This window comes from Musca domestica, unplaced genomic scaffold (genome assembly GCF_030504385.1).
Source record: "Musca domestica strain aabys unplaced genomic scaffold, Musca_domestica.polishedcontigs.V.1.1 45, whole genome shotgun sequence".
In the NCBI taxonomy this organism is placed as follows: Eukaryota; Metazoa; Arthropoda; class Insecta; order Diptera; family Muscidae; genus Musca; species Musca domestica.
Genome location: NW_026712335.1, coordinates 5187130 through 5475487, shown reverse-complemented (window position 1 = coordinate 5475487; position 288358 = coordinate 5187130). Strand labels below are relative to the sequence as shown.

At 35.3% G+C, this 288358-nt stretch overlaps 5 protein-coding genes across 5 annotated transcripts; 2 read left to right on the top strand and 3 right to left on the bottom strand.

The window, feature by feature from the left end:
* Positions 1 to 41133: 41133 nt before the first annotated feature.
* On the bottom strand, positions 41134 to 41505 carry LOC131804479 (uncharacterized). The gene has a single exon (XM_059127419.1). The coding sequence runs from the start codon at positions 41503 to 41505 to the stop codon at positions 41134 to 41136; it is 372 nt and encodes a 123-aa protein (XP_058983402.1).
* A 53486-nt stretch (positions 41506 to 94991) lies between these two features.
* On the top strand, positions 94992 to 247638 carry LOC101895073 (dual specificity protein kinase splA). The gene is made up of 9 exons (XM_011292989.3): positions 94992 to 95414; positions 207889 to 209141; positions 209373 to 209480; positions 221295 to 221373; positions 232547 to 233412; positions 238031 to 238162; positions 240708 to 241351; positions 242816 to 242983; positions 243306 to 247638. Exons 2-9 carry the CDS (start codon positions 208877 to 208879, stop codon positions 243438 to 243440), a joined length of 2397 nt encoding a protein of 798 aa, XP_011291291.1. The 5' UTR covers positions 94992 to 95414; positions 207889 to 208876; the 3' UTR covers positions 243441 to 247638.
* On the bottom strand, positions 169006 to 170886 carry LOC101893580 (ras-related protein Rac2). Its single transcript, XM_005180556.4, has one exon. The coding sequence runs from the start codon at positions 170369 to 170371 to the stop codon at positions 169793 to 169795; it is 579 nt and encodes a 192-aa protein (XP_005180613.1). The 5' UTR covers positions 170372 to 170886; the 3' UTR covers positions 169006 to 169792.
* Positions 247639 to 264170: 16532 nt separating the features above from the next.
* LOC101894912 (pickpocket protein 28) lies at positions 264171 to 273528 on the top strand. The gene is made up of 9 exons (XM_011292988.3): positions 264171 to 264310; positions 264431 to 264637; positions 264716 to 264976; positions 267121 to 267381; positions 267451 to 267655; positions 267723 to 267862; positions 272629 to 272759; positions 272830 to 273082; positions 273153 to 273528. The coding sequence occupies exons 1-9, from the start codon at positions 264255 to 264257 to the stop codon at positions 273406 to 273408; spliced, it is 1770 nt and encodes a 589-aa protein (XP_011291290.1). The 5' UTR covers positions 264171 to 264254; the 3' UTR covers positions 273409 to 273528.
* An 11798-nt stretch (positions 273529 to 285326) lies between these two features.
* Positions 285327 to 287714, bottom strand: LOC131804525 (uncharacterized). The gene is made up of 2 exons (XM_059127506.1): positions 285451 to 287714; positions 285327 to 285384 (listed from the first exon to the last, which is right to left on the bottom strand). The coding sequence occupies exon 1, from the start codon at positions 287410 to 287412 to the stop codon at positions 285532 to 285534; it is 1881 nt and encodes a 626-aa protein (XP_058983489.1). The 5' UTR covers positions 287413 to 287714; the 3' UTR covers positions 285327 to 285384; positions 285451 to 285531.
* Positions 287715 to 288358: the final 644 nt, after the last annotated feature.

Sequence of the window (288358 nt, the reverse complement as noted above, 5' to 3'; positions counted from 1 at the left end):
CAGAAATGGTTCGAAAAGTAAAGAAGCGACTTGATCGAAACCCGCGTCGCAATGGCCGAAAAATGGCTCGGGAGCTGAACATATCGCAATATTCCATTCGGCAAATATTGAAAAATAAGTAAGAATTTACACAGCAACAGAAAGAAAATAGACTCAAAAGAGCTAAAGAGTTTCTTCGCTTGGCCGAAAGTGGTGAACCCCCGAATTTGGTTTTTTCCATTTTCGGCACCTTCCGTTGGCCACCAGAACTCAAGCGCCGGCCATTGTGATGGCCTGGGCCGCCCTAACAGCCGATGGTCGCTCTCCGCTCGTATTTATCGACCGTGGTATCAGAATAAATGCCAAATATTATCGCGAAAATATTCTGGAGGGTATATTAAAACCTTGGGCACGCAAAACATTTTGGCCGCAGACCTTGGACATTCCGACAGGACTCGGAACCGTTGCACTCAGCACGTGGGCTATAACCGACATGGTTAAAACTTTGCACGTCGAAATACATATATCAGATTTAGTTTAGGCTCACACATTCTAGTATCTTCCTCAGAATCAATATTTTGAATGAGATGTGACCAAAGACATAGAAGTATAAAGATGGGACAAGACAGAGTCAAAATATTGTCACCAGGTGTAAATGCCTCTGTTGTTACGATATCATAACAACATAATCAATGTTAAGTTGTTTTAACAGCAAATGCAATATTCAAACGTCAGTGAAATGCAATTTTTAGTTCAAAATTTTGGTTTACAGAAAATTTTATTCTTAAAATTGCTTTGTAAATATAATTTTTATGCTAACATGTCACTGTTGTGAGCAGCGCCTCTATATATTTTTCACATTAACTATTTTTCTATTATGCATTTTGTCAAGTCTTTACCATTTTAGGTCTTTGATGTGACTCTCGATTTCCTTTAGACTCTGTACTGTCCAACATTTATGTTAACACAAGCTCGTTAGTGAGTGTGGATTAAATAGGTCATCTTTCCCTCTGGTACATCCCCCTCACACGTATAATTCCTTCAATTAAACTCAAGTATATTTTAGGAATGGAAAAAAAATTAAAAAAATTCCTAAGTAGAGCCGTCCAATGTCTCATAGACCCCTTCATCAGACCATCTGTATTGAATAATTTTCACATGATTATCTATAAAAAATAATTCCTTTGATACGATCTTTCATGTATGAAAACCTTGCATGAGATCTTCTTTGGAGAAAATAATTCATGAAATCTTCTTAAGAGCAATACCTTCGATAACGTTATCTAAGGATAAGAGGTCTTTTGCAAGGTCCTATATATGTTGAAGTTCTGTCATATGTTTTGTTTGTGTAAATGTCTGTTACAGATCGAATACGTTTACAGATCCATTATATGAATATACCATTGATATTTGCTGTAGATAAAATAATTTTTTTAATAATACTGCTTGCATCTGTTGACTTGGTCGGCTGGGAGTTTGGTCCGAAATTCTGCACTTTTTTTGCAGACTGTGACCAATATCACACGTCTTTCTCCGCATTTAATTTCTTTCCACAATTAATTTCTTATATAAAATAATAAGTTTCTAATTTGCACACCTAATTATTATAAAAAAATTATGATATATTTTTAGAAAATTATATATGGGGAATTAGTGTAGCGGCCTTTTTACGACGTTTACCATACTTTTAAAAAAATTTCTCCGCTTTATTTTGGCCAAAACTTGAAAAATTAATGTCACGCATGCGTTAGTGCGCAATGATTTGCACTCTGCAAAAACAAAGAGGGATGCGTTTAACTAAATTGAACGTAGTCAGTATCTTCACGATTTTATTGGAACATTGGAATGCTGGTTAACCTGTTGCCAGAAATAACATGAGATTCAGGCGAAAGAATTTCAATGTCTTGGTATGATTTAAAAAAGCAACAAAATTGCATAATCTTATATTTGGTTTCGCAAGAAATGTATTCAAAAAGCATTGGAGAGATAAATTGAAAAAAGACGTTCTAAAAAAACGATACAAAGGTTTTTTTAGAACGTCTTTTTTCAATTTATCTCTCCAAGAATGGATGTTATAAAGGGTGTTTGTTTAAGCCCGATAGAACTTTAAATTGTAAAAAATAACACAAAAAAAAATAAATTTTTTATATTCGAAAGATCAATACGTGACATTAACATTTGAAAATGATTTTGGGCATATGGGCACCGCGGCTGATCTTGACGAAGTGCATTCTGGACGTCCAATTTTTGGCCATTTTTTCGAGCACTGCTGGCCGTATGTCACGAATAACACGAACAATGCTGGCCTTCAAGGCGTCAATTGTTGCTGGTATATCAGCATAAATCAGTGACTTCACGTAGCCCCACAGGAAATAATCGAGATGTGTAAAATCGCACGACCTTGGAGGCCAATTAACAGGTCAACTTCTCGAAATCAACTTATCGCCAAATTTTGATTTCAATAAGTCGATGGTTGCGTTCGCCGTATGGCATCATTGATCCATTGACAGTAACGCGAGCTCCGGCCTCATTTTTGAATAAATAAATAATAACCGTCCCATAAGGTGTATTTTTCTGGATGTAATGGAGTCTGTAGGTTCTCTTGTGGATTGGTCTCACTTCATATGCGGCAATTTTGCTTATTAAGAAACCCGTTAAGCCATAAATGCGCCTCATCGCTGAACACAATTTTGCTATAAAACAACGGGTCATTTGCCAACTGCTCTAGAGCCTGATTTTCAAAGTAAATTTGGATAATTTCGTAGCGTTGTTCAAGCGTGAGTCTATTCATTATGATTTGTCAGAGTATACTGAAACAAATAAAATAAAGTTTCATCAAAATTTAATTTTTTTATGTTACTTTTTACAATTTGTGTTACTTTTTACTATCTAGTTTAAAAAAACACCCGTTATTTATTATTCACCACATCGACAGAAAATTCAAAGTTTGACAGTTTTTATTGTACCTTTTAAAGTAGTTAAACGATAGTCAGCTTTTGATTGGTTGATATGTGGAGTTTGAGTGATTTCCACCTACTTTTGGCATTTGCTGATTTTTCGTTATTGTAAAAGGTTGAGTTTTCTTAAGATACCCACAGGATGATTTTAATACAACTGAAATTGAGTATAGTACTAAAATATAAACAAAACAAATTGTTGTTGTATTTATGGCCATTCTGCCCGTACAAGCCATACAGTCAAGTTACGTTCTTCACAATCTAGTCACTTCTATCATTCCTTGTATTCATTCCACCATGAGTAAAACCATCATAAAACCAGTACACCATGACCTTATGACACCCAACGCCTTTAAATTTGTCTTTATTTTAATTTTAGCATTAATATTATGAAGTTCTGAGATAAAAATAATCAGCAAAAGAGATTTCTGATAGCGGAAAGCATAGGAATTTTGTATTTAATTTTAAACCTAATGCATGTTTGATTCCAATGTTTCCGATTTCCAAAGTTTGGCCGATATTGTGGAGATCTAATACTTTACATGGTGACATCAAATAACCGCAACCAACTTCTGATTGCTGTCATTTCTAAGCCACTCGTCCGACAGCTTCTAAAATTATTCCAGTGACAGCTCATTATATTGTTTGCTTTTTGGTGAGAATTTCCCAAAAAAAAAAGTTATTCGTGATCGAATTCAAGCGTGATAATGTGATTTCTTTAAATTTGGCTGGAAACCCACCAGTGGCTGTCGTTAGAGCACTCCAGCATTTAAATGTGAATAAATCTTTTGTGTCTCGTACCATCGCTCGTTACCGTGATACTAAAGGAAGTGGACGGAAGAAAACAGCAACATCAGCAGAAATGGTTCGAGAAGATCGAAACCCGTGTAGCAATGGCCGAAAAATGGCTCGTGAGCTGAACATATCGCAATATTCCATTCCAAACAAAATGATCATGTTTACTTGCCAAAGAGGTCAGCTTAAGTGTAAAATGTGCACCTTCGGTTGGCCACCAGAACTCAAGCGCCGGCCATAGTGATGGTGTGGGCAGCCATAACTGCCGATGGTCACTCTCCGCTCGTATTAATCGACCGTGGCATCAGAATAAATGCCGAATATTATCGCGAAAATATTCTGGAGGGTGGCACGCAAACATTTTGGCCGCAGACCTTGGACATTCCAACATGACTCATCACCATCGCACTCAGCACTCGCCACCCAAGAATGGTTACAAAATGAGGTTCCTCGCTTCATTTCCAGCGCACAATAGACACCAAAATATTCGAAAAGCAATCCGTTGGACTATTGTGTTTGGAGTATTTTAGAAAGCAAGGTTGGCACCAAAGTGTCGATCACCTCAAGCAAGCGCTTCGCCGGGAATGGGCCAAAATGCCGCAGAGCAACAATCGGGCAACGTGTGACGGTTTCAATGGCTGTTTGAAGGCCATAATTCGTGCCAAAGTTGACTAATTCGAAGATATCTAAACTTATTCTAAAATTTGATGCTATTTCCGACATTTTTTGCTTTCATTCAATAAAATTAAAAATTTAAAAATTATGGATTGACTTTGTTGCGGCTTTTTTATCTCACCCTGTATATTTAACTTTTTTTGCCAAATAAAATTCGGTTTAAAATAGTGACTTCGACATCGAAATCACCTTAAATCTGCTGAACAGTAATATACCAAAACGTGGATCGTCGAAGAAGGGCAGTCAGATATGATTATGTGTAAATATGCAAGTGTCATCTAAATGGCTAAGCAGATGTGTGATAAGACTGGGTATACTTTCAAAAAGGGTAAGAAAAGTACAACATTTACTTACTAAATTTTTGAAATTAGGAATGAGAGTCACTGATGGAGTGCAGGAATGATGTACCAAAGGGTTTTTGAAAATTTAAGGTAATGTAAAGTTCTAAAATGGTACTAAATGTCTAACATGGTACCATTTAGTATTAAGTGAACTGATATGACTAAAAACTTGAAATTTGGTATACATATATGATGGTGGTTTCGGGAATGTGTACTGAAAGTGGGGGGAATGGATAGTGCTTGAAATCTGAAATTTGGTATTAGGGTCGCTGTTCATTTTTTGCCTGGACATATGGATGTGGTTTCGGAAATGTGTGCTATAATTGTATGAACAGTACTGAATGGTACTATATTTGGTGTTGGGATAAAATTCTGAAATTTGATATTTAGATTACTGATGTTATCTGTGTTTGAGATTTGGCGATGGTTTGGAAATGCGTGCCATATTTGTATGAAAATTAATAAATTTGAAATTAAGTGAAGGGATAGGTCTGGAATCCTCAAATTTGACATTGAGTTTTCTATTGACACCTGAAATTAAGATGTGGAGCTGGTTTTGGAAATGTGTACTATAAATTTACAAAAAGTATTAAATTGTTTGCTTTGGGTGAAGGAATAGGACTAAAATCCTGAAATTTGATATGGATGTCATTGCTGGTGTCTGTGTTTGAGAGAAGTAGGTGGTTTCGGATAAACGTACTATAATTGTGCTAAATGACCCTAATGTTGGCAATGGGTGAAATTAATGATTTGAAGTTCTAAAACTTGATATTGAGGGTACTGTTGGTATCTTAGGATGAGATATGAAGACATTTTACAAAATGCGTACTACAATTGTTCAAAAAGTACCAAATCCTACTAAATTTGTTGTTGAATTCCTACATTTGGTATTGAGGTCTCTGTTGATATTTAGAATTGAGATCTGATGTTTGTTTTGCAAATGCGTACTTGCTTCGTAAACAAATTTAAACCTGTAGACAAAGTATTAAAGTATGAATGGTATAATTTCGTAAAAAAAATTCACTTGAGTTCTTAAATCTAAATGAATCTGTGATATCTTGTACTTTGTTCTTATAAACGTTTATTAGCCAGCTTTTTATTTCTTATCGGGTGCTTCTGATCAGCCTTAATTAAAAAACATAAATTCGAATTACTTTTTTTATTAAATTGTATGACAATTAAAACTCCTAGATGTGTTTTTGTTTACAGTCATACTAGATTTGTTATTTAACGCTTAAAGACTTGTTGTTCTCCCCGTTTGTTGTATTTGTTGTTGTTGGTTTTTTATGCGTAAAACCACCGCCAGTATTTAAGCACCAGTTAAGCCGTACACAAGAAGAATTAAATTTAATTGGATTTTTTGAATTAACGACAGTGTATGTGTGTTTGAGAGAGACACAGAGAGAGAGAGAGAGAGAGACAGAGAGAGTGAGGGAGAAACGGAAACCAAGAGACAAATTGCAATGTAACCCCAAATGCAATTGGGCCATATATAGCAACGGATTCGAGTCGACTGGACTGGACTGAACAGTATGATCTGTGACCAGGTATTAAAAAGCACGGCACACACACACACTCCCAGACACTATCACCCACTTTGCAATGCAATGCCGCCTCGTTCTGTAAAGAATTACACAAGCGAACAATCAACAGTTAAAAACCTGCAAATAACAAAAACAATGCTTGCAGATAGCCGGGCGGAGAAAAAACGACAACGAAGCAAGATTTAATCGGGATTTATTCGAATCGAAAATTCAAACTGAAAGACTAAACAAAACAATGCAAACCCACAAAAATAATCATCATCGTCATAGGAATGAACAATGAAGATGACCAACAACAGGCCAGCCATTGGAGCTACAAATGATGTTAACGTTCAAAATGGCATTATGGACAACAAGCATATCGAGTGGGGATTGTAATACGAGTACCATTTCTTTCCGACCCCTCAAACGCTCCTTTACCCCCAATACTTTATTGCTTATCAAGTATTTGTTTTTGTTGCACAGCAATTGCCTTTAAATTGTTGTTGCGTATTTTTAAAACTATTCCTTTAATGTTTATCCTTTTGATAACATAGAATGGAATGGGTGAACAGGGAGAGAGAGGGCAAGACTATGAATGCGACATAAATCATTGGCAATTATTTTACCATCAATCACAATTAGTCGTCTTCCCAGTCATAAATGGATGATGATTGGCAAATGTTTAATTGAATGTGAAGTGAAGTCTGTGGTATAGTGTGGCTTGTTTTCCTATTCTTCACCCCTCTCCCGATATGACTTTTAGTGTCATTATCCTGAAAATAATTTGCATTCTTAGTCAACTTTTGCTGACCTGTCACAAAGGCAAAGCCAAACAAACACCCAGAGAGACAGACTAATAAAATGAGACAATATCTACTGTCTATGGTTCTTTCAACAATTTAAACCATAATTATGATCAAAGATATGAGAAGTGTTTTGAGTGTGTTAGTTATGTTAGTGGGTTTGAGTTTAAAACATGTCATATCATTGGCTTTTAAAAATTGCTAAAAAATATTGATATATTGTATTCAGCATCAATAATAGTTTATTCGAAATGTCGGCAAAGGTTTTTGCAGCAATAAGGAAAGGACTTAATGTTTTCAAAAGAAGTTGAATTTTGAGAACCAGTAAGAGCTTATTCCATTCCTTGCATGTATCATTTAATTTAAAAATATCAAAAATTAATAAAAACAAGTAAAAAAGTATCGGTCGGGTTTGCCGACAGATGTATACCCTCAGCCAATGTTCGATTATGTAAATATATTTTAACTTCTGTCATGATTATATACCCGGCGAAGCGCTTGCTTGAGGTGATCGACACTTTGGTGTTTTTTAGTGCCAACCTTGATTTCCAAAATACTCCAGACACAATAGTCCAACGGATTGGTATCCGGAGATTTAGGTGGCCATTGTGTTATGGAAATGAAGCGAGGAACCTAATTTTGTAACTATTCTTGGGTGGCGCGTGCTGAGTGCGATGGTACTGAGTATTGTTGAAATCTCCAAGGTCTGCGGCCAAAATGTTTGCATGTCCAAGGCTTTAATACACCCTTCAGAACATTTTCGCGATAATATTCGGCATTTATTCTGATGCCATCAGCTGTTATGGCGGCCCATTTTAAAATGAGCGTGAGGTACCAGATATTGTCGACCAAAGTATTCCATTTTCATACTTCATCTAATAAGGATACAAATATTGGTATGGGCAAATCGAACATTTTAGGTTGAGACAAATATTTAAATGTAGCAAGTTGTTATGAATCGCTGACTTGTTTCGCAAGTTATGAAATATAAAATTATTGAAAATTGTGACCCTTTGTAGGTGAGGTACCAGAAGGGGTTCGCAGATATATATCATCTTCACAACAGATTTTGCATTTGCAAAAATGTTTGTATACGTGAGATATGAGAAGAGAGTTGGATGCTTATTTCGCTTTCTTTGAGCGTTTTGTTTTTCATAATTTTGAACCCTATGTGGGGGTGCTACTAGAAGAAATAGTCTTATCTCTATCATTTTTATACCCTACACCACAAGGTGGTCAGAGTATTATGTCTTTGTGCATTTGTTTGTTACAGGCAAAAGGAAACGAGATAGACCAATAGTTCCTTTTGATGATCTGCATAGAATCACATTCTGAGTCGATTTGTGCATGTCCGTCCGTCCGTCTGTCCGTCTGTCCGTCTGTCCATGTATTTTTGTAAACAAAGTACAGTTCGCATTTATTGCCCTATCCAGATGAAATTTTGCACAAATCATTGGTTTGGCCCAAGGACGAACCCTATTGAAATTGGAGATAATCGGTCAAAATTTAGATATAGCTCCCATATATATCTTCGTCCGATTTGCTATTTATTGTGCACCAAACGTGTAATATAAGCCCGAAGAGCATGGAATTTTGCACGTACGATCAGAGTGGACCTTAAAATAAGTATGCCAAATTTGATTGAAATCGGTTCATATATATCTATAGCTCCCATATATATTGTTCATCCGATTTGTTATTTTTGTCCTCCGCAGCCGTAATATGCACTCTGTAACAACAATATTTGGGGAAATATATCAAATACAGCTCAGAAATACATTTGCTAAATTTTATCGAGATCGGTACAGATTTGGATATAGCTCTCATATATAACTTCCTCCGATTTGCCTTTGATTGTACACCAAACATCTAATATTTGCCCAAATTGAATGAAATTTAGCACTTACGACTGAATTGAGTCTAGAAGCTTGTATGTCAAATTTCAAATTTGAAGATCGGTGCAAATATAGCTATAGCTCCCATATATACTGTTCATCCGATTTGTCATATTTGTTACCCACAGCCGTAATATGCACTCCGAAACAACGATATTCAGGGAAATATATCAAATACAGCTCAGAAATATCTTTGCAAAATTTTATCGGTCGATCGGTTCCGATTTGGATATAGCTCCCATATAAATTTTTATCCGATTAATTATGCACCAAATGGGCAATACAAGTCCGAATTTGAAAGATACAAATGCTTCGGCATATAGCATGATTGAATTCTCCCATAAAAATTTTTATTTGTTATCCGCAGCTCGACTAAATTAGCAAAGCACTGTAGGGTATCATAAAGTCGGCCCCGCCCGACTTTAAGACTTTCTTTACTGGTTATAACAGATCTTGTATTGGTGGAACTATTGACCTGCATCAAGTTTGAGTGGATCGGATATAAGTTTTGAGTTTTATGACCCTTTGTGGGGGAGGTACCAGAAGAAGTGGACCAATACATTCCGTCTTCACATCAGATCTTGTCTTAGTAGAAATAATGAGATGTGTAATATATGAAGATAAGCATATGCTTATTTCGGATTTTATAATCGTTTTGATTATTCAAAACGTTGACGCTTTTTAGGGGAGGTACCAGAAGGAATAGTCCGATCTCTACCATCTTTATAACAACTCTTGTGTTGATCGAAATATTGAGATGTGCTAAGTCTTAATAAAATCGGACGGTAATTTTGCGTTTTATGAGCTTAATGGGTATTCAAAATTTTTAGCTTTTGTGGAGGAGGTACCAGAAGGAGTGTATCGATATATCCCATCTCTACACCAGACCTGGGTTTAATAAAAATATTGTGATGTATGCAATTTGAAGACAATCGAGAGGGTACATCACATTTTATAAGAGTTACAATTTTTTAATTTTTTAATTTTTTACAATTTTTTTAAATTTTTACCCTTTGTGGTGGAGGAGTTGGCCGATACTGTCCATTTTCGCACTTGACCTAGCACTGATGCAAATATTAGGATTTGAAAAGTTGGAGCAAAATTGGATTTCTGTGCAGTATTTTTTTTATGTGGTGGAGTTACCAGAAGAAGTGGACCAATATTGCCCATCTCCGAACTCGATCTAGGTTTAACAATAATATTACGATGTACCAAGTTTGGATCAAATCGGATACTCTTTCGAGAGTTATCGTGCGCACCAGCCAGCCGGACAGACAGATTGACGGACGGAAAAGGTATTTGGACCAAGGAGACTTAGGGTCTAAAGCCTTTTTAATTTCCTTCTCTCAAAACTATATACCAAAAATGACCTCGATACCAAATTTCAGAGTTCCGTCTTCATCTCTATTCCCACACACAACGGCACACTTTGTGGCATTTGGAACTTTTCGAATTTTCAAACCACCTGATACCCTCAACTACCGACACCAACAGTGAAATCCATATCAAATTTAAGGATTTCAGGTCTATCCCTTCAATCAATACCCAACATAGACCAATTAGTACTTTTCGCACAGTTATAGTGAACATTTCCAATACCAACTCTATATCTTAACCAAATACACAAACAGCGACATCTATATTCAATTTAAGGATTTCAGCTCTATTCCTTCACCCAATACCAAATTTAGTGCAATTTAGTACTTTCAAGCATTTTGCATTTAATTCTTAAAAATTTGCCTTAATAATTATTTTGCACAACATTTCTGTTTAAAAAAGTTGAAAAAAAATGAAAACAAGTAAGCAAAGGCTATAGTCGTGCGGGGTCGACCATGTGATACCCTACAACACTACAATATGTTCGAAGTCCCTTTATATGCAAATCCATTTTGGAAGATTTCGCTTCTAAAGTATTGCCAAAGAGCCCTGCCCAGAGGTTACCCTTAGGTTTTTGACCCGGAGAATTTGGCCAATATTTACATACTCCGTAGTTTTGTGAAGTATTCAAAACAATTGCACACGAAAGTTGTGGTCCATTTTACAGCTAAATATAATCAAATGGTCATCCAAAATGCTAGACTTCTTCTCTGTCCTCAACTCTCTTCCGATGCGAAATTCCATATCGATTAGTTTTCAATTGTGGCCTATAGAACGACTACAAAATTAGAAAAATTTTAAATTTTTTAGCCATTTAAACCTCTAAATGCACATCCTAAGAACAATAGGCTTCAATTCCGACCCACCCCCATGCAAAATTTCATGAGGATCGGACGACAATTGCGACATACATATAATACCCTCAAAACGTAGTGTTTTGGGGGTGTAAAAATTTAGAAAATTTAAAATTGTAAGTCAAATTGAAAAAATCGCATGCGATAAAAAAATATGACAAAAATGGAAAAAGAAAAATGAAACGAAAGATGTATATTTTTTATTGGTATATTATGCCGCGATTTTCTTATATTTTATCCTTTTCTGGCAAGAGACCATTCCAAATTGATCTGTATTGTGAAAATCGGCCCAGCGGTTCTTGATTTATAAGCAGAATAAATAAGATAAATTCTTTTACATATGTATTGTACCTATTTTGCTATATATCCGATTTCTTGGCTATTAGCATCACTGTAATGGTCAGAAGTGATCTTTTAATGTATTTGTGATTTGGCTGGGATTAAAAAATATTTACGGTTTAGTAGAAATATTCCGATTTTCTAACATAAAAGTTAGGGTCTATTTTACCCGCTATTTATTGTCCGATGGCAGCTCAAATTGGTAGGTTTCTGCCCACTCCTAAACTCTAACACCATGTAAATTTTCGCGTCGATTGGTTCATAATTGTGACCTACTGAGCAACTGCAAAATCAGGAATTTTTTGTGTTTTTGGTCCATTTTAACCCCTAAATATTGTGCGATCAACTCCAAAAATAATAGGGTTCTATTCTGACCCTAACCCCACCTCCATTTTCAATTTCGTGAGGATCGGTTCATAGTTGCGACCTACAGCTTGATTACAAATTAACATTTACAGACGGACAGACGGACGGACGGATGGGCGGACATACATAGCTAGATCGACTAAGCTCGGCGAGCTAGGAAGACCCATATATACTTTCCTATGTGGGAAACTAATATTTCGAGGTGTTACATAATTTTTGGCTCAATCAAACTTATAATACCCCCAACACATAGTATTGTAGGGTATAAAAAACGAAAAATGCAATTTTAATTTTCTTTTAAACAATCTTTTTATATTATTTTTCTCAACTCTGATTTATAGGCAAAGTAACGCTGTGATTGTGCCCTTTGAGTCCACACATCCTTTGGCATTTCTTTCGACCACACTTTTCTCTAAAAAATTTTCAAAATTAAATGATATCCTCTCTTGTAATGAATCGAAAATAAATAAATTTAGAATTCACCATTCCCGATAACCACATTTAATCTTCTTACACAGGCTGTTGTTTATTACTTCTCCAAAACAATGAAAACCACAAAAGTTTGTTTTATTGACACCACTGTAAGTGACATTGTTGACTATTCTTTCCTACTAAAGCATGCTTTTAGGCTTAACAAAAAATTTTGATCTTCGAATTGTGTACACACTTACAGCAGGCTTCTTGTGCTTTTGGTATTGCACAGTACCCCACAACACCATCAACCACAACATCTTCAAGAAAAAACTAACGCATTGCACCAACAAACAACCGACACTCAAACTCAACTGTCGGAAGTAAATTGTTGCAATAACAACAAATCGAACGAACAGTCAGCAACAGGAGCAATGAAATATTTCAGCGTAAACCCATAGAACAATGGCGAAGAGTTGTTAAAGAACTACAAAAAAAAAAAAAAAAAAAAAGAAAAGAAAACTTACCACAGCCAAAGAAGAAGTGAAAGAAAACTAAAAGAATGACGAGAAAAAACAACTGGTGAAACAAATACCAGACCCGCAGAAAATATCTGTGAAACAAAACAAAACCTAAACAAATAACAACAACCACAAGAAAAACTTGATGCAATTTGCTGCTGATGAAAATAAATTCACGCCATTAACATTTCCCATTCTGATGTCAGCCAAGGCAAATGCTGAAGAAGTTGTAAGGTTTTTGGAATAAAATTTAAGTGTGTTAGGCAAAATTTGTATTCGATTTAGTTTCATTTAGCATTATTATGTGGACTAAAATGCTAACAATATGAAGTCAAAAAAAAAAAAAGGGATTCAAACTATTTGAACTTTAAGTATATACAAAAAAGAGCTTGTAAGGAGTTTTTTTCGATCCCTTTTTCTACCACTGTTTAAAATTATATTACATGGTGACTTGATTCCAATTTGTCGATCCTTATAAGTTTAATACTAAAATTACCAAATGTTTGATTGAATTTATAGTAAGAAATTAAAAGCTATTCATTACAACGTCTGGTATGGCAATAACAAACAAAGCATATCATGACTTACAACTTCAATTCTTAACCCAAAAAGAAAATACACCAGAAACGTCTGATTCCGTAAATTCATATTCATCTTTACCACCAACACTAGCAGACAGACATACATCCAGCCGGTTGAAAGAAAGCACTGCCAGCTCAACAGACAGCGAGAAGTAAACTCTGTTCTTCGCAGTACTGTGTTATTATTGCTTTGAAATTCACAACTATGTTCATTATTTTTATCTATCGCCATGAATGCGAAAACACTTCCTTTATGCCATGGCCGAAAAAAAAACAAGTTAAAAAACAGTAAGTTCGGCCGGGCCGAACTTTGAATACCCTCCACCATTTGGAACGAATTAGGAAATAAAATCTTTAAAAAATTCTGTTTAAATTTAAAAAAAACCGAATATAGCCGTTTTATTGGGATCTATATGACGTGGACCTACAAAGGCAAATCCGATCCGATACGGTGAATAATGTAGCTAAAATCATCAAAATATCGTATATAGGGAGGTACCTTTATATCGGAGCTGTGTGAACTCTTGGACCAGCCAGACAATTTTCTGTCAGAGGCTGTAGCATCCATTACGAACTTCAAATACGACATCTCAAACAATTTTGATGGGTATTGTACCTAAACTCGTCAAAATACCGAATATAGGAAGGTACTGATATGTGGGTCCTATACGAAGACGTGGACCTGCACAGACAATTTTCTGTCATAGGCTGTAGTATCCATTACGAACTTCAAATACCAAATTTAAAACAATTCCGGCGAATAATGTCGCTAATGGACCTACATGGCCCATTTACGAACTTAACCTGCCTACTGGAAAAATAAATATGTGTGCAAAATTGTAGAATTCTATCTCAATTCGTTTCGACAGACATACGGACAGACAGACTGACAGACAGACGGACATCGCAAATCGACTTAGAATTTTACGCTAATCAAGAATATATATACTTTGTTGGGTCTGACATGAGTATTTCGAGGAGTTACAAACGGAATGACAAAGTTAATATACCCTCCATAGTATGGTGGAGGGTATAAAAACAAAAAAATCCATTTATGCGATACACACATGGAAATTTGCTGGGACTGTGGTTAAAAAAGAATCAGAGCATTATCTGAGAAACATTTCTCAGAACTTATGCTCATAGAAGACGCGAAGGTCTTCTCATAGAAAAGCAAAAGGTCTTCTTAGAGAAGAGCAGACTACCTTCTTAGAGAAGAGCAGACGGCCTTCTCAGAGAAGAGCAGAAGGTCTTCTGAGAAGAAAAACGCAGAAGGTCTTCTCGAAGAAGAACAGAAGGTCTTCTCATAGAAGAGCAGAAGGCCTTCTCATAGAAGAGCAGAAGGCCTTCTCATAGAAGAGCAGAAGGCCTTCTCATAGAAGAGCAGAAGGCCTTCTCATAGAAGAGCAGAAGGCCTTCTCATAGAAGAGCAGAAGGCCTTCTCATAGAAGAGCAGAAGGCTTTCTCATAGAAGAGCAGAAGGCCTTCTCATAGAAGAGCAGAAGGCCTTCTCATAGAAGAGCAGAAGGCCTTCTCATAGAAGAGCAGATGGCATTCTCAAAGAAGAGCAGACTGGGAGGTCTTCTCATAGAAGAGCATAAAGCCTTCTCATAGAAGAGCAGACTGGGAGGTCTTCTCAAAGAAGAGCAGACTGGGAGGTCTTCTCAAAGAAGAGCAGACTGGGAGGTCTTCTCAAAGAAGAGCAGACTGGGAGGTCTTCTCAAAGAAGAGCAGACTGGGAGGTCTTCTCAAAGAAGAGCAGATTGGGAGGTCTTCTCAAAGAAGAGCAGACTGGGAGGTCTTCTCAAAGAAGAGCAGACTGGGAGGTCTTCTCAAAGAAGACTGGGAGGTCTTCTCATAGAAGACTGGAGGCATTCTCATAGAAGACGCGAAGGTCTTCTCAAAGAAGACTGGTAAGTCTTCTCAAAGAAGAGTGGAAGGTCTTCTCAAAGTAGACTGGAAGGTCTTCTCAAAGTAGACTGGAAGGTCTTCTCAAAGTAGACTAGAAAAGTCTAGAAAGTCTTCTTAAAAAGGACTACAAGATCTTCTTAAGGAAGAGTGTAAAGCATTTTTAAATAAGACTGGAAGGTTTTCTTAAAAAAACTTAAAGGTCTTCTTAAAGAAATCTGGAAGGTTTTCTTTAAGAGGACTGGAAGGTCTTCTCAAAAAAGACACTGAGATCTTCTCATAGAAGACTGGAAAGTCTTCACAAAGAAGACTGGAAGGACTTCTTAAGGAAGACTGGAAGGACTTTCTAACGCAGACTAGAAGGTCTTCTTAAAGAAGACTGGAAAGTTGTGTCAAATAATCTGGAAGGTCTGTTTATAGAGGGCCAGGATGACTTCCTAAAGCATTCTCTTTCTTTCAAGGTTTTCTCATAGAGGACCACTGTTTAATTTACTCCTTGGGATATCCTTTCTCTTTTTGCAGCTTACAACCACTAAATATTCTACAGAAGTCAACGATCTGGGCACCCTTTCCATGAGTATTCAAATATGCGAAAGACGTTAACCACGCTTTTTTGCACGTTCGCCAGCTATGCAAGCTATGTACATGTGTACGAATGTGTCTGCTGCGTTTGAAAATCTAGGCTCATATCATTCCGAACAAATCTATTTCTGAGGCATAACAACTAAACAAAAGCCAGCATAGACAAACAATTTCATTCAAATACCCCGGCAAAAACATGCATCAGCGAAACGCCTAACGCTGCCGTTAACAACAACAACAACACCACCACAAAACACTTGAAAGTAAACTATTCGCTTTATATTTATGGCTAAATGTCGACAATGGTGCAAACTTCTTGCATTCAAATATATTTCTTTGTGTGTTAGAGGGTATCTGACGGCGGCTGTTTTTGGTTTTTGCGAATGTGTGTTAGTATTTCTGCATATAAATGAACGTGCGTACGTGTGAGTGCCATACAGAGAGTTTGTTTGTTAGTTTTAACTTCTTTATTGTGTTGTGTTGCATAAATGGGGTCCTGAAAATGTTGATATGTTTGTATTTGGGTGTGTGTGTCTATGTGTGTTTGACATTGTACAAATGCAATCAGCGGAATTGTAATTTAGCGGAAAAGGATGTAAGGCCTCGTATATTTCAAGTATCATCTTTTTCTTCATATTTTTTTCCTTGGATGGCCGAAGTTATAGTTTTTTTTAAGTTACAGTGGCTCTTTATACTTATGTGATTAGGAAATGAGTTGGAATTCTCTATTGTGAGTAAAGTTTATCCGAAAACCCTATTAGTAGTAATCTATAATTGTAGACCAATAGTCTAACTTTATTATACCCTCCACCATAGTATGTAGGGTATACTAAGTTTGTCATTCCGTTTGTAACACCTCGAGAGATATATTTATGCTCCACAAAGTATATATTCTTGATCAGCATACAATTCTATACCGATTTAGCGATGTCCGTCCGTCTGTGGAAATAACTCTAGCTTCCGAACGAAATGAAGTAGGTTGATAAAATTTTACTCAAATGTGTATTATGTCTGCAGGACTTTTGGTATTGAAAAAAGGGCATGTATGTCCACTTTTGGTATAGCCCACATATAACGATACCTCTCCATTTTCGGAGGTATTGACTTCGTATAGCCCCCATATAATGGTACCTCCCTTTTTTCGGCATTTTGGTGATTTAAGCGAAATTTTTCTCCGGAATTGTTTCAAATTTGGTATTTGAAGTTCGTAATAGATAGTACAGCCTAAGACAAAAAATTGTCTGTGCAGGCCACGTTTTCGTATAGCCCCCATATAACGGTACCTCCCGATATTCGGTATTTTGATGATTTTAGCGACATTATTTACCGGAATTGTTTCAAATTTGGTATTTGAAGTTCGTTATGGATACTACAGTCTAAGACGGAATATTGTCTGAGCAGGTCCACGTCTTCGTATAGCCCCCATATAACTGTACCCACCGATATTAGGCATTTGGATTATTTTAGTAACATCACTTACCGGAAATGTTTCAAATTTGGTATTTGGAGTTGAGACTATGACAGATAATTGTCCGTGCAGGTCCACGTTGTGGTATAGCCCCCATTACATCCCAATGTTCGCATATTTTGATGATTTTAGCAACATTATTCACCAGAATTGTTTCAAATTTGGTATTTGAAGTTCGAAATGGATACTACAGCCTAAGACAGAAATTGTGTGTGCAGGTCTACGTTTTGGTATAGCCCCATTACATCCCAATATTCGGTATTTTGATTATTTTAGCAACATTATGCACCAGAATTGTTTCAAATTTGGTATTTGAAGTTCGAAATGGATACTACAGCCTAAGACAGAAAATTGTGTGTGCAGGTCTACGTTTTGGTATAGCCCCATTACATCCCAATATTCGGTATTTTGATTATTTTAGCAACATTATGCACCAGAATTGTTTCAAATTTGATATTTGAACTTCGTAATGGATACTACACCCTATGACAGAAAATTGTTTGTGCAGGTCAACGCCTCCGTACAGCCTCCATATAATGGTACCTCCCAATATTCGGTATTTTCATGATTTTAGTGACATTATTCGCCGGAAACTTTTTTCAAGTTTCGCATTTGAATATTTTAGTGGCTTATGACAAAAGTTGCATATGCAGGTCCTATATTCTATGCTAGTTTCCGTATTTTTTAGGTTTTAACAAATTCAAAATTCGTTCCAAATGGTGGAGGGTATTCTAAGTTCGCCTGGCTAAACTTACAGCTTCTTTACTTGTTTTATACTACTATCGTCCAAAATGTGTCTCATCGGGATATCAGTTTTAGACCTTATGTCACATGGGGAAAAACCATATCAAGGCAATTAGAGTCCACCTAGAGATGTTCGTCTGTGGGTCCGAAAATTTTCTGTTCTGTAAAAATGTAAATGTACTTCTTTGAGTAAATAAGCGATTTAATCTTCAAATTTTGCTTCAAAACAAATTGCAATATCCCATATATGGGCCACTGTAACATTCGACAATTATGTACATTGTAATATCTTCCACCCACATATATTTTTTGGCGATTGCTTACAATCGCATTATATTTAAAGAGTCGCCTGCCTCTCTCCCCGACCATAATATGTAGCTCTTTGTGTCTTTCCTGTTTTTATTTGTATTCGTTTATTTTTTGATGCCATATTGTTAACATAGTTTTTGCTCAATTATAACAAAACAAACGAAGCAACGAAAGGCGGATACTTACAAACGTATTCGTTAAATTAATGACTTTTGAAGGAATTACATTTGGCCTAAAGATGAGTTCTCCTTGAGTCCTGTGAGAACAATGAGAACACATTATATATTTGTCTTTCGCATGTTAAATTATTCTGAATGCAATTTAAGAGAGAGAGAGAGAGAGAGAGAGAGAGAGAGGAATTAAAAGTGATGTTTTTGAATTGTTGAGGAACGTGACATATTTATTTTGACTTGGGTTATACATGAGGTCATGTTAGAATATAAGATAGATTTAAAATATAAATATTTACACCTTTTTCAGTAATTGCAAAATTTTCTTTTTCGTAGCAATAATCGTTGTGGTGGACCTGCTAACGTATACTTGCTCTGAGATGTTGCTCATACGTATGGAGGTTAAGGATTTTTGATATAACAAGATAACTCAGAAAATGATTTTAAAACGGTTTTTTTTTTGGATCACTCTATAATAGATAGGAGGGATCGGGTTTTGGGTATTTGTGAAACATCAAATGGGTAGTAAAGTTGGATAGTGTTAATAAAAATGTAAGCAATATCTAGGGCTTTGACGGTTGTGGCTGCGCTAAAATTCGTTAGATAACATTATAAGAAGACATCGGGTGAAATATTTGAATATCTCCAACTTCTTATAACCATGGTTAAATTAATTAAGCTGGAGGTCTGTTTACAAATTTTCTTAATAAACTATAAAATTTTGAAATTTGATATTTAGATTACTGATGGCATCTCTGTGCCGTGTCATAATCCCCGTTGCAATTATGGGAATTATGACCCCGTTTTCGGTCATAGCTTTCATAATGAAATGAGATTTATCTCCAAAAAATCGCTCATAACTCACTGAAAATAGCGGACGTCAACCCCATTATAATAGGGATTATGTTCAAAACAATTGCTGACATAAACCCCATTGTGGGGTAGGCAAAGTATTTTTTCGTGGCGGAAATACGCTTTCCTTCAAAACTTTTATGTACAGAATGGGATATTAGGTCTACATACTAATAATATTCAGGCAATGAGAGTGCAGACGAATTGGCTAGGCAAGGGTCCGATTCAGCTTTCATTGAAATTGAGAACTCGCTTAAACCACCCTTGGTAATTCATAGATACGACTCTGAGAGAATTAAAAAAAAAAATCTCCAAGAGATTCAGGACCATACTCTTTGAGAAGATAAAAAAATCGCTATTGTCCTTGTCGAAACCTGATTTAAAACTTGTGGAGGAGCCTGTAATGGGCTTTTCGCTGGAATAAATGCATTATGGCTTATATCACTCGTAAAGCGGCAACTCCAAATATTTAGCATTTTGGTGATTTAGTAAAATTTTAAAATATATATATATTTTTTAATTGGGTGAGATAAAAAAAAACTGCAACAAAGTCAAACGCCATAACTTTAAAATTTTATTGAATGAAAGCTAAAAATGTCGCAAATAGCTTCAAATTTTAGAATAAGTTTAGATTTGTTCAAATTGGTCACCGTTGGCACGAGTTATGACCTTCAAACGGACAATAAAACCGTCACACGCTGCCCGAATGTTGCTCTACTGTATTTTGGCCCATTCGCGGTGAAGATTTTGCTTGGGGTGATCGACACTTTGGTATTTTTTAGTGCCACCCTTGCTTTCCAAAATACTCTAGACACAATAGTCCAACGGATTGGCATCCGAAGATTTTGGTGGCCATTGTGCGCTGGAAATGAGACGAGGAACCTCATCTTGTAACCATCTCCAATGCCGGCGCTTGAGTTCAAATGGTCAACCGAAGGTGCACATTTTCAGCTGACCTCTGTGGCAAGTAAACACGATCATTTTGTTTGTTTACAAACTTCTGGACAACGAATGTTTTCTCATCGGAGACGGAGAAAACCAAATTCGGCAGATCACCACTTTCGCCAAGCGAAGCAACTCTTTAGCTCTTTTGAGTCTATTTTGTTTCTGTTGCGGTGTAGGTTCTCGCAATTTTTGGAATTTGAATAGCTTTACCCCGAGCTCATCTTTCAATATTTGCCGAATGGATACCATATGTTCCGCTCACGAGCCATTTTTGGGCCACGGCGACGCGGGTTTCGACTTTACTTTTCGAACCATTTCTGCTGATGTTGCTGCTTTCTTCCGTCCACTTCCTTGACGTCGGGCTACGCTACCAGCATCGCGGTAATGAGCGATGGTACGAGATACAAAGGATTTATTCACATTTAAGTGCTCTTGCGATAGCCCCTTGTGTTTTCCAGCCAAATGTAAAGAAATCCACTATGACGCCTGAATTCCATCACGAATAATTTTTTTCTTTAAAATTCTCACCAAATGCTTTTCTATGCTTGTAAACAATATATTGAGCTGTCACTGGAATAATTTTAATAGCTGTCGGACGAGTGGCTTAGAAATGACAGCAGTCTGAAATTGGTTGGCTTATCAATGTTCTGTCATTATTTTATAATTTATAATTTTTTAGAAGTTAAAGGAATTTTTGGCTTTGCTAATAAGTGTCAATCCTTTCAATAATTTTTGGGTTCTAAATTAAAGAATTTGGCTAGAGAGAATATTAAAAAATCCACTATTCAACATCAGCCTGGTGGTTTTAAACATTACAGAGATATATGCTTTTTGCTGATTATCCCCCTTTTTGCAATCATTCGCCACAGAAAAGGCAATAATTTATTGTTAATTTATTACAACAGTCTACTTCAACTGCGGCTGCAACAAATAATCATCGCTATTAGCGGAACGGTCAAACAATGATTCAGTCATTCATTTCGGGATCGCAAAAAACCATACAATTCGCACCCTTCGAAAAAAACTCTCTCCAACACACACACACAAAGAAATCCTGTGCGAAAAAATCAACATTCAATTCAATACATTTGCATTAAATAGACTTAACTTCATTTAATATTCGCTACTTCCTTCTGCTGTCGTTGCTGCTACTGTCCGCCGTCGTAATGTGGATGTGAAGTTCTCTTTTGTTTTTCCCTCAAATTTCTGGTAATAAAACAAAACAAAAATTTGCATTTCCTATTTATACAGCAACGGAAGTTGATTTTTTGTTTTGGCATAATGTTGTTCTATTTGTGTGTGTATGTATGTGAGTGTTTCTTCCTCCGTTTCATAGACATGTTTTATATGCATTACACTCAAACACCAAACGAAGGCCTTACAATGCCCACCCAGTCTACAAATATTACAAAGAACCGAGAGACGAGAGAAAAAAAATCGTTTGATAAACGTTTTCAATGTAACAATTCTAACAGCCACTTGCTGTAATTACATTTGTTAGTTTGCGGATGTTAAAACATTAACAAAACAAGCCAGACATTATGTTAATACGGGCAGTGGCTAGCAGCGACTCTGGAGGGTGCTACAAAGAGGTATTAGATGTTATGTTATTGAAATATAAATAGCCTAGGCTCTACCTCAGATTGGGGAAGATCTTCTCCTAAAGTAATTTTACTAAAATTCGACGTCGAAAAAAGACGTTTACTCCATTCCAAAACTTCAAAAATGTAAAAATGTTTACTATGATAACTCATTTTTATACCCTACAGCACATAGAGGTAAGGGCATTCTGTCTTTGTGCATTTGTTTGTAGACCCATAGATACTCTTGATGATCTGCATAGAATCACTTTCTGAGTCGATTAACGGACGGACTGACATGTAGTCCGTCCGTCCGTCAGTCCATTTACTTTTGTGAAAAAAAGGCAAGTCGCACTTTTTAAACCAAATGAGACGAAAATGTCCAAACCATATTTTTTTGGCTCAAGGACGAACCCTAGTAAAATTGGTGAGAATCAGTTTAAATTTATTTAAGGCTCCCATATATATCTTCAACCGATTTCGGCTTAATTTGGCACCAAATGGCCAATATCAATCCAAATGATCTGAATTTAGGCAGATGCGACCGAATTCAATCTAGAAGCAAGTATATCAAATTCATCGGTTCAGATATAGCTATAGCTCCTATATATATGTTTCATCCGATTTGATGTTTAAGTCCCTCACATGCGTAACATGCACTCCACAACAATGATATTTAGTAGCAGACATCAGATACAGCCCTGAAATACCTCTGTTAAATTCTTTCTAGATCGATTCAAATATATATCTTCAACCGATTTCTGGTTAATTGTGCACCAAATGATCAATAACAGTCCAAATGACTTGAAATTTGGCACATCCGACTGAATTTAATCTAGAAGCAAGTACATCAAATTCATCGATTCAAAATCGGTTCAGATATAGCTATAGCTCCCATATATATATATATATATATTTGTCATCCGATTTGGTGTTTAAGTCCCTCACATACGTAATATGCCCTCCACAAGAATAATATTAGGTTCCATATATTAGATACAGTCCAGAAATACTTCTGTCAAATATTATCGTAATCAATATAGATTTGGATATAGCTCCCATATATATCATTATCCGATATCAAATTTATTGTCCACCAAACGGCTTATATCAGCCCAAATGAACTGAATCTTAGCAATTCCTACCAAATTCATTCTAGAAATAAGTACTTGCAATTTAGTAAAAATCGGTTGAGATATATCCATATATATGTTTCATCCGATTTGGTGAAGATATTATGATATTTGATACCAGACATCAGATACAGCTCGAAAATACCTCTGCCAAATTTTATCGAGATCAGCTCAGATTTTTATATACTCTCGGTAAACATCTTCATCCGATTTTTAGGTTATTGTTCACCATATATATGATATCAGCCCAAATTAAATAGATTTGTTTCGATTTTTTCCATTTTGTGAAAGTCGGACCTATATATCTATTGCCTCAATAAATATGTTTTAATACAATTCTGATCGAAGTCATATCATGTACTATACAGCAAATGTTCTTTGGTACTAGAAGTGCAAAAGCCTCCGTCAAAATCGATTCGGAGCCCCCAAATGGTTCCCAAATTGTGACTACTCTGTAGTGATGATACGGATTCAAATGAGGTTGGTAGTTGGTATGATCTACTTCACATAAATTCCCAATATAATTTTTGTTTACATGAACTCCACTAAATACACGTAGTGGTGTAGGGTATCATATAGTCGGCCCGCAGTTCAATGGAAATTGTGGTATTTACTACTCGAAAATTATGGTACAATTCACCCTCTAAACATTATCCGATATCCATCCAGGTCTTATAAAATTTTGGCCAAATCAATCTTTTAATTCCCCAACCCATAATATTGTAGGGTATAAAAACAACTAGTTTTGGTGCGTATAAAGAGTTGTGATAATCTAGCCCGATCGAAAGAACTAGTTCATTAACTAGATCCTTGGACTCCGGTCGTTTGTATAAAAACTCTACGTATGAGTAATATAAAATATATGTATTTACAAAATCACTCATACGTTTGTGAACTAGTGTACCGAACTATGAATTAGATTAGGGCTAGTCAACAACTACCAATACAAAAGCTTTGATAGCGTACGTTTCACGGACATGAAGAAAGAGTAGCGCTCCTCCTCTCAGAAAACATTGTGTGAGCTTATTCTTTGCGAAATTGAAAGTCATGAAATCAAGCGATTGGACTTCGTATTTCATTGAAAGCTGAAAAGCTACTGTCTGCCTGTAAAGCAATTTTGTCGTTGATATTAAATTATGATTTAATTATGATCGTCTGAAAGGTTCGAGGAGCGCTAAATTAGATTGTCACAATAAGATCATCCTAATGGTCAACGGATTAAGTTCGAATCCCACACAAAGGCACATCCGATTTCTGCACGTTTAGCATATCGGAATATTTTTACCAAGACTAGGTTTGATGGAAAACATCTGTCCGCATAAAATTTTGAATGATTCTAACTCGGATGTTAATCGCATAAAAATCGTAATCGCTTCAGACACCGTAATATTTTTATCGGTCTTAGTTCAGGCCCAAAAAACGATAAAATCGGCTCAGTCGGTATCTCATCCGGATCAGCATTTTGAATAACTTTAATTCTCGTAAAATGTGAAGACAGGTTCCGATTCTAGTGCTTACCCGGCAAAAGTTCAAAATCTTCACAAAAAGTTATACATATTTGTTACATAAACCGAATTCAAAATTTGACACATGATAATATATATGTAAGGATAAGTTTAATTATCTTTGTAAGATTATTTTATTTAACTAACTTTATTTCCTTCGGAGGTTAGAGTGATTTCCATGGATGGACATACACCGTGTGGCGAACATGATTAAATCGACATAGAATTTTATGCTGGCCAAAAATATATACTTGTAGGGTCTAAGAGGGTTATTTCGAGCAGTTACAAACGAAATGACAATAACAAATATGCCTTCTATATCTTGCAGGAGGGCAAAAAAAAAAAAAAAAACAATTCAAAAATTACCCTTGGATCAGGGCGGAGATTCGAATCAGCGACCTTATGGTCACTTGATGCCGCCCTTATTACTTGGAAACCCATTTTATTTTGGCTTAATGTTTATGCAGAGGCTATGTTATTGCTATTATAAATTGACGTATACCCTGTATTTCTGATCGTCTAAAATTGAGGGCATTATAAATATAACATTTTTAACATTAAAAAAGCTGTAAGATTTTGTCGGGCAGATCTTTTGGCAATTTTCAAAAAAATTAAATCCGTTCTGTTAAAATTCTAAAAATACCGAATGTAGCCGTTATATTAGGGTCTATACGACCACGTGAACCTGCATAGGTAACTTTTGTCATAAACTATTACAATATTCAAATGCGAAACTTGAACAGAAATTGGGTGAATAACGTAGCTAAAATCATCAAAATACCGAATATGGGAAGGTACCGTTATGTGGAGCCTATACGATGACGTGGACCTGCACAGACAATTTTCTGTCATAGGCTGTAGTACCATTACGAACAAATACCAAATTTGAAACAATTTCGGTGAATAATGTGGCTGAAATCATCAAAATACCGAATATCGGACTGTACCGTTATATGGGGGCTATACCATAACGTGGACCTACATGACCCATTTTCAATACCAAAAAAATACTGCAGACATAATACACATTTGTGAAAAATTTTATCAAACTTCTTCATTTCGTTCGGAAGCTAAAGTGATTTCCACAGACGGACAGACAGACGGAGCTGCATTTGATATATTTCCCTGAATATCGTTGTTACGGAGTGCATATTACGGCTGTGAGTAACAAATACAACAAATCGGATGAACAATATATATGGGAGCTATAGCTATATCAGAACCGATTTTCACCAAATTTGATATACTTGCTTCTAGACTCAATTGGGCAAATATTAGACGTTTGGTGTACAATGAAAGGTAAATCGGACGAAGTTTTATATGGGAGCTATATCCAAATTTGAACCGATCTCCATAAAAATTGGCAAAGGCATTTCTGAGCTGCATTTGATATATTTCCCTAAATTACGGCTACGGAGGACAAAAATAACAAATCGGATGAACAATACATATGGGAGCTATAGCTATATCTGAACCGAAACCAAATTTGGCATACTTATTTTCAGGCCTAATTTGGTTGTATGTGCAAAATTCTATACTATTCGGGCTGATGTTACACGCTTGGTGCACAATAAAAGGCAAATCGGACGAAGATATATATGGGAGCAACATCTAAATTTTTACCGATTATCTCCAATTTCAATAGGGTTCGTCGTTGGGCCGATCAAATGTTGTTTGGAAAATTTTTGTCTCAATCGGATAATAAATGCGACCTGCATTTTGTTCACAAGAATACATGGACAGACGGATTGACATGCATGAATCAACTCAGAAGATAATTCTATGGAGATCCTCAAAAGTAATTTGGGTCTATCTCGCTTCCTTCTCCATGTTACAACCAAATGCACAAATACATAATACCCTTACCACTATGTGGTGCAGGGTATAAAAAACAGTCTGATCACACACTTTCGCACTCTATCCCAAAATTTCAAGATTCTAGCTTCAGACATTTTGTTTGACAATTTAATGGCTTCAAATGAGATTTATGAAATAGTTGGCCATTTTTAAGGATAAAGGAAGAAGTACTAATGTTATATATTGGTTCGAGTTGGATCTCCCTGCCAGAAGGACTCGAAGTCTAAAATCGATGCTTCCTTGTGTCACATTTTCAACGTATAAATGTATTTATACATTCTTCAGATATAAGTCATATACTATAAATATTGATTGTAGGGACATGCTTTAAAGAATAGCCCAACAACGAACAGTAAATGATAGAATATGGAAATGAATGCAAATACAAAATGAAGTGAATAGCAATGTTCTTCTAATGGCTTTTGTTTTTCTACTTTCTTCTTCTATGGAAAGTTTCATTGTTGTTGGACTCCGACGAATGTGGGGAAATATTTATGGTCCGATAACACGCATCAAACATGAAATGTTGGAAGACACAATACACCAAGCTAACTAGAAATTATCCATAGATAGACTGGCATAGCTAAAATAGTTCGTTTTTAAATCACTTTTTAAACTTTACTTTTCCGTTTTACATAAAATTCCCAGCCCATATTGTTGTTAAACATTTGCGGCAATACTGCACCCAAGTAGCTTCTTTTTCCATATGGACTGTGGGGCGAATTGTATGATAATCTTGAATTTAATCATTTGATACCTCATTAAAAGTTGTGAAATTTATTGCATACTCCGGGTCTTATCTTGCAATTATGTATGGCGGTTTTGTTTCTTTGTCGATATGGTATTGTAATGTAAGGCCGGCCATACGCTGCGTCAATGTTACCAATACAGCTAGACATAACAACACAGAAACACACACACACCGACAATTGCATAAAATAAATTGACACTGCCATCAGCCGGAAAATTCATGTGGAGGAGAACTATACCCAAAGGAAATTATATCCCGCATCAAATGAAATTGATGTGTGTAGAGTAGCATTGCTTTGTGTGTGAGTGTGTGTGGGGTATTTATTTTATGACCAACTTAACCTCTTGGCCATAAAACAGATTTTCATTTTTTGCTTCGCCATGAGAATATGTTCCTTCTTACATAACCACACCAATAATGATGGTCAAGTATATTTATTTTGTTCCTTGGTTCGTCGTCTCGTGTATCCTGTTTTGTGATAACTTTTGTCAAAATTGCCACTTGTCATGCTATTTTCATTTAGATATTAATTATTTAAATTTTTGCCACACTTGGGATTAACGAAGAAGAAGAAGGAGACATTAACCTTAACTTCGAAGGATAATAGTTTTGCCCTTCTGTTTTTCATCAAATGTCCAAAGTTTACGAAAAGTTTTGTTTTGTGTGACCATAAAATAGGTAATCAGAATATTATACCACATAGTTCGGGGGAAAAGGTAAAAGTAGGAAAACTTGCAAGGGGAAATACGGTGAGATTGCTGCGTACACTCAGAAAAAAATCATTTTCTCCATCATACGACATCAGAGTCAATGTAATTGTCGGTAGTATCCTTTTTATACTCTCCACCATATTATGGAGGGTATATTAAGTTTGTCATTCCGTTTGTAACACCTCGAAATATACATTTTAGACCCCACAAAGTATATATATTCTTGATCAGCATAAAATTCTATGTCGATTTATCAATGTCCGTCCGTCTGCCCGTCTATCCGTCTGTAAAAATCACTCTAGATTCCAACGAAATGAAGTAAGTTGACAAAAATTTACTCAAATGTGTATTATGTCTGCAGGACTTTTCGTATTAAAAATGGGCTATGTAGGTACACGTCTTCGTATAGCCCCCATATAACTGTATATCCCGATATTCGGTATTGTTTCAAATTCGATATTTGAAGTTCGCAATGAATACCACAGCCTAAGACGGAAAATAAGCCATGTAGATCCACGTCTTCGTATAGCCCCCATATAACTGTACCCCCCGATATTCGGTATTTTGATGATTTTAGCGACATTATTTACCGGAATTGTTTCAAATTTGGTATTTGAAGTTCATAATGGATACTACAGCATATGACAAGAGATTGTCTGTGCAGATTCACGTCTTCGTATAGCCCCCATAAAACTGTACCCCCCGATATTCGGTATTCTGATGATTTTAGCGACATTATTTACCGGAATTGTTTCAAATTCGATATTTGAAGTTCGCAATGGATACCACAGCCTAAGACGGAAAATTAGCCATGTAGGTTCACGTCTTCCCATATTCCCATATTACGGTACCCCCGATTTTCGGTATTTGGATGATTTTTGCGACATTACTTACCTAAATCATTTCAAATTTTGTATTTGAAGTTCGTAATGGATGCTACAGTCTATGCCAGAAAATTGTTTGTGCAGGTACACGTATGGTACCTCCCTATAATCGGTATTTTATTTATTGTAGCTACATTATAAACAGATTTTTTTCAAGTTTAATGTTTGAATATTATAATAGCTTATAACAATAGTTGCCTATGCAGGTCCACGTCGTCGTATAGACCCTAATATACGGCTACATTCGGCATTTTTAAGATTTAAACAGAATTTTTAATGGATTGTATTTTTTTGAAAATTTCCAAATTTGTACCAAATGGTGGAGGGTGTTCGAACTTACTACTTTTTACTTGTTATTTATACGTAAAAGGAAGTGACATTAAGTTTTGAAACTATTCGTGAAGCTTTATGCCCCATTTTACTCGCCAAATATTATCCGATGACCATACGAAATGGTAGGCTACGGTCCTGTTCTAAACTTTTATCCCATACCGATTTCGGAGTCGAATAGTCCATTTAAATCCCTAAATATTTTGCGATCATCTCCAAAAGAAATATACATTTATTCTGACCCTAATTCTAATTCCATGCAGAATTTCCGACTACAACAACGACCTGTAGTGTGATTACAAATTAAAATGGTCAGATGGACGGAAACTCATAGCTAGATCGATTTAGCTCGGCAAGGACTACGACCGATATTTTGAGGTGTAACAAATTTTTTGATCCAATTAAACTTATATCGCCCCAAACACAGTCGGGTGAAACTGTTACCTTGAGGCTTTACACATAACGTAATAAATTGGGTTTTGCACATACAAGAACCCCCAACTCTGGTGAAAAAACGGCTTAAAAAAATTTAAATACCCAAAACCGTCATATAAAGACTGTACCAAATCTTTAGAACCCCCGGTTATATGCAGGCTTTACGACAAGATAGAATGATTTTGAATCGGGTTTTTGTAGAGTTAACGAACTGAATTATAACTTCAATTATCCAGTTAATATAGTGTGTTATAGAGTGTAGTTAAGGTGACGTTGGGTGTGCTGCAAGTATGGGGTGAGATCAAAAAACTGCAACCAAATTCAGACTGTTGTCATTTCTAAGTCACTCTTCCGACAGCTGTTAAAATTATTCCAGTGACAGCTCATTATATTGCTTACAAGCGTACAAAAGCATTTTGGTGAGTATTTTCCAGAAAAACAGTTATTGTTGATGGAATTCAAGCGTGATAGTGTGATTTCTATATATTTGGCTGGAAAACCACAAGTGGCTATCGTTGGAGCACTCCAGCATTTAAATGTGAATAAAAAAATAAATGTGTCTCGTACCATCGTTCGTTACCGTGATACTGGTAGCGTAGCCCAATGCCAAGGAGGTGGATGGAAGAAAACAGCAACATCAACAGAAATGGTTCGAAAAGTAAAGAAGCGACTTGATCGAAACCCGCGCCGCAGTGGCCGTAAAATGGTTCGTGAGCTGAACATATCGCAATATTCCATGAGCTCGGAGTAAAGCCATTGAAAGTCCAAAAAGTGCAAGAACTTACACCGCAACAGAAAGAAAATAGACTCAAAAGAGCTAAAGAGTTGCTTTGCTTGGCCGAAAGTCGTGAACTGCCGAATCATCATTCGCTTTTCCATTAAGCGCTTTTGGAATATAGCTGGAGCTTTGAGTTTAGTAGGCAAAGACTTGTTTTGTTTTTACATGTGTACCATAAGTACTAAAAGGTACTTATTTTGGTATAAAATGAAGTTAGGGTACACGGATGACTGTGGGTGTGCGGCATGTAGACAGTGCAGCGTTTTTGGATATGCTTACTCTATAGTGTACGTCAAGTAATAATTTTGGTTAAGCTCTTTTTCTGTTTTGAACGATTTTACTGTCAAACAGGAGTGGAATACGTAAAAAGAATCCCACTCATCGAGAAATCCTGCTATCAAGCAATTCCGCTCCTGAGTGAGCGGAAGTCTAGTGCGAAAATTATCAATTTCCAATTGAATTTTCTGATATCTTCTAAGGAGGGTCAATATTTTGAATTATTGCAAATTTTTTTAAAAACTTGTACGATTCTCCATTTTGTAAGGCTCAAATTTTTGAATAATCATAAGTCTTTAAAATTAAAAATATTTCGAGCAGTGTGAAGAAAGAACATGTATGTCTTTTCCTTTTGATACCTCTCTATAAATTCTTAAATCGTTGTTCATTTTAATATTTCTGTCAATGTTAGATCCGGTGTAAAAAATGGACGATATAGTTGCAATGCTTCTTCTACCTCACCTTAAAGCGGAATAATTTTGAAAAATGATTAATCACATATAAATGGTAAGGAAGCGACGAGTAATTCCAATATTTGCAAAAGGGAAATTGACAATATTGACATGCTCTCCTCCCCTATATCATAAATCATAAAATTTCATGTAATGTCAAAATTGAACAAAATTAAATTGTTGGACTTTTATAAATCTGCGGGGGGAGTTTGGTACAGTAAATTTCGAAGTTATTTCATATATTTCAAACTGAATTTAAGTGTACTATCGTAGGCTAATAATATATGACTGTCGTGAACGCCGACGGATCTATTTTAACTTGCTATAATTTGCCCTACACCCAGGATGCTATGTATCGATCTTTCCTATCTCAATAAGCTGAGTCGATATAGTTTTGGATAGTTTTAGCTAACTGAGTTTCAGATGGTACAAATGTGGTTTGTGAAGTATAAATCAACTAAAACAAATTTTCGGTAGCATTTCTTCTATTGACCCAATAAAATAAATGTCCTCTACCAGACTTCTGTTGATAACTATCAGTCTCTTAATATATAAAACAAAATTTCGTTAACTGTAGAACATAACTCACCACTTGCTCTTGGCACATAAAATTTTCCTCCCATTATCATTCGTGTATTATTGAGCATTTAATTATTAATAGTGTTTATTGTCTTGTGTCTAATTGGATGAATATATGTTCACTGTCGTTCTACTTACCTTCCTCCCTCCCACTTTGCTGTGTTTGATTGGTGAAACTGTATCCAAAGTAAATTTTGTTGACTGGATGATAAAAAATTAATGCAACTTTGTGTGTGTCAATTTCTGGGTCTTTATTCGATTAGCATGTGGGAACAGTGATGGGGAGTGAATTGCTTATAGCAAAATGTTATTATGTGTCCGGGTATTTGTTTATTCACATTGACAAAGGGCGTAAAGTAAAATAATGAGATACGAAATAAGGGTTTTATGGATTAGATGGTGCATCTGGTAACAATACACAATACCTTGCTTTCCAAAATACTCCACACACATTAGTCCAACGGATTGGTATCCGGAGATTTTGGTGGCCATTGTGCGCTGGAAATAACGCGAGGAACCTCATTTTGCAACCATTCCTGTTAGAATGTCCAAGGTCTGCGGCCAAAATATTTGCATTCCCAAGGCTTTCATACACCCTCCAGAATATTTTCGAGATAATATTCGGCATTTATTCTGATGCCACGGTCGATTAATATGAGCGGAGAGCGAGATTGGGTGTTATGGCGGCCCACACCATCACCATGGCCGGCGCTTGAGTTCTGGTGGCCAATCGAAGGTACATATTTCAACTGACCTCTTTGGCAAGTAAACAAGATCATTTTGTTTGTTTACAAACTGCTGGACAACGAATGTTTTCTCAACGAAGCGGAGAAACCCAAATTCGGCAGTACACCACTTTCGGCCAAGCGAAGCAACTCTTTAGCACTTTTGAGTTTATTTTCTTTCTGTTGAGGTGTAAGTTCTTGCACTTTTTGGAATTTCAAAAGCTTTACCCCTAGTTTATTTTTCAATAGTTGCCGAATGGAATATTGCGATATGTTCAGCTCACGAGCCATTATTCGGCCACTGCGAAGCGGGTTTCGGTCAAGTCGGTTCTTCACTTTTCGAACCATATCTGCTGATGTTGCTGTTTTCTTCCGTTCACTTCCTTGACGTCGAGCTACGCTACCAGTACGACGGTAACAAGCGATGGTACGAGACACAAAAGATTTATTCACATTTAAATGCTGGAGTGCTCTAATGATAGTCACTTGTGATTGTCCAGCCAAATATAAAGAAATCGCACTATGACGCTTGAATTCCATCACAAATAACTTTTTTCCGGAAAATTCTCACCAAAATGCTTTTGTGCGCCTGTAAACAATATAATGAGCTGTCACTGGAAAAATTTTAACAGCTGTCGGACGAGTGGCTTAGAAATTACAGCAGTTTGAAGTTGGTTGCAGTTTTTCCATTTCAATCGACAGTCATGATGCCATAATAGATCTCGTTAATTTTGCACGAATATAAAGTTAATACCCAGTCTCCGTAATTGGCGCTTATTAGGCAAGTCTTCGACTCTCTGCTTAGCATTTTCCAATTACGTGCTCTATTCACCCTTACCCTTTTTCGCTAAAAGGATTCTATACCGACTGGTAGTCGCCTTAATCTCGACTAAGAGCAGATCACACGATTTCTACCAAACCGATAGAAGCCCACGCACTTTCGATCACCTAGCTGAAAGCAACCTGAATACTTTCGAATTCCTTTTGAGACGACTACAGGCCGGGCACTTTCAGCAGCAATCGAACGCTTGCTTGTCGATAGCTCGACCGAGAAGACTGCAGAGGAGACAACAAATCACTCGGTTACAACTGAGCTATCAGTAATCCGAATACTTCTGAACTGAGAGCAAACCAACCGATAGCCGACAGAAATCCGATTTCTAAGAAGCCGAAAGCAACAAACAGAATTCTGCCACACTGAGGGTAAATCTCTAGATTTTCACTGATCCGATAGCTCCCACCTAATTTCTTCCTAGTCGTCAGGCTCAAGCCTTAAGTAATCTGAATATTTCCAACTCGACAGCTACACATTCGATTCCCTGAGTGTCGACAGCAACCCAAATCCTACAAATCAATGAGAAATCCATCCATTTACCTCTAAAGACACTCAATTGCCTCCAAATAAGACCGAACTACCCGATAACATTATATCTGAATCCGAATAATACAGAGCCGATAGCTAACCACCCACTACACTAGGGTAGGCAGCAAGCCGAATACTTCTGAGCCAAAAGCAGTCCTCTTAGTTACCTTCATTGTAAATACATGCAACCATATTACTTTAGAGTCGAGAGTATAACCTCCAAACACCGAATTACGTTACACACATTTAATATGCTTAATTAACGGTGTTTACTTTTTCCTGCAAAATCGAAAGTCGAAAGTCGTTTCAAGGGGGCCATACCAATTAGTGGACCAAAATCGAATATTGTTTGCAAGGAGAGAACAGACCTACCGAGCACCCCAATTGTGAAGTTTCATCTAATTTGATTGAAAATTGTGGCAGAAACCTTCAAAATACCGAAAATCGGGAGGTACCATTATATGGACCTATACTTAAACATGGATCAATATAGCCCATTTTCAATACTATCCAGCCTGTATATAATATAAACCTTTGTGCCAAATTTCAAGATTAAATAATGTGAACTCTATCGTGATTTACACAGACAGGCGGACATCGTTAAATCGCCTTATAATTTTATTCTGCTCAGGAATACATATAGTACTGAGAGTCTCCGACGAATATTTCGTGATATCTGACAAATAACCAATTACATTATACCCCATAAGATTGGTTTGAACTGCTGTTTTATATGGATATGGTTATCAGCACCAGCACCAGGAAAAATCAGAACGGGAAACAAACTCAGAGCCGTTACAACCCAAATAATTTCAGAGTCTACAGCTCCAGTTTGAATCATTTTGAGACGATTATCTTCAAAACCGATTAACTCAATCTATTATATCCAAAATGACATCAATTTTCCGAACCAAAATAAAACACCCTGTTGTCTTTGAGCTGAAAGGAACCCGAGTACTTCTGAGCAGAAAACAAATTAATTAATTGCGTTTCAGTCGTCAGCAAACCGAATGCTATGGAGCCGAGAGCAAACAATATGATAATCTCTCAGCTGATAACAAACCGAATTTTTAACTGTTTACTTCTTTAAAATAAAATTAATTTAAAATTTATGCATATGCGGATTTATGGAAACTACACAAAAATATGGGGTAATATGGCCCTTCATAATGTCGAACTATTATATGGACTTCTTATCCTTCGATCTAATGATGGTAAGTGCAACGTCATCTACCTATAGGAATAATTGTTTGATTGTTTAATGTCAATGTAGGAAATGGGCATGTCAACGCTGTACAATAATCATTCTTAATCGATTATCTTACCTCCACTTACCAATACAAACACACCCTTCTCCACAATATGTTTGTTTACGATATGTGAACCCCATATTATGCCACCACCAACTGACATGCAGACAGACAGACAGACAGACATCAATCCACTTGAAATTGTGAAAATGTCTGTGGTATTCGTTCGGTATTTATTTTGTGGCTACAATTCTGTGGTCCTTGATGAGTTTTATAACAAAATTCCAGAAAAACACCGAAACCGAAACCAAACAACAAAACATTCCCACCCACACACATACACCCAGAAAACAAACAACTTTAGTTCAAGTGGTTTAATGCTGCTACTCTCAATCGGTGGTACAGCAACACCCTGCATACGTCCACACACATACATATGTATATTTGTGCGGAATGCAGGATATTTGTGACTTAAGCTATTTACTGGAGTAGTTCATGGTTGAAACTTTCATTATATGTCACTGTCAAAATAATGATAGTAAAATTGTTTAATGCCGAAGTTGTTTATGCGGAATTTATTGTCAAAGTTAGTTTTCACCCAGAAATTAATAGGTTGTAGCAACATATAATAAAAATTGTTTTTATGACTGGGTTTAATTGCATTCTTTTGCGGGGGGAGAGTAAGCATTTGTTGGGTGCTATGGAATTTTAGAATCAATTCAGTAAATTTTATGGCAAGCTGAGAATGTGAGAAATCTTAATTAGATTAGCTAAGATTCATTTTATTTGCTGGTAATTAAACAATAGGCGTTTACTGATTGTTTACGAGAGTATGGATGAAAATACCATTAATGGAAACAAGTCAATCAAAGAAAGATATCAATGAAAAAAAATATAATTTTTAGAAAAATAAAAATCGAGATTTCGTACTTGAGCATGATCTCTGTATGCTGGCAAATGATAGTAAAATGTGTGGGAAAATGAGATGATAAATCCTTATAAATACCTAATAAAGGGCAATGTCGTTGCATGAGGGCTAAGAGTGTTTTTCGTTTAAATTATGCGAAAAGTTGACAAGAGGTAAAAATAGCCAATTCGGAGGGCCTAGGCCTATTTTTCCTGGAGTTTCAAGACAATTTGCAGTAGTTTGACAAAATAATGTAATGAGTGAAACCTCAAAATAAAAATTTTAGATCCCACAAAGTATATAATTATGTATGTATCCCTGATCAACACAAAATTCTATGTCCTGCCTGTCCGTAGCTGGCAAGTAGATAGGTTGATAAAATGTTGATAAGATGTATTTAAGGTCCGTAGAAAATTTGGTTAAAAATGGATTATAAGGTCAATGGGAGGCAGGATTTGAACAAAATCCATTTCTGGATGGATCCCAAGGTTCTATACTTTGCACATCATAACATTTTTGTCAACCTCAGATTAAGGGCAAAAAATTGCAAAATTATTTTAATTAAGTATCTCACAAAAAACCATTAGAGATTCTGGTTTCGTTTACACTTGAAATAAAATAATATTTTTAACAGACTTCGCTTAGTCTGAAATATGGAAAATATCCCACGACCCCTTGACATTGGTTCAATGACACCTTGACATGGGGTCAATGACACCTTGACATGTTGTCAATGATCTCTTGAAATGGGGTCAATGACCTCTTGAAATGGGTTCAATGACCCCTTGAAATTGGGTCAATGACCCCTTGATATGGGGTCAATGACCTCTTGAAATAGAGTAAATGGTCTCTAGACATGGTGTCAATCACCTCTTGACATCAAGAGTTGAAGAGAGTATTCCGTTTTCTTTGAGCGTTTTTTTTAAATCTTGAACCCTTCTGGTATTACCCCAGAAGATGGAAATATTGAGAGGCATGAAGTCTGAATGGAATCGAATGCCACTTTCGCGGTTTATGGATATTTTAAATACGAAGACGTGGTCCTGCATGCTTATTATTATTTGTGTCAAAACCGTAGGAACGGTTCCGATCTTTATATATGAAATTTGAAACAATTCCGTTGAATAATGCCGAATATCTGGGGTTACTGTTATATGGGCGCTATACTAAAACGTGGCCCTATTTAGACAATTGTCTGCTAGGGTGTAAAGTACTCAGAAGGAAACTCTTGTGTGGATTTTAAAAAATTCCATAAAAAATATAGATAAAATCATTAAAATACCGAATATCGTGAGGAACCATTATATAGAGGATAACGTGGACCTATATACTCTTTATACTCTTCCAGAGGGTAATGTACTCACAAGAAATTTCTTTTGTGTATTTCAAGACAATTCCATTGACAAATTTGGCTGAAATCATCAAAATACTAAATATGGGAGGGGGGGGGGGGCAGTGCTTGCGGTTATATTGGAGCTATGCGTTATCGTAGACCTATATATAATTCTCTAGGAGATAAAATACTTACAAGGAACTTCTTGGGTGAATTTTCAGACAATTCCGTTGAAAAATGTGTTTTAAATCATCAAAATACCGAATATCGGGAGGTACCTTTATATGGGGGTATACGATATCGTAACCTATATAGACAATTCTCTTTCAGGGGGTAAATTACTCACAAAGAACTCGTTGTGTAGAATTTCAGACAATTTCATTGAAAAATGTGGCTAAAATCATCAAAATACCGAATATTGGGTGGTACCATTATATTTCGGACAATACGATATCATGGACCTATATAGCTATATTAAGATAGCTTCCTATCCTAATATGTTTTGACTGTAGCGCGATTACAACAGACGAACGGGCTGGCAGTGCTAAATCGTCTTAGAATTTTATGCCGATCAAAAATATATATATTCGACCAGTAAAGAAAGTCTTAAAGTCGGGCGGGGCCGACTTTATGATACCCTACACCACTTTGCTAATTTAGTTGAGTTCCAAATAACAATTAAAAGTTTTTATGGGAGAATTCAATCATACACCCTATGATTATAATTATAATTTAAAATTCAAAGGACTAAATATGCCGAAGCATTTGTATCTTTAAAATTCGGACTTGTATTGCCCATTTGGTGCAAAATTAATTTGAAATCAGATAAAGATATATATGGGAGCTAAATACAAATCTGAACCGATCTCGATAAAATTTGGCAAAGATATTTCTGAGCTGTATTTGATATATTTCCCTGAATATTGTTGTTACGGAGTCCATATTACGGCTGTAGGTAACAAATACAACAAATCGGATGAACAATATATATGGGAGCTATAGCTGTATCTGAACCGATCTTCACCAAATTTGGCATACTACCTTCTAGACTAAATTTGGTCGTATGTGCCAAATTCCTTCCCATATGGGCAAATATTAGACATTTGGCGCACAATAAAAGGTAAATCGGACGAAGTTATATATGGAAGCTATATCCAAATCTGAACCGATCTCGATAAAATTTAGCAAAGGTATTTTTGAGCTGCATTTGATATATTTCCCCAAATATTGTTGTTACAGAGTGCATATTACGGCTGCGGAGGACAAAAATAACAAATCGGATAACAATATATATGGGAGCTATAGCTATATCTGAACCGATTTCGATCAAATTTGGCATACTTATTTTCAGGCCTAATTTGGTTGTATGTGCAAAATTCAATACTATTCGTGCTTATATTACACGTTTGGTGCACAATAAAAGGCAAATCGGACGGAGATGTATATGGGAGCTATATCTAAATTTTTACCGATTATCTCCAATTTGTAATGTACACTGGCCTAAATTGGCTGAGCAACTGAGATTAATGTATAAATATGTATTTTGGTCTAGATGACATAGACAAAGGATGTTAGTTGCTTTGGGTAAGATGTTATTACCACTCAGTTTGTTTCAGAAGGACTGCGGGAGCCTTTGTACGCTAACTTCAGTCGGGTGGGGGGTTCGTGTCCTTCCATTACAAATCTGCAGGAGTACAGAAAAATATTATAGACTCCCTGAATGTTGTTAAATCGAATGATATGAAGTGTATGAAAAGTCCCACAAATTTACTATCTATTGCTCATATATTTGATATTCCCCATTTTACTATATCTCAGGTGGTGTGAGATATACGCCTCTTAACCCTCCCTAACCATAGTTCTGTTAGACGGAATTTGATACAGAACCCCATAACTCGTGTTACCTAGTTACGCCTTACCACTTCATGAAAACACGTTAGCTTCCTTAGTAATCCATTTCTTTAATTAGATAAACGCTCAAATATATGACATTATGAATCAAATTTTTATGCTATAATTATATGTAGTGAATAATTAAAATATTATAGGAAACATTATACTTAATCTAGAAAACAATATATGCTTGAAAATTACATTAACAAAAAAAAAAAAAAAAAAAAAAAAAAAAAAAAAAGGAAATCTCAAAAAAATATTAGTAAATATATACGTGACACCCTAATATATAAATGACGTAATAAGTCTTATTGAATGAAACATGAAACATTACAATTGTAATATTTGTTGTTTCTTTGTTCTACTTTTCGAGAACGTAAAAAGAGATCAATGAATGAATCAAACAATAGCTTGTGTGATAAGTAGATGACAAAAAAAAAAAACTCAAAATAAAGAAACAAAAATCACTCAAAGTACTCACCAACTCCGTTTTACGCTGAACTTGTTGGAGGCCTCGAAGAAGTTCGTCGTTGCGGTGTTATTCGTTGTGTTGTTGTTATTATATGTGAAATTCAATTGATGATAATGATCATAGTAATGTTTTCTCTACCTCATTCACAAATTTGTTTGTTCTTCTTCATTCATTAATATATCATTACGTGCGTATGTTTGATTATAACAGGGTGAACCTAAATTATGTCTATAAATTCAGAAACAAAATATAACTTACACTAAAAAAATATATAAAAGTGTGAATGTAAATTTAACAATTTACATAATACTTATCTAATTTTTATAAAGATTTTGATGGTCTTAGAATTGCCCTGCTTAAGGTACGGACATTCTATTTTATTGGTGGATGGGTTTTTAGTGACAGAATGGTGGTTTGTCCGGTAGAGGATTAATATGATGATTTTAGGTTTGATGTATTTTCTGCGAGATCATATTTTATCTAACTGGAACACTATTATTGTCTGGAGGCTGGTTGTGGTGGATTCGATAGAGGCTGCAAATCAATCTAACCCTAATATAATGTTTTGGGTTTCTTATGATGAATTCTGTGGTTATTTAGCAATCCAGCCGGAGAAGTATTTTGTTGGAAATTTGGTGGAATGTAGCAAGTGATCGCAGTGGATGCTGAAGCTTTCGTAGTGGCAATGGTGGTGTGATGAATGATTTTAATATTAAGGCTTCAAATTTTTAGTGCAATTTTTCACAATATTTGACGGAAGGTTGGATTTTGTTCATTACAAATCATGCGGGGGATAATTGGTTGATAGAAGATGGTATTAAAATGCACAGGTTATACTTGACATCGCACATGTTGGCCCCCGACATAACCAAACAAAATTCGTCTTCACAGTTTGAGCCACGTGAAGAAAAATGTCGGGGGTTATTCTTTTCTTAATTATAGTTGCCTTTGTCACTATATACCACTTTTATTGAATTTTTCCAACTGAGTAGGCTGAATTTCAATGATTATACAATTTTTTAAGAAATTGTATTCTTTGCCTAGGAAAAATACACAATTTTTTTATAAAAACGCCACTAAAACACTTTAACATTATATTTTATTACCTTGGCAAATTTAGGTTTATTTGCTAATAATTTCCTTATTTAAAATATGGAATTTGTCAATTTTTTAATTATCAAAATTATTTATCAAGTTTTTTCAAAATTCTTTAACTTTTCAATTTAGGTTTTTGTGTTCTGTACTTCTTGAAAGGCGAGTTGTAAAAGGCCTGTTGCAAATTCTCTTTTCTATACGAAAGCTCTGTATTAAAATTATAGTTGTATAGTAAGGGAATTGTAATTGTCGATAGAGTTGCTTTTGATCTAAGGCAAAGAACGATAGTACGTTTTTAGCGTTGCCACTTAGTTTCAATCGATAAATGTGATGAGTAATTTTGGTCGAATCGTATATTACAAACCAAGTAATATTTTCCTCATAGGAAACAATATTAATTGGAGATCATTAATTGGCAGATTTTGGTCTAAGGACGTATGTCCTTGGCATGGAAAGTGCCCACGGTCTTACCATCACTATCTTCCAGGATATAATAGTTTTGCCCTAGCTTTTCTTTGATCTTAGATTTGATAAAAAGGGGAGATAATTTGGCATTAAAAGCTTTTTCGGCGGAACTTTGAGCGAAATTTCGTCGATAAACTTCTTGGCCAATTTCAAAGGAAATTGGTCGGGCTCTCAAGTTATATTGGTTTTGATTCCTTTTATATGCCTCGGATATATGTCGACGTAAATTATTGCGAATTAAAGCTAAATTGTCATCTCTGTGCAAAATAGCAGATGGTTCACCTAAAAGTTCTAACTTCCGCAACAGTTTGTAAGACGTACCATGGGTAACCATATTAAACCCGAAAAGAGCATGATAAGGGGAATATTTGGTAGCTTGGTGCACAGAGTTTCTCAGGGCACAACTTATGAGACTTAAGTTTTCATCCCATAACCGATGATCTTTCTTCAAAAATGTGCGAATGCCTGCTATTATAGAGCGGTTTACGCGCTCAGAAGCATTCGACTGAGGCGAATATATGGCTGTATAAATATGGATTACTCCATGGGAGGTCAAAAATGCATTAAATTCATTTGATTTGAACTGGGAGCCGTTATCACTTATCAAAGTTTCAGGGACCCCATAAACGTGAAAAATTTGTTTAAGAAGATAATCTTGTATAACTGAAGTTGTAAATTTTTTTAGGGGACAGAGCCAATGAAACTTTGACATGTGATCCAGCACTATCAATAGGCCTATATTTCCATTTTTGCTCCTCGGGTACGGACCCAATATATCAATATATATCCTCTGAAATGGGCGATACGATATTGTTTCCTTACCCATTTCAGGTTTTAAAATTTGATTTGGTGCTTTGGTGCACTTACATACATCACATGACCTAATGTAATCCCTCACATCTTTTACCAAATTAGGCCAAAAGAAATGTCTTCTTATGAGTTCAATGGTTTTAAACATTCCCCCATGACAAGCGATAGCAGAGTTATGGAACCTGAAGATTATATCTTTACGGAGCTGTTGTGGTATCCACAGTTTCCATGCTCTGGAGTCTTGTTCACTATCCCCTGTATAATGGTCAGTTCTAATATAGACGTAGTTATCCACTATCTTCATGTCCGGGAATTGGGATTCATTTTTTAATATTTTATCTTTCAGAAATTTGTAGTCTGAGTCGAAAAAATGAGGGGAGTCTAGATCCACTTCCGGTTCTGAGAGCTCAATGGCTGAAATTTCGTTACAATGAATTCTCGACAATGCGTCAGGGACGACATTGTCTTTACCTTCCCTGTGGCTAAATGTGAATTTATATCCTTGCAACTTAAAGACCCATCTTGCAAGGCGGCCAGTTAAATCTTGCTGTTTCATTAGCCACACCAAGCTAGAATGGTCTGTTATGATTTCGAACTCTTGAAGTTCGACATAACACCGAAATTTCTTTATGGCTTCTACAGCCGCTAAACACTCTCTTTCGGTGACACTATAATTCCGCTGTGCGGAATTTAACTTTCTAGACATATACGCGATAGGCCTCTCGTCACCATTTTCGTCCACCTGTACTAATACAGCACCGATTCCATAATCGCTTGCATCACAATGGATGTAAAACTTTTTGGAGAAATCGGGGTTGATTAGAACAGGGGCGGTCGTTAAGAGATGTTTGATGGTGTTAAACGCATCATTAGCCTCATTTGTCCAAACAAATTTCTTTTTTGTGGACAGAAGTTCAGTAATTGGGAAAACTTTTGAAGAAAAGTTGTCGATAAATCGACGATACCAGCCCGACAAGCCGAGAAAACCTCGTACTTGCTTAAGGCTTTTCGGTACTGGCCAGGAAAGAATGGAGTCTATTTTTTCAGGGTCGGTTTTAAGACCTCCATGTCCAATAACGTATCCCAAGTACTTTACTTCGGTCACACAAAATTTACTTTTTGAGACGTTTATGGTCAAATTAGCTTTTCTGAACTCATCAGAAATTCTAATTAATATAGCTAAATGAGTAGGGAAATCTTCCGACACGATGATTAGGTCATCTAAGTAACCAAAGACACATTTTTTTAGATCGGCTGGGATTAGTTCGTCCATGAGACGGCACATTGTTTGTGGGGCGTTACACAGTCCGAATGGCATTACCACAAACTGGTAAAGTGGCCTACCCGGGACTGTGAACGCCGTAAGTGCTTTTGCCTCCTCAGCCAGACCGATCTGCCAAAATGCATCCTTTAAGTCAAGCTTAGATATTATGTTGGCTTTTGGAAGGCGGGCGAAGATTCCCTCAATGCTAGGGAGCGGATACGCGTCTTTCTTTGTGACAGCGTTTAATTTACGAGCGTCTAAACATAAGCGGACTTTGTTCGGTTTCAAAACTAACCGCATGGGTGAACTCCATGGAGAAACGGACGGTTCAATAACACCAAGTGCCAACATTCTGTCAATTTCTTTGTACATAAGATCTTCCACTGCAGGGGAAACGGGATAGAATCTTTGTTTGACGGGCTTAGAATTGCAAACATCGATTTCGTGTTTTATTAGGCTGGTTCGGCCAAGACCTTGTTTCTCAAAGTCTGGGAATAAAGCTTTAACTGCTTCTAATTGTTGAAGTTGGACTGATGTTAAAGGATATTGAACTTCGGACGATTCCTTAATCGGACAAATATCGGACGTTTCTATCTTCGGACGAATATCGGACTCAAAAGCGGACAACGTAGACGCAATTTTATTAGTTTCCTCATTATCAGACGGACTTGTTAAACAAATAGAATCGAAAATATCAGGTGCTAAATTAAATGCCTTCCAAAAGTCCAAGCCTAGTATTAAGCGTTGACTTAAAGATGGTACTATAAGAATTCGGAGGTGTTGATAACGATTTCTAAACTTAATTTCCACATCGAGATAACCACGAACCTTTTGACGTTTGCCATCTGCGGTTTTAACGCATGATTTAAAATCGTGGAATTCCTTATAAGAGGAAAAATCATACAATGCCAAATCGCCGCCTAAGCAACTTACGTTTGCTCCGGTATCGAGCAAACCTCGCTCTACAAAATTTAAAAACGAAACCTTTGCATATAGTCTCTGATCCTGTGGATCATTGACGATGCTTGAAATTAAATATTTTGAACAAATTTTTCTTTGTCTATAGTATCGTCGTAGACGAATTGTAGATCGTTTAGATCTTTTGACAGGATATGTAGAAATATCCGATATTTCAAAAATAGCATTTCTTTTTTGCAAATATTCAGCCCATCGTTGATGATAGGGACGTATGGGGAAAAGTATTGGCCTGTGAACATTATAATTATCTGAACCATTTCGTTGCAAAATTTGTACATATTTATCATCATATTGTTGTGGAAATTCGTGTATATTTTGAGGTGATTCTAAAACAGTAGCGGATGTATCACTACTGTTGTGAATTAGTGGTTTTTTGAATTTGATTGTTGGACAGGAGTTTTGTGAGGATTAAGCTTTATATTAGCACATTTTTCACAGTTGGGTTTATAAGTGTTTTTCGCACCACATCCATAACAAAATATGGATCTGTCTTTAAGACAGTCAACCCATAGATGACCTGGCTCATCGCAATTCCAGCATTTTGGTACTGCAGAAGGAATTTTGATGGCATCGACAGATATGTGATTATCTATATCAGAATCTTCACATAATGGAAATTCTAATTCGGCTATATTTTTTCGTGGGTATGATGTGGTCATAGTTTTGTTTATGACATGTCTTCGACAAGCATCATCATTAAACAAATTCTCTCTCATTTGAATAAGTTTTCTCAAATGAGCCATTGAAAATATCGGTACATACAATAATTCATGCCTTATTTCAGGACGCAAATTCCTTTTAATAATCTCTATCAGTTCTAACTCCTCAATTGGAGTTGTAAGACGATCTAATATCGTGGAAACAGAATCAAAGAATAACTCAAAGCTTTCGCCTGGCTTTTGTTTTCTACTACGAAGTTCTTCACGTATATCGGCATCTGTTTTGAAATCTTTATATTGATAGCGCAATGCCGCACAAAAGTCTTCCCAAACAATAGTTTGCACTTGCTTTCTGTAGCGCCAAAACCATTCTCTGGCTTTTCCAGATAGAAGAATATGTAAGTTTTTGCATATAGCAGAGTAGTCATTATCGAAATTATCAGCTGTTAACGATTTAAGGCGATATATAAATTCTTCAACATCTAAGCCTTTTGCTGACCCATCGAATTGCAAATTCCAATTTCTTATAATGGATGTGATTTTGTCAGTACCGACATAAGAATGACTGCTGATATTTGAAGCCATATGTCTACTACTGTTGGGAACATCACTGTTATTGACATGTTGCTGAACTTGAGTAATATGGTCTATATCAGGCCTATTTTGATTTATAGCAGTATTGTTCGTGCTTAAATTCTGAAAAATTCTCGTTACGCTTAATTCAATCATTTGACTAATTCTATCATAATCAACAATATTATTTTCTACATTCAGTCTTCGTTGTGGAGTATTTTGATTTCGAGTTGGTACTCTACTGGTATTTGGATTAATTGGAGTCATGTTGCCTCCAGTCTGATCATCCGCATTTTCAACGGAATCTCCTTGGTGATGTAAGTCAGGAAGTAAATTCCTAATTGTACTTCGGGTATTGTAATGTTTGGCAGTTGTACCACGCCCTCTACCACGAATAGTATTCTTGGACTTTTGATTAGCTTGGTTTGTACTTCTTACATCAATTCCTTCATGGAGGGAAATTTGCGAGTTTTCATTTTGGGTATGTAAGTTTCGTAGTTCCGATAACTCACACGGTCGTTTACATGTTGGACACTCAGAGGAAGAATAAAGATGTTTTTCTATGCAAGCACGATGGAACGAGTGAGCGCATTGTGAAATTATTAAGCAATCTTGATCTTCCGATAATAATTCTTTGCATATAGAACATTGTAATGATGATTCACACGCTGCTGATGCAGAAGGTGTGGGAGATCTTAACAGAGACATGTTGATTTTGAAACAAAATAAATGTATTGTTTTTAACTAAAACCTTACTCTTCAAAATTCTAAACTTTTTTTTTTTTTTATAAAACTGTAGTTTATTCATAACAAATTGTGTTTTCATATTCAGTGGTGGCACTAGGATTTATAGGGGAATTATCGAATATAAATGGAAACAAATCAACTGGGCTATGGAAATGTTATAAAAAAATAAGATATTTAGGATTATGGCAAACCGGATATGAAACATGCTCATTTGAATTAATGGTTTCTCTTGACGCTTAATGGACACTAACCACAATCAGCAAGATAATGTATATTCCTATTAACCGTCAAGTACCGATAACTAAGCCTCTAATCAGATATCCTAAAATTTATATAACACTATGAAACGAGTTGTTTAGAAAATTTGTAATCAAAAGTAATCTGTGGAAAGGCATTAGAGATTACTAATCGGTCAATCTACTCGATTGTTAGTCCTCAAATAGTCGAATTCCAGAAAAGTTCTGCAATGTATTCCAAAGAATTATTTTGGCTACAAAATTTTCAACAACAGCTCATTTCTTGAAATCTACATATGCTATGTTTTTAAAGTAGGGCGTAACTGAACAGTTTCCTGCACAAATTCAGCCCCACGTTGGGCGCCATTTCTGTAATGTACACTGGCCTAAATTGGCTGAGCAACTGAGATTAATGTATAAATATGTATTTTGGTCTAGATGACATAGACAAAGGATGTTAGTTGCTTTGGGTAAGATGTTATTACCACTCAGTTTGTTTCAGAAGGACTGCGGGAGCCTTTGTACGCTAACTTCAGTCGGGTGGGGGGTTCGTGTCCTTCCATTACAAATCTGCAGGAGTACAGAAAAATATTATAGACTCCCTGAATGTTGTTAAATCGAATGATATGAAGTGTATGAAAAGTCCCACAAATTTACTATCTATTGCTCATATATTTGATATTCCCCATTTTACTATATCTCAGGTGGTGTGAGATATACGCCTCTTAACCCTCCCTAACCATAGTTCTGTTAGACGGAATTTGATACAGAACCCCATAACTCGTGTTACCTAGTTACGCCTTACCACTTCATGAAAACACGTTAGCTTCCTTAGTAATCCATTTCTTTAATTAGATAAACGCTCAAATATATGACATTATGAATCAAATTTTTATGCTATAATTATATGTAGTGAATAATTAAAATATTATAGGAAACATTATACTTAATCTAGAAAACAATATATGCTTGAAAATTACATTAACAAAAAAAAAAAAAAAAAAAAAAAAAAAAAAAAAAAGGAAATCTCAAAAAATATTAGTAAATATATACGTGACACCCTAATATATAAATGACGTAATAAGTCTTATTGAATGAAACATGAAACATTACAATTGTAATATTTGTTGTTTCTTTGTTCTACTTTTCGAGAACGTAAAAAGAGATCAATGAATGAATCAAACAATAGCTTGTGTGATAAGTAGATGACAAAAAAAAAAAACTCAAAATAAAGAAACAAAAATCACTCAAAGTACTCACCAACTCCGTTTTACGCTGAACTTGTTGGAGGCCTCGAAGAAGTTCGTCGTTGCGGTGTTATTCGTTGTGTTGTTGTTATTATATGTGAAATTCAATTGATGATAATGATCATAGTAATGTTTTCTCTACCTCATTCACAAATTTGTTTGTTCTTCTTCATTCATTAATATATCATTACGTGCGTATGTTTGATTATAACAGGGTGAACCTAAATTATGTCTATAAATTCAGAAACAAAATATAACTTACACTAAAAAAATATATAAAAGTGTGAATGTAAATTTAACAATTTACATAATACTTATCTAATTTTTATAAAGATTTTGATGGTCTTAGAATTGCCCTGCTTAAGGTACGGACATTCTATTTTATTGGTGGATGGGTTTTTAGTGACAGAATGGTGGTTTGTCCGGTAGAGGATTAATATGATGATTTTAGGTTTGATGTATTTTCTGCGAGATCATATTTTATCTAACTGGAACACTATTATTGTCTGGAGGCTGGTTGTGGTGGATTCGATAGAGGCTGCAAATCAATCTAACCCTAATATAATGTTTTGGGTTTCTTATGATGAATTCTGTGGTTATTTAGCAATCCAGCCGGAGAAGTATTTTGTTGGAAATTTGGTGGAATGTAGCAAGTGATCGCAGTGGATGCTGAAGCTTTCGTAGTGGCAATGGTGGTGTGATGAATGATTTTAATATTAAGGCTTCAAATTTTTAGTGCAATTTTTCACAATATTTGACGGAAGGTTGGATTTTGTTCATTACAAATCATGCGGGGGATAATTGGTTGATAGAAGATGGTATTAAAATGCACAGGTTATACTTGACATCGCACATGTTGGCCCCCGACATAACCAAACAAAATTCGTCTTCACAGTTTGAGCCACGTGAAGAAAAATGTCGGGGGTTATTCTTTTCTTAATTATAGTTGCCTTTGTCACTATATACCACTTTTATTGAATTTTTCCAACTGAGTAGGCTGAATTTCAATGATTATACAATTTTTTAAGAAATTGTATTCTTTGCCTAGGAAAAATACACAATTTTTTTATAAAAACGCCACTAAAACACTTTAACATTATATTTTATTACCTTGGCAAATTTAGGTTTATTTGCTAATAATTTCCTTATTTAAAATATGGAATTTGTCAATTTTTAATTATCAAAATTATTTATCAAGTTTTTTCAAAATTCTTTAACTTTTCAATTTAGGTTTTTGTGTTCTGTACTTCTTGAAAGGCGAGTTGTAAAAGGCCTGTTGCAAATTCTCTTTTCTATACGAAAGCTCTGTATTAAAATTATAGTTGTATAGTAAGGGAATTGTAATTGTCGATAGAGTTGCTTTTGATCTAAGGCAAAGAACGATAGTACGTTTTTAGCGTTGCCACTTAGTTTCAATCGATAAATGTGATGAGTAATTTTGGTCGAATCGTATATTACAAATTATCCAATTATCAATAGGGTTCGTAATTGGGCCAAACAAATGATTTGTGTTAAATTTCATCTGGATAGGACAATAAATGCGAACTGTACTTTGTTTACAAAAATACGTGGACAAACGGACGGACTGACATGCATAAATCGACTCAGAATGTGATTCTATGCAGATCATCAAAAGGAACTATGGGTCTATCTCGTTTCCTTTTGCCTGTTACAAACAAATGCACAAAGACATAATACCCTGACCACCTTGTGGTGTAGGGTATAATGAGTTACACAGAATGACGAACTTAATGTACCCTCCATATTATGTATGAGTTTCTTAAAGAAGAACTCTAAATTTTTGCGTAGGACGATCTATTAAATCATATTCTCCCCTTGCATAACCTCTAATCTAGGAAGAGTTTATGATTGTTAAGAAAGTTTTTTGAACGCTTTTTACGAAGGAGTATCCGATTTGGTCCAAACTTGGTACATCGTAATATTTCTGTCAAACTTAGATCGAGTTCGGAGATGGACAATATCGGTTCACTCCTTATGGTACCTCCCCCACAAAAGGTCGGAATTGTAAAAAATATATTTTTCTGCATAAGGAGAAAGGATAATCCGATTTTGCTCCAATTTTGCAAATCCTAATATTTGCGTCAGTGTAATTGATTTTGGTCCCTCCCTACAAAGGGTCAACGTAAGCATCAGGTTTATACACAAGATCTGTTGTAAAGATGGGATATATTGGTCCACTCCTTCTGGTACCTCCCCCACAAAGGCTGAAAATTTTGAATATCCATGAAGCTCATAAAAAACGAAATTAACATTCGATTCCATTCCAGACTTGGTACATCTCAATATTTCCATCAACACAAGATCTTTTATAAAGATGGTAGAGATCGGACCAGTTCTTTTGCCGCCTACCCCACATAGGGTTCAAAATTTTGAAAAACAAAACGCTTAAGACTTGTTCTGAAGATGATATATATCTGCGAAGTTCTTCTGGTACTTCACCCACAATTTTCAATACTTTTATCTGTCATAACTTGCGAAACAAATATTTCTCTCAACCAGAAACCTGAGATAAATATGGAATTTATGATTTCCATAAATTGGATATAATCGTTCGATTTTCTTGTAATTTTGCCCACACCAAATTTTTTATATGTATTAGAGGAAGCATGAGAATGGAATACTTCGGTCGACTATATCTGGTACCTCAAGCACATTTCAACATTCTCTAAAATGTATCATATATTATAAAGTGAAGGAAGTAGCCAATATAGTCCAAACCGTACACGACGCAATATTTATATCTTGTGTATTCAGATCCGACACGAAATGGACGATTTTGACTCATTACTTCGTAACCTACTCTATTTGAATAATCATAACAGAAGTCAAAATATATTTAAATAATCGAGCCTGTTGGGCTCGTTTTTTTGCAAAGAATTTTGGCCTTCTATGCCCATAATCTTCTATATCTATAAAAGAGGAAAATGTTTGTATGTTTGTTTGTTTGTAATTTATGGACTCGAAAACCGCTGAATAGATTTTCCTGAAAATTTCCATATATACTGCAACATCGCCTGAAAGTAACATAGGCTATATACATTTTTGAATTGCCACTTGGAACTGGAGATATAGCATCAGAATCGGAGGTACCTCCCAAAAATTTAGATTTTATATGCACATATCTATTGATTGGTTGAAGATACAGTCTACAAATTTGGAATACGTAACGGAATTTGGAACAAAAATAAGTTTGCCAAATTATATTGTAATCGGTTCAGATTTAGATATAGCTCCCATATATATTTTCGACCGATTTCGTTCATTTGAAGCCTCAAACACAATATGAATGTTCGATTCCAATGAAATTTGGAATGTGTGACGGGATTTAATCCGAAAATAAATTTGTCAAATTATATTGAAATCGGTTCAGACTTGGATATAGCTCCCATATATATTATCGGCCGATTTCAAGCATTTGATGCATCAAACACGCTATGTATCCCCAATTTCAATGAAATTTGAAACGTGTGATAGATTTTATCTAAAAAATTGATTTCTCAAATTATATTGAAATCGGTTCAGATTTGGATATAGCTCCCATATACATTTTCGGCCGATTTCATGTATTTGGTGGACCAAACACGACAAAATTTGCCAAAATGAATTTGTCAAATTAAATTGAAATCGGTTCAGATTTGGATATAGCTCCCATATATATTTTCGACCGATTTCATGTATTTGATGCACAAAACACGCTATGTATCTCTAATTTCAATGAAATTTGGAATGTGTAGCGGAAATTAAAACAAATATACATTTGTCAAATTATATTAAAATCGGTTCAGATTTGGATATAGCTCTCATATATATTTTCGACCGATTTCATGTATTTTATGCACCATACACGATATGTATGTTCGATTCCAAAGAAATTTGGAATATGTAACGGGATTTTGATTAGAAAATAAATTAGTCAAATTATATTAAAATCGGTTCAGATTTGGATATAGCTCCCATATATATTTTCCGCCGATTTCACATATTTGATGCACAAAACACGATACGTATTTCCGATTCCAACGAAATTCGGCATGAGTGGCTAAATTTGGTACAAAAATAAATTTGACAAATTATATTCAAATACGCTCAGATGTAATTATAGCTCCCATATATATACTCAGCCGATTTCACATATTTGATGCACTTAAAGCGAGAGAGACAAAATCTGGCACCAGAAAAAATTGCCAAATTATATTGAAATCAGTTGAGGCCGATTTCATACATATTATGCACCAAACACGATATATATGACCGATTCCAATGAAATTCAGAATATATGGCGGAATTTGGTTATAATAATAAATGTGATAAATTAATTGGAAATTAGTGAAGATTTGTATATAGCTCCCATATATATATATTCTCGGCCGATTTCACATATTTGACGCACCAATTTCAATGAAATATGAAAGGTGTGGCGGAGTTTGGTGTAAAAGTAATTTTTTTAAAATTATATTTAAATCGGATCAGATTGGGATATGATTTTAATAAGAACCATTGACCCATAACGCCTTAGGCTAACACTAAAAAACAACACAACAATTTATTTGAAATACGCTTATTACGGCGAAGTATGTTGCTATCTCGAATTCACTAATAGCAATAGAAATGCCACTCTACTTAAAAAAAATTGCAGTTTCCTGCACGATTGGTATTTGCTATGAAATAAATAAATCCAATGGACAAACCCTTCGTGTATGCATGTCATGTTACTGCTTTTGTAATGATTTTGTTTATTAACGCATTAAATTAGTGCTATTTTTTTTTTTTTTATTAATTTTTAAATTTGTTTTTCTTTATCCAACATATATTCGTAAATAAAATTTTGAATGCATATAAAATCAAAAGGGGTAGCGAAGCGCACCGGGTTCAGCTAGTTTCCTATAAATATAGAAAACTTCATACTTTTAAATAAGTTAATATAAGAGGCATTTATTTTTAAAGAACAGGATGTAAAAGAGAATTGTGATTTCGGAGTCATCCAATTTGTCGTTTAAAAATAACTAAATTCATATTAATCATGTTTAAGATAGAATTAATTAAATAAAATCTGATAGCTTAAGCGTGGGAAGGCAGGTAAGAAAAGAATGTGTCAATGACAAAATATAATTAAATTAATTAGTAATCAATCTAATTTACACATGTACCTTGTCAACAAAATTTCCCATCCCCAGACACAAAATGTCGCCAATACAATCGATGGCCAATGTATTTCCAATCACATCACCCCACGCAACTCCAGCCACTCCATTCACATACGACACAAAAATATGTGTAGAATTTCGACAAAAATGAAAGTAAATCATAATTGCAATGATTAATTACTGTGTAAGAAATCATTAATTACAGGAGATATAATAAAAAGGACAACTTTGTCCGTTTCCTTTTTCCACAGCAAAAACAACATTATCGAAATAAGCCAGGGAAATACCACAAATGAATGACCATAATTACAAAAGTGTGCGGTTTAATAAGTGGTGGCATTGGGAAAGATGATAAAGTATGTGTTCTCACATACACACACACACACACCCTATCATATTGGTTAACAAAAACCGAATCAAATACTTGCTAACCATAATGTCATAACATTTGGATCCACAAAAGTCCTCAAGAGTTTAACCCCACAGCAGCAAAACAGCAAGGCTGGGAAAAGTAAAAGCAACATTTTCATCTCCGGCCAAAGGGAAAAAAGTGAGCTGTAGCAAAAGTTTTTCTTGACGTTTTTCTCCCTGTGGAGATTTTTTTGCCGACACTTTTTCTCTGTTTTTTTTTTTCGAATTTGGCTGACAAATATTATGATTCGTTGCCGTTGTCGTCGTCGTTGTTGTCGTCGCTGTATGGCTATAAATGTGGCACTGGCAGTGGTTAAATATTTTCTTAATTACATTTCCAAGGAGAGTAATTAATTTTGTCTCGCTGTGTTGTGGCTGGCGTTGACATTTACCATTATGTTCGGCTATGTTGAAGTACTTTGGGCACAAACAACATTAAATACCAACAACGACGTCATCACTAACGCCATCACCCTAGCCGTCTCCATCATCCCGTCTCAGCCCAGCTGGATTGCAGGGTATTACTATAAATTGAGGTAAAACAGATGTTAAGTTTTTGGGGTTAAGCTATGGAATGGCTCGGCTTGAATTACAACGAATGAAAAAAGTGAATAAAGTTGACGAAGAAAACAAAACTGTCACACAAATGTCACTGACATAAAATTAACGACATAAATAATAATGCCGAATCGAGTTTATTTCATAGTTGGAAAGAGAAGGACAGAGGTCTTAACGAAATGAGGAGATTTTTCAAATTTCCAATGACCAGTATTTATGGCTGTCAAACAATAAGTCTGTTCCCATATGTCAATTTCGAAAAATTCACTTATGAACGAAATTGAAAATAAAATTTTAGTACACAATCAATGCGGAATGAAATTATGAGTAAATCCAGAAATCGTGTCCAACACATTCTCCTATGCAAATGTGATAGTTTCAAGTAGACCAGTAACAACTCAGTAAGAATTCAGGTCTTCACTTGTAGCTTCGATTTAAAGAAGCTAAAACATTGAAGTTCCATTTCAGTCAAATATAATTTTCAGTATTATCCAACCCGGAAGGAATTAGTTTTACTTAAGGCTTGCAACTAACGTCAACAACTTATTCGCTGTCGCATATTTCCGTATTCTTTCAAAGAGGCTCAGTCTTTTCTCTTTTGCCATCCATCATTCTATGGAGGGTTTCTTAAGTTTGTTATTTGGTTTTAATTCGTCGGAATAAATAAAATTAACGACCCTCTATTATCACACAAAATAGTCACAAACGATTTGTGATGGGACAGAGGTATATTTAGCTACAGGCCGGTCAAGTACGAAGATGGGCTTCATTAGCCCCGGTATTCGGTATTTTGATTCGCTATGTGATTTTCGTAATGTGTATTTCATTTTTCTATTTATTATTTTCTGACTGTAACTTCCAATGCTTTGTACTTTGATGATTTTTTTCGGACTCTTCTGTGGAATTGTCCGTAATAAGAACCAACATGCCAGTACTTCTCCATAGTGTCGCACCTTGAATATGGATATCTTGTTTTGCTTCTTAGAAGCAATTCAAGTTTACGCTTCTTAGAAGCAATTCAACGTATCAAAAGTTCAGGTGTATTTTGGAATATGCAGTAAAATGATTGGGATTAGAGCGTTTCTATTCGTACGTCTAAGATGTATAAAGAAAAGGCAAAGGTCAAAAAATCTAATTTTAAAAATGACAAAAGCTTTCATAATACAAGTAAAAAAGGTGTAAGTTCGGCCGTGTCGTTAAATAAAGTGTGATTTGTTAAGAGCTTGATAACTTTTTAAAAAAAAAAAATCTCATCGGTTCTTTATTTGAAACGTTAGATTGGTCCATGACATTTACTTTTTGTAGATAATTTCATTTAAATGTTGACCGCGGCTGCGTCTTAGGTGGTCCATTCGGAAAGTCCAATTTTGGGCAACTTTTTCGAGCATTTCGGCCGGAATAGCCCGAATTTCTTCGCAAATGTTGTCTTCCAAAGCTGGAATAGTTGCTGGCTTATTTCTGTAGACTTTAGACTTGACGTAGCCCCACAAAAAATAGTCTAAAGGCGTCAAATCGCATGATCTTGGTGGCCAACTTACCGGTCCATTTCTTGAGATGAATTGTTCTCCGAAGTTCTCCCTCAAAATGACCATAGAATCGCGAGCTGTGTGGCATGTAGCGCCATCTTGTTGAAACCGCATGTCAATCAAGTTCAGTTCTTCCATTTTTGGCAACAAAAAGTTTGTTAGCATCGCACGATAGCGATCGCCGTTCACCGTAACGTTGCGTCCAACAGCATCTTTGAAAACATACGGTCCAATGATTCCACCAGCGTACAAACCACACCAAACAGTGCATTTTTCGGGATGCATGGGCAGTTCTTGAACGGCTTCTGGTTGCTCTTCACTCCAAATGCGGCAATTTTGCTTATTTACGTAGCCATTCAACCAGAAATGAGCCTCATCGCTGAACAAAATTTGTCGATAAAAAAGCGGATTTTCTGCAAACTTTTCTAGGGCCCATTCACTGAAAATTCGACGTTGTGGCAGATGAGAAGTCTATTCATTATGAAATGTCAAAGCATACTGAGCATCTTTCTCTTTGACACCATGTCTGAAATCCCACGTGATCTGTCAAATACTAATGCATGAAAATCCTAACCTCAAAAAAATCACCCTTTATAATCCGTAAAAAATACTGTTAAAATCTTAAAAATAAAGAATGCAGCCGTTATATTAGGGTCGACGACGACGTGGACCTGCATAGGCAAGTTTTGTCATAAGCCATTAAAAAATTCAATATTCGAAACTTGAAAAAAAAAAATCGGTAAATATTGTAGTAAAAATCACCAAAATACCGAATAAAGGGATGTACCATTATATGGGGGCTGTACCAAAACGTGAACTTTCTGTCATAGGCTTTAGTATCCACTACGAACTTCAAATACTAAATTTTAAACAATTCCGGCGAACAATGTCGCTAAAATCATCAAAATTCCGAATATCGGGAAGTGCCTGTTTATGGGGGCTATACAAAGACGTGGACCTGCACACATAGTTTTCTATCAAATATTGTAGAATCCATTACGAAATATATATATCTCTGTCTTAAGCTGTAGTATCCATTGCGAACTTCAAATACCAAATTTGAAACAATTTTATCAACTTACTGCATTTCGTTCGGAGCTAGAGTGATTTCCACAGACGGAGAGACGAACGGACATCGCTAAATCGATCGATCGATAATATGTGGGATCTAAAATGTATATTTCGAGGTGTTACAAACGGAATGACAAACTTAATATACCCTCCATACTATGGTGGAGGGCATAATAAAATCCTTTAAATATTCTCTTAAAATCTTAAAAATACAGAATGTAGGTCTATACGACATAGCCAAGTTTTGTCATAAGCCATTACAATATTCAAATGCGAAACTTGAAAAAAAAAATCGGCGAATAATGTCACTTAAATCTTCAAAATACCAAATAACGGGAGGTGCCGTTTTATGGGGGCTAAACGAAGACGTAGACCTGCACAGACAGTTTTCTGTCATTATCCATTATTCGAAACAATTCCTGTGAATATTTCCGCTTCAATCACCAAAAACCGAATACCCTATATGGGGGCCATACGAAGGTGTATTTTCAATACCATAAGTCCTGCAGACAGAATAAACATTTGAGTCAAATTGTATCAACCTACTGCATTTTGTTCGGAAGCTAGAGCGATTTCCCCAGATGGATGCACATCGCTACTTTGTGGGTAACTTATGGAATACTTAAACTATAGGTTCCAGAGCCTCAAAATTTTTTTTTTGATTTATGATGATCTTCCTTTGAAGACTTTCTACACACAATCCCCACTCTTTATAGTCTGGAAATATTAATGCTTAATTTTAAATGTGACTTACTTATAATTTTACAACTTTATGTCCGTCTAGACCTACTCTTCGCAAACCATGAAATATACCAAATTACATCTAGCCGGTTTAAATTTAAAACCTATAATTAACTTCGCCTTAATTAACTTCGCCTTAGTATAAGACCTTGGGGATCTGTAAGTCATATAGCAAAAACATGCACAATACTGTTTACCATCGATAAGTATGGATTTCAGATAATAATTGCAATTTTTGATTATCATTAGAAAACAATCTTTTTGCTTATTATATAAATTTAATTTTGTTTTAAATAATTGTATTTTTAACACAAATCCTTCAAAATTCCTTTTAATATTTAGTGTTTCAAAATCTGCAAATGTCCCCCATTGCAACATATTCATTATAGTTTCAATTAACATTTGCATATATTTCAAAGCATTGTTTTTTATTTCTCCCAATGATAGAATGAAAGACTTCATACCGAAGCCAGAAAACGGGCAACAAAAGACTGACATCCAACATCAGACTGACGTACATACCAGAGACGACAACAACGATTGCTGTTCACATAACACCTTAAAACACCTGCGGATTTACTCTGACTAACAACAATGGCATGCAACAAATCTCTACTTTACATGTCCTTTTCGTTGCTTGGCGAGAACAAGGAAGCAAACAAATTCACTTCGTTTCCCTGTGCCCGGTTAACCCAAGACGACAACAACGATGTTGAGATGTATGTGGCTTAGTCGGTGATATTATTGTTCCTTGTTTTTGTGTTGTGAGATTCCCTTGTGTGTTTTGGGTGACTTTTGTTGCACGTTGCGTTTTGTCCGTAACCACAAACCGTGTAACTCCTCCAGCAATGCCTTGTTTTGAAAAATCCAAACTCCAGGACATACTGCCATCGTTTCTGCCATTGTTGCAGCAGGTAATCGCCCTTCTTCCAAAGTACAAACTACAGTCTTCCCGCCAGCTAACAGGGGCCGAACGACAAACAGGTTTAGTGGCTGGCACAAACTGGTAGAAATGTTAAACACTTTGTTTAGTGTCAGTAACTTCCGTTTCCTGTTGTATTTAAAAGTATAAAATGGCAGTTAAAATAGACCTTTGTTGCAATGCGCTATGGTACACAAACACAAAGACATCGGTGTATGAGGGTGTGTGTGTGTGTGTGATATATGGACATGTCTATGCCTTAAAGTGTGTTTGAGTTGGGATTTTTTTAAATGACTCTAGGGAACTCTGGACTTACGCTCCAGACAACTCTAGTTAACTCCTGGCCAAAAGTACACATGCCCTCACTTGCTCTCTCATCTAAAATGCAAATGTGTCCATATGTGTGTGTGAATGGACGATAGTTGGTGTTTGGTTGGCTGATTCCTGAATGTAAGGAGTCGCTTGTAACTGAACACATGGATAAATGTAAATTAAACTATCTTTCAAATGAGAATTTAAGACAGCAAATGAATGACGCCATGGGTCTGTGTGTGTTTTTGGGGAGCAAGAAACTTGTGTGTACTCTATAAGCGGCCAAATGAGTGCAAGGCTTTTGTAAAAGATTTCTGTTTATAAACTATGGTTTATTGGCTCAAAAAATTTTATGGGCTTAATCTTTACCGACGAGGTTATATGGATTGAAGACAAAAAAGTTATAAATAATGAGTTCCTTAGCCATTACGCTGTGAAGTATTTCAATTTCTTAGCCAAATTATTTGTAAGTTCTTTCGTAATCTTGACTTGAAAAGGGTTCTCCCACGACAAATTACCCAGAAATATATTCCGGGAGGAGAAGATAGACCGCTTGGCTTATTTTTTTATTCGAAAAATATTTGAGAAATTTTTGGAAAATATTTCATATCAAAAGGGCGGAGACGGGACTTAGTGCCACATATCCTGGTCTTCAATATTCTGCAGAAGACATGGCCGTATTAAGTAATTGCGGACATACTCATAAGCCGTCGGGCCAAATTTAATAATCTCCACCATTCTGGAATAAAATGTGTCCCCGAAATAAATATGTCCTCTCCACCATAGTATGGAGGGTATATTAAGTTTGTCATTCCGTTTGTAGCACCTCGAAATACACATTTTAGACCCCACAAAGTACACATATATTTTTGATCAGCATAAAATTATATGTCTATTTAGCGATGTCCGTCCGTCTATCCGTCTGTCCGTCTGTGGAAATCACTCTAGCTTCCGAACAAATTGAAGTAGATTGATAAAATTTTGCTCAAATATATGTTATGTCTGCAGGACTTTTGGTATTGAAAATGGGTCATGTAGGTCCACGTTTTGGTGTAGCCTTCATATAACTGTACCTCCCGATATTCGGTATTTTGATGATTTTAGCGACATTTTTCACCGGAATTGTTTCAAATTTGGTATTTGAAGTTCGTAATGGATGCTACAGTCTAGGACAGAAAATTGTCTGTGCAGGTCCACGTCTTCGTATAGCCCCCATATAACTGTATCACCCGATATTCGGTATTTTGATTTTATCGACATTATAACCGATTTTACAGGTTCATGTCGTCGTATAGACCCTAATATAATAGCTACATTCGGTATTTTTAAAATTTTAACAGAAGTTTTAACGGATTCTATTGTTTTTAGAATTGTCAAATTTGTCCCAAATGGTGGAGGGTATTCAAAGTTCGGCCCAGCCGAACTTACAGCTTTTTTACTTGTTTTGAAAACCTATGAATACCGTAGCATGAGCACTATATCGTAACATTGATCGGCGTCGAATACTTTTGCTACGATGTTGAATATCTGTTGGGAAGTCTTGTAAGGTGGTTTTCTTGTTGGCTGCAGTAAGCTCAGCTATATCCAGGTTCTCATTAAGGACACACTAAATATTATGAAATGAGAAGAGTAGATTTCTCCTTATTCTGGAGATGTTAATCGGTTAATCTTGTACAGAAAAATACATAGAAATACGACAATAGTATAAAATAAACTAAAAGAGTACTCGGAAATAGTTGAATCTGCTCGATTTTGAGCGAATTATGTTCCCACTCAAAAACGCAGAAATATGCTCACCTGTATTCCATCGATATCGAAAATTTTAATTTGCTTGATTTTTATACCCTCCACCTTAGGATGGTTGGTATTGAACATTGCTATATGTATATGTGCGTGTATTCGTATAGCACCTCCCGATATTCGGTAGTTTGATGTTTTTTTCCACATTTTTATCATGGATGTGTCAAAAATTGGTATTTGTAGGTCATAATGGGTTCTTGCTCCGGTGGGCGGAACATTGTATATATATGCCCACGTTTTCTGAATGACCCCATATAACAGTACCTCCCGATATTCGATATATTGATGAGTTTTGGTACATTTTTCCACGGATCTGTCTAAAATGTGGTATTTTTGGTTCGTAATGGGTTCAAGCTTCGTTGGCGGAACATTGTATGTATAGGTTCACGTTTTTGTATAGCCCCCATATAAAGATATCCTATACTCTAGATCATTTTGCCACATTTTTTTTACGGATTTTCACTGCAAATTTCAGATCATTAAGCTCGTCTCGAAAGAGAAAACAAACACTTAAATTTGTCTAAAAATTTATATATATTGGTCATAATGGGTTCCGGTTCCGGTGGCAGAACATTGAATATCTAGGTCCACCTTTTCCTATAGCGCACATGTAACGATATTTGGTATTTTGACAATCCTAGTCACATTTATTCACGAAATTGTTTCAAATTTAGGCAATCGTGAATACTAGGGTTGATATTAAGAGAGTGGAAATTTATGGATAACCGGGATTTACAATATAAAGATGTCGGAAAATCTACAAAAGGAGTTCCTTCTGAATGCTTTATCCCCTGTATATATCTACGATATCATATATCCTCTATATAACGGAACCTCCCTATATTCGGTATTTGATGATTTTAGCTACATTTCCTGGAAAAGAAATACACATACAACGGTATGCCTCGATATTCGATATTTTGACGAGTATTTAGAGTTTGTAATGGGAACTAAAGTCTACGACAGAAATTAGGCCCATATATCAGTACCTCCTTATATTTGGTATTTTGACGATTTTAGGTACAATATTCACCGAAATTGTTTGAAATTTCGTATTTGAAGTTCATAATAGGTACTACAGCCTCTGACACAGCCTCAAAATTGTCTATGCAGGTCCAGGTCTTCGTATAGCCTCGATATAACGGTACATTATTCACCAGATTTTTTTTCAAGTTTCGCATTTGAATATTGTAATGGCTTATGGCATAAGTTGCCTATGCAGGTCCACGTATTCGTATATACACCAATATAACGGCCATTTCTAACGGTATTTTTAACATTTTAACAGAATTTTTAACGATTTTTTTTGTTAATTTCCTAATTCGTTCTAAATGGTGGAGGATATTTAATGTTCCGCCCGAAATTACTGTTTTTTACTTGTTTATATTTCGCACGCTACGTTCGAAGCGAATTCTAAGGCTATATCTTTACCAGAATAGCTTTTAAGTATAGCTTTTAAGTATGTTTTAATAAATAATATATTTTTTAAGACTGTAGATATTCGGATTAATATAAAATACTAATTTTGAGGACGTTTGAACCCCTTTCTTGAAATGGGAATATAATAGCTATTTTGTGTACAAAAGCCCGTTGGAAGGCCTCTCTTAATGGAAATCACTATACAGACGATTTTATGAAGTTTTTACTTGCGAATCAAAGAAGTTCATATCAGAATTTATTTTTATAGTGTGCGACATTGTCACATATTCCCTACTCTCTCTCTTTCTCTCTCTTCTTCAAGCAATCTCTATCTCTCAATTTCCCCCACATTTAAATCAATGTACACTGAAGTCTTATTTATTTCTGTTATGGTTCAGTGAAAAATCTGTTGTGTGAAATGTGTTTACATTTGATTTTGGGCCTAAATGTGTCCATTGCTTTTTCTGCCGGACACACACCACTCTACACACACACATACAAATATACATATTCCTTCGGTATGCTTGTCGTTAGAATGTCTTTTGGGAGATTGTGTCTTTTTATTTGACAATTTGAATTTATAATTTGGTCCTTGTGTTACAAAAAGGGTTGGCACACACACATGTAAGTGCGAACTCACATACAAACGGCACATGTTATTCTGTTGGCCCCCACACACAAACATAATGATGAGGTGAGTTTGATGGTTTGTTCGTTCACTATACCAGATGGTATAACTTTCGTCTGTGACCCATTTCTAGATTGAGGGTGTTAAATATTTCATTGAAATCGGGTTGACCAACAAATGTGATTAATGTGCCGGTCATTAGAAATTCTATAAAAGCTTCAAATTCAAATTCATTATAGAATATTTTATACTTATCATTTGTCTTGTCATATCCAAATGAATTGTGACTTAATGTCGTGTGTCGGTCTCAATTGGAAGGAAATTCCCCTATGGCAAGGAAATGTTTGTCATTTTCATAAACGTTAAAGATGATGATGACGATGGCCCTACCGAAAAATCAAGCATTTTATTGGGCCAATTAAATTGAGTGGTTCTTATCGACGATGAAAAAGTCATAAGCAGAGGAAAATGTATGAATAATAATAATTATGAATAAATTTTCAAGAATTTTCAAAATGAGAAAAGGAAGATTTGAAATATGAGGTTGAAAATTTCATTTCTAATAGATTATTCACATTTGTATGTAGTTTGAAACTTTTTGAAATTAATGAGCGTGTTTTCCTGTATTGTTTTTCCGGAAATCATAAATATTCATTATAAACTTTTTCAAATGGGCATTTCACCTTTAACCTACATTTTTTTCAAACAAAATTTATGTGCAAAAGTGAGATACATAAATGAGATGTAAACCAGTGACGGCCAAATACCATAAATAACAATTAGAAACGATGTTTTCGCAGCTGATATAATTAGATGCTGAACAACATTTTCAAAATATTTATTGCTTTCGAGATTCGGATCAATCCCTTTTCATATGCTTTTAAAGGTGGATATTTTTAAAAATAACATGGATTTTTTACGGTGGAATATTTTTGAAAGGATTTTTTAAGGAATATTTGGAACAATTGTTAGGGCTACCAACGATAAGTTTTTTTATACTTTAACAATTATTCATTGCTTTAAGCGTGTTTTTATGAAAATCACTCTAGCTTCCGAACAAATTGAAGTAGATTGATAAAATTTTACTCAAATGTATATTATGTCTGCAGGACTAAGGCTATAAACATTTACATTTTAAAAAAATGCTTTTAAAGGATTTAAATACAATTTTTGGAAGGTCTAACTAAGCTAGTTTTTTTAGGGATATTTCTTAAAGGACTACCAAGGCTATTAACTAGAATTTTTAGGAACATTCCTAAATATCCTTCAAGTCTATTAAGGATTTTATTAATAATACGTGTCCAGTCTAGGATTGAAATGACTATCATGAATTTTATAACCGGTTTCTTATGAATATTCCTGGAGGGACTGCCAAGGATATTAAAGGTAGATTTCTAAAAATTTTATGTATTTTAAAAATTTTGAATTTATATCTTAAAATGACCTATCATGGATATTAACTTGGATTTTTTATGAATAGGTATGGAAGGAATATCAATGCTATTAACGGGTGTTTCTTTAAGACAGTTTTTGGAAGGATTATCAAGAATATTAACGTGGATCCAACCAACTTCAGACTGCTGTCATTTCTAAGCCACTTGTCTGACACCTGTTAAAATTGTTCCAGTGACAGCTCATTATATTGTTTACAGGCGTGCAAAAGCCCGACGTCAAGGAAGTGGGCGGAAGAAAACAGTAACATCAGCAGAAATGGTGCGAAAAACAAGCGACTTGATCAAAACCCGCAGTGGCCGAAAAATGTCTTGTGAGTTAAACATATCGCAATATTCCATTCGACAAATATTAAAAAATGATCTCGGGGTAAAGCCATTGATGTTCCAAAGAGTGCAAGAACTTACACCGCAACAGAAAGAAATTACACTCAAAAGAGCTAAGGAGTTACTTCGCTTGGCCGAAAGTAGAGAACTGCCGAATTTGGTTTTCTCCGATGAGAAAACATTAGTTGTCCAGCAGTTTGTAAACAAACAACATGTTCTTGGATATTTTGCCAAAGAGGTCAGCTGAACATGTGCACTTTCCGTTGGCCACCAAAATTCAAGCACCGGCCATGATGATGGAGTGATGGAGGTGCGCCGCCATAATAGCCGATGGTCGATCTCCGCTCGTATTAATCGACCGTGGCATACGAATTATCGCGAAAATATTCTGGAGGGAGCCTTGGGCATGCAAACTTTTGCCCGCAGACCTTGGACATTCCAACAGGACTCAGCACGCTCCACCCAAGAATGGTTACAAAATGAGGTTCCTCGCTTCATTTCCAGCGCACAATGGCCACCAAAATCTCCGGATACCAATCCGTTGGACTATTGTGTCTAGAGTATTTTGGAAAACAAGGTTGGCACTAAAAAATACCAAAGTGTCGATCACCTCAAGCAAGCGCTTCACCGGGAATGGGATAAAATACCGTGTGACGGTTTCATTGGCCGTTTGAAGGCCATAATTCGTGCCAAAGGTGACCAATTCGAACAAATCTAAACTTATTTTAAAACTTGATGCTATTTCCGACATTTTTTGCTTTCAATCAAATTCAAAAATTAAAAAAATGTAAAAATTATGGCGTTTGACTTTGTTTCAGGTTTTTTATCCCACTCTGTATATGGAAAAGTACAAAACGTCAATTAGTTTAATATTCATCTGTAAGGAATATCAAGGATGTTAGCGTGATTTTTTTAAATGTTTTTGAAGTACTTTCAAGTCTCCTTATGTGGATTTTACAGACTATCAAGTTTGAATGTGGAGTATCTTTGAAGGGAAAATCAATTTTAAAAAATATTCCTACTTCTTTCAGATGAGCATTCTTGTCAAGTCCATTTCTATAATTGCTGAGTTTATTGCCAATGGATTTTTTTTCAGTAAAAAAATTGAGTCTCCCTGACTTCATTTTCATAAACATTCATTCCCTTCATTTAGATTTATCTTTTGATTAATAAAAAATGGAAACAAAACTTTTCCAACACATGATTATGGGTCTGCTTAAATAAAAAATTGTAAATCCTTCCAGTCCTATCATTGTTACTATAATTCAAGCATGAAAAGTAGCCACAAAAGAAGAACAAAAAGCCAAACCAAAATGATGAACTTTTTTCCTCCCTCAGAAAGATAGAGAGACGGAGAAAAAATATTGCATGTTTCAGTGAAATAAACAACATTTCAATGTAGTTGCTGTTCTCCTTCACTTATTCATCGTTCGACTATATAATGCAAAATATTATCGCAACAAACGAGCAAAAACAACAAAAAACAAAGTGGAATTTCATGTGAAAAGATGTTACCAAACACTAATTTGTTAATGGCAAACAACAAAACAGAAGCAGCAGCAGAAGCAACAAAGCAGACCAAAGAAGTCGAGAAAAATGCTTCATTAGACAATGGTAGGAATCCTGTGGCAGCAGCGTTGAAACAACAACAAACAAATCGAGTTTCGCAGAATAACACCCACATTAAAGCACAAAGAGGAAAAAAAAAGAAAAAAAAACAACGAAACAACCCAAGTGAAATAAGCATATAATAGCTCTCGAATAATATTGGTATTTTTATGTAGCTGCTATGTTATGTGTTTTTTTGTGTGGCCTTTTGGAAAAAGGACCTTAAATAGACATTGGTGACCCAAACCGAATGTAAATGTAGGTACACTATATTGATGGCATTTTTATGGGCTACCATATAATTTACTAGCAAATGCCCGCTACTTTGTATGCGGAAAAATGAGTGTGATATTTTACCTCATATATGATATATTAAATTAAAAGCGAGTTATAAATTGAACGACTAATATTAATACACTTCGAAAATAGTTGTTTTGCATGTGATAAATTCGTTCATATATAAAATACATAATTTTCTGTCTAATTTCTAAAAATTGGATTATAAGATTTTGTAGCTATGTTTTTTGTAAATATGACTTAATTTCAAATATTTCACAGTGATCGTAATACCGAAATGCACAATAATTACTATTTTCCTACCTTATATACCATTATTTTACTTTTCGTATGCCTTATAGTTCACATTTGCAAATCCACTTACTTTTCTAAAGGCTACACACTCATAGTAATCCTAAAACAAGTAAAAAAGCTGTAAATTCGGCCAGACCGAACTTTGTATACCCTCCACCATTTTGAACGAGTTTGAAAATTTTCAAAAAATAAAATCCTTAAAACATTCTCTTAAAATTTTTAAAAATACCAAATATAGCCGTTATATTGGGGTCTATACGACGTGGACCTACATAGGCATTGTTTGTCAAAAGCCATTACCATATTCAAATTCGAAACTTGAAATAAATGGTAGCTAAAATCATCAAAATATCGTATATAGGGAGGTACCGTTATATCGGAGCTGTGCGAAGACCTGCACCTGCATGGACAATTTTCTGTCACAGGCTGAAGCATCCATTACGAACTTCAAATACGACATCTCAAACAATTTCGGTGGGTATTGTACCTAAACTCGTCAAAATACCAAATATAGGGAGGTACTGATATATGGGGCTTAAACGAAGGCCTGGACCTGCATAGACAATGTTCTATTACAGACTGTAGTTCCCATTACGAACTCTAAATACGTAATTTGAAACAATTCCGGTGAATAATGACGCTAAAATCGTCAAAATACCGAATATTGGGAGGTACCGTTACATGGGGGCTATACGAAGTCGTGGATCTGCACAGACAATTTTATGTCTTAGTCTGTAGTATCCATTACGAACTTCAAATACCAAATTTGAAACAATTCCGGTGAATAATGCTGCTAAAATCATCAAAATACCGAATACCAGAAGGTACCGTTATATGGGGCCTATATGAAAACGTGGACCTACGTGGCCCATATACGAGCTTAACCTGCCTACTGGAAAAATAAACATGTGTGCAAAATTTTAGCCTTATATCTCAATTCGTTCGAAAGATAGCGTGATTACAACAGACAGACAGACTGACATGGCTGAATCGACTTAGAATTTTACGCTGATCAAGAATATATATACTTTGATGTGTCTGACATGAGTATTTCGAGGAGTTACAAACGGAATGACAAAGTTAATAAACCCTCCATAGTATGGTGGAGGGTATAAAAATCGTTAAAAATTCGGTGTAATATCTTAAAATCTAGAATTTTGTAAATAAAATCATCGAAATATCGAATGTGGGGAGATACCGTTATATTGGGGCTATACGAAGACGTTGACCTGCATAAACAATTTTCTGTCAGCGGAACTCCAGCGGAACATTTAATTACTGGACTTGGAAAAAGTATTCCCAGCAAACGATTTTGTTAGGCGGAGGACAGAAAATGATTCATAAAATCACTAACTACCCTTTGGTAAGGTCCATGCAAGCCTCCCTCATCCTAGCCCAAGCCGAACATTATAGCTAGCCGGAAACACGAAGATCTTCAGTATTATATGCCTTGTGCGATAAACTGCATATTGCCGAAAGCTGAATTGCGTGGTTGTTTGATGCTGTTGTCATCGCATGTTCTTTCAGTCTTGCTATAGCTTTTGTTGTTGTTACTATTGGTACAATGGGTGTGGTTGTGTACTTTGACTAATGTATGCGATTTCTATTACCAAATTCGAATTCCTAATACCAAATTCAGGTTTCCAACTCGGCACATTCATCATATGCCAAATTTAGTATCATTTAGTATTTTTCGTACTTTTTAGTACATATTTCCAAAACCATCGTCAGATCTCAACACTACACACAACTAGTGACCCTAATAGGCATATTTCAAAATTCCAACAGCTTCGTTGTATTATTTAGTACTTTTTTTAGCACATATTTCCAAAACCAAATATATATCTCAACCTAATCTCACAAAAGTGGCCTTAAACCCAATTCCAGATTTCCAAACCATAAATTTCTCATATACCAAATGAAGTACCGTTTAGTACATTTCGTATAATTTTTTTGTACATGTTTCCAAAACCACCTTCAAATCTCAACCCAAGACACTAACAGTGAACCGAATGTTAGCATTTCAAAATTCCATCAGCTCTTCCAAATTCGAATTGTTCAAAATGTTTTATAATTTAGTACAATTCTTATGTTTAGTACACATTTCCAAAACCACTTCCTTATATCATATACATCAACCATAATTCATCTTCTTAATTATTATTCTTTCACATAACACCAAATGATACAACATTTAGTCCTTTTTAGGACTTTTAGTACACTTATTGTACGAGTTTCTGAAAAATATCTATTCTACACTCCACTAGCGATCCTTAATTCAACTTTCAGTATTCTAGGTTTATATATTTCTCCAATATAATGGATTAAATTTTTATTACGTTTTACTACTTTTAGCAAACATTTATTTCTATTTCGAAAACCCCAGCCTTATCTCAACCTTACACTTCAACATTGATCCATATGCAAAATTTCAAGATTCCAGCCTTAGCCGCTTCGCCTGGGTGTTGATGAATCGCTCAGCCAGTCACTCACTCATCAGAAAACAAAAATCGTATAAGATTTCAAACATTTCAAAAATTTTTACTTAGTAGGGCATCGAAAGTACAGTAACAATCTGCCGCAACACCCTTTTCCCAAAATCGTGCTCGAACGCAATAGGATGAAATATTTGCCATAAACCACAAAAACTCAGCTATGAACTGACGTTACTGGACGCCAACAGACAACAGCAACAACAGACACTTGGTAACCGAACGCAAAGAGGAACCAACAAAAACGGACTTTTAAGCCATGAAAATGTAACGAGAATATAAAAGGAATGATAATCACCATCGCGTGCTTAAGAAATTAAGGAGTGGATGTGATTTTTATCATTTAAGGCATTAAAATTTTCTCGAAAAATGACCTTTTGGCCATCACAGCACGGAACACATGGCAGCGACCTACCACCCAAGGAAGAGGAACCACAACGACAACAACAACAATTACATTGAAATGCCAGAGTTTATAAATGAAGGAGCAACAAACTCAACATGATTGTGGGTTTGTAACAAAATAAAACAAATGGTGGGTGGGTTGGTCTGGCCACACTTCTTGTTTGAGGACTACTTGCTGGCAGGCCGACTGCCCAGATGACTGGCACTGGCTGCTAGATGTTACCGAAAATTATAGTCTTTGTCTATCACTTTGTTACCGCATTCATGCCATCATAAACGTGAGTGTGAAATTGGCAAATAAACATGGAATGACTTTGAAATTACAGCCGCACCCCCAACACATACACAGACCAACAAACTAACTAAAAAGAACAGATGGACTGCCACATTCGATGACCCCACCAAGCATTGTAAAGAATATATCCATGGCCAGGCAACAAATTAGAGACTTAGAAATGAGAACGGAAATTACAATTTGTCGGACAACAAATTCAAAATTTTATTTTGAAAAGAAACACATTAACATTTTTAATCTAATAAACGGCATATTACTCAGGCATATTTCATGAGGGTAACACGCCCGTGTCATTACCAGCATTTCTATGAAATTGGTAAGTAAAACTCCGCACAACGGCCGGTCACCCTCTGTGGTGCCTGGAAAACAAATCAAATTGAATTCTGTTTTCCATTAAAATGCGTGTGCTGGATATTTATTGCACACAGTGCCGAGAAAAAAGCAAAAAAAAAAATGGTCCCACATTTTTCTGGTTCCTTCACTACTCAAGAGGGGTTCCATGCCACTCTCTTTTCCACCATCATTTTAATAGACATTTATTTTTGCACAAAAATTCCATTTAATTTTTTTTATTTCATCTTTTTGCTGGCCAGACGACAGAAAAATGAAAAATGCATCAATGCCCTGTGCGAGTGTGTTAATGACTTTCAAATTGTTTGAATATTTCGCACTAATGGCCTCCACTGAAGCCAAGAAAGGCCTTCCGAAAACCAAAAAAATAAAGTAATTCAATTTGAAATTAAATTGAATTTTTTCTACATATCTCATTCATAATGGCATTCAAAATTGCAACAAAAAAGTTTATCGCAAAACTTAAATTATGATCTGACGAAGAGAACAATAAATTTCACTTAAGCGTTGATAGGTTTCGTTATTAGGTCGTTGATAAAAAAATCTTAATGGAATCTGTGCACCTTTAAGTGCCTTTGTGATAGAGTAACTCTTTATTGGATATTGTTTAATAAAGTTTACCTGATATTTTATTATAAAAATAATTGAGCAAAGGCTAGAGTCGTGTGGGGCCGAGCATGTGATACCCTACAACACTACAATTTGATATAAGCACCTTTAAGTCAAAATTCATTTTGGAAGATTTCCCTTTTGAAATTATGTCATAGAGGACTGTCCAGATATTACTCTTAGCTTTTAGACGCACTCCGTCCTGCTGTTAGTTGTTGGTCCATATATATAACTAAATATAATCCAATGGTCATCCAAAATGCTAGATTTTTTCCATGTCCTTAAGTCACTTTTCATGCAAAATTCCGTGTCGATTGGTTTCAATTGTGTGACCAGGAAAATTTGTTATACCCAACGAAGTATATATATTCTTGATCAGCGTAAAATTCTAAGTCGATCTAGCGATGTCCGTCTGTCTGTCTGTTGTAATCACGCTATCTTTCGAACGAATTGAGATAGAAGGCTATAATTTTGCACACATGTTTATTTTTCCAGTAGGAAGGTTCGTAAATAGGTCTACGTGTCAACGTTTTCATATAGTCCCCATATAACGGTACCTGCCGATATTCGGTATTTTGTAATTTTAGCGACATTATTCTCCGGAATTGTTTCAAATTACGTAGTTAGAGTTCGTAATGGATACTACAGCCTATGACAGAAAATTGTCTATGCAGCTCCAGGTCTTCGTATAAGCCCCATATATCAGTACCGCAATATATTCGCTATTTTGATGATTTTAGCAACATTATTCTCCGGAAATTGTTTCAAATTTAGTATTTGAAATTCGGAAAAGATACTACAGCCTATTACAGATAATTGTCTATGCAGCTCCAGGTCTTCGTATAAGCCCCATATATCAGTACCTCCCCATATTCGGTATTTTGACGAGTTTAGGTACAATCGTAAATGGGCCATGTTGGTCCACGTTTTCATATAGCCCCTATATAAAGGTACCTATGGATATTCGGTATTTTGATGATTTTAGCGACATTATTCACAGGAATTGTTTCAAATTTGATATTTGAAGTTTGTAATGGATACTACAGCCTATGACAGAAAATGTTCTGTCCACGTCTTCGTATAGCCCCCATGTAACCGTACCTCCCTATATTCGGTATTTTGATGATTTTAGCGTCATTATTCAACGGAATTGTTTCAAATTACGTAGTTAGAGTTCGTAATGGATACTACAGCCTATGACAGAAAATTGTCTATGCAGCTCCAGGTCTTCGTATAAGCCCCATGTATCAGTACCTCCCTATATTCGGTATTTTGACGAGTTTAGGTACACTACTCACCAAAATTGTGTTAGATGTCGTATTTGAATTTCGTAATGATGCTACAGCCTATGTCTTCGCACAGCTCCGATATAACGTACCTCTCTATATACGATATTTTGATGATTTTAGCTACATTATTCACCCTTTATTTCAAGTTTCGAATTTGAATATGGTAATGCTTATGACAAACAATACCTATGTAGGTCTACGTTGTATAGACCCAAATATAACGGCTACATTCGCCATTATTAAAATTTTAACAGAATTTTTTAATTATTTCATTTTTTGAAAATGTCTAAATTCGTTCCAAATGGTGTAGGGTATTCAAAATTTGGCCCGACCGAACTTACTGCTTTTTAACTTGTTTTTTTTTTAAACTTTATTGAATGAAAGCAAAAAATGTCGGAAATAGCATCAACTTTTAGAATAAGTTTAAATTTGTTCGAATTGGTCACCTTTGGCACGAATTATGGCCTTCACACCAATGAAACCGTCATACGCTGCCCGAATGTTGCTCTGCTGTATTTTGGTCCATTCCCGGCGAAGCGCTTGCTGTTGGTCACTTTGGTATTTTTTAGTGCCAACATTGCTTTCCAAAATACTCCAGACCCAATAGTCCAACGAATTGGCATCCGGAGATTTTGGTGGCCATTGTGCGCTGGAAATAAAGCGAGGAACCTCATTTTGAGGTGCTGGTGTTGAGTCCTGTTGGAATGTCAAAGGAGCTTTAATACATCCTTCAAAGTATTTTCGCGATAATATTCGTCATTTATTCTGATGCCACGGTCGATTAATACGAGCGAAAGCGAAAGCGACCATCAGCTGTTATGGCGACCCACACCATCACTATGGCTGGCACATGAGTTCTGGTGGCCAACCGAAGGTGCACATTTTCATCTGACCTCGATCATTTTGTTTGCTTACACACTGCTGTACAACGAATGTTTTCTCATCGGAGAAACCCAAATTCAGCAGTTCACCATATTCCGCCAAGCGATCAAGTCTCTAGCTCTTTTGAATCCATTTTCTTTCTGTTGCGGTGTAAGTTCTTGCACTTTTTGGAATTTCAATGGCTTTACCCCGAGCTCCATTTTCAATACCTGCCGAATGGACGATATGTTCAGCTCACGAGCCATTTTTCGGCCACTGCGACGCGGGTTTCTATCAAGTCTTTTCTTTACTTTTCGAACTATTTCTGCTGATGTTGCTGTTTTCTTCCGTCCACTTCCTTGACGTCGGGCTACGCCAATAGTATCACGGTAACGAGCGATGGTACGAGACACAAAAGACTTATTAGACACACTATCATGCTTGAATTCCACCACTAATAACTTTTTTTCTGGAAAATTCTCACCATAATGCTTTTGTACGTTTGTAAACAATATAATGAGCTTTCACTGAAATAATTGTAACAGCTGTCGGACGAGTGGCTTAGAAATGACAGCAATCTGAAGTTGGTTGCAGTTTTTTTCATCTCACATTGTAGATATAGATCAGATATATATGTTTCATCCGATTTGGTGTTTAAAGTCCCTCACACTCGAACCAGATAACTTACAGAGCTCAAAAATACTTCTGTTAAATTTAATCGAGATCGTATCACATTTGAATATAGCTCCCATATATATCTTTATCCGATATCAGATTTATTGCGCACCAAATGTCTAATATCAGCAACAAGTCCGGTATATCTATTGCTCCAAAAATATTTATAATATAATTATTATAAAATTGCATTATATATATATATATATATCGATCACACTCGAGACTCATAAATAATATATATTTTTTTTTTAAACCTACTAGTATTAACATTCCTCTGCACGATTTATACTTTTCTTCATTCCTTAATAGTTCTTCCTCCAAAAAAAAAAAGAAAAACTGTTGCAATTGAGCTTTTTACCTCGAATTTCATGCTGATGAAAGAACAATATCAAATACCAGAAATCGAAGACGCTAACGTAAGTGATGAGAACACATAAAAAACAAAAGTATTTTCTCTGTTGACAGCAAGAGCAATTTTCAACATCACAAAATGAAGGAAAACAAAAAGAATCACACATTTTATTTGAATTACCTTCACGAACCAAGTTAACGAAACAAACTTAGACAAAAATTATTTATTTCAATGATAGAAGGGAGGGTAGGAACGGTAAATGGCTAGGTGAGGAGGTAAATTGTCAAACGTGCCCCTTGTCGAAGAACTGTCAAAGAAAATTAATGACTAGTACAGCGACACACACGAATGTAAGCTCACCCACTATACCTAATCACAGAATTATCGAAGGGGAAAGTGAAAAGCAAAAAATGCAGACAATTTTCCATATCAAATAGCAGTAGGGTTGTCGATTTTAAAGGTAAATGTGAATTTTTTATATTGGTCTTAAGATTTTAATTGTCTAAGAATTTAAATACAATTTTTGCTTTACTTTCAATTTTTGTATTTTTTTTCCAAAGTATCTCCATTGTCATCCCTACCTTTCACATTGGAAATCATCTGGATATACATATGTATGTCCACATGTTTAGCTCTCATAATGTATACACATTCCATTACCCATGCCAGGGTGATTTGAAGTCAAATATTCGTATACACCTCAAACTACCAATTTCAATATCATCAAAAATTAATTTCATTAATTCGATTAGCACACGACGGACGACTACCGCACGAACATAACATAAATACATTCTTGGAAAGCTGGCTCATTAATATATGGAATACGAACACGCATTTGAAAATACTATCGCCTATTGGTGGATGGATGCAAAACAAAATCTATTGTCGAGTGATTTAGCTCACCGGAGTGTGTTCTACAACCGCAAGAAGTCAACACACAAATTATTTGTGTTAATGGCTGGCTGACAGAACCATTGAAGGGCTTCTTGGCATATGTGAAAAAGAAGAAATTGTTTTAACCTGCAGATAATCTATTAACCTAGTGGCGGCACATTGGGAAGTACATAAATGACTGGATATCATTTATTTTTATAAGAAAAGTAATATTTTTGTATATTTAAATAATGGCGCCCAATTATGTGTACATTTCTGCATGAAAGGAAACTCAAAGTTTGTAATTGAAAACTCGCAAAAGTCAGTGGCAATAAACAGGACAATATGGATGATATATACGTCAATAAATTGCTATGTTTTTAGTAAATATTCCCTTTGGTCCGAAATGGATCGATCTGAGAAACGATAGAACATTCTTCATTCATATTCACATTATATTATTATATTCTTTAGGGTGAAATAATTATAGTAAGCAATAATCGAAATAATAATTTTAAATGATTTTAAACACCAGGACGGACCATTCAAAGTTGAACTAGGTTAGTCCGTCCGTTCTTCTCAGTATTCGATTTAGCAAAACTTTTAACAAAATATATAATTAAATACGGCCGAAATATGCCTGAAATTAATGGATAATGTTATATGTCTTGTTGAAATCCATTTCGGGACATTAAGAGTTGTTCTAGCAATGTCTATCCAGAGGCTCAGAGGAAATCCAACTTTACATTTCGTATAATTTTAGCAAACGAGGATCATCCGATCCTTTGGAAACTTCTTCTGGTACTTTCCAATATTTTAATCAAAACCAATAAAATTTGAAATCAAATATTCTACTAAAATGAGGTGATTTCCAAAAATACGACGTAACGGGCTTCCCAGTAGTTCCCCCAGAAACAGCCAACAGTCCTAAAAGTGCAGATTCTCATTCAAATATCATCAAAACCTCTTAAAGGTCAAGGTTCAAGAACTTGCAAAGAAGAATGTTTCAAAGACCTCGATTTCTTAAGAATATGAATATTTTGAAGAACCTCCAGCTCAAAAAAAAAGCGAACTTTTTAAAACGATTTTTTAAGGACGTCCTTTTAAAAACCTAAATCGAACCTAAAGAAAATCCATATAGGCGAGTCTATGGTGCCAAAAATTGCAGGATTCTCTGCAGACGAGATGAAGTGAGCCTCTAGAGGCGTATTAATGGGAGTTTCTGTTTACGAACAAATGGGATTCTTTATAGATGGGCTGAAGAGAGTCTCTATAGGTGACAAACAGGATGTCTCTTTAGACGAAACGAAGGGAGTTTCAATAGAAAATATAAAGGAGTTTCTATAGGCGACTTGAATGAAGTGTCTGTAGGTGAGGAAAAATGAATTTCAAAGGACAAGCTGAGGGGGGAGACTCCTTAGACAACTTGAAGTGAGTTTCAATGGGCGTGCTCTCTATAGATGAGCTGAATCGTGAGTTGAAGTGAGTCTCAATAGGCGAGCTGAAATGTGAGTCTTTCCCTCTCGATAGACGAGCTGAAGTGTGAGTCTCTCTCTATAGACGAATTGAAGTGTAAGTCTCTCTCTATAGACGAGCTGAAGTAAGAGTCTCTTTCTCTATAGACGAGCAGAAGTGCGAGTCTCTCTCTCTATAGACGAGCAGAAGTGTGTGTCTCTCCCCTATAGACGAGCTGAAATGTGAGTATCTCTCTATAGACGAGCTGAAGTGAGAGTCTTTCTCTCTATAGACTAGCTGAAGCTGAAGTTAGAGTCTCTCTCTCTATAGACGAGCTGAAGTGAGAGTCTCTCTCTCTATAGACGAGCTGAAGTGAGAGTCTCTCTCTCTCTCTATAGACGAGCTGATTGAGTCTCTCTCTAAACGAGCTGATGTAAGTGTCTATAGACAAGCAGCAAGTTACATGCTTAACGAATGGATCCTTCGATTCATCCCATGCAGGGCCCAGTTTTTTCGATCCCTTCACATTATACAGTCCATTTTCAAAATATTGAAGATATATTTTATGTTATATAGGCAATATTTTCGACACTTGGATTTTTGGACTTCATTTAACGGAACCTATCGATTTAATTATGTCTACTGATTCAACTGCTACCTGTAATAATTTTACCATTGTTGTAGGCCTAGGACTTGGAATTAATACTGTAGTCTCTAATTTTTACGGCAGAAGGCCCTGTAGTCTGTTTGTTTACAGGTTTACGGGATTAAAGGGTTTTGTCAAGTCAATATATCGTCGAATGAACGGATAAAGATAAAATGAATTGGATTTTTTAAAGAGACGGAGTCGGAGATTTATTACTCCATAAATATGGCCCAAAACGATATCCGTTTTCAAAAAAAAAAAAAAATTAAATAAAAAAAATTGTCCATCACAAAATACACACCTCTATGTAAAATTTAATTCATTTTTATATCCCTATTTTTCCCCATTTTATTTGATGCAATTTACGATTTTAAAATTCTTCTCCCTTTTCGCAATCGTAAAAGCATATTTAATTTTCTTACGCCACGAATAAGACAAATACAAATTAACCTCAAATATCATTAAGATTTATGTAATTGCCTTGACTTTAATTCCGCAAACATGTCATTATGCCACACATTTGACTTCTTAGCTGATGCTTTCAACGCTTTTTATTATCCTTAGCACGTAATTTCAGGATGAAACATATGTGAATGGGCGGGAGAGCGAGCGTCTTTTATTTTTATCTCCTTGGCATGGGTTGTAAGAACCGAAACAGAAGAAAATGAAAAAAAAACTTAATTTGAACATTTACATACATTTTTTACATTACGCTGAATTTCATTAAAAGCGTTTAAGATTAAATGAAAAAAAAAAAAAAAAACACACACACACAAACACCCAGCCCTCATTCATAAAGGAGTTGCTAAATGTTTTGTTTTCATTTTTCCTTTTTCAAATAAAAAGGAATGTGTGAGGGTGGATTGTAGGTGTTTTTTCAAGCGTTAAGACAAATTTGAGATGTGCGGTGTCTGTATGATTTTATAATGTGTGCGCCATGGTGGCGGTAAACAGGCCATGATATCCTTGCGTCAGTGTATTTTTATTTAATTTCATTTAATGTTATCCTTATACTTACAACTCCTCCACGTATTTATTCTGCCTTTTATGACTTGTGCGTATTTCATATTTAAATGAATTCATGAACGTTAGGTTGGCTCAAGTACTTGCTGGTATGTTTTTGGATTGAAGAATATTTTATTATGTTATATAAACGATTTAAATTTTGCTACGACCCATATTAATATTTACATTTACTTTTACTTGGAGAAAAATATAAGTGGAGAATGAAAACAAAATATTTCATTGTCTATTTAAGAACAAGGTGTGACTTAGGCGTAACAAGTCATGCCATGAAATTATAATCCCATATTCTTTTTTGTAGATTAAAGTAGGTAAATCCTATGTTATGATGCTTTGTCTTTATTGTCTTATTTTGAAATATATTTTAAAGGAAGCTAAAATTGGATCGACATATATACCCTCAAGAATCCGAAGAATATATAATTGTGTATAAATTCAAACGAGTTTGAAAAGTATTGCTGGCTTGTTTCGCATACTATGAGAGATATAATATTCAAACTTTTGACCTTTTGTGGAAAGGAACCACAGAGTAACCCGAAATATTCCATCTTCACACCAGATCTTGTGTTAATGGAAATATTGGAATGTGTGAAGAATCAGATTTTTTTAATTTTTGAATTGAATGATTTTGAATTGAAGACATTTCTACATAGACTACAAATGTCCTAAAACGGAATTGGTCCAAAGAGACCTAGGGTCCAAAACCATATATTGCCATATGACTGAGGGTTTAAAAACCAGGATTATGGAGCCGAACAATTTTTTGAAACTACTCCATAGTTGACTCCGAAATCAAATTCCTCTTTATTTTATTTAAATATCTCATCTTTTTTATATCTGCAATAGATTTCAAGTTATCTTAAATTTATCATGGGGTTGGAAGCGTTCTGGACGACTTGAAGTAAATAACTTGTGTTATTGATCGACTGTGCTCAGGGTTTGCTGATGTTTTTATCTAAAGAAATAAGACTTAACCAGACTTAAAATTTTATACGACCAGGCTCTGTATGGACTTGGGCTAAGAGATTTTTTTTCCCAACCCATGAACCAAAAACGGCTGATGTGGTCGTAATTTTTCTTTTAACTAATTTTAAAAAGAATATTTTCATATCCGGGGTCTTAAGTGTAAACAATGAATGCCAAAATATATTTTATTATGTTATGTTATTATATAATGCATTTATAAATGTAATACACACACATGGTGAAGCTGCATCGAAAAGGCCTCATTGGTCGTAGATCGCCTTAACTGACAAACTTAAGCAAACTATAGGGAAACTGTAAAAAATCTTTTGTTCTCTATTTCCTTTCTGCAGAATGTCAGGATAATGACAATATATTTATCGATTTGATTTCTCAGCGTTCCTGAAGGTTCGGGATTTTTTTCTATGCCTCTCTTTCAACTCATGGAATAATAACAAAGGCGATGTTCGTGCATTGCGAAATTCCGAAGAAGTTTGGAAATAATATTGTCATATTTGAGACAATTAGAATCTTCTTCGTATGGTTATTTAAATAAATTTTTTTTCTATTAAAAATCATGGCGTTGTTTTTTTTTTAAATATATTTTATTTTTATACCCTCCAACATAGTATGGAGGGTATATTAAGTTAGTCATTCCGTTTGTAACACCTCGAAATACACATTTAAGACCGCACAAAGTACATATATTCTTGATCAGCATAAAATTCTATGTCGATTTAGCGATGTCCGCCCGTCTATACGTCTTTGGAAATCACTCTAGCTTCCGAACGAAATGAAGTAGGTTGATAAATTTTACTCAAATGTGTATTATATCTGCAGGACTTTTGGCCTTAAAAATGGCCATATAAAGGCCATACCTCCCTTTGGGAGCTATGCTGGTGATTAAAGCGACATTATTTACCGAAATTTTTTTTAAATTTGGTATTTTAAGTTCGTAATTGGTACTACAGCCTATGACAGAAAATTGTATGTGCAGGTCCATGTCTTCGTATAGCCCCAATATAACGGTACCTCCCGATATTCGGTATTTTGACAATTTTAGGGACATTATTCACCGGAATTGTTTAAAATTTGATATTTGAAGTTCGTAACGGATACTACAGGCTATGCCAGTAAATTGCCTGTGCAGGTTCACGTCTTCGTATAGCCCCCATATCACGGTACCCCCCCCCCCCCCACACCCCACCGATATTCGGTGGGGGTATATACCATTATATAACGGATAAATATATATTTAAGATTTTAACAGAATTTTTAACGGATTTTATTTTTTTCGAATAATGCCGAATCCGTTTCAAATCTTGGGTATAGAAATTTCTGCCCGGTCGAACTTACAGCTTTTTTACTTGCTTTTCTTTGTAAATTTGTTTGATTGTCTTATTGGATTTCTTAAACTCATTACCATATTTTAATCAATGTTGATCAATAGCATTTCATTGTCAAAAATATGTGTTTCTTAAAATATATGTATTTTACTTTTAAGTTATTACATAAAATTAACAAAAGGCGTCAATCAGTGATTGTTAACGAGCAGTGTGTATTTTAAGGTTGTAAATTAAAACAATAAATATTATCCCCAAAAATCTTGTAATTTATGAATGAAAAACACAAAATCATGGTGTTCTTGTTGTTAGGCCACACAATGTTGGCGCCTCAAGAAAAAAAAAGCAGGACGAACATGTAAATTTATCAAAAACGTTGTTTGAAAAACAATTCATATTCATATTTTTACACAACAATACTTTATGTTACAAAAACAAAAAAAATGAACCCCCGACATGAATTTCTTTCTAATTGGCTGCTGGTGATGACAGATCTGTGGGCATTCTTTTTTACTTTTGGTAAAGAAGAGATTCTAAGAAAAGAATATAAATTAGTAAATCGAAAAAAGAAAAAAAAAAAATAATAAAGAATCTTGTCCGACATTTGTAAGATTCCTTGTCCCACATTGAAAAATATTTGTGTTGAGTTGTTATTATAAATAACTTCCTATTTATATACAGGCAGACCATTGTTCAATTCACCCACATAGACGCAGATATTTGAATTCGGACATTAATTACAAACAAATACTTAGTAATAAATAGACAAGAGATGTATTACAATGAGGTTAATTGTAAATGAGCCAATCTTTGAGGAATTCTTAGCAAAGAGATGGATTTTTGTTTAGATTAGTATTTTTTGTCCCTTCCGGTGATCTATTGCAGATTGTTTTTCGTTATGAAATGCAAAAAAGTGTAATTATTTTCTGTTGTGTAAGTTTTGTTTTGTCCGAATGCAAGACAAATAATTTAAAATTGATGTTGCAAGTGTTTTTCCTTGTAATATCTCGAAATATTCATTGGAGAACCCATCAAGTTTAAGCAATGTTGAATAAATTTTAAGACGATTGATCATCATCATCGTTGCGCCTGTCTTGCGAAATTTATATATGCCACAATAGTTTTTTTTATACCCTCAGGTATATGGCTAGAGGCTATCTATCTATCTATCTATCTATCTATCTATCTATCTATCTATCTATCTATCTATCTATCATTTTATAGGTCAAACCGTGCCCCATTGAAATAACGGTTTTAGGACATAGGCCTTTTGGACCAAATCCGTTTCAGGACATTTGGAGTGGATCTAGCGATATCCGTCTGTAAGTCTGACTGACTCGTGCGCACGATAACTCTCGAAGGGAGTATCCGATTTGACCCAAACTTGGTACATCGTAATATTATTATCAAACTTAGATCGAGTTCGAAGATGGGCCACTCCTTCTAGTACATCCTCCACAAAAGTTCGAAATTTTCAAAAAAAAAAAATATTTTACTGCACAGAAAGGAAAATTTGCTCAAAATTTGAAAATCCTAATAGGTTTGAAAACGGATAATATCGGTCCACTCCATGAAGTACCTCTCCCACAAAGGGTGAAAATTTTGATAATTATAGCTCTTATAAAATGTTATGTAAGAGTCCGATTGTCTTCACATTCAAACATCAAAATAGTTTTATTAGCCCAAGGTTTGGTGTGAAGATGGATATCGGCTCACTCCTTTTGGTATCTCCCCCACAAAGGGTCAAAATATGAATATGCATTAAGCTCATAAAACGCGGAATTAACATCCGATCCATTCAGACTTGGTACATTTGAATTTTTCAATCAGCTAAATATCTTTTATAAAGATGGTAGAGATCGGACCATGATGTCCTATGGTACAATCCCCACAAAGGTTCAAACTTTTGTATGGCCAAAACGTTAAAAAACAAGTTAAAAAGCAGTAAGTTCGGCCGGGCCGAACTTTTAATACCCTCCACCATTTGCAACGAATTTGGAAATTTTCAAAAAATAAAATCCTTAAAAAATTCATACATAGGCATTGTTTGCCATAAGCCATTACCATATTCAAATTCGAAACTTGAAATAAACGGTGAATAATGTAGCTAAAATCATCAAAATATCGTATATAAGGAGGTGCCGTTAAATTGGAGCTGTGCGAAGACCTGGACCAGCATAGACAATTTTCTGTCACAGGCTATAGCATCCATTACTAACGTCAAATACGATATCTCAAACAATTTCGGTGGGTATTGTACCTAAACTCGTCAAAATACCGAATATAGGGAGATACTGATATATGGGCCTATACGAAAACTTGGACCCGCACAGACTGTAGTTCCCATAACGAACTTCAAATACCAATTTTGAAACAATTCCGGTGGATAATGTCGCTAAAATCATCAAAATAACGAATATAGGGAGGTACCGTTATATGGGGGCTATACGAAGACGTGGACCTGCACTGACAATTTTCTATCTTAGGGTGAAGTATCCATTTGGAACTTCAAATACCAAATTTGAAACAATTCCGGTGAATAATGTCGCTAAAGTCATCAAAATACCGAATATAGGGAGGTACCGTTATATGGGGGCTGTATGAAAACGTGGACCTACATGGCCCATTTACGAACTTAACCTGTGTGATTTCTTTATATCTGGCTGGAAAAACACAAGTGGCTATCGTTAAAGCACTCCAGCATTTAAATGTGAATAAATCTTTTATGTCTCGTACCATCGCTCGTTACCGTAATACTGGTAGCGTAGCCCGACGTCAAGAAAGTGGACGAAAGAAAACAGCAACATTAGCAGAAATGGTTCAAAAAGTAAAAAAGCGACTTGATCGAAACCCGCGTCGCAGTGGCCGAAAAATGGCTCGTGAGCTGAACATATCGCATTTTTCCATTCGGCATATATTGAAAAATGAGCTCGGTAAAGCCAATGATATTCCAAAAAGTGCAAGAACTTACACCGCAAATGAAAGAAAATAGACTTAAAAGAGCTAAAGAGTTGTTTTGCATGGCCGAAAGTGGTTTTCTCCGATGAGAAAACATTTGTTGTCCAGCTATTTGTGAACAAACAAAATGATCGTGTTTACTTGCCAAAGAGGTCAGCTGAAAATGTACACCTTCGGTTGGCCACCAGAACTCAAGCAACGGCAATGGTGATGGTGTGGGCCGCCTTAACAGCCGATGGTCGCTCCCCGCTCGTATTAATCGATGCCGAATATTATTGCGAAATATTCTGGAGGGTGTATGAAAGCCTTGGGCACGCAAATATTTTAGCCACAGACCTTGGACATTCCAACAGGGATCAGCACCATCGCACTCAGCACGCGCCACCCAATGGTTACAAAATGAGGTTCCTCGCTTCATTTCCAGCACACAACGACCACCAAAATCCCCGGATACCAATCCGTTGGACTATTGTGTCTGGGGTATTTTGGAAAGCAAGGTTGGCACTAAAGTATACCAAAGTGTCGATCACATCAAGCAAGCGCTTCGCCGAAAATGGACCAAAATTCCTTCAGAGCAACATTCGGGCAACGTGTGACGTTTTCATTGGCCGTTTGAAGGCCATAATTCGTGCCAAAGGTGACCAATTAGAATAAATCTAAACTTATTCTAAAAATTTATGCTATTTCCGAAATTTTTTGCTTTCGTTCAAAAAAATTTAAAAAAATTATTTATATTAAAAAATAATTTATAAAAACTATGGCGTTTGACTTCGTTACAGTTTTTTATCTCGCCCTGTAAAGTGGTATATTCTCATATCTGAAGACCATATACCATATATTTTTTCGAAAAAAAAAAATTATCATGATATAAAATAATCCACAAATCACACATAAACTTGGCAAAAACAAATAATTTTTTTTTTTTGGTTTTTCCTTCCATTCAGCATTCCCATTCACATGAGATCCATCATTTTAGATACGAGTTTCTTTCATAAAGTCATTCATAGGCGAATCAATTCAATTTATTCTCTTGCCATTCATTTCGTCTAATTTGGATTTCATTTTATTGTTGTTGTTGGTGTTGCTGTTGTTTTGTTTCATCTGTTGGTCAGTTCATTCGTCAGTCCATCTGTTTGATTGTTTTGCATTGTAGCTGTAAGTCGTAATAGAACTAAAGAAAATAAGAAAACACAAACATATTCTTCTTTCTCTGGCAATTTGCCAGCAATAGGCCGGCAGGCAAGTCAGTCAGTCCCCGAGTCGCTTGATTCTTTTCTTCGTCTAACCCAATATTTTGTTGGTACTTTCCCGAGTCACACAAGTGGATGCCAGGTGAGAAACTGCTATGATCATGATGTGGCATCGGCGGGCCACAAATGGCACAAACGAATTTGAATTTGTGGAGCGAGCATAACATTGCCTTTACTAGGCAAATGCAATTCCCCTACGCCCCCCCTATATTACTAGAGATGTTTACGGGTTGAATGGAAACAAAAATAAAAAAACTGACTAAATAAATATTTCGGCTTCTTTTTTTCCTGGCGTTGAATAAAATTTTCATAAATTGTGTTTGTTTTGTTGGTTTCTGTTGTCTTTAAAAGGGAAGTCTCGTCTTAAAGTTATTTGCCAATTTATGTTATTTTATGTTTCGCTTTTGTTTTGCTCGGAATTTACTGTTTACATGTTGCATGGAAATTTTGGCATTTTCTTTTGAAATAAACTATTTGAAGAGTGTAAATTATTGAGTCGATGGGTAATATCTTTGGTGGAAATGGTCAAATTAGGGAGAAATAAAAATAATTGAAGTGTTTTGAAGGTTGAAGCATTTAGTTGTTAGATGTGGCAATGAGAATTTTCTATCAACTGGAGTGTTGAAATTTTAATACTAATCACTGGAGCACATGATCCTCCATAGGGCTGAGTTTATGTTTATGTGCCCTCCGCTTATAATGACTCGACATATTTATTTTAGTTTCGAAAGGTGCATGTATTCCTCATCGGAGCTAAATTATGATTTCTCGTTAAATTCTCTCCTAAGTCGACATTATTTTTTAACACTCAAGTTATATTTTATATGTCTTCTATATGTATAAAGGAAGAAAATGTTTGTACGTTTGACACGCTGAACAGATTTTCATGAAAATGTGTAGATACGTTGTAGCATCGCTTGAATTTAATATAGACTATATAATTTTTTGAAATTCAACTTGGAACTGGAGATGTAGCATCAGAATCGGAGTTACCTCCAAAAATTTTAGATTTTGAATGCACATATCTATTGATCGGTTATATATGCAGTCTTCAAGTTTGGAATCTTTAACGGAATTTAGCACAAAAATTAACTTGCCAAATTATATTGAAATTGGTTCAAATTTGAAAATTCCTCCCATATACTGGGAGAGACAAAAAACTGCAACAAAGTCAAACGCCATAATTTATTTATTTTTTTTTTTAAATTTTATTGAAGGAAAGCAAAAAATGTCGGAAATAGCATAAAATTTTAGAATATGTTTAGATTTATTCGAATTGTTAATCTCTGGCACGAATTATGGCCTTCAAGCGGCCAATGAGAACGTCGCACGCTGCCCGAATGTTGTGGTATTTCGGCCCATTCCCGGCGAAGCGTTTGGTTGAGGTGATCGGCACCTTGGTATTTCCTAGTGCCAACCTTACTCTCCAAAATACTCCTGACACAATAGTCCAATGGATTTGTATCCGGAGATTTTTGGTGGCCATTGTGCGCTGGAAATGAAGCGAGGAACCACATTTTGTAAACATTCTTGGGTGGCGCATGTTGAGTGCAATGGTGCTGAGTCCTGTTGGAATTTCCAAGGTCTGCGGCCAAAATATTTGCATACCCAAGGCTTTAATACACCCTCCAGAATATTTTCGCGATAATATTCGGCATTTATTCTGATGCCACGGTCGATTAATACGAACGGAGAGCGACCATCGGCTGTTTTGGCGGCCCACACCATCACCATGGCCGGTGCTTGAGTTCTGGTGTCCAACCGAAGGTTCACATTTTCAGCTGACCTCTTTGGCAAGTAAGCACGATCATTTTGTTTGTTTACAAACTGCTGGACAACGAATGTTTTCTCATCGGAGAAAACTAAATTCGACAGTTCACCACTTTCGGCCAAGCGAAGCAACTATTTAGCTCTTTTGTTGCGGTGTAAGTTTTTGTACTTTTTGGAATTTCAATGGCTTTACCCCGAGCTTATTTTTTCAATATTTGCCGAATGGAATATTGCGATATGTTCAGCTCACGAGCCTTTTTTCTGCCACTACGACACGGGTTTCAATCAAGTCGCTTCGTTACTTTTCGAATCATTTTTGCTGATCTTGCTGTTTTCTTCCGTCTACTTCCATGACGTTGGGCTACGCTACCAGTATCACGGTAACCAGACACAAAAGATTTATCACATTTAAATTCTGGAGTGCTCTAAGGATAGTCACTTGTGGTTTTCCAGCCAAATGTAGAGAAATCACACAATCACGTTTGAATTCCATCACGAATAACTTATGTTCTGGAAGATTCACACCGAAATGCTTTTGTACCTTTGTAAACAATATAATGAGCTTTCACTGGAATAATTTTAACAGATGTCGGAAGAGTGGCTTAGAAATGACGGCAGTCTGAAGTTGGTTGCCGTTTTTTCATCTCACCCTGCAGCTGTCAACAAGTTCATATAGGCCCCATATAACACCTCCCGTGATTCAGAATTTTAGTCTCATTTAGCCATATTTTCATATGGAATTTTTAAAATTTGATAGTTGGCCTTCCTAATGGCCACCATTTCCTCTGGAAGAAAAGATTCGCTACAGGGCCCTGTTTTCCCTAGTTCCACATTTATTTGAATATTTGAGTGATATTTTCCAAATGAATTGTTTCAAATTTCAACAGACACCACCACAAGTGTTAGATAATGATTTTTATAACTTGTATACCTATATATGTTGGTGTACCCGCGGACCATACGCATTCACCCTAACATAAAATATTAACCTTTGCACTTCCAAATACTAAATATTTTTACTTTCAATGTAGTGACTTGGATTCTTGGACGTATAATAGGCCAAACAAATTAACCGAAAAAAGTTAATTGTAATGTAAATTTGTTTCAAAGGAAAGCAGATATTAATTCTGTATTCAATTATAGTTAAGTGTAACACACATATACCCGTTTCGATTTCATCATAAATAAATAGGCTGCACAACCCCTGCCAGGAGACTAAATGATTATGCAGTTTTACGATTCTAGTAGTTATTTTCCGAATCTTTGACGTCTTCCACGGCTTTATGGGTAACTCCCCATGCGCCAATTATAGGCGAAGGTTAAATACAAATGTGGAAGGAAAAAAGAATGTGGTTGGCAAAAAACGGAAGGAAATTACTTGCAATCAACAGGGATATTTATAGCGGTGTTTTTGATAAACTACCAAGCAGCCACCACCGCCACCGCTAATTCCATTCCGGTAGCCCGGCGAAATAACCTCCACCCCATTGCCATTCAATTTGCAACTCCTGTACACCCCCACACACACACACACACACACACACACACACACACACACACACTTGGTATTCAATTGGAACCCCCCATGTGTCATTTGTTTTCTTTCAGAAGAGCGCTGTTGTTGTTATTATTTCGTTGTAACTTTCTTTTCACCCGGCCCTAATGGGGAATGGCGGGTGATTTGCAATTGTCATTTGTTATTACATTTTGTTTTGTTTCGTTTTTTTTTTATTCATTCATTTTTTCTCTGCTCTCCATGCTTCTCTTTGAGTTTTGTTTTCTTCTTCTTCTTTTTCGTTTCATTTCATAACTTTGCCATGAATATGTACAAAATAATGAAATGTTAATGAGCCATTTTCACAGCAAGATTTCTGACTTCCGATGTCAAATTTCATTTCATTTTCAAGGATATTAGTGTGCAAGTTCACTTGTGGCCGGATGAGGAGGGGGAGGGAGGAAGGGGAGGGGATGAATGTTAGCGTGTTTTAAAGCAGTTGCTTATTAATTGTTGGCTATTACACACATCTTAATTGATATGTAAAATTGTATATGAACCAATCCAAAATTGAAGTGGAGCAGTGAAAGAAGTATTTATTAGCATATTGAGAGCCTCAGGGCAAACAAGTATTGGAAGGGTGTGTATGACATTTTTTTATGTATGACTGCAGCCTTATATGATTTCTGATTTCCATTGTCAAGATGCCACAGTTAATGTTAGAAAAAATGTGATTAGAATTAGGGTTACGAAATGTTAAAGTTTTTATTTATGTTGGGATATATGAAAAGAACTTGGATGAATAGATTAAAATTCCTCCAAAAATAAATACTTCTCCAATTTACGATTTTTTATACCCTCACAATAATATGGAGGGTATATTAAGTTTGTCATTCCGTTTGTAACACCTTGAAATATACACTTTAGACCCCACAAAGTATATATATTCTCAGCATAAAATTCTATGTCGATAGCGATGTCCGTCCGTCTATCCGTTTGTCCGTCTGTGGAAATCACTCTAGCTTCCGAACGAAATGAAGTAGCTTGATAAAATTTTACTCAATATATATTGATATTGAAAATGGGCCATGTAGGTCCACGTTTTGGTATAGCTCCCATATAACGCTACCGGTTCACGTCTTCGTATAACCCCCACATAACGGAACCTCCCGATATTTAGTATTTTATTGATTTTAGCGATATTATTCACCAGAATTGTTTCAAATTTGGCATTTGATGTTTGTTATGGATACTACAGCCTATGACAGAAAATTGTCTGTGCAGGTCAACGTCATCGTATAGCCCCCCTATAACGGTACCTCCCCATATTCGATATTTCGATGATTTTAGCGAAATTTTCCCCCGGAATTGTTTCAAATTTGGTTTTTGAAGTTCGTATTGGATACTACAGCCTATGACAGAAAATTGTCTGTGCAGGTCCACGTTTTGGTATAGCCCCACATAATAGTACCTCCCTGTATTCGGTATTTTTTATGATTTTGATGCTGCAGGTCCATGTCGTCGTATATACCCTAATATAACGGTTACATTCAGTATTTGAAAAAAATTAAAAATTGCTAAATTTGTTCCAAGTAGTGGAGGTATTCAAAGTTCGGCCTGGGTGAAATTATAGCTTTTTTACTTGTTTCAGTTTTAAAAGAAAGATTGACGAACTAAATGAATGTAATCTATATTTTCCCCGCTCTTGGTAATAACGAGTTAAGTAGTTTCAGTGGGTTTTGCCAACAGATGTATACCTCCAGCCTTCGGTTATGATTATTCACACTCTTGACCCTTGAGCCAATATTATTCATTTCGTATCTGACCTTAGCCGGACATAAATATTGCAACGCATTTAGGCCATATACATTTTGGAAAATTTTGGAAAAATATGCATGAGGAAATATATAGCGGAACGAAGTATTCTACTTCAATTAATATTGACAAAAAATTGTGGCAAATGTAAATTTTAAGGAACTCGAATTTCCAATTTTTTTGCAAAGAAATGATAATCAAAATGTTCAGGGAAGGTGCCACAAGGAGTGAGATTCCTTATTGACATCAGATCTTTCTTTCTATTGATATCAGATCAGAACTTTCGCAGGGAGGTTTCCGAAGTGGTGGGCCGATATCTATAATCTACACTTAGTAGAAATATTGAAATGTACGAAGTTTTTAAAAAATCGGATGCTTATTTCGCAGTTTATGATAGATTTAAATATTAAAAATGTTGACCCGTTGAGGAGGAGAAACCAGAAGAAGTGGTCCGATATATTTCATCCTCATAGCATATCACGTGTTGGTAAAAATATTGAGATGAGCAAAACTTAAAGGCAATCGGAGTCTTATTTCGCATTTTACAAGAGTTACGATTATTCCAAATGTTGACCTTTTTTGGGGAAGGTATCAGAAGGAGTGGTCCGATATATACTAGATCTTGTGTTGCTGGAAATATTAGGATGTGCCAAGTTTGAAAAGAATCAGATTATAATTTTGCTTTTCATGAGCGTCAGGGTTATTCAAATTTTTGACACATTGTGGGGGAGGAACCAGAAGGAGTGGTCCGTTCTATTCAATATTAATACCAGTAAATATTAGGATGTGCCAAGTTTGAAAATAATCAGATTTTTATTTCGCTTTTTATGAGCGTCAGTGGTTATTCAAAATTTTGACCCTTTGTGTGGGGTACCTGTAGGAGTGCACCGTCTGCATTGTTAAGCCTCTTTTTGGTTGATACTTGATGAAGTGAGCCGATATATTCCATTTTCGTACCTATATTGGGAATATATTGTACATATATTGGGAATTGCAAAGTTTACTTAAAATTGGCAGATCCTTTCTTGTTCTATGTTTTGGTCACATCAAATTATATATACCCTCTGTAGCCATGTGGCTGAGGGTATAATTAGAATGTAGGTATTTAAAACCTCGGAACAAAATTCAACATTTTTGCAAGATGACTATCTTCGGGATTCCCTCATATGAGCATCAGAAACCATTCATTCTCGGCCAAAGGGGCTAATATTCTCCTAAAATTGATACATTATTGAAGACACACACACACACCACACACATTCACTTACATGCCCACATACATTACTATGCAGCTTAAAATACATACAAATATTAAGTTGTTGGTTGCTTGGTTAGGTAAGGTTAGGTTAATATCTAGTTTTGTGGCTTTGACAACATGTTAGCTACACGTCTTCGTTTCTTGCCTTCGGCTAAGCTCGGTGTGTGCCACACATTAAGATTAATCGTACTGATTAAACACACGCAGCTTTTGCAAGCAATTCCCCCAACTATTTGCCATGCGATTGTTTTGTTGTACTGGTGCTGTTGTCCGCCCCGTGATGCCTTTCTGTGGTGACTTATCCCTGCAATTATTTCAAATGACTTTCGGTAAGTGGCGCTATATCCGCTGAGCCTTAGGAGACATTTATTTACATTCATTCGTTCGTTCAATTATTTTGACCGCATTTATGCATGTTAGTGTAGTTAAACGTGTGTGTGTGTGCGGTAGTTTGGTCTGGCGTGGGTATGTGTGGATAGTTTTCTGTTTACCAGTTTCTTTGGAAGATATGTAATTCCCTATCAACGGGAGAGCGGAAAATGATCTCAATTGTTAATTACAATGCAGTTGGTTGGTAAGCCTGGGGATTTCAATGATGCTTTGCGGGTATCTCTTTAATTATTGAAAATTGTCGAGATATTTTTAATTAATTAAATATGTTTTGGCGGGTGTAATAGTGGCATATGCTTTTATTTGTTAAAAGATAGCAACTAAAAAGTGCAGTTGTTTATTTGTCATATATGTAGATATGCAGGGTGCAATTTGCCACAACCTTGTTAGTTAAATCTTAAGGTGTCGATTGTAATGTCGATTCATGTTTTCGTATAGGCTCCTTAAAACAGTACCCCTCAATATTTGATATTTTTATCACAAATTTGGAAACGGAACATTTTTAAACTTTTTATTTGAAAGTGGACATAGATACCAAAACCTGTGCCAGAAAATTGTAAAGAAAGCGGTTCCGCCCATTTTATGCAATTTTGAGGACTTTATCGGGTTCGATGTGCCAAAATCCAACAAATTTTTGGATGATATTACACATTTGTTTCACAATGAACTTAAAATCGAAATCAGGAGTATATGGAAGCTAAATCCAACTCTTAATCAATCTCGACAAATTTTGCCATGGGTATTTATAAGGTGTATCTGATATCTTGTCCAAAATATCGTCATTAATGAGGGTACATTACGGCTGTGGAGGGTACATTAAGCCTATATTTAGTGTTTTATGTGAACTAATTTTTATAGTTTGACATTTCCTTCTGATTCTCTGTATTTTGGCGCTCTCCCTCCCAACTTCCACCTGAATCAGGTACAATTAAACATTTCGACTTTTTTGTGGTTAAATTTGCAAATATATGCTATATTGGTCCGATTTTCAGCATTTGAAATTAATGTCTTTAAGAATATTTTCATTGGGTCTAACAGATGTCACGAAGAGAACTTCCTTCATAACCTTCTATGACTGAAGTTGTGATATATTAAATTATATTTTTTCCTACACAGATCATGATTTCATTCAAAGACTTAGTGTAAAACAAGTAAGCAAAGGCTATAGTCGTGCGGGGCTGACCATGTAATAGAAAATCTCCTCTGGCCCAAATCCATAGATTTCGTCTTTGAAATAGTCTCTTAACCCCATATATTGGTCTATAATTGAGACATCTAGAGCAACTGAAAAAAAATTTGATTTTGCTCCATATCAACCCCTAACTATTTTGCGATCATCCCCTCCAAAAATAGGCTTCTAGTAGATCTTAACCCCACATTCATGCAAAATTGTGTGAGGGCCAGATTTGTGACATGCAGTGTGATTACAATTTAACATAGACAGAAGGACGAGCGGGCGGACTTGGTTACAATATTCCACCAGTTAAAGTTATTCCACTGACAGCTCATTATATTGTTTACAAGCGTACAAAAGCCTTTTTGGTGAGAATTTTCTAGAAGAAAGTTATTCGAGATGGAATTTAAGCGATATCTTTATATTCGGCTGGAAACCCACAAGTGACTAACGTTAGTGCACTCCAACATTTAAATGTGTATAAATCTTTTGTGTCTCGTACCATCGCTTGTTATCGTGATAATAGCCCGACGTCAAGGAAGTGGACTGAAGAAAACAGGAACATCAGCAGAAATGGATAGAAAAGTAAAGAAGCGACTTGATCGAAACCCGCGTCGCAGTGGCAGAAAATGGCTCGTGAGCTGAACATATCGCAATATTCCATTCGGCAAATATTGAAAAATGAGCTCGGGGTAAAGTCATTGAAAAACGAACTCCAAAAAGGTAAAAAAACTTACATCGCATCAGTAAGAAAATGGACACAAAAAAGCTAAAGAGTTGCTTCGCTTGGCCGAAAGTGGCGAACTGCCGAATTTGGTTTTCTCCGATAAGTAAACATTCGTTGTCCAGCAGTTTTTCAACCAAAAAATGATCTTGTTTACTTGCCAAAGAGGTTAGCTGAAAATGTGAACATTTGGTTGACCACCAGAACTCAAGCGCCGACCATAGTGATGGTGTGGGCTGCCATAACAGCCGATGATCGCTCTCCGCTCATATTAATCGACCATGGCATCAAAATAAATGTCGAATATTATCGCGAAAATATTCTGGAGGGTGTATTAAAGCCTTGGGCACGCAAAAATTTTGGCCGCAGACCTTGGACATTCCAACAGGACTCATCACCATCAGACTCAGCACGCGCCACCCAAGAATGGTTACAAAATGAGGTTCCTCGCTTCATTTCCAACGCACAATGGCCATCAAAATCTCCGGATACCAATCCGTTGGACTATTGTGTCTAGAGTATTTTGGAATGTAAGGTTGGCACTAAAAAATATCAAAGTGTCGATTACCTCAAGCAAGCACTTCGCCGGGAATGGGCCAGAATACCGCAGAGTTACATTCCGGCAGCATCTGACGGTTTCATTACTAGTTTGAAGGCCATAATTCATGCCAAAGGTGACCAATTCGTACAAATTTAAACTGATTCTAAAATTTGATGCTATTTCAGACATTTTTTGCTTTTATGCAATAAAATATAATAAAAATGTAAAAATTATTCCGTTTGACTTTGTTTCAGTTTTTTTTTTTTATCACACAATACATATGTCATCGGACATTCTATCATATGCTAAAATTAAAAATATCCCTGTTAAAAGCCCAAAGGACGGTTCTTTATATAACCTCTTAAGAATTTGTATCTTAAGATGACTTGCTAAACAGTCTTATCTCTAGGGTACAGGGAGCATCATGCTTGTATTAAATATTTCTAAAAAGTATGCGGTAAATAAAAAGTTTTCTAAATTTATTTGCAATTTATAAAATCTCCCACACTTTCCTTAAACAGCTCTTGTCCGCGAAACTTTGTAAAAATGTAGAAATATTGCCAATGTTTGTTCTTCCGCAGCATTACAGACATATTTCATGTTTCATTGAATGAAATGATGACAATTATTAATCTTCAGCATAGACAACATAACGTGATGCCAGATTTGCTTGCTGCCTTCGAAAAGACAAATTGCACAGGCGATAGGAAACTTTCAACACCACTAACACCCCCATCGCAAAAAAATGCACATACCCATGCATAGCATTTGTGTGGCGATCATGACAAAATTTTCGCAAATGGCTGGCCATTCATTTTGGCCAGTCAATGGAAGTAGCGAAACATCAACAAGTTATTCGCTTGACAATCCCGCAAACGAGGGCGAGAGATGTGGGGGTTGAAACGAAGACGCAAAGAATCAACTCTGTAAATTATAAAAATATCTTATGTTTGCAATCCCTCCACCAAATGGCGTATTGGTGGAGGGGACATTAGAAGTTGGCTAAAATGCTTTGCTGCGCGTAATTTTGTCACACTTTGATTGGCTAAGAGCACAGCTGGGGCCAAATACACACACACACCCACACACACAGACAAAGGTTCCCTAAAGTAAACAGCATGTCATACACAAACTGAGTAGATGAAATACAAACATAGCTGTATATGTGTGTGTGTATGGGTGTACAAGAGTTTGCTGGTATTTGTTTGGGTTGTTTAAGACTATATAATTTGACAAGGATTTCCTTTTAGCCATTCAGCGCATGCCCAGTCTAACAACCACAACATTTATGTTGCAATCCTAAGCACGTGGCAGTTCGATGGCAACATAAACAAGAAATGTTCAGCAACATTTTCTGCAATGTTTTGTTTTGGCATTTCCCGCCAAAATATGTTGAGAAGAAAGACAAAGAGAGAGAGTGTGTGTGCGTCCACCACCTGATTTGCAGAAACATAAACATGTGAGCGTATGAAAAACTCTAAACGAAAACACACCCATACCACCCATGGTACCCCCATCTCTTCGGCCATGTTTACCATTGCAAGGCAACATTTTGTGGCACTTGTGTCTCTTAAGGGTGTTTTGGTGTGCTGTGTTTATTTTTGCCGGCAACGACAATGCCGATGATACCAAAACACAACACGAATAACGACACGAGCGGCTGGACCTTATGCACTTCGTGTGCAGACTGTTGGCGTGTTGTTTACTGTGGCGGCTGATGATAGCAAAACGAAATGTCGGAAAATCAGTTGGTAACGAGTTTTCCGTTAGCATAGACGTTCGTTCGTTACAAGCGCAGTGCAATTCGCCGCTAATAGCCCCGTTATTATTTAAAGGGAAACTAATGTGAAAAACGCATTTCACAAAGAATTCAAAACAAAACGTAGACCAAAAAGGCAAAACCTTGTGTGTCTAACGCGAAATCGCAGTGCATTTGAGTATGAAATTCATTGTGAAGGAATGTCAATTTGTATAACCCAAACAGAGCAAAATATCAAAGTAAAAGTTTTTCGTTTTAAATGAGAAAATTCAAAATAAACAGGAAAAAGTGAAAAATTTGGAAATTTTGCAAATACAAGAAGTAATAAATAAAGTGCCCAAACAATTAAATGTAAAATACGCAAAGTGTTAACAGAGCATAGTTTATGTTTCCGAGAGAGGAGCGGTAATTTGTTTCCGAAAAAAAGGTAAAGCAATCAACAAGTCGAATAACAACAAAATATGATCCACATATATATGTCTGGAAAATCGACAATAAATTGATGGATTTGTTAGTTTTGCAATGATTTAAAGGGTTTTAGAAAGACAAGTTATTGATCGTTGTTGTTCTCTGGAGATTAATTATGAAAAGTTTTGGTAAAAAGAAAAATGTGTGTTTTTAACATAAAAATTAATGTTGGTGATGACAATTGTTTCTTGTGAGAAAAAAATAATTTGAAAATGAAAAATGTGCAATTTTGTTGAGGGGCACAATAAAATACACATTTCGTTACTCAAATGCTACTGAAAGAAAAATTCATGAACATTTTTTAAATATATCCAAAACAGGTTCATACCTTTATTTCGACATATACGACTTTGCCATATCCCATGGGTCCTAAAAATTCGAAACTAGTGAAATATGGTAAAACGACATTATTGGAAAATGTTTTAAGAATTTTCCTATAACTCTTGTTGGAAGTATGTGATTTGGTCCACTTCAATTTCATTTTGAATAATTTTTGAAAAAAAAAAACAAGTTAAAAAGCAGTAAGTTCGGCCGGGCCGAACTTTGAATACCCTCCACCATTTGCAAGGAATTTGGAATTTTTTCAAAAAATAAAATCTTTAAAAAATTCTGTTAAAATTTTAAAAATACCGAATATATCCGTTATATTGTGGTCTATACGATATGGACATACATAGGCATTGTTTGTCATAAGCCATTACCATATTCAAATTTGAAACTTGAAATTAACGATGAATAATGTAGCTAAAATCATCAAAATATGGTATATAAGGAGGTGCCGTTAAATTGGAGCTGTGCGAAGACCTGGACCAGCATAGACAATTTTCTGTCACAGGCTGTAGCATCCATTACGAACTTTAAATACCACATCTCAAACAATTTCGGTGGGTATTGTACCTAAAATCGTCAAAATACCGAATAAAAGGAGGTACTGATATATGGGGCCTATACGAAGACCTGGACCCGCACAGACAATTTTCTGTCACAGACTGTAGTTCCCATAACGAACTACAAATACCAATTTTGAAGCAATTCCGGAGAATAATGTCGCTAAAATCATCAAAATACCGAATATCGGGAGGTACCGTTATATGGGGGCTATATGAAAACGTGTACCTACATGGCCCATTTACGAGCTTAACCTGCCTACTGGAAAAATAAACATGTGTGCAAAATTTAAGCCATCTATCTCAATTCATTCGAAAGATAGCGTGATTACAACAGACATACAGACGGACGGACAGACAGACGGACATCGCTATATCGACTTAGAATTTTACGCTGATTAAGAATATATATACTTTGTTGGGTCTGACATGAGTATTTCGAGGAGTTACAAACGGAATGACATTGTTAATATACCCTCCGTAGTATGGTGGAGGGTATAAAAACCCCATAAAATTCTTCCGTTTCTCCAAACTTCACGTATCTCAATAGCTACCAACCTAAGATAGTGTTGAAATATAATATGTCAGTACACTCGTGACTTTGGAAACTATTTGAAAAATATAAATCATGAAGAAATTGAATATCCGGCCATGTTTTCCATATTTTTGACTGGTGTCTCTGTTTTTTGAATCCTACGTTGATCAAGTCTCAGAATTTACAATGCTCAGAATTTACAATGCTGATTTCTATACCTCTCCCACAAGTTACCAAGTAATAGTGAATCTCTTAAAGGACCAAAGAGCCTATATTTATCCAAATGTTATATATTGCAATATTTTTGTCAAAGTATCTCTCACACAGTCTGGTACATCTTTCAATATATGATAGAATATATCCGTCAATTTCCTTTGATATCTCTTAAGCTATAAAAACCTCAACAACTTTGAGAACATTAAATTGGGAAAGAACGGTTACTTGGGGCTATACAAAACGTTGCTAGTGAGAATCTTAATATTTATATAGAATTCGAAATACCAAATAACTTTCGATTCTGCTCTAAAGCTAGTTAAAAAATGCCTTAACTTGGTTAAAACCATTATAATTGGATTAAACTTCAACATGGACTTGGGCTGAGAAATATAAAACGAACGAGTAAAGAAGGACTTAAAGTCGGTCGGGGCCGACTTTATGATACCCTACACCACTTTGCTAATTTAGTAGAGCTCCACATAACAATTAAAAGTTTTTTTATGGGAGAATTTAATCATACACGGTATGATTATAATTATAATTTAAAGTTCAAAAGTCGAAATATGCCGAAGCATTTGTATCTTTTATGTTCGGACTTGTATTGCCCATTTGATATATATGGGAGCTATATTCAAATCTGAACCGACCTTTATAAAATTTGGCAAAGATATTTCTGAGCTGTATTTCATATATTTATTGAATATTGTTGTTACGGAGTACATATTACGGCTGCGGAGGACTAAAATTACAAATCGGATGAACAATATATATGGGAGCTATAGCTATATCTGAGCCGATCTTCACCAAATTGACATAATACTTTCTAGACTCAATTCGGTCGTAAGTGCCAAATTTCATCCCATTTGGGCAAATATTAGACGTTTGGTGCACAATAAAAGGTAAATCAGACGAAGTTATTTATGGGAGATATATCCAAATCCGAACCGATCTCGATAAAATTTAGCAAAGGTATTTCTGAGCTGTATTTGATATATTTCCCCAAATATTGTTGTTACAAAGTGCATATTACGGCTGCGGAGGACTAAAATAAAAAATCGGATGAACAATATATATTGGAGCTATAGCTATATCTGGAGCTTTTTTTTCACACTTATTTTCAGGCCTAATTTGGTTGTATGTGCAAAATTCCATACTATTCGGGCTAATATTACACGTTTGGTGCACAATAAAAGGAAATTCGGATGAAGATATATATGGGAGCTATATCTAAATTTTTACCGTTTTTCTCCAATTTCAATAGGGTTCGTCCTTGGACCGAACGAATGATTTGTACAAAATTTCATCTGTATCGAGTTATAAATGCGAACTGTTCTTTGTTCACAAAAATACATGGACAGACGGACGGACATGCATAAATCGACTCAGAGTGTGATTCTATGCAGATCATCAAAAGGAACTATGGGTCTATCTCGTTTCCTTCTGCCTGTTACAAACAAATGCACAAAGACATTATACCCTGAACACCTTGTGGTGTAGGCTATAAAAATATTTACTTATTATAATTTCTCATTTTACTATTATTTCCCTTATAAAACAAGATTTATCTTACATTTGCATAGAATAAGAATAGAGATCCTATACTAAACATTTTTATAGAATTACTAGCTGAATCCTATGATTTTATATGTATTCAAAATTTAATATGCGAATATTTGTTGGTTTAGAAAAATAAAACAATTTTAAAAATTTAAATTAATAAAAAACGTAATTATTGCATCAAATATTTGAAATCGTCCGAAAATATATATAGGAGCTATATCTAAATCTGTACCGATTTCAATATAATTTGACAAACTTATTTTCTGAGCAAATCCCATCATCACATATTCCAAATTTCATTGAAATCGAACATAGATTTGGTGTTTGGTGCATCAAATAAACGAAATCGGCTGAAAATATATATGGGAGTTATGTCCAAATCTGAACCGATTTCAATGTAATTAAGCAATTTTATTTTTGTTCCAAATTCCGTTACGCATTCCAAATTTGAAGACTGTATCTATAAACGATCAATAGACATGTGCATCCAAAACCTAAATTTTCTGGAGGTACCTCCGATTCTTATACTATATTCCCAGTTCCAAGTTGAATTTTTAAAATTTATATAGCCTGTGTTACTTTAAGGCGATGCTGTAGTATATATTGAAATTCTCAGGAAAATCTGTGCATCAGTTTTCGAGTCCATAGATTACAGGGCAATATCGGTTCTGGGACCTTTCCCACAAACATTTTAAAAAAGGAATAATACAAGTATACAACTATACAACGACGTGGACCTGCATAGGCAACTTTTGTCAAAAGCCATTACAATATTAAAATGCGAAACTTAAAAAAACCGGTGAGTAATGTAGCTAAAATCATCAATATAGGGCTATACCAAAATATACCAAAATGTGGACCTGGGCCTCAATTCTTGTTCTATGAAAATGTGAAATGAAAACTTTTATAAGGGAAAGAAATGTCAAATGAAAATTATTATAGAGAAAATATTTTTTTCTTCATACTTTCATAGAACAAGAATCCAGCCCCTGCACAGACAATTTTCTGCCTTAGGCTGCAGTATCCATTACGAACTTCAAATTTGAACCAAATTTGAAACAATTCCGGTAAATAATGTCGCTAAAATCAACAAAATACCGAATATAGCGTGGTACCGTTATATGGGGGCTATACCAAAACATGGACCTACATGGCCCCGTGTGTCAGATTCAGCTCGGAAATACCTCTGCCAAATAGCTAATACAATTTTTTTAAAGTCATATTATTCATTCTATAGCAATATTATTTTGTGCGAGAGGTACAAGTGTCTCCTTCAAATTTAGTGGAAATCGAGTCAGAGTTTAATATATATCGCTCTGATTCCAATTTATAAGTAATTTCAACCACCTTTTTTAAGAAATATTTTTCAAATTTGGTATTTAAAACTTGCTTTAGATAACAACCCCTGTAGCGGGAAACTGGTCCCATCGCTTTACGGTATGTTAAATATTTTTATACCCTCCACCATACTATGGAGGGTATATTAACGTTTGTAACTCCTCGAATTACTCATGTCAGACCCAACAAAGTATATATATTCTTGATCAGCCTAAAATTCTAAGTCGATTTAGCCATGTCCGTCTGTCTGTCTGTCTGTCCGTCTGTCTGTTGTAATCACGCTATCTTTTGAACGAATTGGGATAGAAGGCTAAAATTTTGCACACGTGTTTATTTTTTCAGTAGGCAGGTTAAGTTCTTAAATGGGCCATGTAGGTCTACGTTTTCATATAGCCCCCATATAACGATACCTCCCGATATACGGTATTTTGATGATTTTAGCGACATTATTCACCGGAATTGTTGCAACTTTGGTATTTGAAGTTCGTAATGAATACTACAGCATAAAGCAGAAATTTGTCGGTGCAGGTGACATTATTTACCGGAATTGTTTCAAATTTGGAATTTGAGATTCGTAATGGATACTACAGCCTATAACAGAAAATTGTCTGTGCAGGTCCACGTCTTCGTATAGAACCCATATAACGGTACCTCTCAAAATTCGGGAACTACAGTCTGTGACAGAAAATTGCCTATGCAGGCCCAGGTCTTCATATAGGCCCCATACATCAGGACCTCCCTATATTCGGTATTTTGACGAGTTTAGGTACAATACCCACCGAAATTGTTTGAGATATCGTATTTGACGTTAGTAATGGATGCTATAGCCTGTGACAGGAAATTGTCTATACTGGCTCAGGTCTTCGCACAGCTCCGATATAACGGTAAATCCCTATATACGATATTTTGATGATTTTAGCTACATTATTCACCGTTTATTTCAAGTTTCGAATTTGAATATTGCAATGGCTAATGGCAAACAATGCCTATGTAGGTCCATGTCGTATAGACCTCAATATAACTGTTTTTTAATTTGTTTATCAATCGATTTCACTGACAAAAATGGAATAGACCCAATACTCAATGCCTATAATATGATTTATTAAGGTTTTCTTTACCTGATGGTAGAGGGTATTAAAAGTTTGACCCGGACGGATTACTGCAATAACCTTATCTGGTATACAGCTACTTTGGCTAAAATAGTGCTAGGACATCAAAAAGCTTTATGGTATACAAAATATTTGGATATTACGACTAAAACAATAAACAAATAAGTTCAAAGCAGGTTCATTTTCCATACCAACAATTCGAAATACGAAAGGAACACTCTTCGCTCAATATAAGAGTTTTTTATTTTTGTCAATTTTTTAAATTTTTTTGGATACATTCCTGAAATGGTGGATCTATATATTCCATTGTGGGAGAGACTCTAAATTAGGTAAAATATTACGATATACCACGTTTGGACCAAATTAGATACACCCTTCGAGAGTTATATTGCATACCAACCAAACAGGGAGGATCTGAGTGAAACGGCTCTAAAAGGCGTGAAACATGTATCGTCCAATATATGTTCCGATACTATTTTTGAAGGTGCGCCTAAAAAAACTAAACTTATCGGGCAAAAAGCACAACTATATGATATTGTGAATCGATGCAGTCCAAATTCGAACGTAACATGTCTGAAGACAAAATTGCGCAAAATTTAATCTTCCTACAACACACGGTTGGACTTTAGCGTGATTATAGCAGACGGACCAAGGGCGGCATCGACAGCGAATTTTACGCCGATTATGAATATATACTTTGTCGGGTCTAAAACGAGTTACAAACCGAATGACAGATTTAATATTCAATGCATGCTATGGTAGAGGGTATAAAAAATATTGGTTTTGTTGAATAAATATTAAAAAAAACAACTGATATCTAATCCTCCAAATTCAAATTTTCAACAAAAAAGCGACGGAAAATCGTCTACAGATAGAAAATATAATTAATGCTAATAGTTAGTCACCCAAACACTTTTATACAATTAGTGGAAAAGAATGTGATAGGTATAATTAATTCTTGGCATCGATTCGAACACACAACAATGGAAAGTGACAGGTTGTCTCTTGAAAAAATACACAATAAGGGGTGACATTTTTTATGAATGGCTCGGGAGCATAGAAACGAGGGTGGTTCAAACAATTCGGGGAGAATAGTATATAGCTGTGCAATAATTTAGTTACCAAGTTCTAAATATATTAAATTCAAATCCAGTTGATCTTTTTTTATATATTAAAGACTTAAATATCAAAAATCCAAATCTGTTTATAGCCAATTTAAACATCTGTCTACACATGAACATTTCATGGCCACTTGAAAACGCCGAACAAAAACAAAACTTACCGGTCTTTATTTCAAAACACATCTGTGATAGTTTTTGCATGCATAAAAGTTAATAGTTTAATGAAGTCATTAAATACAGTCAATTAAATATGTAGTTTACACATAATCACATACATACACACACAAACAAACAACAGCGCTCACAGCCAGACACATTAACACCAAACAATACCGCCAAAAAAAAAAAAAAACGGGCATTTAATGAAAACAATTGATTGTTTTGTTAGGTTGAGATCAAAAAAATCTATTCTATTCTATTTGCCATAACCCAACATAAATGTGTTTATATATCGACGTGAGTTTTGATGCGAAACAAAAAAAAAAAAATCGACACTAGAATGAGTCGCTCGTTCATTATATTGTTTAGGTTTCATTTTGTTTTTATAACTTCTGGTTAATTTTTCAGAACAGAATTTCCAACTAAAAATATATATTTTAACTCTAAACTATTTATTTAGACAATGTCGACATTCTTTTTGGGGCTTCCAATACATTTTTACAGAGTTAGCAAAATTTCAACACTACTCATATGAAAATTATTTTCCACTTCTATACGGCAAATGAAATAGCAGAAAAAAAAAACAAAACTTATTCAGCGGAAATCATTTTATCAGACAATTTATGTTTCTGTAAACAGACATTGCCTCAAAGCAGGTACTCGCATTTTTTTTTTTTTTTTGTGAGACACATAAATGTATTAGGTTGTGGTGATAACCATTCAATAAATTGATTTGCAACATGTTTGATGAAATGAGAGCGTTATTTTCATTCAATCTGTTGATTTCTGTTTAGAATTTGCGATTTTATTTACTTTTCGTTAAATGGAAGGATACAACTAATTATCATTCGAGTCAGACATGAGATCATTCACGAAATATGCACTAGTTGAAAAAATGCTTCTAATCCTAAATTTTATGAACCATGTAATAATCTAGCCGATTTGATAATGTGACACAAATACACACAATACATTTTGAAAGTGTAGTAAAAAATAATAAACAAGTTAAAAAGCATTACGTTCAGCCGGGTCGAACTTTGAATACCCTCCACCATTTGAAACGAATTTGTAAATTTTCAAAAAATAAAATCCTTAAAAAATTTTGTTTACATTTAAAAACAAGTAAGCAAAGGCTACAGTCGAGCGGGGCCGACCGTTGAATACCCTACAACACTATAATAAATGATACAGTTTATATAGGCGAGATACTCGAAAGAATTCCACAAGATATTGTGACAAATAATAAAAGAAAACCATCAGGTTTCGTTCTCTAATTTTGGAATAATAGCAACTTAAACTAATTTGCTCATTTCCAATTTATTGGTAGATGTTGCACTTAAATGGTCTTCCTAGATCCGGAACCAATATTTCCCAAAGACCTGTAATCTCTCAGAAGTGGCAAAAGATTAACATTTGACTGAAACGCATCTATATGAGATACAGACATTTGACTATATTCTTCAACGAAATAGTCAGAAGTGCGTCTTTCCTGTATTTGTGAATTCTCCAAAAAGTCACTGGAATGTACATTTTCGTATTTTGTCTACAAAAGTTGGCAAACTATTTCACACATTGAATATTTTTGGATGGCCATCCGAAACTGCTTGGCTTTTGCAATGTGCGGTAACCCCCATTCAAATGTGCGTGAGGATCGGGCGATAATTACGACCTGCCGACAATTTTGCAGTTTTTTGGTCCATTTCAACCTCTAAATATATGGCGATCATCTCCAAAAAGAGTAGGCTCCTATTCTGACCCTCATCTTATCCCCATGCAAAATTTTGTAAGGATCGGGCCATAAATGCGATCTGTATATGATATCCTTATATCCTAACTACTTAGTTCTGTTAGCTGTAGAAATATTACCAAATGTTTAATTCAAAATGAAAATATGCCAAAAATATGACAAAATTGAGAAAATATGAGAAAATTTTACAAAATCAATATTTTCAGCTTTAGAGAGATGTTTTTATGCGATCTTTTAGACGTTTTTTCTTTCCTGCCAAGAGGCCATTCTGAATTAATGAGAACTGTCGAAATCAGTTCAGCCGTTCTCGACATATAAGAGATCTTTCAAGCATATCTTCTATATATATCACACATATTTTGCTATATATCCGATTTGTTGGATGTTAACATCAATGTAAAGATCAGAAGTAACCTTGTCATGGCTTTGTGATTTCGCCGGGATTTAAAATAGTCGCGGTTTAATGAAAAATTTTGAATTTTTTCAACACAAAAGATATGGTCTATTTTACCCGCTAAATATTATCCGATGACCACCCAATTTGGTAGGCTTCTTCCCCGCCCTAAACACTAGCTACATGCGAAATTTGTCTATAATTGCGACCTGTATAGCTACTGCAAAATTCGACATTTTTTCAGTATTTGGTCCATTTTAACCCCTAAACATTTGGCGATCATCTCCAAAAGCAATAGGGTTCTATTCTGGTCCAAGCCCCACCTACATTCTAAATTTCGTGAAGATCGGGCCATAATTGCGACCTGTAGAGTGATTACAAATTAACATGGACAGACGGACAGACGGACGGACGGACATACATAGCTAGATCGACTCAGCTCGGCGAGCTAGGAAGATCCATATATACTTTCCTATGTGGGAAACCAATATTTCGAGGTGTTACATAATTTTTGGCCCAATCAAACTTATAATACCCCCAACACATAGTGTTGTAGGGTATAAATACCGAATATAGCCGAATATGGTGTCTATACGACGTGGACCTACATAGGTATTATTTGTCATAAGCCATTACTATATATTGAAATTCGAAAACTTGAAATAAACGGTGAATAATGTAGCAAAAATCATCAAAATATCGTATATAGGGAGGTACTGTTATAACGGTCATAGGCTCTAGCACCCATTACGAAGTTCAAATACGACATCTCAAACTATTTCTGTGGGTATTGTACCTAAAAGCGTTAAAATGCCGAATATAGGGAGGCACTGATATATGGGGCCTATACGAAGACGTGGACCTGCATAGACAACTTTCTGTCACAGACTATAGATTCCCATTACGAATTCTAAATACGTAATTTGAGACAATTCCTGTGAATAATGTCGCTAAAATCATCAAAATACCGAATATCGGGAGGTACCGTTATATGGGGGCTATATGAAAACGTGGACCTACATCGCCCATTTACGAACTTAACCTGCCTACTGGAAAAATAAACATGTGTGCTAAATTTTAGCCTTCTATCTCAATTCGTTCGAAAGATAGGGTGATTACAACAGACAGACAGACGGACATCGCTAGATTCTGAGGAGCCAAAAATTTCTAGAAAAACGTCATATAGGTCCACAGAAAAATATAGTCCCTTCATTTTTTAAGTATTGTACAATTCAACCACCGTTCCCATCGCCGTTGGTTGTAGTTTTGTATTTTGAGTTCGGAGCAATAAATTGTATCCTTTTAAACGAAGAGAAGTTCACGTCTATAGTACATGCATAGCCTCCAAACACCGACGTAGTCCTGTTTAAAGAATTTGTTCCAGAAAAAACTTGGGTCGAGCCGAAACACAGATAAAAACCTAATATAAGGAATCTATCTCTTGCATTAGCAGTAGGCTGAAAATAAATTATCTGAAGTCGGATATTATATTTTGTAGTTTTTATACCCTTCACCATACTATATTATTCCGTTTGTAACTCCTCAAATAAGCATTTTATTCTTGATCAGCATACTATTATATTCCGATTTAGCAATTTCCGATCGCCTCTCTGTCCGTCTGTGGCAATCACCCTAGCTTCCGAACGGAATGAAATACGTTGATAAAATTTAATTTAAATGTGTTTTAGGTCAATCGAAATTTTGGTATTGAAAATCGGGTATATAGGTCCTCGTTTTGAAATAGGCCCCATATAACTGTACCGGCAGATTTAAGGTTTTTAAAGTGTTTTAGTATAGATCCCATATAATTGTACCTTCCGATATTCGTTGCTGTTATAATATGAAGGGCTCACAGCTATACCGAACTAAGTCATAAAAACATAATTCGAAGATATTTAGAGGTAAAGTAAATGCACTGCCATTAATTTCTGGAAGGAATATTTTAGTCTACCAAAAGAAAATCTAAAAGTCTATATTCAAAATAACTAATGATATTAATTTAGAATAAAAATGATTTAAATATATTACTAAAAAATATTCAAAAACAAAAAAATCTACTTTGGTTCATTATTACTATGAATAAAATTTCAAGGTTTCACAGCTAAAGCAAACCAAGTCAAAAAATTAAATAAATTGTTCGTTATATGACTAAATATAGTTAACTTAAGCGATTAATTTCCCACTAGTTTCGGAGTTTTATTTTAAGTCATGTCTTGGCTTGGCGGCTGGCAGCTGTGGGTGCTTCTATTGTAATTGACAATCATTGTGATTTTTAGGAAAATAAAATAAATTCAGTGAAAAGGAAAGCCAGATAGACACTATCACACACTCACCACTATGCGACGCGTTTCGCCGTTGGTTAAGCGGCTCATCAGGCATATTTGGTGTGGATGATGGCTTACAAGGGCCGTTCTCTGGAAAGTAGTATATATTTCGAACTTATTGCAAATTAGCATATGCGAATTATACACTAGAAACTCTCCAGGTTCGACTCAAGTTCTATTGGCAGATCTTTTTCACAGCAAAGTTTTGTTTTTGTAGTGATGGATTTTTTTGTCCACAACAACTACATTGCTTCCAATGCATACACTTGTTTTAGTGCTGCTTTAGGAAGACGGGTTAATGGCTCTGAACGTAGAGACGGCAACTTCTAGTTGGCTGCACACCGAGGTCCGCGGTTCAAATCCCACAGCCAGGCTCGGCTGAATTTTTGAGTTTTGCCTTGTTAAGGCGAAGATCATATGTTTTATGATTTATGTGTTTGTTTTCTCTTTCGAGACGAGCTTAATGATCTGAAGCCATCATCCACACCAAATATGCCTGATGAGCCGCTTAACCAACGGCGAAACGCGTCGCATAGTGGTGAGTGTGTGATAGTGTCTATCTGGCTTTCCTTTTCACTGCAAATTTCAGATCATTAAGCTCGTCTCGAAAGAGAAAACAAACACATAAATCATAAAACATATGATCTTCGCCTTAACAAGGCAAAACTCAAAATAAATTCATTTTTTTAAAAAATAAATTAATGTTAACAGGGATAAAGGAAAATTTAAGGTTTCAACTATGGTAGAAATAAGAAGGTAAAGTCATGCAATTATATGTTTAAATTTTTATACCCTTCACCATAGTGTGGAGGGTATATTACATTTGTAATTCTGTTTGCAACACCTCGAAATATACATTTTAGAACCCATAATATATTATTGATCAGCATAAAATTCTATATCGATTTAGCGAGGTACGTCCGGCTCTCCATCTGTTCGTCTGTGGAAATCACTCTAGCATCCGAACGAAACGAAGTAAGTTGATAAAAATTTACTCAAATGTGTATTATGTCTGCAGGACTTTTGGTATTGAAAATGGGCCATATAGGTCCACGTCTTCGTATAGCCCCTAAAATACGGCTACATTCGGTATTTTTAAGATTTTAACAGAATTTTTAATGAATTTTAATTTTTTGAAAATTGTCAAATTTGTACCAAATGGTGGAAGGTATTCAAACTTCGGCCCGGCCTTACTTACAGCTTTTTTACTTGTTTTTTTTTTTTTTTTTCAAAGTTATGCATTTGACAACATCTCATTGTCAAAATGTATATTTATAAATCCATTATACATACAAAACAGATATGGGAACCTGCTTTCTAGGCAGGGAAATTTAATAGAGTAAATTACACAAAATGCAGAGATGGATATGCTTATTTGAAATGACTTTACCTTCTTAATTTTACCATGGTTTCATCAAATATTTACACATAAAAAATTCGTCATTTCCGTCATCATTTTTGGGGATGGCAAATATTGCCCATCTTCATTACTGGAAAAATCACTAGCACTGCTATTAGTACTATCCATTTATAGAAAACACTGATTTTTTTAATATTGCTGAAAACTGAACGACAATAAACACGTACTCACTAATAGTACTGATTCAAAGTGAAACACACTGACTTGGATCATTTTTGCTTTGAAAAAAGTCGAAAATGACAGTCGTTGACTTAGGTTTTTTACCGTCATCTATGGAACGAAACACTTTTTGACATTGTGCTTTACAGGATAAACAGATTTTCCATATACGGGGACATCGGCACTAATTTCAGCATTTTTTATTTTTCATGACTTAGTTCGGTATAGCAGTGAGCCCTCCATATGTGAAAATTGAATGCTTATTCACAATACTAAAGGAATAACAGTTGCTGACTTGTTTCGTGTTTTATGAGAGATATAAAATTATTTAAAATATTGACCCTTTATTGAGAAGGTACCAGAAGAGAAGGAGAGGGGCAATATATCCCATCATTTGTTATTGAAAATATTGAAATGTGTGAAGCTTAGAATGAATCGAATGCTTATGTCTGGTTTTATGAGCATTTCGGTCATTTCAAATTTTAACTCTTTGTGGGGAAGGTTCCCTATATTTCCCATATTCACACCAGCTATTGTTTAAGTATAAATATTGCGAAGTGTGAAATTTGAAGAGAATTTGATTTCGCACTTCGCTTTTTATGATCGTTTCGGTTACTCAAATTTGTGACTCTTTGTGGGGGAGGTAGCCGAAGGAGGTGACCGATATTGTCCATCTCCGAACTCGATCTAAGTTTAACAATAATATTACGATGTACCAAGTTTGGACCGAATCGGATACTTCCTTCGAGAATTATCGTGCGTAACAGCCAGTCTGTCCGACACCCCTAGATCGACCCCAAATTTCCTTAAACGGATTATGTCGAAAAGGGACCTAGTGTTTAAAACGGTTATTTCGTTCAGGCACGTTTTGACCATATCAAATGATGTATACCTTCTATTGCCACATATATGACATAGGGTATAATGATACTTCCTGCAAATTAATAATCATTTAAACCATACAAATTACAAAGTACACGTTTATAGGACTATGTTCTCTTTTAACAATATTCTTAAAAATAAACGAAAATTATCTATGGAAAAAAATTCTTTTAAAATCCTCAATTATGAATAAATTATTATGGCAATAAGAATCCGTTTTCATTCTTTAAAAAAAATACACGAATTTGGTTCTGATAGTCCGTAAAATAATTGTCTTGAAAAGTATAGGATTTTGTCTCTTAAAGGCAACTTGAAAATAATTAACTTCAAAATAATATCGCCAAAAAATATACCTCAAGTTAGCAATAGTATATAATATGTCCTATTTATTATAAAATAAGTTATAAATTTCCTATTACATTTCTCATACACCATTCAACACACATTTCTCACTTTATCCATGTTCTTATTCACCCCACCCCAATACACAATTACAATATTCAAAACAAAGGAATTTTGCGCGGTGCAGCACTGTAAACTTCGAAGAAAAGTGCAAAAATTAAAAAAAAAAAAAAAATACGCTTATATTGAAAGCCACTCAAATCACAACGTAATATCTAGCAGGACGCTCTACCACCAGATGTTTTATATCAAACGTGTGTATGTGTGTGCAGGTCTTTGCCAGTGTAGAATAGGCGCTTTGTTCATATTTGCTAGGAATTCGATTGGCGGAATTTCTGCTTTGTGTGCTTAGAGATAAATATATAACGCGAAGTAAATTTGCAGTTTGTACTATTTATTCGACAGCAAATTTATGGTTCATTATAATATCGCCGGCATGTTTTTCTGCGTTGCTCCTTTTTTTTTTTCTTTTGGAAATTTTCATCGTAGAATTTATGATTGTAGCCTATGAAAAGGTGATGACCAACCGAACGGTGTTGGCTGTTGTAAAATTTTATTTTAAATATTTCAACAGAATAAAGGTGAATTTATGAAATTGTGAATTTTTCGAAGTAATAAGAAAAAATCGGTGCAAGTATTTGGAAAATGTGCACAATTATTTACACCCTCAAGGTTATTGGGTAATTTATAGATTACTCTGAAATGTGTGGCCTTAATTTTGTCTAGTTGAAATATACAGATAGTTCATGTAAACTTTATGTAAAATAAGTCTTTGTAGCTTTAAATCAAAGTTTGATTGACTTGGTGTTTAAAAGAGAGAATACATTTGTTTGGAGGACATTGATGTTCCAAATATTAATATGTGTAAATATATTTTGTAGTATGCCGCAATGGCGACCAGAAAAAAAATTCAACACTGGAAATGCAAATACCAAGCAATGACTGATTCATCAACGTCCAGACGAAACGGTTGAAGCTAAAATCTTGAAAATTTGGTGAGGATCACCCTTGGTTCGAAGGTGTCAGATAAGGCTGGTATTTTTTTTTTAAATTCCTTTACATTTGATGCATCTGGAATTCTAAAACTTGAAATTAACATTACTGGCGGAGTGTAGGATTGGGAAATGTTTCGAAATGTTTACTTATGTTCACGAAAAGTACTAAATTCGGTACAATTTCGATTTGGATGATCCGATAGAGCTATAGTATTGTGGGACTGAAGTATGCATGTAGTTTTAGGTAATTCGTACTTATATGTACTAGATGGTACTGACTTTGGTACAATTTAATTTTGAGAGAACTGGCAGAGTTGGTATCCCGAAATTTTGAATTTGTTTACTATTGCATTCTATGATGTAGGTAGTTATGGAAATTTATACTTACGTGTGCTGAATGGTACTAAATTTGGAAGAAGTTAAAAATAAGACTGTTGGAGTGTGGGATTAGGATTGGTTTTTATATTCGTATGTACTATACATGAGATGAGATAAAAAAACTGCAACAATGTCAAAAGCCTAATTTTTCCTTTTCTTTTAATTTTTATTGAGTGAAAGCAAAAAATGTCGGAGATAGCATCACATTTTAGAATAAGCTTAGAATTGTTCGAATTGGTAATCTTTGGCACGAATTATGACCTTCAAACGGCCAATGAAACCGTCAAACGATGTCCGAATAATGGTCCAACGGATTGGTATTCGGAGATTGGGGGCCATTGCGCGCTAGAAATAAAGCCAGGAACCTAATTTTGTAACCATTCTTGGGTGGCGCGTGGTGCTGAGCCTTGTTGGAATGTCCAAGGTCTTTGGTCAAAATATTTACGTGCCCCAGAATATTTTCGGGATAATATTCGGAGTGGAGAGCGACCATCGGCTGTTATGGTGGCCCCCACCATCTCCATGGCTGGCGCTTGAGTTCTGGTGGTCAACCGAAGGTGCACATTTTCAGCTGACCTCTTTGGCAAGTAAACACGATCATTTTGTTGGTTTACAAACTGCTGGACAACGAATGTTTTCTCATCGGAGAAAACCAAATTCGGCAGTTCACCACTTGCGGCCAAGCGAAGCAACTCTTTAGCTCTTTTGAGTCTATTTTCTTCCTGCTGCCCTCAGTCCCCGGTAGTATTGTGGGACTGAGGTATGTAGGTGGTTTTGGTAATTTGTACTTATGGTACAATTTAAATGTTGAAAGAACTGATAGTTTTGGAATCCTGAAATTTGGAAATAAGAATACTATTGGATTGTATGATGTGGGTAGTTTGGGACATTTATACTTAGGTGTTCTAAATAGTACTAAATTTGGTAAAAATTGGATTTGAGTGAACCAATAGAGCTGGTATCCTGAAATTTAAAAATAAGATTACAGTCGGAGTGTAGGATTGGGAAAGAAGGTTGCGTTGGAATTTTTATACCCGTATGTATTATATGGTACTAAATTTGGTACAATTTTTATTTGAGCGAAATTTAAATTGAATTGATATGGAATTTTTAAATGTTGGTATTGAGGTCTCTGCTGGTGAGTTTCGAAATACGTTCGGCAAATGTACGAGAGGTACTGAATATTTTTTTTTTATCGCTTTAACGGATACTGCTTGTAATTTGAAATTTGGTATTAAGATCACTGTTTGTGCGTACGGTTGAGATTTGGAAGTGCTGTTGGAAATACCTACTAAATGGTGCTAAATTTGGTATTTGGTGAAAGCTCTGACTTGGAATTCATACATTGAGGGGAGATTTGGAAAAAAGTACGAAAAATACTAAATACTAACTTTGGTATTTGGGGAAGGAATATAGCTATAAATCTGAATTTTGAGAGATTTGCAAGTGGTTTTGGAAATACGTACTAAATGGTACTAAATCTGGTATTTGGGGAGGGCATTGATTTGGAATTCATATATTGAGGGGAGATTTCGAAAGACGTACCAAAACAGTATGAAGCTTTGGTAGCTTTGGTATTTGGGGAAGGAATATATCTGAAATTTGGATAGACAAGGTAAAGGGTTATTCGAAATTCGAACAATACGTGTACCATAAGTACTTAAATGCACTAAAATTGGTACGATTTGTAATGAAGATGCACATCGAAGGTATATAAAAATCTGAACCGATCTCGATAAAATTTGGCAGAGGCATTTCCGGACTGTATGTGATGTCCGGCATCAAATATCATTGTTGTGGAGTGCATATTATGCATGTGAAGGGCTTCAATACCAAATCGGATGAAACATATATATGGGAGATAAAGGGATATCTGAACCGATTTTCATCAATATTTGAAGTACTTCAGCGCCGACATTTAGTCCACTTGGGCTGATATTAACTATTTGGTGCACAATAAACCTGAACTCGGATAAAGATATATATGGGAGCTATATCCAAATCTGAACCGATCTTGACAAAATTTAAAACACCTATTTCTGAGATGTATCTGATTTCTGGTACCACATGTCATTATTGTAGTGTGCACATTAAGTACGTTAGGGACTTAAAATCCCAAATCGGATGAAAGATATATATATATGGCAGCTGTAGGTATATCAGATCCGATTTTTACCAATATTTGAAATACTTTTTTCTGGGCTGAATTCCGTCATAAGTGCCAAAATTCAGTCCATTTGGACATATTGGCCACTTGGCACATAATTAACCTGAAATCGGTTCAAGATACATATGGGAGCTATATCTAAATTTGAACCGATTCTCACAAATTTCAATAGGGTTCATCGTTGGGCAAAACAAATATTGTTTGGAAAATTTCATTTCAATCGGATAATAAATGCGACCTCCATTTTGTTCACAAAAATACATGGACAGACGGACGGACTGGCATGCATAAATGACTCTGAAAGTAATTATATTAAGATCCTCCAAAGTAACTATGGGTCTACTTCGCTTTCTTCTCCATGTTACCACTATGTAATTTAGGATATAAAAAGAACTAAATGGCATTAAATGTGATATTTATGGATGGAATGGAGGTGGTAATCTAATATGAATGTGTATTGATAAATTGTGGTCTTTAATAAAATGCATTCAAATTGGGGTGAAATATTCTCAAAAATAAATAAATAAATTCATTTAATATAAATTCCCAAGTCCGCATGCAAAATAATATTTATATGAGTTTTTTTTTTTTTTTTTTTTGAGAAAATATTTGGTATTTGGATAGCTGTTCGTTTTTCAGTTAGTATACTAACATTACCAATTCCACTACCACAACATATATATTCCAACAACTACATATATGTATATTTATGTTTGTCTGAGTTAATTGATCAACTGTCAAAAACATCCCTCCCTACTGTAATTAAGGATAATGCGATTTAAATGTATGTAAAATCCACAACCAAGAAAACAACTACAAATTCAAACCATAGCAACGTCAAGATGTCATCTGCTTATCAGATGTCTGGCAAATGATTTTCAATACACGGAGATAAGAAAAAACATGTTGTTTTTTAAAACTTATCTCAATCACAAAAATTCCTTGAAATCTACTTCATGACAAAATTCTTACAATTAAATTTAAACGAAAGACACACACACTCATACATACAACTTTAAATATTCCAAATAATAATAATATTATTACTTTGATGATGATTATCAGTTAAAGTCAGCATAAAAACTAAACAAATTATAAGTTCATTTATCATTAAATTAGCATATTACGCCCCGTTCGTAATGACAACAACCATGGCAATAACTACAACAAAACACACACAAACGATGACAAAACAAATACCGATACAAAACGGATATCCTAGGGAAACAGTAGTTTTCCGAGCATAGGAAAACCCTTAGCTGACATTTCCGTCTGTACGTCTCCCCCACCATCTTACCCCTATCTCTCGACCACCCCCCGTCTGCTGCCGTATACCGTCTAATATACCGTTTATTGCCTTTGTAACAGTTGTTTTGATGTTATCATGTCACGTCAGAAATGAAATGAAAGAGAGCGACGATAGGCAAATCTATGGGATTTTATGCATGTTTAACATTTCATTTTCATTTGCTTGACTCGTAAGTTGGGTTCCTTTTGGGGTACATGTGAGTGTGTGTGTCTGTGTGATTGTTTGTTGTCTCGGTGGTGTGTCTGTTTGTGTTGTTTCGTTTGACTAACGATATAATTGACAAAACAAATCGCATTATACACTCGAGAGTAATGCAGAGTAGTAGAAGAAAAAATCGTAAAAGGATTTGTTCGAATTTATGCAGTTGCTAGAGAGGATAAAGAAGGGAATATTTCATTTATGTGTTTACAAATACTTCCCCACAGTAAAAGAAGTACATTTTGTTTGTAATTTATAAAACCAACTTTTTCGATGATCTGCATTCATAGGTGTCATTTAACCTACGGAAAACCTGCAACCAGTAGAAGAATCCTATAAGAAATTTTAAAACGAATTTCAAATGGTTCCTCCGTCAGCGCACAGCAAAAGCTTGGTAGGCCTGTGGGCTACTTTCTGCAAAGGTCCCAAAAATACTAAATATTTTCTCAAAATTCTTGTTATATTTGAAAATATAATTTTTCCAGTTAATAATGAGATATAATCTTATTCAAATGGCTACATCGGCTATTTATAGAGTAGACTTCACGTTCGATCCAATTTTGAAGCACATTTTCAGTTGTTTGCAACTATATTCACCAATGACGTCACGAATATTGTCCTCTAAGGCGTCAATTGTCTCTGACTTCTCGGAGAAACTCTTATCTATGATGGCCCCCTAACAATAATAGTCCTATGGTGTCAAATCGTAGATTCGTGGTGGCCAGCCGATTTCAGCTTTGCTGCTAATAATGCGATTTTCAGAAACAGAGCGCAAACCATTAATTGTAGCTTTGGTTTAGTTGAACCCAAATGTTTTCAAATGTTGTCTCTTCAGTTTTGGTGCACAAAAATTCGTTCAACATAAAGTAATGGCCACTCTTTGCTCATATAAAAAAGGTCCAATTATGCCTCTGGACCAAAATCTGCACCATACTGTAACTTTTTTTTGTGCATTGGTTTTTAATGAAAGTGTGCGGATTTTCTGTGAACAAATGTGGCAATTTTGTTTTCAAAATCCGTAACCACTTTTCGCACACATCCTGCAACATTACCATGATTTTCAAAGTCGAGTCTCAAAAATTCCCAGCATCGCCCAATCATATTCGTTCAGCGAAAGAATGAACTAACTACATTTCAAATCAGACATGAGCTAAGTGTTACCATTTTCAAAGTAAACACAAGTTGAAAAAAGTTAGATGGCAGACCCATTTTTAAGAAAAATATCTGAACTATAACTTCCGTCTATTCTGATATTTGGAAGGCCTTTGAAAGAATATCTCTATGAAATTTTTGGCCAATAGTATACAGATAATTCAGTATACAGAAGATATTGCATCAGATCTTAAAAAATATCCAATGGAAACCCACAAAAGACATTGGATCTATAGAAGTAGCCAAAAAGTTTTCGGTCAATTGAAACCCTATTAAATATTTCTTTGGTCTATGGAAGAACTCTAAATAATCCTCAGTTAATATTAGACCCCTTGAAGATTGTTGGTCTATTAAAGACTTGTCAAATGTGTTTGGCCAAAAATAATTCAGTATTTAGAAGACCTATAAAAGGTTTTCGTTCTGTGAAAAAGTCTTTCTTCAAAAGAAAACTTCAAAACGTCTTGTTTAAATAAAAGAACTATAACAGCTCCTCGACCTAACAAAAATTTAAAGATCTGAGGTTCATAAGACATCAGCCTTCGGACTTCAGAAGAATATATCCTTAGCCTATAATGAACCTCTAAAAGGTCTCCGGTTTATGTAAAACCATTTGTCTATAGAAGTCTGCGTTCTATAGAGAACTCTAAAGTTCATCAGCTTATAGAAACCCTTTATAGATCCTCGGCCATTGAAAGAACTCCAAAAGGGCTTCAGTCTATAGTGGACCTTTAAAAGGTCTTTGGTCTATGGGATTATCTGTCTATGTAAGACCAGCAAAAGGCCTTTTGACTTTAGATGATCTGCAAAAATCCTCAATCTATTGAAAATCTTTAAATGGTCATTGGTTTATGAAATACCTCTAAAAGGGTTTTGGTTTATAAAATTTCTTTGAACAACTATTTACCTTAAGAAGATCTACTTTAAGTGTTCGATCTATAGAAAACTTTTTTAAAATCCTCGGCTAATGAAATAACTCAAAATGTTCTCCGGTCTATTGAAGACCTTTACAAGATCGTTGGTCCATAGAAATCCTGTGCAAGATATTCGATCTATGGAAATGATCCTAAAGATCCTCGTTCTCTGTAAGACCTACGAAAGGCCTTCCTAGTCTTATAAAATACCTCTAAAAGGACTTCGGCCTATAGGAAACCTGTAGAAGGTATCGGTCCATATAAGATTTCAAAAAATCTTCTCTCTGTTGAAGACTTGCGAATAATTTTTTGTCTAATGAAGACTAAAAAAAGGTTTTCGGTCTGCAAAAAGTCGTTAGTTTCTAACAAGTAAAAAAACATTAAGTTCGGCCGGGCCAAACTTTTAATACCCTCCACCTTAGGGTAAAAAAAACATTAGAAGAAATGTGGCAAAAACCATTAAAATGCCGATTATGGGGAGGTACCGTTATATGGGGGCTATACCAAAACGTGGACCTATAATTACAATGTTTCGCCACCGGAGCTGGAACCCATTATGACCCACAAATACCAATTTTTAGACAAATCAGTGAAAAAATGTGGCAAAAACCATCAAAATACCGAATATCGGGAGGTACCGTTATATGGGGGCTATATCAAATCATGGACCCGGGAGGTACCGTTATATGGGGGCTATACCAAAACGTGGACCTATAATTACAATGTTTCGCCACCGGAGCTGGAACCCATTATGACCAACAAATACCGATTTTCAGACAAATCCGTGAAAAAATGTGGTAAAAAAACTAAAATACTAAATATCGGGAGGTACCTTTATATGGGGGCTATACCACAACGTGGACCTATACATGCAATGTTTTGCCACACGCTCAGTGACCCGCTACGACCTACAAATACCAATTTTAAGACAAAACCGTGAAAAAATGTGGCATAAATCATCAAAATACCGAATATCAGGAGGTACCGTTATATGGGGACTATACCAAATTATGGACCCATACATGCAATGTTCCGCCACCGGAGCTGGAACCCATTATGACCAACAAATACCAATTTTAAGACAAATCCGTGAAAAAATGTGGCATAAATCATCAAAATACCGAATATCGGGAGGTACCGTTATATGGGGACTATACCAGAACGTGGACCGATATATCTCATTTTCAATACCAACCATCCTAGACACAATGCAAATAGCTCTGCTAAATTTTGGAGCTCTACGTCAAATAATGTGGACTGTACCGTGATTTCAACAGACAGACAGACAGACAGACAGACAGACGGACAGACAGACAGACAGACGGACATCGTTAAATCGACTTAGAATTTTATGCTGATTATGAATATATATACTTTATGGGGTCTAAAACGAATATTTAGGGATGTTACAAACGGAATGACAAAGTTAATATACCCTCCTTTCCAAGGTGGAGGGTATAAAAAAAAATTAAAAAATCTTCTTCTTTTAGAAGACTCTTTAATATCTTCTGGAAAGTCACAGAAGGGTCTTCGGTTTATAGAAGGGTTAAAAAGTGATTACTATCTATAGAAGAACTGTGAAAATTGTGTGAAGGCCGGTGAAGCGTCTATGGAAGACCTCCGCATACGGTCTTTTATTTATATTATTCACCCTCTTCGTAGATTCTTTATCTTTAAACCAACCATTAACATTTTCCCCCTGTGTAAACGCTTCTGTTGTGTTTATTTTTGTCTACGACATTTAATTCATTTTTTTAGTTTTGCGGTAAATTTTTATTTTTTTTTTCTTTTGGTCTGATAAATGTCTGCAAAACGCAATAAATGCCAACAAATATTCTACGTTAAACGTTTTGAAGGGTTTATGCCACATCATAACCAACAAATTCGCCTAAACAAATTGTTATTGCTGTTTTTGTTTTTGTTACAAACTCATACTAACTAAGCACGCCTACAAATCGAATCGCCTATCGTTCCGAGCACACAACAATAGCCAAACACTTTGCTACAAGTTTTATTGTGGATTTCCTGTAGACGTTTAAACAGATTTATGCCTTTTCAATTGCCAAAAACCAAAAATTGTGTTGCAACATCTGTTAACATGTTTCCTTACGTGCGGATAGACATGACTGTCACACACACATGCGAAGGGAGAGTAAGAGACACGCACCCATGGCATGGAAATTCAAGTTCCATTAAGGGGTAAACATTCACGCTCATTCTACCATGAAATAGAATTATAGTTTTATGGCCACAAAACGTATACTGGAATTTTACAAAGAATTACTTATAATTTCAATAAATCCATACAACTATTGCTAGTTGTAGACCATCCCAATTTCATGGCCAAACACTGTCCTCACATATGCATTGTGCAGATTGTTACAAATGTTTCCGTATTTATTGTCTTTACAACACCCCAATTTTTATTGCCATTGAGAAATTGTTGTTAACATTGTACTGTTGTTGGTTTTCTTTTGTAACATTTTGTTTATGCAATTTCAGAGTCTTTATTTATTTTTTATTGAAATCGTTTTCTAGCGTTGATTTACATAAAAATTCAATTTGAGCCCACTTTGGCCACAAAACGGTGGAAATTAAATTAAGTGTGTTTGGATTCTTGAGGAAAACAAATGTAAAAATTTGTGGGAATTAAATTGGTAGAGGTTTTCTGTTTCTTATTTATTTATTTATTTATTTATTTATTTGAGAATGATAGTTTTTTTATGATGACTGATGAAACAGTAAAGATTTCTGTTACAATGATTAACCATTTTTTTTTTGTAATTTTTGACTTTTTAAAGGGAAGGTAATTTTTTGTTAGTTATTTAATAATTTTGTCTTTCGAGCTGACGGAATTTGTATAATTATTCTTGATCAGCGTAAAATTTGAAGCTGATTAAGCAATATCCGTGAAATAATGTGACGAAACCATCAAAATACCGCATATCGGGAGGTACCATTATTTGGGGGCTATACCAAATCGTTGACCTATACATGCAATGTTTCGGCACCGGAGCTAGAACCCATTATGGCCAACAAATACTAATTTTTAGACAAATCCGTGAAAAAATGTGGCAATAATCATCAAAATACCGAATATCGGAAGGTACCATTATATGGGGACTATACCACAACGTTGACGGATATATCTCACTTTCAATACCAACCATCCTAGACACAATACAAATTATTCTGCTAAATGTTGATGCTCTACGTCAAATAATGTGGGCTGTAACGTGATTTCAACAGACAGACGGGCATCGTTAAATCGAGTTAGAAATTTATTCTGATTATGAATATATATACTTTATGTGGTCTACGATGAATATTTAGGGATTTTACAAACTGAATGACCATGTTAATATACCCTCCTTTCCAAGGTGGAGGGTATAAAAATACTTCAGATAGGAAGCTTAGATATGGGACAGATGAGTCTTTTTTCTACAGCCAATTTGGAATATGGGTTATTTCTTCCACGATATTGGGTAGCCCCCATATTACGGTACCTCCCGCTATTCTCTACTTTGAAGATTTATTATGAGGATAATTAGAATTAATAATATATAACGCATCCTCCGTTTAATGAATAATGTGTAATGCATCCTTCTTTATAGGTCCATGTTTTCCTCTAGCTCTAATAGAGGTACCGTCCCAAAATTCGTTATTTCGACGATTTAAGCCACATTTTCAACAGAGATTGTTTAAAATTCGGTATTTAAAGTTTGTACTGGATTTCACTTCCTGTGGCAAAAAATAGTCTATATAGGTCCATGTTTTCCTATTGTCCCTAAATAAGAGTACCTTACGATATTCGGTATTCGGATAATTTCAGCCACATTTTACATGGATGTGTTGACATTTTTCTGTTTTATTTGTTTTTTTATAAAATATATTCTAATGGGATCGACTTTATGATACCCTACACCATACTGCATATTTAGTAGAGCCATCCGTAACAAAAGGATGTTAATATTGGAAATTAATTGAAGTAGATTATTCCAATCATTAACACTTTTTGAATGCGTATTATAGCTTGAGAGATTAGAAATTGGAATCTCAAAAAAATTTTTATACGGGTTATGTATTCAATCAATTCAAGCCGATACGAAATTAGACGTAGGCATTTGTACCTCTCGCACCAAATAATATTGCGTTAGAGTCTACAATATGACTTCAAGAAGTTCAAATGTCGTATTTGCGTCCAGGATAAATTCAGTTAAATGTGCGAAAACCCATCCAATTTGCCCTGATATTACATATTTGATGTACAATAAACGGGAAATCGGATTAAGATATACAGGGTGAGTCTGCAACAAAGTTAAACGCCATAATTTTTACATTTTTGTTTAATTTTATTGAATGAAAGCAAAAAATGTCGGAAATAGCATAAAGTCTTAGAATAAGTTTAGAATTGTTCGAACGGCCAATGAAACAGTCAGACGCTGCCCGAATGTTGCTCTGCGGTATTTTTGCCCATTTCCGGCGATGCGCTTGCTTGAAGTAATCGACATGTGACATACCGCGATTACATTTCGCATATATCCCATGTGTTAGCTATCGGCATCAATGTAACGGTCAGGAGTGACCTTTTCAAATATTTGTGATTTCGCCGCGATTAAAAATTTTCGCGGCTCATTCGAAATTTTGTTATGATGTTAATTAAAATTTCATTTCGCACTACTATCCGATAACCATCCGAATTGATATGCCTCTGTCCAACCCTAAACGCTTTTCCAATGCAAAATTCAGTGTTGATAAATCCATTTTTATGACCTGTAGAGAAACTACAAAACCAAGAAATTTTTCTGTGCTTGGTCTATTCAACCCCTAGATATGTTGCAATCATCTCCAAAAATTATAGTCTATCTCCAATCAACATTTCGTGGTGGTTGGACCATATATGTGGCCTGTAGCGCGATTACAAATTTAGAACAGACTAGACTAGAACAGACGGACGGACGGAGATATAGCTAGAACGACGTAGCTCGCCGTGATAGGAAAGACTAATCTTTCAAGGTGTTATGGGGTTTAAAAATGGAAAACCAAATAATTGTCAATAGTCTACTACATCCACCCCAAATGAGGACAAGAAGGCCATTTCTGGCTTCCGAATAAAAACAAAATTCAAAGTATACCTTTAAACAGCTTCATTATTTCCCATCTCTACACCAACCCACACACACAATTTCGATCATAAAAACTTTTTTTTTTCAAATCAAATCCACAATGTTTATTTACTTAGATTTCATTGAGAGAACAAAAAAATTATGACCTTAATGCAAGCAATTAAACAATGCAACCTCAAATTGATTTTTGGCTGCAATAAAATCGGTCGGCCATTGCGCAAATACCTTAGCAAAAATTGAGATCATGATTAAGTCATTCATTAAAACAATTATCGAAATAAATATGAAGTGTAAGTGGAATGAAAAATACAAATGCGGTGGAAGGTATGCCGGACATCGTACACCATCACCGAAAAGTGCATTGCGAATTAGAAAAGCATCAATGTATGATTGCTCATTCCACCTAATTCTTGATTTTTAAATTAATTCACAAGAAATTATAAAATTTTGCCAAAGAAATTATCTTTTCAATGAATCTCAAAATTGGAATACTGGTACAAGAACAAGAGCGTTTACCGTCTCTCACAATTAAAATTAAATAGTATTCGAAATTTCATTATTTCTTGCAAAGGAAATGCTCTTAATTAACACATTTACTGTTTAGATATTTATTTCTAAAAAAATACCATCGAGCATATAAAAATTGCAAATTTTTATTATGAGAAAATCAAATTATATTAAAGTTGTTTTTTTTTCGTTCGAATTTTCTACACTTTCCACATTTGCAATAAATGTTTTTGCTGTTTATTTTCTTCATAACAATTTTGGATTTCTTTGCAGCCAGCCATTAATGGCACATTTCACAATTTCTATTGTCTAGTTTTTCTTTGAAGTCGTTTCTGTGTGTTCTCTCTTCTTTTTTGTCTGTTATGTTTGCTTTTGACTATCGATTTGCAATTGCCGCGAAGAAAACATCAATTAAATGTTAAAGTAATCAATTGAAATTGTGAAATGATTTGAAGCTGTTCCAGCACCGACTGGAGAATAAACATTTTCGCAAACATAAACATTTCGTGGTGAGCTAAATAAACTTAAAAAAAAAACGATCGAATAGTTTGATGATTTTATTACTTCGATTGTTTAAAAAGTAATTTAGGAATTTTAGTGGCAGTTTTGGATAATTAAAAAAAAAGATCAACAAACAATACTAAAAATAAATGTGTGTGTGGAGTAGTTTGATCTGGTTAGAAACGAACTAAAATAGTTCGATTAACAACTTTCCGATGGGTTTTGGTGAATACTTTCAGCCATATCTTGGAAAGCCTTTGCGAGAAATTGTTATGAAATTGAAAGAAACTCGTCCACTAAACATAGAAGAGAAGGATCAGGATCCACAATTAATTCAATTAAATATGTTGAGACTTATTATAAGAATTTTTATGACAATTGAACCACGTATGTAACACTTATACATTTGTTACAAAAATCATCGGTACCTCAAATTTTTTACCCTCCACCTTGGAAAGGAGGGAATATTAACTTTGTCATTCCGTTTGCAACATCCTTGAATATTCGTCGTAGACCCCATAAAGTATATATATTCATAATCAGCATAAAATTCTAAGTCGATTTAACGATGTACGACTGTCTGTCTGTCTGTCCATCTGTCTGTCTGTAGAAATCACGATACAGCCCACATTATTTGAAGTAGCCGTAAGCAGAGCAATTTGTATTGTGTCTAGGATGGTTGGTATTGAAAATGAGATATATCGGTCCACGTTCTGGTATAGTCCCCATATAACGGTACCTCCCGATATTCGGTATTTTGATGATTTATGCCACATTTTTTCACGGATTTGTCTGAAAATTGGTATTTGTAGGTCATAACGGGTCCCTGTGCGTGTGGCAAAACATTGCATGTATAGGTCCACGTTTTGGTATAGCCCCCATATAAACGTACCTCCCGATATTCGGTATTTTAATTTCTTTGCCTCATTTTTTCACGGATTTGTCTAAAAATTGATATTTGTTGGTCATAATGGGTTCCAGCTCCGGTGGCAAAACATTGCATGTATGGGTCCATGATTTGGTATAGCCCCCATATAGCGGTACCTCCCGATATTCGGTATTTTGATGGTTTTTACCACATTTTTTCATTGATTTGACTAAAAATTGGTATTTGTGGATCATAATGGCTCCTAGTTCGTGTGGCCCATATAACGGTACCTCCCAATATTCGGTATTTTGATGATTTTTGACACATTTTTTCAAGAATTTCTCTAAAAATGGGTAGTTGTAGATCATAATGGGTCCCAGTTCGTATGGCGAGTCATTGTAATTATATGTCCACGTTTTGGTATAGCCCCCATATAACGGTACCTCCCGATATTCGACATTTTAATGGTTTTTGCCATATTTCTTCTAATGTTTCCTTTACCCTAAGGTGGAGGGTATTAAAATTTTGGCCCGGCCGAACTTAATGTTTTTTACTTGTTTTTAAATCAGAAGGTATCGCTATTTGTAGCCTATATTACATTGAGAGGCTTCTTAGTGATTGTTTTTTTTTTCGTGGATACTGACCTCAACCATTTGGAAGGAACTAGAAAAATTTCATAAAAACCCGTCAAAAAATACATGTTTAAATTACAATTTTCGAATTTCATAAAAAGGAAAATTGTGATGAATTGTACTCAATTGTGGGTTTTTTTATCAAAAACTATTTTTTTCGACAAATTTTAGAGTTAAAACTTTCGAATTTCGAAAAAAATTTAAATTGTACTGAATTTTACTTGGTTTGTGCTCATTTGTTAAAATTTTTGCAATATTTCATACCAAATTCGAAAAAAACGCCAATTTCAAAAGTATGTCAGAATGGCAATTTTCGAATTTTTTTTCGAATTTGGTATGAAATATCGCAAAAATAAATACATACAGAGTACAATTCAACACAGCTTTATTTTTTTCGAAATTCGACAATTGTAATTCTCTAAAATTTTCGCAAAAAAATATTTTTTTGGAATACCTCAGATTTTTTTTTTTTGAATTTTGAAAAAAAAATCTGCGCTTTTGAGCACAAACCGAGTACAATTCATCACAACATTCCTTTTTTCGAAATTTGAAAATTGCAATACTCCAGAGGTATTATTTTTCGAACATCTGAGAAATTTTTCGATATTAAAAAAAATTGGAAAAATTGACCACAATCCTAGCACAATTCAGCACAAAATTGGTTTTTTCAAAATTTGAAAATTGCAATACCAACACATGAAAAATACCGCTTAAATGTGTCTGATATATGGGAGCCATACGAAGACGTGGATCTGCATAGACAGTTTTCCGTCATAGGTTGTAGTACTCATTACGAAAGTCAAATAAGAAATTTAAAGCAATTCCAGTGAATTATGTCACTAAAATCATCAAAATATTGGGATGTACCGTTATATGGAGGCAACGAGAAAGTGCACCAGCATACCCAATTTTTTACAATATGCTGTAGTGCCTATTCAGACCTACACATACGAGATTTACAACAATTCCGGTAGATTATGGCGATGAAATCATCAAAATACCGATTATCGGGAGGTACCGTTATATATGGGCTATACGAATGCGGGGACATGTATAGACAATTAGCTGTCATAGGTTGTAGTACTCATTGCAAACGTCAAATACGAAATTATAAACAATTCCCGTGAATATTGTCGCGTAATCATTAAAATACCGAATAACGGGAGGTACCGTTATATAAGGGGCTATACGAAGACGTGGGCCTGCAATATCCTGTCTTAGGTTGTAGTACCCATTGCGAACTTCAAATATGAGATTTCAAACAATTCCAGTAAGTATTCTCGCTAAATAATCAAAATACCGAATATCGGGAGGTAACGTTAAATGGGGGCTATGCGAAAACATGAACCGACATTTCCCATTTACCCTACTGGAAAAAAGCACACGTGTGCAAAATTTTAGCACTCTATCCCAATTCGGTCGAAAGATAGCGTGATTCCACGACGGACTGATAGACGGACAAAAAGACAGACACACAAACAGCCGAACATCGATAAATCGACTTAGAATTTTACGTTGATCCAGAATATATTCATTTTATTGGGTCTAACATGAATATTTCGAGGAGTTACTAACGGAATGACAAAAGTTAAAATACCATCCATAGAATGGTGGAGGGCATAAAAATATTCAAACATTTAAATAAAGTGCCATTAAATTGCGACAACAGCTGTGCTGACATTTTTGACAATTTAAATTGTCAGGAGACGGCGTGAAAGAAAATTGTGTTCTAAACGACATTAAGTGGTTTCGTTTTAAATCTTTCACGTAACAATGCTAAGCGGAATAACAAAAACCCAAACTTATGCAACTCTAACCCCCATTCAACAATCCCCCCACACGCACACACACTCACACCCAGGCACAACAGTTCCCCATAAATTGCAGTAAAAAGTATGAAATATGTACAAATATGTACAACCCATCCTGGAATGGAAATTCAACAATAGCAACACCAAAAAAAAAAAAAAAAAAAAAAAAAAAACGACAAGACTTCACTGAACTGAAACTCAGTAAAACCGGCAGCAGCCAGTGCTGGGCAACATTCGTCTTTCAGCACAAGAATTCAACGACTTTCGCGGCGTATGAATACAAAACAAGTTGTTTTTCACACCAAATCAAAAACAGAAGAGTGATCAAAATTTTCACCATTCCTCAAAGTGGCAGGACGGAGGAAAAAAAAAGCGAACCAACGAACGAAAAATAATAACAAGATTATAATGTTGGAGCTAAGCAAACGAAGAAACAAAGCGAGAACGCCATGGTTGGAGGCTCCAGAGATTTCTAAGAGATTTACTCCGATTGTACAGCTTTGCATTGTTTCAAGAGACAGCGTGTTGTTGTTGTTTGCTTTTCCTCTGTAAATGTCAGTCTTCATTTGTCATTTTAACTGTGTCGAGTTTTGATTTACACTTAAGTGGCTCCATAGCCCAGCATCATTGTGCCAACGACAAATCTAAGGACTTTTGTTGCCCTCAGAGAAAGTGAGAGAGAGAAAGAGAGAATAGATGTTAGCCCGCCAACTAACTCGAAGCAAAAATGACAAATACAAAAACAACTTGGAGTATAATGACAAACAATCCTTATAATATCATAATCATCTTCATGTTCAACAACAACGTTATGGTTGTTTTTTGGTCCTTAACGGCTTCATTATTTTCTTGAGAGTGAGACCGAGAAATCTAGTTTAATTGAGTTAAATTGAGAAAATACATTTTTGTGTGTCACATTAAAGTGAAGAAATATTTAATATTAAAAAATATTTAAATATTTAAATTTGTAGGGAAAAATCATCCCGAACATTGTTTGTTTTTTAAGGAGAGCATTATATTTCAAAGTATTGATGAAACCAAGCACCACACCAAATTCATGAGAAGGGAACTATAGCATATCAGACAAACTAAATTTCGAAATTCAAAATATCAGTGGTATGGTGAATGGATTCTCAAAAAAAACAAAAAAAAAAAAACAAAAAAAGTTAAAAAGCAGTAGGTTCGGCCGGGCCGAACTTTGCATACCCTCCACTATTTGGAACGAATTTGGAAATTTTCAAAAAATAAAATCCTTAAAAAATTCTATTAAAATTTTAAAAATACCGAATATAGCCGTTATATTGGGTTCTATACGACGTGGACCTACATAGGCATTGTTTGCCATTAGGCATTCCCATATTCAAATTCGAAACTTGAAATATACGATGAATAATGTAGCTAAACATCAAAATATCGTATATAGGGAGGTAGCGTTATATCGGAGCTGTGCGAAGACCTGGACCAGCATAGACAATTTTCTGTCACAGGCTATAGCATCCCTTACTAACGTCAAATACGATATCTCAAAGAATTTCGGTGGGTATTGTACCTAAAGTCGTCAAAATACCGAATATAGGGAGGTACTGATATAGACCTGAACCTGCATAGGCAATTTTCCGTCACATACTGTAGTTCCCATTACGAACTCTAAATATGTAATTTGAAAAAGTTCGTTTTAGAAATTTACGCTGATCCAGAATATATATACTTTGTTGGGTCTGACATGAGTATTTCGAGGAGTTACAAACGGAATGACAAAGTTAATATACCCTCCATAGTATGGTGGAGTGTATAAAAAAACAGTAAAAAAAGTCTTAAAGTCGGGCGGGCCCGACTTTATGATACCCTACACCACTTTACATATTTAGTGTAGCTTCACATAACAAATAAAAGTTTTTTGCGGAATTTGTGAGAATTAACTCATACCAACTATGATTAAAGTTATAATTTAAAGACCATTAACCAGACGATTAACTTGAAATCGGAAAAAGAGCTTTATCCAAAAATGAACCGATCTCAATAAAATTTGGCATAGGTATTTCTGAGCTGTATATTTCCCCAAATATCGTTACTACGGTGTCCATATTACGGCTGTGCAGGGCAAATTCAACATATCGGATAAACAATATATATGGGAGCTATAGCTATATCTGAACCGATTACGATCAAATTCCATTTCGATTCCATACTATTTGGGCTGATATTACACGTTTGGTGCACAAAAGAAGCAAATCGGACGAAAATATATAGGGTGAGATGAAACAACTGCAACCAACTTCAGACTGCTGTCATTTCTAAGCCACTCGCCCGACAGCTGTTAAAATTATTCCAGTAACAGCACATTATATTGTTTACAAGCGTACAAATAATTTTTGGTGAGAAATGGTTCGAAAAGTAAAGAAGCGACCCGCGTCGCAGTGGTCGACAAATGGCTGGTGAGCTGAACATATCGCAATATTCGATTCGGCTAATATTAAAACAAGAGCTCGGGGTAAAGCCATTGAAATTCCAAAAAGTGCAAGAACTTACCCCGCAACAGAAAGAAAATAGAATCAAACAAGTAAGCAAAGGCTATGGTCGTGCAGGGCCGACCATGTGATACCCTACAACACTACAATATGTTAGAAGCCCCCTCATTTCCAAATCCATTTTGGAAGATTTTGCTTTGAAATTATGTCACGGAGCACTGCCCTGATATTACCCTTAGCATTTTGACCAGGGACATTTGGACATTTTTGTGGTCCTTTTTACGGCAAAATATAATCCAATGGTCATCCAGATTTCTTCCCTGTGCTTAACTATCTTCTCAGGCGTGTCGATTGGCTTCAATTGTGTGATCAGGATTTTTTCTGCTTTTTGTTCTTTTGAACCCCTAAATATTTTGCGATCATCTCCAAAAGCAAGAGGCCCCTCTGTATCTCCAAATTTAGACTCATCTATATGATTTGCATGTCTTCGATATTTGACTATATTCGTCAACGAAATCAGCATAAAAAAAGCCTGAAGTTCGCCTATTGTGTATTTCGGATATCGCCTGTAAGTAATGTTGGTATTCTTTTCACACAAAAGTAGTGGTCCATTCTACCCGCTGTCTTAAATTCGTCATGCGAGATTTCGCATGATATAAGCATTGTATATATTTCGCCTTGTATATCCGATCTCTTTACTATCGGCATCTACGTAACGGTCAGGCATTAAAAATATTCGCGGTTTAATGGAAAATTTTACTTTTTTTATCACAAATGCTATGGTCTATTTCAACCACTAAATATTACCCGATGACCATCGAAATTGAAAGGCTTCTGCCCAGCCCAAAGCTCTAGCCCCATGCTAAGTTTCGCTTCGATTGGTCTATAATTGTGACCTGTAGAGCAACTGCAAAATCGGGAAAATTTTCAGTTTTTGGCCCATTTCAACCCCTAAATATTATGCGTTCTTCTCCAAAAGAAAAAGGATTATATTCTGACCTTAACCCCACCTACATTCTAAATTTCGTGAAGATCGGGCCATAATTGCGACCTGTAGAGTGATTACAAATTAACATAGACAGACGGACAAACGGACGGACGGACATACATAGGTAGATCGATTCAGCTCGGCGAGATAGGAAGATCCATATATACTTTCCTATGTGGGAAACCAATATTTCGAGGTGTTACATAATTTTTGGCCCAATCAAACTTAAATACGAAATTTGACAAAAATTCCTGTCAACAAATTCTCTGAAATCATCAAAATACCAAATATGGAATGGGGTGGAGAGGTACCCCCTCTTATATGAGGGGTACACAATATCGTGGACCTAAATAGATAATTATCTTCCTGGGGTAAAAGGAACTTCTGGTGTGGATTTTGAGACAATTTCATTGAAAAATTTGGCTAAAATTTTCAAAATACAGAACATATGGAGGTACCTTATATAGGGGCTATATGATATCGTAGACCGATATTGCCGACCCTCGAACTTGACCTGCTTTCAGAAAAAAACTGATCTATGCAAAATGTTGGTCTCCTATGTTAATTCGTTGTGACAACTGACAGACGTCAGTCTTAGAATTCCACGATGATCAAGAATATATATGCTTTGTTAGGTCTAAAATTATTATTTCGATAAGTTACAAACGGAGTGATGAACTAAATATACCCTCCATATGTGTGGTGAAGGGTACAAAAATGACTATGCCAATTTTGAAACTTCCAAAATTGTATATCATAAAATGTATTTCCTTTTTAAAGCATCTGCTATCATTTCACATCTCACTCCTGATATTCCAACAAAATACAAATTTCATCCATAGAAATTCTTTTAAAATATCCTCCCATCCCTAAAACAAAATTAATATGATACCAAAATTTCTGCATAATGATATTAAATTGTTGAAATATTTAACACTTACAACATAGCCCGGCTAGCTGCAGCGACATGACATGAACGATGAAATGTTGGCAGGGTTGTCTGTCTGTCTGCCCATTCTGTGGGCCTTATGACTTTCAGGGCCAACGTAACATAAATGCGTATGCATATGTATATGTGTGCACCACTGACTAAGAATAGACCATATGGCTGGAATATAGACGAGGAATGTTATCCATAGTTGAGGATATTCGTTTCGACTACAACAACCATGGCTGGTTGTTTTATATATTTTATAACCCACATAAAACAGTTGGATGTACTCGTCTAGAAAATATTAAATATGATTATTTTTCAATACAAAACAACGACGACGGCAACAACAGTGGTTGCAGCTTAGCTGCAAAATCGCCCGGCACTAACATGGATACATACATGTATCGGCAGCACCAACATTTTTATGGAAAATATATAGTTGCATGTCAGCTTAAAGAATTCAAGGATATAAACAGGGCAAAAACAAAAAAAGAAGAAGTGGCAGCAGCGCAAAAAAAACGAACCACCATTAACAGCTAAACAACTATGTCCGCAATGAAAAGGGTTCAAATGTTAAAATTCTTTTTTAAAGTCCATGCAGTCTGATGGCTGTTTCCTTTCTTTCGTTTCATCCGGTGGTCTGCCGTATTCGAATGTATAAATATGTATCTCTCTTTTGGCCTATATGTAGCCATTGTCAGTATGTGTGTGTGTGTGCGTGTGTAAATGGGCTCTTGTTACCAAAGTTTGCAAAGAGTTGTTGTTGTGTTGATTGTTTTTCACGTTTTTGTTGGTGCCCTGCAATTTTTAATTATATTCACATATTGGAACAGCAACTTCATTAAAGTTCATTTCTTGTTGCGGTAACAGCCCCAGTCGCAATCAACCTTCTTATTATTGGCGTTGTTGTTTTTTGTTGCTGCTTCCGCATTGAACACATTCGTGTACTCAGGTGCAGACTAGTATTTTTGTCCTTAGAATGACGGGTTAACTTAAGTTAGGGTTATTTGCTTAAAGTTTTGCGCCTCATTAAAGCTGTTGTAAAAAAAGTTTTTTTTTGTGCTGTCGTTTCCTAGCCTCTTTGGTAGTTACCGCTCCCCAAAAATCAACATGCTTTTAATTTCTATAACAACAAAATCGTTACGATTATTTTTACTATTATTATCCTTTACCCCCCTCTGTTATTGTTGTTGAGGAAAATGAAATTATTACTTTTAAAACTATTATTACACGGAACTACAGGAAATAGGTTTAAATTAATTTTTCTGAAAGTATAAAAATTTACCAAAACAAGTTGAAAATATATATATATATATATATATATACTCCTCGAATAGGACCCTGTATTTATATACATCCTTTTTGGGAGACATACAATAAACATTGGTCCTACATACACCATCTAGATAACAAATCTGATGCTTCTAGGAAGTGATAACTTTAAAGAAAAATAATAAAAACCAATAAGAAAAAGTCAAAGGTCGAGAGGGGCCTATTTAGTAACAAAATAATTTATTTGAAGTAGATCATACCACCTATTAACCTTTGGCTTTAGAGCAGTTATAATTTGGTTTCAGACGGAACTAATATAGTGGAAGCATATCCAATCCTGAAACGATTTTCACTAAATTTGAAGAAGAAATTTTAATATTTTAACGAGAAGGATTATATTAAAACATATATATCGGAGCCGAGTTTCGCAAAATGGAAACGTACTCCCCAAAATTCACTCCATTTGTCCTGATTATTAGCCATTATTTGCAAAATAAACCGGAAATCGGGTTAAGGATATATATGGGAGCTATATCCAAATCTTAGCCGTTCAAGATAAAATTTGGCAAACGTATTTCCGAGCTCTATAAGATATCTTGTACCCAATATTATTGTTGTCGAATGCCTATTACGAGTTTGAGGGACTTAGAGACCAAATCGGTTAAACACATATATGGGAGCTATAATTTTTCTGGTCATTTGGTGCACAATTAACCTGAAATCGGTGAAGATATATATGGGAGCTAAATCCGATCTTGATAAAATTTGGCATAGGTATTTCCGAGCTGGATAAGATATAGTGTACCAAATATAATTTCTATCGAATATATATTACGAATGTGTTCACAGGAATACATCGACGGACGGACGGACGAATTGACAAGCATAAATCGACTTAGAAAGTGAAAAAATTGGGAGAGCCATCAGAATACCGAATACACCCTATTTTCGGTACAATGTTGATCTATATTAAATGTTTTTTGCAAGGTTGTTAGGAACCCGTAAGAACCTTTATATACCAAATTCCAGACAATTCCATTGAAAGATGTGGTCCAAATCGCGGACATGTTAAAAATTAGGGAGTATCTTAAATTGGGGCTACCAACTGTGGTCTTATGTTAACTTTTTTTTTTTTTTGCAAAGTGACTAGGAACCCGTAACAAACAAATTTCGGACAATACCGTTGAAAAGAGCAGAAAATCTTAAAATCTGCTTTAAAATGGAGTGGGAGGAAGGATTGGGGTGGTGTAAGTTTGCCAATTTGGCCTATATTTGATCTATGTTCAGACCCAAAACGCATGTGTACTAAATTTCAACAATGTATCTCACTTCCTTCGGATGATAGTGTGATTACAACAGACGGACGGATTAGAAGTTTACACTGATCATAAATATATGTACTTTGTTGAGCCTAAAATGATTACTTCAATGTCCTTTTCATGTTGCGGTGAAGGGTACAAACATTGACCTCTAACCTCGCATTTGGGGCACAGAAAACCCGCACGCATGCACGATGTACCCAAAAGAAGTCACAGGTGCGGATTTCAGTCTAGAGTCATAATTGGGTCATTTGTCTTCGCAATTGGAAAGGTGTTGTCGTTATAGTCAATGGCGATCCTTTTCGGGCTGTGTTAAAAAGTTTTAAAATCAGGGTATTGGCTAAATTTAGTTTCAACAGGATGACGCTACGTTTCACACTGTCAGAGCTACACTCGGTTTAGACCATTGACCCATATTAAAAATGTCCTATAGGAAGTGTCCTCTTAGAATCAAAAATATGAAATTACAGCCAATTTGGTAAAAAATGCGTCTTAAAACCTCTGAATAAATTAAACGGGAATGAATCGTTTTGATGCGGTCTATGCCAAAAGTGGACCTTCAAGACCTTCAAGTGATGATCTTACCTACCAATTGTAGCTGAATTTGTGGAAATTACGAGTAGAACCACTAGAAAACAAAAACTCGCTAAATTCGGTTATATGGGTGCCCTAAATAAGAGTGGAACGATATAGCCCTTAGCTCTTAGAAGCATTATAAATACCTGTGCTAGATTCACTCATTTGTCTTAAATATTATGACCTCTATCTTGATGTAAAATTGGCTGACAGACATACAGACAGAATGATGTTGCGTGGGTATGATGCTTAAGTGTTTCATACGCCATTTTTTACTATTCGAGATATAAGACATTTCCAAGCTTCTTCAGTATATTCTTTTGGAATTTATTGTCAGTTTTCTGATATGTACTGCAATTTACGAGATATCTACTTATGTACCTTACATTTGTCAAGTTTTTGAATAAGTAGATGAATAGTTAAATAATTAAGAAATACATTTCAATTATTAAATTATTATTTTCTGATTTAGAAATTACTGGCAATTACTGAAAAATAGTATTTCCTGTCGAACAGTGTTATCGATGAAACAAATTATTAAAAAAAAATAATAAGACAGCAATAACAACATGACATTCAACTTTCTCCTTTAATAGGTACAAAAAGCTTTAGTGAAAATGGATAAAAGTTTTGTCCTGGTATTCTGTTTAGCAAGCAATAATATCCGCTAATATTAGCTGGTTACATTATGTTTCATTTTCCAGGTGCAAACAGATGGTGGAAATGTCTGGTTGCACAGTGGGGGAAATTATTTCAATTGCATTTATTAACAAAAAGGTCATATAATATTAATTTTGAAACAGTTCGTCCAAAGGTGTGATTGAACATTTTACACGAAAAACTTTAAAGAGAGGAATCTAAAGAAATACACCCAATTTTACCGAAAACTGTTCCACAGTCGTTTTAAATTTAAACCGAAACTTAAATGTTTTGTAATATTTGATATTGATTTTTTTAAATTTTTGAGTTTTCAAAATCAGTTGAATTATTACAATCATTCTAACACTGACATACATTTTGCTATTAGAAAGTTTTGTGTGACAGCCAACATTAGGTTATGTCTTCTGCCATTCAGCACATGTCTGAATGAGAATGTTACATTGAAAAATAGTCCCGTCATTTTGTGCTGCCTTTAACAAGTGTTAATTCTGTTTTAGTTTTAATTTATTTATGATTTCTCATAAATATTCATTCGTGTGTTTATATACAAATAGCAATTCAAAAGCATACATTTCCTGCATAAGTATGTTTGTATGAGAAATTATGCTATTCAGTGTAAAAAGATAGGAGACTTAATATCACCCTATTTTGAGTTTTCTTTTTTTTTTATCAAATTTGAAGGAAATTATCAAATTTGAAGGAAATTCTACACAAGGAGTTCCTTCTGAGTACCTTGTTTATATAGGTCCACAATATCGTATATCTCCCATGCATCGGCACCTTCCGATATTCAGTATTTTTTATACCCTCCACCATACTATGGAGGGTATATTAATTTTGTCATTCCGTTTGTAACTCCTCGAAATACTCACGTCAGACCCAACAAAGTATATATATTCTTGATCAGCGTAAAATTCTAAGACGATTTAGCCATGTCCGTCTGTCTGTCTGTGTGTCTGTCTGTCTGTCTGTCCGTCTGTCTGTCTGTCTGTCTGTCTGTCTGTTGTAATCACGCTATATTTCGAACAAATTGAGATAGAAGGCTAAAATTTTGCACACATGTATATTTTGCCAGTAGACAGGTTAAGTTCGTAAATGGGTTATGTAGGTCCAAGTTTTCATATAGCCCCCATATAACGGTAACTCTCGATATTCGGTATTTTGATGATTTTAGCGACATTATTCACCGGAATTGTTTCAAATTTGGCATTTGAAGTTCGTAATGGATACTACAGCCTAAGACAGAAAATTATCTGTGCAGGTCCACGTCTTCGTATAGCCCCCATATAACGGTACCCCCCGATATTCGGTATTTTGATGATTTTAGCGACATTATTTAACGGAACCGTTCCCAATTTGGTATTTGAAGTTCGTAATGGATACTACATCCTAAGTCAAAAAATGAGTCATGTAGGTCCACGTCTTCATATAGCCCCCATATAACGGTACCCCCCGATATTCGGTATTTTAATGATTTTAGCGACATTATTAAACGGAATAGTTCCAAATTTGGTATTTGAAGTTCGTAATAGATACTGCAGCAGAAAACAGAAAATGGACCATGTAGGTCCACGTCTTCGTATAGGCCCCATATACCGTACCCCCCGATATTCAGTATTTTGATGATTTTAGCGACATTATTTACCGGGATTGTTTTAAATTTCGCATTTGAAGTTCGTAATGGATACTTCAGCCCATGCCAGAAAATTGTCTGTGCAGGTCCACGTCTTCGTATAGCCTCCATATAACGGTACCCCCTATATTCGGTATTTTGATGATTTTAGCTACATTATAAACAAATTTTTCTTCAAGTTTCGCATTTAAATGTTGTAATAACTTATGACAAAAGTTGCCTATGCAGGTATACGTCGTCGTATAGACATTCGGTATTTTTAAGATTTTAACAGAATTTTTAAAGGATTTTTTTTTTATTTTATTTATTTATTTATTTTATTTTTTTTTTTTTTGGAAATTGCCAAATTTGTACCAAATGGTGGAGGGTATTAAAAGTTCGGCCCGGCCGAACTTACAGCTTTTTTACTTGTTAAGATTTTAACAGAATTTTTAATGGATATTATTTTTTATTTATTTTTTTTTTTAAATATCCTAATTCGTCCCAAATGGTGGAGGGTATTTAAAGTTTGGCCCGGTCGAAATTACTGATTTTTTACTTGTTTTTTTTTTTTTAATTTTATTGAATGAAAGCAAAAACTGTCGGAAATAGCATCAACTTTGGAATAAGTTTAGATTTGTTCGAATTGGTCACTTATGGCACGAATTATGGCCTTCAACCTTCAACCGGCCAACCTTGCTTTCAAAAATACTCCAGATACAATAGTCCAACGGGTTGGTATCCGGAGATTTTGGTGGCCATTGTGCGCTGGAAATGGAGCGAGGAACCTCATTTTGTAACCATTCTTGGGTGGCGCGTGCTGAGTGCAATGGTTCTGAGTCCTGTTGGAATGTACAAGGTCTGCGGCCAAAATGTTTGCATGCCCAAGGCTTTATACACCAATCAGAATATTTTCGCGATAATATTTGGCATTCACTTTGATGCTACGGTCGTTTAATACGGGCGAAGAGCGACCATTGACTGTTATGGTGGCCCACACCATCACCATGGTCATAGCCGGCACTTTTAACACCTGTCGGACGAGTGGCTTAGAAATGACTGCAGTCTGAAGATGGTTGCAATTTTTTCATCTCACCCTGTATGTATGAAAAATTATGCTACTCATATCATGCTACTTTCATTTTTTATACCCTCCAGCATAGTATGGACGGTATATTAATTTTGTCATTCCGTTTGTAACACCTCGGAATACATTTTAGACCCCACGAAGTATATGTATTCTTGATCATAAAATGCTATGTCGATTTAGCGATGTCCGTCCGTCTGTCCGTCTGTGGAAATCACTCTAGCTTCCAAACGAATTGAAGTAGATTGATAAAATTTTGCTCAAATTTATGTTAGTCTGCAGGACTTTTGGTAATGAAAATGGGCCATGTACGGTACCTGCCGATATTCGGTATTTCAATGATTTTATGGACATTTTTTCACCGGAATTGTTTCAAATTTGGTATTTGAAGTTCATAATGGATACTACAGCGAATTGTATGCGAGTTTTTTTTTCATTTTCTCCCTAATACCCTTTTCATCCGATTTTACTACTTTAAAATTTGCCGCCCCTTTTATTTAATTGCTTTTGGCAACAAGTTTCCCTACATCACACATCTATTGTAGTCTCTTTAACAATGTCATGAACATAACCCAATTATAATTTGAAAATTTTGGCTACAAATCTAATTGCAAATTCAAAGAATTTTTATTAGTTTAATCACTAAAGGTCAATATGCCGATGATCGAGAAATACCTTAAGTAGGGGGGCGCCAAAAAAATCTATTGGCCAAAGTCTCATATAGACCACGTCGTCTTTGTCTACCAGTAATAAAACAAAAACTTTATGAATCATTTGTTATAACAGATAATTTTGGCATTATTTCAACGATTTGTAAGCATGGGAAGAGCAAACAGATACCGCGTTTCCTCTCCCTTCTTTACACCCCCTCTACAATTTGTCATCGGAAAAAGAAGAAAACAAGAGGGCATATAGCCGCCGTCATTCAATGACACATGCACTCGGCGAAAGTGACAATGTGTCTTGTCTCGTTTTAATTCAACAATTTTGACATTAAAAGGGCAAGCAGAGCAGTGCATGGCGGCAATATTGAATTATGCTGATATCTAGGTCTATGGGTAGACGAATGTCGGTGCTTCCTTAGTTTTTGAAAAAAAGAGACAACACTCAAATATTCAGTGAAACGCCAAACTAAATTGTATGTAACAAAATGGAAAATTTATGACGCAAGAATAAACGACAAGCACAGCAGCGACGACGCCCAGCCGACAAAATATTGCCAAAAAGACACTGAAATTATGATTTGTAAATGAATTATGGCCCAAGGAGGTATTTTTAGAATTATACTCTTAACAGGTACTTTTATGCTCAAATTGAATAAATATAAATTAATGTCAGGAGAGAAACACAGGGAAACGATGTGGTTTCTCATAGTAAGAAGAAGACCCCAAGGTCTTCTCGCATAGACCCCAGGGGTTTCCCGTATCGAAGAAGACCCCAGGGTCGTCCCGTATCGAAGAAGACCCCAGGGTTTTCCCGTATCGAAGGAGACCGAAGAAGACCCCAGGGTCTTCTGTATCGAAAAAGACCCCAGAGTCTTCCCGTATAGAAGAAGACCCCAGGGTCTTCCCGTATCGAATAAGACTCCAGGGTCTTCCCGTATCAAAGAAGATCCCAGGGTCTTCTCGTATCGAAGACGACCCCAGGGTTTTCCCGTATCTAAGAAGACCCCAGGGTCTTCCCGTATCGAAGAAGACCCCAGGGTCTTCTCGTATCGAAGAAGACCCCAGGGTCTTCTCGTATCGAAGAAGACCCCAGGGTCTTCCCATATTGAAAAAGACCCCAGGGTCTTCCTGTATCGAAGAAGACCCCAGGGTCTTCCCATATTGAAGAAGACCCCAGGGTCTTCTGTATCGAAAAAGACCCCAGAGTCTTCCCGTATAGAAGAAGACCCCAGGGTCTTCCCGTATCGAATAAGACTCCAGGGTCTTCCCGTATCAAAGAAGATCCCAGGGTCTTCTCGTATCGAAGACGACCCCAGGGTCTTCCCGTATCTAAGAAGACCCCAGGGTCTTCCCGTATCGAAGAAGACCCCAGGGTCTTCTCGTATCGAAGAAGACCCCAGGGTCTTCCCATATTGAAGAAGACCCCAGGGTCTTCCCATATTGAAGAAGACCCCAGGGTCTTCCTGTATCGAAGGAGACCGAAGAAGACCCCAGGGTCTTCTGTATCAAAAAATACCCCAGAGTCTTCCCGTATAGAAGAAGACCCCAGGATCTTCCCGTATCGAAGAAGACCCCAGGGTCTTCCCATATCGAAGAGGACCCCAGGGTCTTCCCGTATCGAAGAAGACCTCAGGGTCTTCCCGTATCGAAGAAGACCCCAGGGTCTTCTGTATCGAAAAAGACCCCAGAGTCTTCCCGTATAGAAGAAGACCCCAGGGTCTTCCCGTATCGAATAAGACTCCAGGGTCTTCCCGTATCAAATAAGATCCCAGGGTCTTCCCGTATCGAAGAAGACCCCAGGGTCTTCCCGTATCGAAGAAGACCCCAGGGTCTTCCCGTATCGAAGAAGACCCCAGGGTCCTCCCATATCGAAGAGGACCCCAGGGTCTTCCCGTATCGAAGAAGACCCCAGGGTCTTCCCATATCGAAGAAGACCCCAGGGTCTTCCTGTATCGAAGAAGACTCCAGGGTCTTCCCGTATCGTAGAAGACCCCAGAGTCTTCCCGTATAGAAGAAGACCCCTGGGTCTTCCCGTATAGATGAAGATCCCTGGGTCTTCTCGTATAGATGAAGATCCCTGGGTCTTCTCGTATAGATGAAGATTCCTGGGTCTTCTCGTATAGATGAAGATCCCTGGGTCTTCTCGTATAGATGAAGATCCCTGGGTCTTCTCGTATAGATGAAGATCTCTGGGTCTTCTCGTATAGATGAAGATCCCTGGGTCTTCTCGTATAGATGAAGATCCCTGGGTCTTCTTGTGTAGATGAAGATCCCTGGGTCTTCTCGTATAGAAAAAGACCCCTGAGTATTCTCCTAAAGAAGAAGATCCCTGGGTCTTCTCCTATAGAAAAAGACCCCTGAGTATTCTCCTAAAGAAGAAGATCCCCGGGTCTTCTTGTATAGAAGAAGATCCCTGGGTCTTCTCGTATGGAAGAAGTTCCCTGGGTCTTATCATGAGTCTTCTCGTATAGAAAAAGACACCTGGGTCTTCTCGTATAAAAGAAGACCCCTGGGTCTTCTTGTATAGAGAGAGACACCTGGGTCTTCTCATATAGAAGAAGACACCTTCATGTTATCGTGGGAGACCCCTTTGTCTTTTTGTACAGAAGTCTGACCTCTTCAGGTCTTCTCGTATAGAAAGCCCCTCTTTATACCCTCCGCCATAGTATGGAGGGTATATTAAGTTCGTTGTTCCGTTTGTAACACCTCGAAATATGCATTTTAGACCCCGATTAAGCGATGTCCGTCCGTCTATACGTCTGTGGAAATCACTCTAACTTTCGAACAAAATGAAGTAGGTTGATAACACTTTACTCAAATGTGTATTATACCTGCAGGACTTTTGGTATTGAAAATGGTCCACGTAGGTCCACGTTTTGGTATAGCCCCCATATAACGGTACCTTCCGATACAGCTTTTTTACTTGGTTTCTTTAATTTCTTCATTACCAATTTGTTATAATGTCCGTTTCTTTTTCTGGAGGTTGATTTAAGCGTCTACCTTAAGTTAACTGCTACTGAGAACTTTAAATCCAGGCATTAACAAAAACTAAAATTACTTTTGAAATGACAATTGCTGTCATCTCTCTTTAGAAAATATCAGTAGCTTAACATGTTCTTATCGATTATTGATACCTCGTTGTTCTGGGCGGCCACAACAAAAGCTCTGCAAACAATATTATGGATAAAGTTTATCTATGATAAAAAGCAAAAGACACTAACTCGATATTCAAGAATTAAAATTAATTGGATGTTTCGTTATTGGCCATGGTATGGTATGGAAATAAAGGTAAACTCATTTCAAATTATCATTCCCAGCTCTGCGTTTTCTGCAATTTACCTTATTAGATTTCAATGCCTAAAAAGCAGTTCCCATCTCTGATTTTGTGTATAAGATAAGATGTTTGGAAATGTATAAATTTTAAAAATTGTAAACATATGAGTACATGACTTCACCATCTTAGTTCTATGGTTATTGCCAAGAAATTCTACTTTTGAGTCATTATTAATTTTAATTTTGGAAAATAGATTTGTTAGTTATATCACTCTCCACAACACCCCAATTAACTTCGGGCCTTACGATATTACCCCCAGGACTTGGATGCGTATCCATTTACTTTAGTTGTTATAATGGAAAATCTGACATTTTTCTCTTCGCCAATGCCCTGGGAACAATGTCATTGTGGCCGAAGCTCTTGACCCTTTTGCTTGATATTATTTGTAAGAGAACTTTACGATGTGACAGCGAAAACGTGCGCCGACTTTATCATGGAAAAATAATAACACACGATTAAACCAGTAACCTGTCAAACATATAGGAGACATTGCACTCTCGAACACACACACACACACCCTATGAAACTGCAGCAGAATACGTTGTCTACCATTTGACAAGTCGAACAAGTGAGTCTGTGGAGGAAGAAAAATTAACAACAGCTACAACAACGAAAAAAAGGAACACGTTAAGTCTACCACGTCATATACAGAACGGAATTCATTGAGTCTGCTATTGAAAAATCCAAAATGCGGACCAGAGTAATGAACTCAAAAACATGGGGTGGGGGGAGGACAGCAATGCCCCGGCCAGCCGGCCGACATCATACATAACATACCACCACCCATCACTTCTTTTCAATACCGTCTATGATATTCAAGAAGTGTCCGCTAACAAGCGTAAGTTAAAGGAGATACCATATTCAGTTTTCCTCAGCCATCCATGGAGTTTCCATTGACTTTATATGTGTATATGTTTTGCCAAAGTGATGATTTAACTTTTCTCTTGATGCATGTCTTTGTCGGGTTGTATTCTCATTCTTTTAGTTTTACTCAATCTATCGCTTTGTTCACATCCTGAAGAATAAAGTTTCTCTCGTTTTGATTGTTCGTTTTGTTTTCCGATTCCCATAAAGTCTAGTTGCATCAATATGTGTTTTCTATGAAGTTAAAGTGTTTAAGTTGTTATTTAAAGTCAATAGACATGGCATTCAATCTGCGGAGGGGAGGGTTTCAAAATAAGTATTGAAAATTTTGATTTAGGAGGGGAAATAAAAAAACGTATTTTAAGATGAAAGCTAGGGTCTGGTACAAAGTTATATTTTTCCCATATATTTTAGAGGAGGGCTTATCATAATTCTAAAAATCATAATCTCGTCTATGGCAGATCTCATTATTACTTGAGAGGGATTTCCTTCTCCAAGTCAGGTTTTAAGTCTTTCATAGACTTCCTACTTCAGGCGGCCTTGTTTCAGATTCCTGGCATTAGTTCGTCTCTTACAGACTCTCTGTTTCTGATTCCCTGTTTCAGTTCGTCGCTTAAAGATTCTTTGCTTAAGACTTTCTCTCACAGGCTCCTTGCTTCAGCTCGTCTCTCAGAGAATCCTTTATCTGCTCCTATCTGGTAGATTTTCTGTTTCAGTTTATCTCTGTCAGACTCTCAGCTTCAGCTCGTCCATGGAAGACTTCCTGCTTTAAATCTTTCCTTTTTCATAACATTCTTCTTTACCGACATCCTCCTTTAGCCCCCGAAAAAATGTCTGCTTAAGCTTGTCAATGCTCTGTATTCGTCTGTAACGCACTAGAAATATTTTTAAGGGACTATTGGAGGTTTAATCGTAGATTTTCTAAAGAGTTTTCATCCATGAGGGCTTTAAGAAGTTTCCTCAAGGTCTACGGGACCGAAAGAATGTCTGCTTAAGCTTGTCCAGGACAGACTACATGCCCTGCATTCGTCTGTAACGAACGAGAAATATTTTTAAGGGACTATGGATGTTTAATCGTAGATTTTTAAAAGAGTTTTTATGCATGAGAGCTTTAAGAATTTTCCTCAAGGTCTACGGAATCCTTAACTGTAGATTTTTTAGGATTAAGGTAACATTAATCGTGGGAATTCCAAAGAATATTTTAAGGACTCTCAGAGGTGTAATAGTTAGTTTTCTAAAACATCTTTTTTCAAGGGCAATGAAAACTTCAAGACTGTGTTTCTAAAGAATATTTTCAAGGACTCTCAGAGCTGGAATCAAAAGAATTTTTTTTAAGGACAATGAACCCTATAATCGTTCATTTTCCAAAGAATTTTCTTAAATTGCGGACTTTCCGAAAATAATTTTTTAGGACTATGAGAGCTATAGCTTTAGGTTTCTAAAGAATTATGAGAGCTTCGATCGTGAAGAAAACAGCAACATCAGCAGAAATGGTTCGAAAAATAAAGAAGCGACTTGATCGAAACCCGCGTCGCAGTGGCCGAAAATGGCTCGTGAACTGGACGTTTCGCAATATTCCAATCGGCAAATATTGAAAAATCAGCCATTGAAATTTCAAAAATGGGGAAGAACTTACACCATCAGCAACGCAACAGAAAGAAAATAGACTCAAAAGAGCTAAAGAGTTGCTTCGCTTGGCCGAAAGTGGTGAACTGCCGAATTCGGTTTTCTTCGATGAGAAAACATTCGATGTCCAGCAGTTTGTAAACAAACAAAATTATCGTTTTCTGAAAATGGCCAACCGATGGCCATGGTGAAGGTGTGGGCAGCCACAACAGTCGAAGGTCGCTCTCCCTCGTAATAATCGACCGTGTCATCAGAATAAAAGCCGAATAATATCGCGAAAATATTCTGGACCTTGGACATTCCAACCATCGCATTCAGCACGCGCCACCCAAGTACGGTTACAAAATGAGGTTCCTCGCTTCATTTCCAGCACACAATAGCCAGCAAAATCTCCGGATACCAATCTATTGGATTATTGTATCTGGGGTATTTTGGAAAGCAAGGATGGCACTAAAAAATGCCAAAGTGTGGATAACCTCAAGCTAGCGCTTCGCCGGAAGTGAGGCAAAATTCCGCAGAGCAACATTCAGGCAGCGTGTGACTGTTTCATTGGCCTTTTGAAGACCATAATTCGTACCAAAGGTGACCAATTCGAACAAATCTAAACTTATTCTAAAATTTCCGACATTTTTTGCTTTTATTCAATAAAATTTAAAAAAATGTAAAAATCATGGCTAATTCTATAATTTTTGAAAGTAGTTCTCGAGCATTAGCTTAGCTTTTATCGTAGATTTTTCAGGATTAATCCTGGAATAATCGTCGATTTTTTTTAATTATTTAAAAAAAATACTATTTCTCGTATAATCTTGGACTCTTAAGCAGGATAATCTCTTAAAAATCTCAATCATGAAGTTGCAAATATTCTATCAGACTATTTCAATATCCTCATTGCTCTTTTTTGTAACCCAATAGTTTCCCCAAGTTATCCGCCTATGTCTAGCACAAATATTCTTTGCTACATTGTTTTTGTATTTTTTTTTTCTTCCAATTGAAAAGTGTGTTTTGCTGTACCACAACTCAACTGCAGTTGCATAGACGTCCGGAAACCGGATATGGTTTACTTAAAGACGTTTTAAATGTATATTGATGATGGCATGTTCAGATGCGTTTATTATTTCCATTAGTTGCATTGATATTGATTAGGATTACAAATATTTGCTCAGAGTTGGATAAGCGGAGCCTTAAAACAGAGAAGAAAATTAATGAAAACCTGAATTTAAATATTTAATATTTAAGTAATGCATTTTAAATTATTTAATTCAAAATTTAATTACTTTCATTACAGGTAAACAAAAAATAATTTGATAAATATTTAAAAAAAAAATTATTAATGTGAGTATAATTTGAAGTAATTTCCTTATTTTCAAAATATTTTTCTGTTTTTGATTTTAACCCCAAAATATTTCCCATTATTCGTAGTCTTTCTAATTGATATTATCAAATGATTTTAAAGCATTTCCAAGTTTTAAAAGAATCCACATTGGTTTGATATGATTGTCATATTTTTGACAGCTTAATGCTGATTGATTATCCTTGAATTGCCTGTTGTTGTTCTTTTTGGCCCAGTTGGTGGCTTGCGGCAGACAACAGCACTCCAGTAGTGCTTGTCTATGCAAAACAAGACCAGTCGATACACACACATCAGCAATAATTGAAAAGTCAATACTCGAAAACTGGGGGGAGCAATGGAATGTTTGCCAATCGATTAGAGAGACAAAAGCACAGTTTTCTCTCAAACATCCAGGACATGGCAGCAGTATTGAAATTTAGGCAAAAAATCTGAAATTCAAGTAAATTTTTTTTTTCAAATTCCACAATTTTTCCAAATTCCACAATTTCCACATTTTTTTTTTAATTTTTTTAAAACTAGTTCATGTTTTCAAAACTTTTCTGTTAAAGAAATTTAATCATTTAGACCTTCCTAGAAACTTATTTAGATTTTGTTACTTTTTCAATTTATTTTCAAAACTGTCCACATTTTTTCAATTTTTTTTATACCCATTTCATATCACACCTATTTTGCCACAGTCACTGGCACTCAATGATGAGTTATGCCACAAATTTTATTGCAGAAAATTTGAAGAGATATTCTCAGTCATAATAAATGCAATTACTGCCCATCAATCAAACGCATACAAAATAGACGCCAAACTATTTCAGCAAAACATAAAAAGAGCAACGTAAATAAATATGGGCGCAAAAAAGAATGTCTACAACATTCGAATACAACTCTTAGCGAATTTAAAATTGATGAGAATTGGATTGTCATAGAAGTCCAAGTCTCAATGAGGAACAGTTGGTATTCAATTATATAGCACCAAAGGGTTCTCTACTATAGAGCAGAAAAGTCGAAGAAGAAGGAAAGAAATTCTCCCACACAAGAGCAAAGGGCACATGAGGTCCTTCATAGAAGAGCATTAAAATTTTTCTCATAGAAGTTTCAAAAACACCTCTATCAATGAAAAGCACAAAGTATTCTCTCTGAGAGGATAGAACATCCTCTCTTAAAGAATTAATGACCAGCATGATTGTACTCACGGCATCGCAGAAGGAATATTTAGACTCCGATTATTGATGAATAGAAGGACTTACTTCTCTGAAAATAAAAAATGTTGAAAATCAAAGAAAAACTTAAAATCTTAAGGAGAAGTAGAAGCTCTCCTGCCAGCAAAATAAAGTTTTTCCACGAAAAAGAGCTGAATTTATCTTTAAAAATGGCTTCTCATAGAAGACCAGAAGGTTTTCTCATAGCAGATCAGAAAGTCCATTCACAGAAGACTAGAAGATCTTCTTTTTGGAGACTAGGAGGAGACTAGAAGTATGGACCGTTTGCCCCCTCTCATAGAATGCAAAAATGTCTTCTTGTAGAAAAGCAAAAGGTCTTCTCATAGAAACCTAGAAGGTTTCACATAGAACACCACAGGGTCTTCTCATTTTCTCATAAAAGACTTGAAGGTCTTCTCATAGAAGACCCGAAGATATTCTCATAGAAGACCCGAAAAATGTCTTCCCATAGAAGACCAGAAGAAGGTCTTCTCATAGAAGACTAGAAGAAGGTCTTCTCATAGAAGACCCGAAGATCTTCTCATGGAAGAGCCGAAGATCTTCTCATGGAAAAGTCGAAGGACTTCTCACACAAGAGCCGAAGGTCTTTTCCTAGAAGAGCGGAAGGTCTTCTCATAGAAGAGCGGATGGTCTTCTCATAGAAGAGCGGAAGGTCTTCTCATAGAAGACCCAAAGGTCTTCTCATAGAAGACCCAAAGGTCTTCTCATAGAAGACAGAAGGTGTTCTCATAGAAGACATAAGGTGTTCTCATAGAAGACCAGAAGGTCTTCTCATAGAAGACCAGAAGGTCGTCTCATAGAAGAGGCAAAGGTTTTGTCATAGCAGAATTAAATGAAGGTCTTCTAATAGAAGAGCTGAAGGTATTTTTCTCATAGGAGAGCCGAGGGAGGTATTCTCATAGGAGAGCCGAAGGAGGTCTTTTTATAGAAGAGCCGAAGGTCTTATCATAGAAGAGCGAAGGTCTTCTCATATAAGAGCGAAGGTCTTCTCATATAAGAGCGAAGGTCTTCTCATATAAGAGCGAAGGTCCTCTCATATAAGAGCGAAGGTCTTCTCATAGAAGACCCAAAGGTCTTCTCATAGAAGACAGAAGGTGTTCTCATAGAAGACATAAGGTGTTCTCATAGAAGACCCAAAGGTCTTCTCATAGAAGAAGCAAAGCTTTTGTCATAGCAGAATTGAATGAAGGTCTTCTAATAGAAGAGCTGAAGGTATTTTTCTCATAGGAGAGCCAAAGGAGGTCTCTTTATAGAAGAGCCGAGGGAGGTCTTCTCATAGGAGAGTCGAAGGAGGTCTTTTTATAGAAGAACCGAGGGAGGTCTTCTCATAGGAGAGTCGAAGGAGGTCTTTTTATAGAAGAGCCGAAGGTCTTCTCATAGAAGAGCGAAGGTCTTCTCATAGAAGAGCCGAAGGAGGTCTTTTTATAGAAGAGCCGAGGGAGGTCTTCTCATAGGAGAGCCGAGGGAGGTCTTCTCATAGAAGAGCCGAGGGAGGTCTTCTCATAGGAGAGCCGAAGGAGGTCTTTTTATAGAAGAGCCGAAGGTCTTATCATAGAAGAGCGAAGGTCTTCTCATAGAAGAGCCGAAGGTTTTCTCGTAGAAGAAGAAAGGACCAAAAGTTATCATCATAGAAGACCAACAGGTCTCCTCTCTTATGGGAGACTTGAAGTTCTCTCATGTGAGACAATGTGGTATCCTCGTTGAAGACCACAAGGTCATCTTAAAGAAGATCTCAGAGTCTCATCAAAAAATGATCTGAATGACGGTTTTATGATAAAACAAGTTAAAAAGCAGTAAGTTCGGCCGGGCCGAACTTTGAATACCCTCCACCATTTGGAATCAATTTGGAAATTTTCAAAAAATAAAGTATTTAAAAAATTCTGTTAAAATTTTAAAAATACCGAATATAGCCGTTATATTGGGGTCTATACGACATGGACCTACATAGGCCTTGTTTGTCATAAGCAATTACCATATTGAAATTCGAAATTTGAAATAAACGGTGAATAATGTAGCTAAAATCATCAAAATATCGTATATAGGGAGGTACCGTTATATCGGAGCTGTGCGAAGACCTGGACCAGCATAGACAATTTTCTGTCACAGACTATAGCATCCATTACGAACGTCAAATGCGACATCTCAAAAAATTGCGGTGAGTATTGTACCTACCGAATATAGGGAGCTACCGTTATATGGGGGCTATATAAAGACGTGGACCTGCACAGACAATTTTCTGTCTTAGGCTGTAGTATCCATTTCGAACTCTAAATACGTAATTTGAAACAATTCCGTTAAATAATGACGCTAAAATCATCAAAATATCGAATTTTGGGAGGTGCCGAGGTGGGAGGGCCATACGAAGACGTAGACCTACACAGACAATTTTTTTTCATAGGCTGTAGTATCCATTTCGAACTTCAAATACTAAAGTTGAAACAATTCCGGTGAATAATGTCGCTAAAATCATCAAAATACCGAATATCGGGAGGTACTTATATATGGGGGCTATATGAAAACGTGGACCTACATGGCCCATTTACGAACTTAATCTGCCTACTGGAAAAATGAACACGTGTGCAAAATTGTAACCTTCTATCTCAATTCGTTCGAAGGATAGCGTGATTACAACAGACGGACAGACAGACGGACTAAATCGACTTAGAATTTTACGCTGATCAAGAATATATATAATTTGTTGGGTCTGACATAAGTATTTCGAGGAGTTACAAACGGAATGACAAAGTTAATATACCCTCCATAGTATGGTGGAGGGTATAATGAGGGATAAGGGTCGTGGGATTGAAAGAATAGAAGTTGGAATTTTTATTGAACTGAAAAACAGCCTGTAAAAAATGGAAGAGCCGCAGGTCTTCGTTGTTCATTGATCAGATTGTGGGGAACATTGTAGTCCAGTGTATTTACATTGTGCGTTCTGTCGTTTAAGTACTCTCTCTCTCTCTCTCTCTCCCTCACTCAATCTGTCTGCATAGTATTATAGATTTTTAAAATTAATTAGTTGCAACATGAATGCGTTCACTTTGTTACTGTGTGGCAAAAACATAAACTGACTGTTTGCCCGACGAAAGCCACGGCAAAACCCAACTACCAACCTTATCCCCCAAATGGACAGCTATGGACACGCCTCACTCCACGTCGAACGAACACACATAATATTTTAATGTCAACGCCAGGCGAGAAGAATGAAAGTGCGTTGAGTGATATGAACTCATGTTGCGTTGAAGGTATGAACGTGTGTGTTTGTCATATTTATTTTTGGGGGTATTGTGTCGGTCTGTCTGTCTGTCTGCTCTTAGCCGCGTTCTTCCTTCGGCAGACTGCAAAGCTATTTGGTGGAAGAAAAGAAGGCGTTTGTTTTCCTGCATTCATTTAGTTACGAAAAGATAGGAAAAATTACGCTATTACTTAAAACAAACATAAACACATTTATTAACATTTAATGAATTAAAAATAAATACAAAACTGAAAAAGAAAATATTCATTTTTAACACAATGACATGGCATTCATTAGAACTTTCAGTTTGTTGTTGCTTCAGTTCTGTATTGAAAAAAAAATGTTTCGGAAATTTGGCTAGTCAGAAAAGCAAAAAAACCAAAAGAAACGACGATGATGACAACATGAAAATTATTTGAACTAAACAAAAGATCTTTGCCAAGCGATATGTCAGACAGGTAATATATGTTTGTGTGTTCAACATTGTTTGGTTATTTTGCTCTGTCAAAGGGGGTTCCCTAATAAGGAGTGACGGAATTTTTCGATTTAAAAATGAGTATAATATAGGAAAAATAGGTACTAAATCAAAATATACCTCACACATAAATATTGCAAAGCAGCTCTTTAGATTAAACTGAATGTTCCTCGCGAAATTTGTGGTTCAAACTTATTTCCGGCTTCAGTTCATAGGTTCCAAGTATTGTTAGAAAGATTTATCATCATTCCTAAGGTATTACACCCTTTATTCTCTGCACGTTTTAATGGTGAATTTATCCTTAAAAATATTTCATTGGCTTTTCATCCACATCATATAATTAGACCATGTTCGCAGATGTCAAGTGATGATAACAGCAATGGGAAAAAATAAACACAAAACCCCACTATTTATACGGTTTCAAATATTTCAGTAATATTTTATATTCAAAATAAGAAGCAGATAAAGTACCATGTTGCAGTAAGACGCATACATACCACATTATTTATAAAGTGAGACAAACATTAAGTTGGTCGTACCTGTCAAAATTTGACATTACTTTGCAATTACAAGTGAGACCAACTGGACCTAGAAACCTCCACATAGATGAAATAAGTATAAACCATAGAATATCTCAAAGTCTTCTATAGTCCGTAGAAGACCTCACGGTCTTCTATAGTCCGTAGAAGACCTCACGGTAGAAGACCTCCAGGTCTTCTACAGACCGCAGAAGACCTCCGGGTCTTCTACAGACCGCAGAAGACCTCCAGGTCTTCTATAGACCGTAGAAGACCTCCAGGTCTTCTATAGACCGTAGAAGACCTCCAGGTCTTCTATAGACCGTAGAAGACCTCCCGGTCTTCTATAGACAGTAGAAGACCTCCCGGTCTTCTATAGACCGTAGAAGAGCTCAAGGTCTTCTATAGACCGTAGTAGACCTCAAGGTATTCTATAGACCGTATAACACCTCAAAGTCTTCTATAGACAATAGACCGCAAGGTCTTCTATAGTCCGCAGAAGACCTCAAGATCTTCTATAGACCGCATAAGACCTCAAGGTCTTTTATAGACCGTAGAAGACCTCAAGGTCTTCTATAGACCGTAGAAGTCCTCAATGTCTTCTATAGACCGTAGAAGACCTCAATGTCTTCTATAGATCGTAGAAGACCTCAAGGTCTTCTATAGACCGTAGAAGACCTCAAGGTCTTCTATAGACCGTAGAAGACCTCAAGGTCTTCTATAGACCGTAGAAGACCTCAAGGTCTTCTATAGACCGTAGAAGACCTCAAGGTCTTCTATAGACCGTAGAAGACCTCAAGGTCTTCTATAGACCGTAGAAGACCTCAAGGTCTTCTATAGACCGTAGAAGACCTCACGGTCTTCTATAGACCGTAGAAGACCTCAAGGTCTTCTATAGACCGTGGAAGACCTCAAAGTCTTCTAAAGGCAATAAAAGGCCTCAGGGACTTCTAATGAGAATAGAAGGCCTCAAGGTCTTCTAGCGACAATACAAGATCTCAAGCTCTTCTAGAGACAATAGAAGACGTCAAGCTCTTCTAGAGACAATAGATGACGTCAAGCTCTTCTAGAGACAATAGGAGATCTCAAGGTCTTCTAGAGACAATAGAAGACCTCAAGGTCTTCTAGAGACAATAGAAGACCTCAAGGTCTTCTAGTGACAATAGAAGACCTCAAGGTCTTCTAGAGACAATAGAAGACCTCAAGGTCTTCTAGAGACAATAGAAGACCTCAAGGTCTTCTAGAGACAATAGAAGACCTCAAGGCCTTCTAGAAACAAAAGAAGACCTCAAGTTCTTCTAGAGACAATATAAGACCTCAAGGTCTTCTAGAGACTATAGAAGACCTCAAGGTGTTCTAGAGACAATAGAAGACCTCAAGGTGTTCTAGAGACAATAGAAGACCTCAAGGTCTTCTAGAGATAATACAAGATCTCAAGCTCTTCTAGAGACAATAGAAGGCCTCAAGATCTTCTAGAGACAATAGAAGACCTCAAGCTCTTCTAGAGACAATAGAAGACCTCAAGCTCTTCTAGAGACAATAGAAGGCCTCAACCTCTTCTAGAGACAATAGAAAGCCTCTAGCTCTTCCAGAGACAATAGAAGGCCTTAAGGTATTCTAGAGACAATAGAACGCCTCAAGGTCTTCTGGAGGCACTATAAGATCTCAAGATCTTCTGGAGACAAAAGAAGACCCTAAGCTTTTCTAGATACAAAAGAAGACCTCTAGTTCCTCAAAGGACAATAGAAGACCTCAAGATCTTTTAAAGGGCTTCTTTAAGATTTTCTATAGACATTAGAAGACCTCAAAGTCTTCTATAGAAATTAGAAAACCACAAGATATTTTAGAGACAATAGGAGACCTCGAAGTCTGTTAGAGGCAATAGGATACCTCAAAGTCTTCTAGAGACATTATAAGACCTTGAGGTCTTTTGGATTTATTGGTATTTCATTTCTTCAAGAATTCTCTAATAAAAGTTATCCATTTTCATATCTTATTCTCTATATCCCATTCTTTGTCTGTGCTACGAAAAGAAAGACGTCCACTCAGCAATTAAGCAGTCGTACAATGCGAACATTGCAATTTCTCAGAGATGAATTCTTTGCATAGCTGAGTGTCGTAAATGTTTCTGCACATTTTTATTGTCGTTGTTGGTGTGCTAATGTTGTTCTGTTATTTGCTGTTGCAACATAGAATTGCCATGAGTCTGGGTTTTGGTTGTTTTTCTTGTTTGAGAGGTTAATGGCGATGATTTGAGTGTTGTTGTTGTGGCGCTTTGGTTAATGCAATTGCCCACATTATGCCAACAAAGTAAGCCCTCAAAGCAAAGTGTACTCGTGTGTTTGCCTCTGTGTTTGCTTGTAGATGCAACTTTTCATCCTACTGCTTGTCGCTCTCGGATGCTCGAATGCTCGGCTGTGGTCAGTGTCAGACATCGTCTGTTGATGCTATATGTAATGTGCACTGCAAATGTATAAACGTGTAATTAATGATCGCTCTTGATTCTTGTTATTAATTGCCTTAATTACTTTCTTTAGATTTTTAATAGTTTTTCATTTTGAAAATATTCAGTTTAGGTTATGAAGTACTTAGTTGAGCATAATTTTCTGTAAATGAAGGGAAATTGGGACAAAGGGAGCGAAAGGAAAATCGAGTGAAAATCTCCCATACTCTGAATTTAGGACTCTTAAAAATATTTACTAAATATTTGAAACAACTTAAAGATCGCAACAAAAAAAATGTATCTGCAACATCATCTTTCTATAATAAAATATTACACATTAATTACAATACCAAAATACCTTAAATTTACAGAATGATAAAGTGATAGTTTTGAGATAAATTATGCATTTTATTGACACAATTTTTATGAATTACAATTGAGTGTTTAAAACTTTGAATATAAGTGTGCACAAAAACATGAATATCATGTTCGACATAATGTTTTCATCTATACATATTAATCATTGTGAAAGCACATCTAATTAAAGAAACTTATTATCAATTTCTCTGCAATTCATCAAATTGTCAAGTTTTAATATCTGAAAGTCACGAAATATTGTTTAGATAATTATGATATTTATTTAAAAAAAATATATATATCACGATTGTAGATCTAAAAAGACCTGAACGAATATTACTAGAAAATTCATGGTTTTTATGTACAAATATTTTTAAAAAATATTATAGAAATAAAAAGTTGTCCAAAAAATCTACGATTATAGCGCTTATAGTTCTTAGTGCCTTACGGTTCAAACATTCCATGAAAAACATGTTCTACAAAATCCATAAAAAGTCCTTGAAAAATATATGCCAAAAGTCCACAGATTTTCCCTGATAAATATACTTCAAATATCTGCGGATATTGCTTAAATTTTTTTTTTGTAATCCACGGATAGTCCTCTAAAATTATATATACAGGGTGAGATGAAAAAACTGCAACCAACTTCAGACTGCTGTCATTTCAAAGCCAGTCGTCCGACAGCTGTTAAAATTATACCAGTGACACCTCATAATATTGTTTACAAGCGTAAAAAATCATTTTGGTTAGAATTTTCCAGAAAAAAAGTTATTCCTGATGGAATTCAAGAGTGATAGTGTGATTTCTTTATATTTGGCTGGAAAATCACAAGTGGCTATTTTTAGAGCACTCCAGCATTTAAATGTGAATAAATCTTTTGTTTCCCGTACCATCACTCGTTACCGTGATACTGGTAACGAAAACAGCAACATAGGTAGAAATGGTTCGAAAAGTAAAGAAGTGACTTGATCGAAACCCGCATCGCAGTGGCCGAAAAATGGCTCGTTTGATGAACATATCGCAATATTCCATTCCGCAAATATTGAAAAATGAGCTCGGGTTAAAGCCATTAAAATTCCAAAAAGTGCAAGAACTTACACCGCAACAGAAAGGAAATAGACTCATAGCTTATGAATTTGCCGAATTTGATTTTCTCTGATAAGAAAACATTCGATGTCCAGCATTTGTAAACAAACAAAATGGTCGTGTTTACTTGTCAATGAGGTAAGCTGAAAATGTACACCTTCTGTTGGCCACCAGAACTCAAAAGCCGGCCATGGTGATGGTGTGGGCCGCCATAAGAGCCGATGGTTGCTCTCTGCTCGTATTAATCGACCGTGTCATCAGAATAAATGCCGAATATTATTGCGAAAATATTCTGAAGGGTGTATTAAAGCACGCAAAGATTTTGGCTGCAGACCTTAGACATTCCAACAGGACTCAGCACCATCGCACTCCTCACGCGCCACCCAAGAATGGTTACAGAATGAGGTTCCTCGCTTCATTTCCAGCGTACAATGGCCACCAAAATCTTCGGATACCAATCCGTTGGACTATTGTGTCTGGAGTGTTTTGGAAAGCAAGGTTGGCACTAAAAAAACACCAAAGTGTCGATCACCTTAAGCAAGCGCTTCGCCGGAATGGGCCAAAATACCTGCATGAGTACCTCCATTTTCAATTTCGTGAGAATCACACACACACACATTACAAATTAACATGAACAGATGGACATACATATTATTGCTGTGGAGGTTCTTAGGAAGAAAATTATGAGAGGGCTCGAAATATATTTCTGAAAAATCCACGATGATGCTTTTAGAGTCCTTATAATATTGCATTGAGAGAAATCCTTGGAAAAGGTATCCTTAAAAACATTTTATTTTGGCTATAAGAATTTTTAAAAATATTCCTTAACAAATCTCCGATTATAAGGACTATAAGTCCTTAGAATCATTGGAGTAAAAATCCTTAACAAGGTTTCTATCATGTAAGTCCTTAAAACACAAAAAATGTCAGCCCTTGAAAAAAATATCTTAAAAAATATCATATTCTTTAGAAAACGCAAATATTCCTCTGACAGCTCTTCATAAAATTACTGCACCGGAAGTTACAATTTTTAAAAATATTGTTTAAAAATTAAAAAAAATGTCCCAATAAATTCACGATTGTTGATTGGGGAGTCTTCAAAAAATTAATAAATAAATAAAAAATTATTCAAAAACTATACGATTATTGTTATGAGAGTCTATAAACAATGCTCTTTAAAAATTAACAATTGGTGCTTTGAATTTCTCGGGAAAATATTCCTTAAAAATCTACAATTGTTCCTCAGATTAGCCTCGGAAAAATGTTCTTTTAAAAATCCTCTCTTATGACTCCGATAGCCTTAAATATATTATTAAAATCCCAATTTACTTTCAAATCCTAATTCCCTTCATAATTATTGATAATTTCAATTTGTATCCAATATTCATTTCAATTGACCAATAACTTTTGGCCACAATCATTACCACAATATTGTGTTACAAAATTTCCCTTGTCAAGCACAGACACACACACCAGCTTTAGGCAATGAATTCAATTTGGCTATTTTCTATTATTACTTGCGTGTCACCAACACTTGGAATTTACAATTTTTCCACAAGCGCCTCAAGTTATGCTTTACAAATATTAATTATGAAATCTACCTAAAATTATAATTAAGCCATTCAGACAAATCTATAACTGAATTGTTTGGACATTTCATATATATACAGACATAACATATAATATACAATACAAAATAACAAATTCATTTAGGAAAATCTAAATTAATTTCATTGTCGAAATTTCATTTGCAGCAGAATCTACCAGACAGATATGTAAATACATATTTATATGCACAAAAAAATGTAGACACAAAACAATATTTATAATATATATTTATTTGATTCTCTCTATCTCTCTCGGTCAATAGGAAGGAGTTAGAATAAGTTTTAAGTATGTGGCTTGTGTGTGTATTTGCCGCATTCACATGTTGCAATTTATGCATATTTTGCATAAATTTCTCAATTAAACATAAATCATATTTTATAGGATATCAGTGTATGAACACATTTTACAAAATGATATACATACATACATACTTACATGCATGCCTAACTAACCGAATATATATTTATATGTACCATTTATTCATTTGTATTATGATTAAGGTGGCATTTCGTCTGGTGGATGAGTTCGTATGTATATATGTAGGTGTAAATAATGTTTGCATTTGTCATCACCATTGGGTATTGTCGTTGTTGTTGCTTTTGAAATTTTAGACATGCAACAATTGCTGCATACCAAACAATGTCATTGTCCATATTAGTCTTCAGGTATGTACCGATGTATGCATTCAACTCCATTTATAGGTGTGTTTGTCTGTTCCAATATGGCAACATTAGAGTGCTTCACGTTTTCTTTATTTGTTACTTCCACAGATGGCAACTTGTTTTTATATTTGGCAAATTCCCACAGTGTATTGTTGTTTCTTAGAGCCACGAAGAGGTCAACAAAAGTCATAATTTTTCTGTGTTTTGTAATATCGTATGCACATTATGGGAGTTTAATAAGAGTTTTTCATTTTTTGTGTAATTAAATTTATTTAAAGTGCATTGGTATTTGTTGTTATTGTTGTTTACTGTTCATTTATATGAAATTTGTTAGAACTTGTGTAGTATGGTTTTATACCTCAGAAGACCAAGTGGTGTTATGAAAATCGTAGAGAAGAATTTTTAAGGATTCTGTGGATTTTTTATTAGATATAAGTTCCTCAAATTAGATATTCAAATCCTAAATTACGGAACTCGCGGGGTATCTTTTTCGGAATTAATTATAGTACAATGCTTACCTTCTACACCAACAAGTTTTAAAAATTCCAAATATTGTGTCAAACATTTTCAACGTCGACATATGTCAATCTTAGAAACCAACAGCGATCTTAATATCAAATTTCATAATATCAGCGCCATCAATTTAATAACATTTAATAACATTTAGTACGCATATCCAATACAATCTTGTACCTGTCGTACAATTATAGAACACATTTCCGAAACCAACTTCATATCTCAATTCCAGATACCAAGAGAGATTTCAATATCAAATTTCCGGATTACAGCCCCAAACGTGTACCCAATACAAAATTTAGTACTATTTAGTTCTTTTCGTACAACTATAGCAAACCTTTTCAAAACCAGCTCTACAGGGCGAGATAAAAAAACTGTAAACACAAAGTCAAACGCCATCATTTTTACACTTTTTAAATTTAAGGCATGAAATTTTAGAATATGGTTAAATTTTGTTCGAATTGGTCACCTTTGGGACGAAATATAGCCTTCGCCCTACGCTGCCTAAATGTTGTTCTGCGGTACTTTGGGCCATTCCCGACGAGGCGCTTGCTTGGGGTGATCGACACTTTGATATTTTTTAGTGTCAACCGTGCTTTAAAAAAATACTCCAGACACAATAGACCAACGGATTGGTATCCGGAGATTTTGGTGGCCATTGTTTGCTGAAAATGAAGCGATGGTGCTGAGTCCTGTTGGAATGTCCAAGGTCCACGGCCAAAATGTTTGCGTGCCCAAGGCTTTACTACACCTCCAGAATATTTTCGCGATAATATTTGGCATTTATTCTGATGCCACAGTCGATTAATACAAGCGGAGAGCGACCATCGGCTGTTATAGCGGCCCACACCATCACCATGACCGGCACTTGAGTTCTGATGGCCAACCGAAGGTGCACATTTTCAGCTGACCTCTTTGGCAAATAAACATAATCAAACTGCTGGACAACGAATGTTTTCTCGTCGGAGAAAACCAAATTCGGCAGTTCATCACTTTCGGCCAAGTGAAACAACTCTTTAGCTCTTTTGAGTCTATTTTCTTTCTGTTGCTGTGTAAGTTCTTGCATTTTTGGAATTTCGATGGCTTTACCCCGAGCTCATTTTCAATATTTGCCGATTGGAATATTGCGATTTGTTCAGCTCACGTGCCATTTTTTTCGGCCACTGCAACGCGGGTTTTAATCAAGCCTTCTTCGAACCATTTGCTTTTCCAATCATTTCTGCTGATGTTACCGTTATCATCCATCCACTTCCTTGACGTCGGGCTAGGTTACCAGTATCACGGTAACGAGCGAGACGAGACACAAAATATTTATTCACATTGAAATGCTGGAGCGCTCTAACGATACCCACTTGTGGCTATTTCAAGTTTTCCTTAGTAATCCTCTCACAGTAATCTTATTTTCAAATATAAATTGTACCAAATTAAGTACCCTTTAATACACATAAGTATACATTTTTATAACTACGTACATCATACTATCCAATAGAAATCTTATTTCCAAATTGCAGGATACTTAGTTTACTGGTTCGTCCAAAATGTAAATTGTACCAAATTTAGTACCATTGGTACATTGATTACGAATTTCCAAAACTACCTCCATATTCTAATTCTACATTTCAAAGTAATATTATTTCAGGTTACCAACTCTATTGTAACACTCAAATCCAAATTGTACCAAATTAAGTACCCTTTAGTCCACATAAGCACAAATTTCCACACCTGCCTACATCATAAAATCCAATAAAAATTGTATTTCCAAAATTTCAGGATATCAACTCTGCCGCTCCTCCCAAAATTAAATTTGTACCAAATTTAGTACTATTAGTACCTTAAGTTTATTTCCAAATACTATGATTTCAACTCTATTTGTTTTCTCAAAACGTAAATTTTATAAAATTTAGTACAACTGGTACTTTAAGTACGAATTTCCAAAACTACCTACCAACCTCAGTTCTATAATGCAATGATAATCTTATATCCGAATTTCAGCATTCCAGGACTATTGGTTCACCCAAATTGAAATTGTACCAAATTTAGTGCTATTCGTGCGCATAAGTACAAATTTTAAACACCTACTTCCATATCCCAATCCCACACTACGCCAATAATGTAATATCACATTTCTCGACTCCAACTCCTTCCGTTCCTCCAAATTCAAATTTTACTAAATTTAGTACCGTTTAGTACTTTTCGTATACATGAGTACAAACTTCCAAAACTACCACTTTACATCGACTCTACTCCTCAACCTTGAATTCCATTCCAAATTTCAAGTGTTTAGTTTCAACCGTTAACATGATACGAAATGGTACCAAATGTAGTAGATTTTAGTACTTTTCGTACACTTATAGTGCTAATTTCAAAAAATTCTTTGCTACATCCATCATGCACTCCATCAGTGACCTTTTTTCAAAATGTAAGGGTGTCAGCTGTAATAGTTCGTCAAATGAAAAGGGTACCATATTTAGTACTTTTTGTACCGTTCTAAACCCAGCTTTATCTAACATCAAAATCAAATCAAAAATGACCCTCGTGGAAAAATTTCAAGATTGTAGCATCAGTCATTTTGTCTGAGTGCTGCTTCTCAGTAAGTCAGTTATTTCGCTACATATATTTCACTATATACCTATACAAAATTAGTATATTGTATATAAGACGACCCACCCTAATGTTATCAGTAATTAGTATTAATAAATAGCTTCATATACATACATACATATTGTGCTATGCATTTCTCCGCCCGTGTGTTTAACATTCCACAGATCATACAATTCAGATATGCAGTTGGCTATAACTAAATTCAGTGTTAATAATTTATGTGAATTGTCAAAAGTCCGATAAACGCATACACCTATGTGTGCACATACGAACGTACATATGTACATGGGTGTTTTAGTTAGAGGATATGACTTGTGTTTTGTCGTGTTCTGTTACAAATGTTACAAATTGAGTTTTAATAATTTCTGAATGTCGAAAATCAACACATAAGTTAAATATTATATTCGATGATGATGACGTTGGTGATGGCGATGATGATGATGTCGGCGATGACGATGATGATATTATAACTCAATTATATGGCAATGGTTAGCAAAGCGAATTGAAATGATTAGATAGCATGGGAGAGATATTTGATTATGGCAATAATTTGCTATTCAACGATTTTTTTTGTTGGTGCAGTAAGCGGATATACTAAAATTATTTGCTTAGAAATAGCTTATGTGTAGTTGCAGTAGTATTTGCTAAAATAATCAAATATATGTTACAATGAAGTGGAAATGATTAGTATGGGGAAATGTTGCAGACACGAATATTTGGGGAAGTAATGCATTTGTTTGAACTAAATTTTACATGCCTAAATGGCGTGTTGAAGATAAGCAATGGAAAACAAGTTAAAAAGCAGTAATTTCGGCCGGGCCGAACTTTGAATACCCTCCACCATTTGGAACGATTTTTGAAATTTTCAAAAAATAAAATCCTGAAAAAAATCTGTTAACATTTTAAAAATACCGAACATAGCCGTTATATTGGGGTCTAAACGACGTGAACCTACATAGGCAATGTTTGTTATAAGACATTATCATATTCAAATTCGAAATTTAAAATAAACGGAGAATCATCAAAATATCGTATATAGGGAGGTACCGTTATATCGAAGCTGTGCGAAGACCTGGACCAGCATATACAATTTTCTATAGCATCCATTACGAACGTCAAATACGACATCTCAAAAAATTTCGGTGGGTATTGTACCTAAACTCGTCAAAATGCCGAACATAGGGAGGTACAGATATATGGGGCCTATACGAAGACCTGGACCTGAAAACACAATTTTCTGTCACGGACTGTAGTTCCCATTACGAACTCTAAATACGTAGTTTGAAACAATTCCGGCGGATAACGTCGCTAAAATCATTAAAATACCGAATATTGGGAGGTACCGTTATATGGGGGCTATACGAAGACGCACCGACAATTTTCTGTAGTATCCATTACGAACTTCAAGCACCAAATTTTAAACAATTCCGGTTAATAATGTCGCTAAAATCATCAAAGTACCGAATATCGGGAGGTACCGTTATATGGGGGCTATACGAAGACGTGGACCTACACAGATAATTTTGTGTCATAGGCTGTAGTATCTATTTCGAATTTTAAATACCAAAGTTTAAACTATTTCGGTAAATAATGCCACTAAAATTATCAAAATACCGAACATCGGGAGGTACCGTTATATGGGGGCTATATGAAAACGTGGACCTACATGGCCCATTACGAAAGATAGCGTGATTACAACAGACAGACGGACATGGCTAAATCGACTTAGAATTTTACGCTGATCAAGAATATACATACTTTATTGGGTCTGATATGAGTATTTCGAGGAGTTACAAACGGTATGACAAAGTTAATATACCCTCCATAGTATGGTGGAGGGTATAAAAATGGCTCTTGGGCTGAACATATCGCAATATTGCATTCGGCAAATATTAAAAAATGAGGTCGGGGTAAAGCCATTAAAATTCCAAAAAGTGCAAGAACTCACACCGCAACAGAAAGAAAATAGACACAAAAGAGCTGAAGAGTTGCTTTGCTTGGCCGAAAGTGGTGAACTGCCGAATCTGGGTTTCTACGATGAGAACACATTCGTTGTCCAGCAGTTTGTAAACAAACCAAATGATCGTGTTTACTTGCCAAAGAGGTCAGCTGAAAATTAACACCTTCGGTTGTCCACCAGAACTCAAGTGCCGGCCATGGTGATGGTGTGGGCCGCCATAACAGCCGATGGTCGCTCTTCGCTCGTATTTATCGACCGTGGCATCAGAGTATATGCCGAATATTATGGCGAAAATATTCTTTAGCGTGTATTAAAGCCTTGAGCCCGCAAACATTTTGGCATCAGACCTTGAATATTCCAACAGGACTCAGCACCATCGCACTCAGCACGCGCCACCCAAGAATAGTTACAAAATGGGGTTCCTCGCTTCATTTTCAGCACACAATGGCCACCAAAATCTCCGGATACCAATACGTTGGACTATTGTGTTTGGAGTATTTTGGAAAGCAAAGTTTGCACTAACAAATACCAAAGTGTCGATCACCTCAAGCAAGCGCTTCGCCATGAATGGGGCAAAATACCGCAGAGCAACATTCGGGCAGCGTGTGACGGTTTCATTGGCCGTTTGAAGGCCATAATTCATGCCAAAGGTGACCAATTCGAACAAATCTAAACTTATCCTAAAATTTGATGCTATTTCCGACATTGTTTGCTTTCTTTCAATAAAATTAAAAAAATGTAAAAATTATGGCGTTTGACTTTGTTACAGTTTTTTATCTCACCCGGTATATTTTCAGAGGAAAAGAATACCTCTCTCAAAATTAATTATAGACAACAATAGACTTCTATCTATCTCAAATTATGGAAGAAATGAAAAATGCAGTTCTGCTATAACGAATTTTACATTTCCATTGCAGGTGCCTACTCTACCCTCGGTTTAAATTCAAAATTCACAAAACGCTTCTAATCACTTCCCATCCGATAATACAATTCATTGATGATTATTGCTTTTTTCCGTTGTTATTGTTGTTGACGTTGTTGTTTTTGTTGTTGTTATTTAGATTTTGTATAAAAATAACGCCAGGGGAAAAACTCTTTTTTTTTCAAATAATTCCTTATCGTTTTAATTGAATTCAGATAAGATTGTTTGCCTTTTATTTGTGCGTTGCATTAAATGTGCGCTTACTATGGCGGTATTAAATTTATTTATTTTTTTGGTGTGTTTTTACTCAGAGAATTTTTTTTGGCGATTGTGACTAATGGTGGTTTAAATTTTTTGAAGAATGTTTAGTAAACTAGAATTACAATTGGAGAAGTTAACCCCCAATATTACATTCATTATAGTCATCCGGTCTAGTTAAGACCAACAAAGTCATTATTTTGGAACATAGCCTCGACTATCTTCTATATATACATACATAATAGAATAATGAAGTAACTGACGGACTGACTGACAGAGAATCAACGCCCAGACAAAACGGCTGAAGCTAAAATCTTGAAACCTTGCACGCGTAGGCGTGTGAAGAGTACTAAAAAAACATTGTATTGGACAAACGGAATGAAGTAGAGCTCTCGAATTTGGAACGAGAGTTACTGACGGAGTGCAGGATAGATGTAGCAAAGGGTAATCATCTAAAATTATACAATTTGGTATTATGCGAACGGATAGAGCTAAAAACTTGAAATTTGAAATAAGGTGGAGGTGGTTTTTGAAATCTATAGTAAGTGTACGGACTGTACTAAATGGTACTAAATTTGGAACAATTTAGTCAAGGTTAAACGAATGAAGCTGGAATGTTGAAATTTTGTATTGGAGTCCCTGTTGGTGTTAGGTTTGTGATACAGAAGAGTTTTTGGAAATATGTACTAACAGTGCACGTGCAGTGCACAGTGGTCTTATCTGAAGGAATAGAGATAAAGTTAACAAATTCGGTATTTGATATGATATTGTTAAATCTGCTACCAAATACGATTGTGTTGGAAAGTGAAGTAAACATAAAATTGGATAAAACATATATTTGCGAGCTATATCCATATCTCAAACGATTATCACCAAATTTGAAGTACATGTTTGTAGGCTGAATTTTTTCGAATGCGTCGATTTGGGGTTGTATTAAACATATGAAGCATATGATGATAGGGTACTTTAAAAACTAAAGATTATGATCTTTTCGATTCTTTGAAGCAAATTATTTTAAAAAAAGCATGATCATGGTCGTGATTGTCTTTGAAAACAATTCTTTATAGCATTCTAGGTTGTACCCTTGATGGCCCTTGACATTTTTTTAAATGAATGGACCATTTATCCTTGGTATAAATTCTTTAAAAAAATCCAAGGTAATTTAAAAACAATTAAAATTATTAATTATGACCTTGAAGAAGTCTCCAACAAATACGGATCCATGTCTTTCAAGTTTATGTTCTTAATTTTTTTCCAAATTCACGATTATGGCTTTACATTTTTTGCCTAGGTTGTAGTACCCATTAAGATCTTCTAATACGAAATTTGAAACTATTCCGGTGATTAATGTTGCTGAAAACGTCAAAATAATATTGGGGGCTATACGAAGACATGGACCTGCATACAACAATTTTTGTCATAGGCTGTAGTACTCATTAGGAACTTCAAATACGAAATTTGAAACGATTCTGGGAGATACCGTTATATGGGGCCTATACGAAGACGTGGACTTCTAGATTGTCTTAGAAATAGTGTAGGGTCTATAATGAATATTTCGATGAGTTACTAACGTTATGACAAAGTAAGTATACCCTTCATGTAATGGCGGAGGGCATAAAAATTTCCCTAAAATCCAAGATTACAACCTTGGAAAATGTTTTTCAAAAATGTATGATTATTTCCTTAAAAACTCTTTATAAAATCCACTATTATGGCTTCAATGACCCTTGAAATTTTCTTTCAAAAATTCACGAGTGTGGCCTGGATATTTCAATAAAATATCAAGAAATATTAAAAAACGAAAATGGCTCTAATAGATTTGCGAAAAAAAATCGTAAATAAGTCAATCATAATTTTTAACCATCTTTGAAATCTTTAAAAAATCCACTATTAAGTCTCCAAGGGCCATTAAAAAACTAACTAACTAAAATAACTGTATGTGTCATTAATGGTTCCTGAGTAAATTAAAAAGGCGCAATTTTAGACTTGATAAATCTTCAAAAAATATATTTTAAAAATCCAGGATCATGACATTTCAAAAATCGATTATTATAAGCTGATGACCCTTGAAAAAATTAATTAAGAAAAAGACGAACAGTGCCCTTCAAAAAAAAAAAAAAAATAAATAAATAATAATAATAATAATAATAAATAAATAAATAAATAAAAAATAAAAAAATAATTAAAAATCGAAAAAAACATTACCCTTACACAATTCTCGACGATATTGGCCATGATTTTGACCTTAATAAAATACAACGCTACTTTGACCTGATGGCTCATGAAAAAAATAATTTAATTTAACCTAAATTTAATTTGACATTTAATGCCTTGATGACCCTTAAAAAATTCTTAAAAATCTTAAATTACAGCCTGAATATCCCTTAATGCCTTGGTGATCTAATTAATTCTGTAAAAATGCATGATTATGGTATTAATGCACTTTAAATTTTTGAAGTCACGGTTATGGCCTGATCGCCATTAATACATATGGTCTTGGTGACCTTTGACCTCGATTAAGGCTTCAAAGGAGCTCAAAAAATTGTTTACTGAAATCCGCGAATATGGCATGTATGTATGTATAAGATATAAAAGTTCTTAAAAACTTACGGCTATTACCTTGAGGCTCTTGAAATTTTTCTTTAAAAAATGTCTATGAGAAAATTAATAGGAATAGGATCAAAGTTTCGTCTCTTGCTTATAGCATATCGCCAAAGCAGTTTCAAGTCTATTTCTAGATTTTAAATTTCTATAGACAAAATAGAGTCTAATTAAATATTTGACATTGTTAAAAATTCTTAAAGAAATTCGTTTTGTTTTCAAAATTTCCCAACTAATATTCAATTCACGCACAGGTCACATCAATTGTTTTTCCAAAAACAACAAACCACCGCCACAACTAAGTTCAAAAGCTAAGATTGAATGAGTACAACCCATAAGTTGTCATAGGTAGTTGGTGGCGGGGTTAACGAACCACGTAGTTATCAAAATGTCTCCTCAACAAAAAAGAAACATTGATTTTGCCTTACTTGGTATGACTTGTTGAGCAGATTAGAAGCAGAAACAAAAAAAAACAAAATCCAATAAAAACTGAGTATGTCTTTTTTAGGTCACTTCAGAACAAAAGAGAGATGAGCCGCTTATAGAGTGATAAAACTTGCCAACCGCTTTGAACAATGGAAACAACAAACAAAAAATAAACTAATGACGTCAAAATTTGTAATGATTTCATTGAGGCATTTGTGAGTGTGTGTATGTGTCTGCTGGTCTAGCTTTTTTTATGTGCGTTTGAGTGATTTATGTTAAATTTGTTATAAATTCTGTTCTCTATATTTCTTTACATTGTGTTCCAATTAATCACTATAGTCATTCAGAGCAGTGCATACATACATACGTAGATAGATATGTGTATGTAGCTGAGTCGATGATGTGTGGTTAAATTACGTGTGCATGTATTCTCTGTTGAGATACAACATTTCCCATCTTTGTATTCGAATGTCAAATAATTCAATTGAACTCTACACTTTGGGATGAGAACATATCAAAATAATTATTGTTAATGGCCAGCATTAGGGGTATTCAAGTAGAGTAGAAATGTAAAACGAATGAATTTAAAACTCAGGGTATCGAAATTTGTTGTGAAAATTATTATTCTCATTGTGATCACAAAAAAATGTTGTATATCTGCATGCGTTTTCACATGTTTTTATGTTTTTATGCCTTTGTACATTTGTTTGTAATATGGAGAAGGAGCTAAATAAACCCATAGTTACTTTTGACGATCTTCTTAGAAACACTTTCTGAGTCGACGGACGGGCTTACATGCATAGTCAGTCCGTTCGTCCGTCCATGTATTCTTGTGAACATAAATGCAGATCGCATTTATTATCCAATTTAGGTGAAATTTTGCAAACAATATTTGTTTGGCCCAAGTACGAACCCTATTGAAATTTGTGATAATCGGATCAGATTTAGATATAGCTCCCATATATCTCCAACCGATTTCGGGTTAATTGTGCACCAAATGGCTAATATAAGTCCAAATGGCCTGTATTTTGGTACATCCCATCGATTTCAGACTAGAAGCAAGTACATTAAAGTTTAAGTCCCTCACATTCGTAATATCGATTCGACAACAAAGATTTTTGGTTCCAGATATCTTATATATATTATCCTTCTCTTCTTCTTCTTCTCAAACTGTAATTGTTCTAAAGCCAAATGTTGATACCACCTATCAACAACGGTCTACTTGAATTAAATTATTTTGTTACGGGAGCTCTACTAAATATGCATAGTGGTGTTATATAGTCAGCCCCGCCCGACTTTTGACTTTTCCTTACTGGTTTTAAGTAGCAGTTATAGGACGATCTATATCTTGAAGGTTTCTTTTATTCTTGACCAAAGTGACAGATGTCTTTTAGGGTATAACAGGCGGTGCTGTCTTTGCATACTTGTTTTTAATTTCGAATTCTCAATCCATTTTCTACCGATTATACTGTAAATTGATATTTTAACATTTATTTATTAACAAATTCAACAAAATCATATTGCTTATTTGCTGAAAGGGTGGCAATTTCTTATTTCATCTTTCTATCCAATTTCTAGCCCCCATATAACAGTACCTCCCGATACTCGGTATTTTAATGTTTAAGGGACATTATTCACCCGAATTGTAACAAATTTCTTATTGGAAGATCTGAATGGCTACTAGAACCTATACCAAAAAATTTCGTATGCAGGTCCACATTTTCGTCTAGCCCCCATATGACGGTACCTCTAGATAGTCGGTATTTTGATGATTTTAGCGACAATATTTAGGAGAATTATTTCAAATTTCGTATTTGAAGTTCGTAATGGGTTCTAAAACCTATGGCAAAAAATTTCGTATGCAGATCCACGTCTTCGTATAGCCCTCATATTACGGTACCTCCCGATATTCGGTATTTTCATGATTTTAGCGACATTATTCACCGGAATTGTTTCAAATTGGATATTTGAAGTTCATAATAGGTACTACAGCCCACGGCAAAAAATTTCGCAAGCAGGGCCACCATATAACGGTACCTCCCGATACTCGGTATTTTCTTGATTTTTGCGATATTTATAACAGGAATTGTAACCAATTTCATATTGGAAGATCTGAATGAGTACTACACCCTATGGCAAACAATTTCGTATATAGGTACGTCTTCGTATAACCTTCATATAACGGTACCTCCCGATAGGCGGTATTTTGATGATTTCAGCAACATTATTCACCGGAATTGTAACAAATTTCGTATTGGAAAATCGAAATGGCAAAAAATGTCGTATGCAAGTCCACGTCTTCGTATATCCCCCATATGACGGTACCTCCCGATACTCTGTATTTTCAAGATTTCAGCGACATTATTCACCTGAGTTGTAATAAATTTCGTATTGGAAGATTTTAATGGGTACTACAGCCTATGACAAAATTTTTTGTATGCAGTAGGTCACGTGTTGGTATAGTCCCCATATAACGGATTTCAATTAAGTGGTAATTTTTGTTTTTTTTTTCTTTTTTTTAATTTTTGAAGTTTCTCCCACATGGTGGAGAGTATTAAAAGTTCGGGTCCCCCGATATTAGCTGCTTACATAAATCAACAGAACAGTAAATTAAATTTATGAAACACTCAACTATTTCAATCTTTGTTTGATTTTGCACAGAAACGCAGTGCATGAGTTTTACTTTTTTTGTAATACACTATTTAATTCGGGAATTCAAATTTGAAATGATAAATTAATTTTTTTTGTAACTGTTTCTTTAGATGTCACTCTTTTAGTAAATGTGCGAAATGGTAATCTATTATTCTACTTTTCATTTTTTTTGTTATAAATTAATTTATTATTTATTTATTACTTTTATTTATTTATTACTTGAAGTGAATCCCCTTATTATCTCATTGTTGTTTTTTTTTTTTTTTTTTCAAAAATTGTTTATGTCATAGCTGCTCTGTGTGAGTGTTTGTGCTGTGTCTCAGCTATAGAATGGAGAGTTTGTCTGTCTGACACTTGCTTTGTATGTGGTCTCGTATGTATGTGAATTTACCCCCACATTATGATAAATAAATTGAAATAAAGAAAAAAAGAAAAAAAAAAGAACACACAACTTGTATATACAATTTATAGAAATAGGTATATATATTATACACTTAAATTTATTACATACATAAATACATAATTTCAGATAGACCTTCATATGATCCAAAATACACTTCAAAATAAAAACAAAAATTATAAAAATAAAAAAAAAAATACATCAACAAAACAATTGCTCATTTCTGCAGATGAGTTTAGCTCGGTTTCGTTTTTTGTTTTTTAGTTTTAAATAGAAAAAATATATATTAAGTTAAATTACTTGGTTTTTTTAGATAGTATTATTTTAATATAAAAAAAATTATTAATTAATAATAACAGCAGTATTTGTTTGTTTTGTTTTTGTCACATTTAATTGTTATTGTCGGCAATGTTTTTTTATTACATTATACAATAATAGGTATTTGTTTAAAACTTATAAATTAGAAAAAAATAATAATTGCATTTTCTTTCTTCTTGTGTTGAGGCCTCCCCCAACCCATTTTGGGGGTGAGAGATTTTCCCGCTGGTTTTGCTTTGTTATTCTATCCAGAGGAAGTTCTGAACTTCCTTTGTTCTTGACTACAGATAGTTTTGGAAGAGATTTTCTTGTTTTCATTTCCATTCATTTTATGAACTTGATTCCATAGTGTTGTTGTTGTTGTTGATTATTGTCGTTTGCACTTCGTCATATCGTTCTAGAATACAATTTCTTCATTTTCTTCCTTCTGCTCTTCGTTCGTTAGGTTAATAAATTAATTTAGAAATTCTTCTCGTTTTTTGGCGTCCCCTTGCCCTTCTCTGTCTCCTCCGGCATTAGTTTTAAAGAATTGCACATCTGCGCTTTTTGGGGGCCCTCATCACTGGACACAGTACCGAACGTATGGCTTCATCGAATACTGTTTTGAGACCCTTTTGGGTCAGGGCTGAACATTCCAAATATTTGACAGCACCAATTTCTTTGGCCATGGCCAAACCTTGAGGATAGGTGATGGGTGTTAGTTTTTTATCCTTCAACTTTTCAATGGTGGCCTTATCGTCACGCAAATCGAGCTTGGTGCCCACCAAAATTATGGGTACATTGGGGCAGTGGTGACGCACCTCAGGATACCACTTGGCACGTACATTTTCAAATGAGGCCGGGTTTACTAGGGAGAAACAAATGAGGAACACATCTGTCTGGGGATAGGAGAGGGGACGCAGACGATCATAATCTTCCTGGCCAGCTGTATCCCAGAGACCCAAATTAATGGGCTTGGCATCGACCATCACATTGGCCGAGTAGTTGTCGAACACGGTGGGTATGTATTCGCCGGGGAAGGCATTGGTAGTGTAGCTGATCAAGAGGCAAGTTTTACCCACAGCACCATCGCCAACTACGACACACTTGATTGCCTGCATGTTGTTGTTGTTCTTGGTAGTTTTTTTGCTTTCAATCCAGTCGTTTCTATTTCAGTTCTTGCCAATTATCCAGTTTGGTGATAGGCAAAAACAAGTTGTGGAACGGCTTGTTTTGGTTTTTTGGATTAAAAATATTTTTGATTACACAATCGCCTTTGTTGTTTTTGTTGTAGATATCACAAAATTGTTTAATAAATATTATTGCTTCCAGTTTTTTGTTTTTATTATTTTTCTTGTTTTTGCAATTCTTTTTTTGTATTCCAGTTTAATTAATGCAAATTTAATTTTGTGTTTTTTTATAGTTTTGCTATTTTGTTTCTTTCTTTGTTTTCTTTTTTTATGCGTCTCTTTTTTTGTGTTTATCAGTTACTGTTGCATTATTCACTTGGCGTTATATCCGTCAGATACTTAAACGAAGGCAAAAAAAAATCCGAGAAAAAACAATGCCGCAAAACTCTGCAGCTATCCAACACACCCAATCAATTTGAAATCACTGCATCAACTAAGGCCCCCACACAGTCATCGGCGCCAGCCACAGCACCGCAAACTCATGGATAAATGCCCACACCACAGAATGTATCTCATAGATACTTTCGCCTACCACACACTAGTAGATCTTGTTACTCAATTTAAACATCATCACGTTCTTACTCTTTCACTCCCACAACAATGATATGCATTGTTTACATTTTACGCAGTATATCCCTCTCTTTCACACAGTGATCTTTTCGTGGCATAAAATTGTTTTCTTTCTCAACTCTCGTTTTATGCTCTTTAACTAGTCTCTCTCTCTCTCACTCTCTTTGCAATTAATCGCCATGGTCGCCTGGCAGTATTAGTTTTTTAACTACATGACTCATAATTTCTTTTCATGCTGCTTCTTTTCATTTGCGCTTTATTTATTGATGACGATTGTTTGACGTTGCCTGACTTTTTTCCTCAATTAACGAGAACACTTGTACTCTCTCTCGCCCATCCACCCCCACCCCTCTACTTTTCCCTGCTCTTTCACTTTCGGTCGGTATATGACTCTCTGTGTGGTGACCTTGTTTGTGTGTGTTCGTCGACTTTCCCACTTATGGAAAACATCTGCCAGCCGACTCGCTCGCCTGCCAAGTTAATTGTTTATCTGTTTCTGTTCAAGACCACATAGCATTAGCTAAATTTTATAGCATGCGAGAAATTTGTTCAATGTAGGCTGTGTTGGCGCTGGTCGGTGTTCTAATTCCATTGAAAAAACAAACAATACAGTGGGAGGTAATAAAATAGCATGAAAGAGTTAGGTACTTTCCGGTGAAATACGCTGTTCGATACAACGAATTGCACTCAAGCATTGAAACAAATTTATTAAAAGGGGCACAACCAATAAAACCACGGGTGGTAGGTGTAATAAAAACCCTAAACACAACATTTAAAATTCTTGTCAAGGACAATGGGATGAAAGATTAATTGTTAGGTCGATAAGTGGGAAATTTGTAAATTCTTGAAATGTATGTATTAAAGAGTAGCATAACTCAAAAAATTCGGCGTTTTTTTACCCTCCACCATAGTATGGAGGATATATTAAGTTTGTCATTCCATTTGTAACACGTCGAAATATACATTTTAGACCCCACAAAGTCTTGATAAGCATAAAATTTTATGTCGATTTAGCGATGTCCGTCCGTCTGTAACTTTATCCGCCTGTGGAAATCACTCCAGCTTCCGAACGAAATGAAGTAGGTTGATAAAATTACTCAAAAATTTACTCAAATGTATATTATGTCTGCAGGACTAATGGTATTGCAACGGACCATGTAGGTCCACGTTTTGGTACAGCCCCCATATAACGGTACCTCCCGATATTCGGTATTTTGATTATTATTTATTTAACGACAATATTCATCGGAATTGTTTCAAATTTGGTATTTGAAGTTCCAAATAGATACTACTGCCTATCACAGAAAACTGACTGTGCAGGTCTACGTCTTCGTATAGCCCCCGGTACCTCCCTATATTCGGTATTTTAATGATTTTAAAGACATTATTCACCGGAATTATTTCAAATTTGGTGTTTGAAGTTCGTAATGAATACTACAGCTTAAGACAAAAAATTGTCTGTGCAGGTCCACGTATTCGTATACCCCCATATAACTGTACCCCGATATTCAGTTTTTTTTATGATTTTAGCGACATAATTCACCTGAATTGTTTCATATTTTATATTTGAAATTCGTAATGGGTACTACAGCCTATGACAGAAAATTGTCTGTGCAGGTCGACGTCTTCGTATAGCCCTCATATAACGGTACATCCCGATATTCGGTATTTTAATTATTTTAGCGACGTTATTCACCGGAATTGTTTCAAATTTGGTGTTTGAAGTTCGTAATGAATGCTACAGTCTATGACAGAAAATTGTCTGTGCAGGTCGACGTCTTCGTTTAGCTCCCATACTCTCGGTATTTTAATGATTGTAGCTACATTATTCATCGGAATTGTTTCAAATTTGGTGTTTGAAGTTCGTAATAAATACTACGGCCTAAGACAGAAAATTGTCTGTGCAGGTCCACGTCTTCGTATAGCTCCCATATAACGGTATTTTGATGATCTTAACTACATTATTGACCTATTTTTTTAAGTTTCACCTTTGAACATTGTAATGGCTTATGACAAAAGTTACCTATGCAGGTCCACGTCGTCGTAAAGACCCTAATATAACAGTTGCATTCCGTATTTTTAAGCTTTTAACAGAATTTTTAACGGACTTTATTGTTTTGAGAATTGGCAAATTCGTTTAAAATGGAGGAGGTTATTCAAAGTTTGGCACCGCCGAACTTGCAGTTTTTTTACTGGTGGGCATTTTCATAACAATCTCCATATCTCAACTTCAATATAAAATTTCGGAATTGCAGCTCTCTAATTTCCTCCATTGTCAAATTAAATACAAACTTTAGTACTCATATCCAAAACCACCTATTCTTTCCAACCACAGACACCAACTGTGATATCCGCATTGAATTTCATTTCCACCTCCATATCTCAATTCTAGATATCAAAAAAAAAACTCAATATAAAAATTGAGGATTCCAGGCCAATGTTTTCACCCAATATCTAATTTAGTACCATTCATTTCTTTTGTACAAATATAGTACACATTTTCAAAAACCACCTCCTTCTCTCAACCACAGATACCAACAGTGAAATCCTTATCGAATTTCAGGATGTCATTCTCTATCCATCAACCCAATACCAAATTTAGTGCCATTTAGCACTTTTCGTACAAATATAGGAGGCATTTTCAAACCGCCTCCATTTCTCAATTTCAGATACCAACAGGGACCTCAACATACAATTTGTGGATTCCAGGCCAACCCTTTCACTTAATATCTAATTTTGTACTATTCGTACAAATATAGTACACATTACCAAAACCACCTTCATATCTTAACCACAGATACCAACACCATTTCAGTTCTATTCATTCGCCAATACCAAATTTAGTACTTTTCGTACAATTATAGTACATATTTCCAAAATCACCTCCATATCTCAACCTCAGATATCAACAAAGTTCTCAATATCAAATTTGAGGATTCTAGCCCGATTCCTTCACCCAATACCAATTTAAGTATCATTAAGTACTTTTCGTACATAGATAGGACGCATTTCAAAAATCCAGTTCCACATCTTAACCAAAGACACCAACAGTGTCACCTATATCAAATTTCAGGATTTCAGCCCCATACATTCACCCAATACCAAATTTACTACTATTTTGTACATTTCGTTCAATTATATTACATATTTTCAAAACTACCTCCACATTTTCACGTTTTCGAAACTGCCTTCACGTGAACAGCGACCCTGATTTCAAATTTTAGATTTCAAACCATTTTTATTCACCCAATAACAAAATATAGTAGGATTTAGTACCACTCGTAGACTTGTAGAACACATTTCCAAAACCACCACTGGGAACCCAATACAATATTGAAAGATTCCAGGTTCATCCCTCCACCCTTAACGAAACTGTTCCAAATTAATTAATTTGGTTCAGAGCGAATACATAGACAAAAACCACCTCTATATCTTAATTCCAGATACCAATAGAGACCTCGATATTAAATTTGAGGATTAAAGCCCAATCTTTACACCCAACACCGAATCAAGTACCATTTAGCCTGATATTTGTAACGGGTAGCAGAACATTGTATAGGTCCACGTTTTTTATAGCCCCCGAATAATTTTACCTCCTAAAATTCTGTATTTTGACGATTTAAGCCTCAGTTTTTAATTGTTTCGAATTCGTTTCATAGAGTTCTAAATGATTTCTATTTCTTGTTGCTGCACGTTGTCCTGCGTGTTTTTTTTCAAATGAAAGACGTTCCAGACTTCCCCGCCACCCCGCACTTAGATATCTTCCAAGCGTTTAAAATAGAGCACTCAAAATTTACACCAATTCAAACGAAAGAATTAAATGCTATTTATTTTCACATTATGGTCTGCGGTAGACCACACGTTGCTCATTGCTGCTTGTTTCCGTTTGTGGTCAATTTTTGCGTAAATGTTTGTGGCTGATTTTATATTTAATAGCCTTTAATGATAATGATCATCATCACTAGCAGCGGCAGCATCATCATCACCATCACAGCTATTATTGGTCTGGTTTTGTTGTTGGTTATTTTTAGCAACGATGCGTAGACGAGTAAAATATTTATAAAATTTTCACCCACCCCCAACACACACAATCTAACAATTCTGCAATTGAAAATTGTCGGTGAGTATGATTAGTAATACGAAAAGGCATGTTAGACTGGAGAGCATTTGTTTGGAGGTAGGAATGGCAATTTATATATTTATCTGTTAAATATTTCTAAGAATCAAATTTGAAAAATCGAAATTAATATGTATTTTCTTTATTTTTTTCCAGGTATGATTGTATTTATTTTATTGGTAAGAAAATTCATTTTTCTTGATATTTTAATAAAATATTTGTAATAAATGATTTCCTTTGAAATTTAATCAGTTTATTTGAACTAATTTCGAAACTTTGGAAAGTGTAGTCGGTGGTCAAACGGTATTGAATATCCTCCTTTTACCGAGAATGAAATGCACAGTGCAACACCAAAAATAATTACAAGAAAAATCAAGAAGTTTATAGAAGTAGAAGTCAAAATATACTACACTTGTATCGACGTTTTGAAAGATTACATCGAAAGTAACCTAAGTAAAGGGGGAAAGTCTTTACCCTTTGACATTTTTTGAAATTTTTAGATTAAGATTCCTTGAAAGATAGCATTTTAAGCATATACAGGGAGTGATAAAAAAAAAACCGCAAGAAAGTCAAACGCCATAATTTTTACATTTTTTTAATTTTATTGAATGGAAGCAAAAAATGTCGGAAAAAGCATTGAATTTAAGAATATGTTTGGATTTGTTTGAATTGGTCACCTTTGGCACGAATTATGGCCTTCAAACGGCCATTAAAACCGTCACACGCTGCCCGAATGTTGCTCTGCAGTATTTTGGCCATTCCCGGCAAAGTGCTTGCTTTCCAAAATACTCCAGACACAATAGTCCAACAGATTGGTATCCGGAGATTTTGGTGCCCATTGTGCGCTGGAAATGAAGCGAGGAACCTCATCTTGTAGCCATTTTTGGGTGACGCGTGCAGAGTGCGTTGGTGCTGAGTCCTGTTGGAATGTCCAAGGTCTGCGGCCAAAATGTTTGCGTGCCCAAGGCTTTAATACACGCACCAGAATATTTTCGCGATAATATTCGGCTTTTATTCTGATACCACGGTCGATTATGAGCGGAGAGCGACCATCGGCTGTTATGGCAGCCCACACCATAACCATGACCGGCGCTTGTGTTCTGGTGGCCAACCGAAGGTGCACATTTTAAGCTGACCTCTTTGGCAAGTAAACACGATCAAACTGCTGGACAACGACTGTTTTCTCATCGGAGAAAACCAAATTCGGCAGTTCACCACTTTCGGCCAAGCGAAGCAACTCTTTAGCTCTTTTGAGTCTATATTTTTTATGTTGCGGTGTAAGTTCTTGCACTTTACCCCGGCTTTACCCCGAGTTCATTTTCCAACATTTGCCGAATGAAATATTGCGATATGCTCAGCTCAAGAACCATTTTTCGGCCACTGAGACGCGGGTTTGGACCAAGTCGCTTCTTTACTTTTCGTACCATTTCTGCTGATGTTGCTGTTTTCTTCCGTCCATTTCCCTGACGTCGGGCTACGCTACCGGTATCACGGTAACGAGCGATGGTACGAAATACAAAAGATTCATTTTCACATTTAAATGCTGGAGTGCTCTAGCGATAGCCACTTGTGGTTTTCCAGCCAAATATAAAGAAATCACATTATCCCGCTAGAATCCCATCACGAATAACTTTTTTTCTGGGAAATTCTAACCAAAATGCTATTGTACGCTTGTAAACAATATAATGAGCTGTCACTGGAATAATGTTAACAGCTGTCGGACGAGTGGCTTAGAAATGACAGCAGTCTGAAGTTGGTTGCAGTTTTTTCATCTCCCCCTGTAGGCATAAAAGGCCCGGTTTCTAAGGAATCTTAATTCGTAAATATCAAAAATGTTGGAGAGGGGGGAATTGCCCCCTCTACTTAGGTTACTTTGTGATGTACTGATGAAGGTTCAAAACGCCAATACCGGATTGTCATTTATTTTTAGCACTACTTTCTGAATCTACTGGGTATTTCCTGTAGTAATTAAAGAAATTGAATTTTGTTGCACAATGTTATCGGGTACCTGTTTAAAAAAGCTTAGGCTTATTTTGAACCCTTTGTAGGGGTAGTACCAGAAGGATTTCGCCATTTTCACATCAGATCTTGTGTTTATAGAAATATTGAGATTTACCAAGTATAAATGGAATCGGTGTGTGGTAGTGGAACGATATTGTCCATTTTCGCAATTGTCCTAGCACTGATGCAAATACAAGGATTTGCAAAGTTGGTGCAAAATTGCATTATCACTTCTCTTTTTGGAAAATGTTGTTTGTTGGGAGGTACCAGAAGTAGTGGACTGATATTGCCCATAAGTTTGATAATAATATTACGATGTACCAAGTTTGAACCAAATCGGAAACTCCCTTTAAGAGTTATCGTGCGCTCTAGCCAGACAGACGGACGGACAGACATCGCTAGATCGACCCCAAATGTCCTGAAACGGATTTGCTCCAAATAGACCTAGGGTCTAAAATCGTTATTTCGATGAGACACGTTTTGGCCGTATCAAATGATATATACCCTCTGTAGCCATATGATGCAGGGTATAAATTTTGATTCAAAGAGTACATAAATAAGCTGAATAGTCGATTTTGGAGTGAAGATCAGCCACAAGCATTGCAAATGCTACCAATGTATCCAGAGTCATAGTTAGGCGCGGTTTATGCGCTATTGATATCACGGTATCGTAAAGAAGCTGCGAATCGCAACGTATCTGTGAATGGTGAGCGCTACAGTGAGATAATATCCAACTTTTTTTTTTGACCATAACGTATTTATGTCGATTTAGCTACGTCCGTCTGATCACCTGTCTCTTCTATTCCTAGAAAGCTTGGAATGTGGATGTATCGGTCCATTTATTTACAAAAATACTTTCTGATTATCTGTATTTTAAATTTTTTTGTCCTCTATTCCAAACTACGAAGGTGTGATTTGATATTTTGGGTTCTCAAAAGCATTCAACATAAGTGTTGGCACTACGCGTAAAGTCGATTTTGCTATAAGTCAAACATTACCATGGTGTAGGGTATAAAAAATTCGACCCGCCTGAACAGATTTTTTTTGACTTGTTATTCATATTACTTTAAGTTACCTTTTTTCATCCGATCCCGTTTATAGTTTCCCACTAAATTTTACATATTCTTTTATTGTTTATTTTAAATTGCAATACAATTTGGTTAGTAGATTTATTTATTGCAATTTTATTTATTTCATTTGACTAATTTCCAAGAGAACACCTCGGCTCTTATGGTCTTGACGTTTTATTTTATTTTTTTATAATATATGATAATTGTTATTAAATTTCATGATATAATTTATTTTATATATTGCTGTTGTTGTTTTTTTTTTGTTAAACAACAACAAATGTGCTATACAAACAAATTACAAAACAAATGAAAACAAGCAACAACAAAAATTTGATAGCTTTACATCGGCAGTTGGGAGCTTTGAATGGCTTGCCAACGACCAACCAACCAGTCAGCTAGCTAGCTGGCCGTCCACGATGTGTGGAATGATTATTCCATCCATAACGGCTGCCGTTGCTGCCGCTTCTGGTGGAGCAGTTGCTGATGAGTATATTGAACACAGCTGTTCAGACAAACGGAAATCGCTTAATGAAATTATATGCATTTAATTCATAATACGATAAACAAATTGAAAATTTTTCCATATGAATATGCACAAATGAGGGGTGGTGGTGGGGCGCGGTATAATATATAATATTCTGTTATTACACCTACACACACACATAATGTTCGGGATAATCAAACTTGTGGCTAATGGGCCAAGTGAATGCAATTAAATTTTAGGGCGAATAGAATTATTCACACTTGATAATCACAATTTTTGTAGTCGGAACCAAAATGAAGATTTGTTGTGTAATAAAATGTCTGTGAAAAGTTATGGCACATGTGATACAAATAACTTAAATATACGCAGGTCCAAAGAAAAATACTGGTAACACTTACAACCTTCAACTATCATCCACATTTGGAATTTCCCTTCCCTGAACACTGATTCTTCCAATTTTCCGGCGAGTTACCTTAATCATGCCATACTTTGGGAGAAAAAAGGACATGGTTTACTTTCCGCATGAAGACAATGGCCCGGATTTAAACGCTAATTTCTTTTATTAATTGACCTGCCCAAGACCTGATCGGGACCTTTTACAAATGTCCTCGATTTAATTTTTTTTCGATATCATAAGGGAAAATCGGTTATGATAGCAACATTTTTCGCAAGTTCTGGAACTGAGCAAATATATTAATTCGATTTTATTAAAAAATTTTAAAATTTTTAAAAATTTGTTTGAATTAAGTGTTGAAACTATGATATGCTTTTAAAAAATATTTGCCGAAATGTTTTTTATCTTTAATTAGTTTGAATGCTTTTAATTGATATTCGAGCTGCATCGTCCGTTCGTCAGTCAAACAACAAACTCTCAGTTGAGGACATCAATCCCAATACAGCAATAACACGAGTAAATTTAATAAAAATTTTACTGTAAAATCTGTTAATGATTTATTGTCGTGCAAACAGACAAACAGTGTGGGAGAGAGAAAATGTTCGCTGCTTTGATGTCAAAAATATTGATATTAAGATGGGTCCTACACCAAATATTTGATCTTAATTTGCTGTAAAATGGTAGTATATATACAGGGGGACCAATTTCAGACTGATGTCATTTCTAAGCCACCCGTCCGACGGCTGTTAAAATTATTCCACTGATAGCTCATTATATTGTTTGCAAGCGTACAAAAGCATTTTGGTGAAAATTTTCCAGAAAAAAAGTTATTCGTGATGGAATGCAAGCGTGATAGTGTGATTTCTTTATGTTTGGTACGAAAACCATAAGTGACTATTGTTAGAGCACTCCAGCATTTAAATGTGAATAAATATTTTGTGATACCGTGATACTGGTAACGTAGTCCGACGTCAAGGAAGTGGACGGAAGAAAACAGCAACATCAGCAGAAATCGTTCGAAAAGTAAAGAAGCGATCGAAACCCGCGTCGCAGTGGCCGAAAACTGGCTCGTGAGCTGAACATATCACAATATTCCATTCGGCAAATATTAAAAAAATGAGTTCGGGGTGAAGCCATTGAAATTCCAAAAAGTGCAATAACTTACACCGCAACAGAGAGAAACTAGACTCTAAAGCATTGCTTCGCTTGGCCGACAGTGGTGAACTGCCGAATTTGATTTTCTTCGATGAGAAAACATTCGTTGTGTAGCAGTTTGTAAATGATCGTGTTACTTGCCAAAGAGTTCAGCTGAAAATGTGCACCTTCGGTTGGCCACCAGAACTCAAGCGCCGGCCATGGTGAGGGTGTGGGCCGCCATAACAGCCGATGGGCACTCTCCGCTTGTATTAATCGTCCGTGGCATCAGAATAAATGCCAAATATTATCGCGAAAATATTCTGGAGGGTGTATTAAAGTCTTGGGCATGCAAACATTTTGACCATTTGGAACGAATTTGGCAATTTTCAAATACAATAAAATCCGTTAAAAATTCACTTTAAATCTTACCGAAAAATACCGAATTTACGAAATATTAGGGTCTATACGAGGACATGGACCTGCATAGGTAACTTTTGTCATAAGCCATTACAATATTCAAATGCGAAACTTAAAAAAATCAGTGAATAATGTAGCTAAAATCATCAAAATACCGAATAACGGGAGGTATCGTTATAGGGGGCCATACGAAGAAGTGGACCTGCACAGACAACTTTCTGTCAAATACCAAATTTTGAAATAATTCCAGCGAATAATGTCGCTAAAGTCATCAAAATACCGAATATCGGAAGGTACCGTTATATGGGGGCTATACGAAGATAGGACCTGCACAGATAATCTCCTTTTATAGGCTGTAGCATTTATTACGAACATCAAATACTAACTTTGAAAGAATTCCGATGAATATTGTGGCTAATATCATCAAAATACCGAATATCGGGAGGTACCGTTATATGGGGGCTATACCAAAACGTGGACCTACATGGCTCATTTTCAATACCAAAAGTCCTGCACACATAATATACATTTGATTAAATTTCATCAACCAAATTCAATTCGTTCGGAAGCTATAGTGATTTCCGCAGACGGACAGACATACAGACCGATAGACGGACGCTAAATCGACATAGAATTTTATGCTGATCAAGAGGTTCTCGGTTCCGATATATATTTTTTTAATACGACCCTTCTCCAAGTGATATCATGCACTCTATAGAAAACTATAACTGCTTAAAAGCCAAATGTTGATAGGTGGTGGTGGAGCTCTACTAAATATGCATAGTGGTGTAGGGTATCATATAGCCGGCCCCGCTCGTCGTCGTCGTTGGGTCAAAATATGATCCCTTTGAACGGGATCGTAACAAAATAGTTTCAGAAGACATTATTATATTCTCAGGGTATAGAATTCTTCTTTCGCAAAAATTTTAAGTGTGGGTCCATGATTCAGAGCATATTCCACCCCATTTGCTAAAATTTGTCCAATTTTTTTTATATACTCTGTCTAAAACAATTTGAATTTTTCTTAATAGGAAGAGTTAAATACTGTTCGTAATTTTGCTTAACCCATTTCAATATATATTCATAAAAATACCCATGCAATGTATCTTTTATAATGAAACACAAAAAAACTTTTTAAATTATTTAATACAACAATAACATTATTTTTTCCGTTGTTGCTATTTAACGCATTTTACTCATTATGATATTTATTCACAAACAATTTGTTTAACAATCCATGCTGTTGAGTGTTATTGCACTGCATTAATTTCACAAAAGGCGGGGAGTAGTCATAACTTTTTTTTTTTGTGCAAAGAGACTTTTTCACTTTTGGCATTGTTGTGGATTTACATAAAAAGCCTGAATACATGTTTTTCATATGCGAAAAAAACTTTAAAATGGTGGTATATTGACGTGGGATGAGGTAGGTGCAATATAACTTTATTGCAATAATGTTAACACCTTGCTCTTATTCTTAATAATATTAATATATTGGTGTAATACCACTTATATATCTCCGAAGGAGATTTATACTGCTACATACGTTTTGGGATATTTGAAGTATAAGAAATCCGAACTACAATTCAACTACGAGTTTTTATATCATACCAAGAGCTTGTGGGTAATCAAATCGTTATATGAAGTCATCGGTGTATACCCTCCAAAAATAAATGTTTGTAATGGTGATGAGACGTACTCAAATTATTAATTAAATTCGAAATCTTTGTTTTTTCGAAATTTTGTGAACACACCTACTGTAGTTTTCTCTTAAACGTGCATATAAATTTATTTTAAATGCTACAATAACAATCAATTGTTTTTATTCTTTCAACTTAAATGTGGACGGTGTTAATGAGTGAAACGCTTATAACTTTTATATGTTGCAATTGCTCATATAACACTAGGGTGGCACGAAGCAAGTTCCCACTATTTCGGCAGCGAAAAGTTCACCTTCAAATTTTAGATTCGTTCCAACAATTCGTATTAGGTTTTTTTAGGACTCAAAATTTACAATTTGTTCAGTTTGACAATTTTTATATCCTCCACCATAAATAGTATGGAGAAATAATAATTTTAGACCTAACAAAATATAAATATTCTTGAGTCCATCCGTCTGTTGTAATCACGCAAGAATTAAAAACGAATTAAGATAGAATAGATAAAAAGCTAAAATTTTAAACAGATCAGTCTTGCAGGCAGGTCAAGTTCGAAGATGGGCTATATCGGTCCACAATATCGTATAGCCCCCATAAAATGGTACCTCCCGATATCCGGTATTTTGATGATTTTAGCCACATTGTTCAATGAAATTGTCTGAAAATCTACAGAAGGAGTTCCTTCTGAGTACTTTTCCCTCTGAATGAGAATTGTCTATACAGGTCCACCATATCGCATAGTCCTTGTATATATCACATAGCCCCATATAACAATACCCCATCGATATTCGGTTAGTGATTTTAGCGATATTTTTTAACGGAATTAACGGAACCTCCCTTTATGCGGTATTTTGATGACATTAACAACATTATTCACCGGAATTGTTTTAAATTTCGTATTTGAGGTTTGGAATCGGTACTACAACCTATGACAAAAAATTATTTATGCTGGGCCAAGTTTCAGTATAGCCCCCATATAACGGATTTCTTTAAGTTAGTACTTTTCGACGGATTTTTTTGAATTTTTTCAAGATCCTTCAAAATGGTGGAGGGTATTAATAGATTGGCCCGGCCGAACTTAGCTGCTGTAGGTTTTTTTTTAAAGAAAAAATATTTATCTTTTACATCAAAAAGTCTTCAAAATCTTTCGTTTTGAAGTTAATCGAGGAGAATATTGGTAGAACCATTGTAAAATGCACCCAAATCTATTTCTTTTCTGTCAAAACTATTTCAACGTCTCCACATGTAAACCCTAGTAACCAACAGTGACCTCAGTATCAAATTTCAGAATTCCAGCTCAATTCAATTACTCAATATTAAATTTGGTAACATTTACTACGCATATCCAGCACAACTTTTATCTCTACACCAAAAGTGAATCAAAATTCGTACCATTTAGTACTTTTCACACAATTATAGTACGTATTTGCAATCCCACCACCAAATATCAAGAGGAACTTAAATATCAAATTTCGGTATTCCAGCTCTATCCCAATACCTCACATCTATTTCCAATTTCAGGATTTAAGCTCTATTCCTTACCCAATACCAAATTTAGTTGCAGTACACCTTTCCAAAACCGCTCCCATATCTCAATTTCAGATGCCATCAAAAACTTTAATATCAAATTTCAGGGTTCCAGCTCTATCCTTTCCCTGAATTCCAAATCAGGACTATTTAGAACTTTTTGTACAATTACTGTACACATTTCCAAAAGCAACCTCCATATGTCGAGGCTACATATGAACAGCGAGCTTTATACAATATTTCAAACTACAAGCACTATTTGTTCATCTTTGGATTGTACAACATATAGTCCTACTTAGTACTTTTCGAGCACTTGTAGTACACATTCCCAAACCGCCTCCATATCTCAATTTTAGATACCAGCACAGATTTCAGTATCATATTTGGGGACTCCAGCCATATCCCTTCACCCAATTCCAAATTTTGTACCATTTAGTGCAAATATAGGAGGCAGTTTCAAACCACCTCCAAATCTCAAACACAGATACCATCAGTAATCTAAATATCAAATTTCAGAATTTTATCTCTATCCTTTCACCCAATTCCAAATGTAGCACTATTTAGTAATTTTCGTACGATTATAGTACACAGTCAAGGCTACACATGAATAGAGTCCCTAATACAAAATTTAAAACAGCAACCGCTATCTGTTCATCCAATACCTAATTGTACCAAATTTAGTACCATTTAGTAATTTTTGTGCACTTGTAGCACATACCTCCATATCTCAATTCAGGATACCAACAGACCTCATTAAAAAAAATTGGGGACTCCAGCCCTATCCCTTCACCCAATACCAAATGTAGTGTCATTTAGTACTTTTCATACAAATACAAGACGCATTTATAAACCACCGCAAATCTCATACACTGTAATCTATTTCAGAATTTTAGAATTTTATCTCTATGCCTTCACTCAATTCCAAATTTATTTCCAAAACCACCTTCATATCTCAATTCCAGATACCAACAGACCTCATTAAAAAAAATTGGGTTTCGTACAAATATGGGACACATTTATAAACCACTGCCAGCCCTATATATTCACTCAATACCAAATACAGTACCATTAGTACTATTCGCAAAAATATAGGACACATTTACAAATCACCACCAAATCTCTTACACAGATACCATCAGTAATCTAAATATTAAATTTTAGAATTTTATCTCTATACCTTTACTCAATTCCAAATTTAGTACTATTTAGTAATTTTCGTACAATTATAGTACACATGTCCGAAACCATCTCCATTAGTCAAGGCTTCACACAAACCGAGTCCCAATACAAATTTAAAACAACTGTTAAATTGTACCAACATTTAGTACCATTTAGTAATTTTCGTACATATTTGCTAAAGCAACTTTAATTCTACAAACCTGCCACCAACAAGGATCCCAATACCAAAATTTCGGAATTCCAGCACCATTCGGTTACTCTACATCAAACTTTTCTAAATTTAGTACCACTTAGTACCCTTAGTACAAACCATTCTCATATATCATTCTCAAACAAAATTTCAAGTTTTAGCTCTGTCCGTTCACATAATACCAAATCGTACCATGTTACCAAATGGTACCCTTTAGTACAATTTAGTGGATTTCACACATTCTTAGTACACATTACCAAAACCACCTTCATATATCAAACTTTCTTTTCAACCTTGATTCTTATACCAAATTTCAAGAATTCTTCCTTTCTTTCACACAATACCAAATGGAACCATTTTAGAACTTTTCGTAACCTAAAACTTTGTATTAAAAAAACCCTTTGGTGCACCTATCCTGCACTCCATCAGTTACTCTCATACAAAATTTCATAATTCTAGATCATTCCGTTTGTCAAATAAAAAGTATTCAATTTTAGTACATTTTTGTACTTTTCATATCCTTTTACTACTAATTTCTAAAAACTCAGCCTTACCACACGCCTATGCATCGAGACTGACGCTCGTGCAAAATTTCAAGTTTCTTGCTTCAGCCACTTCAATTAGTCATTCATTTCACCCCAATGTAATAGCCCCATGTGTCATTGCAGATCACATATAAACAACAAACATGTTTGTAGGTGTGAATTGTGAGCAATCGAATTTCCATGAAGAATGAGAATGCAAATGGCTGTGTTGCAGGCAGAATATATACATATTTGCATATGTATGTGGTGTAAATGTTCGTTAGTATGTGTTCGGACCTATATCAGATTGTTTGCATCAGTATCAGTGTTGTTGGAATATGATTTCAACCATATCAGTGCAATAAATTTAACACTTTAACAAAGTTAACAATTTGCCTTGCCTTTCCATGCCATATCGACTTATTTGCAACTGGATGCTGGCTGGCCATACATTCTGGATGCATTCGGCTGCATATGTCGATTGGTACTTGGAATAAATGGGTGGATGGATGGTTGTGTGTGTGTGTGTGTGTGTGGTTAAGTATTAACATTGTGTGTGCGTGTGAGGTTTTGGTCTGGCCAGTTTGTTTGTTTGTTTTCCACTCTGGTCAATTTCAGATGTGATAAATGCGTAAATAAAAAAATATTAAATGATTTTTTTTTTCAATGACAGTGGTATTACAGTGGGACCTTGGAGGGTGGTTCTGAAACGAAAACAAGTTGGAAAGAATAGTAAGAAGACTTTTTAATTAAATTAAACCTATTCCCACAAACATTTCAATTTTTATACCCTATACCATAGTATGGAGGGTATATTAAGTTTGTCATTCCGTTTGTAACACCTCGAAATATAGATATTAGACCCCACAAAGTATATATATTCTTGATCAGCATAAAATTTTTTGTCGATGTCCGTCCGTCTGCTCGTCTATCCGTCTGTCCATAAAATTCTATGTCGACGTCCGTCCGTCTGCCCGTCTATCCGTCTGTCCGTTTGTGGAAATCACTCTAACTTCCGAACGAAATGAAGTAGGTTGATAAAATTTTACTTAAATGTATATTACATCTGCAGGACTTTTGGTATTGAAAATGGGTGATGTAGGTCCACCTTCTGATATAGCCCCCATATCCTCCCTTTTTTCGGTATTTTGGTGATTTAAGCGACATTATTCACCAGAACTATTTCAAATTTGGTATTTGAAGTTCGTAATGGATACTACAACCTGTGACAGAGAATTGTCTATGCAGGTCCACTTTATCGTATAGCTCCCACATAACGGTACCACCCAATATTCGGTACTTTGATGATTTTTGCGACATTATTTGCCGGAATTGTTTAAAATTTAGTATTTGAAGTTCGTAACGGATACTACAGCCTATGACAGAAAATGTTCTGCGCAGGTCCACGTTTTGATATAGCCCCCCCATAACGGTACCTCCCTATATTCGGTATTTTCATGATTTTAGCTACATTATTCAGCGATTTTTTTTTTTCAAGTTTCGCAGGTCCACGACGTCTTATAGACATAATACGACGGCTACATACGGTATTTTTAAGATTTTAATAGAATTTTTAACGGATTTTATTATTTTGAAAATACTAAATTCGTTCCAAATGGTGGAGGTTATTCAAAGATCGGCCCGGCCGAACTTACAGTTTTTTTACTTGTTTCTTTAAAGAAATACACCTGGGGCTCATTTATCATTTTATGAAAATGTAAAATAATAACTTTTATAAAGGAGTCAAATGGAGTAATTTATAAAAAAAAATATTTTTAATGTCAAATTTTCATGGAACAATAATCCATCCCCGAATTTTACCATCCTCTCCAATTCCTTTTTTCATTTCGTGGTCTCACTGTAGTTTGTGTATTTTTCATTATATTTATTTCATAATTCCAATACACATGCTGTACAAGTATATTTTACGGGTTTGATCATTAGTCATATTTGGAAGCAGTTTTATTTTATTTTCGGGTGGTAAAAATCAATAGACCCCAATAACAATATGTAATGAGTGGCTTAACATGTTTCACTTCTCATATTTCATTGTTAATTATTTGTTGCAAATTATAGGAAAAGTGTAATATTTTTTGCATTGCCATTATATTTCACTATCAGAAACAAAGGACAGAAGCCACATAAGGTGAAAAAAGTAGGAGATGAAATTTGATACTCGAATTGCCCACCAACCTTCAATTTGAAGGGTCATTTAGGGTTAAATGAGTTCGACAACTTTCATCGTTTAACGTCTTGTGCAATAACAAGCTTCGTGTTATATTACAAAGTAATTAGCTTAAGTGTTAAAGCTCCGTAAGACAACAAGTTAAGTAATTACCTGGAACGTCTTAAAGAGTTTTTTTTTATTTTTGCAGGGAACTTGGGTAATACGAGGAATGCATAGAATAGAGAATAAGGAAAATGTAATCGATTTTATATAAACTCCACTATTAGATGGTGGTATATTAAATATTTGTCAATCTATATTTATACCCTAAATCACATGGTGGTAAGGGTATTATGTCTTTGTGAATATGTTTGTAACACGGAGCAGGAAGCGAAGTAGATAAAGTTAGACATAATTACTTTTAAGGATCTTCATAGACTCACTTTCTGAGTCGATTCATGCATGTCAATCCGTCCATGTATATTTGTGAACAAGAAGAAGGTCGTATTTATTATCCAAATGAGATTTTCAAAACATGTGTTTGGTCCAAGGACAAACCCTATTGAAATTGGTGAGAATCGGTTCAAATTTAGATTTTAGCTCATATACAGGGTGAGATGAAAAAATTGCAAACAACTTCAGACTGCAGTCATTTCTAAGTCACTAGTAGGACAGCTGCTAAAATTATTCCCGTGACAGTTCATTATATTGTTTAAAAGCGTACAAAAGCATGTTGGTGAGAATTTTTCAGAAAAATAGTTATTCGTGATGAAATTCAAGCGTGATAGTGTCATTTCTTTATATTTGGCTGGAAAACCGCAAGTGGCTATCGTTAGAGCACTCAAGCATTTAAATGTGAATAAATCTCTTGTGTCTCGTACTATTGCCCGTTACTGTGATACTGGTAGTGTAGCCCAAAGTCAAGGAATTGGACGGAAGAAAACAGCAACATCAGCAGAAATGGCTCGAAAAGCGAAGAAGCGATTTGATCGAAACCCGCGTTGCAGTGGGCGAAAAATGGCTCGTGAGCTGAACATATCGCAATATTCCATTCGGCAAATATTGAAAAATGAGCTCGGGGTAAAGCCATTGAAATTCCAAAAAGTGCAAGAACTTACACCGCAACAGAAAGAAAATAGACTAAAGAGAGCTAAAGAGTTGCTTCGCTTGGCCAAAAGTGGTGAACTGCCGAATTTGGTTTTCTCCGATGAGAAAACATTCGTTGTCCAGCATTTTATAAACAAACAAAATGATCGTGTTTACTTGCCAAAGAGGTCAGCTGAAAATATGCACCTTCGGTTGGCAACCAAAACTCAAGCGCCGGCCATGGCCATGGTGACGGTGTGGGCCGCCATAACAGCCGATGGTCGCTTTCCGCTCGTATTAATCGACCGTGGCATCAGAAGAAATGCCGAATATCGCGAAAATATTCTCGAGGATGTATTAAAGCCTTGAGCACACAAACATTTAGGACGCAGACCTTGGACATTCTAACAGTACTCAGCACCATCGCACTCAGCACGCGCCACCCAAGAATGGTTACAAAATGAGGTTCCTCGCTCTATTTCCAGCGCACAATGACCACCAAAATCTCCGGATACCAATCCGTTGGACTATTGTGTCTGGAGTATTTTGGAAAGCAAGGTTGGCACTAAAAAATACCAAAGTGTCGATCACATCAAGCAAGCGCTTCGCCGGGAATGGACCAAAATACCGCAGAGGAAAATTCGTGCAGTGTGTGACGGTTTCATTAGCAGTTTGACGGCCATAATTTTTACCAAACATGACCAATTTGAACAAATCTAAATTTATTCTGAAATTTGATAGTATTTCCGACATCTTTTGCTTTCATTTAATCAAATTAAAAAAAAAGTATAATTTATGGCGTTTGACTTTGTTGCAGTTTCTTTATTTCACCCTGTATTTTCCTGTCGGTGGCAAAGATATGGAGGTGGTGTCGGAATTGTGAAGTATTTTTGTGCGAAAATTACTTAAAGGTCCTACAATGTGGTGTTATGTGAGGTCTCTGTTGGTATTTGACATTGAGTTATGGAGGTGGTTCTGAAAACTTATACTATAATTGTACGAAAAGCGCTAAATTTGGTATTGGGTGAAGGAATAGAGTTGAAATCTTAAAGTTTGATGTAGGTGTCATTGTTGGTGTCTGCTGTTAAGATATGGAGGTGGTTTTTCGAAGAATTTTTCAAAGAGTACTAAGTGGTACTAAATTGGGTATTTTGTGAAGGGATTGAGCTTGAAACCCGAAATCCGATATTGAGGTCTCCGCTGTTATCTGGTGATGATCTTGCAAATTGTTCGAAAAGTATGAAATGGTACTAATTTTAGATCACTTTTGGCTTCTAGGATGGATGAGGTGTCTGTTGGTATGAGCTATGGAGGTGGTTTTGGAAATTTGTACAATAATTGTACGAAAAGCGCTAAATTTGATATTGGGTGAAGGAATGGAGTTGAAATCCTGAAATTTGATATAGATTTCACTATTGGTGTCTGTTGTTTTCGAAAAGTACTAAGTCGTACTAAATTGGGTAGTTTGTGAAAGGATTGAGCTTGAAACCCGAAATTTGATATTGAGGTTTCCGTTGGTCCAGTATTAAGATCTATTGGTGGTTTTGCAAATTACTCGAAAAATAACAAACGGTACTAACTTTACATCACTTTTACAGACGGAAAAACTCCAAATGTCCTGAAAAAGACTTGGTCCAAAGAGACCTAGGGTCTAAACCCATTATTTCGGTGAGGCATTTTTTTGCCGTAATAAATGATATATACCTTCTTTGGCCATATGGCTAAGGGTATAAAAATTTAAATTTAAGTTTTTACAATGTGCTAGATTTTTGAATAATTATAAAATTAATAACATGTTATTTGATAACTCCAAATTTGGCGCCCAACTTGATATTTCTACCAACATTACCATAAATTATTTATTCGAATTTTTTTATGTAAAAATCATCTTCATTTTAGATTTACCTCTAATTTCCACACTTCAAAACCTTTAAGTTGTTTACACTGTCGTAGTTTTGCTTTTTTTACATTATCTGACTGGGTAATTTAATTTCCTTTAATTAACTAAATGTCAACATAAAATACTGGTTGTTGACAACAATAGTAATTACAACAAATTCAACATTTGATATGGCAATGGAAAGGCAAAACGGCGAAAAGAGCCACGACGATGACGATGACTACGACTAACACACAATAACAATTTTCACACTTCTTGGCTGTCTGATTACAACGGCGGGAGGAGTGACGAAAAAGTGTTCATTTGAAACTAAAATACAAATGGAATGCAATTCGCAACTGCACTGGCACTGGCACATTTTGTATTTACCACAAGAAAATGCCTCATTTTCCGACTATATGTATGGGTGTGAGTGTATGTGTCTGAGTCAGTATAATTTAAGGCTTAAAACTCATCAGACATACAACGCTATAAAAAAGAAAAGGAAAAAAAAAATAACGCCAACTAACACAACACTAAGGAAAATAACACGAACATAATATGGTTCAAATGTTCTTTAAGGATTTTCCGAGTTTTCACCCAATGCCACCATACCTTCAACCAGATTTCTTTAAATGTTCTCATCTCCATCGAAGTCGTCAGCATTTGTTCAAGTGTAGTTAATTATAATTAAGCCAAGTTAACTTTACTACTTTAGTTCAGTTTAAGCCACTTTTGCCTGCCAACAAACAATGTGTGTGCGCTTAATATTCACTTATATGAGTTCCTATTGCTAAGACGTATGGGGATTTCCATGTGAAAATTAAAAAAAAAAATAATAGATCAAGAAACGAAAGCAGCACTTCAATTCTAGATTTCTATGGAATTTGTACGAAATTTGTTGAACATTTAGGTGAGAGTTAAAGAGTCATACGTCACACTGTATAAAATTAATCCATATATTTCATTCTAGGTTCAGAATCAGAAAAAGGAATTTCCGATATTGTTCATACTCGAAATTGACCAATCAATGATATTAATATTACAATGCGCGATTTAGACTTCGTAGTTTACTCTGTTCGATTTTGATGACAAAAAGAAAATATTTTTTTTTAAATATTGACCGTTTTTAGTGGTGGCATCAGAAATTGTTGGCCAATATTTCCCAACGTCGAGCCCGATTCTAGTTAGATTGAAATGTCGCGATTTGGCAAATTTGAACTAAATCGAGATTTATCGTTCAACATGCAGATATATAGACTTAGCTAGACCTATACCACATGTTCTAGACTGGAATTCGTCCTAAGGAATGAAGGACAATTTCGATCAAATGATAGATATTTTCTCACCGACATGGCCAGAAATGCCTTCCTGAGGTCCCGAATGACAAAGAATGAGATTTTCAAGCACAATGTTCAGAAAATTTCTAAAAATTGATCCCGTTTCTGGATAATTCCGTGATATCGTGTTTATATAGGGCATACAAATCGAAATGTTCGCTACTCAGTGAAGGCTATTAAGGACGGAATAGCCTTCAGGAGGTATCTTATGGAAAGAATAGTTTTAACAGACCTCTTATTTATGGAAGACCTTTAAGGGATGGGAAATGGGATTTCCAATAGAAAATACAATTTTTAAGATGTTAACCATTCAACAACGACATAGAAAAGCCCCTGTATAGGAAAAACATATCTTTTTGGTCTTCTGTAATCAGAAAATGCTGCAGTGTTCTTCTATAGTCAAAACTCAATTTTCAGATCTTCTACAAATTAAAGAACATTTACCGTACTTCTTTAGAAAAGAAAACGCTTGAGATCTCTAATAGTCAGAATATCCTCTAAGGGAATTCTATAGCAAGAAAATCACCGTCGGACCGTATGGGTCATCAGAAAGTGACATTTTTTTGAGGGCTTCTACCGATGGACACTTTTTAGGGGGCGTCTTCAGGCAGTGGACATTTCCGAGATTTTCTGTTGATAGAAGACCTTCAACGAGTTGACCTCTAGACTAGAACACATTTTATAGGTTTTCAAAGCCATATGATCGTTTGAAGCCTATATAGCCGGAAGGCCTTGAAAAGATATGCTAAAATATGAAGACCCTTAAGAGAAAAGCTTTTGGTAGTTTTCTATGGTTGGAAGACCTTTCATAGGTCCCTACAGCAAAAAAAATTCTTAAGAAAATCTTTTGTAGGTATATTCTATAGGCAGTTTGCTATAATCGGCCGATCATATTCAGGACATATATTGGCAGGAGTGCTCTAAAGGTATGAAATGGGCTAAAGATATTTTATGGAACTTCTAAGGCCACAAGATCTTTCACAGACCTTCTTTAGGTCGGAGACTTTTTATGGGTCTTCTATGGGCACAAGACATTTTACATATCTTTTTACGACCAGCCTTCTATATTCAGATAATCTCTTATAATTTATGCAACACCCAGAGACATTGTTAGATATTTTTCTGCCAAAAGATTGTTTAATTGTCTTCTATAATCAGAGATCTTTCATAGCCAGGACATCTAGAGGTCTTACATAACAAGAAGGCCTTTTACAAGTTTCCTATAGCCAGACTAACTTCTGTAGGTGTTCTACGGACCTTTCACAGGTTTCTATATCCTAAAGACCTCTTAGACTTCTGTTATAGTTTGAAGACCTTTTACAAGTACCAATAGCTTTGCAGATGACATGAACTTTAATCAGTGTTCTGTAACCAGAAGACCGCGTACAGGTCTTCCATGGCCGTATGAACTTTTTCAAGTAGTCAGTAGTGTGTTGAAAGTTTACAGGTCTTTTATTGCCAGTAATCCTTTTACAGGAGGAATATGAGGAAATATGACAGTTCATACAGCATCCAAGTTTTTGCAGGGCGTGGTTTTTGATAAAATAGTTTTGGTAGGTATTTCTTAAACAAACAACTTATACCTCCCTGTCAATGGAAGACCTTCAAAGGGCCCCTTATGGACAGATAACTTTTTTTTAAGTTTATATATATCTCCCACAGTTTTTATTATAGCTGCGCATTTGCCCATATCAGCATTTAATTCCCACCACAATGGCTTCACTTGGCAAATACAAGTTTTCCGAGACGTCCTTCCCGGTCGAAAAAAAAAACTTCTTAGCAATGCGGAAAAGTCAACCATATGGCATCACACCTCAGCACAAATAAAAGTTCCCTTTTTTATCCTTTAAAATCCTGTTTATATCCTGTTTCTTCAAAGTGAACAAATGTACACTCACACAAACACTCTCACACACACGCACACATATGGCTGCGGTGTAATAATGTAAGTGAGAGTAAGACTAACTTGGCTGCGGCTGGCTGTATTTTATGAACCACAGCCCTGTGCTCTTCCACACTTCCGAACAAAAGCCACGTGTTGTGTGTGTAAGTGTACGGCTCAGGTGAAATGTGGGTTTGTCTGATTGTTTTTTTTTTTTTTATTGCTCGGCTTCTTCTTCTGGAGGAGTTGATTTAAAGTTGTTGACTTTTTCCGCTACGTTTACATAACGTTTAAATAATTTACTGCAAATGCGGTTCAGTTTTATCCGGTCTACTGTTGTCGTTAGAGTGGTTTTGTGTTGTGAGGTTGTATGTGTGTGAGTTTGAGATTTGGAAGTTCTTTGTGTGAAAACGTGGAATTGTTTTGACTTTCATATGGAGGAAAATTCTTTTGATGGAGTTAAATTAGAATAAATTGTGTTGGGATTGTATTCATATGGAGTTTTTAGAGGTACTGCAGGACACCTATTTTATGTCTCATTATTTAAACAAAATTTAAGGGAGGAAAATGGGACAAAGTCTAATATTTCTGACAATGTTAGAAAAAAATATGGTAATATTTTTAAAAAATTGGATATTTATATAAAAATTAACGTTATTTCCGACCCAGGCGTTACAGAAATATTATAAGAAAGCGAGAGCGAGAAAGGAATATAATACCAATTTTTCAAATTATTTAAAAATAGATCAGAATATTTTTTTATTGAAAATAAAAAAGCAAATTCCTCAATTTATTTGAAATACAATAGCCATGAAAATAAAGAACCTTTCTCAAAAATTTCCTTAAACATTTCAATGCGGGAGGAATAAAAAACCGAACATTTGTCAAGGGATGTTGTTGACCTTTATGGCTGTCGTGGCTTACGGTAATGACATGCTCTTATGCTACATCTCACACATAACAGCAGTTTATGCCACATGCAACATACACTTATCCACAGAGACAACTGTTGAATTTATCTTGTCCTCACGGTGCGAGAGAAGTGTCAGCTCCCACTGGAGGAAACAAATTTGAAACCTTCGACCACATAAGCTACTTTGCCAAGACTTATCGCATTTGCACGTGTTACCATCTTGACTGCAATTCTTTTTTTTTTCTCCGTTTCGAAGTCATGTTTGTGAATTGAGAGGATGAATGGTTTTTTGACAAGAGGATATGTCACGTGGCTGTTGGGTGACCATAATAACTGTAATGGTCTTTGATGATGATAATAATAACGACGAAGATGATGTTGATGATGACGGCGTGGTTGTCGGCGTTGCCATTTTTTATATGTCAACAGGGAGAAAAAGGATGAATTTTGATGAGCAGTGCTTAAAGGAGTTTCAAGGGAATAACATTTGACAGTGGTTTTACAGGGGAATTCAATATGAAAACAGGCGTATAAAAACTGCATGAAGAAAGACATTCAATATGTATTTTATATATAGCAGAACTTTTACAGATCGGAAACAGATTGGGTTTGTTCATACAAGTTCAATGTTCTAGCTCATTATTTTAACATGGTCATGTCTCAGACAATAAGTACTTATGATTGAGAAATAATAATTTCTTCTTTGGATACTACAAAAAAAACTTCTAATTTGCAGATTTACTTGTGGGTCTATTATGGGTCTAATTATAAAGGACATTCAAGAAGTCTCCTGTGTACGATAAACCCCCGGCTCTGCATACGAAAACTTCATATCGTCTTCTGTTGATAGAAGGTACTCAAAAATTCCTCTATTGGCCTTCTCTTGTAAAAGACGTTTTATGGTCCTAACTACCTTTATACTTTCGAATGTATCAAAAGGACGTCACCTTATAGAAGACCTTCAAAATTTTGTCTCTATAGATATAGAAGACAATGAAAATTCATTCTTTATATAAAGGACAGATCTTGTCTTTTAAAAGGACCTTTAAAACATATGGCCTTTTAAAATGTCCATATAGGAGACTTTCAAAAGGTCTTTAGCATCTTCTCCATATACAGGATGAGTTGAAAAAACTGCAACCAACTTTAGACTGCTGTCATACCTAAACCACTCGTCCGACAGCTGTAAAAAATATTCCAGTGACAGCTCATTATATTGTTTACAAGTGTACAAAAGCATTTTGATGAGAACTTTCCAGAAAAAAAGTTATTTGTGATGGAATCAAGCTTGATAGGGTGATTTCTTTGTATTTGGCTGGAAAACCACAAGTGGCTATCGTTAGAGTACTCCAGCATTTAAATGTGAATAAATCTTTTGTGCCTCGTATCATCGCTCGTGATACTGGTAGCGTAGCCCGAGGTCAAGAAGTGGACGGTAGAAAACAGCAACATCAGCAGAAATGGTTTCGAAATGTAAAGAAGCGACTTCATTAAACCCCGCGTCGCAGTTGCCGAAAAATGACTCATGGGCTGAACATATAGCAATATTCAATTCGCAAATATTGAAAAATAAGTTCGGGGTAAAGCCATTGAAATTCCAAAGAGTGCAAGATCTTACACCGCAACAGAAAGAAAATAGACTCAAAAGAGCTAAAGAGTTGCTTCGCTTGGCCGAAAGTAGTGAACTGCCGAAAATGATCGTGTTTACTTGCCAAAGAGACCAGCTGAAAATGTGCACCTTCGGTTGGCCACAAGAATTCAAGCGCCGGTCATGATGATGTTGTGGGCCGGCGTAACAGCCGATGGTCGCTCTCCGCTCGTAGTAATCGACGGTGGCATCAGAATAAATCTGGATTATCATCGCGAAAATATTCTGGAAGGTGTATTAAAGCCTTAGGCACACAAACATTTTGGCCTCAGACCTTGGACATTCCAACAGGACTCAGCACCAACGCACTCAGCACGCGCCACTCTAGAATGGTTACAAAATGATGTCACCAAAATCTCAGGATACCAATCCGTTGGACTTTTGTGTCTGGAGTATTTTGGAAAGCAAGGTTGGAACTAAGAAATGCCAAAGTTGGCACTAAGAAATGTCAAAGTGCTTCTCCGGGAATGGGTCAAAATACCGCAGAGCAGCATTCGGACAGCGTGTGACGGTTTCATTGGCCATTTGAAGTGCCAGAGGTGACCTTCGTAAACTTATTCTAAAATTTGATGCTATTTCCAAGATTTTTTGCTTTATCTAACCCTGTATATAGAATTTATATTACATATTACAAATTGTGTTACAGATTACATTTAACATGTTTTCTTAATGGGTAGGATTTTTTTTTGAATATTTTGTTGATATTTAGAACACTTTTTTAAATTATTTGTAAAGAAACGCCTTAAGAAAGACCCTTAGAAGCGGCAAATGTTCCCAAAAGGTCTTATATTTCCCGAATGTCTTCAATAGGTCTTATCTACGTAGATGCCCCTGAAAAATATATTTTCTACAAACAAGGAAGATTTTATCTCCTCTTGAAATTTGAAAAAATATTTTTTAAGCAGGCCTTTCAAAAGATTTTCTAAAAATATTTATAATTAGGAAGCTTTCTTAAGGTTTCTTTAAAATTGATCATTTTCAAACGATGTTTTCTGTAAGAAATATTCCCAAAACGGTCTTTCATATACAGATGGACCTCCCTCTCCCAATAAAACAAAATTTCAATTTTATCCAATCCATTTTTATTGAAATAAGTTATCCTCTAACCACGGTACTGCATCCCATATAAAATATTTATCCAGGCATCCTCTTAGAAAAGCGACAAATAATGCCTGAAGTATCTTTTCATTTTTTACGAGAACTTTTACTGAAGTCACTTGTCGTCTCATTGTCATATCAAAATATTTTATGTATGAAAAGCAAACGGACCCACCAACCAACCAAGAAGCTGCTATTCAACAGACGGTCCAACCAACCATTCAATTGGCATACCCCGTCTGTAGAACAAAAGAATTCAAACTCGTACTTTGTAAAGAGTTCTTTATTTTTCTGAACAATGAATGAAAATTATCTGCTTGATGTGTGATCGGATGGACGTGGTGGCTATGGGGTGGCTGGAGTAGGGCAATGCTGTTGAATGGAATGGAATACACACACCCAACCAAGCATTCAGATGTATATCCTTTTTTTTTGCTTTGCCTGCCTACACATCTATCTATTCATTTGTTTATTTGGTTTTCCGGCTTTCAAGCATGTTTGCGTTGTTATTTTTTCATTTCTATTTTCATTGATATTATGGGAGTTTACGAGACGAGACAAAACGAGACGAAAGGACAATGTTTGTCTATGAGTCTCTGTGTGTGTGTGGTTGTTGTTTTTTGAGCTGTTTCTTTTATGTTTACTATTATCTCTTTTTTATGTGATCCAACAGCAACAGCAACAACAACGACAGTGGAAAACATCATCAGCATTAGTCAAAGAAAATGCAAAAATAAAAGACACAACCATATAAACATACATGGGATGTATGATAAATTTTTAGCAAAGAAAAAGGCATGAATGAGTTATTTTTTTTTGGTCCTGCACATTGCACAATGAAATGAAATTGCAGAAAGAGAAGTGGAGAAGGATGGATGTTTCGGCTGCTGTAGAACCTATAGAAAATGGGTCCTTTGACATTTGATCGCTGTTATATGATAATAATATGGGATTCTTATTTCTTTACTGCCTTGCATGGAAGTGGTGGTGGTGGGGAACTGAAGATGATGATAGTGGTGGTGATGATGGAAGTTCATCACTTAATTTTTTTATGCGAATTGAACGTGCGTTCAATGAAAATTTTAACATAAAATTGTATATACTTTTTAAGGATATTTGGATGTGAAGTGTATTGGTAATATCAATATATTAATCAGTTGAAGGGAGGGAAATGATAGCTCCATTTCCGTTAAATTTCTAACAACACTGTGGTAGGAAATTCCAAATTAAGGTCATAGAATTGGTCATTATAGGAGATTGGTCCAATTCTCCGTAAAAAAAACAAATCATCTAAAGGATAAGGCTAACGATTTTTATACCCTACAACACTATGTGTTGGGGGTATTATAAGTTTGATTGGGCCAAAAATTATGTAACACCACGAAATATTCGTTTCCCACATAGGAAAGTATATATGGATCTTCCTATCTCGCCGAGCTGAGTCGATCTAGCTATGTATGTCCGTCCGTCTGTCCATGTTAATTTGTAATCACTCTACAGGTCGCAATTATGGCACGATCTTCACGAAATTTTGAAAGGAGGTGGGGCTAGGGTCAGAATAGAACCCTATTTCTTTTGGAGATGATCGCATAATATTTAGGTTGAAATGGACCAAATACTGAAAAATTGCCTGATTTTGCAGTTGCTCTACAGGTCGCAGTTATACACCAATCGACGCGGAAGTTAGCATGGGGCTAGAGCTTAGGGCTGGGCAGAAGCCTTCCAATTTTGATGGTCATCGGGTAATATTTAGTGGGTGAAATAGACCATAACATTTGTGTTAAATAAAAGTCAAAGTTTCCATTAAATCTCGAATATTTTTAATCCCGGCGAAATCACAAATAGACGAAAAGGTCAATTTTGACCTTAGGTAGATGCCTATAGTAAATATATCGGATATATATAGCGAAATATATACAATGAATATATACAAAGGAAGGGGATGTTCGCTAGAATGCTTATATATCAAGAATGGCTGGACAGATTTTGACAAATGTTGTCAATTTAGAATGCCCTCTTGGCATAAAAGAATAAAACCTAAGAAAATCGCATAAAAAGATACCAATAATTATGTAAATATAGATTTTGTAGTATTTTCTGACATATTTTTTATTTTTTCATATTTTTTATCGCATGCGATTTTTTCAATTTGATTCATAATATTTTGTAATTTTTTTGCACCTTACAACACAGGTTGGGTAAATTATATAAGTATTGCAAATATCGTCCGATCCTCACGAAAATTTTCACAGGGGTGGGGTTAGGCTCAGAAGGGGTTGAAATAGACCAACAACTAAAAATGTTCCTGATTTTGCAGCCGTTATAAAGGTCAAAAATAGAAACCAAATGACACGAACTTTCGCATGAAGTTAGAGCTTAGGACAGCGAGTAGAATGGACCACTACTTTTGTGTGAAAAACTACCAGCATTACTTACAGGCCATATCCTAAATACACATAAATCGAACTTCTGGCTTTTTTATGCTGATTTCGTTGACGAATATAGCCAAATATCGTAGACAAGCAAATTATATATGGACATGATCGCAAAATATTTAGGGGTTAAAATGAACCAAAAACAGAAAAAAAATTCCTGATCACACAATTGAAGAGACACGACACGCTTGAGAAGAGAGTTAAGGACAGGGAAGGATTCAAGCATTTTGGATGAAAAATGCACCACAAAAACTAACAACGGAGTGCCTTAATGTTGGGCAAATGTCCCTGGTCAGGTCAGTGCTCCGTGACATAATTTCAAAAACGAAATCTCCCAAAATCAATCTGGATATAAGCCCCCTAACATATGGTAGTGTTGTAGGGTATCACATGGTCGGCCTCGCACGACTATAGCCTTTGCTTACTTGTTTTGTGATTAAATTGAAATGAAGATTATTTTGCTTATTTTAGTACAGCCTCACAAACGTGGACCATATTCAAAAATTGACAATACCATAACCTAACTAGTAAACAAGCAGCTAAGTTCTTTAAAGGATATTTTATACCCTCCACCATATGGAAGAAACTTGAAAAATTAAAAAAAAATCCGTGGAAAAATACCCCTCAAATGAAAACCGTTATATGGGGGCTGTACAAAGACATGGCCCTTCACAAGTAATTTGTGTCATATATTCGAAATTTAAAACAAAAAATTTGGCTAAAATCATCAAAATATCGAATATCGGGGGTACAGTTATAAGGGGGTATACGACATCGTGGACCTATATAAATAATTCTCTTTCAAGGGGTAAAGTACTCACAAACAACTCAGACAAGTCCATTGAAAAATATGGCTAAAATCATTAAAATACCGAATATCGGGGAGTATCGTTATATGGGTGCTATACGATATCGCGGACCTATATAGATAATTCTCTTCCAAGGGATAAAGTATTCACAAAGAACCCTTTATGGGGTCTATACGATATCATGGACCGATGTAGCCCATCCTTGAACTTGACCTGCCTGCAGACAAAAGACGGACCTGTGTAAAATTTTAGCTTCCTATCTTAATTCGTTTTAACTGTAGCGTGGTTACAACAGAAGGACTGTCGGACAGGGTTAAATTGTCTTAGAATTTTACGCTGATTCAGAATATATATACTTTCTTGGTTCTTCAATCATTATTTCGATTAGTTACAAACGGAATGACGAACTTAATATACCCTCCATACTATATATGGTGGAGGGTATAACAATGAAATTTCCCGGACATCAGACTATAAACTTCAATTGTTTCGCGATTTTAATAATAGAAGATATGCTACCCATATTCTGCCACCCACTCAACATTTATCGACATTTATGAATCGAAGTAGTAACTTTAAAATTTTGAAATGAATACCTACTAACCGAAAATACTCATTACAAATCAGGTTACCAATCCATTATTTTAACGAGGGTATTTTATACGAAATAAGTAGTTTTTCTGGCCTCAAAAAGTCGTTAAGTAAGTCATTTTTAATAGACTTTGAGTAACCAAAAAATATCTACATATTTCGTGATATCGTGTCCTTGTTAAAATAATAAACCGATTTGTAATGAGACCATTTGCTGGATATTTGTTGTCAAATTTGGTCCATGATCAACTTCAATGCTCTTTAATATGCCATGCCGAAAATGAAAAAGCATTCAGTTCCTTCATCTCCAATGGCTTAATGCATTTCTTTATGAAACAATGCCCATCAACACAATACTATGAAAAATAATGCAAAAACAATAGATTCATAATGGATGAAATGAAATGCCATTGTTGTTGTTGTTTTTAACAATAATGTAAAAGGATATTCATTATTTTCATAGTAATTTTTTTCTTTATAACAGTAATGATGTCGTGGAAAAATGTTGCAAAAACGGTTCGTAACTATCAATTGATTGATAAATGTTTGAAACTGAAATTTCCTTAAAATCCCTTAGAAAATTCCAAATATTCGGACCTAAAAAATGCTATTAAAAAAACTTTTTTAAAATCCAATATATAATTGCTGAAATCGTTAAAATTCGGCAATAATTACAATTTTTGGCGAGGAAAACTATTTAGAAATTTGTTTTTAAGTAATAATAATGAAAAGGCTACAAGCATATGTATAAGCTATAGGTTATGAATTCCACATTGATGTCAGGGAGTACATATGATAACCTATAGGCCAGATAGTCCATATATAGACAAGATATTGCCTGGCCTATATGTACAAATTGGAGGACATGGTGTTCATATAGACGACCTGCATGCAAGGTAGTCCATGTGTTAAAGCTGGAGGTCAGGGATCATAAATAGACGAACTGGAGGTAAGGGGGTCTATATAGAAGAACTGAAAGTCAGGGAGTCTATATAGACGAACTGCACTTCATGGAGTCTAAATATCTCAGCTGGAAGTCAGGGAGTCTAAATAGAAGAACTGGAGTTCAGTGAGTCTAAATAGACGATCTGGAGGTCTGAGAGTCTAAATAGACGAGGAGGATGTCAGGGAGTACAGATAGAAGAACTGGAGTTCAGGAAGTTTAAAAAGACGAGGTGGAGGTCAGGTAGTATAAATAAACAATTTCCGAATTGTCAGGTCAGGGACGAGCTGGAGGTCTGGGAGCCTATATAGACGAACTGGAAGTCAGGGAGTCTATATAGACGAACTGCACTTCATGGAGTCTAAATATCTCAGCTCGAAGTCAGGGAGTCTAAATAGAAGAACTGTAGTTCAGTGAGTCTAAATAGACGATCTGGAGGTCTGAGAGTCTAAATAGACGAGGAGGATGTCAGGGAGTACAGATAGAAGAACTGGAGTTCAAGAAGTTTAAAAAGACGAGGTGGTGGTCAGGGAGTATAAATAAATAATATAATATAAAAGGAGTACAAATAGACGAACCGGAGGTCAGGGAGACCATATAGACGAGCTGGAGATCAGTGAGTATAAATATACGAGTTGGACGTCAGGGAGTCCATATAGGCTAGCTGAAGGCCAGGGAGCTCATGTAGGCGAGCTGAAGGACAGGGGACCCATGTAGGCGTGCTGAAGGCCAGGGAGCCCCTATAGGCGAGTTGAAGGCCAGAGAGCCCATATAAGCGAGCTGAAGGTCAGGTATCCCATATAGGCGAGCTAAAGGCCAGGTATCTCATATAGGCGAGCTGAAGGTCAGGTATCCCATATAGGCGAGCTAAAGGCCAGGTATCTCATATAGGCCAGCTAAAGGCTAGGTATCCCATATAGGCTAGCAGAAGGCCAGGAAGCCCATGTAGGCGAGGTGAAGGCCAGGGGACCCATATAGGCGAGCTAAAGGACAGGGATCCAATATGGACGGCTGAAGGCTAGCTGAAGCCTAGGTAGTCTTTATAGGGAAACACAAAGTCTGAGGGACCGCTGGGATTTTACCTATTAACCGGGGGATTCCCCAAATCTAACTCTTTCTGTATAAAAATACTGCAAAAGTTTAAAGGAAAACTGTCTATATATATGAAATGTTCCGTCAATGCTCTACTTCAAAAAATTTGAGCTGTCTTGATCTTGAATATATTGCGAGATAGACCGATGGCCTTGGTATATCGATTTAGAATTTTATCCTGAGCGAAATATATTTTAGTATTTGAATATTCCATCCCTTCCAAAAAAAAAAAAAATTAAAAAACTCACTCTGTAGTCACGGAAATTCCTGGTATTAATGTTATTTTAAATCTTTTAAAATTTAACTTCCCCGAGCCTTACTTTAAACTCTCAAAGCTCAAAATGTAGCCCATATATCTAAGAGCTATTATCAAAACATTTTAATGGTACAAAATCTATGCATATGTGCGTGTATGTCATTTACCATTTACCTTGAATCTGAATACGCTAGCAAACAGATAAGCGTTCCATGTGTGTTTAATGTTTACAACGGGAGCAAGCAAATTGTTAACAAAACAGATTAGCAACACATTTTACATGGCATTCACCATTCATTGCATTGAGATACTAGCCGAGTCTAAGTGCTACGCTGCGCGTAGCTGTGGGATTTAATAGGACATAATGTTGCAAACACCCTTTTTAATTTTTATTAACGGCATGGCGTATAAGAAAAAAAAAAAAAAAGAGAAACACCCACATGTTACATTAAAGAGGCTATCATCATATCAAATGCTATTTAAAATGCTTAACAAGCTCGATGGCTGGCTGGCTGTCTTCCCTCCCCTCACTCCCATCTGCAACATAAAAGCTGGTGAATAACTAATTTCACGGTGCCATTTTTTTTCAATGTTCAAAAGACGCATTATGACTTGCTAATGTGACTGAGTGGCAAAGTGTTGCCAATTATATGGTCCATATGTTTTTCATACACATACACACACTAATACATTTTAATACATATACATATAAGCTTTTTATATATATATATATATATATATATTTGTTTTGCATATATGTAATACATATATTTTAATATATGTATATTTTAACATACATGCATCCATATGTATATGTGTTTGTGAGTGTTTGCAGTAGTATACATTTTTAATTACTCAATGAAATGTGGCACAAGTGCTGTCGTTTCTATGTGTTTTTGTTGTTGTTTCATTTTGTTCCCATCATTGACATTTAAAATAGTGTCAGAGTTTGTTAAATGAACTGGCAGAGTGATTAAATTTACACACACAGCGGCGATAGTATCAGTCGGGGAAAAAAAGGTTTGCAGCTAAAATGTAGGTCAAGAACAAATTACGGGGTTTTTTGTTAATAAATTAACAGGCCAACCTACATATGTTTCACAGGCATAAATTGAAAGTTATAAAATTTAAACTGATTATGGTATTTAATTTATTTGAAATTTAAATAAAGCCGATTTGAAGAAAGTTGCATTAGATAAATTACGGGTTAATTTGAATAATTGTAAAATAAATTATTACAATTTTTGGATTAATTTTTGGAAAAGGATGTAGATTTGGGGAAACAATAATTCGATTAAATATTTTACATAATAAAGAACGTCCTATGAGACAATGACAATAACAATAATAGTAGTAATAACAATAATTGTAGTAATTATAACAATAAAAAAGCTGTCTACGATTTTGAAGGAACTTGAATATTTCGTAAAAATTCCGTGGAAAAATACCACTCACAGGAACACCGTTATATGGGGGCTATACGAATACGTTGTCCTGCCTAAGTAATTCTTTGTCATAGGCTGTAGTACTCATTACGAACTTTAAATACGATATTTGCAACAAGTCCGGTAACTAACGTCGTGAATATCATCAAAATACTCAATAGAGGGAGGTGCTATTATAAGTAGGCTATGTGGACCTACACAGACAATTATCCATCATAGGTTGTAGAACCCATTACGGACTTCAATGAATGAATAATGTTTTTAAAGTCACCAATATACCGAATATCAGAAGGTTTCGTTACATGGTAGCTATATAAAGTTGTGGACCTACATACTCAATTTTTGTCACAGGCTATAGTACCCATTACCAACTTTAAATACGAAATTAGAAACAATTCCGGTGAATTATGGTCCTGAAATCATACGATATCGTGGTCCTATATATACAATTCTCGTCCAGGAGGTAAAGTACTCAGAAGGAACCCCTTGTGTGGATTTTCAAACAACTCCATTGAAGAATTTGGGTGTTATCATCAAAATATCGAATATCGGAAGATATCGTTATATGTGGGATATACCATATCTTAGACCTACATAGACTAATATAGACAATTCTATTTCAGAGGGTAAAGTACTCATAAAGAATTCATTGTGTAGAATTTCCGATAATTCCTTTGAAAATGTGGCTGAAATTATCAAATACCAAATATATATGTGGGCTATACGATATCGTGGACTGATATAGTCCATATTTGAACTAGACCTGCCTGCAGACAAAAGACTGATCTGTGCAAACTTTTAACTTTCTATCCTTATTCGTTTTGACTCTAGCGTGACAGTAACACACAGACAGGGCTAAATCGTCTTAGAATTTTACGTTGATCAGGAATATATATACAGGTGAAATAAAAAAACCCGCAACAAAGTCAAACACCATAATTTTTACATTTTTTTTAAGTTTATTGAATGAAATCAAAAAGTGTCGGAAATAGCATTAAATTTTAGAAAAAGATTAGATTTGTTCGAATTGGTCACCTTTGGCACGAATTATGGCCCTTAAACGGTCAATGAAATCATCACACGCTGCCCGAATTTCGCTCTGCGGCATTTTCGTCCATTCCCGGCGAAGCGCTTGCTTGAGGTGATCGACACTTTAGTGTTTTTTAGTACCAACATTGCTTTCCAAAATACTCCAGACACAATAGTCCAACGGATTGGTATCCTGAGATTTTGGTGGTCATTGTGCGCTGGAAATGAAGCGAAGAACCTCATTTGTTAACCAATCATGGGGGGCACGTGCTGAGTGCGGTGGTTTTGATTCCTGTTGGAATGTCCAAGGTCTGCTGCCAAAATGTTTGCATGCCCAAGGCTTTAAAACCCCTACAGAATATTTTCGTGGTAATAGTCGGCATTTATACTGATGCCGATTAATACGAGCGAAAAGCGACCATCGGCTATTATGGCGGCCCACACCATCACCATGGCTGGTGCTTGAGCTCTGGTGACCAACAGAAGGTGCACATTTTCAGCTGACCTCTTTGGCAAGTAAACATGATCATTTTGTTTGTTTACAAACTGCTGGACAACGAGTGTTTTCTCATCGGAGAAAATCAAATTCGGCAGTTCACCATTTTCGGCCAAGCGAAGCAACTCTTTAGCTCTTTTGAGTCTATTTTCTTTCTGTTGCGGTGTAAGTTCTTGCACTTTCTTGGAATTTCAATGGCCATACCCCGAGCGCATTTTTCAATATTTGCCGTATGGCAAATGGCAGCTCACGAGCCATTTTTCGGCCACTGCGACGCGGGTTTCGATCAAGTCGGTTCTTTACATTTCGAACCATTTCTGCTAACGTTACTGTTTTCTTCCGTCCATTTCCTTGACGTCGGGTTATGCTATCAGTATCACGGTAACGAGCGATGGTACGAGACACAAAAGATTGATTTATATTTAAATGCCGGAGTGCTCTAACGATAGCAACTTGTGGTTTTCCAGGCAAACATAAAGAAATCACACTACCACGCTTGAATTCCATCACGTATAACTTTTTTTCTGGAATATTTTTACCAAAATGCTTTTGTAGGCTTGTAAGCAATAAAATGAGCTGTCACTGTAATAATTTTAATAGCTGTCGGACAAGTGGCTTAGAAATGACAGCAGTCTGAAATTGGTTGCAGGTTTTTCATCTCACCCTCATGCAGTTCCAGATCTTCGTATAGCCGTCGATTTTATCGACATTATTGACCGGAATTGTTAAACATTTTGTATTTGAAATTCGGTCCTCGTCTTTTATTTTTTTTTTTATTTTCATATTCCGTCTAAATGGTGGAACGTATTAAAATTTAAGCCACCCTAACTTACGTTCTGATAAATGATACGCGTACATTTACTTTCAAAATCTACTAATTTTTTGTATTTTAGTTTTAGCTGGACCTAGTCTACATTTTTATAAACTAATTAATGTCTTGAAAGTCGGCCAATACAATTTAGTTACAAATATCATTTATTTAAATACAATATTCCCCTGAAAATATTTTTTTTTATAATACCTTTAACGCATTTCCATACTAAATAAAATTCCACTTTTGTTATTTCATTACAGTTTGCGTATTTCCGGATTATTTTCTCAAGTCTTATCTATGCCAACAGCAGACAATGCTAGATTTTGGTGAATTCCCAAACAATCATCATTGCCATCGTCATCCTCATCATAACAACAATCGAAAACAAAATAAATAGAAAGCCGCTGAAGCTGCAGCATCTATTGTTAAATTTCGTTGTTGTTGTTGTTTTGTGTGCTACTGAGATTATAAATCAGAGTGACTGACGGCCGAAAACCAAAACAGAAAACCCCAACAAATAATAGACGGGAAAATAATCTACTTGGAGGCCAATAAAAGTAGACAAAAGAAAATCCAAAAACAACAGCCACATCAGGAAAATAGAAAAGTCATTACTGGCAAAGTAGTAATGCAAGCAAGCAGCAAGCATAGGCTGGAAAATTTATTAAACATATTTTGTGGCTAATGAAAGCTGCTCTTCAAACATCAACGGATGGTAGTTGGAATAATCTGCAAACAAAAAAATCTTAAATTCATCCCCTCGCGCGAACAATAGGGACGAAAAGGACCATCTAGTAGTTAGCTGTCAACATTTACATACAGGGACCTTAACAGCAACGACAAGACGAAGGACATACATTGCCATACAAAAGGACTATGATGATAGTCAAGGATAAAAAAGCTTTTTATTGAAATAATCCAGCTCAGGCGAAAGTTAAATTCTTCCATTTCCTCTCACAACAAAGGACACCCAACTCACACATTCAAAGATATTAAACGCCCAGCATTATCTTCTTTGAATTCATGCCACCACTTCATCAGCTACTTGCAGACTAGTAGCAAAATCGTTCGTTCCAACCATTCAACTGGTTGAATTTCAAGGCTACGCCGTATAGCGAAAAACATCTTTAAGTTATCACCTCCATCATCGCATCGTATCCATCCCTCAGACAAAAGGACGTGTAGCATTTGTCACGTTCTAACCACCCACCCCAACATCCCAAGCTCTTGGAACTTCAAGATCTCTATATGCTAAACTACGCCAACAATACTACCACTTCCATAGTTGTTGCTTCCAACATCAACAATCCCACAAGCATAACAAACATATCCGCCGCTGCTGCCGCCAGTCTCACTCAACCTGCCACAATGAAGTTGTCAAAGTTATCCAACCAAACAAACTCCCAGGATCCACAGGCCGTTAATTCGCGCATCTTTGTGGGAAATTTAAATACGTTTCAATGCTCGAAAACCGATGTGGAGCGTATGTTTCAGATTTATGGACGTCTTGCAGGTTAGTACCCATCTCCATACAATCGAAAAGATGTATGTGAGGTTACGTGTCTAGAGAGAGAGAGAGATCACAAAAATTTGGAATGCCATTTAAGCGGCATTATGTAATGTGGCTTAGAGCCGAAAGAATTTAATTAAATTTGGTTGTAATTCTTGACATTTTCTTATTTGTTTCTTTTTTCCTCATATTTCGTCCTTGTCCTCTTTTTCTCTATTTCTTCCCCTCCAACAGGAATATCAATGCATAAAGGTTATGCATTTGTGCAATTCACAAATCCTTTTGATGCTCGGAATGCCTGCCTCGGTGAAGATGGCAAAATGGTTTTAAGCCAGACATTGGGTAAGTTGAATCATTACTTGCTTCCTCTTTTTTAAGTGCTTTTTGTCCATGTGGGAAAGATGGGTTTAAGTATTTAAATATAAGTTGATAATATATTTTATTTTGTCAGAATAAGGACTTGAGTAGACAAAATTGTTCTTTGAATGCCTCACCATTTGGAACGAATTAAGCAATATTAAAAAAAAAAAAAAAAAACAGTAAAGAAAGTCTTAAAGACGGGCGGGGCCGACTTTATGATACCCTACACCACTTTGATAATTTAGTAGAGCTCCACATAACAATTAAAAGTTTTTATGGGAAAATTCAATCATACACGCTATGATTATAATTATAATTTAAAGTTAAACGGAAGCCGAAGCATTTGTATCTTTTAAATTCGGAATTGTATTGACCATTTGGTGCACAATTAATTTGAATTCGGATAAAGATATATATGGGAGCTATATCCAAATCTGAACCGATCTCGATAAAATTTGGCAAAGATATTTCTAAGCTGTATTTGATATATTTCCCTGAATATCGTTGTTACGGAGTGCATATTACGGCTGTAGGTAAAAAATATGACAAATCGGATGAACAGTATATAAGGGAGCTATAGCTATATTTGAACCGATCTTCACCAAATTTGACATACTAACTTCTAGACTCAATTCGGTCGTAAGTGCCAAATTTCATCCAATTTGGGCAAATATTAGACGTTTGGTGCTCAATCAAAGGTAAATCGGACGAAGTTATATATAGGAGCTATATCCAAATCTGAACCGATCTCGATAAAATTTAGCAAAGGTATTTCTGAGCTGCATTTGTTATATTTCCCCAAATATTGTTGTTACAGAGTGCATATTACGGCTGCGGAGGACAAAAATAGCAAATCGGATGAACAATATATATGGGAGCTATAGCTATATCTGAACCGATTTCAATAAAATTTGGCATATTTATTTTCAGGCCTCATTTGGTCGTATGTGCAAAATTCCATACAATTCAGGCTGATATTACACGTTTGGTGCACAATAAAATGCAAATCGGACGAAGATATATATGGGAGCTATATCTAAATTTTGACCGATTATCTCCAATTTCAATAGGGTTCGTCCTTGGGCCAAACAAATGATTTGTGCAAAATTTCATCTGGATAGGGCAATAAATGCGTACTGCACTTTGTTTACAAAAATACATTGACAGACGGACGGATGGACATGTATAAATCGACTCAGAATGTGATTCTATGCATATCATCAAAAGGAACTATGGCTCTATCTCGTTTCCTTTTGCCTGTTACAAACAAATGCACAAAGACATAATACCCTGACCACCTTGTGGTGTAGGGTGTAAAAAGTTATTCGTGATGGAATTCAAGCGTGATAGTGTGATTTCTTTATATTTGGCTGGAAAACGACAAGCGGCTATCGTTAGACCACTCCAGCATTTAAATGTGAATAAATCTTTTGTGTCTCGTACCATCGCCCGTTACCGTGATACTGCTAGCGTAGCCCAACGTCAAGGAAGTGGACGGAAGAAACAGCAACATCAGCAGAAATGGTTCAAAAAGTCAAGAAGCGACTTGATCGAAACCCGCGTCGCAGTGGCCGAAAAATGGCTCGTGAGCTAAACATATCGCAATATTCCATTCGACAAAAATTGAAAAATGAGCTCAGGGTAAAGCCATTTAAATTCTAAAAAAAGTGCAAGAACTAACACCGCAACAGAAAGAAAATAAACTCAAAAGAGCTCTCAAAAGTTGCTTCGCTTGGGCGAAAGTAATGAACTGCCGAATTTGGTTTTCTCCGATGAGAAAACATTCGTTGTTCAGCAGTTTGTAAACAAACAAAATGATCGTATTTACTCGCCAAAGGGGTCAGCTGAAAATGTGCATCTTCGGTTGGCCACCAGAACTCAAGCGCCGGCCATGGTGGTGGTGTGGCCCTCCATAACAGCCGATGGTCGCGCTTCGCTCGTATTAATCCACCGTGGTATCATAATAAATGTCGAATATTATCGCGAAAATATTCTGGAGGGTGTATTAAAGCCTTGGGCACACAATCATTTTGGCCGCAGACCTTGGAAATTCGCCATCGCACTTAGCACGCGCCACCCAAGAATGGTTACAAAATGAGGTTCCTTGCTTCATTTCCAGCGCACAATGGCCACAAACATCTCCGGATACCAATCCGTTGGACTAATGTGTGTCTGGAGTATTTTGGTAGAAGGAGTCGAAGGGGTGGGCCCATACGGTTAATTTCGTATCTGACATAAGTACATAAGTAAATATTACTACTCATTTTACGTGAGATGCGTGACACACTTTTTGGAGAGAGATATTTAGGTTTGAAAAAATATTTAGATATTCCAAGGTGGAGAAGTATCGCAGACTTGTTTCGCAAATTAAACGATTGTGCCCACTGTGGGGGAGTTATGAAAAGATCTGCACTGAGATATGTTGCAACTGAAGAAAATCGGATGCATTTATGATAGTTTTGTTATTTAAAATTTTGACCACTTTGTGGGGGGAGGTACTAGGAGGTGTGGGCCGATATATCCCACGTTTAGTGCAGCTCTTGTATTAGTAGAAATAATGATATGTGGGAAATTTGAGTATATTTGGATGCTTATTTCGCATTTCGCGTTTTAGTTATTAAAAACCGTTATCACATTTTATCCCATCTTCACATCAAGTTTTGTGTTGATAGAAATATTTGGATGTGTCGAGTTTGAAAGGATTCAGTTGCTGATTTAGAGTTTTATGAGTTTCAAGGTTATTTAAAATTTGATCCTTTGTGGTCAGAACCATCCCGCCTTCGTACCAGATCTTCTGTTGTTAGAAACATCGGAATGTGTTAAATTTGATTACAATTGGACTTTTATTTCACATTTTATAAGAGTTATAGTTATCCCACATTTTTACTTTTTGTGGGGCAGATACCTAATAGAGTGAACCGAAATTGTTCTTTTTAGCACCTGACCTAGCATGGAAAAAATATTGACACCGAAAATCAAAAGTAAAAATTTACTGCTAATTTGTTTGGATATTCAAAATACCAATAGAATGTAGTGGGTTTATAATTGAAAAATTAAATCTCCTTTTTATTGAACATTTTCCCCCTAGGTTTTCTTATCAAGGAAAAAATATATCCAGTTTAACCGAGAAATTTTCGTATGAAATTGGAGCTAAAGACTTCCTCCCAGGCGCCTCTCAAATGTCGTAAGAGCTTATGAGAGGGCAACCTTCGAATATTTATCTCATCGATATCACTTAAAAATGACGTTTTTCCAATTTTTGTTGCCACAATTACTGACTTTAAAATCGGCCATCTGAACATGGTCATCCATTAGCAATGGTATGTTACATGGCCAGCAAGAAGTCAAGCATATGAAAGTGAATAAAATAGTTGATGGTGAATTGCAATTCATTCATCCATGGAACCATCCATCCATTCGACCATCCATCCATCCATCTTTAATAAAATATCAATTTATTTTCATTGCACTCTGTTCCATTGGACATTTTTGTCGATGTCTTTCCATTTTCTTCGATTCAACTTCCTTGGCTTGCCAGCATTTCTCTAGCGAACTGTGGTGGTCCGTAGTTCAAATTTAATGAAATTTTTCTCACCTTCATGTGGAAAGCTATGAAATATTTGATGCAGTACCATCACCACCATCCAGCATCGATGAACTACAAATTGTTCGCAGAAAATATACATTTACATCTTTACACTTTCCGAAGTGACTTCCATGGTTAAAATATTCTCAATATGTTTATTGGTAAAAATAAAAATTCAACTGACATTCTTTTTGGGTAAGAAGAGCTGCTTTTGCACTATTAGCATGTTGGCATGTAGGTTCGAGCATTGTATGTGTGTGCGTTGGATGTATATGTTTTACTATGTTTTTATGAATTTTAACGAATATGAGATGTGGATGACTATGTATATGCGTGTATGTTTACTACAGTATGACTGCTGAAAGTACGTACGAAAATATTTTAATGGAATAATATACTTGCAGTCACAATGAAACTAGGCTGGAATGAAGATATTTCAATAAAAAAAAGATATAATTTTTCCCGATAAAATGCCTATTCCGGATTACATTTCGGCACATCAATTCATATCACTCCACCATTTTCATCAGTCTCCTTGATTCTAACTTTCAATTGACCAAGAAAATATGGAATTTTATTTTTAAAAATAATTTCTATGAATCGTAAAATTTTCCAAGACAAATTCAACAAATCGGATGAACAATATACATGGGAGCTATATGTATATGTCAACCGATTTTCACCAAATTTGACATACTTATTTCTAGACCCAATTTGGTCGTAAGTGCCAAATTCCATCCCATATTTCACGTTTGGTGTACAATAAAAGACAAATCGGACAAAGATATATATGGGACTATATCCAAATTTGAACTGATCTCGATAAAATTTAGCAAAGGTATTTCTGGGCGGAGTGCATATTGTGGCTGCAGAGGGCAAAAATAACAAATCCGATGGACAATATATGCGGGAGCTATAGCTATATCTGAACCGATTTCGATAAAAATTGGCATACTTATTTTAAGGCCCAATTTGGTCGTATGTGTAAAATTCCATTCTATTTGGGTTGATACATATTACACATTTGGTGGACAATAAAAGGCAAATCGGACGAAGATTTGTCCTTGGGTCAAACAAATGATGTTTGATTAGCATAAGATTATTGATTAGCATAAGATTCTATGTCGATTTGACCATGCCCGTCATACCGTCCGTCTGTGGAACTTGCCCTAGTTTTTAATTATGGCCAAACCAAGTAATAAACTGCAATAATTTCCTACTAGATCACAGTTCCTGTCAAGTAATGTCGTTTTATTTTTATACCCTCGGTCATATGGCTAGAGAGGGTATTTATCATTTGATACGGCCAAAACATGCCTTATCGAAATAGCGGTTTCAAACCTTAGGTCTCTTTGGTCCAAATCCGTTTCAGGACATTTGGAGTTGATCTAGCGGTGTCGGTCCGTTCGTCCGTCTGTCTGGCTGGCTGCACCAGCACACCGCACGATAACTCTCGAAGGGAGTATCCGAATTGGTTCAACCTTGGTACATCGTAATACTATTATCAAACTTAGATCGATTTCGGAGATGGACAATATCGGTCCACTCCTTATGGCACCTCCCGACAAAAGGGGAAAAATTATTTTACTGCACAGAAAGGGAAAGGATAATCCGATTTTGCTCCAACTTTGCTAATCTTAATATTTTCTTCAGTGCTACGTCGGGTGTGAAAATGGACAATATCGGTCCACTCCACCAAGTACCTCCATTCCTCCAAGCATTCCATTATTTCTACTAACACCAGATCTGCTGTAAAGATGATATATATCGGTCCACTCCTTCTGGTACCTCCTCCCAATTGGTCAAAATTTTGAATATCCATGAAGATCATAAAACGCGAAATTAATATCCGATTCCATTTAGACTTGGTACATCTCAATTTTTCCATCAACATAAGATCTTTTATAAAGATGGAAGAGATCGGACCATTCCTTCTGGTACCTTCCCTCACAAAGGGTCAAAGTTTTGAACAACCAAAACGCTTATAAAATTCAAAAATATGCCTCCGGTTCTCTTCATATTTCACACATCGCATTATTTCCACTAACTCAACATATGTTGTGAAGATGGAATATATCGGTCCACTACTTCTGGTACCTTCCCCACAGAGGGTTAAAATTGTGAATATCCATGGAACTCATGTAACGTGATATTAACATCAGATTCCGTTCAGACTTGGTACATCTCGATATTTCCATCAAGGATGGTAGAGGACGCACCTCTCGACAAAGGGTCAATGATTTAAATAACCGAAACGATTATAAAATCCGAAATAAGCATAAGGTTATCTTCATATTTTACACATCCCATTATTTCTACTAAAATAAGGTCTGCTGTGAAGATGGGATATATCGGTCCACTTCTTCTGGTACCTCCCCACAAAGGGACATAATTTTCAATAACCATGAAGCTCATAAAACGCGAAATTAACATCGGAATCCATTTAGACTTGGCACATCTCAATTTCTCTATCAACGCAAGATCTGTTATAGAGATGATAGAGATCGGAACATTTTTTCCGGTTCCTCCCCTACATAGGGTTCAAATGAACAATGAACTCATACAAACATTTTTGCTAAATACAAGATCTGTTGTCAATATGATGCATATCTGCGAACCGCTTTTGGTACCTCGTCCACTTTCAATATATTTATCTGCCACAACCTGCAAAACAAGTCAGCGATTCTTTACAACTTGTTATATCTAAATATTTCTCTCAACCAGAAACTTGAGATGAATAGGGAATTTATCGGAATTTATGATTTCGCATGAAAGTGAATATAAATGTTCGATTTACTTGTAATTATGAAAATGGAATACCTTCGTCGACTACATCTGGAGCCTCACGCACAATTTAACATTTTCTAAAATTTATCATATATCTCATATAAGTGAAGGAAGTAACCAATAATGTCCGAACCAGGCACATCGCAATATACATTTATCATATTTATTTAGGTCTTCTACGAAATGGATAATATTGGCCCATTACTTCGAAACCCGCTCCATAGACGGTCAGCAATTTGAATAATCGTAACAGAAGTCAAAACATATTTAAGCAATCAAGCATTGGTTGAGGGTATACATCTTTCGGAAAAACTTACGGATACTTTTTAACTTGTTTAAATTCAGTAAAATAATCCACGTTAAAATCTACATTTCTATTCCACCAGTTTTCGAACAACCCCATTATAATATTCTTCAAAAATTTTCAGATTTTCATCTCCATTCATGGTAGTTGTGAATGTGCAAGGTAAACAGATAGAGAGGAATATTTGGCAAAGTGCGAATTTAACACTGGAAAACATATTTATGCACTTAACGCATACAGCTCATGAGTTATCATCACTTCGTATATATTGTTTCTGTAGTCAGCAGAAAAAAACAACCCAGTCCACACAAATTTATTTGCCTTCAGCAATGTAGCTGCGAAAAAGGAACCGAGAAATTTATGCGATTTAATGTTATTTAATGTCATGGAAAGCAAGTTAATGCCAGCGTCAAAAAAAAAAAGGTTTTGCGCCGTTTCGAGTTCTGTGATGTGACTCGAAAAGAAAATGCGATCTAAAAGTGTTCGTCTTGCACACCCCTCGCCCTCATATCACAAATTTCCTTCAATTGTAGACTTTTCAAAACACTTTAAACCGTTTAAGTGCTTATTTTTGTAAGTAGCGGAAATCCGTCTAATTTTTTTCCATTTCCATTTTTTCGTTTTCTTTATCCTTAATCTTAATTATACTTTGGGAAAAAAGAGTCTTGTAGCCATATAAGGTTTGGGAAGAGAGCTTGGGAAAAAGATGGTAAGGATAGAGTGGGTTTGAAACAACAAAACTAATTGCGGAATAGGAAAAAGGACAAAAAAGAAGAAACAATAACAAAGTGGGAAATATGAAGGAGAATAAAAAAATGGAAAAATGTTGCTTCCTTGACAGCCGGCCACATTGGTGCATATATATTACGAAGGCCAGCCACCACCACCGCCGCTTTAGTTTCTTAACGTTCCACAGCGTTTCTCGGCCTTAACTTTTTTCGCAAACCCACCCAATTGTTTTTTTATGCATTCCATGGTTACGCTGGCTGCCTTGCCTTAAATCCAAATAAAAAAACATAATTTCGGAAATCTTGCAAGTTGTGTTGAGAGCCTTGTCATAATGTTTGTTTTTTTTTTCGTTCTCCCTCTACGAATGTTCGTCTGTCACACCCTTTTCATAATGTTTTCCTGTAGCAAATATGAGTGCGTGTAAATATAGACTTTTTTATTTTCGCCTACCTTTAAAATTATAGTTTGTTTGGCTCAGCAGGATTCGTGGTTGAAAATGATAGAAGACAATATCAGGCGACTTTCAGCCATTTTTATTAAGACAAATGGTTTTGGTGATTGATTTATGGGTTATCTTTTGGCTAACGAAGAATATGGTAATAAAGTTTTCTGTTTTTTTTTTCTTTGCAACTGGTCATTAATTTTAATATTTTTTGAAATCAATTTTTAAAGATAAGGGAAGAAGCGGGTGTAATTAAAATGTGAACGAGGAATATTTTTTTTTAAATTATTCTTGACACAAATATTCCTGAACAACATGTAAGGGGTAACAATGAAGAAAGCAGTAAGTTCAACCCGGCCGAACTTTGAATACCCTCCACCATTTGAAAAGAATTTGGCAATTTTCAAAAAAAAAGATCCTTTACAATTCTGTTAAAATCTTTAATATACCGACCTGGACCTAAATAGGCAAATTTTGTCATAAACCAATACAATATTCAAAAGCGAAACTTGAAAAAAAGTAAAAAAGTATCGTTCGGTTTTGCCGACAGATGTATACCCTCAGCCAATGTTCCAGCAAAGAAAGTCTTAAAGTCGGGCGGGACCGACTTTATGATACCCTACACCACTTTTCTAATTTAGTAGAGCTCCACAAAACAATTAAAAGTTTTAATGGGAGAATTCAATCATAAACGCTATGATTATAAGTATAATTTAAAGTTCAAAGGACTAAATATGCCGAAGCTATTGTATCTTTTAAATTCGGTTTTGTATTGCCTATTTGGTGCACAATTAATTTGAAATCGGATAAAGATATATATGGGAGCTATATCCAAATCTGAACCGATCTTCATAAAATTTGGCAAAGATATTTCTGAGCTGTATTTGATATATTTCCCTGAATATCGTTGTTACGGAGTGCGTATTACGTTTGTGGGTAGCAAATATAACAAATCGGATGAACAATGGGAGCTATAGCTATATCTGAACCGATCTTCACCAAATTTGACATACTAGCTTCTAAACTCAATTCGGTCGTAAGTGCCAAATTCCATCCCATTTGGACAAATATTAGACGCTTGGTGCACAATAAAAGGTAAATCGGACGAAGTTATATATGGGAGCTATAATCAAATCTGAAAATCTGATCTCGATAAAATTTGGCAAAGAGCTGGAGCTGTATTTTCTATATTTCCTTAAATATTGTTGTTACAGATTGCATATTACGGCTGCGGAGTACAAAAATAACAAATCGGATGAACAATATATATGGGAGCTATAGCTATGTCTGAACCGATTTCGATCAAATTTGGCACACTTATTTTCAGGCCTAATATGGTTGTATGTGCAAAATTACATCCTATACGGGCTGATATTACACGTTTGTTGCACAATAAAAGGCAAATCGGACGAAGATATATATGGAAGCTACATCTAAATTTTGACCGATTATCTCCAATTTCAATAAGATTCGTCCATGGGCCAAACAAATGATCTGTGCAAAATTCTGGATAGAGCAACAAATGCGAACTGTACTTTGTTTACAAAAATACATGGACAGACAGACGGACGGACAGACGGACGGAAGGACATGCATAAAACGACTCAGAATGTGATTCTATGCAGATCATCAAAAGGAACTATGGGTCTATCTCGTTTCCTTTTGCCTGTTACAAACATATGCCCAAAGACTTAATACCCTGGTGTAGGGTATAAAAATATTTTGACTTCTGTTATTATTATTGAAACTCTTGACCCTCTATGGAGTTGGTTTTGAAAGAATGGGTCAACATTTTAAATCGGATGTTGATTTCGCTTTTTATGCGCTTCATGGATATATATATCTTTTTTTCTTGAAAATGTTGACCTTTTGTGGGGAGGTACCAGAAGGAGTGGACTGATATACTCCATCTTTACACCACACCTTGGATTAATAAAAATATTGGGATTTTTGAAATTTGAAGACAATCGGACTGTTACATAACATTTTATAAAAGTTGTAATTATTCAAAATTTTGACCCTTTGTGGGGGAGGTACTTGATGGAGGGGATCGATGACGCTAATATTAGTATTTGCAAAGTTGGTGCAAAATCGTTTCTCTTTCTGTGCAGAAAAAAATTTTTGAACATTTCGACAATTTGTGGGGAGGTACCAGAAAGAGTAAACCGATATATTCCATCTTAACACCAGACCTTGGCTTAATAAAAACATTGGGATGTGTGTAATTTGTAGACAATCGGACGCTTACATCACATTTTATAAGTTGTAATTATTCAAAATGTTGACCCTTTGTGGAGGAAGCACTTGATGGAGTGGATCGATATTTTCCATGTTTGCACCTGACCTAGAACTGATGAAAATATTCGGATTTGCAAAGTTGGAACAAAATGGGATTATAGTTTCTTTTTCTGTACAGAAAATATGTTTATTGAATTCGACCTTTTGTGGGGAAGTACCAGAAAGAGTGGACCGATATTGCCCATCTCCGAACTCGATCTAAGTTTATCAAAAATATTACGTTGTACCAAGTTTGGGCCAAATCGGAGTTATCGTTCTAACCATCCAGCCAGACAGACGGACGGAGATCGCTAGATCGATTCCCAATGTCATGAAACGATTTCGTCCAAAGAGACCTAGGGTCTAAAACCGTTATTTTGTTCACAAAAATGTATTTACCGCATTGAACAAGAAAGGATTATCCAATTTTGTTCAAATTATTGCAGTGTCTTAATATTTTATCCTGACAAGGCCAGTAGCGAAAGTGGATAATATAGGACGACTCCATCAAGTACCTCTCCCAGAAAAGGTAAAAAATTTTGAGTAAGCAAAACCCACATGAAATGCGAAATAAACATTCAATCATCTGGATGTGATGATAGATATCGGTCCACTCTTTCTGGTACCCCCCACAAAGGATGGTAATTTTAATATTTATGTTTCTCATAACTTGCGAAACAAGTCAGTGATTTTATTTCAGACTTTGTGTATCTAAATGTATCTCTCATTCAGATAACTGATGTGAATATGGAATTTATCGTTCCACCCCCTCAAAAGTTTAAAATTTTGATTAACAGTCATTCGCATAAAATTGGATTTAAATAAACGATTATCGGATGAGGGTATACATCGACTTAGAATTCTGAAATCACAAAAAAAATAAAATTTTTGATACTTTGTAATATCTTAGTGTAATATGTATTCAACCTATTTTTCATTACTATGTACCGATAACTGCGTTATGGGTTTAGAACATTCCGAAAATATTTTCCAAAATAAATTCGCATATTAAAATCTTTACAGCTCAAATAATGACTCTAAAATAGCTTTAAAACAAATTTCCCAAAATAGATGTGCAAAAGGGTACCTCAATTTGTCAAAAAAAGAAGAAATAATTTTCAACCGCAACAGCAGTAATCTTCATCAGGAAGTAAAGTTGCAAATAATGGCAGGCTTTGTTTATTAGTTTTGTGACTAGTCAAAAAAAAAAAAAAAAAAAATCTCCCACATGCATAGAAAACAATAACTAGACCATAAAAGACAATGAATGTGGATGAGAATTTCGACTGACAATACGAAAAAACAAACAAACCTTCAAAACTATTGTTATGAACTTTTTTTCTCTTTGGTGGACTCGAACTTTTCATTGCTCTCAACTTATGTGTTATGGCCGCCCACCCTGACCATAAATATTTTGCATTTTTGAAAACTAAAGGCTAGCCGTACGGCCTTACAATGATAAATCGTATAAAAACGACATGAGACAAAGAGGAGTCCTTTTTTTAATATAAAGGAGATTTGTTTGTTTTTTAAGAAAAAAGAAAAAAAAATGAATTCTAAATAGTCATATGTTATTTTCATAGAGTTGTATATTAAAATTAAACTTTTTTATTTTTAATAATTTTTTCTTTTCTTGTTTCTATTTTCATGTGGCTGCCAAATAATTTTTAGATGTCAACATGGTGGCCGAACCCAAGGCCCATCAAGTAGGACGCAAGCGGCAAAATATTAATAAAACTGGCAATGATTGGTAAGTAGAGAGTTAAAGTTTATTATTTTCTATAAAATTTCAGGAAACAAAATTAAAATGGGGGGTTTGGGGAGGAGATCGTCACAATTTCAGTACACATAAAATCCATACAAGCTGGGAAAAAAATTAAGCCATTTTAATAAAAACAGCGGCATTTTCGCCCAGCCAAAGTTATAAATTGTAAACTATGCAAAATATTGTTTGGCTTTTTGTTGTTATTTCACTCAATGTCCGGCACAGAATTTCCAATTTTTTTGTGTGTTTGTTTTTCTTTGCGCGCGCGATGATGAAATATTTCGCGGGAACTTGTCATACATAACATTGGTGCTTTGTCTTTGCAGGGCACTTGGAATGTTTTGGAAAAAAATATGCATATGTGTATGAATATTTTCTATAAAAGTCTAAGTAACGAGGGTAGTTTTTGAAATTTCTGAAAAGAGAAAGTAAAGTAAATATGTGATATATGCCGAAAATCAAAGGACTTCAAGGAATCTCCATTTGAAAATTTCAAAAAAAAAAGTGGAAAAGGGGGAACTTACCTCCTCTATTTCGATTACGTTTGAACGTATATTTTCAGAATACCGAAACACGTGTCTTCTATTTATAATTCTTTTTTTTTAATCTGATGGATTTTCCATGAATTCCTTGATTATTGAATTTTTTTAATTTTGTCGCACAGTGTTATTGGGCAAATCTTCAATACCAAATTCCCAAGTATTAGAATTCCAGCTCTACTCCTTCAACCAACATCAATTAAGTAACATTTAGTACGCATATCCAAAACAATCTACATCTTTCCATTCTGGACTCAAGTCAAAAATAGTAACATTTAGTACTTTTTTGATTATTTATAGTACTCATTTGCAAAACCACCGACAGACTTCAACAGCAGATACCAACAGAGTCCTTAGTAACAAATTTCGGGAATACTGCACACACACACAAGTAGTACCGTTTAGTAATTTTCGAACAATTGTGGTAAACATTTCCAAAACCTCCTCTATATCTTTACCAGTACCACTAAGAGTGACATCGATATCAAATTTTAGAAATTCAACTCTATTTCATCACCCAATTTCAAATTTAGTACATTTTCGTACAATTTTAGTACACATTACTCCATATCTCAATTCCAGATACCAACAGATACTTTTTGTTCAACTATAGAACACATTTTCAAAACCACCTCCACATATCAATCTCAGACACCAACAGATCGCTTAATATCAAATTTCGGGATTTCAGTTCTATCACTTCACCCAATTTGGTACCACTTAGTACTTTTAAAAGAATTATGGTACACATTTCCAAAACTAACTCTATATCTTAACCAGAGATATCAAGAGTTGCATCTACATATATCAAATTTCGGGAATCCAGCTTTATCCCTTCACCCAATACCAAATTTGATACCATTCAAACAAATATAGAACGTATTTCCAAACCACCGCAAATCATCATACCATCAAATTTCAGAATTTTATCTCTATCCCTTCTCCCAGTACCAAATATAGTACCATTTAGAAGTTTTCAAATAATTATAGCAAACATTTCGCAACACACCTCCGTATCTTAACCAAAGACACCAACAGTGGCAGTTATATTAAATTTCACGATTTCGGCTCCATTCCTTTAGCCAATACCAAATTTAGTACTATTGGTACCATTATATTACACATCTGCAATACCACCTCCCTATCTCAATTCCAGATACCAACAGATTTTATCAGTTTCCAGGCTTATTCCTTCATCCAATGCCAAATTTAGTGCCATTTAGTACTTTTCCAACAAATATAGCACACATTTCGAAAATCACCTCCATATCTTAACCAAGGACACCAAGAGTGGCAGCTATATTAAATTTCAGGATCTCGGCTCTATTCCCACACCCAAATTTAGTACTATTCTGAACTATTTAGTACTTTTCATACAATTATGGTACACATTTCCAAAACCACTTCAACAAATTTCAGATACCACCAGAGACTCTAACATTAAATTCGAGGATTCCAGCACTGATCCTTCTCCCAATTCCAAACTTGGTACCATTTAGTACTTTTCGAAGAATTATAGTACACAATTCCAAAACCACCTCCATATCTTAACCACAGACACCAACAGTGACATCTGTTCGAAATTTCAAGATCTCAGCTCTATTTCTTCACCAAATACCAAATTTAGTACTATTTAGTACTTTTCATACAATTATAGTACACATTTCCAAAACCACCTCCATATCTCAATTTCAGATACCACCAGAGACCTCAATATCAAATTCGAGGATACCACACCTATACCTTCACCCAATACCAAATTTAGTACCATTTGGTACTTTTTGTAAAAATATAGTACATATTTCCAAACTATCGCCAAATATCAAACGCAGATACCAATAGTAATCTAAACATCAAATTTGAGAAATTTATATTTATCCCTTCTCTCGATAGCTATTATAGTACCCACCATTTAGTACTTTTCATACAATTATAGTACACAGTTTAAAAACCACCCCCATGTGTCAACAGCTCCCACCTCCATATAATCACAGACACCAAGAGTGACATCTATACCAAATTTCAGAATTCCAGTCCTACCCCCTAACCCATTTTCAAATTAGTACGATTTAGTAATTTTCGTCCAAATAATTGACGCATTTCCAAAACACCGTCAAATCTCAAATAGTTGTACCATCAGTAATCTAAATTTCAAATTTCAGAATTTTATCTCTATCCCTTCTCTCAAAACCAAATATACCTATCATTTATTACTTTTTGTACCATTATAGTATACATTCCCGAAACCACCTTCATATGTCAAGGCTACACATGAACAACGACCCTAATAAAAAATTTCAAACTGCCAGCACTATCTGTTCACACAAAACCAAATGGTACCAAATAAAGTACTATTTAGTACTTTTCGTAGCTTTGTAGTACGCAATTCCAAAACCACAAACATAGCGCAGAAAATACCATAATTCAATGTTTCTATTTCATCAGCTCACCCTAAACCAAACTTTTCCAAATATAGTACCATTTAGTACAATTTGCATACTTAATACACATTTCCAAAACCACCTTCAGATATCAAACGTACTTTTCAACCTTGATTCGTATACCAAATTTTAAGTTGTTAACTATGATAGTTTACAAAGTATCAAAAGGTACTATTTTAGAAGTAAAGTATCATTTTACAAATTTTCGTAACATTAAAGATCGATTTTCCAAAACCCTTTGGTTCATCTATCCTGCACTCCGTCAGTGACTCTTTTTCCAAATTTCAGAATTCTAGCTCATCCCTTTTCTCCAATACAAAGTATTCAATTTTTAGTACATTTTAGTTCTTTTCGTACCCTTTTTGTACGGACCTAGTCTTACATTCCAAGATTCTAGTTTCAACCGTTTCATCTGGGCGTTGATTCTGGATCAGTTACTTGTCTCATTACTCGTTTACATATATAAGTTATTCATGTTCCCTTTAATGGCTTAACCCTCGTATTTGTATTGCTCTTTATGTCTGACTACAGGACTGTCATCATTATCCTGACCATCAACTACCAAATGTCAACGGGTTTTGTTTATTTTGTTTTTTGCTTTGTTTCGTTGGCATTTGGTGTACATACGTTATTACTGTACAGTGTTGACAGAACACTCCAGCCCATACGTTTTCATCATGGCTTTCATACATGGATAGGGGGTCAAACATCCAAACAATAACTATCACACAATTTGGTTGCCGCCACCAGAAACTACTGATGAACTTGAGGTCAGCACATAAACGGGGTTCAGTTCGGTTTTTTCGTCTTTACTTACTTACTGGACAACAGGCAACTGAATTTTTAGTTATTTCAATTTGCCGAGGAATATCCAAAATTTCACACAAAATGTTGCAGGACCAACAATGAACAAACAAACGCAACTATGTATCTGGACTAAGGCAAAAATTGCCAGTGACACGAGACAAACAACATATCCGCAAAAGAGAAAGACATTTAAGTGATGAATTGTTGTATTGTTTGTTATTTGGTGTAGCCGTAAAAACCCCAGCAAACAAATGATGACTGTTGGCAGGCCAGGAAAAAACAAAAAAAAACACAGAACAACTGATGAAAAACCAGAAAATATGCATACAACAGTCATGGCAGAAATTTGAACTTTATTTTTAACTTCTTACTACTCGGAGGACGGAGGTCGATCCTGGTGGAAGTGGTAGTTGTGACAGTTAGTGCCTTGAAAGGTTTGTGGTGGATTTTTTTGCCACACAACTGCTATCACAGCACCACAGACATACAGAGTAAATAGAAATGATCCGTATATATGGTCTTATACAACGGAAAATGTTTAATGACATGTAAATAAAGGTTCTCCTTGTTTTTTGTGTGTGATTCCATATTTCAAGTTCATTTTATACGAGGGTCAACCGAAGAAGTTAAAGAAGATCCTCTGCCGAAAATTGGAATTTAAATTCAAACGTTAATATCATTTGCAAAACTTCCAAAGGCCTCGAATAGGGCTCCGTAAGGATTTTATATTTTGGATGCAGACATTTTTGATATTCAGCACATTAATGACTTTCCGCCTAAAACATTTTATATATCTCCACTATTTGGTATATCATTCATATAATGGTACTTTCGGATTTGAAGTTTTTTTTTTGATGATTTTACATACATTTTATTATAACTTGGAATTGTAGGTTCTGAGTGGTTATGAATGTTCCTGTATAAAATTAGGTATGGCACCAGAGCAAAACTATCCCGAAATTTTGGCTATTTTTAAGAACAAATACTGATGTTTATAGACTTTAGTTCTGTTTTATACCCTGCACTATAGTATGCTAAATCCTCCACCATAGTATGGAAGGTATATTAAGGTTGTCATTCCGTTTGTAACACCTTTTTAGACCCCACAAACTATATATTCTTGATCACCATAAAATTCTATGTCGATTTTGTCTGTGGAAATCACTCTAGCTTCCGAACGAAATGAAGAAGGTTGCTAAAATTTCACTCAAATGTATATTATGTCTGCAGGACTTTTGGGATTGAAAATGGGCCATGTGGGACCACGTTGTGGTATAGCCCTCATATAAAGGACCTCCCTATTTTCGGTATTTTGCTGATTTATGCGGCATTATTCACCGGAAATGTTTCAATTTTGGTATTTGAAGTTTGTCATGGATACAACAGCCTAAGATGGAAAATTGTCTGTGCAGGTCCACGTCTTCGTATAGCGCCATTATAACGGTACCTCCTTGTATTCGGTATTTTGATGATTTTGCATTTGAATATTGTAATGACTTATGACAAAAGTTAACCATGCAGGTTCACGTCGTCGTATAGACCCTAATATAACGGCTACATTCGGTACTTTTAAGATTTTAACAGAATTTTATTTTTTGAAAATTGGCAAAAATGTCTTTTGTTAATCCACAGCTTTACAATTTAAATAAACCATGTATGATGACTCTGATGATCTCAAAACTGCCAGAAAATACTCGTAAAAAATTCAAGCATTGATGGTCTCTTCAAAATTTTATTTAATTATCCACTCCCCTTAATTTATTAAATATCTCTGGCCGGCTAGTCCTTGGAAAAATATTTCTAATAATTTACGTCCGGAGAGTCCTTGGAGGAATATACTAGAAAAATTCATGTCCTGAAAAATTCACTCCTAATTTTCTTCAAAAAAATATTCTTAAAAATGCATGTCCTTGAACAAATATTTTTGAAAAATCCACGTCTTTAAGAAATATTCTTACAAAATCCACGTAATGATAGGCCTTGAAAAAATATTTTTGAAAAATCCACGTCCTGATAGTCTTTGAAAAAATATTCTTGAAAAATCCAAGTACTGTTAGTCCTTGAAAAATCCACGCATTTTCTTAAAAGTCCACGTTAAATTCAATGACCTAAAAATCCTTTCAATCACATTCTTTAAAAATCAATGGAAAACTCTTACTCCTAATATTTCTTAGATCAATAATCTTAAAAGTTTCATGTTCTGATACGTTCTTATACGGATATTCTTAAAAACTTTAGGTCATAAAAGTCAATCGAAAATACTACTTTTTATGGATTTAATATACATGTCCTACATTGGAAAATATTCTGAGCAGTATTATATGCCTATAGTTTGTGCCTCAGATAGTTTATTAGTTTCTACTTTTGAAAATTCCCTTTTGAAAATCTGGTGGTCCTAGTAAAATTTTCTTAAAAATCCAAGTTTTTTCTGAAATTGGTTCGAAGGACTTCCCAAAAAAGCATGTCGTGTTATCTGCAGGCCCTTAAAAATATTATTCTTTAAAAATCTAAATTTGGCAACGTAATCCTTTTATGAGTATTTTTAAAAATCCACGACATTAGGTACCAATATTTTTTTTTTATTTATAGGACACTTATAGTCCTCAAAAAATCTAAAAAAAATCGTTATTTCTTGGTTCAGAGAGGTATTTTGGGAGGCCCCCTGATAGTACTTCTAAAAATATCCTATACAAATCAAGATTCTTTCTCGAAAATTATTCTTATAATCCGTGATCCAAACCCCGTTCGCTCCTAGAAATGTTCGAGACAAAATAGTTTCACAAAAAATATTTTATAAAACTCCCTATTTCAGTTCAAATAGTTGCCGAAAAATTAAGTCTGGCTTTGAAATTCGTATGAAAAACATTCTTTTAAACCAGAAATCTTCTCGAAAATATTATTAACGCTTAGCGCTTATAGCAATTTCTGTTAAAAATTGACGATTTTGCTCCAAAGGTTTCTCCAAAAAAAAAAAAAAAAAAAAAAAAAAGACCATGTGGCAGAAGTTCATGATTTTATGGCAGATAGTTTTTCAAACTACATGCATTTTCAAAGCTTCCAAATTAGTATCTGCCCCTTTTCTGAAAAATGTCCAAAAAATCTCAAATGTAAAAGTGCAGTGAAATATATTCTTAAAAAATCACGATTCTAGCCCAACTAGTTTCTTTTAAAATACTTTAACAATTTGATATCTTCTACTGAAATCCTGTCTATGCCTACCCTCGTATATTTACTCAAAACACAATCATCACTTTGCTCGTTGTTCATTTTAGTTCATAACAAACATACAAAAAATATTTACATACGTTTTGTTGTTTCTTAAATTGGTTTTTCTTTTATTTACACGGACGATTGAGAAACATCTACGGCGAATAATTTTTTTTTTTACATTCTCCAAAAAAAAAAAACACACATACAAAGTCGAAGTATGAAGTGGTCCTTTAAGGAGGCACTCATAAACCAAAAGATTATTTTTGGACAGGCATGTGGAAAACGGAGTGTTGGCCCTGAGTATTGTCAATTTGTCAAATGCCCAAGTTTGGGTGCGGTACAACAAAGATTTAAATGTAAAAATTTTTAATTAAATTTACTCGCTCATGTGAGCCATGAAATTGTGTTATTTAATTTGAGCAACAGCAGCAAAAAATAAAAGTCATTGGTATATTTTAGTTGATTCACTTATCGCATGGGCAGGCGGGATAGGTGCGGGGACAGTATTAAGGGTTTGAAGTGCTTGGAATTTTTATTTGTATGTTTCCGTGTATGTTGTAAATGTGGGTGTGAATATTTGTTTGTTGATTATATGTTGTGTTATAAATAGTAGAGTAGAGAGAGAGAGTGAAAGCTAGCCGTTACATGTTAAATTGTTGTAAATGTCCTGAAATACCAACCATGCATGGTAACACACATACATCGATTCACATATAGTGGAAATCCATTAATATATTTCACTGCCAATAAGCCAAAGTTCATCAATCATCGATTATTTTCCATTGGCATGGACATGAATTCGTTTACTAAACCATCTATCCATCGACGAGTAGAAAGTTGTTAGTTGATAGCTTGTGGACTGAGAGGGTTGGTAAAGGAAAGAATTTTAAATTGGTAGCACTGTTAAGAGTTGGGTTAATTAATAGAGGAAAATAGGAGTGGTCCTTAACTTGCTATTCCGGAATGTCCATCATTCGTAAAATTTGTTTTATAAGTTTTATCAAAATTTAAGTTCCACAGATTTCGCTACGGGTAAATGGTGAATGTATGAAACTCTTTCGCTGTCTTAGTATACCCTACACCATATGTACCATATGTATAGGTACACCATATTGTGTTGAGGGCATCTTAAGCTTTTTCGTCAAGGCATAATAAAGTAAGATCTACTTAAAATTCGGAGTTCAAAAATGTGTTCTGAGTCCACAAACACCCCTATAGCTAAATGACGTCAACTGCTTATACAAATCCTTGTTGCTTACACCAACGTTAAGAGGCATAGTGCTTGATTTATTAAAGAACATTGTTGGGCGTGGATTTTTTAAAGAATATTTTTAGTCGTGGATTTTTAAAGAATACTTTTAGACGTAGTTTTTTAAGGATATTTTCAGACATGGATTTTTTAAGGATATTTTCAGACGTGGTTTTTTTAACAAATATTCTTATGCATGGCTTTTCTAACAATTTTTTAGAGAATATTTTCAGGTGGGGATTTTTTAATAAATATTTTTAGGCATGAATTTTTTAGAGAATGTTTTTAATAGTTGATTTATTAAAGATTTTTTCAAAGAATTTTACTTAGAGTGGATTTTTAAAGTATTTTTTTTGGTGTGGATTTTTTATAAAAATTTTCCTGGCGAGAATTTTTCAAAGAGTTTTTCTTGGAGAAGATTTTTTGACGTGGAATTTTTAAAAACTTTTTCTTGTAGTGGATTTTTAAAGAATTTTTCTTAGTATGAATTTGTTATTTTTTTCGGCACGGATTTTTTAAAGATGTTTTTATAATAAATTTTGGTCGTTAGTTTTTTAGGCGTGAATTTTGTTATAGAATATTTTTATACATGAAGTCCTAACAAATATTTTTAGGCATAGATTTTTTAAAGAATATTTTTAGGCATGCATTTTTAACAAATGGATTTTTTAAAGAGTGTTTTAAGGAGTGGATTTTTTAAAGAAAATTTTAAGGCGTGGATTTTTTAAATAAACTTTTAGACGTAGATTTTTTTAAAGTATTTAAGGCGTGGATTTTTTAAAAAGTATTTTAAGGCGTCGAATTTTTAAAGAATGTTTTAGGCGTGCATTTTTTAAAGTATGTTTTAGGGCGTACATTTTTATTTTAAAGAGTAAAGAGTAAAGAATATTTTAAGAAGTGGATTTTTTAAAGAATATTTAAGGCGTGCATTTTTTAAAGAATGTTTTAAGGCGTGTATTTTTTAAAGTACGTTTTAGGGCATGCATTTTTTAAAGTATATTTAAGGGCGTGGATTTTTAAAGTACATTTTAAGGCGTGTGTTTTTCAAATAATATTTTAAGGCGTTGAGTTTTTAAAGTATATTTTACTGCGTGGATTTTTTAATGTATATTTTAGGGAGTTGGTTTTTTAAATAATATTTTAAGGCGTGGATTTTTTAAAGTATGTTTTAGGTCGTGGATTTTTAAAATATATTTTATGGCATAGGTTTTTTAAATAATATTTTAAGGTGTGAATTTTTAAAGTATATTTTAGGTCGTGGATTTTTTAAACATATTTTATGGCGTAGGTTTTTTAAATAATATTTTAAGGTGTGGATTTTTTAAAGTATATTTTAGGGCGTAGGTTTTTCAAATAATATTTAAAGGCGTGGATTTTTTAAAGTATATTTTAGGTCGTGGATTTTTAAAATATATTTTAGGGCGTAGGGTTTTTAAAAAATATTTTAAGGCGTGGATTTTTATAAATGTATTTTAGGGGTTGGTTTTTTTCTTGGTGTAAATGTTTTAAAGAATTTTTCTTGGCGTAAATGGATTTTAAAATAATTTTTATTAAGGCGTAAATTTTGAAAGAATATTTTTATGCTGGCGTAGATTTGTTAAAGAATGTTTTTAGGCCGGCATAGTTTTGTTAAAGAATATCTTAGGCTGGCGTAAATTTCTAAAAAAATGTTTTTAGTGACGGTTTTAGAGTTCGATTTCTCTAAGAATTTTAAGCATGGTATTTATTAAAGAATATTTTTAGGCTGGCCTAATTGTTTTTTCTTTTTTGTTTTGAATTTAGAAAAGATTTTCAGACGTGGATTTCTTTAACCATTTTTTGGTGTGGTTTTAGAAAAGATAATATGTATTTGTAACAAATATTTTTAGGCACATATTTGAAGAATTCCTCCACAATTTCTTTCAAAACCAGCTTTAATTTAATTTTTTGGCTTCTCATTACGTAGAATTTTCCCATACAAAAAATTTCTGAATAGACCCAATATAATAACTTGAAATTAAATTATGGAGGTATTTTCTATAGATATTGTCTACTTGTACAATCTGATATTTGAAAGAGAATTTAATGAAATTTCACATTTAAGATTCTCAAACAATATATACTAATTACTTACTATTACATAAATACTAATTACTATTTTCTAATTTTTCTTTTCTCTTACTTCCTTGAAAAATCCTCTCCACTGAACAATTCCAAACTTCATTTTTTCACCCACAAAATAATCGTTTCTCATATCTATTTTCTTTCTTTCGCCCTTTGTCCCCCTTAAACGTTTCAATAACGAAAATCAAATATTGACATTATGGCACAAAACAAACTTTAACAGACCATATTTTCACCAACATAGCATTGTATTGGCATTTGTGTAAATATGGCCGTGGCTATTGCCACTAACTATGGGAAACCATTTTTGAAATGACCTCCAGAAACGTCCGTCGATTCGCTGCCATCACCACTTGGAAAGTTGTTGAAAAATCCACCCAAAGCCATTGGAAAAACACCCCATAAATATTTATTGATTGCCGGCAACTTTTCCCTTGGCCATGGTTATTCCGGTTGAGTTTTTAGTTTTGTTTTGGGTCAAAGTGCCAAAGTTTTCGGCAACAAGCCAAGCAGAGGAGGTGAAGGAGAGCCGGGGGGGTGAGGGAGATACATGCTTCGTTGACTAAATGTTTGCAGCGTCACCAATGGATGGTAATTTGTAAACAATGTCTTGTTAAATGGAGCGACAATAAGCGCATCAATTTATTTGCCTAGCCAATATTGTTGCCAACAAATAACGGGGGAAGAGGGGATGGAGGTCATTTTATGGACCAGAAACAATTTCGGTGTTGACAATTCAATTAATGACGGATCAGAAAACAGAAAAATTGATTTCTACCAAATGCTTTTCGTTTCTCATTTCGTTACAGGGACTACTTTTACGACAGCTACTATGCCTCGACCATGAATCGCAACAATTCGATACGACCGAAAAAACGCAAACGCCTTATGAGCAATTCCAGTCGCCTGGTGGCCATGAGTGATGCGGTGAATAGCAGTAACCTGAATGCTGCCATGGCAGCTGCCTCAATGGCTCAGCAGCAGCAACAGTTGGTACAGCATCAACAGCAGCAACAACAACATCATCAACAGCAACAGGCCGCTGTTGTTGCAATGGCAGCCATGGCCAATCTGTTGCCACAACAGCAAATGATGCTTCACCACCAGCAGAGTATGTTGAGCAATGTCAATGGAACAGCTGCCACGTGCAATGGCGCCACAACGGCACCCCATCATACCAGTCTGAGTATGTATCTGCAACAGCAACAACAACAGCAGCAGCAACAACAAGCGGCAGCTGCTGCCGTTGCTGCGGCCCAATATGCCGCTGCAGCTACCAATGGTTCATTACAATTGAAAATGTCATCACCATTGATGGCCGGCCCCACAGGACAGGCATCGACGAATTCATTGCTTGCCCAAGACAATGATCAATTACTGGCGACCACAACAGCATCCTCGAACCACCAGTCACATTTGCAGCAGCAACAACAACAGCACACATCAGCAACGTCGGCCCATATCATCCAGCCGTTGAGTTTGTCGGTGGCTTCACAACATCAGCATCATCATTATCAACAGCAACAACAACAACAGCAGCAGTTGCAAAAACAACAGCAACAACAATATCTATATGAACAGAGCCAACAACAACAGCAGCAGCAACAACAACAACAACAGGAAGACCAAGATCAATTATCATTGAACAATGCATGGGGACCATTCAAAGTTTACAGTGAGTAAAAGTTAAAAAAAAATTAATAGATTCTACAGATTTTTAGTTTGTAGGAAAAGAAGAAGAAGACCTTCTATTGTCGTTGTATAGAAAAAAGTCCTTTGTTTTGGTCTTATACCTAAAGAAGACTGTATGTGGTGTTACTATAAAATCTTATATTTGGAAAGTAAACCCTCAACGGATATTCCAACAATAGATGACATTTTATTCAGCTTCCGAAAAATAGGTCTTCTACAAAAAGAAAATTTGTAAACGTATTCTAAAGAAAGCAGTTCTACTACAGGTCTTTTTCGTTTGAAAATGAACCGTTCTTCTCCACCCTCAAAAAATCTGTCATAGATCGGAGACTTTCTCTAGGAAGAAGATTTTCCATTGAGTTTTTATACCCTACAATACTATGTGTTGGGGGTATTATAAGTTTGATTGGGCCAAAAATTATGTAACACCACGAAATATTGGTCTCCCACATAGGAAAGTATATATGGATCTTCCTATCTCGCCGAGCTGAGTCGATCTAGCTATGTATGTCCGTCCGTCCGTCTGTCCATGTTAATTTGTAATCACTCTACAATTCGCAATTATGGTCCGATCCTCACGAAATTTAGAATGGAGGTGGGGCTAGGGTCAGAATAGAACCCTATTTCTTTTGAAGATTATTGAATAATATTTAGGGGTTGAAATGGACCAAAAACTGAAAAAATTCCTGATTTTGCAGTTGCTCTACAGGACGCGAATATAGACCAATCAAAGCGGAAGTTAGCATGGGGCTAAAGCTTGGGGCTGGGCAGAAGCCTTCCAATTTTGATGGTCATCGGGTAATATTTAGTGGGTGAAAAAAGGCCACTACATTTGTGTTAAATAAAAGTCAAATTTTTCATTAAACAGCGAATATTCTTAATCCCGTCGAAATCACAAATAGACGAGCAGGTCAATTCTGACCGTTACCTAGATGCCGATAAAAAATACATCGATTATATATAGCGAAATGTATACAATGTGTATATACAAAGGAAGGGGATGTTAGTTAGACTGCTTATATCTCAAGAATGGCTGGAACGATTTTGACATTTCGGAATGCTCTCTTGACATAAAAGTATAAAATGTAAAAAAATCGCAGAAAAATATGCCAAAAATGATGTTAATTTAGATTTTGTAGTATTTTGTGACATTTTTTTATATTTTCATATCTTTTTATCGCATGCGATTTTTTCAATTTGACTTCTAATATTTTGTAATATTTTTTCACCTTACAACACAGGTTGGGGATGTTATATAAGTATTGTAAATATCGTCCGATCCTCACGACAATTTTCACAAGGGTAAAGTTGGGCTCAGAAGGGCTAGGCCTATTGTTTTCAAATATATCCGCCATATATTAGGGGTTGAAATGGACCAACAACTAAAAATGTTCCTGATTTTGCAGCCGTTATAAAGGTCACAAATAGAAACCAAAGGATACGAAATCTCGCATAAAGTAGGAGTTTAGGACAGCGGGTACAATGGGCCACTAATTTTGTGTGAAAAAATACCAGCATTATTTACAGGCGATATCCGAAATACACAAAAGGTGAACTTCCGGCTTTTTTATGCTGATTTCGTTGACGAATATAGCCAAATATCGAGACAAGCAAATCATATAGATGAGTCTAAATTTGGAGATACGGAGGGGCTTCTTGCTTTTGTAGATGATTGCAAAATATTTAGGGGTTCAAATTACCCAAAAACAGAAATGTTTTTCCGATCACACAATTGAAGCCAAGAATTCTAGCATTTCGGATGACCATTGGATTATATTTTGCTATAAAATGGACCACAACAACTAACAGCACGACGGAGTGCGTAAATATTGGGCATATATCCCTAGTCAAAATCCTAATTTCAAAAGTGAAGTCTTCCAATAAGGGGGCTTCTAACATATTGTAGTGTTGTAGGGTATAACATAGTCGGCCTCGCACGACTATAGCCTTTGCTTACTTGTTTCTATTGAAAAAAATCGGTATTTTCCACCCTCAAAATATCTGTCATAGATCGGAGACTTTCTCTAGGAAGAAGATTTTCCATTGATCTTTTAGAGACTAAAGTCTATACATAAGTCTTTTGAAGAAAACATACAATTTATTGGTCGTTTATGGATCGTCCATAGAAGAGTGTGCTCTTGCTTTAGAAATATAATTTCCTTTTTTCTGAAGAATGTTGACTTTCATGTAGAAATGTCTTCCATAGTCCTTCTATAGAGAGAAGACTTTTGAAAAATTAAATATTCTGTTGACCTTATCAAGTAAGAGACCTTCATAGGTAGGAGACCTTGTATGGGTCCTCAATTGTTTATAGTTCAATAGATATAAATATTTTGTGCTTATAGCTCATCGTTAGATATAGGCAGACGTTCTGAAGAAAAGAAAATCTTCCAAAGATCTCAATAGACAGAAGACCATTTATTGGCCCTAAATAGCTCTTCTATAAACGCAATTCCATTACGATAAATGACTTCCTATGTAAAGTGACCACATTCTTCCAATGACTAAAGACCAACTATAGGTTCCTCTAGTTAAAATCATAGTTTACAGAAAGCCAATAAGGGTCTTGGCTTCAGAAAAGACCAACCATAAATCTTGTATTGATACAAGATCTTCTCCACATGTAGGAAATAGCGTCAAATTTTAGAATAAGTTTGATTTGTTTCAATTTGTCAACTTCGGCACGACTTATGGCCTTAAAAAGGCCAATGAAACCGTCGAATGTTGCTTTGCGGTATTTTGGCCCACTACCGGCGAAGCGCTTGCTTGAGGTGATCGACCATTTGGTATTTTTTAGTGCCAACCTTGCTTTCCAAAATACTCCAGACACAATAGTCCAATGGATGGGTATCCGAAGATTTTGGTGGCCATTATGCGATGGAAATGAAGCGAGGAACCTCATTTTGTAACCATTCTTGGGTGGCGCGTACTGAGTGCGACGATGCTGAGTCCTGTTGAAATGACCAAGGTCGGCGGACAAAATATTTGCGTGCCCAAAGCTTTAATACACCCTCCAGAATATTTTCGCGATAATATTCGGCATATATTTTGATGCCACGGAATTGATACGAGCGGAGAGCGACCATCGGCTATTATGGTGGCCCACACCATCACCATGGCCGACGCATGAGTTCTGGTGGCCAACAGAAGGTGCACATTTTCAACTGACCTCTTTGGCAAGTAAACACGATCATTTTGTTTGTTTATAAACTGCTGGACAACGAATGGTTTCTCGTCGGAGAAAACCAAATTCGGCAGTCCACCATTTTCGGTCAAGCGAAGCAACTCTTTAGCTCTTTCGAGTCTATTTCTTTTCTGTTGCGGTGTAAGTTCTTACACTTTTTGGAATTTCAATGGCTTTACCCCAAGCACATTTTTCAATATTTGCCGAATCGAATATTGCGATATGTTCGGCTCTCGAGCCGTTTTTCGGCCATTGCGAAGCGAATTACGATCAAGTCGCTTCTTTACTTTTCGAACCATTTCTGCTGATGTTGCTGTTTTCTTCCATCCACTTCCATGACGTCGGGCTACGCTACCTACGAGCGATGGTATGAGACACAAAAGATTTATTCACATTTAAATGCTGGACTGCTCTTGTGGTTTTCCAGACAAATATAAAAAACTCACATTATGTCGCTTGAATTCCATCACAAACAACTTTTTTTTCTGGAAAATTCTCAACAAAATGCTTTTGTACGCTTGTAAACAATATAAAGAGCTGTAACTGGAATAATTTTAACAGCTGTCGGACGAATGGCTTAGAAATAAGAGCAGTCTGAAATTGGTTGCATTTTTTTCATCCCACCATGTATTCATGTATAATTTACCCAACCTGCATGCTAAGTTTCGTTAGGGGTTGGATCATAATTGCGACCGCTCGGCGAGTTAGGAAGATCGATATATAACATCCCATGTCTTGAAACAATATTCCGAGCTGTAACATAATTTTTGTCCCAATCAAAACTTTAAGTACTCCCAACACATAGCATTGTATGGTATAATTAATTGTTTCATAATTAGTGGTGCGATTGCGATTTTCTTAAAATTGGACATAGGTCAATATTTCTACTGGTATTACAAATGGTATATTCGGGCATACGACAGTCATGAGGGCCAAGTGTTATGAGGGCTAAGACCTATAATTCATTTTTGGATTTTTTGTGTGATAGCTAAGTCACCATTTCTACTACCAATTCCATCGATAATATTTTAAAATTTGACAAAGAATTCATCGAGCGGCATTCTGCTCTAGAAAATTATTTTTACAATATTGATGACATTTTGTGGCATACCAGTGTTAAAACATTAAACCTATCATCTAAATCCTCCCTATGAAATACGTGCAAATCAGCCTAACATATTAGTTATACTATATTTCTAAATTATTAAATATATTTGATTTTATATATGTTTAAAATATCTATTCAATTGTGTTTTTAAATTAAGACCACAATTGGAAATTATTGAATATCAAATACCAAAGTTTCATTGCCATAACAAAACTGTAATCATTATATTGCCACACCCATTTATTCTGCTATTATTCAATATTTGCATAAAACCTACATATCTTTCCATGTTTTGCTTCATCTTTTCAGGCAATCCGGACACATTAATTTGTGGCAATTGTCGAGAATGTTTCAACGAACTGGCTGAGTTATTGGACCACAAAAGGACTTATTGCAAACTACGCTTTACATGCAAATGCCAGGATCTAACGATGCCAACAAGTAAGTACGAGTCTATCCAACATGTTGGAAATATTAGTTCTCTTTTTCCCATTTACAAAATACAACAATGGCACCAACAATAATACCACAATGTTACAATACATAATAATTAGTATAAAGATGATGACAATGGTGTTGATGGTTATGTGAAGATGATGATGATGAGCTTGATAATTTTTATTACAACGCCATATGTTGCAAGGCATTCATGTATACATATTTAACACCAGTTACTTCAGGCTGGAGCGTGCATTGAGTTGTAACGTGGTCTATCCAGAACAAAGTCTGTTGTATTTGCATAGAGTTTCTTAAAGTTTAACATATGCATCTAGGGAATTTGTCTACAAATTTTGCAGTGTTAAATAAATTGTTGTTGGAAGTGTGGAAAGGATATGCATTGATGTTAGTAATTAATTCATTATTGTTTAACACTTGTGCTAAGTTACTACCCAGGGGCTGTGATTAGAATCTTAAGTGTTGAAAACAAATTGTTTTATTAAAATTGAAAGGAGGCGATTTTAACTTCACATACGATTTAATATTCTGAGGGTGAGTCTAAAATTGTTGAAATAAAGGTTATTAAACGATAAAAGCATTTAAAAAATATGTAAGAGCTGAATCAGATTTTTTGAAAACGCTCGAATAAATGCAAATTTCTTTTTAAAAAATTGAGTTGATGAAGTTTTGGTCTAGTGACTTCTCCATTGTATCCATATGCCCGTGATGAAAATAACTTTGAGAAAATCAGGGCTGCCTCCCTAGCGTGAGCGCTGACAGTGCGTTCACCACAGGCTCTCCTATGATAAAAGGGTTTACCACTGGCTCACCAACGTTAAAAGGGTTCATCAAAGCTCACCTATGGCAATGTAGTTCACCACCGGCTATGGCAATAGGCACTGGCCCATCTATGGTAAAAGGATCCACCGCTGACTCACCTATGGATATAGGTTTCACCAGTGACTCACCTATGTCAATAGGGTTCAACATTGGTTCGTGTATGCAAATAGGGTCCAACACGGGCTCACCTATGGCAATAGGGTTCACCACTGGCTCACCTATTGACATAGAGTCCACCACTGGCTCACCTATCGATATAGAGTTCACCACAGGCTCACCTATTGACATAGAGTTCACCACAGGCTCACCTATTGACATAGGGTTCACTACTGCCTCACCTATTGACATAGGGTTCATCACTGCCTCACCTATTGACATAGGGTTCACCATTGGCTTACCTATTGACATAGGGTTCACCACTGGCTCACCTATTGACATAGGCTTCACCACTGGCTCACCTATTGAAATAGAGTTCACCACTGGCTCACCTATTGACATAGAGTTCACCACTGGCTCACCTATTGACATAGGGTTTACCACTGGCTCACCTATTGACAAAGGGTTCACCAATGACTCACCTATTGACATAGGGTTCACCAATGGTTCACCTATTCACATAGGGCTCACCTATTGACATAGGGTTCACCTCTGGCTCGCATACTGAAATAGCGGTTACAACTGGCTCAATTGAAATAGCGTTCACCTATTGACATAAGGTTCACCACTGGCTCACCTTTTGAAATAGCGTTCACCACTGGCTCACCTATGAAAACAGGCTTCGCCCATGGCTCACCTATGAGAATATGCTTCACCAATGGCTCACCTATGAGAATAGGCTTTACAAATGACTTACCTATGAGAATAAACTTCACCAATGGCTCACATATGAGAACAGGCTTAACCACTGGCTCACCTATAAGAATAGGTCTTAACACTGGCTTATCTCTTAGAATTGGGTTCACTACTGGCTCACCTATGAAAAATAGTCTGAACAACGGGCCTAATTATGAGAATAGGCTAAAATTGTTCACCACTGACTCCCCGGGGATTGTGTTACACAGACTCACAACTGGCTCCCCTATAAGAATAGGATTCAACACTGAGTCAGCTATAAATTAAATTTTAGGTAACCATAGCGGTATCAAGTATTCTAGTCTAGGTCGGAATTTCCGCAAGCAAATTTAATACTATGTTCCACATGTTCTGCATCATTTATCCCCTAACCTCTAAACCCGAAAGCTAGTGTAATTAAAATATATTTAAAGTGATGCTAATACTAGCCACAAGGCCATTTACATACCATGCAGATATCCTTTGCCAGCAATTTCCAGTCATTCAAGGGCCAAGGCTATGCAATTTATTATGGTATATTGTTACTGTGACCGTTGTTGTTGTTGCTGTTGTTCTTGTTATTTGTTTTAGTCGTTTACACCATAAACATGATGCATGACTTACTGTGGTCAGCAGCAAACATGCCAGAGGTTGGCTCATGTTAAAATGTTTGGAAAATTGAGTTGTTTATGAGTCTGAGTCGAAACATAAACACCAAGTGCAACGGCAGCAGCAACAGCATAGGAAGGATGCCCATTAGACAAGTTTTTGTTAAACATTTAAAACAGCTTGATAAGTTTTCTTCCCCTCCATCCTCCCTGCCCTGCACTTTGTTAAAACTTGTAACCTTATACTCATTTTTACTCTCACTTTGCAGGAAACCCAGTCATTGGCGCTAAATTGTTGTGTGCCGTTTGCAAGGATGCCTTCACCAATCCCTGGGATCTAATGGTGCATGCCCAGGCAGCCCATATGGTCAACATTTATGAATTGGGCAGTGAACCCAATAACAACAGCAGCAACGCGGCCAACAATAACACTGCCAACATCCTCAATGAGGAGGCCAACCTAACGGGGACAACAGATGCATTAGCATCGGCTACAAATATCAACGTCAGCGCCAATGAGCCGCCCAATAACAATGGTCCACATTGCAACAATGACAATGACTCCAACAACAACAGCACCAAGAACCACAATGGTATCATCATATCGCGTGATGCAAATTGTTTCTCTCTCACCGGTAAAATTGAAGCCCCCACCACATTGGGCGCCATCACCACATCGGCATCGTCATTGTCTTCGTCATCATCGCCATCACCATTGACAACTACAGTGGCCAATATAAACGGCACGGATATTGGAGTAACGACCAGCGCCGTCACCAATGACACCAACAATAACAATGCGTGCAATGGCACTGCAATGTCGCTGGAACTGGGTCACTCGAGTGATACGGAGACTCATTTGGAGCTTAAATTTGGCATTTGCAATAGTCCTATTGCCACAATTAACAAAGAGGTGAGTTCCGGTTTATCAAAATGAACGATTTTTTTGGGAGGATGAATAACAAAAAAAGCGACAATCGCAGATGCATGTGTTCTCTTTCAATTTAAAATGACAAATCGCCAAATCGGCAATGATTTTTAAATTAAAATGAAGGAAGGGTATGAAGGTATTCTATACAAATTAAAGGCTTGAATAGGAATCACACTATCTCATTAGCGGGGATTCGCTCAAACAGGGTTTCACCAATAGTGAAGGTATTCTATACAAATTAAAGGCTTGAATAGGAATCGCACTATCTCATTAGCGGGGATTCGCTCAAACAGGGTCTCACCAATAGTTCAATTACTGGAATACAATTCAAACCAGTCTTACCTATGGGGATATTGGCATAGGGTTTACCACTGGCTCACCAATTGGCATAGGGTTCACTACTGGCTCACCTATTGGCATAGGGTTCACTACTGGCTCACCTATTGGCATAAGGTTCACCACTGGCTCACCTATTGGCATAAGGTTCACCACTGGCTCATCTATTGGCACAAGGTTCACCACTGGCTCACCTATTGGCATAGGGTTTACCACTGGCTCACCTATTGGCATAGGGTTCACCACTGGCTCACCTATTGGCATAGGGTTCACCACTGGCTTACCTATTGGCATAGGGTTCATCACTGGCTCACCTATTGGCATAGGGTTCACCACTAGCTCACCTATTGGCATAGGGTTCACCACTGGCTCACCTATTGGCATAGGGTTCACCACTGGCTCACCTATTGGCATAGGGTTCACCACTGGCTCACCTATTGGCATAGGGTTCACCACTGGCTCACCTATTGGCATAGGGTTCACCACTGGTTCACCTATTGGCATAGGCTCACTTATTGAGAATAGGGTTCACCTATTGAGAATAGGGTTCACCGCTGACTCACCTATTGGCATAGGGTTCACCACTGGCTCACCTATTGACATAGGGTTAACCACTGGTTCACATATTGGCATAGGGTTCACCACTGACTCACCTATTGGCAAAGGGTTCACCACTGACTCACCTATTGACATAGTGTTCACCAGTGGCGCATCTATTGAGAATAGGTTTCACCACTGGCTCACCTATTGAGAATAGGGTTCACCACTGGCTTACTCCTAAAAATAGGGTTCACCAAGGGCTCACCCATGAGAATAAGGTTCACCTATAGAAATGGAGTTAACCACTAGTTCACCTCTAGAAATTTTACGAACATTTGGCTACCATTTTGATGTGGGATTTAGCCCCAGCAATTAAATATATGTCCGTCTTCTTTAAGTTCTGGGTACAAAATTATGGAATCTTTTGAGTTTTCACCATTTTTCCCTTGAATTGTGAGGAACCTATCAATAGAAGAGGATCTTAACTTGTAATATTTTAATATTCTTAATACACCAACTTTTTCTTAAACCCTCCCCTAAATAATTTGCCATTTATTTTCTATATTTTAGGAACCCACAAATCTTGATGACGGATCGCGAGATGAACGCATGTCCGATGATGTAAAAGTGTTACGCAGTAATGGTTCCGTATCTTCACGAGGCAGTACCCCAACCATGGACAATGAGGATGTGGCACGAATGCAACAGAGAGCCTGCATTGTACGCACTTTAAGCTTTGTGAGTATGCGAAAAATAAATAAATAGCTGTAAATTTAATTCCATAGTCCTCGTTCGCAATCAAATTAATAATTTCAATTAATTAAAAAACCGCACTGAAAAAGTAAACAGTCAAATTAAGTGAAAATAATTGAAAGCCTTAATAACGTCAGACACAGGCTAACAAGCACAGACACCGACACCAACAAATATCCAGAATCCAAAACTCAAATTGAAACTGAAATAAAAAAATATATATTTTTATAATTACAAATACGTTCCCCCTGCCCTCACAACACTCATTTCATATGCAATTGTTTTGTTTGTTTGTCCGATTTTACAGGAGGCCGCCGCCACTACCACCAGTGGGAGCACACCAACAACATCGGCCACACTTGGCTTAATAACCAACAGTTTGGCTTTAGGCCTGAATAGCAGTAGTGCGGTGTCATCAGCAGCTGCTGTGGCGCCACAATAGGGCATACCACAGGCTCAAGCCGCTCAAACTCGTACATTTAAATTCCCGAAAAACCGCAGAAAAAAAGTAAAAAATTTCATCAGCCATGCCCATCCCCGTGCTCATCATCATCAGCAGCAGCATCAACATGGATATGAGAATAGCAGCAACAACACCACCGCCCCACGTTACACAACAATGGCCACGGTGGCAGCAAAGACAGCAGCAGTGGCAGCAGCTTCCGTTGAAAACAAACAATTTGTTCGCACTTTTATGTCCTGTTATCCTCTGCCGACCCATTGTGTCTGGAGATCGGAACAACAAATATTTGGCGGACAGCAACGCTGATGGCTGGCAAACGCCTGTGGCCAGTATCACCACCACCAACACCTCCACCATCACCATCCGCAACATCAGCAGCATCCCTTAGCCAGGAAACAACAACAAAATAAAGCTAACCAAATGAACGTCAAGATTATAAATAATTTAAGCCTTCAGTTGCAGTTCAGTTGAACTCTCCAAAAACTCAAAACAATGGTAAATATATTTGAGGATTGTTATTGCATTTTATAGTTGTTTTTTGTTTGGTTCTCTCTTTTTTTTTGGGAAAATTGTTTTGTGCTCTTCCCACAAAACGAAAACCATGCCCTCACACGCGAAAATGAATAAAATTTGTTATGCGGTAACGACGATGAGTACGAGAGAGTGTTTTTGTGAAATATGGTTTATATTTGTTTTTGGAACTATGGTAAATAACCGCTGTTGTATTGAAATTCAAAACTTAATAGTGGTCTTTATTATAAAAATAATCCATACGGACAATGATGAGCACACACACACATTGGAAACTTCTTAAAGTTAATTTTGTTTTTATACCCTACAACACTATGTGTTGGGGGTATTATAAGTTTGATTGGGTCAAAAATTATGTAACACCTCGAAATATTGGTCCACCACATAGGAACCTATATATGGATCTTCCCATCTGAGTGAGTCGATCTAGCTATGTATGTCCATCCGTCTGTTCATGTTAATTTGTAATCACGCTATTATGGTCCTCAATTGAAAATGGAGTTGAGGTTTGGGTCAAAATAGAAGCCTACTGTTTTTGGAGAAGGTCGCATAAAAAGGGGTTGAAATGGACCAAAAACTGAAAAATTCTTGACTTTGCCCTTGCTCTACATGTTGACGCGCAATTTTGCATGAAGTAAGAATTTAGGGCTGGAAGCTGGAAGAAGCCTACCAATATGGACGGTCATCGGACAATATTCAGTGGGTAACATAAACCATAACTATTACTTAAGAAAATACGGAAATTTTAACTAAACCGCAAATATATATAATTCAGGTGAAATCACAAAATACATTAAAAGGCCACTTCAGACCACTATTGTAATATCGGATAATTAAGGTTAAATTAAAAAACTGCAACAAAGTCAAACGCCATTGTTGTGACATTTATTTTTTATATTTTATTGAATGAAAGCAAAAAAATGTCGGAAATAGCATCAAATTTTAGAATAAGTTTAGATTTTTTCGAATTGGTCACCTTTGTGTTCTGTGGTATTTTGGCCCATTCCCGGCGAAGCGTTTGCTTGAGGTGATCGACACTTTGGTATTTTTTAGGGCCAACCTTGCTTTCCAAAATACTCCAGATACAATAGTCCAACGGATTTGTATCCGGAGATTTTGGTGGCCATTGTACGCTGGAAATGAAGCAAGGAACCTCATTTTGTAACCATTCCTGGGTGGGTCATGTTGGAATGTCCAAGGTCTGCGGCCAAAATGTTTGCTTGCCCAAGCTTTTAATACACCCTCTAGAATATTTTCACGATAATTCACGCATTTATTCTGATGCTACGGTCGATTAATACGAGTTGAGAGCGACCATCTTCTGTTATGGCGGCCCACACCATGGCCTGCGCTTGAGTTCTAGTGGCCGACCGAAGGTGCACATTTTCAGCTTACGTTTTAGGCAAGTAAACACTTTCATCATTTTGTTTGTTTACAAACGGCTGGACAACGAATGTTTTCTCATCGGAGAAAATCAAATTCGGCTGTTTACTACTTTCGGCCAAGCGAAGCTACTCTTTAGCTCTTTTAAGTCTATTTTCTTTCTGTTGCAGTGTAAGTTTTTGCACTTTTGGGAATTTTAATGGCTTTACTCTTACCCGAGCTCATTTTTCATTATTTGCCGAATGGAATATTGCGATGTGTTCAGCTCACGAGTCATTTTTCGTCCACTGTGACGCGGGTTATGATATTTGGACATAAGGGGGCTTCCAACATATTTTATTGTTGTAGGGTATCATATGGTCGGCCCTGCACGACTTTAGCCTTTGCTTACTTGTTTTTATGCCCTAAACAACATTGTGGTAAGGGTATTATGTCTTTGTGCACTTGTTTGTAACAGGGAGAAAGAGGCGAGATATACCCATAGGATTTTCATATAATTACTTTCTGAGTCGATTTATGAATGTCTGTTCATCCGTCCGTATCCGTCCCATTTATTGTCCGATTGAGATGACATTTTGCAAACAATATTTGTTTTGGGCCAAGGACGAACCCTATTGAAATTAGTGATAATCGGATCAGATTAAGATATAGCTCCCATATATCTTCAACCGATTACGGGTTAATTGCGCACCAAGTGGCCAATATAAGTCCTAATGACCTGAATTTTGGTATATTCCACCGAATTCAGTCTAGAAGCAATTACCTCAAATTTGGAGAAAATCGGTTCAGATATAGCTATAGCCCCCATAAATATGTTTCATTCGATTTGGTGTTTCAGTCTCTCACATGCATAATATGCACTCCAAATCAATGATATTTGGTACCGGATTGAGATCGGTTCAGATTAGAATATATCTCCCATATATACCTTTATCCGATATCAGGTTTATTGTGCAACAAGTGGCTAATATCAGCCTAAATGAACTGAATCAAATTTGGCGTAAATCGGTTCAGATATAGCTTTAGCACCCATAACTGAGTTTAATCCGATTAGGGGATTAAAGTCCCTCACATGCGTAATATGAATTCCACATCAATGACCTTTGGTTTCTGATATCATATACAGCTCTAAAATAAGTTGATCAAATTTTGTTTTGACATGAATTTTGGCACATCCTACATAATTCAGTCTAGAAGCAAGTACATCAATCGGTTCAGGTATAGCTATAGCTCCCATATATATGTTTCATCCGATTTGGTCCCTCACATTTTAAGTCCCTCACATTCGTAAGTCCCTCACATTCTTAACATGCATTCGACAACAATGATATTTCGGACCAGATATTTTATAGAGCTCGGAAATACACTTGCCAAATTTTATCGAAGTCGGCTAAGATTTGAATATAGCTTCCATATATATCCATTATTCGATTTCAGATTTATTCTGCAAATAATGGCTAATATCAGCCCAAATAGAGTGAATTTTGGGACGTACGTTTCTATTTTGTGGAACTCGGTTCCGATACATATTTTTTAATATAATCCTTCTCGAAGTGATATCATGCCCTCTATAGCAATGTTATTTGGTATAAAGTACAGGGTTGCCCATATTCGACGGACCTTTGGGCCCAATCCAATCGACGAGGCTTGTCCGCAGGCAACATTCTTTGCGTCAATTGTAAATTTTGTACGGGAACAAATGCAAATCAATGCGAATAATCCGTTGTAAAGTGGACCGAGCCATTTCCAATTGCTGAGAACGGCGTTTTTGGGATGTTCTTGGGGACCTCTCAACACTGGCTCGTACGGCAGCGATATTCTCGGCCGATCGCCTTGGTCGACTTTTATATGGCCTCTTCGGATTAGAAAGAGCCTTACCAGTCGAAAATTTTTCATATAAACGCTTAATTGTGTTCTTAGAAGGTGCACTTCTCACATTTTTTAATGTTTTAAAAGCACGTTGAGTTTTCACAATTGACTTCTTCTGTTGAATGTAAATTTCAACTATTTCAGAGCGGTCGTGGTATGATCTACTTCAAATAAATCCTATAGTAATGGGAGCTCTACTAAATGTGCATAGGGGTGTTGTGTATCATATTGTCGGACAAGCCCGACTTTTGACTTTTCTTTACTGGTTTTATTTATATGGTGTGTAAGTTCGACTTTTGAAAATGGTGAACTTTTTGAAAATGTGAACTACAATACAAATCGTCGTTGTTTATTTTCACAAAACATTAATTTTTCTATTTTTAAAAAAATAAAATTTTTTCCAAAGTTTCAATTTAAATATATTCTCATTTTTTATTGTTTTTCATTATTTACTCTTTAATAAATATATTTTTTGTATATTTCATAAAATATTCATTAAAATGTTAAGAATAAATATTTTTTTAGATATCTTTTCATAGAAAAGAAGTTAACAAGAAAAATCCCAAACGTAAATTTAAAATAAGTATATAAACCATAATAACAAAAAAACATTTACAAATTATGCAAAACATATCATTTTCGAATTAGTCAATCGAATGTATTTAAAATGCAAACAAAAATAGTGTTAAGAAAATAAAATATTGATCAATTAGATATTCTAGGTAGTAAAAAAATTATTTATAGGAACCTGTATAAAAAAACTTAAAATTAAAAAAAAAAAAAAATAATTTTTGAAAGGTATATAGTATTATAGTCCTTTCTTCTAATTAACCGAATATTTTTTTTATGTGTTCAATTTGTGTTAATTTATTAATAATGTTAATTCTAATATTTTAAAATTTTTCTTCATATACAATATATTTTTGTCATAAGGTGTAAAATCCCAAAAACATAAATTGTTTGTCTGCAATGAAATTTTATATTGGGGAAAAATATAAAAATGTTTTACAGGGTGAGATAAAAAAAAAAACTGCAGCAAACTCAAATTCCATAATTTTTACATTTTTTTAATTTATTGAATGAAAACAAAAAATGTCGGAAATAGCATCAAATTTTAGAATAAATTTGGATTTGTTCGAATTTGTCTTCTACGGCACGAATTATGTCCTTTAAACGGCAATGAAACCGTCACACGCTGCTCGAATATTGCTCTGTGGTATTCATTCGCCCATTCCCGGCGAAGCGCTTGCTTGAGGTGATCGACACTTTGGTATTTTTTAGTGCCAACCTTACATTCCAAAGTACTCCAGATACAATAGTCCAACGGATTGGTATTCGGAGATTTTGGTGGCCATAGTCCTCGCTGGAAATGAAGCGAGGAACCTCATTTTGTAACCATTCTTGGCTGGCGCGTGCTGAGTGCGATGATGCTGAGACCTGCTGGAATGTCCAAGGTCTGCGGCCAAAATGTTTGCGTGCCCAAGGCTTTAATACACCCTCCAAAATATTTTCATATTTCAATATTCAGCATTTATTCTGATGCCACCGTCGATAAATACGAGCGGAAAGCGACCATCGGCTGTTATGGCGGCCCTCACCATCACCATGGCCGGCGCTAGAGTTCTAGTGGCCAACCGAAGGTGCAAATTTTCAGCTGACCTCTTTGGCAAGTATACACGATCATTTTGTTTATTCACAAAGTGCTGGAAAACGAATGTCTTCTCAACGGAGAAAACCAAATTCGGCAGTTCACCTCTTTCGGTCAAGCGAAGCAACTCTTTATCTCTTTAGAGTCTATTTTCTTTCTGTTGCGGTGTAAGTTCCTGCACTGTTTGGAATTTCAATGGCTTTACCCCGAGCTCATTTTTAAACATTTGTCGAACGGAATATTGCGATATGTTAAGCTCAGGAGCCATTGATCAAGTCGCTTCTTTATTTTTCGGACCATTTCTGCTGATGTTGCTGTTTTCTTCCGTCCACTTCCTTGACTTTGGGCTTCGCTACCAGTATCACGGTAACGAGCGATGATACGAGACACAAACGATTTATTCACATTTAAATGCTGGAGTGCTCTAACGATAGCCACTTGTGATTTTCCAGCCAAATATAAATAAATCACACTATCACGCTTGAATTCCATCACGAATAACTTTTTTTCTGGAAAATTCTCACCAAAATGCTTTTGTACGCTTGCAAACAATATAATGAGCTGTCACTGCAATAATTTTAACAGCTGTTGGACGAGTGGCTTAGAAATGGCAGTGGTCTGAAGTTGGTTGCAGTTTTTTCATCTCACCCTGTATTTTAATATTAATACATAAAAATCTGAAATAGTGAAACTATTCTATATTCCACAACACTACGCTTGGGTTCTTTGCAATCAAGTAAAAATAACCTTAAATTTGTGGATCAATGCAGGATTTGTGAATTCCAAACAGCTTGGATTTATTGCAAGGTAACCTATCCGTGTTAATAATTTCACTCTGATGGCAAGCATTTGATGTATTTCATGATTGATTATTTTTTTTAATAAGAATTAAACTAATTTATTTTAAAAATTAAAATTATACAAAATAATGTAATAGAATTTAAAAAACAAAATGCTTCAAATCAAAGAAAACCAAATGGAAAAGTATTATCAGTAGCTAGTATTGTAAAACAATATAAAAAAAAATAGTTGAAATTAACAAATATTATAAACGTTTATACAAAAATTGTGTATAAGCAAACAAAAACAAAAAAAAAAAAAAATAATAATAATACAAATAGAAAACCAAAGATAGCCTAGAATATATTTAATCAAAATAAATATTAAAAAACAATAAAAATTATAACCAATGGTTAATTATAGCCAATCATATATACATATGTATTTCTATTTAGCATATATGATTTTATAAAAGTAATCAAAAAATGTTTATATATTTTAATTTTATTTTATATTTTCTTTAACCTCTTATTGTAACTATGTTAACCTTAAAAAAATATATATAAAAATAAATGTATGTATTAACATGTAAATTTTATAAAATAAACTTTTAAGGCATGAAATAACAAAAAAATCATCAACTAAACCATTAATGTCCTCCATACCAAAAATACTAAATATCAACAAAATATAATCACAAAAGAAATGTATAACAAACAAAATTAAAAACCTAACCCCAAATCAATAAAACAAATGTATGAATTTATTTAAACCAAAAAATGCGTTTTTCTTTAAAATCATAAAGGATAATATTTTTGGGTGTTTAATTCTGGGTATAGTAAATAGCAGGGTTTACAACGAGAAACCAAGATACAGCCATGACAATAACTAAAATCAGGCAATATCTTTATATAAGGGTTGTGCCATAAAGTGTTCCTAGATTGAGGTTTTTTGCGTTTCTAGTTAAAAAGAATGCCAAAATAAAATAGGAAATGTGGATAAAATGTAAAAATACTTGAATTCGAAAAAGTTAACCGATTAGACCCATTTCCTATTGCAATGATTCTGGATGTTATACAAAGATCTTTATCATATTTCAAAGCCCTATCCTAATTGTTCCTAAATTTATCTTAAATTATAGTGGTCCCTGTGATTATGGTAAAAACTATATAAGGACATTAACAACGTTTGGCCTAAGAATTCGGAACTCCTTTGGGGCTATTATCTACAAACATGTATTATGAAGTCCACTTGAAATTATCCAAACCCTTGATGGGCTACAGTAGAATTTTAAGAACATTTGCGGAGAATTGGGAAAAAGTTCTAAATTTTCAGAAATAAACAAAGTTTAACAAAAATTGATGATATTTTTCATGTTACATATTGAATATAAAAATTTATTTTCTTTAGAGAATCGTAATAAAATTGGATCTAGAATAATTCCTACTTTTACACCTTTCAAAAATGAAGAATAAACAAGATTTTCAGGGCTGTCACAGAAACCATGTCGGTTTTGCTTATTGTCGTTTGTGTAAACCAATGTTGGTTTCATGACACCAAATGAAACCAACATTGGTTTATGGTCCTTTAAAAATTCTTTAAAAAATCCTTAAAAAATCCACGTAAGCCCTTTAAAAAAACTTTAAAAATCCACGTTTATAGTCCTTTAAATATCCTTCTTTAAAAAATCCACGTCTATAGTCCTTTAAAAATTGTTTAAAAAATCCACATTTTTAGTCCTTTGAATAACCTTTAAAAATTGTTTAAAAAATCCACATTTTTAGTCCTTTGAATAACCTTTAAAAATTGTTTAAAAAATCCACGTTTATGGTCCTTTAAATATCCTTCTTTAAAAAATCCACGTCTATAGTCCTTTAAAAATTGTTTAAAAAATCCATTTTTGATAAAAAAATAAAAAACATTTTAGTCCATTGAATATCCCTTAAAAATTGTTTAAAAATCCAAATTTTTAGTCCTTTGAATATCTTTAAAACTTGTTTAAAAAACCCAAAGCAAATGAAAAGTGACAAAAAAATCCACGTAATGGTCCTTTAAATATCCTTTAAAAAATCCACGTTTATAGTCCTTTAAAAAATCCACGTTTATAGTCCTTTAAAAAATTTTTAAAACATCCACATTTATAGCCCTTTAAAAAATCTTTAAAAAATCCACGTTTATAGTCCTTTAAAAAATCTTTAAAAATCCACGTTTATAGTCCTTTAAATATCCTTCTTTAAAAAATCCACATCTATAGTCCTTTAAAAATTGTTTAAAAAATCCACATGTTTAGTCCTTTGAATAACCTTTAAAAATTGTTTAAAAATCCACGTTTATAGTCCTTTAAATATCCTTCTTTAAAAAATCCACGTCTATAGTCCTTTAAAAATTGTTTAAAAAATCCACATTTTTAGTCCTTTGAATAATCTTTAAAAATTGTTTAAAAAATCCACATTTTTAGTCCTTTGAATAATCTTTAAAAATTGTTTAAAAAATCCACATTTTTAGTCCTTTGAATAATCTTTAAAAATTGTTTAAAAAATCCACGTTTATGGTCCTTTAAATATCCTTCTTTAAAAAATCCACGTCTATAGTCCTTTAAAAATTGTTTAAAAAATCCATTTTTGATAAAAAAATAAAAAACATTTTAGTCCATTGAATATCCCTTAAAAATTGTTTAAAAATCCACATTTTTAGTCCTTTGAATATCCTTTAAAAATTGTTTAAAAAATCCAAAGCAAATGAAAAGTGACAGCTCTAAGCAACTTGGTTTATTTCCAATAACAAAACCAATAACATTGACAACCAAAACCGATAAAATTGTAATTCGAAAATAAAACCGATAACATTGATTTTCATGACACCAAAGCATTTTTTCTTGACGTTTTTAAAACCAATAGTGACGAAATTGGTTTCTATGACAGCCCTGTTTGACTTGGATTGGAAACGTAATAAATGAACAGTTAATAAATAAAAAAGCTGTAAGTTCGGCCAGGCCGATCTTTGAATACCCTCCACGATTTGGAACGATTTTGGCATTTTTATACCCTCCAACATACTATAGAGGGTATATTAAGTTTGTCATTCCGTTTGTAACTCCTCGAAATACTCATGTCAGACCCAACAAAGTATATATATTCTTGATCAGCGTAAAATTCTAAGTCGATTTAGCCATGTCCGTCTGTCTTTCTGTCTGTCTGTCTGTTGTAATCACACTATCTTTCGAATGAATTGAGATAGAAGAAAATTTTGCACACGTGTTTATTTTTCTATTAGGCAAGTTAAGGTCCACGTCTTCGTATAGCCCCCATATAACAGTACCTTCCAAAATTCGGTGTTTTGATGATTTTAGCGTCATTATTCACCCGAATTGTTTCAATTTACGTATTTACAGTACGTAATGGAAACTACAGTTTGTGACAGAAATTTGCCTATGCAGGTCCAGGTCTTCGTATAGGCCGCATATATCAGTACCTCCCTATATTCGGTATTTTGACGAGTTTAGGTACAATACCCACCGAAATTGTTTGAGATATCGTATTTGACGTTAGTAATGGATGCTGTAGCCTGTGACAGAAAATTGTCTATGCTGGGCCAGGTCTTCGCACAGCTCCGATATAACGGTACCTCCCTATATATGATATTTTGATGATTTTAGCAACATTATTCACCGTTTATTTCAAGTTTCGAATTTGCATATGGTAATGGCTAATGGCAAACAATGCCTATGTAGTTCCACATCGTATTGACCCCAATATTACGGCTATATTCGGTATTTTTAAAATTTTAACAGAATGTTTTAAGGATTTTATTTTTTGAAAATTTCCAAATTCGTTCCAAATGGTGGAGGGTATTCAAAGTTCGGCCCGGCCGATCTTACTGCTTTTTAACTTGTTTCTTATGATTTCTTATCCCAATAAGTGTGGCCCACCCAAAATGGGTTTAAGATTTTTTCCAAACAAGGCTCCAACAACATAAAATCGATAAAAATAATTTTGATCGCGTATAAGACGAAGTTTCCTGTATTTATGTGAAATATTAAAATTGGGATGGGCAAAGTTTGGAAAGCCTCGAAGTATATGAGTTTAATACGAAAGTGGAAAGTTTGACTACGTCGGGTACTCCCATCGCATTGTAATAAATCTGGAATTTCCTCTCAAGGTAACACATTTCCGTTCTCGATCGTTTCGACACCATGTCACCTTTACTATATAAATAAATATAACATCTCAGTCTCAGGTAAGTAACATTAAAATTTACAACGTCATTTATTAGTTACTCGTACCAGTCTTATTGCAATTGTAGTCATTTTTTTCCAGTTTTCAACTGCAATTTAAATTAATCTAATCTCAAACCAAAAGAATTACATTAAAATTTCACAACTTTATTAGCAGAGATAGACAAAGATATACACGCACGCAGTCACACATCCAGACACTAGACCTTGTTACCCATAATCCAAGGAGAGAAGATGCTGCTTTCTGCTCGAAATGCTATGATGTTGTTATACCAACCAAACAAAAAAAGTGGCAGAAGAAAAATACCACACCATTTTACAACCACACCGAAAGGGGGACAACACAACGACTACAAATGAAAATGAAAATTACACACACCGGTCAGTTAAGAGCATTGTTTAGGAGTCCAGTATCTGGTTGTAAAAATGTTTTCATTTTGTTTCCATTTGATGAACACACCTTACAAGCAAGCATGGTGGCCAAAAAGGTATTACATGTCTGCAGCTGTATGGCTGGGCTGCAATTGGACAAACATATGGGACATTTACAATCATTTGTTTTAGAAAAAATTAAAGCTATCAATTGTAGATTTGAATTGTGATTTGAAGAACTAAGTAGATCGAAATAGTCCTCTTTTCAGTTGATGATTTGACTTAACATAAGAAATTCATAATTTACAGTTTATCGAAAGTGATAATTAGGGTTTCAAGTAATATGCGAAATACATTCTAACACAAAAAAAAAAGAAAAAAAATAAAATAATAATAATAATAATAATAATAATAATAATAATAATAATAATAATAATAATAATAATAATAATAATAATAATAATAATAATAATAATAATAACAATAATAATAACAATAATAATAATAGTAATAATAATAATAATAATAATAATAATAATAATAATAATAATAATAATAATAATAATAATAATAATAATAATAATAATAATAATAATAATAATAATAATAATAATAATAATAATAATAATAATAATAATAATAATAATAATAATAATAATAATAATAATAATAATAATAATAATAATAATAATAATAATAATAATAATAATAATAATAATAATAATAATAATAATAATATAATAATAATAATAATAATAATAATAATAATAATAATAATAATAATAATAATAATAATAATAATAATAATAATAATAATAATAATAATAATAATAATAATAATAATAATAATAATAATAATAATAATATAATAATAATAATAATAATAATAATAATAATAATAATAATAATAATAATAATAATAATAATAATAATAATAATAATAATAATAATAATAATAATAATAATAATAATAATAATAATAATAATAATAATAATAATAATAATAATAATAATAATAATAATAATAATAATAATAATAATAATAATAATAATAATAATAATAATAATAATAATAATAATAATAATAATAATAATAATATAATAATAATAATAATAATAATAATAATAATAATAATAATAATAATAATAATAATAATAAAATAATAATAATAATAATATAATAATAATAATAATAATAATAAGACTGAGCTCACGACAATCGTATTGGAGTTAACTCAACAAAGTCAGAGCAGATACTTAGTTTTGATACGATAATTTGAATTTAATCCAATTAGGAATCAAATCTTCTAAAATACCAAATATGAAACAATTTCGTGGGTAAATAGGACTAGGCTCATCAAAATAACGAATATCGGTGGGTATCGTTATATGTGCGACATAGTAAAACGTGGAACTAAATATTCAATGTTCTGCCACCGGGCCAGAACTATAAATACCAATTTTTATCAAAATATCGAATATCGGCAGGTACCGTTATATGGGGGCTATACAAAAACGTGGACCTATACATACAATGTTTCGCCACATGAGCTAGAACCCATTATGACCTACAAATACCAATTTTTATACAAATCCGTGAAGAAATGTAGCAAAAATCATGAAAATACCGAATGTCCGGAGGTACCGTAATATGGGTGCATACATACAATGTTTCGCGACAGGAGCTTGAACCCATTATGACCTACAAAAAGTTTTAGGGATTAAAAAAGAGTTATATCCATCCAAATTTTGGTATTGCCTCATATACGTGTGCCTCTGATTTTTATACCCTCCACCATACATAGTATGGAGGGTATATGTAGTTCGCCATTCCGTTTGTAAGTCATCGAAATAAATAAAAATAAATCTGACGAAGAACATATATTCTTGATCAGGATAACATTCTAAGACGATTTATCCTTTTCGTCAAAACGAAAACGAACTTAGATAGGAAGCAAAATTTTTGCACAGATCAGTATTTTATCTGCAGGCAGGTCAAGTTCGAAGATGAGCTATACAGGTCCACGATATAACTGTGTACCCGATATTCGGTATTTTGTTTATTTTAGCTACATTTTTCATTGTAATTATCTGAACTTCTACACAAAGAGTTCTTTGTTAGCATCCAGCAATTGCCTATATAGGTCCACGATATTTTGATGATTTTAGCGATATTCTTTACCGGAATTGTTTCAAATTTCGTATTTAAAATTCGTAGTCGCTTTTGACAAAAAATTGGGTATACAGATCCACGTCTTCGTATAGACCCATTTAATGATATCTCACAATGCTCGGTATTTACATGATCTTAGATCTTATTCACCGGAAATGTTTCAAATTCCGTATTTGATGCTCGTAATGAATACCACAACCTGTGAAGGAAAATTGTCTATGTACGTCCACGTCTTCATATAGCCCACATATATCGGCACCTCCATTTATTCGGTATTTTGATGAATTTCGTAATAGGTACGTCTTGGCACGTATTCGTATAGCCCTTATATAACGAGAGGTATTTCTCGACAATTTTTTTTGACATTTTTTAAGTTTCAAAATGATTGAGGATATTAACATTTCGGCCGAACTTATCTGATTTTTTAATTGTTCGTTTTGTGTAGTATTTTGGCGATTTCGTTAAATTTTCTACGGAATTATCATATCATTATTTATTTTATGATCAAAAGGATGTCGGATGTATTTTTATGACTTTAAAATAATTTATATTTATTTTTTCGAAAAATTCAAATTTAATTCGACAATTTTATTCTGGAACCACCCCAGCATTAAAGAATAACTGGACAAATGAGCACGTGGGTATCTCCTCTTTTTTAAAACGGTGAACCTTAATGACACACCTTGTTCTAGTGTGTGTCCTTTATTTTGTTGTTGCTGGGTGTTTATTAAAAACATCATCCTGTTGTTGTTTTTCCGCCGGTAAGGACACAAATACATACGTACACACACACACACTCACAAAACGAACAACAACCAAATAATACTAAGAACCAAAATTCAGCTTAAATTTTATTAACAACCTAAACAAACTACAATGGACATTTGCACATGGCCTGGCAGCAGTGCGAGGTCCGACTGTTGTCGGAGGTGAATCAGTAAATCTGCTCTTGTTCCACTCGTTTATCCCATGGCTGGACAATGATGTCCTTGCAGGAACATGCTACTTTCGCTGTTGTGGCATATTTTGTGTGCATGTGTATGTGTGTGCATGTGACTTGTTGTAACCGTATTTCGGAATACTTTTGTCATGGCCCTAAATGTTTGTTGTTGTTTTTGTTTAAATAGCTCTTCAGAATGCAACATGGCAAAACAATTGCCCCCTATTTTTATACCCTCCACCTTGGAAATGAGGGTATATTAAGTTTGTCATTCCGTTTGTAACATGTCTAAATATTCGTCGTAGACCCCATAATGTATATATATTCATAATCAGCATAAATAACGAGTTCCGTCTGTCTGTCTGTTGAAATCACGATACAGGCCACATTATTTGGCGTAAAGCGTCACAATTTACTATAATAATTTGTATTGTGTCTAGGATGGTTGGTATTGTATAGCTCCACGTTTTGGTATAGCCCCCATATAACGGTACCTCCCGATATTCGATATTTTGATGATTTTGGCCGCATTTTTTCATGGATTTGTCTAAAAATTGGTATTTGTTGGTCATAGTGCGTTCTTGCTGCGGTGGCGAAACATTGCATGTATAGGTTCACGTTTTGGTATAGCCCCCATATAACGGTACCTCCCGAAATTCGATATTTTGATGATTTTTGCCGCATTTCTTACGCATTTGTCTGAGAATTGGTATTTGTAGGTCATAATAGGTCCTAGTCCGTGTGGCGAAACATCGTATGTATAGGTCCCCGTTTTGTTATAGCTCTGTATAGCGGTATCTCCCGATATTCGGTATTTTGATGATTTTTGCCACATTTTCCCACGAATATGTCTAAAAATTGGTATTTGTAGGTCATAATTGGTTCTAATGTTTCCATTACCTTAAGGTGGAGGGTATTAAAAGTTCGGCCCGGTCGAACTTAATGTTTTTTTACTTGTTTTGAAAACATTTGTTGCAGTAATTTTGTAACGTAACGTCATTGTTGAAAGTTTCAAGAGGAAATTTCAAAATTTCCACGAGTGTGGATGTGTGTTGCCAACAGCGAGTTGAAATTGTAGCTAGAATATTTTCGCAATGTGTCCGCTGTAATGAACATTATGCAGATGAGTTAATCACAGGATATGTTGGCCTACAAAACAACTGTGGAGATGGAAACTTTAAAGAATTAGGTGTTTCAATAAAATATTCCAAAATTAAAAAAAAACTTATTTTGTTCTAAAATGGATAACAATTTTAAAATAAAGAAATGTAAAGTAGTTTTCAAAACATTTCGTAAGCTTTAATATTTTTCTTAACGTTACTGGCTGACAAATAAAATATGTCAACGGGTATGAAACACATTTCAGAGAATATGTTGAATTTCTCCAGGTAATTTAAGAAAACAATTCCCAATGCACAAGGGTATGGTTTCATCAAAACGCTTGACACAAATTCCAACAACAAATTTATTTTATTTTAATTAACTTAGGACTTAATGAACCTCTTTACAATAATGTATATTAAGGCGGGTCATTATTTATGGTATTGTTTCAAAATCGTAATTGTGATGAGGTGTTATATAAGATCAAATGTGATGGTTTTAGTAAATTTGATTATTATAAAATCCATAGATTAAACTCATGGTGTAGATGAAATTGAAATCTGGATCTAAATCTGGTTTTGTGGTTCAACAATGTAACTTTTTACAAAATAAATAATTGAATGGAATAAATACATAATATATTGAACCCAGTTTTTCTGATTTGAATGCGAATTCTGGTAGGCATATTCATGCAGGAAATTTTTCGCTTTCAAGCAATTATAATGTATATGTAGACACTGAACTTGTTACAGAACAGAACTAACCCATTGCTTTAACAGTGGAAAGTAAGTAAGTAACCAATACATATTTAATTTTGTGACCGATGTCTGTTTCTTGAAATCACGATACAGTCCACATTATTTGCTGTGGAGCTTTGAAATTTAGGACAATAGTTTGTATTATGTCTGGGATGGTTGGTATTGAAAATGAAAATATCGGTCCAAGTTTCCCTATAGCTCCCATATAACGGTAACTCCCGATAATTGATATTTTTATGATTTTAGTCCCTTTTTTTTTTTGGTATTGAAGTTTAAAGTGGAATATATTTGAATCCAGATACTTTTATCTAAAAATGTTGTTTCCCTAATGGTGGAGGATATTAGAAGTTTGACCCATCGGTATTGCGATGACTTTAGCCCTATTTTCCCACGCAATTGCTCAAATTTGGAATTGAGATTTTATAATGTATTCTACCTTCTATTCCTAAGCATTATCTACATAGGTGCACGTTTTGTTATAGCGCCTGTATAACGGTACCTCCCGATAATTGATATTTTTATGATTTTAGTCCCTTTTTTTTTTTTGGTATTGAAGTTTAAAGTGGAATATATTTGAATCCAGATACTTTTATCTAAAAATGTTGTTTCCCTAATGGTGGAGGATATTAGAAGTTTGACCCAACCTTACTTTCTATTTTTTAAGTTATTTTCAACAAGTAAGCAAAGGCTACAGTCGAGCGTGGCCGACCATTGAATACCCTACAACACTATAATAAACGATACAGTTTATATAGGCGAGATACTCGAAAGAATTCCACAAGATATTGTGACAAATAATAAAAGAAAACCATCAGGTTTCGTTCTCTAATTTTCGAATAATAGCAACTTAAACTAATTTGCTCATTTCCAATTTATTGGTAGATGTTGCACTTAAATGGTCTTCCTAGATCTGGAACCATTATTTCCCAAAGACCTATAATCTTTCAGAAGTGGCAAAATATTAACATTTATTATTGGTTTTTGACTGAAACGCATCTATGTGAGATACAGACATTTGACTATATTCTTCAACGAAATCAGCGTTAACGAAATAGTCAGAAGTGCGTCTTTCCTGTATTTGTGAATTCTCCAAAGAGTTACTGCAATGGATATTTTCGTATTTTGTCTACAAAAGTTGGCAAACTATTTCGCATATTGAATATTTTTGGATGGCCATCCAAAACTGCTTGGCTTTTGCAATGTCCGGTAACCCCCATTCAAATGTGCGTGAGGACCGGCGATAATTACGACCTTCTGTGGAAAACCAATATTTCGAGGTGTTACATAATTTTTGGCCCAATCAAACTTATAATACCCCCAACACATAGTGTTGTAGGGTATAAATAGTGTATATTTTTTTGGAATACTAACTCTTAGCTCAAGTTTCAGAATATGTGGAAGAAGAAAAGACCTGCCAAAGAAAACTCACACGCATACATTAAAAAGTCAATGCACCTAACACGAATCACTGTTTGGTGCGAATTTTATCTCTTATAAAATGTGAAAGAGGAAAGTGTTTGTATGTTTGTTTGTGTGTAATTTATTGACTCGAAAAAAAATCAGAAAATAAATATGTCAAATTATATTAAAATCGGTTCAGATTTGGATATAGCTCCCATACATATTTTCGGCCGATTTCACATATTTGATGCACCAAACATGATACGCATGTTCGATACAAATGAAATTCGGTATAATTGACTAAATTTGGTACAAAAATAATTTGTCAAATTATATTCAAATCGGTTCAGATTTGGATATAGCTCCCATATATATTTTGGTCGATTTCATGTATGTTATGCACCAAACACGATATGTATGTCCGATTCCAATGAAATTCAGAATGTGGGGCGGTATTTGGTTACAATAATAAATTTGACAAATTAATTAGAAATCGGTTAAGATTTGGATATAGATAGCTCCCTTATTATTCTCGGTCGATTTTACTCATTTGATGCACCAAACCTGGTATGTACCTCCAATTTCAATGACATTTGGAAAGTGTGACGGTATTTGGTGTAAAAGTAAATTTTGTCAAATGTTTGTTGGCATTAAAGTATTACAATGATTATGTTTTTTTAATTTTTGAATTTGTTTCTTTTTTTAAAACCAACAAATATTCATATATAAAATTTCGAATGCATATAGAATCAAAAGGGATAGCAAAAAGCACCGGGTTCAACTAGTCTCTTATAAAATGTGGAATAAAAGTCTTTGAATTTCCCACATCTCAATATTTTTGTCAACATAAGATCTGGTGGGAAGATAGAATATAGCGGATAAATCTTTATGGTCCCTCCCCATAAAATGCGTAATAAAATTCAAATTTTTTTGAACCTCGCTCATTGAAATGCATTCACAAACAAATGATCTGGTGGACAGATGGGATATAAATGACCATTCCTTCTGGTAACTCCATTAAAGAGGGTCAAGATTTTAAATATGTTTAACCCTTATAACATGCAAGCAAGTCAGACATTTTTGTTGAACCAAGTCTATCTCAATATTTCTATAAACCCGAGATCTGCTGTGAATATGGAATTTTCGAAACACTTCTTGCCATGCCTCCACCACAAGGAGTAACAATTTTAAATAATAACAAGTCTCATAAAATGTTAAGTAATTTTTCGGTGTTTCTTCTAACTTCGCATATCGCAATTCTTTTACCTTCGTTACATCAAGTGTGAATATGGATGTTATTGAACCATTCCTTCTGGTACCCCCTTCAAAGTGTTGAAATTTTGAATAATTATGACTCTCATAACATGCGAAATAAGTTAGCGATGTTTTTCAGACTTGGTGTACCTCAATATTTCTATCAACCGCAGATTTATGTAAATATGGGATATGTCTGCACCTGGTACCCCCAAACATTCAACGTTTTGAAAAAAGACAAATGATGATAAAGAAAGATGCAGTATGTCCGTTCCTTGTTACTCCTCAAAATATAAGATTCTATATCGATTTAGCCATGTCCATCCTTCTGGCTGTGTAAATCGCTTTGCTTTCGAACGAAACAATGCAATTTTACTCGAAAGTATTTTAGGTCCGTAGAACTTTTGGTTTTAAAACCGATATTTGAGTATGGGCATATAGGGTGAGATAAAACGCCATATTTTTTATATATTTTTTTAAATTTATCGAGCGAAAAAAATGTCGGAAATAGCATCAAATTTTAGAATAAGTTTAGATTTGTTCAACTTTGGCATGAATTATGGCCTTCAAATGTTGCTCTGCCCATTCCCGGCGAAGCGCTTGCTTGAGGCGGTCGACACTTTGGTATTTTTTAGTGCCAACCTTGCTTTCCAAAATACCCCAGAGAGTATAGTCCAACGGATTGGTATCCAGAAATTTTGGTAGCCATTGTGCGCTGGAAATGAAGCGAGGGAGCTCGTTTTGTAACCATTCTTGGGTGGCACGTGCTGAGTGCCATGGTCCTGTGTCCTGTTGGAATGTCCAAGGTCTGCGGCCAAAATGTTTGCGTGCCCAAGGCTTTAATACATCCTCCGGAATATTTTCGCGATAGTATTCGGCATTTATTCTGATGCCACGGTCGATTAATACGAACATTGATGTAAATTGGCATTTTGTGTTGACAGTATGTAGGAAACACCCTTGCGAAGAACATGTCGGTCCCTTTTTGGTATAGACCCCATATAGCTGTACCACCAGTAATTCGATATTTTGATGATTTATGCTACATTTTTCATTTTTCAAATTTGGTATTTCGAGTTCGTAATGGATACTACAGCCTAAGACAGAAAATCGGTCATGTAGGTCCACATCTTCGTACAGCCGCCATATAAGAGTACCCTCCGATATTCCTTATTTTGATGATTTTAGCGACATTCTTTACCGGAATTGTTTCAAATTTGGTATTTGAAGTTCGTAATGAATACTACAGACTACGTCAGAATATTGTCTTTGCAGGACCACGTATGGTTACTGCCTATATTCGGTATTTTATTTACTTTAGCTACATTATAAATAGATTTTTTTCTTCAAGTTAAACATTTTAATATTATAATAGCTTATGACAAAAGTTGCCTTTGCAGGTCCACGTCGTCGTATATACCCTACATTCGGTATTTTTAAGATTTTAACAGAATTTTTGATGGATTTTATTTTTTTGAAAATTGCCAAAATTTGGCCCGGCCGAACTTTCAACTTTTTTACTTGTTTCTATCAAATTTTGGTAATTATATCCTTAGAACTCAAGAAGTTACCCCTTTTTATTTGAAAAGTATCGGTCAATAATGTGTTATTCTCAAAACTGTGTTTTTGGAATTGACAGTCTTTAAGTAAATGATCGAAATGTCTTCGGGTTTGTGAGGACTATTTTGAATTCGTGGATTCTAAAGAAGTATTTTACAAACATTTTGATGATTATTTCTCGAGGTATATGTGCATTCGCCGTTAGTTGCGCTGAAAATGCTAAAGTAAAAAAGAAGTTGTTGATTTTGAAAGCGTTTATGAGAATTCAGTGAGGCTATAATAGAATAGCTTTTCTTATTAAAAAATGTTTAACAAATGTTTACATTTATGATCTAATTATAAAATACATTTTTCTATCCCCTCTAATACACGTGAAAGTTCCTGGAAACCCATGCTGGGTTTAAATTAAATTAACTCTTTCCAAAGCTGATAACAAAGAACAAAACACACACAACGCACGTACCCACACATATCTTCCTTCTCCTAAGGCTATGGCAGCATTTCCCAGGAGTAAGTATTTTCTCCACCAAAAGATTATTGAAAAATCCCAAAGGTGTAATGCGAGGCGAATGAATGTTTTAGAGTAAATGTGATAAGGCAAACCACGACCACGTCATTGTCATTGTTACCAGAAGCGGTTACGCTTCTACGTCAGGCTATATAAAAGGTGAACACGTTCGAAGACTGTTTCAATAGTCGCAGATTAGACGCGGTGGTGTTAAAGTCAACAAAAATATAAAAACGAGCAAATCGGATTTCAGAACGGTCTAAACATCTTTGCCAGGCAAGATGGAGCCGGCAAATGGCCTGGAACACAAGCCATCGGTGAAAAGTACACTGCAATGGTACGATCTCTCAGGGCTTTGTGCAATATTCCTGGCAAATGGGATTTTGCGCCAAGCTAAAAAAAAGGAAGAATAAAGACTTCGTTTGATAATAAGATTTGTATTGTCTTATCCAATTAGGCAGCGTGCAGCGTTGATGGCCAAGACCATAACGGCCTTTAAGGAGACTGTTGATGTGGATAGTGATGACGATGTGGATAACAAGCAACAAATCAAATACGGTAAGCCGTCTCAGGCTGCCTGGGCCATATTCTCGGAATATTGTGACAACAGCACCATACATGGCATCAAGTATTTGGGAGAACAGAAACGGCCTGTGTGGGAGAGGTGAATGAAGAAACCTACTCTATATGAGGAGGAATAATGCATATGTGTGTTCGTTTTTGTTCCCAATTTTCTTTCCAGAGTATTTTGGATTTTCGTCTTCGTATTTTCCATCTACCTGTGTACCTCACTGACCATGAACATTTGGTACAAGTGGAACAATAATCCAGTTATTGTGAGTTTTGCAGAAAAATCCACACCTGTCTGGCAAATTCCCTTTCCGGCCATAACCATTTGCACAGAAACCAAGAATCGGCAATCGTATTTCAATTTTACGGACATCTATTGGAAGTACATAGATTACAAGACGAATAAAACTATGGAGGATATTTCAAGTGATGAGTAGGTATATCTGTGGAAATATTTACATTTTTATGCACTACAACACTATGTGTTGGAGGTATAATAAGTTTGATTGGGCCAAAAATTATGTAACAACTCGAAATATTGGTTTCCCAATATTGGATCTTCCTATCTCGTCGAGCTGAGTCGATTTGGCTATGTATGTCCGTCTGTTCATGTTAATTTTTAATCACTCTACAGGTGGCAATTATGGGCCGATCCACCAGTATAACAAGCCTTTAAAATCTGAAAATTTTATATAATCCTTGAATCCTCAGCCTTTGACTGTTTATTTAAATATATTTGGACCTGAATCCTATCTTCCTATCAGGACTTGTGTTTTAGATTTATTTGATTATACGATGTTTAAATAGAATATATATGATTACTCAAAGTTTTGACTCTTTGCGGTGGAGATAGCAGTAGGAGTGATCCTTTATATTCCATCTTTACAGATAATCTTGTATTCCTAAAAATATTGAGATGTGAAGGTTCTTTTATTGCATTTTATAAGAGCTATGGTCAATATAAATTTGAGGTAGCAGAACAACTGGGCCGATATTGTCCATCTCCGAACTTGATCTAAGTTTGATAATAATTTTACGATATATCAAGTTTAGATCGAATTGGATGCTCCCTTCGATAGTTATTATGCGCACCAGTCAGACAGACAGATAAACCTGCGGACTGACACCGCTACGTCGAGTCCAGATATCCTGAAAGGTATTTCGTCTAAAGATACCTAGGTCCAAAACAGATTTTTGGATGATAATGCACGCGGAGGGTATAAAACCAAGGTTATTCTTCTGCTAGCCCCTGCAGAAGTTTTATCAACAAATCACAGGATTATAAATACGATAATTTAAGAAAAAGTATTTTTAGAAAACCCGATCTTAAAACAACGTTTTATGCTCTAAAGGCCCTCCATCATTTGGTACATATTTAAAAATTTTCAAAAAATTAAAATCTTTTAAAAATTCTGTTAAAATCTTAAAAATATCGAATGTAGCAGTATATTAGGGTCTATACGACGACGTGGACCTGCATACGCAACTTTTGTCATAAGCTATTACAATATTCAAATGCGAAACTTAAAAAAAAATATGTTTATAATTTAGCTAAAATCATCAAAATACCGAATATGGGGAGGTACCGTGGGGCTATAAAACGTGGACCTGCACGGACAATTTTCTGTCATAGGCTGTAGTATCTATTACGAACTTCAAATACTAAATTTGAAATAGTTCCGGTAAATAATATCGCTAAAATCATAAAAATACCGCATATCGGGAGGTACTGTTATATGGGGGCTATACGAAGACGTGGACCTGCGAAGACAATTTTTTGTCATAGGCTGTAGTATCCATTACGAACTTTAAATATAAAAATTTGAAATAATTGCGGTAAATAATGTCACTAAATTCATCAAAATACCGCATATCGGGAGGTACCATTATATGGGGCTATACGAAGATGTGGACCTGAACGGACAATTTTCGGTCACAGGCTGTAATATTCATTACGAACTTCAAATACAAAAGTTAAATAATTCCGGTAAATAATATCGCAAAAATCATCAAAATACCATATATCGGGGTACCGTTACATGGGGCTATACGAAGACGTGGGCCTGCACGGACAATTTTTGGTCACAGGCTGTAATATCCATTACGAACTTCAAATACTAAATTTGAAAGAGTTCCGGTAAATAATGTCGCCAAAATCATTAAAATACCGCATATCGGGAGGTGCCGTTATATGGGGGCTATATGAAGATTTGGACCCACATAGCCCATTTTCAATACCAAAAGTACATGATACACATTTGAGTAAGTTTTTATCAACGTACTTCATTTCATTCGGAAGCTAGAGAGATTTCCGTAGCCGGACAGACGGACGGACATTTTTAGATCGACATAGAATTTTATGCTGATCGAGAATATATATACTTTGTGGGGTCTAAAATGTATATTTCAAGGTGTTACAAACGGAATGACAAACTCAATATACCCTCCATACTATGGTGGAAGGTATACAAAAAAATATTCGCAAAAAATTCTGTTTTCAATGTCTTTCAAAAATTATTCAAATAAAATCAACATTTCCAATTTCTCTACTAATTTTTACATTTAAATGGATTTTAGCCTCAACAAACTGTTCTCAAGTTTTCAAGTATGCGATTCACATTTAATACTGTACCCGACGAAGGACAACTTCACAGATAGCAGATTACTGATTGCCACACTGCGTGACATAATGCCACAGTTTGAGGAGATCTTTATGAAATGCAAATGGCGTAATGTGGGTACAGATTGTTCGGAATTATTTCACACATTCATTACGGATGATGGGCCGTGTTATACATTCAATACGCTGACCGCCTATGAAACTTATCGGGATGAGGGGTAATGATAAAACATGATTTGAAGTAAATTAGGTTTTTAAACAAATGTCATGTATTTTTTGATCTGAAGCTTAATCAAGGATGTTGTATTGCATTCGGAAAATCGTACTGCCACCCACTGGAATGTTGAAGATGGCTATGATGCCAATGCCGATACCGATACTTATCCATATCGGGTTCTTGGCTCTGGATCGAAGGCTGGATTGAATCTTTTGCTAAGCGGCGTTGAAAAAGATTTCGATTATCTGTGCCGTGGTACGACACAGGGATTTAAGGTAATTATTTGTGGTAAAGGAATTGATAATGGTAGTATGTTTTAAAAAATTTTTCCGATTTTTCCAGTTGGTTTTACATACCCCGGGAGAAATTCCCCAAGTTACAAAACAATTTTTCCGCATACCATTCAGCCAGGAAGTGTTGATGGCAATTAAACCCAAAATTATTACAACATCGGATGGTTTGAAGCACTACGAGCCAAATAGGTGAGTTGTTTAATATTCAAAATTCTCATATTTAATGATGGAATTGATGAAGGGTGGTACCAAGCCTAAGGACTTGGCATTTTGATTCTCGATTAAGTGGTAGTGTTTATGAAATAAAATATTAACCAAATTTTCATGATTTTTGGGAAAGTCGCGAAGTGAGTGTGAATCTCATTTACTTGAGAATGTTTAAAGATCTTGGCTTTCACAAAAGTCATCATATCAAAAAAGCTGCAAAAGCCAAGTGTTCATTCCATTCACCGGGATGAATTCATGATATTGGTTGCAATCAGGAAATATTGGAAAGTTATGAGTTTCGTTTTAGAAAACATTACTCTCTGTAGTTGAAAGTAACATGAAGTAAATCCAATGGGGTAATACTACAGATAAAGCACTCAATTAACGAAATATGTGGACATATTTTTATATGTGCAAAAGGTACAGGAAATAATGATTCCGAATCAGGAAGACCTTCCCAACTTTCATGCCATTAATTCGATATTTTCCAAATCTAATTTCTTGTCCATACTTGCTTGTTGCTTTTTTATACCCCCCACAATACATAGCATGGAGGGTATACTAGGTTCGTCATTTGGTCTGTAACTAATCGAAATAATAAATTTAGATCTAACAAAGTATATACAGGGTGGGATGAAAAAACGGCAACCAACTTCAGACTGCTATCATTTCATTTTCCAGTGACAACTCATTATATTGTTTACAAACATAAAAAAGCATTTTGTTGAGAATTTTCCAAAAAAAAAAGTTATTCGTGATAGAATTCAAGCGTGATAGTGTAACTTCCTTATATATGGCTGGAAAGCCACAAGTGGCTATCGTTAGAGCACTCCAGCATTTGAATGTGAATAAATCTTTTGTGTCTCGTACCATCGTTCGTCACCATGATACTGGTAGCCTAGCCCGACGTCAAGGAATTGGACGGAAGAAAACAGCAACATCAGCAGAAGTGGTTCGAAAAATAAAGAAGCGACTTGATCAAAACCCGCGTCGCAGTGACCGAAAAATGGCTCTTGAGCTGAACATATCGCAATATTCCATTCGGCAAATATTGAAAAATGAGCTCGGGTAAATCCATTGAAATTCCGAACAGTGCAAGAACTTACACCGCAACAGAAAGAAAATAGAGTCAAAAGAACTAAAGATTTGCTTCGCTTGGCCGAAAGTGACCAACTGCCGAATTTGGTTTTCTCCGATGAGAAAACATTCGTTGTCTCCGATGAGAAAACATGATCGTGGTTACTTACCAAAGAGGTCAGCTGAGAATGTTCACCTTCGGTTGACCACCAGAACTCAAGCCCCGGCCATGGTGATGGTGTGGGCTGCCATAACAGACGATGTTCGCTATCCGCTCGTATTAATCGACCGTGGCATCAAAATAAATGCCGAATATTAAAGCGAAAATATTCTGGAGGCTGTATTAATGTCTTGGGCACGCAAACAGTTTGGCCGCAGACCTTGGACATTCCAACAGGACCCAGGACCATCCCTCTCTACACGCTCCACCCAAGAATGGATGCAAAATGAGGTTCCTCGCTTCATTTCCAGCCCGCAATGGCCACAAAAACTCCGGATACCAATCCGTTGGACTATTTTGTCTGGAGTATTTTGTAAAGCAAGGTTGGCACTAAAAAATACCAAAGTGTCGATAACCTCAAGCAAGCGCTTCGCCGGGAACGGGCCAAAATACCGCAGAGCAACATTCTGGCAGCGTGTGATGATTTCATTGGCCGTTTGAAGGCCATAATTCGTGCCAAAGGTGACCAATGCGAACAAATCTAAACATATTCTAAAATTTAATGCTATTTCCGACATTTTTTGCTTTCATTCCATAAAATTAAAAAAAAGTAAAATTAAGGCGTTTGACTTTGTTGCAGTGTTTTTTTTATCACACCCTGTATATGGTGAGCAATAACCGTAATATCCGATGAAGATGTATATCGATGGTACATAAAAAACTGAACCAATCTCTATAAAATTTGGCAGAGGTATTTTCCAGTTGTATCTAATGTCCGATATTAAATATCATTGTTGTGGAGTGCATATTACGCATGTGCGGTACTTTAACTCCAAATCGGATGAAACATATACAAGGACATGTAGCTATATCTGAACCGATTTTTACAAAAATTTGAAGTACTTGCTTCTCGACTGAATTCCGTCAGAAGTGCCAAAATTCCTTTCATTTGGGCTGACATTAGCCAATTGGTGCACTATAAACCTGAAATCGAATAAACATATGTGTGAACCGATCTTGACAAAACTTTAGGTACTTTTTCAGAGCTGTATATGATATCTGGTATCAAAGATCATTGTTGTGGAGGGCATATTATGCATGTGAGGGATTTTAATCCAATTCGGATTGAACATACATATTGGGAGATAAAGGTATTTTTGAACCGATTTTCACCAAATTTTAAGTACTTGCTTCTAGACTGTAATTTTTCGGATGTACCAAAATTCAGGTCATTGGGGCTGGGGCATTGGGCTATTTGGTGCACAATTAAGCCGAAATCGGTTGAAAATATGTATGGGAGCCCTAACTAAATTTGAACCGATTCTCACCAATTTCAATAAGGTTTGTACTTTGGACAAACAAATATTGTTTGGAAAATTTCATCTCAATCGGATAAAAAATGCGACCTGCATTTTGTTCATAAAAATACATGGACAGACTGATGGACGGACTGACATGCATAAATCGACTCAGAATGTGATTCTATGCAGATCATCAAAAGGAACTATGGGTCTATCTCGTTTCCTTTTGTCTGTTACAAACAAATGCACAAAGATAATACCCTGACCACCTTGTGGTGTAGGGTATACAAATAATTAAAAAGTAAGATATATACCCTCAGCCAACGTCCGATTATATAAATATATTTTGACTTCTATTTTGATTATAAATTAGTTTTAAATAATTTTGATATTAATATTTCGACATGCCAGTCCAGTTTATATTGGTTACTTACTTCACTTTGTATGAGATATGTGATAATTTTTAGAAAATGTAAAATGTGTGTGAGTTACCAGATGTAGTCGACCGAAGTATTTCACTTTCATACTTCATCTAATACGGATAAAAATATTGGTATGCGAAAATTACAAGAAAATCGAACGTTTATATCCAACTTTGTGCAAATCATAAATTCCATATTCATATAAGAGAAATATTTAAAGTTGTAAAGAATGAAAATTTCACCCTTTGTGGAAGAGATACCAGAATGAGTGAACCGACATACCGCATCTTCACAGTTGATCTTGTGTTAGTAGAAGTAATGGGATGTGTGAAATATTAAGAGAACCGGATGCTTATTTCTTGTTTTATAATCGTTCTGGTTATTCAAAACTGCCTCTTTGTGAGGGAAGTACCAGAAGGAGTGGAGCGATATATTCCACCTTCACACCAGACCTGGTTAATAAAAATATTGTAATATGTGTAGTTTGAAAACAATCGGACATTACAACACATTTTATAAGAGTTTTAATTATAATATATTTATAATCATAATTAATTATTCACTATGTTGACCCTTTATGGGGAAGGTACTTGGTGGAGTGAACCCATATTGTCCATTTCTGCACAGACCTAGCACTGATGCAAACATAAAGATTTACAAAGTTGGGGCAAAATCGGATTATTCTTTCTCTTTCTGTGCAGTAATATACTGTTTTGAAATTTTCGAATTTTGTGGGGGAGGTACCAAAAGGAGTGGACCGATATTGCCTAAACCGTTATATACCCTCTGTAGCCATATGGCTGAGGGTATAATTATTTTAGAGTTCAAACCGTTCTTTAGGTGAGTTTACGCAGACATCTCCTACAGAACATTATATTAGAAGAATTACGTCAAAGACAAAAACATTATTCATCAAATTTAACTATGAGTTACTCAAGAAAAGAAATCTCTCTTTTCATTGTATAAAAAAATGTGCGTCAATGTTTCAAAAAACAAGGAAACAATAGTCCCTATTTTTTTTTGATAAATATTTCTTCGGACTTTTTTCGAGTTGACGCCTGAAAGTAACATAAAATTTCGTTTTTTGCAAAAAACTTTGAAAAGAAGAAATATTATAAATAAAATTTCACTATAACTATCAGAATACATCATACATCTATTTATAATAGCACATTTTCCCAATTCACTGCAAATGTACTTATAATTTCTATACACAACAACAACATTTTTTTTGGGAAAAGTTTTATGGACTTGATAGTTCACATTTGTAGATCAAACCCCCGAAGGAGTTTTGGGTTCTTAGGTCAAATGTTGTTTAGGCTCTCATTTAGTTTTGACAATATACAAGGGTAATTCTATAGTTTAAGACATATTTCGTATCATTTGAAATTTTACAGAGACCTTCGATTACATCTGGAGTCATTGGTACAGAAAATGGATCATATAGGTCCACTTTTTGGAAAGGATAGCTTCGATTTCAAGTATTTTCTAAGTATTGGCAAATTTTTCATTTATTTATTTCATACTAACTAAATAATTATAATGGTGATGGAGATTATAAGTATAAAGGGGAGTGGATGAAAAAATCCGTCTTTCTTTTGATATATCTTTTAGATACCCAATTTTTCCATCGAGTTGGCTAATATAGGCAAAAAGAGAAAAAAGATAGATGGAAGAATAGAAAATCGAAATGATCAACCGTATATCAACCTACGTTTCCTTAATTGTCATACTCTTCCATACATATATATTTATTTCTATAATTAATTTTCTATTTTTGTTTTACAGACGCCAATGTTATTTCCAAAATGAACGGGATTTGCGTTATTTTCAAATCTACACCCAAAGTAATTGTGAACAGGAATGTTTAGCTAATTTTACATTGGCCAAATGTGGTTGTGTAAAATTCTCAATGCCAAGTAAGCTTGTAGACAAAAACAAAATTCTTTATTATTTTTTTTAATTTATTCATTTTACCTTTTCCAAAAGGACATGAAGATGTTCCCGTGTGTAATGCCAGAAATGTGCATTGCTTTAACAAAGCCGAAGATGAATTGACCCTGAGAGAATTCGATCAGGGTATAGCTAGTTCTGGAGAAAATTTCCGTGGCAAGACAACATGCAATTGTTTGCCCTCGTGTACTTCCATTGCATACGAGGCAGAGATTTCGCAGGCAGATTATGAATATGTGCATTCGGGTAAACGGGGGAACTCAACGGAAGCAGAAGAGGGCAGTCAAGAGTGAGTTGAAGATATTTGAATTAATTCCTTTTAAGAATAAAATTTGTAATTCTTTGTTATTCCATTAAAGGACCAGAAGAACCCGCCTCTCGATATTCTTCAAAGAAGCCCAGTTCCTTACCTCTAAACGTTCTGAGTTGTACGGTACCACAGATTTCCTTGCCAATTGTGGTGGTCTGTTGGGTCTATTTATGGGTGTATCGACCCTTAGTATCGTAGAGATCATCTATTTCTGTACGGTACGTTTAATAACCAATTTGAAAATGCGTTATAAGAAACGCAAAGAAATGAATAATGCCGAAAAGAATACGGAGAAAAATGCCTAATTTGTTGTATAAAAATCAGAAATGAATAAATGTTAAATTGTAAAGTAGATTTTAAGAAACCACAATGCCGCCGCCTTATGTAGTTGTGAAATTAAATAAATACAGAAATGTTTATTTTGTTTTCTTACCCAAAATCTGAGTTTTAATATTTTTAAGTGTATACATTTTGGAAAATAACTTTTCGTGTCGTTTCACCCTCCTAAAAAAAGTGAATATTTTTGCCCTTACTGACCTTCAAAAGAGTGCATTCCCATATTGTGCATTTTTGTTATGGCCGTACTATATTGTATATTTTGTACATCCTGTCCATAGAATGCAAAGTTCGGCAAAAACTATGAAAATTTCAAAGTATTCGCTCTTTCGGCTCTCTAAATAACTTTTGGTATTTTTCGTGCTCCCCTGCATAAACCATGGAACAGCTGTTCAATTTCTAAAATCTGCTTCTTTCCGGTGGCACAGTAACTGTGCAGAAGTAGTTTTCATTAAACCTTTTTATTTTACACCACTACGATTCTAAAGGCAAATATTCAAGATTTTAGTTTCAACGGCCTCGCTTTGGGCTGTAATGAGTCTGTCAGTCAATTACCTTACACACTTCATTAATATAATAAAACAAGTAAACAAATGCTATAGTCGAGCGGGGCCGACCATGTGATACCCTACAACACTACAATATTTAAGATTTCGCTTTTGAAATTATGTTACGAAGTACTGCCCAGATATTACCCTTAGCATTTTGACCGGGGACATTTGCCCAATATTTACGCACTCCGTCGTGCCGCTAGTTGTTGTGGTCCATTTTACAGCTAAATATAATCCAATGGTCATCCAAAATCCTAGAATTCATCCCTGTCCTTAATTCACTTTTAATGCAAAATCCAGTGCCGATTGGTTTCAATTGTGTGATCAGGAAATGTTTTCTATTTTTGCTTCATTTGAATCCCTTAATATTTTGCAATCATCTCCAAATGCAAGAGGCCCCTCTGTATCTCCAAATTTAGACCCATTTGTATGATTTGCTTGTCTACGATATTTGGCTATATTCGTCAACGAAATCAGCATAAAAAAGCCAGAAGTTCGTCTTTTGTGTATTTCGGATATTGCATGTAAGTAATATTGGTATTTTTTCACACAAAAGTAATAAAACATTTTACCTGCTGTCCTAAACTCTTACTTCATTCGAAATTTCGTGTTCTTTGGTTCCTATTTGTGACCTTTATAACGGCTGCAAAATCAGAAAAAATTTTGGTTGTTGGTCCATTTCAACCTCTAAATATATTGTGGTCATCTTTTAAAACAATAATCATAGCCTTTCTGAGGCTAACCCTACCCTTGTGAAAGTTTTCGTGAGGATCGGACGATAATTGCAATAATACAATAATTACAATAATCCCAACCTGTGTTGTCAGGTGAAAAAATATTGCAAAATGTACACTTCAATATAATAAGTCAAATTAAAAAAATCGCATGCGATCAAAAATATGAAAAATAAACAAGTAAAAAAGCTGTAAGTTCGGCAGGGCCGAACTTTGAATACCCTCCACCATTTGGTACAAATTTAACAATTAAAAAAAATAATAATAAAATCCGTTAAAAATTCTGTTAAAATCTTAAAAAATACCGAATGTAGCTGTATATTAGAGTCTATACGACGACGTGGACCTGCATAGGCAGCTTTTGTCACAATCCATTACAATATTCAAATGCGAAACTTGAAAAAATCTGTTTATAAGTAGCTAAAAACATCAAAATACCGAATATATGGAGGTACCATGGGGGTTATAAAACGTGGACCTGCACAGACAATTTTCTGTCATAGGCTTTAGTATCTATTACGAACTTAAAATACAAAATTTGAAATAATTCCGGTAAATAATGTCGCTAAAATCATCAAAATACCGAATATCGGGGGGTACCGTTATATGGGGGCTATACGTAAACGTGGACCTGCACAGACAATTTTCTGTCATAGACTGTAGTATCCGTTACGAACTTCAAATACTAAATTTAAAATAGTTCCGGTAAAAAATGTCTCTAAAATCATTAAAATACCCAATATCGGGAGGTTCCGTTATATGAGGGCTATACGAAGACGTGGACCTACATGACTCATTTTCTGTCTTAGGATGTAGTATCCATTACGAACTTTAAATACCAAAATTGAAATAATTCCGGTAAATAATATCGCAAAAATCATCAAAATACTGAATATCGGGGGTACCGTAATATGGGGGCTATACGAAGACGTGGACCCTCATGGCCCATTTTCAATACCAAAAGTCCTGCAGACATAATACACATTTGAGTAAAATTTTATCAACCTACTTCATTTCGTTCGGAAGCTAGAGTGATTTCCACAGACGGACAGACGGACGGATATTGATAAATCGAAATAGAATCTTATGCTGATCAAGAATATATATACTTTGTGGGGTCTAAAATGTATATTTCGAGGTGTTACAAAAGGAATGACAAACTTAATATACCCTCCATACTATGGTGGAGGGTATAAAAATGTCACAAAATACTGCAAAATCTATATTAACATCATTATTGGCATTATTTTATGCGATTTTTTTTTAGTTTTTATACTTTTATGCCAAGAGGGCATTCTGAATTGACAAAATTTGTCAAAATCGGTTCAGTTATTCTTGAGATATAAGCATTTCAGCTAACATCCCCTTACTTTGTATATAAACAACGCATATATTTCGCTAAATATTTCCGATATATTTAATATCGGCATCTACGTAACGGTCATAATTGACCTGTTCGTCTATTTGTGATTCCGCCTGTATTAAAAATATTCGTGATTTAATGGAAAATTTGAATTTTATTTAACCCAAATGTTATGGTCTATTTCACCCAATAAATGTAACCCGATGTCCATCAAAATTGGAATGCTTCTGCCCTACCCTAAGCTCTAGCCCCATGCTAACTTCCGCTTTGATTGGTTTATAATTGTGACCTGCAGAGCAACAGCAAAATCTGGATTTTTTCAGTTTTTGGTCCATTTCAAATCCTAAATATTATGCGTTCATCTCCAAAAGAAATATGCTTCTATTCTGGCCCAAGTCCCACCTCCATATTATATTTCGTGAAGATCGGGTCATAATTGCTACCTATAGAGTGATGACAAATAAACATGGACAGACGGACAGAGGGACGGACGGACATACAAAGCTAGATCGACTCAACTCGACGAGATAGGAAGATCCATATATACTTTCCTATGTGGGAAACCAACATTTCGAGGTGCTACATAATTTTTGGCCAAATAAAACTTATAAGTCCCCCAGCACATAGTGTTCTAGGGTATATATAGTTTTTTTTTTACAAACCAAAACAGGATATATATGAATATCACATTCCTGGGGCTTTCATATTGCTAATTTCATGCATTTTTTCTCATTATCTTCTGTATTGATTTTCTACATTGTTCATTACAATAACCAGCATTACTTTACCTTACATTCTTTGCTCAATAACCGCTTTCAATCCTTTCATATTTGTTTTTATACAACATACACGCATTTATGCAAGTTGTATCCTCCTTGTCTGCTTCCTGTTTGCTTTAGCTAATGCAAATGAATTAACTTAATTAAAAAGACAAATATTTAAACAATGCCAACAATTTAGAAGGAAGTCAACTCATTGAGACCATAGACAAGCATTTATAGCTTTTAACTATAAAACCTATTTGACAATGGTTTTATTGAATGGTAATTGAATAAACAATTGGAAATTGACAGACGATTGCAATGACATACAGTAATAGGATTTTCAAAACTATAAATTTATTGGAAGGGTTATGCGAAACCGTTTTACACAATATTAAATACATAAAACCAAGTCAAAGTAAACCAAGTCTTTTTATTACCCAATTCTTATACACAGTTCAAATAGGAATGGAAAATCGTTTGTATTGAAAATGGGAAAAATACAAATCAAACGTTAATTCCAATACGGAATACTATTGTTGAGTAGATCAAACTTGTGGCTATCAGGCTAACATTTTTGTGAACGAATCTAAAAACTACTGCAAACAACAAGGTGGAAAAACTTAAAGATAAATTCAATAGAATTTTTATACCCTCCACTTTGAAAAGGGTATATTAACTTTGTAATTTCGTATGTAGCATCCCTAAATAAAATATATATTATTTATTCATTATCGGCATATAATTCTAACGATGTCCGACTTTCTGTTGAAATCACGATACAGCCCACATTATTTAACGTAGAGCTTCAAAATATGGCACAACAATTTGTATTGTATGTAGAATGGTTGGTATTGAGAATGAGGTATTAGGTCCAAGTATATGGTATAGCTGCCATGTAACCGTACCTCCCAATATTCGGTATTTTGATGAATTTCGCCACATCTTTTCACGAATTTTTCTAAAAATCGGTATTTGTAGGTAATAATGAGTTCTATCTCCTGTGGCCGAACATTGTATATATATGTATAGGTTCACGTTTTCGTATAGCCCCCATATAACGGTACCTCTCGATATACTGTATTTTTATGGTTATAATCACCTTTTACGGATTTGTCCAAAAATTGGCATTTGTGGTTCTTAATGGTTTCTCCGGTGGTAGAACATGGAATACCTAGGTCTATGGTCTCCTATAGCCCACATATAACGTACCCACCGACATTCGTTATTTTGATATCCTAATCACATTTATCCAATATTTTTTTTTATATATACAGGGTTGCCCATATTCGACGGACCCATGACTCTTTGGGCCCATTCCAATCGACGAGGCTTGTCCGCAGGCAACATTCTTTGAGTCAATTGAATTTTGTACGGGAACAAATGCAAATCAATGCGAATAATCCGTTGTAAAGTGGACCGAGCCATGCCCAACTGCTGAGAACGGCGTTTTTGGGATGTTCTTGGGGACCTCTCAACACTGGCTCGTACGGCAGCGATATTCTCGGCCGATCGCCTTGGTCGACTTTTATATGACCTCTTCGGATTAGAAAGAGCCTTACCAGTCGAAAATTTTTCGTATAAACGCTTAATGGTGTTCTTAGAAGGCGCACTTCTCACATTTTTTAATGTTTTAAAAGCACGTTGAGTTTTCACAATTGACTTCTTCTGTTGAATGTAAATTTCAACTATTTCAGAGCGCTCGCGTGGCGTGTATTGGTTCATGGTACAAATCTGCTTGGACTGACGCTTCAAACACGGTATGTCATTAAGCGATGTGACATCTCTGTCAAAAGTTATGGCGTTGCCAGATGGGTCTGTCGAATATGGGCAACCCTGTATATATATCAGCCTAGTATTCTATGCTGATATAACTATGTCTGTTCCGGTATTTCAGGTCCATAGAAATAACACGTGAAAAAACTTTCAGTTCGGCCGGGCTGAACTTTTAATACCCTCCACCATTGGGTAAAGAAACCCATTTTTATAAAAGTATCAGACGTGTTCCACTTGGAACTACAGTAAGGCCGTTTTCAAAAAACCATAATGTAGTTGAGGTTGTTATGTGGGACCATACTAAAACGGGATATATATAGGCAAATTTATACTTCAAGGATTGTCACCTACCAAATCTTCTTAAATGCCAATATACCAATAATATGCGCGCTATAGGAAAACGTGGACCTGAATTTTCAATGTTTTGCCACCGGAGCTAAAACCTATTATGACCAACAAAAACAATTTTTTGACAAATCCGTGAAAAAAATGAAAAAATCATCATAATACCGAATATCGAGAGGTCCCGTCCCGACCTATATAAGCAATGTTTCGCCACCGGAGCTAGAATGCATTATGATCAACAAATACCAATTTTTAGACAAATTCGTAGAAAAATGTATCGAAAATCTTCAAGATAACGGATATTGGGAGATACCGTTATATGGGGGGCTATACCAAAACGTGGACCTATATATCTAATTTGCAATACCAACCATCCTAGATACAATACAAATTGTTCTGCCAAATTTTGAAGCTCTACGTCAAATAATGTGGCCTGTACCGTAATTTCAACAGACCGAAAGACTGACGGTCAGACAGACAGACAGACAGACAGACATAGTTAAGTCGACATAGAATTTTATGCTGATCATTAATATATAACTTTTTGGGGTCTACGCCGAACACTTAGGGATGTTACAAACGGAATGACAATGTTAATATACCCTCCTTTCAAGGTATAAAAATGGACCACACAGACCCTCCATATAACTGTACCGCCCAATTGTAGGCATTTTGGGGTTTTTTCATATCATTCAACCGAATTTGCTGTATATCGCAATATGTGTTCCCAGTAGACAGAAAACACCCTTGCAAAGACCTGTCATGTGTGTGCAGATTGGTTATATACCCCGTGTAACGGCATTTCTTGATATTCGGTATATAGATGATTTAAGCCAATTTTTCAGAACAATTTTCTAAAAGTTGTTGTTTAGAGTTCGCAGGTCCACACCTTTGTAGGAGCTCCCATAGAAAAGTATCCTCCGACATTTGGTGTTGTTATGATTCAAGGCATTAGCTATGGAATTAAATTTATTGCATTTTATAATGATAAAATTTATGAAAGTCTATTATTTGGCATACACTAAATATGTTATAGGTGGGATATATGCAAATCAAATCAATTGAAAAGCACGATCGTTGAAAAACAAATTATTTCAAAAAATGTGTTTAAAAGAAAATGTTCATCATCTATGTAATCTGTATTGGAACATTTGAAAGTGAAGTTCTTACAGATAAGTTTTCATTTCGATTTATTATTTCTGTTTATTCACATTTTATCGTGTAATTTGAATATGGCAAAGTAAAAGTACTACATATTTCCTGTTACAAAGCAAACGTTAAAAAAACCTATCCAACAAGTCGGCTATCATCAATAATATAAATAAAATTGTCATAAATTTATGTTCGTTTTCGCTCTCTCCTTTTTTTATCGCTATATGACACACACATGCATACCAACATACGTTTTATGTTTTTTCCTCCACATCGGAATGTAACCATCACCATCATCATCGATAAATGGCTGAGGAGATGGGCTGGCTATGATACAATTCGTGCATAGCCAGCCCATGTGGTAAAATGTTGCCATATAGAATAATTTACGTGATAAATGAAAGCATTTTTACTAACAATAAAGTTTGTACTTCAATTGAAAGTCAACTTTTGAGTTGAGACCGTCATGGGTCGGTAGATGTGAGACAGTGGTTACGGGATATTTAAAAATGTTGGAAAATATGGGTCAATGGCCGAATAAAAATACAGTTGAGGATGATTTTAAACTAAACTTGAAATGTTCGCTTTTAAGAAACATAAGAAAAGATGAACTAAATCATTGATTTATTTTGAAAAATTCCTGGAATGCATTCTCTTTGTATGAGAAGTGTAATTCTCAAATTTGTTCTTACTCGAAAAATTAGTCTCACAGAGTCTACATTAACTCTTCGTCTAAGTTTGGACAAAATATGTTACAATTATGACACTATGTCAGGAAGATCCAAAAGAAAGCAGATCAATTTTTTTATATTTATTTTTTATTTATTTTTAAATAGTTTAAAGGATCAAGTCCCTATATATATATATAATTTACATACGTTTGTACAAAAAAAAAAACAGACTTTTTGTCTCAATGTCCTTTATAAACTCCTACAAAGTCCATGATGTCCAAAGACCATAAAAATATCTTAAGAATTCTAAAAATGTTGTAATGAAATATTATTAAAAAATCAATACCATTTACAAGTAAGTCCTGGAAGAGGACTGTTTTCTTGGTAAGAAAATCATTAGAATATTCTAATGATTATGAAATTAACAATTTTGTATTAGGAAGTCCTTGAAAAGTTAAAAAGTTTTCTTAACGATCCACTTTTTCTGGTTAGGATTCCCATTATTCCTTTTTTTAAATCCAAAACTTTTGGCAATAGTTATACGGAACTCATATCATAAAAAATCCAAGATTTTTTGTCAACAATTCCTTAATTTCATAAAAAAATTGTTTACAAAAATCCTTGGTTGTTGGAAGTTATATAAGAATATTTCTAAAGCTCTCCGATTTATTTGTTAAAGAGCCGACGATCCTGGGCCAAAGAAACTCTCAAAAAATATTTTTAAAAAATCCACCGGGATTTTTATTTTTTTTTTAATTTTTCGCGAGGAAGTCCTGAAAAAAATTTTCCAAAAGTGCACTAGGTCCTTGAAAAATATTTTTTAAAAAGTACACGCCATGAAATCGTGGAAAACCCATCGGGAGGTCCTTGAAAAATATTTTCAAAAACTGATCAGTTCCTTTAAAAATATTTTTCATAAGTTCCCGCCTATTGGCCATGAAGTCATTGAAATATTTTTTGGAAGGATACAATCTTATGTGCCATGAAGTCTCGAAAAAATTATTAAAAAATCAGAAGGTCCCTGAAAATTTTTTTTTTTAAAAATTCGCTAGAATATCCTTGATTTTTTTTTTAATTCAGCAGGAAGTTTTTGAAAAATATTTTTATAAAATTCTCCACGCCTATTGGCCAAAAAGTCCTTGAATAATATATTTTCAAAAATCCACGATAATTGAACTTGAAGTCCTAGAATAATATTTTTTTAAAAATCCACCCCTTTGGCCAGTAAGTCCTTGAAAATAAATTCTAAAATCCACGATCATTGAACTTGAAGTCCTTGCATAATATGTTTTAAAAATCCGCCCCCTTTGGCCAGGAAGTACTTGAAAATAAGCTTTAAAATCCACGATCATTAAACTTGAAGTCCTTGAAAAATATCTTTGAACAATCCACTCCCATTGGCCTGAAAGTCCTTGAAAAATGTATTTTAAAAATCCGCCCTATTGGGCAGGAAGTCCTTGAAAAATGTGTTTTAAAAAGTCCGCGCCTATTGGGCAGGAAGTCCTTGAAAATGTGTTTTAAAAAGTCCGCGCTTATTGGGCAGGAAGTCTATGAAAAATGTGTTTTAAAAAGTCCGCGCCTATTGGCGCCTATTTTTAAAAAGTTCACGCCATGAAGTCGTTGAAAGATCATCTGGAAGTCCTTGTAAAATATATTCAAAAGCTGATTAGTTGCTTTAAAAATATTTTTCATAAAATATTTTTAAAAGATACACGCTTATTTGCCATGAAGTCTCGAAAATTTTATTAAAAAATCAGTAGGTTCTTGAAAAATATTTTTTAAAAATTCACTAGGAGATCCTTGATTTTTTTTGATTCAGCACGAAGTTCTTGAAAAATATTTTTATATATTTATATAAATATTGGTCCAGAAGTCCTTGAAAAATGTGTTTTAAAAAATCTACGCTAACTGGCCAGGAAGTCCTTGAAATTTTTTTTTTAAAAATACACCATGAAGTCCTTGAAAAATATTTTTTAAATGGTCCACGCCTATGAAAAATATTTTTTAAATGGTCCACGCCTATGAAAAATATATATTTTTTTTAAATCCACGCCTATTGGTCAAGAAGTCCTTGAAAAATATTTTTTAAATGGTCCACGCCTATGAAAAATATATATTTTTTTTAAATCCACGCCTATTGGTCAAGAAGTCCTTGAAAAATATTTTTTAAATGGTCCACGCCTATGAAAAATATATATTTTTTTTAAATCCACGCCTATTGGTCAAGAAGTCCTTGTAAAATATTTTTTAAATGGTCCACGCCTATGAAAAATATATATTTTTTTTAAATCCACGCCTATTGGTCAAGAAGTCCTTGAAAAATATTTTTTAAATGGTCCACGCCTATGAAAAATATATATTTTTTTTAAATCCACGCCTATTGGTCAAGAAGTCCTTGAAAAATATTTTTTAAATGGTCCACGCATATGAAAAATATATATTTTTTTTAAATCCACGCCTATTGGTCAAGAAGTCCTTGAAAAATATTTTTTTAAAAATCCACGCCTATTGGTCAAGAAGTCCTTGAAAAATGTGTCTTAAAAAATCCACGGCAAATGGCCAAGAAGTCCTTGAAAATATTTTTTAAAAATACACCATGAAATCCTTGAAAAATATTTTTTTTTAAATCCACGCCAACTGGCCAAGAAGTCCTTGAAAATATTTTTTAAAAATACACCATGAAGTCCTTGAAAAATATTTTTTTTAAAATCCACGCCTATTGGTCAAGAAGTCCTTGAAAAATGTGTCTTAAAAAATCCACGCCATCTGGCCAAGAAGTCCTTGAAAATATTTTTTAAAAATACACCATGAAGTCCTTGAAAAATATTTTTTTAAAAATCCACGCCTATTGGTCAGGAAGACCTTGAAAATACTTTTTAAAAAATCGCCATGAAGTCCTTGAAAAATATTTTTTTTTTAAAATCCACACCTATTAGTCAGGATGCCCTTGAAAATACTTTTTAAAGAAACGCCATGAAGTCTTTGAAAAATATTTTTTTAAAAATCCACGCCTATTGGTCAGGAAGACCTTGAAAATACTTTTTAAAAAATTGCCATGAAGTCCTTGAAAAATATTTTTTTTAAAAATCCACACCTATTAGTCAGGATGCCCTTGAAAATACTTTTTAAAGAAACGCCATGAAGTCTTTGAAAAATATTTTTTTTAAAAATCCACGCCTATTGGTCAGGAAGTCCTGGAAAATATTTTTTATCTACACCCATTGGCCAAGAAGTCCTTGAAAATATTTTTTATCTACACCCATTGGCCAAGAAGTCTTTGGAAAGCAATTTTAAAAAATCCAAGCCTATTGGTCAGGAAGTCCTTTAAAATATTATTTAAAAATTCACCATGAAGTCCTTGAAAAATATTTTTTAATATATACCATTTTTTACCATGAAGTCCCTAAAGAATCGACTTATAAATTATTCATATATGTCCTTGCGTATTTGTTGTTTGTATCTACTGTGCTCCATCACATTTGCCATTGTAATAAGCCAAGAACGGCGTGTGTCAACAAATGGGCGATGCGGTATGTCGCCGTTGCCTCTCTGGGTAATGTACCATGTTGAGTGTATAAATGGCTAGATGACTGACTGCACTTGTCATTTTTCCGTTTAAAATTGTATGGCACCAAAAAAGCAACATTCATTCGTTCATTCACTCATTTTCGGAATTTTTTCTCTCTCCTGGCATTGTTATTGTTGTTGTTGTTCATCCTTTCATAGTGATTGCAGTACTTGGTGAGAAAATGGCGCGAAATAACTATGAAAATTTTATTAGATACTTTTTGCATATATGTATGAGCATATGTGTACATATGTATGTATATGTATTTACACTGTCATACAGTCACTTTGTCAATATGTCCGTCCAGGATATGCCGTGAACTTTATTTTCAATTTTCAATCAACAAATATGTTCGCATGTGGGGAAAGGAATACATCAATGAATACCCTGCAGCGAGCAGCTTTAGTAAAATTGTAGTGTTTTACTGGTGACATTGTCGCTAGTACTAGTGAAAAAGTATACCACAACCAATGTAATTTCCTATGGACATTTAACATAGGCTTGTCATAGGAGAAGTACCAGTAGACCTTGACTATATTGACTAAGTAGTTCTTTTGGGACTATATGGTGACATTTGAACCAAATAGTCACTAGAAAAAGATTATATCTTTTGAGATTATGTGATGACGTGTATACCAAATAATCACTACATTATATTGGGTTTCCTGAGCTATATGTAGACATTTGAACCAAATAATCACTAGAAAAAGATTAGATCTTTTAAGTTTATATGGTGACGTTTGAACCAAATAATCACTGCATTTTATTGGGTATCCTGAGCTATATGTAGACATTTGAACCAAATAAACACTAGAAGACCATTAGTCCTTTCGAGATCATATGGAGGCATTCGAACCAAATAGTCATTTGAGATTTTTAGGAAAATGCTTGTAATAGAATAAGTATTTAACAACGTTACATTTTTAACGCAGTTATTAAGTAACAAAAACAAAAGTAAAGCACAGTTCAATAATCGTGTCTAGTTTTCTGGCATTTTCTTGGCAGGAAGAACATTTTGCATTAGCTATCAAAAATATGAACTCAATTTTGTTATACTGTTAAAAATTTAGTGATAATCTTTGGAGATTACCTTGTGGAGCAAAATATTTCATTTTTCCTTTGGAAGGGTTGGCATTTTCGTTCGACATGTTTATGTGCGGGAGTTGTGTACTTAGGAGGTAAAAATTTGTGCTTGATATTTCTCTGGAAAGCAGGAATGTAAAATGGGCACGATTACAAAATCAGAATCAATTGGCAAGCATACAAATTTGAACTGAATGTCTTTAATACAAAATGTCTCTTTTTCCCCTAGAGTCAGATTCGTTTTGAAAATACCAATCTCACAAGAATTCACCGGTTCTTCGTAGAAACTTTCTAATGCCAAAATTCGACTGCCTTCAATATATATTTCGCCCTTTTTCTTTATATTATCAATTTTTATTGGAATGCATGAATTCACCGCGCAAATATTATTTGGTTCTTTGCAGGATATGTAGCAATCATTTACAAAAGCTCCAACGATAACACCTTTTTCATATTTTAACCCATCCTGAATAGTGTTGACAATCATGCAATTTTTTTCCTTTTGAATAATTTGTTGAAAGATATGTGATGGTTTTCGAACATGTTTTTTCAGTGTTTGCAGTTTATTTTCAAATGCATATGCAGAAAACGAAATAAGGGGACCATACTTTTCTGCGCAAGAAGCCAAATGAAGCAGATTATGAACGTTAAAAGAAATGCTGTTCGAACCAAATACAGTTGAGAAGTTCTCGACAAATAATTGAAGCAAATTATTAGCTTGAACAATATTTTGATCCATATGTCGTGCATTGTTAAGAAGTCGATAAGCACAATGTAAAGTTAAAAATTCATAATAAATATCTTCGTGTACATTATTATAAAGAGCAATAATTCCTGTATAAGCAAGGAACTGGTGAAATTCAGTCGCTTTCCAATGACAAAGATCATCTAAAGGCCTGGGTTTTCTTGGGAATTCCCTTGGAATGTATTTTTTAAATTTCACCAATTCAGAAGATATTTTTGAAATATTTTGTTTTGAGGTTTTCTTTTCAGTTTTATTATGCATTATTCTGGTTAGCATTTTTTTGGTGACTCCGAGGTCAATGAGATGCATGCTATCTAAAGGAGTCTGATTTATCATACCAAATCCAATTTCTTCGAGAGGAGTTTTTTCTTCTTTGAACATTTGGGAATGGTGGCATGGATACTTTCGCACAGCAAAGTCCTCATCGGAGATTAGGGAACCACTCTCGCTACTATAAGTCAAGACATTGTTTACCTTCTTCGCAATTTGAGTACACTTGGTGCAGCCATGTGTTGATGTATGTCCAGGAACTCCACAAACGAAAGCTTTTGCTGGTGCGTCACATATTAAGCAACGAAACTTCAATTTTAAATGTTTTTGTTGTATGATAAACTGACCTTTTAGTAGAATCACTTCATCAATGAAGTCTTTCAAATACACATTCACACTACCCGGCTTGGTGTTTCCCAAGTATAATCCAACAACAAACGGTTTTGTTTTCTCCTGAATATTAACGATTCTGCAAAGGATTGGCCACAATTGCACACGAGAGCTTTTGAACAGTGGAATTCCATCGATATTTATATCTAGTTCGACTTCCTCATACTTTTCCAAAATGTGACCAACTTTTCGTAGTTGTGTTTCTATGCCAATATGACAATAAATTCCAGGGGCAACATTTCTCGTTAACATATTTTTTGCTCTGCCCACCAAAGTCTCTCTAGTGAGCGGAACATCTAGACCTTCTTCCTTTAATATTGATAAAAGACTTTCCAAACATTTCTTTGAAGGATTCGTTTCCATGCACCACTTTTTAAGTTTGTCCCGCAACATTAATTTCGGAACTGCAAAATCTTCCATTCCATTTTCCACGAAATCATTTATAAAATCTCCACCGTTTGACACAAATTCACTTTCACTATTTTCTTGTTCACATTGCAAACTTCTGTTTTTATACAATATTTTTTGTTTTTTAATTAATCTTTTATAATTTCTTTTACTCATTTTGTTTATATATTTAATAAATAATCACCTTTTTAACAATAAAACACACAAAACAAATTAATTGCCGATAAAAACGCGTTGTTTCGATGCGATCTACAAAAAAATTACATAAAAATGTGTATATATTCAATATGTTTTAATGACAATAAAAGAAAAGCCAACTGTCGACATTGTCAGTAGAAATACACTACAATCAGTGTCCCAAACCAAACTCTACTCGTAAATTGTTGAAATTTGAACTAGTACAATTGTCTGTAGAAATAAAGTGGTAATATAAGATACATGGTTCTTTGCTCGCAGCAGGGTATACATACGCACATACACATTCACATGTGCTTGTGGGTGTGATTGTTATTGGACGCGTGTATGTTCCTGTGCATGTGTGCTCCACACTTGTAGTCAAATTGCAAAACACTTGTTGCAAAACGTGTTGAAATGGAAAAACGACGAACTTGCCGGAAATACAATTCATGTAGCCTGTCGTCTATATGCTTTGCATTAACATTTTCCATCAAAGGCTATTAAATTGAAATGCAATTTATATCAGCAACAGCAACAAAAAAAAAAAGGTCATAAAAAGACAACAACTGTTGCATGCTCGTTGTTAACAAAAGCGATGCGAGGTGAAATACGAAAGTGATTCCTAATTTGTCTCTTTAAATTCCTGATGTATTAAATTTTGGGCAAATTGATGTCAAGTTATTGTCATTCTGGAAAGAGTGATAAGTTTGGAAAACTAAAAGATTGTCAAGTTAGGTTAGGATAAAGGATCGTAAAATTTAGTATTCAGTACGTAAATTTTAGAAAAGAACTCTAAGTGTGCTTATTATATCCTCAGCCATATGGCTAGAGAGGGTATATATTATTTGATACGTGCCTCATCGAAATAACGGCTTTAGACCCTGGGTCCCTTTCGACCGAATCAAGGCATTTGGAGTCGATCTAG

Coding starts and splice junctions, on each gene's coding strand:
- LOC101894912 (XM_011292988.3), top strand. CDS start 264,255: ATGGAGCCGGCAAATGGCCTGGAACACAAGCCATCGGTGAAAAGTACA. Junction 264,311..264,430: donor GTGAAAAGTACACTGCAATG/GTACGATCTCTC, acceptor TTATCCAATTAG/GCAGCGTGCAGCGTTGATGG. Junction 264,977..267,120: donor GAGGATATTTCAAGTGATGA/GTAGGTATATCT, acceptor AATGGATTTTAG/CCTCAACAAACTGTTCTCAA.
- LOC101893580 (XM_005180556.4), bottom strand. CDS start 170,371: ATGCAGGCAATCAAGTGTGTCGTAGTTGGCGATGGTGCTGTGGGTAAA.
- LOC101895073 (XM_011292989.3), top strand. CDS start 208,877: ATGCTAAACTACGCCAACAATACTACCACTTCCATAGTTGTTGCTTCC. Junction 209,142..209,372: donor GATTTATGGACGTCTTGCAG/GTTAGTACCCAT, acceptor CCCCTCCAACAG/GAATATCAATGCATAAAGGT. Junction 233,413..238,030: donor GGGACCATTCAAAGTTTACA/GTGAGTAAAAGT, acceptor TCATCTTTTCAG/GCAATCCGGACACATTAATT.
- LOC131804479 (XM_059127419.1), bottom strand. CDS start 41,505: ATGGTTACCCATGGTACGTCTTACAAACTGTTGCGGAAGTTAGAACTT.
- LOC131804525 (XM_059127506.1), bottom strand. CDS start 287,412: ATGAGTAAAAGAAATTATAAAAGATTAATTAAAAAACAAAAAATATTG.